Source organism: Mixophyes fleayi, chromosome 1, assembly GCF_038048845.1.
Source record: "Mixophyes fleayi isolate aMixFle1 chromosome 1, aMixFle1.hap1, whole genome shotgun sequence".
Classification (NCBI taxonomy): domain Eukaryota; kingdom Metazoa; phylum Chordata; class Amphibia; order Anura; family Limnodynastidae; genus Mixophyes; species Mixophyes fleayi.
The window spans coordinates 25,005,707-25,210,323 of record NC_134402.1 but is presented as its reverse complement, the minus strand read 5'-3'; the positions used below and the strand labels follow the sequence as shown (position 1 = coordinate 25,210,323).

Below are 204,617 nucleotides of genomic sequence, written 5' to 3'. Positions count from 1 at the left end.
TTCTAGATTATATAATGGCTGAATAGTTTTCTATTTTACTCCTAGTGGAGAGGGGATCTGATGCAGACAGATACCAAACTGCCTTTGTCCATTTCTTTTTATATTCCAATTCTACAGTCTATGCAGGCTGCTTTTTTCTATTCAACTACAAGTGGAGGGCGGGGGGGGGGAGGGTCATAGACAGCCACCAAACTACCTTGGTCCATTTATTTTTTATATTGTTCACTCTATGCAGGCTGTTTTTTACTATTCAACTACAAGTGGAGGGGGGGAGGTCATAGACAGCCACCAAACTACCTTGGTCCATTTATTTTTTATATTGTTCACTCTATGCAGGCTGCTTTTTTTCTATTCGACTACAAGTGGAGGGGGGGGGGCTATAGAGACAGAAACTAAACTGCCTTTTTCCATTTCTTTAGATATTTAACTTTAGACGATGGCTGCATTGCCAATAGGCTAAGATGGTGAGGAAGACAATCAGGTTTGTGTGCAGAATTACTAACGGCCTACCAGGGATTAAGCTGTTTTCTTCCTAATTTATTAGCTTTAGAATCAACTTACTTATCCAAGAAACAGGTGGAGCACTAAATTCGGTTATTTTATGCCCAAAAACATTGATTTTTAAACAAAACTGCAAAACAAGACCAAACAAAACCAAAACAAAAACCAAAACACGCAAGGGCGGTTTGGTAAAACCAAAACCAAAACACAACGGTAATCCAGATGCAAAACCATAACCAGTACCAAAACATGGGGGTCAGTGAGCATCTCTAGTCCTAAGAGTAAACAATGTTCAAGTGTCAGGGGCGGCTCTATGATCTTATTGCCTCACTGTGAATATTAATTCTATGTTTCTGTTAACTTTTTCTTTAAATTAGTAAAACTTTTATAGGTAAGAGATGGTTGTGACTTAGCTCATTGTTAGAGCTGGATTTACAAGCCTGAAGGCACAGATCCATCATAAGCATCTGTCTATTGGAAGCTGCACATGTACATTGTTTGGAAATTGTTTGACATATGGTTGACTTATGACAATTATTAAGTAGTATATTAGCCACACTGTACAGTGAGAGGCCATAAATACATGATAATATATATAATTGACTTGCCGGTCTATATTGTGGTTATTCTTTCTGTTTACATGATCATTCAAAGGGATTAAATCAACATCAATGAATCTTCCTTATTGTACAACTTTCCTGTAGCTCAAAATTTTTCTTTGTACGTTTGTCTTTCTGTTAATATTTTTTTCATTTGTTACTTTTTTAAATGTTTCTTAAATTGTAATGAAGGTGAAATTATTAAAATGAATATTAATTTATTCATGTGCCAACAAGTTGGTGTGGTGTTGTTATTACATAAAACAAGTGTTAAGGTTAAGATTAAGGGTTTATAGTTATGTTATCAACCGCTAAACATTTTATAACAGAATCCAAATTTTTTAAATGCTCCCCACAATAACCTGTAGTAAATCTCTGTCCCTGGGGATAGGCTGCAGATGGACAGGTCTATGCTACATAAACTTGGCTTTACAGAAGGGGAGGTCTGTGTAAATCATACTTACTGACTTTGTAGACCCCAGAGGGGATGTCCAAGTGGCAAGTGCAGGGTGGATGATAATGCTACTCCCATCAATATGGCTCCACCCCTTCACTGTGCAATGCCATGATTTGCATAATTACACAGTAGAGGGGCTTCAAGAAATATTTCCTGAGGGTCAATTATCTTATAAAAGGATGTAAGTCAAGTGTAAATGTTGCTAAAAATGTAGCCAGAAGGAAGAACTAACATTGAGGGGGCTCCCAGTGGATTCTGATCCCGAAGACGTCTTAGAAGAGCTCCCTGACGCCTTTCCCAGTCTGTGGTTATCTACTGCAATTTGAGGCTGGGGAAACCCTCATATCACCTATAAGGGGAAAGGGATAAGCCCAGGCAAAGGTGCAGTCATTGGCAGCGGCTCCTTAATCTTATTTATCCCCGGAGTCCTGCTCATAAGTTTATAACACAGACCCACGGCCACCATCTTGCCCACGAGACAGCAAGAAACACAGGTATAACGACGGGCTGAAACATCCAGACTTATTATTGGTAACTTTGTGGTCCCCTTACCTATTTTCTTACCGTAGCCCCCGAGAGTTTAGTGCCCTTGTTGTGCTCCCATAGAGGGTGCTTGTATGACGATCCAGGATAGAGGAGACTACAGCAGAACAGGTGATTCTTCTCTATCCCCCTTCCAGTGATATTATGAGAAACAGTCTGGACTTGATTCGCTGACCCTACTTCCCCCGGACCACAAGGTGAGTAATTATTGTAATTTTGGGAGCAAGGCCTTCTTACCTCTATGTATGTATGTATGTATGTATGTATGTATGTATTACTCAGTACTGTTTTATTACTGTTTGTTCCCAATTGTATAAAGCTACGGAATCTGCTGGCGCTATATAAATAAATATTGATGATGATGATGAATTATCCCAGAGAGACCGCCCACTGATCTCTGCATAGCATGCTTCTGCTTTACAGAAGCTGTTACCAGGGCCGGTGCTAGCATGTCTGGTGCCCTCCTGCAAAAAAAAAAATGTCCGCCCTCCTCTTGTATAAATTATTTTTTAACTCAATAATGCTTTGCTTCTTTTAATACAAATCATATAGTAAACTGTAATAAAGAGAGTAATGCTTGAAACAGCAAATATTTATTGATATACGAATAATATAAGTGAAGAAAATGTATTGTTTGAAATACAAGTTTACATTTTTGGCAAATTAGTTTGTTGAGAAGTATAGTAGAAAAAATGTGAATAATATTAAAATGCGACAAGCAAATAACTGTTTTAAAGTCTCTACAAAAAAATGAGTTAAATCTTCCACCCTAACACACTAGTCATTGAATCATTGAGGGAGATTTGTAAATTATTTGTTACAGCCATTTAACTTTGTGTGCCTTCATACTTGCAAATCTAGGGCCTGTTTCATTAAGGATCTTAACTTGAGAAACTTCTTATTTCAGTCTCTTGGACAAAACCATGTTACAATGTAAGGGGTGCAAATTAGTATTCTGTTTTGCACTTAAGTTAAATACTGACTGTTTTTTCCTGTAGCACACAAATACTTGATAGCTTATTTGTACACTGACATTTAAAGTTGATATTTGTGTGCTACATGAAAAAACAGTCAGTATTTAACATATGTGCAAAACAAAATACTAATTTGCACCTGTTGCATTGTTACATGGTTTTGGCCAGAAGACTGAAATAAGAAGTTTCTCAAGTTAAGATCCTTAATGAATCAGGCCCTTGGTAATCAAATAATCAATCTTCAACTGGGCATATACATCACTCTCAATAGCAACCAGCGCTAGGTTTACATGTCTTTCTTGGGAAATGCTGTATCGTAATTAATTTTTAATTAATTTTAATTTTAATTACTTTTTCAAAAGGATTACTTAATTTTGGTAATTCTGATTTAAATAGATCTTTGAAGGCACATAGTTCATCATATGATTCTGACCCTTGTATGTCTGTTATCACTGTCAGATAAATGGATTTGGAAATTGTTGCATTGCTGTATAAACGTGTCCTGGTCTGATTCATCAAATGTATTGATATTATACACAAATGCAAATCTACTGTTATGTTGTTGTAACAGCTCAAAACGTTCATCCAGAGATGATATCACAACATCCAAAATAGTGTAGAAAAAATTCACTCAATGTATCTTCAGGTGTTTTAGGGTAATTATCTTTGTGCTTATATAGGAACTGTGATGACATTTTCCTTCTACAAATTTTAGTTATTGATTTGAATTCAGGCTCCATCAAGATCTTCACAAAGTTGCTTAGAGGTTTGAACGTGTAGCCATTATCTGTACGCTATTTTGATACAAATGTCCTTAAATTGTTTATGGATTTCAAAGGGAGGCAAATATTTTCTTCTGTTTTCTGAAGCATCTTGCTGTCAGTATTGATTCAGCAAGTCATGCCACAGTACCAGGGAGCATAAAAATTGGAAATCTTTAAGTTCGGTGCAGAAAATCTGGGCCACTTATCTTGTTTCTTTATCGAAATTTTAATTGCTAAAAATATATAAAATATCATATATTTCTCCTGTTTGATGCCTAAGACGTTGCAGAGCATCAATGTGACTTTCCCACCGAGTTTCTGAGAGAAGTTTTAATGTAAGGGAAGAAATATGTTTTTTAAAATGCCCCATTTCTTCACTGAGGCTGAAAAAATGTGAATATTTCTTGAACTGTGAGCAGTGCATGATGCATAGAAAGTACGTGGGTTTTTGTTTAATATTAACTTCTGAAGGCCAATCTTTTTACCTCTCATGTTGGCACCATTGTCATAGCTTTGACCCCTTATATCTCCAATGTTCAGATTCAAGTTGTGCAATTTGTTGATAATGCTGATGCACAGCCCCTCTCCACTTGAGTCATCCACTTCTAAGTAGCCTAAAAAGTGTTCTTCAATGAGCACAGTGTTTTCTTTGCATGTAACATAATGAATAATAACAGTCATTATCTCGGTGTGACTGATGTTTGGAGTGCAGTGCAACTGTTGATTTTGGGCATCAAGAGTTGTTTTATTTTTCACATTTTTTTTTAACTCGTATAACATTTTCAAACGCCTAATATGTCCAAGACTTGTTTCATGTGTATGAGGTGCCTTGGATAAATTTTGTCCATGATTGTAACCAGTGGATACAAAGCTGGATGAATCACTGAAATCAGAAAATAGCTTTCAACTGAAGCAGAACACACAGTCCTTTGACTTGGAATATACTAGTCAAGGCCTTGGCACTAATCCGCCATTTTCCATTCTACGGTTATAATATGAATTACTGAACTTGCGTTTATTAGAATCCAGAACATACAACATGTATTTCTTTTGAGACAGTCTGTAAGACTAATCCTTAACTCATCAGTAATTGTTGGCCAATTTGCTGGATCTTCTAGTTCCATGGACAGTAAGCTTGCAGTGCAAGAGAGTAAGGAAGATTTTTCTGCCTTTCAATATTACTTGGCGCGTCAGTTTGCTCCTCTATAATCATTTCCACTCCTGTTACCAAATTATCTTTTGTGATATTTTGCCTGTTTGTAGTTTTTCCTGGTTGTGAGTACTCAATTGTGGAAGTACCTTCTTCTTCTTGGGAGTACACACTTGCACGCTTTGGTTTGATTTCTTCCTATAAACTACAAAGTGATCCAGCTTGTTTTTAATGGCCTCTTCTTTTGCTGCTTTTATTTTCTTGTTTTGCCATCCAGAGTGGCTTTTTTTTTCTCTCCATTATAACTAAGATAATTTGAATCACTTGATTTGCTTAATCTTTTAACTGAAAATATAAAAGAAGTAAAATAAATATGGCTTGGTGATGGTCCAACGCTGATTACTACAAACATGTATTTGTAATGAATGGATCTTCAAACACTCTGGCCCTGATTTCGACTTCTACGATGGAGCTTTTCCAAAATTTCTCTCCAAATCTGACCATCTATATCTTTCACCAAATATTGCTAGGAAGATATTTATTCTTTTCCAGAAAAAAAGTATCTTATCCAGCATACCATATGCATGTCAATATTATGACAATATATTATAGCGGAACCAGTAGTATAAGTTACAGCGCTTTTATCCAGTATGTACATTTAATTTTTAACATTAAAGCTATATTAAAATGTAATAATTTAACAGCTCAGTTGCAGTGATGTAAATATGAGTATAATATACAATATTATTAAGGACACTGATACAATAATACCATTTCTTCATAACCCCTAAGATCATAGACATTATAAGACTGGGTAAGAAGTTATTGTCACTTAGATTTTAGGTCTCCTGGATACAAGTCTCCACCACTCTTCCTCTCCAAAGGTTTTAAACTTTTTCGGTCTGAGGCACCCTTACAGTCTCAGTGACATTTCAAGGCAACCCTTGGCCAAAATAAAAACATAAAGGTTAAATAGAGGGGACAGTCTCCTCCTTCATAACATTCTTCTCCTTCATAAACATATGCCCCCTCCTTTAGTACACTGTGCTGAAGTGCTGAGTGCATTCCCTATCCATTCCGGCATCCGGAATGGATGGCAAAGGTACGTGCAAAACCATGCACATATCCTGAATAAGGCCTTTCTCACTTTTACATGGAGTTATAGCATAGTATATGTATGTGAAAATTTTGGCGAACCCACAAAACCTGTCATTTATTCTCTATGTAAAATGGGTCTTGTATCTACACATCTTTCCTATTGCATGAAAATCAAATTGCTACAAAAAACGCTACTCAGATTTATACTGCTACATTTTCACTTTTAACGGCAGAAGTGGTTGAAAATAGAGCTTGCTAACTTTTACAATAAAGACACTTTAGAACTCAATACATAGATAGGAAGTAGAAAATTTATGATCCCACACGCACAAGAGTGTTGGGGAATATTTGAACTCAGGTTTCGAGTTTGCAAAGATGCATTCTCTAACTGCTACACCAATTAGCAAGTGATCTAAAAAGGATTTCAATTGCATAGAATGAAATACAGACCAGCAACATTAGCTAGGGACATGTTTTGGGATTTATAAGTAGGGATAATGGCAATAATTTCATGAGAAACGATTAGAGGTGGCACCCCTTGGGATATGCACTGTGTAACGTATCAAAATAAAAATCACACCTGTATTTTAAATGTGGGTAAACCATTTAATTTACCATTTAGGCTACTTTTGGCACAAAGGGGTTTGGGGGACATTTTGGAAATTACACCACTCAGTGGATGAATCTTAAAAGTGTTTGCAATCAACTTATTAGGTTCAGCTGCTTCTCTGTGTTGTTCCTCTATACGGTTTGATTTGGCAATTATTATTACCAACATGAGCGTTAACCTGCAATCAAGTATATCAACCTAGACACACACACACACAAATGACTGATTTTGTAAACCTGCAGAGCTGTAAATACGAAAATCGAAACAATGAATGATCGCAAAAGCGATTCTTACAACGAATAATGAGCAATCGCGCACTAAACTTTACTTTTATTCTTTGCGTGACAACTTATAGCAGGGTCTTATGACCACTTTGTACTAAAGGTTGACTTGTGGCCTCGAGCTTCAGACCTTAACATTGATGGTTGGAATACCTAACCACCACATTATCGTCTACACCAAATGACAAATATGTTCTCTTGCGTACCTTTCAAATGTACACTCTCTAAACCATGATCTTTGAACAGCACAAACAGCTCTGCTCATTTGCCAAATATGTGATTAATCGTTACAAAATACACTTACCGTACTTTGAATTAGGGATGTGCACCGGCGACTTTTGAGGTCTCGTGTTTTGTGTTTTGGATCCGGATTTTCGTTATTTTTGAGGTTCGGATTTGTCTCGCAAAACACTTGACGAAAGGTCTCGGTTCGGATTTAAGGTATTGGATTCGGATTTTTTTTGAAAAAAACATAAAAAGTTTAAAAATCAAGTTTTTGGGCTTATTTTCACTCCTAGGCTATTATTAACCTCAATAACATTCAATAACAAGCATTTCCACTAATTTACAGTGTATTCTGAACACCTCACAATATAGTTATTAGTCCAAAACGTTGCAACAAGGTATCTTTCTGGACTGCGTAGAGGAGTGGGTCACCACAATATATATTAAAAACCCTGAACTTTTATGATTCGCACCAATAATTGTACCTGGACTGCGTAGAGGAGTGGGTCACCACAATATATTAAAAACCCTGAACTTTTATGAATCGCACCAATAAATGTACCTGGACTGCGTAGAGGAGTGGGTCACCACAATATATTAAAAACCCTGAACTTTTATGAATCGCACCAATAAATGTACCTGGACTGCGTAGAGGAGTGGGTCACCACAATATATTAAAAACCCTGAACTTTTATGAATCGCACCAATAAATGTACCTGGACTGCGTAGAGGAGTGGGTCACCACAATATATATAATAAGAAAACCATCAACTTGTTTGATTCGCACCAATAAATGTACCTGGACTGCGTAGAGGAGTGGGTCACCACAATATATTAAAAACCCTGAACTTTTATGAATCGCACCAATAAATGTACCTGGACTGCGTAGAGGAGTGGGTCACCACAATATATTAAAAACCCTGAACTTTTATGAATCGCACCAATAAATGTACCTGGACTGCGTAGAGGAGTGGGTCACCACAATATCTTAAAAACCCTGAACTTTTATGAATCGCACCAATAAATGTACCTGGACTGCGTAGAGGAGTGGGTCACCACAATATATTAAAAACCCTGAACTTTTATGAATCGCACCAATAAATGTACCTGGACTGCGTAGAGGAGTGGGCACTGGGCACCACAATAAAATATATAAAAAACCTTCAACAGGTCTGCATTACACTACACATACGGCTGCTCCTCCATCCTCTCCATCATATACATGTTGGAGTTTTAGCGTGTGACAACCTCTTGTTTTTGATAATGTCAGTGCATTTTGAATATTTTTCAATTTGCCCCACACCACTGAATGTACTTTATCTATGATACGCATCTATCTATCTTGACTGCGTAGTGTGGTGGCCCCGGTACACAATTTGGTACCGGGGCCACAATAAAATAAATACACCCTCCACGTGTCAGAATTCCACCAAACAAGTATCTGGACTGCGTAGTGGGGTGGCCCCGGTACCCAACTTGATACCGGGGCCACAATAAAATAAATACACCCTCCACGTGTCAGAATTCCACCAAACAAGTATCTGGACTGCGTAGTGGGGTGGCCCCGGTACCCAACTTGATACCGGGGCCACAATAAAATAAATACACCCTCCACGTGTCAGAATTCCACCAAACAAGTATCTGGACTGCGTAGTGGGGTGGCCCCGGTACCCAACTTGATACCGGGGCCACAATAAAATAAATACACCCTCCACGTGTCAGAATTCCACCAAACAAGTATCTGGACTGCGTAGTGGGGTGGCCCCGGTACCCAACTTGATACCGGGGCCACAATACCTCCTCCAAACATGCTACAGACAATTCGTCATTGAGATCCCATTAAGTATGTTAAAGACAGACAGGGTCCAAGTGTTATTAGTTGACTTTGTAAAGAAAAAAACTGTCCCTGTTGCACATAGTCGTGCAATGAAGACTTACTTTTTCATTTAAAGGCACGATCTTTCAAGTGTAGTGTTTGTAAGTCTAAGTCATATTATACTTTTGGTAAAATTGGTTTTTTTTGTTCCTCTTTATGTTAATTAATTAGTAATAGAATTAAAGTAGGAAATAGAATTAAATAGAATTAAAGTAGGAAATAGAGTGGTATAGAGTTGTAGTGTGGTATAGATAGAGTGGTCCACACAATATAATAATAAAACCCTCAACTGGTCTGAATTCCACCAAACAAGTATCTTGACTGCGTAGTGTGGTGGCCCCGGTACACAATTTGGTACCGAGGCCACAATATAATTTAAAAACCCTCCACGTGTCGGAATTCCACCAAACAAGTATCTGGACTGCATAGTGGGGTGGCCCCGGTACCCAATTTGATACCGGGGCCACATTACCTCCTCCAATTTCCAAGTGTAGTGTTTATAACATCTTAACACTACACTAATTCTAGCACGTCAAAACCTCTTGTTTTAAATAATGACAGGGCATTTAACTTTTGATTTAATTTATTGAATTTGTTGGCATTTTCTTTTACTTTTTGAACATGGCAAACGACTGTTGAATGGTCACATAATGCCAAAAAAAAGGTGCAAGATGGAATTGTCCTTGGGCCCTCCCACCCACCCTTATGTTGTTGAAATAGGACATGCACACTTTAACAAACCAATCATTTCAGCGACAGGGCCTACCAAACAACTGTGGCTGAAATGATTGGTTTGTTTGGGCCCCCACACCAATAAAACAATTCATCTCTCCCTGTACAAACTAAACAGGCTCTACTGAGGAAAGATGTCGTCCTTATCCTCAACCTCTGATTCCTCTCCCCCTACAGTGTGTACTTCCTCCTCCTCACACATTATCAATTCGTCCCCGCTGGACTCCACAACCACAGTCCCTCTGTACTGTCTGGAGGGCAGTGCTGTACTTCATTGAGGAATTGATTATTCATTTTTATAAACATCATTTTTTCAACGTTGTGAGGAAGCAACCTCCTTCGCCGCTCACTGACCAGGTTCCCCGCTGCACTAAAAACTCTTTCCGAGTACACACTGGAGGGGGGACAACTCAGTTAAAAAATAGAGCCAGTTTGTACAGGGGCTTCCAAACTGCCTTTTGGAGTTCTACCACGTCACTACCTCTAGTTAATTTAGATTGCAAGGCTTGTAAATATAAATACTTTGAAGATAAAAAAAAGCAGGCTGCACAGACTGTGGAGCTAGAAAGTGAAATTAAATGGACCACGTTACTTTGGTGGCTATCTATGCCCCCCCCCCCGCCCTACACTTGTAGTTGAATATAAATAAAGCAGCCTGCATAGACTGTAGAACTAGCAATTCAAATATACAAAGAAATGGACAAAGGCAGTTTGGTATCTGTCTGCATCAGATCCCCTCTCCACTAGGAGTAAAACAGAAAACTTTTCAGCCGTTATATAATCTAGAATATAAATAGAAATTGAGAAATGCAATTTGGTATCTGTCTGCATCATAATCATCAACATCCTCCTCAGCGCCAGCTACATCAATATCCTCCTCCCAGTGCACAACATTCACACCTTCATTAGCCAAATCTGTAACTGGACTGTGGGTGATCCTTCCAGCATATGCAGAGGGCGTGCTGCAAATGCTGGATGGAGTCACCTCTTCCCGTACAGTGATGGGAAGGTCAGGGTTCACAACCAACAACACCCTTGGACTCGCCTTGGGGATTTGTGATGTCATCTGTTTAGAAGGCAGAGTTCTTTGCTGTTTTGTTGTTGTTGCTGACAGCATAACTCTCTTAAATTTTTTGTAGGGGGGGGGGAGGAGGGCTTTGATCCTTGGGTGAAGTTGGACCACTAGTCATGAACACGGGACAGGGCCTAAGCCGTTCCTTGCCACTACTTGTCGTAATTGGCATATTGCCAACTTTACATTTCTCCTCAGATGATTTTAAGTTTCTTTTTTTGCTGTTTTTTGAGAACTTGGGCTTTTTGGATTTTACATGCCCTGTACTAGGAGATTGGGCATCGTGCTTGCCAGACGACGTTGATGGCATTTCATCGTCTATGTCATGACTAGTGGCAGCAGCTTCAGCATTAGGAGGAAGTGGGTCTTGATCTTTCCCTACTTTATCCTCCAAATTTTTGCTCTCCATTATATGTAGCACAAGATACTGCAGAATGTGTGAACTTGGTAATATTGCAGTACCAATGGACTTATAATGCTGGATTGGTTTTGCAAATTTGGTTATAATTATTATATATTTTTTTTTTTTTTAATTTTTTATTTTTTTTTACTTTTTTTTTATTTTTTACAAACTTGGGAATAATGGGGAAATAACTATGCCCTTAGAAGCACAGAGCACAGGACACAGCACCACTGGACTGAACAGGACACGGCACAGGACCCAGCAGCACTACGGAACTCAGCAGGACAGAGCACAGGACACAGCACCACTGGACTGATACTGCAGAATGTGTAAACTTTGTAATATTGCAGTACCACTGGACTTTTACTGCTGAATGTGTGAACTTGGTAATATTGCAGTACCAATGGACTTATAATGCTGGATTGGTTTTGCAAATTTGGTTATAATTATTATATTTATTTTTTTTTTTTAAATTTTTTATTTTTTTTTACTTTTTTTTTATTTTTTACAAACTTGGGAATAATGGGGAAATAACTATGCCCTTAGAAGCACAGAGCACAGGACACAGCACCACTGGACTGAACAGGACACGGCACAGGACCCAGCAGCACTACGGAACTCAGCAGGACAGAGCACAGGACACAGCACCACTGGACTGATACTGCAGAATGTGTAAACTTTGTAATATTGCAGTACCACTGGACTTTTACTGCTGAATGTGTGAACTTGGTAATATTGCAGTACCAATGGGCTTATACTGCAGGATTGGTTGTGAAAATTTTGTGGTAATTAAAAAATATTAAAGTAGTTTTTGGTATTTTATAAAAAAAAAATTTTTTTATTTTTTTAAACACAGGGGAATATTGGGGAAATAACTATGCCCTTAGAAGCACAGAGCACAGGACACAGCACCACTGGACTGAACAGGACACAGCACAGGACCCAGCAGCACCACTGACCTCAGAAGGACAGAGCACAGCACACAGCACCACTGGACTGATACTGCAGAACACAGCACAGCACAGCACAGCACAGCACAGCACAGCACAGCACAGCACTAAACAGCACAGAACTAAACAGCACAGAACTAAACAGCACAGAACTAAACAGCACAGAACTAAACAGCACAGAGGACCACCTAACACACCCTCCCTCTACCCTGATCAATGCCCGAGTGAAGATGGCGGCGACTAGCGGGGAATTTATAGGATCCGAGTATCGCGAGATCCGACAACGGGATTATGAGTCAGAGCCTCAGTTTCACTTTTGAATTTGGCGCCAATACCCGGATCTGTCTCGGATCCGACTCGGATCCGCAACGTTCGGGTGGGCTCGGATTTCAGAAATCCGAGCGCGCTCATCCCTACTTTGAATACACTTTGCAAACATGCCAGATAGCTTTTCTAACCAAACACACTCACCCACTCGGAACGCACCTGTGTGCTCGTAATGACATCAGGCGTACTCACCGGCAGATAATTCTCTAATCACAGTGGAGCTTCAGTGCTGTTGGGAGTTTCAGCGGTCTGGGTGAGGAGACTGCACATGGACAAATGCTATTTCAAGATGTTTACTGCTGTTCCTGTGTCAACCTTCAGTATGTTTAATTACTTATCAAAGCATTGCTATGTGTTTGAGAACTAGAGAGGCATTTCATACTATATATATGATTTATGCAACTTCACTTGGCACTGAAAGGGGTTAACAAACCGTGTTAGAGGATTACTTTTGGATGTTAGATCATACTTACCAACTTTCTGATCTTCAATTCCGGGAGCCTGCGGACGAGGTAGGCGTTACGGGGGGCGGGGCTCAAAAATGCGCATCTTTTTGGACCAGCCCCATGACGTAATGACGCAAACGCATCATTTGATAGTGGGGGCGGGGCCAAACACAGCGATTCTATGGGAATTGCGGCGTTTGGGACCTAATTCTGCCCACTTCACTAGGAAGTAGGCAGAATTATCCAGATGCGGGAGATTTCCACACTCTCCCGGGAGTCTGTGAGATTCTCGCAAAATGCGGGAGTCTCCCGGACATTCCGGGAGAGTTGGCAAGTATGTGTTAGATGTAAAGTGTTTGTTTACCTTTGGAGTTAGATACTTTCCTGCACTGTGTATACTTTGATGAGGGACTGCATACAGACCTCTATCATGTAATGATTAGACTAATTTTTCTCCCTCTTCCTGCCTTTATTTGTTACCTGCTGACCCTCCCCCACAGATTTTGGGGCAAACAGGGATTTTTGCATGATTTATAAAAATCTTTGTGTCTGTGTGTGTGGTAAGTATTGAGAGGGACCATTTTTATTCTTAATAAATTGTATTGGGTTTGGCACTATTAAGGTGCATGTGGGATTTTAGGTGGTGTTTTAGAGTGTTTTCAATGGTGTTTTGTTTTACTGTTTTTTACCATAAATCTATTCTACACTATTTGCTTAACACTCTGTATTTTGTGTTGCACAATCCATAACTGATTACACCTTACCAATTTTTATGTAACTAATGTGATTTGCCTCTAGTAAGTATCACATTTGCATGCACTTCGGTTGTGTTTCTATATGGTGAGGTGATGTTTGCTCATTCCATAGGGCTGTATTAAAAAAAAATCCAATTTTTTTTTTTTCCCTTTTGTAAAATTCCATAATTATGGACTGTACTTTGTCACAAAAAACAGGAACATGAATTTGCACTATATTGTAAATATTGGTTGCATCATTTGTGGCAAAGTTTGAAAAAGCAATGTATCACCTACTTTTTGGTTTGTTAACTCTGGCTTTTGCAACACATACAGGGGTTCCTGGAGTTGGACTACAATCTGTTTCACGGGGGGCCTGCTCCACCACCACGTCCAAACCAGAAACCATGACAACATCGCCGTCTGAGGGAGCGTGTCTTCAGTCCACGTGTCAGTCTCTTTGGGATGTCGGATGCGGAGTTTGTCCATCACTATCGGCTTCCTCCACATGTGATCTTGGACACCCTGCGCATTGTGCATTGTGACCTTGAGCCAATGCGCAACATCCCGACAGCAGTACCGCCTTTGACCAAACTTGTGGCGGTACTGCACTTCTGTGCCTCTGGCTCATTTCAGACGACAGTGGGGGTCACGGCAGGTATGTCCCAGGCCACCTTCAGCCGCGTACTGAAGGTTCTGCTAAGGGCGTTCCTGCCGCGGCTTGACCAGTTTATCCATCTGCCACTCGCCCACACCCAAATGGCAACCACAAAACCCACACAAACAATCAAGGTAAACGTGTTTGTGTCAGATGCTAGTGGCGCATTTTTGGAAGGCCGTATCCACAATACATGTAAATCAACTTTGGCACACCATATAAACCACTATCCACCCTTTTCAGTGTGTATTTACATTGTAAGCTGTGAAGATACCGGGTTTATCTGGCCCAATGCTACCCACTTCACGCTGGCTGGCCACCCACGGGTGCCTTCCTATGCCAGGGAAGTCTACCCAGTACCTTCTAGGATTCGTATAGTCACTCAGGCAAATGCAGTTATAAAATACAAGAGTATATTTATTGTGATACAAACAACACTAGAATATTATGTACACACAGTAAATAAATGCCAGGCAGGTTTACCACATCATCTGTCTCTTACCCGACTAGCTTAAGGAGTTATAATCACCAGGCTATCCAGATTTGACGATCCATGGATCTCTCTCAGCTGCATATGTAGACTCTAGCAGAGAACGACAACTCAAAAGCTTGATCTTGCACCTTCATGAATGATATCCCAGAATGAACACCCCCACCCCCCCTGAAGTGGATCCTTTTATCTCAGGTCTAATTTCCACAGTCTTTTCCCTCCCTGGACAAAACCCTGGGTCTATTCTTTTTAATCATTGGTCAGTGGTGGAATAGGGGAGGTTGGACAGGGTAGTGAATATGAGCTGTCCTTCCACAGAACCTCCCCTGTTAGATGGCCTGTCTGTACTAGCCTGGTGAGAACCATGGACACTAATTAGTTCTCCCACTCCAGCATCTTGCAACCAGATCTCTACCCATAACCCCCCTGGCTTCACTTTAAAGACAATGAATAACCTTACTGCAAGTCATCAATATACAAAACACAATATACATATTTACACTGAGCTACAGTGTCCCCTTAGCCACATGTAATTGGACAATGCAGTTGTAGTCTGGTGAGCTGGGGAACAAAAGCAAGGGCTATAAAAAGTACTATAATCCCCATTATGTGAGAAACAAGACACAGAATGGTTAGCGTATCACACTCGTTTCGTCACATAAGCTATTTGTGATATGTTATACATAACCTATATTGTTCATTGGTCCAGCCATGAAATGTTCTATTCCAGGCCCACACAGATACTCCTTTTACACAGGGGAAGAAGAAAACAATATGGAAAGGGGCAGGATATAACACACAGGGGGAGCGGAGTCACCTGTCTCGCTGATGCTAGTAGGGGAATATGGGGCAGTAGCTGCGGTTGCTTGGTAACATGACATCACTGGTGTTTGGATGATTGCTGGCTGACCAAATCTCTGTATCGCGTTCATAGCAATATATATATAGGAGCAGAATACAACAGGGGGGGTGCAGAATCGGAGGAGGAAGAGAGGGGGCGAGGATGACAAGAGGAGAGGGGGAGCGCATGAGAAAAGGGACTGAGGAGAGGGGGTGCGTATGAGAAGAGGGACGGAGGAGAGGGGGAGTGCATGAGAAGAGGGACGGAGGAGAGGGGGAGTGTAAGAGAAGAGGAATGGAGGAGAGGGGGATCGGTTGACAAGAGGAGAGGGGGAGTGCATGAGAAGAGGGACGGGGGAGAGGGGGAGCACATAAGAAGAGGGACGGAGGAGAGGGGGAGCGCATGAGAAGAGGGACGGAGGAGAGGGGGAGTGCATGAGAAGAGGGACGGAGGAGAGGGGAAGTGGTTGACAAGAGGAGAGGGGGAGTGCATGAGAAGAGGGACAGAGGAGAGGGGCAACGCATGAGATGAGGGACAGAGGAGTGGGGGAGCGGTTGACCAGAGTAGAGGGGAAGCAGATGACAAGAGGGTCAGAGGAAAGGGGGAGTGCATGAGAAGAGTGGCGGAGGAGAGGGGGAGTGGGTTGACAAGAGGAGAGGGAGAATGCATGAGAAGAGGGACGGAGGTGAGGGGGAGCGATTGACAAGAGGAGAGGGAGAGCGCATGAGAAGAGGGACGGAGGAGAGGGGGAACGCATGAGAAGAGGGACAGAGGAGAGGGGGAGCGGTTGACCATAGTAGAGGGGAAGCGGATGACAAAAGGGAGAGAGGAGAGGGGGAGCGCATGAGAAGAGGGACGGAGGAGAGGGGGAGCGCATGAGAAGAGGGACGGAGGAGAGGGGGAGCGCATGAGAAGAGGGACGGAGGAGAGGGGGAGCGGTTGACAAGAGGAGAGGGGGAGCGCATGAGAAGAGGGATGGAGGGGAGGGGGAGCACATGAGAAGAGGGACGGAGGAGAGGGGGAGCGCATTAGAAGAGGGACGGAGGAAAGGGGGAGCGGTTGACAAGAGGAGAAGGGGAGCGCATGAGAAGAGGGACGGAGGAGAGGGGGAGCGGTTAAAAGAGGAGAGGGGGAGCGCATGAGAAGAGGGACGGAGGAGAGGGGGAGCGGTTGACAAGAGGAGAGGTTGAGCGTATGACAAGAGGGAAGATATTGCCGCAGAGTTAAAGGGCAGCGGTTGGAGGAGTGTTGTAACTGAAGTATATGATACAGTGCCTATACCTACAATGAAAGTTTAGGCTCTTGTGTATGGTGCTAGGTGTAAAACAAATAACTGACACTCCAGGGATAATCATCCGGATACGGCTCCCTAGATTTCCGACATACAGTACTCAGTGTGGGGCAGATAACTGACAGTTTGGTAATACCTGCTCAGATGCAGCTCCCTATACTACCAAATGAACAGCGCTAAACATGGATCAAGTTACCGGTGGTCATGATACAGTACCCGTACCTACACTGAATGTTTAAGCTATCGTATATAGTGCTGACAGTCTAGGAATAATCACTGGATAGGGCTCCCTAGATCTCTGACATACAGCGCACAATGTGGGGCGGATAACTGACAGTCTGGTAATACCTGCTCAGATGCAGCTCCCTGTACTACCAATTGAATAGCGCTAAACATAGATCGAATGACCAACAATGACAGTGGTCACTCAAATACAGCTCCCTATCTCAACCATGTAGTGCCCAGTGTAGATCGGTAACAAACAGTGTAACCACAGTCGCTCAGATATAACTCCCTATATTGCAAATGTGCTAGCAGATCTTGAACTAAGTCCCTGCAAGCAAAGTATTACAATCTAAGTTTGGTGTTATTAGCCCTGCTATGGAGCGGCTGTCACAGTCGCGAAAACTCTCCTCTTACGTACGTTTCACTCTTACAGTTTCTTCAGAGGAAATCCTCTTCCATTATCAGGCTCTTCTCATCTCCCCCAATCTCCATCACTGGACCCCGAAGCCTTCACCCTGCTATTACTGGGTACTGTCTGACAACTGCCCCACTGTAGGACTATTGCACAAAGCCTTACAGTACAGAAGGAGTAGGGTTCCCGGGGGATGAGGACTGGTTGGAAAGACAAGTAGCTCTAGAGGCACCAAAACCTTCCACGGCCAAGGACACTGCCATTGCCCACTTACACCTAATGCTGATAATTCAGCACAGTTATTACTTCTTTCTAAGCTGGTGCAGCACAGAGTAGTTTTAAACTTCCCGCCTCCCCCCTCAGTGCAGTGAATAAATTATCTGACGTCACTGAGGGGGCGGAAGGTTTAACATGGATTTCCTAACAGTCGCTTCTGGCATCGCACTGAGGGATAAACTTTGAAATAAAGTGGTGCCAGGGCTAAAAATGATACAATGTGTCCCCCCTCAGACCCAAAACACTAACCAGCCCACCTACAGCCACAAATATCTCTAATATGTCTGCAGTTTACAAATCAAAATCGGTATGCGGGGAAAGCACAGCCATATTTGTGCTCCCATGTGAAGCCACATATACTACACCCAGCACAAGACTCTATCTGACATGCGCAACGTTATGAACTTTTCTAAAATTCCCTATCTTTAAAATGGGGCATATTTTTATCAAATTGTAAAAAAAACTATAAGTTACTTAAAGTTTTAAACCCTCAAAGGTACTCCTCAGCCCTAATAGCTTTCTACCAAAACAAACCCCAGGTCTTTAAACGTCCTGTACACCGAGTTACGCTCTCCCAAAAAACCCAGAAAAACTGCGACTTTTGCAGAACAGGAAGTGGAAAAAACGGTGATATTTTGAATTTTAGATTATTCCTGAAATTTGGCATGCGGCACCTATGGACGGTTCTTAATTCGCATGCCAGATTTCAGTTTAATAGCTTTAATACTTTTTAAAATGTAGACTTTCAAACACCATACCCCCCTCTCACAGATTTCCAATGGCAAAATTAAGTTTTTTAGAAGTAACCTTAATATAAGGGCACGACTGTTAATTTTGTTCTGTATTTTTTTAGAAATATTGCCAAAATATGCTGACAACACATAATTTTGCTCTTTTTTTGATCCTACATTATTATTGACCTCAATAACACTAATTTCAAGTCATTTGCAGTCAATTTTGACCACCTCACAGGTCACAATATTATTTTCATACACTTTCGGAAAAATACTACAGCGTCCTGGCTGGATGCTACGCGACAGAGCAATGACTCAAACACACGACAGTTCCTAGCACATCTAGGACACATTGGCACACAGCAGTGGTAGAAAAGTTGTGCAAGATGGAATTGTCCTTACGCTCTCCCATCCACCCTTATGTTGGATCTTAAAAAGGACATGCACACTTTAACAAACCAAGCACTTCAGCCACAAAAGTGCCTGTCCTTGTGGCTGAAGTGTTTGGTTTGTTTGGGCCCCAAAAAAACAAAGCAACAATGGCCTTAAGGCACCTAAGGTAACAGTGCTGTTAATGAACTCTACTGTGGCAAGAAATTGTAGTCATCATCGTCAGCTTCATCCTCACCCTCATCAGTGTGTACATCATCCTTACACATTATTAATTCATCACCCTTGGAATCCACCGTCACAGAAGTCCAATTCCAAAATGGCATCCTCAATTGGTGTATCACCAGCAGAGCCGGATTTAGACCTCATGATGCCGTAGGCAAGATTTTGGTTTGAATATAGCACCCATATTTTATAAGTAGACCTCCCTCCAACCAAAACATTAAATTAATAGCATACACATTTAATAAATAGACCTATTTCCCTCCAACCAGCTCCAACATTAAATTAATAGTGTTACCATTTAAAAAATAAACCTATTTCCCTCCCACAAACAGCCCCTCATACACACACATAATATAAATACACTGGCCCCTCACACACACATATAATATTAACATAAAGGGTGCCTCTTTTCATTTTGAGGTAAGAAGTGTCTGGATTGAGGCAGCAGGTCATGTGAGGGAATAGATAATGAGCATGTGTCATGGGGAATATCAAAGAAAAGATAGTGAGTGTTGTAAGGGTATTGTTGGCTGAGGAGGGGCCCTGTGGGGAACAGACTTCTAACTCACATGCCCCCCTCTGCCCAGCACCTTCACACATGCCCCCTCTGCCCAGCACCTTTAGCCACACATGCCCCCCCTATGCCCTGCAGCTTCCATCACACATGCCCCCCCTGCAGCTTCCATCACACATGCCACCCCTGCAGCTTCTATCACACATGCCCCCTGTGCCAGCGCAGCTTCCATCACACATGTCCCCTGTACCAGAGCAGCTTCCATCACACATGCCCCCTGTGCCAGCGCAGCTTCCATCACACATGCCCCCTGTGCCAGAGCAGCTTCCATCACACATGCCCCCTGTGCCAGAGCAGCTTCTATCACACATGCCCCCTGTGCCAGCGCAGCTTCCATCACACATGCCCCCTGTGCCAGCACAGCTTCCATCACACATGCCCCCTGTGACAGCACAGCTTCCATCACACATGTCCCCTGTGCCAGTGCAGCTTCCATCACACATGTCCCCTGTGCCAGAGCAGCTTCCATCACACATGCCCCCTGTGCCAGCACAGCTTCCATCACACATGCCCCCTGTGCCAGAGAAGCTTCCATCACACATGCCCCCTGTGCCAGCGCAGCTTCCATCACACATGCCCCCTGTGCCAGTGCAGCTTCCATCACACATGCCCCCTGTGCCAGAGAAGCTTCCATCACACATGCCCCCTGTGCCAGCGCAGCTTCCATCACACATGCCCCCTGTGCCAGAGCAGCTTCCATCACACATGCCCCCTGTGCCAGAGAAGCTTCCATCACACATGCCCCCTGTGCCAGCGCAGCTTCCATCACACATGCCCCCTGTACAAGCACAGCTTCCATCACACATGCCCCCTGTGCCAGAGCAGCTTCCATCACTCACCCACTAGCTCCCCTTCTTCTTCTTACCTTTTTGTACAAGAATGCTGCCAGGATCCGAAAGAAATTACAGAGTGCCTGTACCGAGAATCATACAACTTCAGCTGCCCGCCTAACACTGCATACCATGTGACAGATCACATGACCCTGTGATGTCATATTGACGTGCCAGGGTACCTACAGTGAAGGAGATCTAGCCACTACCCAGCCTCTACCCCTAGCTCTAACACTGTGCCCCTCACCCGACTTGCGGAATTAGCAATGGAGAATTAGCAATGGAGCTCTCCTCTTTGTGTGTTACCTATATAACACAGTAGAATGTGACTGCAGAATTACACCAAGCCTGCCAGCACAAGTATTTGTATTTTTCCGCAATGAGAATTAGCAATGGAGCTCTCCTCTTTGTGTGTTACCTATATAACACAGTAGAATGTGACTCCAGAATTACACCAAGCCTGCCAGCACTAGTATTTGTATTTTTCAGCAATGAGAATTAGCAATGGAGCAATGGAGGTCTCCTGAATGTTACTGTAGACTTTGTTGAACACTGCTACCCCCTTCTTTTTTTCAATTCTATCTATGTTGCTGCCCAACTGCTCTACACACTGTGCTACCACTTCTGTGTCAATCTTTCAAATTCCACTAGATTGCCGTGGAGGGTGGTATTTATGGATTTCAAAACTCGCGAGATCCGACGACATAACAATGATGTTTTGCCTCGTTTTCGATTCCGAAGAAGCGCGAAAGTACCGAGCCGGCTCTGCTCGGTACTCGGATATGCTAAGTTCTGGTATGTTTGGTTCTCGAGGAACCAAACCTGAGCATCTTTAATATTATCTCCATCCCAAATGCACTGTCATATAATTAGTTGTTCCTATGTATACATATACACATTGGTATGTTGTTGGCTTCGGTGCTCTGCCTTTTCCTGTTGTCAATTCAGAGCTGTTACTTTGTAATGTGTATTCAGAATTATTTTGTTACTTGTTGCCATAGTATTGTCATATATGCCTTGGTTGCTGGTATTTAATCAGCTGTAAGACTGATGTGCCTGCTGTGTATACAGCCTTAACGCTGAACAGTCTCCGTATTGTCACTAGTATAAAGCTGCAGATGAAATTTATTATTCAGTTATCTTGTTGTATTTATGTATACTAACAACACTATCAGGGCCGGATTAACCATAGGGCTAACTGGGCTACAGCCCAGGGGCCTATGACATCCACGGGGCCCTTGAAAGTGCTCAGCAGCAGTATTGATCAGTCAGGGGCGGGGGTGCCCCCGGCGCGATCAGTGCTGCTGAGCACTTTCACTGCGGTCCTTCTCCGGCGTGCTGTAGTCTCCTTACTGAGGAGATCTCGTGAGTCTCACTCTCACGAGATCTCCTCAGTAAGGAGAGTACAGCGCGCCAGAGAAGGAGGTATGTGATGGGGGGGGCAGCTCGGAACCCGGGGGGGGGAGGGGGTTTTCGCGGGCAGCTCGGATCACGGGGGGGGCCCTCATGGGGGAATGGAGGCCCCCTTAGCCCAGGGGCCTCCATTCCCTTAATCCGGCCCTGAACACTATAAGAGTGTATCTGTATCTCTGCTGCTCCAGAGTTTCAGTGTTGGGTTTAACCTACAACTCTGTGATAACTTTATGGGCTGTGTCCTCACATAGTCTAATTAACATAGTTGATGAGGTTGAAAAAAGACACCAGTCCATCAAGTTCAACCTATTTTGGATCTCCTGCGATCCTGCACTTATATTTGAAATTAATCCAGAGTAAGCAAACGCCCATCTGTTTCAATTTTGAAAATCCCCCCAGACTCAATATTGCAATCCAATTTTACGCTATATCCACTACTATCCTTTATTTTAAATTAACGGTTGTATCCCTGGATACACCTTTCCGCTAAAAATTTGTCTAACCCTTTCTTAAACATATCTATTGAATCTGCCATCACAACCTTCCCTGGCAATGAATTCCATATCTTGACTGCCCTTACTGTAAAGAACCCCTTCCTTTGCTGGTTGTGAAATTTCCTCTCCTCTAACCTTAGGGGATGACCACGTGTCCTGTGTATGGTCCTTGGGGTAAAAAGTTCCCATGAAAGATCTCTGTATTGACCCCTAATGTATTTGTACATAGTAATCATATCTCCCCTTAGACGCCTCTTTTCTAAAGTAAACATGCCTAAACTGGCTAACCTTTCCTCATAACTTAATGACTCCATACCCTTTATCAATTTTGTCGCCCTTCTCTGAACCCTTTCTAGTTCCAAATTATCTTTTTTATAGAGTGGTGCCCAGAACTGTACTGCATATTCAAGATGAGGTCTTACCAATGATTTATACAGTGGCAAAATTACACTGTCTTCCCTTGCATCTATGCCCCTTTTTATGCATGCCAATACTTTGTTTGCCCTTGCAGCTGCTGCTTGACATTGAGCACTATTGCTAAGTCTACTGTCTACGAGCACTCCCAAATCCTTTTCCATTATAGATTCTCCCAAATTAATTCCATTTAATTTATAGATTGCGTTCTTGTTTTTGATCCCTGAATGCATAACCTTACATTTATCTGTGTTAAACCTCATATTCCATTTAGCCGCCCAATCCTCCAGTTTATTTAAGTACCTCTGTAGAGAAGCTACATCTTGCTCTGATTTTATTACCTTACAGAGTTTAGTGTCATCTGCAAAAATAGAGACCATTCGCTCAAATACACATTGCATATCACAGTCGTATGCTCTGCTCAGTAAATCATATTCATGTTTAATGGAGCGTACTTTTATTAATTACAACTTTTTTTGAGTGCCTGTTACAAGTGTCTATATAGCAATCTGCAGTCACCTATCACTCGGTATACAGGACTACACATTATTTATTTTACCTTACATTCCGATATAGTATTATTCTCCAGATTCCTCTACCCCTCTGTTGCCCAAAAATGACTTTGCAATGACTCAACCCTGATAAATAAATATATATATATATATATATATATATATATATACATATATATATATATATATATATATATATATATATATATACAGTATTTTTATGTGTTTGAAATAACATTCAAATTTTAATGTTATGATTTTTGCTTGCCCTGTGTTGGTGACTCAATTTTTTGAATAGATTTAATATGTGATCCCAAACACTGTATATCATAATATTAGCACCCTAGGGGCTAGATTTACTAAACTGCGTGTTTGAAAAAGTGGAGATCTTGCCTATAGCAACCAATCAGATTCTAGCTTTCATTTATTTAGTACATTCAACAAAATGACAGCTAGAATCTGATTGGTTGCTGTAGGCAACATCTCCACTTTTTCAAACCCGCAGTTTAGTAAATATACCCCTAGGAGTGTCCATACAAAAGTAGTCCTGTTTCCTTACTATTATAATTATATTATATACATTATACAAATATAAAATATTAACTGAAAACTAAGTATAATAATGTTAGGATCATTACAATAGTACTAATCTCAAGTGTGGAGGGATTATATAAACTCTCTAGCCCCTCATATTACTGCTGATCTGGATGTGATGGGAAGTAGATTGTCTCCAACCTGATCCAGAGACATATGATAATATCCTGAGAGAGAGAACAGTCAGAGGTCGTGTACATCACACATGATATGTTCTAATGTTTCTACATCACCCACTGGAAGATTTATATGTTACTTACACTTACTGTAGTGGGGAAAGTGCCCACTTCTCACTGTCTCTTATCACACACCCTGTTATGTAGTTACATGAGATTGTTAGTAGGAGACTGATTCATCCCCATGTCTGATACACATTTCTTACAGAAAGAGGAAGAAGGTTTTTGTACAGCTCTGTATCACTGTGTGAGAGGGAACTCATCATGCTGGCAGTAATAATCTGCCTCATCTTCTGCACTCACTTCATTAATGGTGAATTTGAATTCGGTTCTAGATCCAGATCCACTGAACCGGGCTGGGACTCCTGTGTGTCGTGTGTTTGCCCAATAGATAACAAGATTTGGAGATTGTCCTGACTTCTGTTGGTACCAAGCAATGTCATCATTTATATCAGTACTGGATGTACATGACATGGTGACTTGTCCTCCTGGTGACACAGAGATATAATTTGGAGTCTGAGTGATCACAATCTGTCCACAGGATCCTGAGGATTAGAAGAGACATAATCATTATAGATAAATGTCTGTATATATTCATATAAATCCTGATGTGATTATTTATGTTACAATGTATAGATTTCTCTACACAGAATGATGTAATGACCCCAATCTCTCACCCTGAATATAAATGAATATCACAGCCAGCAGATAACTTTGAGAAACCATCTTGATGTTTCTGGACTGTCAGATAGAAACTATAAGACGTCTCCTGTACAATGAAATATATATAGAGAGTGACAGGTGAGATGTGACATCCCCCAGAGAATGTGTATGGAAATAAGATGGAAATTGTGTGGTGTCAGTGTGACAGTTACTGGTGTGTACTAGAGACAGGATCTCAGTGTAATGTCCTCTGAGGTGTCAGTCACTGTACTACCTGATAGAGCCGGGTCTACTGTGTAATAGACAGGACATTATATTACATCATGTGTGTTGTATGTACATGGTGACAACTGTACTTAATTTATATTCTGTGGGTTAAAGTTGACATTTACTGGTGTTATACTGGAAGACATTTTATTATGAAGCAGATATTTTTGTAACCATGTTGTATAAAACAGATCCCTGTGAATAATGTTTTTTAAAATCATTTGTCTCCCCATTGTAAAATTTGCAAATATACAAAAATATATATATATATATATTGTCGAAGTCAGCAAATTGGATAAAGTCATTTCAATTAAAGTCTAGCAAACTTGGTTGTCTTTGTCTGAAAAGATGCGTACGGTACGCTACGGCGTACAAGGGCACGCTACGGCGTGAAGGGGCGTACGTATCCATTACACGTGGCAGAAACAGTAATTGGTCTTTTACCATACATTCGCACAAACACGCATACTTATAAAATAGTACACATTAATGGTAGTTGCAACACATAGTCAGTTATGTCGAAATATAGTACTATTTATAGTGTAGCAGCAACGGCTCTTCTGGTGAGTAAGAGCGAGGACGTAGTATTAGGACATAATTCAACTATCTATGCACCCCATGCTGTATTAGCTCTGTTAAATTCAGCCCAAACCAGACATGTTTCTTCAGCTAGATTCACAAAGTGGGAACTAGCCCTGATGGCACCCTCAAACATCACCATCAAACGATGCAGCAACTTAAATCCAGCTACATATCTTCCGTATGTGTCTCTAGAGACACAAAGGGTGGGAGGTGAGGAGACTCTGGTTGATGATGAGTTAGGCAAGAATACTGACACGCATGACTGTATGGAACACCTGAATCAGACCTTTACTGCAAGGCCCGACATACGTGACACCCCCTTAGAAAATGTAGATTTTACGTTTTATACAGACGGAAGTTGCCATAGACAGACAGAGACAGGAGAGCTATGTACTGGTTACGCTGTTGTAGACGATCAGGATGTGGTAGAAGCACTACCCCTTGGCCCGCCTCACTCAGCCCAGGTGGCGGAACTAGTAGCACTAAGGAGAGCGTGTGAATTGGCAGAGAGTAAATCAGCCAATATATATACTGATTCTAGGTACGCCTTCGGGGTATTGCACGATTTTGGGGCCCTTTGGCGTCTTAGAAATTTTACGACAGCAGCAGGTACACCAGTGGCACACTCACAACACATAAAAGGACTTCTGACAGCGATACAGTTACTCAGAACAGTAGCCGTCATAAAGTGCAAAGCCTATACCTTTGAAGAAGACCCAGTGTCATTGGGCAACAACAGGGCAGACGAAGCTGCTAAATGGGCAGCAGGGCAACCTATGACTGTATCGACCGAGACTATGATGGTTTTTCAGACATTAGACACGCAAAAATTAATTGAAATGCAAGATTTGTGTTCCCTGCAGGAAAAGGCGGTCTGGAAGGCGAAGGGATGTGGTCAAGAGTCCTCAGGACTCTGGAGGGATGGACAAGGTAAGCCTGTAGCTCCCCGAACATACTATCCTGGCTGAAGCAGCACATGGCCTGACTCACCTGGGTAAAGAAGGTATGTGCAAACTGGTGAGAGCATACTGGTGTGCTCCCGGATTTTCCTCTCAGGCTGGTAAGAAAGCAATGTCATGTCTTACTTGTTTGAGGAAAAATGTTGGGAAAACTATTCCAACTGAGCCATCCCACATCCCTCCTACAGACAGACCTTTCCAGGTAATACAAATTGACTATATCCAATTACCACCGTGCAGGAATATAAAGTATGTGTTAGTGTGTATTGATGTGTTTTCCAGTTGGGTAGAAGCATATCCGGCAGCCACTAATACTGCTGTGTTCACTGCAAAAAAAATTGTACAAGACTTTGTGTGTAGGTTCGGTATCCCTAGAATCATTGAAAGTGATAGGGGTACCCATTTTACTGGTGATATCTTCCAAAATATGTGTAAACTCATGGGAATCAGTAGCAGACTTCACACCCCTTACCGCCCACAAGCCAGTGGTAAGGTGGAGAGAGTAAACGGTACTATAAAGAACAAGCTGGGTAAGATAATGGCTGAAACTGGGTTGGCATGGCCTGAGGCTTTGCCGTTGGTCCTACATAGCATTCAAACTACTCCTAGACCTCCTCTTAATCTGTCCCCCTTTGAGATACTGTTCGGACGACAACCTCATTAGATCGTGAGTCCACAAGACGACTTGAAGTGTAATAATGAAGTGACTGTACAATATCTTATAAGAATGAGTAGACAGCTAAAACAACAACAACAAAAACTAAAAATGCTTTCACCTGGTATGCCAGAGACGAACTGTCATGATGTTGAACCTGGAGACTATGTTATGATCCACAATTTCTTACGTTCAGGTTGTTTAACAGACCATTGGGAAGGCCCGTACCAAGTGCTGCTGACCAGTACTACATCACTGAAGGTTGCAGAGAGAGACACTTGGGTCCATTCCACCCACTGCAGGAGAGTCCATAATCCGGAGAAAGTGCAAGATAAAACTAAGACCGACGACATAGAGCTGTCGCTTGTGAGCCTGTTCCGAGAGACCTAAAAGCCTGCAGTCGAGACACCTAAACCAGAGACGTTGCCTCAGAAATATCTTTCCAGCGATGGAGTGGCGGTTTTTGTTTTTCTTTTGTTCCAGGATTTTCCTTGTTTTTACTCTTTCTAGGACATTCTATTTTTGTGAAGGAGGATGGAGGACGGAGGAGAGTTCTGGGAGTGATACGGATGAAATGGAGGGCGAAGAAAAGTTAATAGGATACTCAGAGCAGCCCATTATCAAACTTGGTCCAGGGGTTATGAAAAGGTCTGCTAGCTCAGGAACTCGGAGGCAGTGTGAGGGGCTATTGTCTGATGAGTATTGTATCTGCAAGTTCTGCGACTCTCTAGTTGAAGAGAGATGCATCCAACGATGCCAGTCCCCCAGTACTCTGAATATAGGCGGGCATCCTTTGGAGGATTATCACTCCCTGGTGGGTAAGGTGCTAAACCAAACCGAGTGTTGGGTGTGCTCTCACGTGCCTCAAGGGCAGCATAATATAGGACTAGTGCCATTCCCTCTAAACATATCTGAAGTACTCGAATTGAGGGGTGGGAGGCCCATAGAAGGGAGGTACAATAATAGTAGGTCCCCTAGTCTGACGCTTCGACAATACTCCATAGGCAGATCTTTGCTGTGCCTAAACATATCTCATGCAAAGCGCCTGGAGAATTGGGAGGCTGACCTATCAGATCAGACAATGGCTCACCACACTCATTTTAGAGGGAGACTAACAAGGTCACTACTAGGCAGGAATGTTGATGGAGGTCACAAATTAGGGCGTGTAACCAAACATAAGAAGGTATCCATTGGAAAAGTCTCTACAGATAAATGTAAAAATGCCATTAATGCCGACACGTGTCTAGAACAAATGGAGACACTGGGCATGGGTAGTTTTATCAGAACTCTGTGTGATATAATTCATGGGCATACTGCTCCTTATGTTCTCCCTGATGATGTGTATTTTGTTTGTGGGAGGAAAGCTTATTCCTGGGTGACTCCGAGTTCCAAGGGCTTGTGTTTCTTAGCTAAACTGGTTCCTGAAATCATGACTATTACTCATGAAGAAATGGTTGATATTCACAAGACTACATCACCACCATACATACACACACAGTATGAACACCGTGGCAAGAGAAATATGATTCCTGGTGAGGAACCCATAGCTACAAAATTGATTAGTGAAACTGCTGGTTTCCAAGTTATGGTTGCTCTAGATCTCACCAGGACCGCTCGGGGAACATTAAACTTTAAATATATCCAAGACCTAGCTAAATTAATAGATAATATCACCGAGATGTATGATGACACTTTCAGGTATTCTGGAAGGGAGCTACAAGCATACAAGAAGGAGTTGGTGCATCATAGACTGGTACTAAATTATCTCACCTCTATTACTGGTGGGTACTGTGTGACACTGGCCACCCAGTTCGGTGTCAAATGTTGCACGTACATTACTAATAATACTGATGACCCTAAAGAGGTTATAGACCGGAAGATGGATGAAATTTTACAGCTGAAATGGGAATTTCGAAAGAGCCATAATTCTTCGTTATATGAGGTCGGGGAAAAGGTGGTGGGTTGGTTCTCGTGGTTGAACCCTGTGAAATGGTTCTCTGGTCTGGGGGAGTGGGTACAAGAAATGGTTGCTAGTGTAGGTAAGCTCCTTCTCCTTATACTGGGTGTCATCTTAGCAATTGGTTTAGTTGTCAAATGTGTTCCTACTGTGTTGAAGTGTGGAAAACGGTCTCATGGGAGTAACACTGAGAAAGAGACTGAAAGGGTGGTACCAGATACCGAGATCATGGTCTGTGAAGAAGTATTGTATAATCCTGAACTTGAAACGGTGATTGGGTGATAGTTTATTACACTATCAAAGGGTGGAGCTGTCGAAGTCAGCAAATTGGATAAAGTCATTTCAATTAAAGTCTAGCAAACTTGATTGTCGCTGTCTGAAAAGATGCGTATGGTACGCATCTACGTACAAGGGCACGCTACGGCGTGAAAGGGCGTACGCATCCATTACACGTGGCAGCAACAGGAATTGGTCTTTTACCATACATTCGCACAAACACGCATACTTATAAAATAGTACACATTAATGGTAGTTGCAACACATAGTCAGTTATGTCGAAATATAGTAGTATTTATATTTTATATCAGAGTTACATGCATATTAGTGAAATACACGGAACGGGTTGAAGGAATAACATCATGAGTGGTATCATAATGAACCTTGTTACATATCCTACTGTTTGGTTCACTCTGCGAGGGAATCGCAGAGTGCATCCTCTAACTAAACCCGCCGAAGTTACTATCGGGCCTCTGCATACTAAGCATTCGTTTCTCTTAGCTGCAGTGGCTCCTACTAACTTGCTAGGGAGAGACTTGTTATGTAAAATGGGATGTGTCATATACTGTAATTCTGATGGTGTGTTCTTAGATATACCGGAGAAGGTCGCACATGAGGTACAGGATATATTGGACACCCCTCAAAGGTTAATGTTACACTCTCCTGTTATAGAACAAAGTCCATCTCAAGTAAAGGGGGTGTTGCTGGAAATACCAGGTTCCCTATGGACCAGAGATGGACAGGACACTGGACTGATGGCAAACGTAGCCCCTGTCATGGTCAATCTAAAAAGTGGTAGGATAGCTCCAAAAATCCCACAGTATCCATTAAAACCGGAGGTGGAACTAGGGGTATATCCTGTTATTGAGAGGCTGTTACAACAAGGGATTTTAATTTGTACAGCTAGTACAGCAAATAGTCCCATTTTCCCTGTGAAGAAGAATGGGGGGAGGGGCTATAGATTAGTCCAGGACTTAAGGGGAATTAATAAAGTTGTTGAGAGCCAATTCCCCGTAGTGCCGAATCCAGCTGTCATCCTCATGCAGATTCCACCATCTGCCAGTCATTTTACTGTCATTGATCTATGTTCTGCTTTCTTCTCAGTCCTCTTCACCCTGACTGCCAATACCTTTTTGCATTCTCCTACAGGGGAGTGCAATACACATGGACCAGACTACCCCAGGGGTTCATTGACAGCCCCAGTATTTTCTCCCAAGCCTTACATGACTGTTTGCAATCCTTTCAACCCAACAATGGGTCTGTTCTAATTCAATATGTGGACGATTTGTTGTTGTGCTCTGATTCTTTTATGTCATGTTTACATGATACTAAATTGTTGTTGCTTCATCTTTCACAAACAGGGCACGAGGTGGCAAAGGATAAATTACAGCCATGTCAGACTAAGGTGAAATACTTAGGACACTGCCTCACTAAGGGGCTAAGACACCTGACAACCGAAAGAATTGAGGCCATACAATATATGACTCTGCCGCAGAGCCAGAAGCAGATTCGTACTTTCTTGGGGATGTGTGGATACTGTAGATCCTGGATCCCAGGTTTTTCTATTCTGGCATTACCATTGCAGGAGCTAGTCTCTTCCTCAAAACCAGAACGTGTTGTACACACAGAAGAGTCAGAGCAAGCGTTCTTTAATCTTAAAGATAGGCTGACTAGAGCACCTGCATTGGGAATACCTGATTATGAAAAGCCTTTTGAGCTATTTTGTACAGAAGCTGATGGTTGTGCAGCAGGTGTCCTCGCACAGAAACATGGTGACGCTAGCAGACCGGTAGCATACTGCAGTGCACAATTAGACAATGTGACAAGATCACTCCCAACATGTCTCAGAAGTGTAGCAGCAACGGCTCTTCTGGTGAGTAAGAGCGAGGACGTAGTATTAGGACATAATTCAACTATCTATGCACCCCATGCTGTATTAGCTCTGTTAAATTCAGCCCAAACCAGACATGTTTCTTCAGCTAGATTCACAAAGTGGGAACTAGCCCTGATGGCACCCTCAAACATCACCATCAAACGATGCAGCAACTTAAATCCAGCTACATATCTTCCGTATGTGTCTCTAGAGACACAAAGGGTGGGAGGTGAGGAGACTCTGGTTGATGATGAGTTAGGCAAGAATACTGACACGCATGACTGTATGGAACACCTGAATCAGACCTTTACTGCAAGGCCCGACATACGTGACACCCCCTTAGAAAATGTAGATTTTACGTTTTATACAGACGGAAGTTGCCATAGACAGACAGAGACAGGAGAGCTATGTACTGGTTACGCTGTTGTAGACGATCAGGATGTGGTAGAAGCACTACCCCTTGGCCCGCCTCACTCAGCCCAGGTGGCGGAACTAGTAGCACTAAGGAGAGCGTGTGAATTGGCAGAGAGTAAATCAGCCAATATATATACTGATTCTAGGTACGCCTTCGGGGTATTGCACGATTTTGGGGCCCTTTGGCGTCTTAGAAATTTTACGACAGCAGCAGGTACACCAGTGGCACACTCACAACACATAAAAGGACTTCTGACAGCGATACAGTTACTCAGAACAGTAGCCGTCATAAAGTGCAAAGCCCATACCTTTGAAGAAGACCCAGTGTCATTGGGCAACAACAGGGCAGACGAAGCTGCTAAATGGGCAGCAGGGCAACCTATGACTGTATCGACCGAGACTATGATGGTTTTTCAGACATTAGACACGCAAAAATTAATTGAAATGCAAGATTTGTGTTCCCTGCAGGAAAAGGCGGTCTGGAAGGCAAAGGGATGTGGTCAAGAGTCCTCAGGACTCTGGAGGGATGGACAAGGTAAGCCTGTAGCTCCCCGAACATACTATCCTGGCTGAAGCAGCACATGGCCTGACTCACCTGGGTAAAGAAGGTATGTGCAAACTGGTGAGAGCATACTGGTGTGCTCCCGGATTTTCCTCTCAGGCTGGTAAGAAAGCAATGTCATGTCTTACTTGTTTGAGGAAAAATGTTGGGAAAACTATTCCAACTGAGCCATCCCACATCCCTCCTACAGACAGACCTTTCCAGGTAATACAAATTGACTATATCCAATTACCACCGTGCAGGAATATAAAGTATGTGTTAGTGTGTATTGATGTGTTTTCCAGTTGGGTAGAAGCATATCCGGCAGCCACTAATACTGCTGTGTTCACTGCAAAAAAAATTGTACAAGACTTTGTGTGTAGGTTCGGTATCCCTAGAATCATTGAAAGTGATAGGGGTACCCATTTTACTGGTGATATCTTCCAAAATATGTGTAAACTCATGGGAATCAGTAGCAGACTCCACACCCCTTACCGCCCACAAGCCAGTGGTAAGGTGGAGAGAGTAAACGGTACTATAAAGAACAAGCTGGGTAAGATAATGGCTGAAACTGGGTTGGCATGGCCTGAGGCTTTGCCGTTGGTCCTACATAGCATTCAAACTACTCCTAGACCTCCTCTTAATCTGTCCCCCTTTGAGATACTGTTCGGACGACAACCTCATTAGATCGTGAGTCCACAAGACGACTTGAAGTGTAATAATGAAGTGACTGTACAATATCTTATAAGAATGAGTAGACAGCTAAAACAACAACAACAAAAACTAAAAATGCTTTCACCTGGTATGCCAGAGACGAACTGTCATGATGTTGAACCTGGAGACTATGTTATGATCCACAATTTCTTACGTTCAGGTTGTTTAACAGACCATTGGGAAGGCCCGTACCAAGTGCTGCTGACCAGTACTACATCACTGAAGGTTGCAGAGAGAGACACTTGGGTCCATTCCACCCACTGCAGGAGAGTCCATAATCCGGAGAAAGTGCAAGATAAAACTAAGACCGACGACATAGAGCTGTCGCTTGTGAGCCTGTTCCGAGAGACCTAAAAGCCTGCAGTCGAGACACCTAAACCAGAGACGTTGCCTCAGAAATATCTTTCCAGCGATGGAGTGGCGGTTTTTGTTTTTCTTTTGTTCCAGGATTTTCCTTGTTTTTACTCTTTCTAGGACATTCTATTTTTGTGAAGGAGGATGGAGGACGGAGGAGAGTTCTGGGAGTGATACGGATGAAATGGAGGGCGAAGAAAAGTTAATAGGATACTCAGAGCAGCCCATTATCAAACTTGGTCCAGGGGTTATGAAAAGGTCTGCTAGCTCAGGAACTCGGAGGCAGTGTGAGGGGCTATTGTCTGATGAGTATTGTATCTGCAAGTTCTGCGACTCCCTAGTTGAAGAGAGATGCATCCAACGATGCCAGTCCCCCAGTACTCTGAATATAGGCGGGCATCCTTTGGAGGATTATCACTCCCTGGTGGGTAAGGTGCTAAACCAAACCGAGTGTTGGGTGTGCTCTCACGTGCCTCAAGGGCAGCATAATATAGGACTAGTGCCATTCCCTCTAAACATATCTGAAGTACTCGAATTGAGGGGTGGGAGGCCCATAGAAGGGAGGTACAATAATAGTAGGTCCCCTAGTCTGACGCTTCGACAATACTCCATAGGCAGATCTTTGCTGTGCCTAAACATATCTCATGCAAAGCGCCTGGAGAATTGGGAGGCTGACCTATCAGATCAGACAATGGCTCACCACACTCATTTTAGAGGGAGACTAACAAGGTCACTACTAGGCAGGAATGTTGATGGAGGTCACAAATTAGGGCGTGTAACCAAACATAAGAAGGTATCCATTGGAAAAGTCTCTACAGATAAATGTAAAAATGCCATTAATGCCGACACGTGTCTAGAACAAATGGAGACACTGGGCATGGGTAGTTTTATCAGAACTCTGTGTGATATAATTCATGGGCATACTGCTCCTTATGTTCTCCCTGATGATGTGTATTTTGTTTGTGGGAGGAAAGCTTATTCCTGGGTGACTCCGAGTTCCAAGGGCTTGTGTTTCTTAGCTAAACTGGTTCCTGAAATCATGACTATTACTCATGAAGAAATGGTTGATATTCACAAGACTACATCACCACCATACATACACACACAGTATGAACACCGTGGCAAGAGAAATATGATTCCTGGTGAGGAACCCATAGCTACAAAATTGATTAGTGAAACTGCTGGTTTCCAAGTTATGGTTGCTCTAGATCTCACCAGGACCACTCGGGGAACATTAAACTTTAAATATATCCAAGACCTAGCTAAATTAATAGATAATATCACCGAGATGTATGATGACACTTTCAGGTATTCTGGAAGGGAGCTACAAGCATACAAGAAGGAGTTGGTGCATCATAGACTGGTACTAAATTATCTCACCTCTATTACTGGTGGGTACTGTGTGACACTGGCCACCCAGTTCGGTGTCAAATGTTGCACGTACATTACTAATAATACTGATGACCCTAAAGAGGTTATAGACCGGAAGATGGATGAAATTTTACAGCTGAAATGGGAATTTCGAAAGAGCCATAATTCTTCGTTATATGAGGTCGGGGAAAAGGTGGTGGGTTGGTTCTCGTGGTTGAACCCTGTGAAATGGTTCTCTGGTCTGGGGGAGTGGGTACAAGAAATGGTTGCTAGTGTAGGTAAGCTCCTTCTCCTTATACTGGGTGTCATCTTAGCAATTGGTTTAGTTGTCAAATGTGTTCCTACTGTGTTGAAGTGTGGAAAACGGTCTCATGGGAGTAACACTGAGAAAGAGACTGAAAGGGTGGTACCAGATACCGAGATCATGGTCTGTGAAGAAGTATTGTATAATCCTGAACTTGAAACGGTGATTGGGTGATAGTTTATTACACTATCAAAGGGTGGAGCTGTCGAAGTCAGCAAATTGGATAAAGTCATTTCAATTAAAGTCTAGCAAACTTGATTGTCGCTGTCTGAAAAGATGCGTATGGTACGCATCTACGTACAAGGGCACGCTACGGCGTGAAAGGGCGTACGCATCCATTACACGTGGCAGCAACAGGAATTGGTCTTTTACCATACATTCGCACAAACACGCATACTTATAAAATAGTACACATTAATGGTAGTTGCAACACATAGTCAGTTATGTCGAAATATAGTAGTATTTATATTTTATATCAGAGTTACATGCATATTAGTGAAATACACGGAACGGGTTGAAGGAATAACATCATGAGTGGTATCATAATGAACCTTGTTACATATCCTACTGTTTGGTTCACTCTGCGAGGGAATCGCAGAGTGCATACGCAAGTTATGAATGATAGGGAATTATGATCTACTTAAGACTAAGGAATCTTGGCGGGAAGAGCAGAGCATTCCCCCTGCAGAGATGACCCCCTCCTTTGGATTCCTTAGGATGAACCAGCCAATGATTGACAACCCCTTGGACATTCCTGAGACCTGGACCAATAGATGCAAGCTATACCATCTTCATTGTATCACTGTATTTGATTGTGTATATAAGCAGCAGCTTGTGATCCAGATTGCAGACATCTTGTCCCCAGACTTCAGGATTGAATGACTGCACTGGATCCAGAGCGCCTGCGATAAGTAACGGCTGTATTTACTATTACTTCGCTTGAGCATATTATTTTACTTATTGCAAATAAATCTTTGTGCTTTGGAAACACAAATCGAGGTTCGACAATCGTTATTGGTTAGCGACAATAAGCACATAACAATTTGGGGGCTCGTGAGCTTTGGAGGTTTCGTTGCCGATAATACGCAAGACCAACGGATTTCGGTTCCTCAACAAAGGGTGGAGACGCGTCATAAACGGGTAAGAACGCATGGTGTTCAAAACCTGAATTTTACTCTGTGTTGCGAAACCGAATGTCCGTTTTGCATTATCTAGGGCACGCTAACTAGAACCTAGGTACAAAAGAGAAAACTGTTTCTTTTTTCTGTCATTGTGCGTTTTAACTGTATTGCATTGCTTAGCGTATGTGTATTTCCTGCTGTGCGTACGCGAACTTCCGGTAGATTTGCCACGTGGTTAAACAATCGTCTTGATAGTTATTATATGGGCATAATATAATTACTTGTGAAAACCTCTGGGACATTATTACTATTGTTGGGAATTATTTTATTTTCTGCGCAGAAAAGGTGTATGTCGTGTGATTTGTTGACTTTAAATACACTAAGGTTTATCTATTGCAAAATAGAGTGTCAGTTGCTGTTTGACGAGGCAGGTGCCCAACTGGTGTACGGTATACAAGGCAGGTATACCGGGGGGGCGGAATCTGAATAAGTTTTCGCGACGTGCACCCAAGGCTAATCGCATCGCTTACAGACTAGCTTTAAGCGTTGCGATTGCACTGCACGGCAAGGAAAGCCGTGATTGCGACTTGGGGGTAACGGGGAGGAATTACGTTGGTAAGGCTGATAATTGACTTTACCGGATGCTACCAGTTGTAATAAACTCAACAGATTTTGTTGGAGAGTCAGGGGTAATCGAGGAGCTGATAACCCTTTAGTCCGCATTGATATTTCTGTATTAGGGGTCCTTGTTTAATACAAGAGGAAGCGAGTGGACGCGGCTTGTAGCAAATACGTCCACAGGCCGGTAAAATATCTCTAGCGGTAGTGTTGAAAATTAGTGGCTGAATATTGTGTTATTTCTGGAAGCCTTTGTGGCAGGATATTGTGATATTTCTGGGACCCTATTGTTCAATATGGGTGCTAAGCAAACGCTAGAGAAGGCCAAGGTACTGCCTAAGGAAGGTCCTATTGGTTCAGCGAGATTTCTTATGTGTAAGAAATATGGTGCATGCGCAACTGCGTATTGCGACACGTGGGTCAAGATGACCAAAGGTTGTGATATGCCTTTCCCAACAATAGGGAGTTTTAATGCAGAGGTACTAAATACTGTAAAAGATAAAGTATGGTTGAACACAAATCGAGGTTCGACAATCGTTATTGGTTAGCGACAATACGCACATAACAATTTTTATATATATATATATATATATATATATATATATATATATATAGATAGTCCACCCAGCCTCCAGTAGGAGTTGGGTACATTTTATCAGTTAAAATAAGTAAATAAACCTAGGTACTGCTGTGAATCATGGTCCCAGTGACCTTAGTACCTGCACTACACAGGCGGGGGTCCTCTGCCACCTGTCCTCCCTTTCCTATAACATAGGGGGTGTACTGATGTCTGAGCAGTGGGGTATGTAGTTGCTTTACTGTCTCTTTCTAAGACACCCAGGCCCTAAACTACGATAAAGCTAAACTAAGAAAATGTATTAGTACTGTATGTGTGTATTCCAGTGAACACACAAATCTGTGAATTAGCAGATCCACCATTTTGTGATTGACAGCAATCTCACTACATGATAGTGCTGAATCTGCAGCTAACCGCAGGATGTGATTGCATACCATGTCTGTATTGCTCAAGGAACACGTCCATTAGGGCTTCTGCCTTAATCGTCGTAATTTCATTGCTTTTTGGAGTTTGAGTGGAAGAGTTTCAATAGTTTTCTTACATTTTAGATGGTGTGTAAGGAACCTTAATTGGACATGTTAAACCGTAAGGTTTTTTTGTCTATGGAATTTCATAGCTTTTTGTAAAGTTAAAATATTTATAATTCTCAAATTCTATGTATCTAAATGTGAAATCATCCACCCTCTGCCCACCAACAATTCTCTATCACATGCCACCCTGCCCCCTAAATTATTACATGCCCCTCCCACTGCCAACCAGGTTCTCTCACATGACACCCACTTTTCTCACATGCCATCTCCTGCTCATCAGCCTTTCACACATATGGGCCCTTGCTGACCAGCTACTTTTTTATATGCCACCACCTATCAACTAGATTTTCTCTCACATGCCACTCCCTGACCATAAGCTTCTAATATCAGCCCTGCACACCAGTTATTCTATCACATGTCACCTCATAACCAACAGCTTTTCGCTCACGTTACCCAATGTCTACCAGCTTTTCCCTGACATGCCACCCAACTCACCAGCTATTCTCTCACATTCCAACCTCTGCTCCGTCAGTGACAACTTCACAATTTAAAGAGCCTTCTCCGATCTCTGTACAAAATAGAGCCTTTTAGTGAAACCTGCACCATACAAAAAATATTCTAGTGACCTGTACAAATGATAGAGCATCCCATAATAAAGAGAATCTTCATCTGACCCCTGCACAATAGGTATCGCCTTCACTTATCTATAAACAACACGGAGCCATCCTCTGTCCATGCAAAACACAGAGAGCCATCCTCTGACCCTGCACAACACAGAGAGCCATCCTCTGACCCTGCACAACACAGAGAGCCATCCTCTGACCCTGCACAACACAGAGAGCCATCCTCTGACCCTGCACAACACAGAGAGCCATCCTCTGACCCTGGACAACACAGAGAGCCATCCTCTGACCCTGCACAACACAGAGAGCAATCCTCTGACCCCTGCACAATACATAGAACCTTCTTCTGACCCCTCCACATTACATAGAGCCATCCTCTGACCCCTCCACATTACATAGAGACTTCTTCTGACCCCTGCACAACACAGAGAGCCATCCTCTGGTCCCTGCACAATACAGAGAGCCATCCTCTGGTCCCTGCACAACACAGAGAGCAATCTTCTGACCCTGCACAACACAGAGAGCCATCCTCTGACCCTGCACAACACAGAGAGCCATTCTCTGACCCTGCACAACACAGAGAGCCATCCTCTGACCCTGCACAACACAGCGAGACATCCTCTGACCCTGGACAACACAGAGAGCCATCCTATGATCCTGCACAACACAGAGAGCCATCCTCTGACCCTGCACAACACAGAGAGCAATTCTGTGGCCCCTGCACAATACATAGAACCTTCTTCTGACCCCTCCACATTACATAGAGCCATCCTCTGACCCCTCCACATTACATAGAGACTTCTTCTGACCTCTGCACAACACAGAGAGCCATCCTCTGTTCCCTGCACAATACAGAGAGCCTTCCTCTGACCCCTCCACATTACATAGAGCCATCCTCTGACCCCTCCACATTACATAGAGACTTCTTCTGACCCCTGCACAGCACAGAGAGCCATCATCTGACCCCTGCACAACACAGAGAGCCATCCCCTGGTCCCTGCACAACACAGAGAGCCATCCACTGATCCTGCACAAAACAGAGAATATGGTGCTCCTTATTTCTTTAAAACACACCTTCCCAGCTTACATCACTGCCGGCACTCTAAGTCTCTATAATTAAAGTGACATGTTCATTTTGGAAGTGTCATCTTGACCTTATGTGGAGCCAATATTTCTTTGGCCTTATTTGACGATATTGTGAAATACTGGAAATTTACTAAAAACATGTCTCTTGTTATGTAATTTCTGCATTGTGCAATATGTGTTTTTCCGTTCTCTTAAAGCACAGAAACAAAAGTTCATTGGTTTATTCTATTGAACTAATTGGTAATATAGGGTTTTTGTTAATTATTACTTCGACAGCAGTGTAAAGGATAAGCGCTAACAACTGTCTTTTTGTTTTGTATACATATATGGGCATTTATATTGCCACGCTGCTGGTACCACATACAATATGGGATATACCGAGCAAGGGCTTATTGCCAAGCAGCTGGTGCCATATATAATGTGGGCAGCATGGTGGCTAAGTGGTTAGCACTTCTGCCTCCCAGCACTGGGGTCACAAGTTCAATTCCCGACCATGGCCTTATCTGTCTGGAGTTTGTATGTTCTCCCCGTGTTTGCGTGGGTTTCTTTCGGGTGCTCCGGTTTCCTCCCACACTCCAAAAAACATACTGGTAGGTTAATTGGCTGCAATCAAAATTAACCCTAGTCTCTCTGTCTGTCTGTGTATATATGTTAGGGAATTTAGACTGTAAGCTCCAGTGGGGCAGGGACTGATGTGAATGAGTTCTCTGTACAGCACTGCGGAATCAGTGGCGCTATATAAATAAATGGCGATGATGATATACCGAACGCGGGCTTTTTTTTCCTCTTATCTTGAATCCTGTCTGCATTCTGGGATTCACTCATGTTTTTTTGATCTTGACTACCCTAGTTACTACCTGGACAGAATCATAGTCTGTTACCCCAAATATCCTGTTTTCAGTTTCAACTGGATTTTGCCTATTGCGCTTTTATCTCTGCTTTGCTGCCTTATCGGATTTTGCACCACATTACTCTACATGCCTTGTGTATATACTTCCACTTCTCGTGTGCTTGAACATTAGTTTACTAATTCCATTGTTTTTTCTATTGCTCCTGCTTTGTCAGGTTTTACCAGTATTAGTGCTGCTCCACACTGCCACAGGAGTGCTGGCCAAACACTGGAATTACAACTTGCACATTACTCAGTACTCTCTACTGCCAAGATAAGTACTGGTTGGACTTGAGTACTGCATCCTTCCTGTTCCATCATTCCTATCTGCCACATCAGTATCCTATTGGGGCATCATCCATCCCAGCTGTTGTGGCACCTAAAGTTGTACTCTCAGGTAGTCTATTATCCTTGCTCTTAACCTACACCTCTTAAGCAATCACTGGGAAGGGAAGGCTTCATAAATAAGGAGAAAAAAAGTTTTCTCCTTATAATGTAAAGACCCCATATTAAGGATATCAACAAGATTTCACAATTATAGCCATACTTACAAGTATCTTAAATGTAATTTAACGACCACCATTTTGTGATATTCTTTCACATTTATAAAAATTTAGTGGCTCAAATCCAACCATTTATGATTTTTACCCAATATAATTTTTGATTTCTCTTCTGGGGTTTGTTTGCATTTTATCTTTAAGTTACCTAGCCATAATATAAATATAATTAATATTTTATAGGCAGCCATTTTGGTGTAGACCTAACTTCACATCTCAATATGAGTATTTGGTTTCTATTTTTTACCCATCTACATATTATAAAGAATTCTTATTTGGAGATAAAGAACTTCTTCAAGCTTCATAAATACATTTTAGGTAATATAATTCACCTAAAAATTATATATATTCTTCCTAAACACATAAGGATTACGGGCCTAATTCATTAAGGATCTTAAATGAAGAGGATTCTTATTTCAGTCTCCTGGACAAAACCATGTTACATTGCAAGGGGTGCAAATGAGTGTTCTGTTTTGCACATAAGTTAAATACTATCTGTTTTTTCATGTAGCACACAAATACTTGATAGCTTATTTGTACACTGAAATTTAAAGTTGATATGTGTGTGCTACGTGAAAAAACAGGCAGTATTTAACTTATGTGCAAAACAGAATACTTAGCCTCGAGAATCAGTGAAAGCGAGGCTAAGACTCCAAATCCCGCCGTCGGATTCTCGCGTGACTCGTATTGTATAAATTCCCCGCTTGCCGCTGCCATCTTCAGTCAGGCACAGATCAGGGAAGAGGGAGGTTGGATTTTTTAGTGGAGCTGTGGAAGAAAGTTACCTGAGGGCGAGAATGAGTCAGTATTTACAGCCAACATTCGGCATTTGCATATAGCTTGCCGAGATATTACCTGCACTCTCCTGGCGTATTGCGATACCTTGTTTTTTCAGGAAAAACATAACACACAAGACGTTATGTAAAGATGCCTTTAGCTGAGAAATCACAGGTCCTGTTTAAGAAAAAGTTGCAGAATGATCATAACAAATGAATTAAAGGTGACAACCTTAGTGGTGTGAAATGTGTTTCATTTAAAAATAAAACTCATTTAGGCATTATTTTTTCTGTTCACATTATCTTTAAATTCTGTCCCAATTCCACCAATAAACGAGTCAAACAGAAGCAGCTGTCATGAGAGTTAGGTTTTAAGGCAACCCCAATCCTTTTCCACTTGGCCATTTCCATTTATGGTGCAGAAAACTGGGACTGTTTCATAGTATAAAATAATTAAAGAAAAACTTATCTTCTTTGTAAATATTCATATTAGTGTTTATACCTCGATTTTTTATTTTTTGGTGCATGTCAAAACCCAAACCCAAAACAGTTTACAGTCTTTCTATTACTTTTTACTCAACTGTGACTCTATAAACATTCCTAAACAATTTGTAAAAATTTTGACAGCACAGTGGCACAGTAGTTAGCATTGCTTCCTCACAGTGCTGGGGTCATATGGGTTTGAGATTCCAACTCTGGCAATATCTATGTGGAGTTTGTATGTTCTCCTAATGAGTTGTGAGGGTTTTCTTTGGGTGCTCTGGTTTCCTCCCAATGTCCAAAAACATACTAATTGACTATTTGTGTGTTTGTTTTATAGCAAATGTCAAACTTAAATTTACCTGAACTGTGATGAGTCTATCCCGAACCTGACTTGTGTGATGACACACTTTATTATGGATCTGACTGCTGAGTTAATTTACGTGGTGATAAAAGCTAAGTATTTCAATGAATAGTTGGGAGTATCTTGTATGGAGAAAACTATTTGGTTAGCTTCTCGGCATGAAGTGTAGTGACATTGTTTATCCATAAAGTATGTGTTCCATATTTTACTGGCCATGCCCCTGTGTGCATATTTGTATAGATTATTTGCATTACCTAGGAGACTGCAAGCAAGGCACTGATCCTGCCGTATAATTCCAGTGGTACTGCTGTTTAAGTCCACTGATCCTGCCATGTGTTGGGCCACGTGTTTGTGCCTCCCACTTGTGTCGCTTAGCTTAGTCATCCAGCTACCTCGGTGCAACCTTTTGGCCTAAAAACAATATTGTGAGGTGTGAGGTGTTCAGAATAGACTGGAAATGAGTGGAATTGTTATTGAGGTTAATAATAGTGTAGGAGTGAAAAAAAAAAAAAAAATGGATTTTAGCACTTTTTATGCTTTGTTAAAAAAAAATCAGAACCCAAAACCCTAAATCAGAATCAAAACCTTGAGTGGGGTGTTTTGGCAAAACCAATCAGAACCCAAAACCTCAAGCTAATCAGAACCCAAAACCCAAAACCCAAAACACGAAAAGTGGCCGGTGCACACACCTACTTTGTAGTGAATGCCAATTTCCTGTCCTCTCTAGCCATCTTTTAAGCGCAGAAATGACTTCATCAGCAATTTCAGGACCGGCCTGATTGGTCCTTTTCTGTGTTTACCCTTTCCCAGGTAAACATACAGATAAAGGAATAGCAGATGAGTCACTCCTAATTTACTTAGGAACAGATATTATTCTGTGGCTATAGAGCAGAGTTTGTTTAAACAGAGATCAGGATCCCCAGACATCTTACATTTAAATACATAATGCAGTCCTCTGCCATTAAACATAGAGCTCTGTCTGTGGACCTTTACTTATGCTAGCACACACAGACCCACAGCTAAACCAAGACAGGCGACCCCCTGGTGTGATGTACATTTATACAGGACAATTACCCTTTTGCCTAGACTGAAACAATGGACTCGTCTACAAGATAATAATACATGCTGGCAGACTTTTTAACTACTTTCAAAATAGAATATACACAAGCTTAAATATGACTGAGAAATATGGGGAACCAGAGAGCTAGAAAAAGTATATGTTTTTAAAGTCCGCAGTTGACAGGTTGAGGTGATATCAATATCTAGTTTCCCCACAGGCACCTTCATTGAAGATAGCGCTCTCAGCTTCAGAGGTGAGTCTGCAATTAGCCAAGTAGAAGCGGCTAGTGGCTAACTAGTGCTGGCTACCATCATCATCACCAGTGTGTATTTGTACTAGTCCTCAGGCATCCACAAGTGATACGCCAACTGACAGGCCTATATGTGTCTCTGTGCGGGTCTACCTCAGTTCCCAATCACAGAAACACCCCCTGACTGTATTATGTATGTCTAATCGCTCTCCCATTCTGCCTCTCCAACAGAAAGGAGGCGCAAATATCACATCTGCATTTGGACACAGATGTGTGACTTTCACTGTACAGTACAAATTTGCTTATTTTACACTAAGGAAACAAGCGTCCAACTCAGCATTAGTTAAACTACGTTTTCTCTATGAAAGCAGTGATAATATAAAGAATATTTTGTAAATACCTATGTCAGTATAGTTATATGTCTATAAATTTAAGTTAGAAAAACAACATATAATTTATTTGTTTAAAGCAATGAACCAATAAGCAAGGACAGAACAGAGAAAGAGGAAGGAGGTTTTTGTACAGCTCTGTATCACTGTGTGAGAGGGAAAGCATAATGCTGTAAACAGTATTAATCTGCCCCATCTTCTGCACTCACTCCAGTTATTGTAAGAGTGAAATCAGTTCCTGATCCAGATCCAATGAACCGGTCTGGGATTCCAGATTCACGAGTGCTTGCCCAATACATAAGACGTTTTGGAGGTTGTCCTGATTTCTCTTGGAACCAGCTTAAAATATCTTTAGAATTTTCACTGTAATAGAGGCTGGAACTGGAAGTACATGAGATGGTGACTTTACCTCCTGGTGACACAGAGATATAATCTGGAGTCTGAGTCGTCACAATCTGTCCACATGAAGCTGGTAACACAAAGACAACATATAATTAATGATTACAATGGTTCATATAAATTATGTTGTATCATCCTAATATTTCTGCATCATTATTGTGTTGTTTATATTTTTAATATACAGTACTATCCAATTAATATAAAATATTACCATACCTTGAATATAAACATAAAAGGCACAGAGTAAATATGTCAAAGAAACCATCTTTATGATTCTGATCTGTCACAGACACAGATCACTGGGTTTAAAGACAATCTATTTATATCATGAAATCTATAGGGAAATAACATTAGACACTGTGTATGTAAAACAGGAAATATGCAAATGATTTATATTGTGATATCTCATTTTATGTCATTTTTTTTGCTGTGTAGAAGTCAGGTGACCATTAATATAACAAAATGCTGAGAGACTGTATAATATAATGTTAAGCTAATAGACTTTGAACATCATAACATATTACATACATGTTCTGGTAATGTGTTAGGTGGTAGGATTTGTAATACTGTCACATATTCTGGGGCAGAGATATTAGATTGTGAGTTCTAGCACTGAGACAATCACAGAGATGTGTAAGTTATATTTATAGTGCTGATAACTGGTTACACTATTATAATAACTAAATAAAATATTGGTTTATATTAGTTGATATTGGATATTGTCTTCAAATGATCTATTATTAAGAGAAATAACACAAACTGACTATTTGTTGTTACTTTTATCATTTAAACAACTAATGGGAATTAATACGCAAATTAAGGATCATGAGTGGGACAAATAGGTACATGTATTTTTACATAATGAAATGTGCTGTACATCTGAATCTTTTTGGGTGAGTAAATAACTCGTATTGACTAGAGATGCTCAGGTTCGGTTCCTCTGAAACCGAACACACCCAAACTTAGGGGATCCGAGTGCCGAGCCGAGTCAGCTCGGTACTATCGCGATTTCTCGGATTCCAAATTGAGGAAAAACGTCATTGTGACGTTGTCCGATCTCTGGAGTTTTGGAATTAATAAACACCGCCCTCCACGGTGATCTAGCGCCATTTGAGAGAGGGATACAGAAGGGGTAGGATACAGTGTACAGCAGATGGGCAGGCAAACTTACAGAATTGAAATAGTGGGGTGGTAGCAGTGTTAAAGAAAGCTCCATGGCTACTTGTCATTGCTGAAATACAAATATACTAGTCCTTGCAGGCTTTTTTTCTGAATTTGCACCAAAAAGTGTACGGTGTTATCCAAATGGATTCACAGCAGTACACAGAAGGTCAGCAGCAGCAAGCAGCTGCTGCCACCAGTCCTGATAATAGTAATCCCTATACGTAATCTGGTAAAGCCTATGTAAAAGTACATAGTCTTTTTAAGTCAGGGAAAAAACAACAAAAAAAACACCTTTTAACCTAGTGAAGATAAAAAGAGCTGTAATCCTGGAAAAGTTATCTGCCGGAAAAAAAAATTGCCAACATGCCATTCTACATACGCAGTGGCAAAGAAAGAATTAGTCCTTTGCCTTTCTCTATGAGTGCGAGATCTAAAATTGTTACTGAGGCATCTTCTTGTAAGGTCACTCATGATCAAACAAGACCAAGTAATTTGGACTCCAAAAGTGGTGCTCAAATACTTTTACGGGTAAAAGCCGAGCTGGAAGAAAGAAAACAGTAAGGCATTACAGTAAAATATATGCTCAGATTCAGAACTGACACCAATCCCTGAAGAGAGTCCATCCACGAGTGCTACATAGTGCGATCACAGGATCTGATATATCACCTTAAGGTTGATCGGTGGCTGTTTCTCATTGGTTCTTGCTCCCTTAAATAGCTACCTGTGTCAGTGAGTAGTTGTGTCAGGTTTGTACACGAAGAATGAGTGAGATCCTGCTGTCTCAGCTGGTATTGGCTAGACTCCCCCTGAGGTGTGGAGTCTAACAGAGTGGGAGGTGTTCACCAGGGATCCCCGCTAGGAGATTTGGACTTCAGCGGCTCCCACCCTGCAGGTCGCGGCCCTCTAGGGAAGTTTCCAGTGAGACAGAACAGAGAGGTGATTTAATGAGCTCAAAGGTAGACAGGATATATGTATATATGATGAACCACAGCTATTCCAGTTAGAGGGTGAGTAGGTCAGTGAGATCAATGGTACAGTAGAGTAGATGGCAGTAATTTACCACTAAGGAGTGGAGCAGGTATGCAGAGCTCAATGGAGTACAGGTTATATAGACAATCCTGGTAAGCGCTCTCTCAAAGAGTTAATGCAGCTCCTATTACAAACTCAATAATAATATACAAAAAAGGAGCTCAAAAATACACTAATATACAGATATGTCCGTGTATCAAATGAAATAGTGAGATGCAACAAAAGGTTATGTCTATGTTTATACTCTTTTGCAGTAGTCGGGAGTACAGAATATGCAGCAGACGATGAACTACGGCTATTTACCACTAGGAGTGGAACGGATCACAGAGGTCAGCGGTGCGTGCAGAGTAGCTAGCGTGCGTTGATCACAGTGATTACCACTAACGAGTGGAACAGATGAGCAGAGATCAGCAATGTCCAGATATGCAGCAGACAGAGAGCCACAGCTATTACCACTAGGAGTGGAACGGATCAGCAGAGGTCAGCGGTGCGTGCAGAGTAGCTAGTGTGCGTTGATCACAGTGATTACCACTAACGAGTGGAACAGATGAGCAGAGATCAGCGATGTCCAGATATGCAGCTGATGGTGAGCAACAGCTATTACCACTAGGAGTGGAATGGATCAGCAGAGGTCAGGGTGCGTGCAGAGTAGCTAGCGTGCGTTGATCACAGTGATTACCACTAACGAGTGGAACAGGTGAACAGAGATCAGCAATGTCCAGATATGCAGCAGACAGAGAGCCACAGCTATTACCACATGGAAGTGGAACGGATCAGCAGAGGTCAGCGGTGTGTGCAGAGTAGCTAGTGTGCGTTGATCACAGTGATTACCACTAACGAGTGGAACAGATGAGCAGAGACCAGCAATGTCCAGATATGCAGCAGACAGAGAGCCACAGCTATTACCACATGGAAGTGGAACGGATCAGCAGAGGTCAGCGGTGTGTGCAGAGTAACTAGCACAGAGGGAAGGGAGCTGCTTCAGGCCAGGTGAAGACTCGAAGAACCAGCAGTGAACAGGTGAGAGGAGGAACCTTATAAAGGAGTACTGACCAATGAGTAGACAGGCCATAACAAAGGTGAAGCTTAGCAAATGCAGACTGCTGCTGACAGCCTGCATGATGAGGAGCACCAAGGTGAGGGCAGGTGTACTGAGGCTCGGTGGAGATACCCGGAGAGCGATGGGTGACAAGTTGCCGGCTATAATGTCTACACACTATCATTTCCATGCATCTGTTTAGGCTGTTCTGAATCCTGTGTGCTTTCTGGGATTGGACTCATTCTCTTGTGACCCCGACTATCCTGTTTGCTACCTGGACAGAATCATATTCTTTGAGATTTCTAAGAGGATCTGCTGAGTCTCACATTTTATTTACAAAACTCTGAGCAAAACCTTGCAGAGGAGGCCCCTACTTCACACTCAGCTGCTCTGCTGTTAAGCCCTATATAGAGAAGGAAAAGTGATCCCAGTCTATAAAGCAAAGTCTGACTACTCAGTAAACTCTGGCTGTATTATAAATTTTATATCATTACATTACAAGATATAATTGAAAGTGTGAACACACGTTGGATTCACACTGCAACATATCAAGGAAGTTTTGCTGCCATCTGCTGACTATTCCGGGGTCACAGTAAATTAACTATCTGTTTCTGCTATGTTCAGCATTTGCTTGCTCTCCAGCTTTACATTGTTGTGCTGATGCCACCTGCTGGTCCTTCCAGACAAATATATTGTGTTTACAAAAGAACTCTGATGTGAATCTGCAAAAAGCTCTGAACTTCTCATTGATAATATTTGAAACTTAGTTTCTGAGACCAAGACCTGTGAGAGTTAAACATATAAGAATTCCTAGGCTTCCATCCTCTCTCTCCACCTGGCAATAGAAGTGCCCTTGAGAAGCTTCTTTGCCAGTTTCCCCATCGTGTTTGCTTCTTATACTAGCCCATCTAGTTGGTCCCTCTGTAAAACAATGTCAAAACCTCTCTTCCTCCTCCTGTGGAGCCTGGTGGGAAATTCCCCCCACCACTAAAACTGTAGGACCTCAACCGATTTCATACGATCTTCATAACTTTCTATGTTTGTCACTTTCTACATATTTTATAGGCCTGGTGAATATAGCAATGTGAATGTTTTATAATCTGGTGTCTGAGTCATCGCAATCTGTCCACAGGATCCTGATTAAACAAATAATATTGTTACTTCAAATAATGATGTGTTTTTATTGCTTAAAATATTGAATACATTTATTAATAACATAAACACTTTTCACACAAAATTATTCTATCTGACCCGAGGACATATAATATTACTGTACCTTGAATGTAAAGATAAAAGAGACACAGAAGATATCTTAGAGAAACCATCTTTATGTCTCTGGACTGTCACAGACACAGATCACTGGGCATCAGGACAAACTGTTTATATCACATGAGGTCTATAGGGAAATAACCTCAGAGTCTGTGTATGTAAAACAGGAAATATGCAAACGATTCAAACTTATAACATCTCACCTCATCTCATAATTTCTGGTGTAATTATTGATGCAGTGATGCAGAGAAGATATAGTTCATGTCACAACTACCAGTCCACACCAGTAATCACTGCAAAGCAGACGTGTGCTGGACTATTACCAGGTGTCAGTGGCTCTATCTGGGTAAGCAGTGAATGACGGATGATAGGGGAATGGAGTGGAGATGAGAGAAGTCTACGTATCAAACATTCCTCACATGACAATGAGCATGACAGTGGCAAATGAGGCTCCTAAAGTACTTGAAATTCCTACAGCAATTAGAGATGTTTATTGACCCCCCGTGTTTTTGTTTTGGTTTTGGATATGTATTAAGTGTGTGTTTTAGTTTTGGTTTTGGTTTTGGCAAAACCACCCTCGCGTGTTTTAGTTTTGGATCTGTATTTTTTTTAAAAATTGCTAAAATATGCTAAAATCACATATGTTTGCTCTTTTTCTGTTCCTACATTATTATCAACCTCAATAAAACTAATTCCCAGTCATTTCCCACTCATCCTTATGTTGGATATTAAAAAGGACATGTACAGTTTAACAAACCAAGCACTCCATCAGCAAGCAGTGCCACTTTTGTGGCTGAAGTGCTTCGTTTGTTTGGGCCACCACAAAAAAAGTCAACAATATCTTAGCTGCCTTAAGCCCAACAGTGCTGTCAATGAACTCTACAGTGGCCTCACCCTCATCAGTAAGTACATCATCCTGACACAATATTAAATCATCCCCGGTGGAATGCACCATTACAGAAGTCTCTGAACTTTGATCTAATTGCCGGTAAAGGCCTTCCTCATGGAATTTGCAGTTAATTTTGATGAACATCATCTTTTACACATTTTTAGGAAGTAGCCTCCTACGCCGACCGCTAACAACGTTCCCTGCTGTGCTGAAAACACACTGGAGGGTGGTTAACTTAGGTATTGCAAAGCGAGTTTGTACATGCATCTCCGAATTGCCTTTTTTCCTCCCAGTATGTAAAGGAACTACTTGACATGTCTATTTGTACACTGTTATTAATATCATCCTCCACCATTCTTTGGATGTTGATAGTAGGATCAGGTGGAGTTACAGCAGCGGTGTCAGAAGTTTTGGTCAATTCTTTTAGAGCAGACCAGACCAGGGGGTAAATGTATCAAGGTGCGATTTTGCAAAATCAGCTTACTCAAGAAACCGTCCCTTGATCCCGCCTCTCTCTCTAATTACCGCCCTATTTCGCTTCTTCCTTTTGCCTCCAAACTCCTTGAACGGGTTGTCTACAACCGTCTCACCTCCTTTCTTTCCTCTCACTCACTACTTGACCCGCTCCAATCTGGTTTTTGCCCCCTCCACTCTACTGAAACTGCCCTCACTAAGGTCACTAATGACCTTCTCCCCGCTAAATCCAATAGACACTACTCCCTTCTTATCCTTCTTGACCTTTGATACCGTTGACCACGCACTCCTTTTGCAAACTCTCAAATCTTTAGGCCTTTGTAACACTGTCCTCTCCTGGTTTTCCTCTTACCTCTCCAACCGCACCTTCTCAGTCTCTACTCTTGATTGTACATCACCCCCTCTTCCCCTACCCGTTGGCGTTCCTCAAAGCTCCGTTCTTGGCCCCCTGCTTTTCTCCCTCTACACCTCCTCCCTTGGTGTCCTTATCCACTCCTTTGGCCTCCAGTACCACCTCTATGCTGATGATACCCGAATCTATCTTTCATCCCCTGACCTCTCCCCTTCCCTTCTGTCTCGTGTCTCCTCCTGTCTCTCGGCCAGCTCATCTTGGATGTCCCAACGCTTCCTTAAACTCAATATTTCCAAGACCGAGCTTATAGTCTTCCCCCTGCCAGGACTCTCCCACCTCCCCCCCTCTCTATTTCTGTTAATAACACTACCCTCGTTTCTGTCCCCCAAGTCCGATGCCTTGGGGTCATCCTTGATTCCTCCCTCTCATTTAAGCCTCACATTCTGTCCCTCTCAAAATCCTGTTACTTCCACCTTCGGAATATATCTAAGATACGTCCCTTTCTCACCACGGAAGCCACGAAAACCCTTGTTCACTCGCTTATTATCTCTCGCCTTGACTACTGTAACCTTCTTCTCTCTGGCCTACCTGATTCTCGCCTTGACCCTCTTAAGTCTATCCTCAATGCTGCTGCCCGCCTCATTTTTCTCTCCAGGCGCTCTGCGGTCTCCCTCCAACAGTCACTACATTGGCTCCCCATACCCTACAGAATTACATTTACACTCCTCACCCTCACCTTTAAAGCTCTTAGTCAATCTTCCCCTCCCTACATCTCCAATCTCATCTCTACCTACACTCCTACCCGCCCCCTCCGCTCTGCCTCGGACCGCCGCCTCACTACTTCACTGATCACCTCCTCTCACTCTCGTCTTCAGGACTTTGCCCGGGCTGCTCCCCAGCTGTGGAACGATCTTCCACATTCCATCAGGTTAGCATCTACTCTCAAAGGCTTCAAGCGTGCCCTTAAGACTCATTTCTTTATTCAAGTCTATCAGTCCTCCTAACTTTCTTGTCCTGGCTCTATCCCCTAGTTAGTACCACCCTTTATGTGTCTCCCCCTTCCCTTTAGGTTGTTATCTCTCATGAGCAGGGCCCTCTTTCCTTGTGTGCTCCTTCTACTATTCCATCACCCTCTGTACCTCTTGGCCTGCTTCGCTAGCCCTGTTTTCCCTGTTTTATTAATCTTTGGCCTTCTTGCTGATTTCTACTATCCCTTTCACTATCTGTCAGATATAATCTGATTTGCTTTACCCTGTCACCTGTGTTTGTATATATTTGTGTATCATGTTGTGTCTTGGTTCTGTTTTCTGTATATGTAATGTACAGCGCTGCGGACCCTTTATGGCGTCTTATAAGTCAAAGATAATAATAATAATAATAATAATGAACTCTAAGAATGCAGCGAACTGCCTGGTTACTCTGTCGATTAGTAATGACACAAACACACAGCAGTTCATAGCACATTTAGGAAACATTTCAACACAGCAGTGACAGAAAAGAAAAGTGGTGCATGATGGAATTGTCCTTCGAAGCTCCCACCCACCCTCATGTTGGATTGACATAATATGATTGATGGGCAGCAGGCGAAGTTATAAAGTCGACAATATGATGACATTAACAGTATTATTAGGATATCAACTGCAATGTAGATAGTATTTATTAGGATGCCAATCCAAATGTAGATAGTATTATCCCTAACTATAAACCTGTCACTATCCCTAGAGCTGTACCCTATCCCTAGACCTGTCCTAGACCTGTTTTTAAATATATCCCTTGCCCTATAATAACACTGTCCACATTTGAGTAGTCTACCTAATCATACTGTCCACCATGTGAATTGGCGATGGTTATAAAGGGTGCAATTCCACCTTGTTACCACCTCTTGCTACATTTGGTGGCAGGGCAAATTAAATCGTTCTTGTAGCTGCTGCAATCTCCTATATGCTGTCACAGAATGCCGGAAATATCCCGAAACTTTACCGGCCTCAGACAGCATCTCCAGCATGTCCCTGTTATTTTTCAAAAAGCTCTGCACCACCAAATTGATTGTGTGAGCAAAACAGAGAATATGATGGAATTCGCCCAGCTGTAATGCTCTCACAATATTGGAGGCGTTAATAGAAATTACATATCCCGAGGAGAGTCCAAATGGGATAAGCCATGTATTAATGACATCCCTTAGCTTTTGAAAGAGATTGTCAGCTGTATGCCTGTTAGTGAAGCCGGTGATACACAGAGTAGCCTTCTTAGGAAAATCTGACGTAGTTAGGTACATGCTGCTGCTGTTCCTTCTTGTGAAGGTGAATCATCACAGTCATCTTTAGTTTGTTCAGTTCAGCTTGTCCACATATCTGTGGGTAAGTGTACAGTGGGTAGAATGGCATTTTGTAGCCCAATAATTACATTTTTATGAACCTTCTGGTAGAGATGAGGAATAGCTTTTCTAGTAAAATGGTGTCGTGATGGAATTTGGTAATGGGGACACGGGACCTAAATTAACTGTCTAACACCAGTGGCATTAATAGTGGATATTGGACGCAGATTTAATAATAACATAGTCGCCTGTAACAATCCTGTCCAAGTTTGCTAGTTTCCCTGTCTGCTCTGTTCTCCTGTGTATCACATGACTCACCTTCAGGGCGGGCCATTCAAACCTGCTCTATTTAAACTCAGCACTGACACCTGCTCACTGTCAGTGCAACTTGTTTGCTGCCTGTTTCCATGGACTCCTGTGCATTCCTGAACTCTCCTGTTGGATTTCCTGTGGGTGAACCTGCTTTATCAACCAAGTGCTGATAGCACCATCTTTGGGACTCTCCTGTTTGCAAGTATCTCTATGCATCAATTTACTAGACTTTGTTTATTATGCCAAGTGTGCGGATTCTCATCATTGTGATATACTGAACTGCCATCTCACCTATACTACTGTACAAGAACTTATTTGATACCTTCTGGGTTGTTCCTCTGACGCTGCTATTTTTAAACTCTGCGGTGATCAGACCCTTACCTTGCATATATGTTGTAGTGCAAACTCTACTAATTACCGCACTCCTGTGGTTTCCTGAACATCGTTACTCTCCATCTCTACTGTGTACAGAACTTTGCTGCATTGTTTTTCATGTGTTGATATGTACTTACGCTTATATTCATTGAAGTACTTATTAAGCATACCCACTGTCTTGTGTTCTTATTCTATAAACATCGTATGATCCTGACTCAGCTAGTCACGTGCACAGTCCATTGTGGGAACCGCCCACTAGGCCTGATATTATTCCAGTCCATAACATCGCCATGGCGTCTGTGATCCACTTTGCGAGTGGGTGACAGCTTTCATACTTGCTTCCTCTTGCAAAGGAATGTTTAACAGTCAATTGTTGTAAACTACTAGTAGTCTTCTTCTTGGTCTGCTTCTAGGATGAAGATCCACCCCAGCAGCAGCTGCAGCAGCAGCATGGGGACTAATGCTAAAGAATTATTCTGAGCATCCTGGATAGTGGAGAGTTCATGAAGCCTTAGCAACTTGGATGAAGGACTAACTCCGATCGCTAGTGAGGATATTGATGAGGACGATGTTGTCGGTGTATATTGCAGGTGCCGGGATATAGGTGAGAGAAGGGAGGTAGCTGATGCTGGACTGCTTATTGTTATTTTTTTTAGCAAAAGTTTCTGATTGTCCTAATAGCTTCCCGTGAACTCTCTTCAAATGGCGTAACATGGATGGTTAAGTTCCCTACCTCTACTGACTGTGGCTTTGCAAATGCTACAAATAGCTAGACAACTGTTGTCAGGATTTGTGTAAAAATAATTCCACACTTAAGAGGGTGATTTTTTGGTCTTATGCCCAGGCATGACAATGGCCTTCTTCTTATCACTGGCAAGAACTGATTTCACTGATGCAGGACTTACACAAACAACATCATCATCATCAACAGCCTCATTAGCAACGTTGTCAGCTACACAAATGTTGCAATTCCAAAGTGGCATCCTCAATTTGTGTATCACCGGCTACACTTGCACTGCTCATCCACACTTCTGCAGAAATGCTGAAAGGAGGCTTATTTATGAGTACAGTATCAGAATGCTCAGGATTACACATAGCCCTCGTGGATAGACTCTCCTCAGGGATTTATGTCATTTCTGAATTACTGTTTTCTTCTAGCTTGACTTTTACACTTAAAAGCATTTGGGTACCACTTTTGAGTCTGAATGACAAGGTCTTGCATTGTAATGACTGACCATACAAGAAGATGCCTCAACGACAGCTGCAGAACTAGCACTTAAACAGAAAGGCGAAGGCCTGATTCTTTCCTTGCCAGTGCGTGTGTAGAATGGCATGTTGGCAATTTTATTTTTTCCTGTAGTTAACTTTGCCTTGATTACAGATGTTTTTTTCTTTACCAAGGTAAAAGGTGTTTTTTCCATTTTTAGTTTCTCTGACTTAAAAACACTATACACATTAACATAGGTTTTAGCAGATATATAGAGGGATTACTATCATCATAACTAGTGCCAGCAGCTGTTTGGTGCTGCTGGTCTTCTGTGGACTGATGTGATTCCATATCCATGGCACAGGGCAATGTGACTGGAGACTTTTATGAACACTGCCAGCTCTATTGTTTCTTTTTCAGCGCTAACAATGAGCAATAGCATGTAGACTGTAGACTGGCAAGAACAGTGCACCTCTCCTGTTTCTGTGTGTGTTACGTCACAGTACAATGTCACTGGAAACTTTTAAGAACATTGCCAGCCCTATTTTTTCTGTTTCAGCACTGAACACTGCCACCTCTCCTGTTTCTGTGTAAACTGTGGCACAGTATAATGTAACTGGAGACTTTTAAGAACACTGCTAGCTCTATTATTTCTGTTTCAGCACTGAACATTGCTACCTCTCCTGTTTCTATGTGAGCTATGGCACAGTACAATATCACTGGAGACTTTTAAGAACACTGCCAGCTCTCCTCTTTTTCTTTTGTTAATGACGCTGCTCAACTGCACTGGAGACTACCAAGAACCCTGCTACCCCTTCTGTATCTCTCTGTGAAATGGTGCCGGATCTCCGTGGAAGGCGGTACTTATAGAATCCAAAACTTGCGAGATCCAACGATGCAACTATGACATGTTGCCTCGTTTTCAGCTCTGAGGGCACGTGAAATTATCAAGTGGCTCGTCTCGGTACTCGGATCTGCAATGTTCGGGTGGGGTTGGTTTTCGGAAAACCGAGCCTGAGCATCTCTAACAGGAACCCTGTCCCAAATTAAAGAACCACAAGTTTATATTGCCTGGGGTCCTACAGCACTGCTTAAATAACATATTAGTATGTTAGAGCACAGAGAGAAAGTGCCAGGTAGTGGTGAGAATCTCATGGATCTTCAGCGCCTTGCCTAGTACTAGGTGAGAGGAGAATGGGACTTCTGTCTCCCAATAGTTCTGAAGCTGCCAGGGACTATCAGAAAATGGTGTTGCCTTAGTATTATTTGGAAGAAGTGTAAATGGATTGAGATAAGTGATAAGCTGATCATGGACAGGGCTAATTTTGTCCTAATTTTGCTTAGGAAAATCATGACTAGTATGGAACTTGGTTGGAATCCACCTTTGTAAGAGCTGTATTGAATATGCTTTGAAATAAAAATTGACAAACAGTTTTTGGAAGTGGTCACCTGACAAGTTAAAACTTTATAGCCACCTACTCAACCATGATTGCTAAATATTTGACATAGCCACTGCTCCAGCTATCTGTAAGGAATCAGAAGTGAAAAATTGTCTATTAGATATGTTATGCTTAACCTCTAACTATTTGTTAGTTTAATAATTGTATTACTTTCTTTATAGTGTGTGTGACTGGTGGGGATTAATTCAAGAAAGTGATCACATGCCTATCTGACCCTATTTAACCAGCAGTCATAGGCTGTGTAAGTGAGGATTCTTACATGTATTAACTAGAGATGAGCGGGCTCGGATATCTGAAATCCGAGCCCACCCAAACGTTGCCGATCCGAGCCGGATCCGAGACAGATCCGGGTATTCTCGCCAATTGCAAAACTGAAACCGAGGCTCTGAGTCATAACTCCGCTGTCAGGTCTCGCGATACTCGGATCCTATAAATTCCCCGCTAGTCGCCGCCATCTTCACTCGGGCATTGATCAGGGTAGAGGGAGGTTGTGTTAGGTGGTCCTCTGTCCTGGTAGACCTCGTGCTGTGCTGTTTAGTTCTGTGCTGTGCTGTGCTGTGTTCTGCAGTATCAGTCCAGTGGTGCTGTGTGCTGTGCTCTGTCAATTTTGAGTTCAGTGGTGCTGCTGGGTCCTGTGCTGTGTCCTGTTCAGTCTAGTGGTGCTGTGTCCTGTGCTCTGTCCTTCTGAGTTCAGTGGTGCTGCTGGGTCCTGTGCTGTGTCCTGTTCAGTCCAGTGGTGCTGTGTCCTGTGCTCTGTCCTTCTGAGTTCAGTTGCCCCCTCCAAGTTCATCAGCTCCCTCTCTTCCAATGCCTTTTGTCACCTTGCTCTCCTGTTTAACCTCTCTATTTCCACTGGTATATTCCCCCGGGTCTTCAAGAATGCTCTCATATCTCCTATTCTAAAGAAACCATCCCTTGACCCATTCTCTCTCTCCAACTATAGCCCCATATCTCTGCTTCTCTTTGCTTCTAAAATTCTCGAATGACTTATCTTCAATCGTCTGACACACTTTCTCTCTTCCCACTCTCTTTATTACCCTCTGCAGACTAGCTTCTGTCCCCTTCACTCAACTGAAATTGCCTTGACTAAAGTAACAAATGACAATCCTTTGCAAGAGGAAGCAAGTTTGAAATGACTCTCAGCTAAGTCCAAAAGTCAGGTCTCCCGTCTCGTACTTCTCGATCCCTCTGCTGCTTTTGACACCATCGATCATTATCTCCTCCTCACCACCCTTCACTCCCTAGGTCTTCACAAAACAGCTATTTCCTGGTTTGCCTTCTATCTCTCTGGACGTTCTTTAAGCATGTCTGCTTATGACTCTTCCTCCTGCCCTCCTCCCCTTTCTATTGGAGTCCCATAAGGCTCTGTCCTTGGCCCTCTGCTCTTCTCTCTCTACACCACCTCTCTTGATGAACTCATTAAATCATTTAACTTCCAATATCATTTCTATGCTGATGACACGCAAATCTGTCTTTCCTCCACTGACCTCTCTCCCGCCATCCTAACCCAGTATCTAGCATTCTCTCTGCTGAACCACCTGGATGTCACAGCACATCCTGAGAGTCAACATCTCCAAATCCAAGCTCATCATCTCTCCTCCTGCCAATGTTGCTATCCCTCCCAATATCTCACTCTGGATAGACAACATCACTCTTTCTCCTGTCACCCAAGCCTGCTGCCTTGGAGTTTCCCTTGACTCAACCCTCAGCTTTACCCCTCATATTCAGTCCCCCACTAAATCCTGGCACTTCTGCCTCCATAACATTATGAATATCCATCCCCCCCTCTCTCAGGAAGCAATCAAAATTCTGGTCCATTCACTCATCATTTCTCGTCTTGACTATTGCAACCTCCTTCTCACTGGCCTTCCTCATACTTCTGACCTTCAATCAATACAGAATGTTACAGCTAGGCTCATCTTCCTCTCCCACCGCACCTCTTCCGCTTGTCCTCCGCTTAAATCACTTCATTGGCTCCATATTCGTTTCAGAATTACTCTCACTTACAAATCCCTTACCAACACTTCTCCCCTTACATCACTGACCTTGTCTCGAGGTACACACCTACCCGGCCACTCTGCTCCGCCTCTAAATTCCACCTCAATTCACCTCTCATTACCTTTTCCCATGCTCACCTCCAAGACTTCTGCCGTGTTGCCCCTAATCTTTGGAACTCTCTACCCCATCTCACTTGACTGTTCCCCAACATTCAGTCCATAAAATGCTCACACAAAACTTACCTTTTCAAGCTCGCCTATCCTACCACCTCCTAACCATTCTGTCCATCACCTCCTCTTCCTCGTCTGCCATCTCTATTTTTCATCTAGTTGGTCCTATTGTCTTTCACCACCCCTCCCTTTAGAATTAAAGCCCTTGTGGTTAAGGTCCACTCTACCTATTGTCCCACTTCTGTCTACTGTCCCTCGTACATCCTGTCATGTATTTTGCTGCACTCTGTGTGAGTCCCCATAGCATTACTCACACTCATCTGTGCTACTTACATGTATTACCTCATATGTTACTTGCTTATGTATCCAGAGCAACGGAATTTGTGACACCTTATAAATAAATAATAATAATAATTTTTAAGATTACTGCCAACAAATCAAAAAAATTGATTTTAATATAATCAATTTCTAGAGTATAATGTAATTCACCCAAAATTGGTTAAAATATTGAGAAAACATTTGAAGCATCCTCAAATTATCTACATAGAGATTAGATAGATAGATGAAAAATTAGAAATGTTTTAAAATTATCCATGAGCCGTGGGTTGTGACTTGGCAGCCATTTAGAGCAGTGACAATTTCTTACAGTTCCTGCAGCCTTGAATAGAAATCCAACTAATCAGGAATACGCCATCCATAATTTATATTTTTTCCATTTTTAGCTTCTGGAGAGGGTAAGGAGTAAACAAAACTCTTCACTGGCCTGGTGAACTAATTTCAGCGACCCTCACTGAGCTGGAATCAACCATCCGTTTTTCCCCTTAAGAGAAAAACGTGCAATAAACCTAATTTAAATTCCTAATCCACTCAGCTCCAGGGGAGTCCTATCACTGTCCATTCAATGCTTTGGGACCTTAAGATCAGCTCCTCTGATGAACCGTGGTGATTTACAATCTGGCACATCTCACCAGGTTTCTGGGTAAGATCAGACCTCATCGAATGACACTTAGTGACCAAACCACCTAAAATATCCCTGACATATTTATTTCCAGCAGAGCACTCATGCTCACTACAAGTGCAGTTCTACCAGAGCGCTACTAGAGGACCTCCTCTCCTGTCCCATGGTCTAGATAGTAAGAGTCCTTGTTTTATAGCTCACCAGCACTATATCCCCACCTGGCCAGATAACGTAGCATTGCACTACCTAAACGCTGTGGTTATATAAAGTGGTTTCCCGAGTCAAGCCCTAGTCTTCAGTCTGCAGTCCCAAGCAAGTAGCAAGTAACTGACAGCCATTATACCTTTATTTACCAGCTGCCAATTCATATTAAAATCTTATAAACACTTCACTAAACATTTGGGATTTATCCAGCAACCAGTGTGTTCCTACAAGAATGTAAACTCTCAATTTTCCTTCAGACAGTACCCAATTACATTTCAAGCATAAAGTCTGACTCAGCTTGCTTTAACACATGTCTTTTTTATTGAAGCCCATTCATGATTCCCTACTGCCCCCAAGTGGGCACCTGTCAATATTGACAGTGCTCTTTTCTCTGCAATTATTGAAAAAAGAGAACTCACTGTAAAACCCTCCAATATCTAACTCACTGACTTTAGACCAGGATGACAACTGCTGAAGGACTGGTTAGTTTAATTTGCCTCAGATCTCCAGAAATCAATATCCGAGATCAAAACTAGCCTCATTTCTATAGCAAAACTCCCAACTGAGCTAGAACGCAAGACAGAATCCTCAAAACAAATTCAAATAGAGAGGTGACTTTAAGACCATAATCTCGCAAAAGTTAGATAGATAACCTCAAAGGCAACTCTCCTGAAGACTAAATTATCAAGACATGTTTGCAGGAATATTTTGAGGACAATTTTTCTATTTAATTCCAGTTACCCATTATCTAGGAGGCTCATAAGGCCGTGTTCAGAGATGCAATTATAAACGTCGCAACACAGTAGAAAAAATGCAAGTATAACCTCCTTGTCGAGTCACCATCCACCAAAATTTATAGACAGATGGTTAAGCCTGAAGGAGAATTAAACGCTTTGTTATGTGAACAAAATTTTTTACAAAAAAAAGGTAACATAACAGATACCTTTTTATCCAACAAATTAAAAGATAAAAGAGCTTCAGAGGTCCAGCTCTAAGAAACAAAAAAGGGAAAATAGTTTACAATCGAAGTGCTGATGGATGAGACCCAAAACCCAAGGTTCAGGATTTCCTTAAGTAATATAAAAAGCCGCAGCTCAGTCACTCAGATGTTACTAACCTTACCAAATCCAATCCCAAAAGCCCTCAACATCACCAGGCCTTGATGGCTTTCCCATTGCTTATTATAAGTTCTTTACCCAATAACTCTCTCCCCACCTGTTACAGCTCTTTAATAGAATTTTAGATGGTGCTGATTTCCAACCTTAAACTACTCACTTGAAGATTAAAGCAAATAAAGAACCCTTGAATTATATAATTTGCAGGCCAATATCTATCCTCAATACTGACCTCAAATTACTCGCCAAGATTTTAGTGAACAAATTAAACATTATTTTGCCAAATATAATACATTCTGATCAAGTGGATTTTATTCTGTTACATCAGTCTTGTGATAAAACACGTAGAATAATCAACCTTATTCTCCACATTAATAAACACAAACTGGACTAGGTCGTTCTTTCACTGATTTGCCACAAACAATTTAAGGTAATCAAGATTTAAATTGAATAATAGCACATTATACAGGCTGCCACCTTTCACCTTTGATCTATGCTCTCTGCACTGAGCATATAGCAGCTAGAATATGTGCCAACACTAACATCAAAAGTGTCCAACTTGGCTCTCATAAAATCCATGATGAGAATTGGAAATATACAAAACCTTATTTGGTTACAAGTTAACCACTTTCTAATAGGCCCTAGCATTTCATATACAGTATTATGTAAAAAGAATACGTCAACTTATTTGACATAACATAAGATATTTTTTTTTTACTAAATTCTGTTCCTGATCAGATTTTGATTAGTGCGGTTGGCTAATTATAAAACAAACATGTTCTCGCTCATTGACTACTTGCATTTTTCTGCAGATATGATGCACATGGTCAAAGAGGCTCAGTGAAGATTTGTTATTATAAAAATGCTTGTGGGGGCATTGGGGTGTGGCCTGGCTGCCATCTCGGTCAGATGCTTGGTCCTGGAGGTCTGCTACAGCGGGCATTTCATACCCATTCATTGGTGTTGTACTCCCGCTTTTCCTGACACTTTTCACACCCCAGTGCTCCTCTTCTTTCCTGGGGATTGATCTGAAGTGGAGCAATGCTGCCATCCCGGCACACTCACCGGCTGCAAATCACGGCCTAACTGCCCACCATCTTACCTGGGTGCCTGCCTGCAGACCTCCACCCCTGTGAGCGACACCTCTGCCTGACTTGAGCAGACGTTCCACTGTGCCATACAGGGGCCTCGAGTGCTCCCCATGGCTCCCTGCTTGCTTCACCTGGACTGCGGCCATCAGCTTCCATCTGGGTGGCCCACATGGCGCGAGTCTCCCTGGGATCTCCCTGATGGCTCCTCTGTTGTATCCACACCTCACTGCTATATAGACTGCCTACCGGATCACTGCGGGTCCCATGCGGTGACTGTAGCTGTCGCTACCACTCACATGGGTATTGAAATATTTCACATTTATTATCAATATCTTCATCAACATTTATTTATATAGCGCCAGCAAATTTCGTAGCGCTTTACAATTGGGAACAAACATTAATAAAACAATACTGGGTAATGCAAACAGACAGAGAGGTAAGAGAACCCTGCTCACAAGCTTACAATCTATGTTTATTTTTTCTTTCAATTTTCCAGTCTCAATTTCCACATTAAGTAATTTCAAAGGAAAGAAGGAGAAAAGTCTTTAGTGTATTACTTTATTATAACAGAATATAAAGTATAAACATAATAAGCATTGCACTCACAAAGATCTCAAGTATAACATACACAATATATAACATATAAAATCATTAAAAATTGTCCACACTCGTTAAGGAAGTTCTCTAACATCTAGTTGTTATATACGCGTGATGTGTTGAACACTGAAACCGTACTTGCTTCATTAGGGGAGGCACAGAGGCAATGACAAACACTAGCCTATGATAGGCTGCAATAATGCTGAGTAAAATTATATATTCATCCTCTATCTCCATCTGTAGGTACTCCTCTGCCAGGTCAATTTTACTGAACCTTTGACCGTTTGCCAAATTTGCAAATATGTCTTTGATTTGTGGCAAGGGGTATTGCTTGGGTTGACAGTGACTTTGAATTCACCACACACTCTCAATGTATCATTTTGGCTACTGGGACCACTGTTATTGCCCAAAGACAATCCACATTGGACTAAATACCTTCTTTTTCTAAACGTTCTAACTCCGCTTCAACTCTTGTCTAATCACATAGGGTACAGGACATGACTTGTGAAACTTAGGGATGCTCCCTCTATAAGCTCAAGTTTCCCTTTTACATCTTGTAGGGTTCCAATTGCTTTTTGGGAGACAGTCACTGTCTGTTTAAGGACTGGGTCCAGAGTCGGGGGAAAGGTTCATGAGACAGTCAAACTTTTTATTGACCACCAATCCAGCTGAAATTTCCTCAGCCATACTCATCCCCACAGTGCCTGACCCACTTTCTTAGCAGTATACAAGTCTAGTATACACTGCTTATTATATTGAACTGTTACGGGCAGTACCCCAAGTGGATCTCCTGTCTCTCCCCTGTACATGTCAATAAAATTGTAAGTTTAAATAATTTGACGTATTTGAAGCGTTGCTCTTACACCCACTGAGACATAATAAATACTGCTGCTCCTGTGTCCAAGTGCATGTGGTCATTTAAGTGGTGTCATCCATATTGCTTGATTGTCACTCCCATTTGTGTTGAAAAGTTCTAGGCTTAAGAGCATATTTTCGCTATCAGCATCAGACATATTTTCTCTATAGCATGTACGGTTTTGGTCTTTAGTTCTCCAGTAGTTGTACATGCCCGGCACATTGTTTGTTAATATTCCGTTTTGTTGCATCTCCTACAGAGCTCATTATTCTTGAATCTGCATTCCCATGGAACCTGTATGTCTGTACGACAGCAGTACAATGCTTCTGAGGGTGACATGTTTGCCCGCCTGGTTCTAGTTAATGCTGCTATTTTATTAACATTTCACACTGCGTTGATTCCTGTTTGCAGCTCATTGGCGCCTCTGACTGCTGTCTCCACAGACACCACTACCTGTAATGCCCATTTGAAAGTAAGGTCTGCTTCTGTTAACAGCCCTTTTTGTACACTTTCATTTGCACGCACCAATCCATCTCTTATAGCATCATTCAACCTGTTTCCTTCTGACAGTCTCTTAATCTCTGCCACATAAGCAGCAATAGATTCCCCCTCATTTTGGTTCTGTTTATGAATTCTAAACCATTCAGCAATCAGTAGTGGTTTAGGGGACAAATGATCCTGCATAACCTGTAAATGAATAATCTGGTTTCTTGGGGGCCGTTAAGGTATGTACAGCAGTTAATAGGACTGGAACATGTTTTTCCTTACTAATATTGTTTGTGGCAAAATATTGTTCCAGTCTCTCAGGATATGATTCAATTCTCATTTTTATTGTAAAAAGTCTCTATTTTGTTCATGTCTACTGCCATGATGTTTAAGACTCACAGGGGCATATTCAATTAGCTTTCCGGTTCGTGGGATCGCGCCAGCACGGGCCACGAAGTCAATCCGCGGTACCGCAATAACGTGGATTTTCGTTCGCAGCCCATAGGGTTGCGTACAAAAATCCGCGTTATTGCGGTACCGTATTACCGGCAATACTGCTCAGGTTTCGCGGTAACGCGCGTTACTGTGAACTGGAAAGCTAATTGAATATGCCCACATATTGATGTATATTGGAACAGGTGAATCCAGTACTTCTGGATTTTCCCCTCCCTGATCAGAGATAAATGTTTAAGCTCAGTAAGATCCCGGTCACCAGTTCAGTATAAAATAATAACTGCATACACTCAATAATACACTGAGACCAGGGGGTAAATGTATCAAGCTGAGAGTTTTCCGGTGGGTTTGAAAAACCAATCAGATTCTAGCTATCATTTATTTAGCACAATCTACAAAATGATAGCTAGAATCTGATTGGTTGCTGTAGGCAACATCTCCACTTTTCACCCGCCGTTAAACTCTCAGCTTGATACATTTACCCCCAGGGGTGCTGCACAGGCTGTGGTTTGCTCATTTCAACAGTATACAAAACAAAAATTAAAGTGAGACTTTTGTTACAACATAGCAGATTCCACAGAACAGTGTATAGATAGTGTATAGTTATTCAACATGAGAAAGACTGCAGATTCAACATTCACATATCTAACACATTTCTTGACAATGTTGCCTGAGTTATGCCTATAACTATACCAGTCATAGATTTAAAAGTGACACTGTGGCCATAACGTAAGAAGCACACAATAATCTGCGCAGTCCGGAAACTGGTGCATAATGTTAAAGGTTCCGAATGATCTCTCACGTGCTCATATAGATTCTGGAGGTTTGTGCCGTTTAGCCAAAACATTTTAGTAACCTCCTTATCTGAGAGTTAGTGCTTAGACAAACGCACTTGAAAATTATGTACTCTGTGGATCCTGAGTTGTTGCTCCTGCACCATTCTTTGTCTTTCCTACTCCTACGGCTGCAAAATATCTTAATGTCACTCCGACTCTCAAATACATTTTTAAACATTTTTTGAATCTGCTTCTCAAAAGCTGGCCCTGGATCTAGGGCATTGTGATGCTTGTAGTTCTACAAGTACCAGAATATCCTGGTAGCCATGGGTATGCTAAAGCTTGCAGTTCTACAAACACCAGCATATCCACACTGTTTATGGCTGCCAGTAGTGCCACATACAAAACATATTTTTTCCACTATTAAACACTATTACTATTACTAACATAAACCGCCCGCAGACTTCCATCATGTGGCAGTTTGTTCTAGAGGAGGGAGCCTGCATTTTTTTCTAGAGATGAACAGGTACAGGCAGGCTCGGACTGGCCTGCAGGGCAGCAGGACTATCCACCGGTAGGCCCCGCCACATTATAGCCACGCCCCCTCCATTGTTAGGGAGGAGCTAAGAAAACAGCTGACTCCCGACTTGCATACAATTCATCTTTTGGACATACGCGAGAACAGGAAGGGACAGATGCGTTCCACAGTGGAACGCAGGCACCTTCCTCTCCAACAGTAACAAGCACGGACCACGAGAAACATCCTCTGATTTCAGCACACTGGGTACCCGGCCTCGATCTCTATATACATTGAAACTGTAAGTAAACAAAGTTAAATTTGAAAGCATCGCAGCAATAACCATGTGATATATGTGGACAGTGATCTGAATATTTATATTGCACTAGCAGAGACTTAAAGAAATACCAATTCCCATCTACTGGACTTGTATGCTTTGAACATTATTTTATTGAGATATCAGTGACTGTGTTATATCTGGATCAATGCAGCATTTATACTGCCATTTGCCTCCCAGTAGCTAGACTAGTCCAGGTCTATATACCTAGATTTGTCTGATTTTTTTATGTATGTTCAATTGATGCCATGCCATATGTATGTATATAGAAATCAATGCCTCATAATATAAATACTGTGGTTTAATTGGAGTATTTTATTGGTCTATATTAATTTATTTTTATGTATTTTAACCAGGATTCAATAAATTGTGATAAAACTAACATTAAATGTTATCCCACTAATTGAACCGAGCCTCTTGCTCACAGCCTAATACAAGATATAGAAAAATACGAATTGTATTCAAGATAAAAGAATACAAATTCTATTATTAGCATTACACTTGGAATAATACATAAAGTCAATGAGCGCTTAACTTTCAGTATATTATTAGTTCGTAGAGAGGGATAACCTGTGTTAATGCTGCTCTTGCAACAGTAGGGGTAGAGCGCAACTCCTCCTCCCCACCCCCCCCCCCCCCCCCCGTTTTTGCCAAACACTCCCGTTAAACACACTACCACACAGGTGCAGAGAGTCGCGTCTGGGCTCTCTGAACCTGCTCGGCAGTGTGTTTTTCACTTTGAGCAGGGCAGATGAGAGTAGGAGTTCCGGATATCCAACCGCCCAGAGGAGCATGAGCAGGTTAGTAACTAAGTGCGCAGTCAGCCTGTCATTTTAAAAGAGAAGGATGAGCACACTACATTCTTTATATACTACACTATGGTGCTAGCTGTCCTTCGTGGGCTGACCACTCTCCCTTTAGTGTCTGGTCTCGCCTCTATGATGGCTGGCCATACCCCCTCTGGTGGGCCCCTAGCGTTGCAGTCCCCCGGTGGGCCCTTCATGCCCCAGTCCGACACTGGGTACAGGTTTTATTGGCTTTAACAGGAGGATCCCATTCTGTTCATCCCCAGGCACTACTGGAAACCAGCACAGGCTGAGCGCTGGTGCTAGGATCACTTTTGTGGGGAAGGGGGCATGTCAGTTTGTTTAAATATTTATTTTAACATTTCTTTGAACACAGCAAAGGTCTGGGCTGATGGTTATCATAATCTCCACCGACCCTTGCACCAGGAATAAAGCACCTGTAAGAGATATGCTTCATAAGACGGTATCTGCGGCTGTGGCCAACCTCATTATATTGCAATTATATGAACACGCCTTCCCTACGTATGTCCACATTGTCAGTGAATAGACACTGTTTGTTAAGAGGAAAAGATTTTTAGATAAATACAGTGCCCAAGGCCTAAATGACTTTAAATTACCTTCTTTCGATGTGAGGATATAGACTTATAATAGAACTTATGCTGTTGCAATGCATTGTATGATCACTTTGAATGAATATATATGTGATAGATTAAGGGTAATGCAAATATACAGTGATCATAAAACTGTAAAATTGATGATAATAAGTTGATACTCCATCAAACAATAAAACCATGAAGGTCAGGGGGCTCCACAGTCTTAATAAATCTGTAACAATGAAGAGAAGAAGTGCTTTGTAGTGTAGATTATACCTGTGACAACATGGGCTGGACCAAACACATCACCCAGCAGTCAACCAGATATTGTCTTGGATTATTACATTTATATCTTAAAGTTTTTGAATCCTATTATTGTGGTCTGTGGATACCCAGCCAATTATTCAGACATCTGGGGATATGATATGGACACAAACCCACCCAGTTCTTAAGTACAGCCAGATGGGTTGCAAACATCTAAATGGATTACACTATAGATGCTCCTCTATTTCTGGCTAAGCAGCACCTTACATGGGATACAGGAAGTCTGGGTTGATTAAAATCATGGAAGGGGTTAAAACAGGGAGGCTCTTTTCTTCAACAAGGATTAAGATAATCAGAGAAAGGTTTGAGCCACTTTTGTTTTCCTTGGAACTGTGAAATAGTTCTCGGAGTAAACGTATGAAGCTCTGATTTCTGCAACTTTGCAAGGAAAATTTAAATCGACAATGGTTTGCAAAGGCCATATCAGAGTTATTGTTTTTTTATGTTTAATACTGATGATATAATGTATATTTATCTCTATTAGATATATTTATAAGTTTATTAATATAATATTTTGATATATATTTTTTGTAGGTACAATATGATGATTTATGTATTCAATTAGATTTGTTGTGTATCTAATATTAGATTGTTTTTATATACATTTATATATATATATATATATATATATATATATATATATATATATATACATATATATATATATATATATATATATATATATATATATATATAAGCCTAGCGGCGTGTGTTAGTGTGTGTGTGTGTGTGTGTGGAAAAAACTATTTTCTCAGAAAGGGCTCATCCAATTGATCTGAAATTTGGTATACTGACATTATTTGACAAAAAAATTATAATAGTGAAGTCAGTTAACTTCCATCATCCCCCCTTCCCCCGTGGGAGGGGTAGTAAAGGCTAAATTTATGATATGAGGGCTCAAACTCTTGACCGTGTGGGTATTTATTTACCAGAGCCTGTGTTTGGTCATGGACAATTGTATGTCGCATTTTCATGAGTACGGAGAAGCAGTGATGTGAAAGTGCAGGTTATGAATACTGCCCTTCAAGGAAGACTGATTGAGCACAGCGATAAGGTGTTTAGCAGAAACGTTGTGTATCGAAAGGTTTTAGAACAGTAAGACGATGGAGATTAAGGATGTGGCGATGAAGATGAAGGATGAGGTGATGGAGAAGAATGATGAGGTGGTGACATGTGGAGAAAACCACGTTAAAAAAGGGTGCTTACGTCGGGAAGTAGCGCTTTTACCCTGAGGAGGCCTGGCCTAGCCCCAAATGCATGACAAGAACTTTTTTAACACCTTAAGTAGCTTGATTTGACTAGAATGCATGAGTATCATGCACGGGTTAACTTTATATATATATATATATCAAGGTAATGAGAAGAAGCTGCAGGTTGTATTGTATGTTGATGTTTTTATTTTTATTTTTATTTATAATGAGGTATGTTTTACACTATCATGGAACTGCTTGGGGCAGTTGAAGACGTTAGTAAGATTTATTAGAGGTGGTGAGCGGGAGATAATATCTTTAGAGAGAAGAAGTTGTGTCGAAATCCTTATCATTAAACCTGTGTGAAGGCGGAACTCTACTTGCCCTGCTTTGGAAGGGTTGTTATGTTGTTTGGAGGACACGTGTCTTGGATGAGACATGGAGAGGGAGACTGGGAGAAGAGATCAGGTGGCCACCTGGGTTTGACATTGCAACGGTGAGGATGGATTTACAAAGACTATTTCTAACTACTATCCCAGGATCTGGGTAAACTGAAAACTTTTCTTACATTCAATGTGCCTTGTACCGTATGCAGAATTTATTTAGTGTCTCCCAAGACTCCTGTTATATGCTGGACTGTCAGCTCTAATGGAAAATTATGCGCTTTGAGAGGTTCTATCTTTACTCTCATGGAAAGTTTATATGTGCTAACAGAGTTCTGACATGGATTGCTCATTTTTAAATACCAACACTGGAGAGGAAGTGTTTCCTGATTGCTCCCTTTACCTACTATTATACGTTTGGTATTTTATATTGTTCTTTTTCCTTGATTGATGTATATTATATTGATAATAGCTTTATTGTGCTTATTTTGTATAATAAATATTCTAATTTTCTATTATATTGCAGCTTATGTCCATTTTTACTCTGCATTTTGTATAGGTTTTATTAGTTACATGGGGATTTAGTGCTGTCAGGTTTGCACACGAATAATGAGTGGGATCCTGCTGTCTCACCTGGTATTGGCTAGACATCCCCAGAGGCATGGAGTCTAACAGAATGGAAGGTATTTATCAGGGATTCCCGCAAGGGAATTTGGGCTTCAGTGGCTTCCACCATGCAGGTAGCGGCCCTCAAGGGAAGTTCCCAGTGAGACAAATAGAGAATTAGTGTAAGCAGCATTCAGAGAGATACAGTTCAAATAACAGATGATGATCATAGCAATTACCACTAAGGAGTAGAACATAAATGCAAGTTCAATGGAGTACAGAGTAAACTGCAGATGATGGACCACGGCTGTTATATTGGAGAGTAGAAACAGTCAGCAGAGTTCAGTGGTGCGGGCAGAATACATAGTAAGTGATGATCACAACAAATACCACTAAAGAGTCTTATGCAGCGTTCAATGAAGCATAAAGCATACAGCAGACAATGAGTCACAACTTTCACCAGATGGCTGTGGAAGCAATTAGCAGAGGTCAACGATGCAGGCAGAGTAGATAGTGAGAGGTGATCACAGCAGTTACCAGTAATGAGTGGACCAGATGAACAGGGATCAATCATATCCAGGTATGCAGCAGATGATGAGCCAAGGCTTACCACATGGATGTGGAACGAATCAGCAGTAGTCAGCGATGCGTGCAGAGTAAGTAGCGGGCGTGGATCACAGTGATAGAATAGGAGAACAACAGCAAAACTTGTCAATGTTCTTTTCAAAGCTTGTTGGTCTCTCTCAGCCGCTCAGATTCAGAGAAACACTTATCACTCTGCTGGATGATTTACTGTATGACTGAAATACTGGTGTCTATATATTATTAGAATGTTTATTATCTACTCCACATTTATTATACAATAACTTTATACATAAATCTAATTTGCAATTACATATATATTTATAAGTTGTTTAAAATTAAAATTGTTTTTATATTCTTTCTATTACATTATTGATAATATGGACATTAGGTTGTTACAATTTATGACAGAATGTTGCATGCCATTTAAATTCAATTTGCAAAAAAAAAAGCTAGCATGTGGAGTTAATCATAGCGTCATCCTCTCTGCTATTATATTTACAAGATGCTGCACTATTGGTTTAGGATTCTTCTGTCGAAGTCAGCAAATTGGATAAAGTAATTTCAATTAATATCGAGCAAACTTGATTGTCTTTGTCTGAAATTATGCGTAGAGCACGCTACGGCGTGCAAGGGCGTATCCAGCCGCAACACGTGGCAATAACAGTTTTTACACTTTTGTATACATTCGCACAAACACAAACATTTGTAAATAGTACACATTAATCGTAGTTGCAACACATAGTAATTTATGTCAAAATATAGTAGTGTTTATGTGTAATAATATAAGTTATATGCATATTAGTGATACATATGGTTCAGGTTAAAGGAAATGTGTCATGTCTGATATCATATTAATCCCCTATACATCAGCAGCTGTCCGGTGCATTCGGTGAAGAGATCGCACATTGCATACTCTAGTTATTGATGTTAGGGAATAAACCTTTAATATGATGCTGACTATAAAATGCTAATAGACTAGTTGTAATTGAAGTCTGGGCGGGAAGAAAGGAGCACATCCCCTGGAGAGATGACCCCCACCTTTGGATTCTTTAGTTTAAACTAGCCTATGATCTGCAACCCCCTGGACCTTCCTGAAGCCTGAACCAATAGAAGCAAGCCATACCATCTGCATTGTTTCACTGTATTTCTGTTTGCATATAAGCAGTAGCTCTCATCTAGTGTTCAGTCATATTGACCACAGACTTCAGACCTGAATGACTGTTCACTGGATCCAGAGTGCCTGTGATAAGTAACGGCTGTACTTATTATTATTTCGCCTGAATTATTCTACTACTTTTTGAGAATAAATATTTATGCGTTGGAAACACAAATCGAGATTCGACATTCGTTATTGGATAGCGACAAAATGTGCATAACACTTCATATATACATATGCATTGTACGTATCCTGTAGTGTTTTGAATCTGTCTACATACGGCCATATAGTGCCATATAGGCAGAGCATACTTAAATTCAACTAGAAATGTCTCTTCAGATCTGCTCGTACTTGAATAGGGGCGTACTTGCGTGCAATTTCCACCCTAGTTAAACTGCAAATTGCATTCGCTTTGCAGTCCTTAATGAATTAATTCCTCAATGTGAAGGAAGGATCAGGTTTGCCCATCTTAGATACATCCATTTACCGATACAGCAGGTAGGGTGAGGTTCTGAGCATATTTTGCAGGAAAGTAGTGTACAGATTGGTGGCCACTAGATTAGGAAAAATTGTGCAATGTGTCACTCTTGGAGCAGTTTCCGATCGTGGTAACAGTAGAGCTTTAGGGTGCAGAATTGCACAATAGGAAGGTGTTATTTAGGATAGACAATGAGGTGATGGTGGAATTTTTAAACTCTCTTTCAGAAAAATTACTTCAAGTAGTGGCATTATTGTTGGCTCTGATGTTGAGATATTTGAAGTTGAATATTGGGGTGGGGGCTAGGCACATTACAGAAGCTAACAGCAAATGCGTTATCTATGTTTAATATTTAAAAATTTCACATCTTGGCTCCACAGGCAGAATTCACTTCTTACAAATGGACTACCTACATTTAGGAGTTAGAGACCACAGGGGTGTTAAGCTGATCCGACCTCTATAGCATGGATTATCTGAAGTGCCTACTGCAGGGACTGGGACATCTAGAGTGACTTCACACAGGCAAAAGGGTTAAGACTCTGGGAATATCTCAAGTTAAGGCTATGAAGCAATTTTTGTTGCAGATGAGAGGAAGTGAGTTTGCAGCCAGCTCAGCTGGAAGAGTACTGGCAGAAATGTGTTTTGCTTACATACTTTAGATTGGCCAAATGTGAAAAAGGAATTTAATATAAGGGGGATGCTAACCAAATGAAACAGGCTGTAGTCACAGATTCCCGTAGAGTTGATTACCGGCAACTTTAAAAGGAATCTTGTCTCAATTTTAAAAAATATTATTTCATGCAGCATTTGTGCCGGCAATCTTTAGGGCCATATGAATATGTGAATTGATCAACAAAATAGAGGCTGGACAGATGGATGTGAGTCATATTGAGTTAAGTGAGGAGGATTAGTTCTTGTTATTAGGAGGTCTAAGCTGAGCAGTTGAAAAGATGGAGATGGACCAAGTTGGGAAAGCTTCATGAGCCCATTATATCCCTGGTAGAGAGGGCAAAAAAGTTTTTGAACATGCGCCCACAAGTTCCTGGTCCTTTATTCAAAAGGATTTACCAAGGAATGATGAGAGCTAGATTGGATTGTGCAGGGATTGAGGCTACAAATTTTACTACTAATTAATTTTGTATAGGTGCAGCTACAGAGGGGATGTATAAAGGCATGGATGACGCACCCATTAGACGTATAAGCAGGTAGAGATCCAACAAGTACCGGCTATATACACGCCCATAGTGATGGAGATAGTCTGTGAGTTGTAGCTGATTTAAAATATATATTTAAAAGGTAAAATGGGGTGGAAGCAGGGCCAGGGTGCCGGGCTTTTGGTGGCACCACTGAGGGCTGGTGACACCCAGCAAGAAAAAAATGCTTTGGGTTAAGAACTCCACATGGAGCACATGAGGCACAGAGCGCGTCCTGCACTGAGCGCAAGGCCCGTGTGTGTGTGTGTGTGTGTGTGTGTGTGTGTATGTGTCTGTGTGTCTCTGTGTGAGTGTGTGTGTGTGTGTGTGTGTCTTTGTGTGTTCATTTATTGAGGAATATCTGCATCTTTCTCAAAGCAAGTACAGTAAATCTCAGAATTTTCTGCCTGATCCTGACAACTTCCCTGTGCATGGAATAGTTATTAGAACTTTTATTTCTAGGTGCCTTCATAGTCACTGTTAACAGAGACACTGGACTCTAGACTGACTAAATTTTATAGCAACAAGCGATTAACCTTCATAAATCGCTTTTGAATAAATGTCCTTTGTTCTCTAATTAAACACATTTCTGCAAGTCACAATGATTTTCTTACAACAACAGAAGTCCTATTACTCCTTTAGATTTTGTGTAAGAAGATCAAGTTTTTGCTTGTGCAACATGCGGCTTTTTAAGAAGAATTGCTGAGTAATGCAAAAGATTTATCCGTAGTTGATGCAAACCTGGGGAGTTTGTATCATCATTCACCAATAGCAACCTGGTGTGACAGCAGCCTAAATTCTGTACAAATTATCAAACCCATGCGGAAGATGACTTGGGGTATATTTACTAAACAGCAAGTTTAAAAAGGAGGAGATATTGCCTATAGCAACAAATCAGATTCTAGCTGTCATTTTGAAGAATACACTAAAGAAATGAAAGATAGAATCTGATTGGTTTCTAGAGACAACATCTCCACTTTTTCAAAACCACAGTTTAGTAAATATACCCCTTGGTCTCCTAAGGCAATAATGAGCGTGAATGAGCAGGTGTTCCTAAGAAGCAAAAGATTAGAATCTATTAACATTAATTTTAATACAGTTTTACATCAGATGCAGTCAGCTCTCTGTAGACATCACAACAGAGTATAGAGAGCACTACCTGCACCTACTTTTTTCTTTTACTTTCAGATTTTATTGTCATTTTCTTCATCATGTATAGGAAACCTGCTTCTGCTGATGTGCCCATGATTTTCAAAAGTAGTTACCCTGCAAAGGAATCACAAGGCATGTTACCCTCAACGAACTGCAATCAGCCTGACACCAGAAAAAAAGTGGTGCTGAAAAGGAAAGTAACTTTGTTAAGAGGGATCTCTATAATAATTGGAGGTATAATTGGAGCAGGAATTTTTATCTCCCCCAAAGGAATATTACAGCATACCGGGAGCATAGGAATGTCTTTAACTGTGTGGACAGCTTCTGGCATTCTTTCTCTCTTTGGTAAGTATCACCTTGTGATATTTACTGTGTACTTATGTAATATTACATACGTAATGTAAGGGGAAGTTGAATCTTGCATGGATTGACAACTGTTTTATATATAATTTAAGTATGTATTTATCTGTTATATAAGAGAACAAAAACAACTTGAGCGCTCCTTAACAAGAATATATATGAAAAATATATGTAAAAATGAATAATGGAAAAATCTGTAGTTCGTCACATCCCTACTCAAGGGTGTCAACCTTGTAAGAAACCAAGAAAAAGAACGATGTGGGTGCGCCAAACATAACAGATTATATATAAAAAAGTTTTAGTAACCGTGACTGATAGCGGCCTTCATTGTATCCGAATCAGTTTATTGCAATATGAGAAACAAATATATAAAATATGCACAATACAGAAGTGTATCACATATACTTAATGCAATGGTATATTCAACCTCTATTTATATGAATGTATCAGTGCTGCTCATTGCCAAGCTCTGTAGCTTCAGCCATTGTTATGGAAATGTCTTTCTACGGCTCCTACAAGTCAATATACATAAATATTACATTTTTGAACCAGCATTGTTAAATTCTTCAGTCTATACATTTTTATTGTCTGTGTTTACAGCTCCCAAATACTGTTCCAATAATTAAAAGACCAAAAGTTATCAAGTAAAAGTATATGGTTATGAATGAATCATAGGTGTTACAAAAGGAAGCATCACTATGTTATTATATGAATGTTATAGATATTCCAATAGTATGTGCATGAATTAACATTAGTCAGTGGAAAATATTCCATTCCATGTAAAGAATACCTGTGTACCAACAATTGTGTAATAGTTATGTACACTGGAAAAAAGAAAGTAGATAGTAAACCTTTAAGTCCAGACAGCTGCCAAGCAAATTTGCACTGAACTCTTAAATCATTCTAGGGAGTATATTTACTAAACTGCGGGTTTGAAAAAGTGGAGATGTTGCCTATAGCAACCAATCCGATTCTAATTATCATTTTAGTACATTCTACAAAATGACATCTATAATCTGGTTGGTTGTTATAGGCAACATCTCCAACTTTTCAAACCTCAGCTTCGTAAATATACCCCTTGGGAGCAATTATATGTTTTTGGCTCTGAAATCCCCCCAGATAAGAAATGTGAGAAGTCAGACATTTGGGGGAAAAAATAATTGAAAAAATATTGACAGGTGTGGCAGTATTATTTGTGGCCAATAGGTGTCACCATACTGAGTGCGGGCTGCCGACATGAAGAGCCAACAGCTTCTTTCCTGTGAAGCTGCTGCTCCTCTGTGTCATCGGTGGGATGGGAATGTGACATTGGGCTATGATGGCACAGCCCAGCACCACACTCCCAGTTTGACAGGAACAAGAAGCGTGCAAGGGAGGGGGCGCAGCTTCCGTTGTGGGTGTATAGGACATCAACCTTTCGTCGATCCCATGCGAGTGTAATATGGCACTGGAGTTTTTGGTTTAGAAATTGGTAAGACGACATCCCCTCCTGAAAGCCCACATTTGTCCCAGCAGCTAGCTCATATTCAAGTCAATTAATTTAGGCCAACCCCTTCTTTCCAAAATTGCTATATAAAAATATAAACTGTACATATTGGGCTCATTTAAGGGTGGACACATTTGTGCTCCTAACGTACATAGAAATAGACACGTTAAAAAAAAACCATATCTATATATTATGCTAACAAATTTTAAACAAATGCTTAATTTGATAGATAGATATATTGTGTTATGTAATGTCCTGTTGGTTTAATTTGACATCAAGACAAATACTCATTAGTCTCATTAAACTGATTTGCAAATTAATCACTATACATTGCGAAACATAGCCATCTGAATCATGTGCTTATGGAGATTGAGTGGTAGAGTTTATAAGTTTACAATGAACTATTGTATACTTTATACCAACATGTTTAAATGACATTTATAGAGCTCTGGCTTATACATATGCCATTTATATAGTGGCCTTTTGGAGCAAAATTATATCCACTGAGTATATAGAGCATTCCACTTGGCATTACTGAGACAGATTTTCCGGCCTAACTCTAAACCCAACCCTTAGATTAGAATATACAGGTGATGGGTCCTGGCATTGCCCCCTTAAACCGGCAATTTGACTGTTTCCATATTAAGTGACGACAATCCCCAATGCCAGCATTTTCTATAGTTGGAATTATATGAGGCGCGTCGGAAATGTTCTCTGTGTGTTTTATGGTAAGTCTGTATTTCTTTCATGTTGGGCTTATAGCAATCAGAAGTTTTGTGTCGCTATACTAAGTGTCTGCATTCTCACAATAGGAATAATGACTACCACCGTAATTAAGTACCCATGTAAAACTTAATTGCAATTATTTTCATATATTATCAGTATTTGCTAATTCTTGGAAAAATATATAATATTGTAAACTGCACCACAGGACCTCTCTGAGCAGGGTTGGCGGCGAACATTAGACTAGGGGGCAAGTACACAGCACTGGCAGATGAGAAGTGACCTGTCCTTTCAAAAGTAGTGTTAGGTATACAACTCAGAGACTGATTTATCAAAGCCTAAAAGACTTTTTGCAGTAGAAAATGGGTGTTAACCATCCCCTTATCTCCACCTCAACCTGTTCCACAATTATAAGGAGAGAGCTGCTGCTCAGCTTTATCAAATCTTACCCAGCCCTTCTGATGCTGTGTTTTGCATAGAGGGGCCAATACCTGGCATATAGTGGAGTGAGGAGTCCAACCACAGTGACTTGAGACACGTGCCCTCTAATGGTCAGTATAGGTGTGAGCCACAGTCGGTTAGATGTGAGGAGGATGAGTTCTCTAGCTGCAGGCTCAGGCACACCTTACTGTAGGTCACAGGCCAAGTAAATGGGGGTTATACAGCCCTCTACCTTCTACTGGCCCTGCTGACTGATGTTCCTTGTCCAGATTTTGATTATCAGCTCAGAGCATGGCCGGATTAAGGGGGGGGCACAGGGGGCACGTGCCCCGGGCCCCCCTCTCTCTGAGGGCCCCCCGCCGCCGGCTGAGAGGAGAGAAGCCGCCGCGCAGCACCTACAAGCCGGTGATCTAAAATGTACAGCAGCCGCGGTGCTGCTGTACATCTGGACTCCTGCCAATGACTTGGTCCGTCTGAAGGGGGGAGGGTTTGTATTAATGAGAGGTGCGCGGATGCATCAGGGGGGGGGGGGTATGCGAAGAGAGGGAGAGAGAATGAGGGAGTGAATCTTAGGTGAGTAAAAAAAAGTGATAACAGCTTTGTCTTGGACCTCTTCTGCTTGAATAGCGATCATAACTGTTCTGTGTATGACTTGGAGAAAGCTTAGTGTACAAAATGTCAATGTAATGTTCTTGAAATATAACTGAATAATAAATTATCTGAGTGTGAGAAACCGAGAGTAAGAGAAGACAGGGGGGCAGAGAGTATGAGGCTGAGACAGTGTGGCAGAGAAAGGAACAGTGAGAGAGAAAGGACAACGGGAGAGAGAGGTGGAAAGGGAGAGAGGTGAGAGATTGAGACAGAGAAAAGATAATAATAATATGTGGGCTATTAATTTAATGGTGCAGTTTCCATGAGGACTAATTATTTAATTGATAGGTGCTATCATATATATTTATTTTACTGGTGTTGGTGGAATATTTAATTAAATGCTGTGCGGGTTTCGGGACTATTTATTATTTAATTCGGGTCTATGTTTGGGGAGAAGGAGGGCTAATTTATTAAACGTGAATATGAAATATTAATTGTCACCAATGGTTGTGTGAAATTGGTTTATTTGTTACATGTGAATGCTATTAATTTATTGCTGGGCCGTTTTTTGGGGAGGGAAATAGTTTTTATTAAATGTGTATGCTATTAATTCAATGTCAGGGCTAGTTGGGAGAAACAGTTCTATTATTAAATTTGTATACTATTAATTTTATTTAATTTTATATTCAGGCCTATTTGCAGGGAGGGAGGCCTACATATTAAATGTGGGTGCATTGATTTAATGCCAGGACTGTTTTAGGTTTCACGAACATTCCAGGATCTACACAAGCAACAACTGAGTTTAAGACACCAGCAGCCATAGGTGATGAAAGTTACAAGAACAGGTAGGAGAGAGCAAGACAGTCTGCCATCTGTTCTGAATCTGGTTGGACAGTCCCGAATTTGGGTGACTATCTCGCTTAGTCAGGATTTGGTCCAACTACAAGGACAGTTGGGAGGTATGTCCCACATCACACTGTACTACTGGTGAAGGCAGAGCTGTGTGCTCCTAACAGTAGTGCACACAGTATTGTCTGTGTATATGTCTAAAATTATAGCCATAGTACACCATAGGGGCCCCCCTGTCTAAAGTGCCCCGGGCCCCCCAGAGCCTTAATCTAGCTCTGGCTCAGAGTAGAATTTATGGGCAATTTTAGTTTATGGCTAGGTGGGGCATTGGATGGTGGAATGGCAACAACTGAATTTAAATACTATGGGCACTGGACATCATCCACCGGCAGAGATATTGCAACACATAAATCTTAATTTGAAAAGGTCATTTCAATGGCCTCAAATAAACTTATTTGCTTAGGTGCTTAGAAGTATTTTCTTAAGCTACTTGCACAATAGAAACCTTTTGTTATATTAAGATGTGAATATTTTGGATGAACCATTGAAAACAAAACAAAAGCATTTTAACTTTACAGGATGTTTATGGAATGTATGTATAAAGAAAAACAAAAAAGGTGGAGGACCTTGTGTGTGCTGCATATACTGTATTTACAAAGCAGTCTTACCAGTATTGTCATTGATTTATTAATTGAGAAGTTTATGTCAGTTTGTTCACAAAGAATCTAAATTAGAGTAGGTATATTTATGTACATTTATGAGATTATATAATTTCTTTATTTAATGGTGTCTCAATTTGAGATCATTGAGATTCAATATAGAAACTTATGGACTGAACCCATATTCATGAAGTTTTGTCTTTTTCCGTGATATACAGTTTAATAAATGGCTAATGTCAATTATTGGTTGGTGACGAGATATTCTAGAAGAGGGAATACCATTTTCTGGGCCAAACTAATATTCAAGAGTATTAAGCTTGGGCTTAATGCCCAACTTGCATAGCATAAATTATGAAAATTTGCACTGTGATAAAAGATAAAGCATCATATGCGCTCATGCAGAGTTGTACACTGCTTGCACCTCCTTATGACTGGAGAGTCGGAAAGCAGAAGCGGAATCTGAGTACAGTAAGGGGCGTGTACATGCAAATGCATCTGAGGCAGACCAGCACGGAGATGGCCTCTTCTGATTGGCTGATTGTGAAACCACCTCTGAAGCTGACAGTTGCTTTCTGCCTTGATCATGTATATATTATAGGATTATAATGTTTCTATATTATCTATATAATATCTTCTATATTATATCAAGCCTTATAGCAAATGTGTTTTTTGCTGTCAAGACAATTGTTAATAAACTCTTTTTGTACTTATGACCTGGTTGTGTATGTGGGTGTAGGTATAAGAATGCCTGACTTAAACCTGGTGTATATACTACAGATGCAGAGCTGGACAAATCTTGCCATACGTGTGACTTACTATATGTGCCAAAATATGCTATTTATATGAGCAGCTTTATTTAGCACAAATTGTGTTGAATACTTGTCGCTAGCTTCTAGTAAACTGATATGCGTAATGTTGGTTCAGCCCACAAGCTGGCTACAATAACTTTGTGTAGGTGATGGGTAAACTTTTTACAAATCTTTACTTTCACATGACTACACTTTTTAATTCTACTGACATTCCAATTTAATATATTTTAAACAAAATAGTTTCAATTCTCTAAACATACTAACTGGGGTAAAAGTAATTACAAATGCAAGATATAAATACACCATCCAAACAATAACTGAAAAAGACACTATGGGCTAGATTTACTAAGCTGCGGGTTTGGAAAAGTGGGGATGTTGCCTATAGCAACCAATCAGATTCTAGCTTTCATTTATTTAGTACCTTCTACAAAATGACAGCTAGAATCTGATTGGTTGCTATAGGCAACATCCCCACTTTTTCAAACCCGCAGCTTAGTAAATCTAGCCCTATGACTTTTCTTTATACATAACTAAATTTATATTCCGCTATTATTATCACCATTTACATTGATATTCCTATTACATTCTTAAATCCAGTATTCTGGCTCACTCCTATTCATTTAGATACATTTGTTGTTAATTTACTTTATTTTGTCATGTAGATGAACATTCATCTTTCACCTATCAAATGTCCACTTTAAACCCGAGACCTTTTTAGTTCTATCTCTGTATGAGTTATATGTTATTATTCTCATGATCATTAAATGATATGTGATTATACTGTACTTGTAAAGTGTTAATTCTTGAAAGTTTATTTAAACTCTGCCTGAAAGCTAAAAAACTAAAAAGATTATTTTTACAAAAGACTTTAATTAGCAGAGTCTCATTAGTAAACTCTCAGGGATAGTTTCTAATGTAGCAAATAATACACAGTTATCCATTATTTCTGTGTTATTGCTTTCTACAACTAAATAATTACTTCTTGTTTGTCACTAAATGTTATATCAACTTTGTTATTCCTAATAGAACGGTCTCAAGTACATCCATAGACAAATCTAAAGAATTTTGTGACAGAAGCATTTAGCTGCTGTCTACTCCTAGAGAAGATAACAATTTGGGACACTAGAGAGTCAATAATCAGGTTCTCATCTTTAGGTCTAGAGATAATTGTTAATATTTTTTATCTTTTTACAAAACACAAAACTTTTCATCCCACTTCTTATGATTTGCACACCACGGCAATTCATCTCTTTACCCACAACATATAAGCAGAGGCTCAGTGGTTAAATGTACTGAATGTAAAATAATACTTTAAATTCCTTGCTGGAGATCCTGATCCAAATCCCAGTGTCAACTTCTTGTTGTCCTGGATACGTGATTGTCTTTAAATTCTAACTACCCAAATGACTGTACACTCATCTATGTACACTCATCTATGTAGGGAAACTGTGTCTGGGGAATATGTGTGCATCACTTTGTAGAAAACAATAATTGTTACATATAAAACAAAAATTATTAATCTTTCCCTCAACACATAGAAGTAGCAACTGTGAATTTTCAATGACTTCACACTTTAAAGAGATTAAACTACAGCCAGATAATCGGTCAACCTAAATATTGATTGGAATTGGCAGTAGGTTTTTGCCCAAACACAGTGCAATTTGTGGCTGGTTATATCTAAAGTGGGTTAATCTGCAGTGTATATGGGTACCTTTTAGTATACGCCTGAAGGGTTGCCAAGAAAATTACAGTTTTGGTAGATGTACGTTTTCAGGGTGAATTGTAATCCTGCAGTGCTAATGTCTTTAGGATAGCAACACATTTTGCAAGTTGAACTTTTGAGAGATACCCTTCATCATCTGGAGAAGTGATTGGGGGCTTTGGCAATTGTTCTTGAAAATTAGTGAATAATAAGTAGCAATAAGTACTATTGTGTTACAGTATGTCCATTCCATAATATTCTTATTTTTATCTTGTAGCTTTAGCCACACCATACACCTTATGTATGGTTTACACCACATTACTACAGTGAAAAATACATATTTCCTGTTGTCCTGGTCTACACATACACTTCTCCTTACAATGATCTGTACACTGGCAATTCCCTATCCATGTTAAAGTATTAATTTTATATTTTCTTTGTACACTTCACATCAGATTGTAGCTTACTTTATTTTTATTTTTTTTATTCACTCAGCATATAATAAATGTACATTATGGGCCTCATTTAGAGTCGGACGCAATGTGCGTCTAAGACTTATATGCTTGGTAGGGTATTACGAGTGGCATGCAACCCCAGTTGTGTCCCACTCGTAATACCTTACCAAGCTGCGACCAGTTCCTGCAGCTAGATAACTACTTGCGCCACCTACTTCCTGACGCACTTTTTCAGTCTTGTTTTGACGCGTGTTCTGCCTGCGTCTTGATCTGACTAGGGTAGTTTTTGCAGTAGACGCCCATAGTATCTGAATTATTCACAGTCTCGGTTACATAATTCCGTGTTCCACCCTTTCCCTCGTACTGAGATACAAGCCGTCACAGTGTACACTGCGTCTGAAAATCAGACAGAAATGCAGGGAACTGTTGCTTATTCCGCATGCTTTGGACCCACAATTTATTTGCAAAATGTGCCTAGACTACCGCTGAGGTGCATGGGTTTACTTAGTAAGATGGCTGCATTTAAGGAAGAGCAGAAGTTTGCACATGCCAAGGGGAATAGATGGGTAAAGTGAATCCTAGTACGCAGTAGGTGTAGCGCATGCGCCTAGTTTGGTGGAGCAGTGCAGAAAAAAGCTTTCCATTAGTGAAGCAAGATTATTGAAATGAGTGGGCAGGGCCCATTTATAGTAACATTCCCTTCTGAGTGGAGGGGCGGGGAAAGCTAGGTCTTGTATTTTGTACCACCTTAGCTGGTAGTTCGCAGTCTCATCCTATACTTCTAGAGGGACCTATTTTGTTTTTCCATGTAGCACTTTAGCATTTACAAATGCATTCTGCAGTATAATAGTTTAGACAAATAAAAAAAGTTTCAGACAAATACATGTGCATGTACTAAAAACAGTATTTAATCCTCTCACTCTAATGATTAAGTTAAGCTGTAAATGAGCCCATCTCACCCAGAGAAAGACTGAAAGTCTATTTTGAGTATAAAAAGTGTATTTTACTTACTGAATGGGGGATACTATCGTGATAAGAGGCTGGACTTTAATGTGACATTTACACTTTTGCTCAGTGCACCTCTGAATAAATCTGTGCCCCACACTGAGTTGCAGTTTAGTTTGTGGAGGTGTCTTCTAGGACTTGAGAGTAGACATGCACACTGAAATGTGCTGGGTGGATCACCCACACAGACTGTGACAAGCATAATGCGCTTTGCCGTGTATGCTGAGTATGCTTCATAAAATATCTCCACAGCTTCTAGAAGCATTTCCTTACTACCATCACTATCAAGAAAATGTGTCTGAGATCTTGGACCATAAGGATAACTATGTTATAATGATTCAAATGTTTTAGAAGATCACTAAAACAAATTCTGTCTATCAACAGTACTGGTGATATAAGAGAAGGGGTCCTAAGATCCACCTCAATGATCATTTTCAGGGATGCCCTAAAACCCTTTTGTCAGATTTCTGCTGTTAGCCTGTTTGTTTGGTTATCTACCAACTACACCGATCCATGATATGACACATTACGTTTATGGTACTCAGTTTGTCAAATGTCTAAATTTTCCGACTTCTGATAAAACTGGGACATATTGCATAGGAGGAGAATTATACAATAAGTCTAATTATAATTTGTTTGTTCATCCTCTATAAATAAAAGTACCTGCTATTAAGTAAACGGTTACAATACACCACATCACATTATAGCATTAGAAATTGTAGTAATTAGTAATGTGTGTAAGTTGGAATTTTTCTATCCTATTGTAACCACTCCTGATATTGTCATGATATGAGCACATCTTTCATAACTACCTAATTACTGTTTTTGTTGAATATACTGGGAACATTACGAAAATATAAACTGCACATTGCTGTTGCCTCTTCTTCATTGCACCACCCCCTTCTACCCGTCCCAAAGACTTAACACTCTAACTTATAGAAAAATAAAGACACAGAAAACCATTCAAACAATTGGCAAACAGGTCACAGCAGATTGCAGCTAACAACTAATAACAAAACCAAACAGTGTGTGGCCAACAGGCATGAACCAACTACTTCCAGGACATAGTGCTTTACAGTTGTCCGGTGCTAAATCTGGTGTCATAGTGACTACACACCTTCTGGGCTTACAATGACGTGCTCACACAAGCAGGTCAAGAAGTCCCCCACACTAAAGGACCAAGAGACAGGTTGCTTCGAAGGGGGCAGTGACTTGCGGCCAATCAGCAATACCACCATATGAATTAGTCGCTGACTGCAAAAACTTTTATGTCAACGGTGCCTCACCTGTGAGAGGGAGAAAAATGTTAAAACAGAACCCAGAAATGTGGGGAGGTGAGGAGAGAATTCCTGCATCAAAAATAGAGAACCAGCAACTGCTCGGGGGAGAATAGATGGGCCTAACCAGAGCCCCTTCACTGTGGATATTATTCTTGGGAGATGTCAGCAGACTTAACCCCGAATGTGTAAATGAATGACTCATGCACAAGCGTTCTGCTTATGGCATCGCTTGTCACTTTAGCTGTTGATTCTGTTTGCAACACTTTGTCTGAGCATCATATTTACAATGTGTCGTTTAATTGTGTAAGTAATTTCTCTTGCAGAGATGATAACCATGTGATGTGGTATTGTGCAGACTCATTGTGACATCTGCAGTTCTCCTTATTATACTCATGAAATATCTAAAAGTAGTTTAGGGAAAAATCTGGTTTAGCACAAAGTTTCCCTAAACAAATCCTAAAGTATATAAATATACAGTATTCCAATATGCTTCTCAGGAGAGCAGAGTCCAGTCTCTTCAAGACTAGACGTGGGCAGTGATGTCCTAAACTTTGCTATGTGAGCGGGCAATGCCATATTCTGACCCTGCTCTGGTCATGAAGTAGTTAAGGTTAAAAATATGGACTATATTCGCCAAAGGGTTTTCAATTGCTCATTTGGAATGTATGCTTTGTATCAGATTACATATATTGCTAACTTGATAAATGTGCACTGGGCATAGTCTGATCTGGTCAGATGACATTTTCTGAATATTTTAGAGGGAGTTTGTGAGAGACATTTGTGTCACTTTGAAATAATATTTAACATGTTAAAGTTATGTAAATTAATTTTTACCTGAAAGTAATATAAACTGAAGAGGATTTAAGTGGGTATGCCCATTACGTACATGATAGAAAATTGAACTCTTTAAATATATTATATTATTATTTTGGCAAAATAATTTAATATGATTGTTTCCATTATCCAACAGGTGCTCTTTGCTATGCTGAACTTGGAACCTGCATAAAAAAATCTGGTGGCTCCTATACTTATATATTGGAGGTATTTGGCCCATTACCTGCATTTTTGAGAGTGTGGGTAGAACTGATTGTCATTCGGTAAGTAACATATGTGCTTTTTTTCTTGTGTTTTGTGTTTGATTGTTAAATAATATTGTGTGTTATACACGAGTTATTCATTGAGACATGTTGTATTCTTAAGCTGGGCCTCAAATGTTTTTAGTACCACCTTTATATATAACCACAACAAGAACTACCCCAAATAGCAAAAAATCCCCAGATCTTTCAAAGTAAAAAATATTAATATTAACACAATGTTAATGTACAAAATGGTAACTTCTACTGTCAACCAAGAGTAGAAAAAGGAGGTTACTGGCATAAGCAGCAGACTGATTTGTTATAATAGAGTCATTAGCTTAAAACTAGTTAGAGCACATTCAGTTATATTCCACTTAAAGTTATCAAGACAGTGTCAATGAATGAAGTAAGCTGAAAAACATAGCCAGTCTTAAATATTTATCTGTGTTGGTTATTTAACACCACTGTTAGCAGAAAAAGTCTCAAATGTGGGCAAAATGCAGCCCTGGAGTAAAAATGCTGTTTTGTAACATTGCGCTGTCATTTTTGTTTGACTTACTACATGAAGATCAGGGGCCTGATTCATTAAGGTTCTTAAATGAAGAGGATACTCATTTCAGTCTCCTGGACAAAACCATGTTACAATGTAAGGGGTGCAAATAAGTGTTCTGTTTTACACATAAGTTAAATACTGCCTGTTTTTTCATGTAACACACAAATATCAACTTTAAATTTCAGTGTACAAATAAGCTATCAAATATTTGTGTGTTACATGAAAAAACAGTCAGTATTTAACTTATGTGTAAAACAGAACACTTATTTGCACCCCTTCCATTGTAACATGGTTTTGTCCAGGAGACTGAAATGAGTATCCTCTTCATTTAAGAACCTTAATGAATCAGGCCCCAGGTGACTGCAGCAGCTCAAAGTTTTGCTCCATATGTTGGGAGTAGTGGAGCAAACTGGATGTTTACTGCTAAATGTGCATATCTACTAACATCTTAAGAGGCTAAATTGTGCCAATATAATGTTAAACACAATTTACACCAAAATGTTACTGAATTAACCAAACTCCACCCAAATCTGTCTAGCCACACCCATATCAAGGCCATACACTCTTTCCAGTATGCTGCACACCTTTTGGGGTCCGAGATTCAGGACAGTCCAGCCAAAATCAGAACCTTTTTGAATGTGAATATTCCATACTCTGCACCAATAAGCAAAAATGATAACAAGATATTTAATGAGTTTCACAGAGATGATGCATTTAGGGAGTGCTCATTTAGCATTAAGGGCAGTGGTTCCCAAACTTTTGCAGTTTGCGGCACCCTTAGAGTCTCCATAATTTTTTCAAGGCACACCTCCAAAACAATTACCAAGCAGTTCTGTTTTATAAGTAGTTGGGTCAAAAAAACGTAATAAGTATTTAGGTCAAGACAGAAATACTTTTTTAGTTGTATGCAAAAATAATACACATAAATCCAAGGGAAAATAATATTTTTATATTTTTTTCTGTCAAAGTATAATTTACAGCCTACTCACACTGTACCCCTTTATCCACAAACTTTTCCCACTTCATCCACACACTCTGTGCCCTCCTTCATCTCCACACACTCTGTGCCCCTGCATCATCCTCACTCTGCCCCCTCTGAGAGGAGGATACAGAGGGGTCAGAGTGAGAGGAGGATGCAGAGGGGTCAGAGTGAGAGGAGGATGCAGAGGGGTCAGAGTGAGAGGAGGATGCAGAGGGGTCAGAGTGAGAGGAGGATGCAGAGAGGGCAGAGTGTGAGGGGGAGGCTGAGGGGGCAGAGTGAGAGGAGGATGCAGAGGGGGCAGAGTGAGAGGAGGATGCAGACGGGTCAGATTGAGAGGAGGATGCAGAAGGGTCAGATTGAGAGGAGGATGCAGAAGGGTCAGAGTGAGAGGAGGATGCAGAGGGGGCAAAGTGAGGATGATGCAGAGGGGGCAGAGTGAGAGAATGATGCAGAGGGGAGTTGCAGCGCACACTTTGGGAATCACGGATTTAGGGGAATCTTTTTCTACTTGCCTGTTTTTTTACACATGTTTGGAGGTGGCAGAGATCTGGTTATGACCTATACCTTCAACTTCACACTAATCAAATTCATTTTTTTAAGCAGGAAAGCTTATTGTGTGCGGAAATACCAATATATAAAAACATTACAATGTACAAATGTGACTACTGTAATAAAGACAGTACTGATGCCTCCTTCATCTTATGACACAAACAAGAATTTTAATAGCAAAATGCAAAAGTTTAAATTGATTAAGAGGATGGTGATAAAGTAATAGGGGTCTATTTATCAAGTATTAAACAGTGCTAAAATTACTGTTTCAGCAGATTTAGGCATTTTTTTAAGTATAGTAGCAAGGTAACAAATGTCTAAGGCAGGAGATATCAGAGATATCTGCTGCATTAGGCAAAGTATCACAAAATACAGCAGTCCCCATATTTCTTAACAAGTTAACCTGTGCATGATACTCATGCATTCTAGTCAAATCAAGCTACTTAAGGTGTTAAAAAGGTTCTTGTCATGCATTTGGGGCTAGGCCAGGCCTCCTCAGGGGGAAAGCGTTACTTCCCGACGTAAGCACCATTTTTAACGTGGTTTTGTCCACCTGTCACCACCTCATCATTTTTCTCCATCACCTCATCCTTCATCTTTATCGCCACATCTATCCAGATGTCTATCCAGAGACAGGGATCTCTCTTAGCGGTCCTGAGTATCACAGTCCTCTCGCTCTTTCACCCCCAGCAACCACCAACCACTCCCCATTGTCACCCCCGGCAAACACCAACCACTCCCAACTGTTACTTCTCCTTCAAGAAATATATATATATATATTTAAAATCTTTATAAACACTTTTAACAATTAACAAATTAAATTAACAAATTAAAAACATCTTAGTTTACCAAATTTCAGCTCTTTCTGAGTTTTTTTTCCACACACACTAAGAATTTAGTAGGTCAGTGTATAACTCCGCCCAGCAGGTGGCTCTGCAGCAAATTTCAGCCCTTTCTGAGTTTTTTTTCCCACACACACTAAGAATTTAGTAGGTCAGTGTATAACTTCGCCCAGCAGGTGGCGCTGCAGCTTGGTTTTTTTTTTTCACACACAGACACACGCCACTAGGCTTTTATATAGTAGATGGGGACTGCGGTCTGGTTAAAATTATCAAGCTCCGAAAAGTTTTGCTTATTGGAGCTTGACCCTGAGGGCTGATGCCATCTGAAGAAGCCATACAATCCTATAGGGAGAGCATCACAGGAGAGGCTCTTCAGATCCCTCTCTGACACCCTTCGTGCGCTCCCCTGCAGTGATTAACAGAACTGTCCCTTGCACATGTACGGTCCTAAGTCAGGCATGTGCAGTAAAGACATGGGATCAGAACCGAGAGTTTTCATCAGAGTTTTCATCTTATGGGATGCGCTGCCCTAACATGGCCTTAATGGTAAATTGCTTTAAGTCATCTGTCAGTACTGCAACACTTAATGGAGCAATAATGCAAACAATGATAAATAGGCCCCATAATATGTAGTACTTTGGCGTGCTATTTATACTTTACCCAGCATGCACATTCACATGTTGAATTAAAATAAAACTGAATTTGTGTCGGTAATTAGGCATTAAGGTACTCATGCATTTGTTAGATACTTAAATGAGGAAATATTAGACCATACATGAATATAAACAACAAAGTTTTCAGTTTTAAAACAAAATTGTGTTACATATATACAGATAAAAGAAGTATACCAGGCATTTATCCATTTGCCTTGCACAAAGATATAGTTAGTATTAAAATAACTGAATCATTTAACATGACCCTCTAATTCTACTCCTCCCCAATGCACCTATTTCCCGTTAGAACACCACATTCAGTTCTTGGCCCAAAAGTGGGAAGAGAATTTGCATGGGACACTCTCAAAAGTGTAAATGAAATACACTTCTTGTTTTACCCTCATCGGATGAACAGGCATCTTTACTGGAACAAAAATATGCATACCTGCCTTTTTGTAAATAAATGTTGCAGACTTTTTAACTAAACCTGGCCTCATACAAGCATTTACCAGAATACTCCCCCTCCTTTGTTGTCAATACATTGCATTTCTCCATATAATCAGGTTGAAATTGCTACAGTCATATCTATGCATGGAGCAATCATCATCATCATCATCATCATCATTTATTTATATAGCGCCACTAATTCTGCAGCAATGTACAGAGAACTCACTCACATCAGTCCCTGCCCCATTGGGGCTTACAGTCTAAATTCACTAGCATACACCGTGTGTGTATGCTAAGTCAATTTGTTAGCAGCCAATTATCCTACCAGTATGTTTTTGAAGTGTGGGAGGAAACCCACACAAACATGTGGAGAACATAGAAATTCCTCACAGATAAGGCCATGGTCAGGAATTGAACTCATGACCCCAGGGCTGTGAGGCAGAAGTGCTAACACCACTTAGCCACGGTGCTGCCCAAGAAACTTCCACTGAGAGAAACTGGATTGCAGAATAGAAAGCTTTAAAAAAATATAGCATATTCTTTCTTCATTATCTTTCATTTTAGAATTCTTTCAATGGTCAAATAATTGCTGCATTTTCTCAACTATAATCTGCACCAGTATGTTCTTCTATTTCCCTAGTGTTATGTCAGTAGCTAGTTCCATAATGCTAGTCTCAAAGTAGATTCTGGTCTACAATCTACTACAGAGTACTTTTAACTAGGGATGAGCGCACTCGGATTTATGAAATCCGAGCCCACCCGAACGTTGCGGATCCGAGTCGGATCCGAGACAGATCCGGGTATTGGCGCCAAATTCAAAAGTGAAACTGAGGCTCTGACTCATAATCCCGTTGTCGGATCTCGCGATACTCGGATCCTATAAATTCCCCGCTAGTCGCCGCCATCTTCACTCGGGCATTGATCAGGGTAGAGGGAGGGTGTGTTAGGTGGTCCTCTGTGCTGTTTAGTTCTGTGCTGTTTAGTTCTGTGCTGTTTAGTTCTGTGCTGTTTAGTTCTGTGCTGTGCTGTGCTGTGCTGTGCTGTGCTGTGCTGTGCTGTGCTGTGCTGTGCTGTGCTGTGTTCTGCAGTATCAGTCCAGTGGTGCTGTGTGCTGTGCTCTGTCCTTCTGAGGTCAGTGGTGCTGCTGGGTCCTGTGCTGTGTCCTGTTCAGTCCAGTGGTGCTGTGTCCTGTGCTCTGTGCTTCTAAGGGCATAGTTATTTCCCCAATATTCCCCTGTGTTTAAAAAAATAAAAAAAAGTTTTTTTAAAAAATACCAAAAACTACTTTAATTTTTTTTAATTACCACAAAATTTGCACAACCAATCCTGCAGTATAAGCCCATTGGTACTGCAATATTACCAAGTTCACACATTCAGCAGTAAAAGTCCAGTGGTACTGCAATATTACAAAGTTTACACATTCTGCAGTATCAGTCCAGTGGTGCTGTGTCCTGTGCTCTGTCCTGCTGAGTTCCGTAGTGCTGCTGGGTCCTGTGCCGTGTCCTGTTCAGTCCAGTGGTGCTGTGTCCTGTGCTCTGTGCTTCTAAGGGCATAGTTATTTCCCCATTATTCCCAAGATTTTAAAAAATAAAAAAAAAGTAAAAAAAAATAAAAAATTTTTTTTAAAAAAAAAATATATAATAATTATAACCAAATTTGCAAAACCAATCCAGCAGTATAAGTCCATTGGTACTGCAATATTACCAAGTTCACACATTCTGCAGTATCTTGTGCTACATATAATGGAGACCAAAAATTTGGAGGATAAAGTAGGGAAAGATCAAGACCCACTTCCTCCTAATGCTGAAGCTGCTGCCACTAGTCATGACATAGACGATGAAATGCCATCAACGTCATCTTCCAAGCCCGATGCCCAATCTCGTAGTACCGGGCATGTAAAATCCAAAAAGCCCAAGTTAAGAAAAAGTAGCAAAAAGAGAAACTTTAAATCATCTGAGGAGAAACGTAAAGTTGCCAATATGCCATTTACGACACGGAGTGGCAAGGAACGGCTTAGGCCCTGGCCCGTGTTCATGACTAGTGGTTCAGCTTCACCCACGGATCTTAGCCCTCCTCCTCCTCCCCCCCCCTACAAAAAATTGAAGAGAGTTATGCTGTCAGCAACAAAACAGCAAACAACTCTGCCTTATAAAGAGAAATTATCACAAATCCCCAAGGCGAGTCCAAGGGTGTTGGTGGTTGTCAAGCCTGACCTTCCCATCACTGTACGGGAAGAGGTGGCTCGGGAGGAGGCTATTGATGATGTAGCTGGCGCTGTGGAGGAACTTGATGATGAGGATGGTGATGTGGTTATTGTAAATGAGGCACCAGGGGGGGAAACAGCTGATGTCCATGGGATGAAAAAGCCCATCGTCATGCCTGGTCAGAAGACCAAAAAATGCACCTCTTCGGTCTGGAGTTATTTTTATCCAAATCCAGACAACCAATGTATGGCCATATGTAGCTTATGTAAAGCTCAAATAAGCAGGGGTAAGGATCTTGCCCACCTAGGAACATCCTCCCTTATACATCACCTGAATAACCTTCATAGTTCAGTGGTTAGTTCAGGAACTGGGGCTAGGACCCTCATCGGTACAGGGACACCTAAATCCCGTGGTCCAGTTGGATACACACCAGCAACACCCTCCTCGTCAACTTCCTCCACAATCTCCATCAGATTCAGTCCTGCAGCCCAAGTCAGCAGCCAGACTGAGTCCTCCTCAATACGGGATTCATCCAAGGAATCCTGCAGCGGTACGCCTACTACTGCCACTGCTGCTGTTGCTGCTGTTAGTCGGTCATCTTCCCAGAGGGGAAGTCGTAAGACCGCTAAGTCTTTCACAAAACAATTGACCGTCCAACAGTCGTTTGCCATGACCACCAAATACGATAGTAGTCACCCTATTGCAAAGCGTATAACTGCGGCTGTAACTGCAATGTTGGTGTTAGACGTGCGCCCGGTGTCCGCCATCAGTGGAGTGGGATTTAGAGGGTTGATGGAGGTATTGTGTCCCCGGTATCAAATTGGGTACCGGGGCCACCCCACTATGCAGTCCAGATACTTGTTTGGTGGAATTCAGACACGTGGAGGGTTTTTTAATTATATTGTGGCCTCGGTACCAAATTGTGTACTGGGGCCACCACACTACGCAGTCAAGATAGATAGATGCGTATTGCGTATCATAGATAAAGTACATTCAGTGGTGTGGGGCAAATTGAAAAATATTCAAAATGCACTGACATTATCAAAAACAAGAGGTTGTCACACGCTAAAACTCCAACATGTATATGATGGAGAGGATGGAGGAGCAGCCGTATGTGTAGTGTAATGCAGATCTGTTGAAGGTTTTTTATATATTTTATTGTGGTGCCCAGTGCCCACTCCTCTACGCAGTCCAGGTACAATTATTGGTGCGAATCATAAAAGTTCAGGGTTTTTAAGATATTGTGGTGACCCACTCCTCTACGCAGTCCAGGTACAATTATTGGTGCGAATCATAAAAGTTCAGGGTTTTTAATATATTGTGGTGACCCACTCCTCTACGCAGTCCAGGTACAATTATTGGTGCGAATCATAAAAGTTCAGGGTTTTTAAGATATTGTGGTGACCCACTCCTCTACGCAGTCCAGGTACAATTATTGGTGCGAATCATAAAAGTTCAGGGTTTTTAAGATATTGTGGTGACCCACTCCTCTACACAGTCCAGGTACAATTATTGGTGCGAATCATAAAAGTTCAGGGTTTTTAAGATATTGTGGTGACCCACTCCTCTACGCAGTCCAGGTACAATTATTGGTGCGAATCATAAAAGTTCAGGGTTTTTAAGATATTGTGGTGACCCACTCCTCTACGCAGTCCAGGTACAATTATTGGTGCGAATCATAAAAGTTCAGGGTTTTTAATATATTGTGGTGACCCACTCCTCTACGCAGTCCAGGTACAATTATTGGTGCGAATCATAAAAGTTCAGGGTTTTTAAGATATTGTGGTGACCCACTCCTCTACGCAGTCCAGGTACAATTATTGGTGCGAATCATAAAAGTTCAGGGTTTTTAAGATATTGTGGTGACCCACTCCTCTACGCAGTCCAGGTACAATTATTGGTGCGAATCATAAAAGTTCAGGGTTTTTAAGATATTGTGGTGACCCACTCCTCTACGCAGTCCAGGTACAATTATTGGTGCGAATCATAAAAGTTCAGGGTTTTTAAGATATTGTGGTGACCCACTCCTCTACGCAGTCCAGGTACATTTATTGGTGCGAATCATAAAAGTTCAGGGTTTTTAATATATATTGTGGTGACCCACTCCTCTACGCAGTCCAGGTACAATTATTGGTGCGAATCATAAAAGTTCAGGGTTTTTAATATATTGTGGTGACCCACTCCTCTACGCAGTCCAGAAAGATACCTTGTTGCAACGTTTTGGACTAATAACTATATTGTGAGGTGTTCAGAATACACTGTAAATTAGTGGAAATGCTTGTTATTGAATGTTATTGAGGTTAATAATAGCCTAGGAGTGAAAATAAGCCCAAAAACTTGATTTTTAAACTTTTTATGTTTTTTTCAAAAAAAATCCGAATCCAATACCTTAAATCCGAACCGAGACCTTTCGTCAAGTGTTTTGCGAGACAAATCCGAACCTCAAAAATAACGAAAATCCGGATCCAAAACACAAAACACGAGACCTCAAAAGTCGCCGGTGCACATCCCTACTTTTAACAAATATCCTCTCTCTGCGTAGATCACAAAAAAGAGGAAAATAAAACATAAGTTCCAGAAAAGGATATCACAGTTCTCTTCTTTCACATTTCATATCTAAAACTGTACTGTATAAAGGCTGGTGTTGTGAACATCCACTACGGTCTTGGTACCTCGGGCAATAATCTTGACCAGAGGTAAAAATTATTGTCAGTCATTCACTTCCCCCAGAAACTTCTGTAAAGCTTAGTCAAGTGTCACTGATCACTGTATGCTTAATATATAATAGAGCTACAGACACACTTGTAATTTAGGAGATGAAAACGGTGTGTTGCTGCTGTTCTAAAACTCGCGCTGACGGAATGTTAGTAGAAAATAAATGACTGTCACCAGCTTTAGAAATAACAGTAAGGCCTCGGGCTCAGGTATTGTCACCCAGTCCCACATGGGTCTGAATTATGCACTGTTATTCCATTATGCTTTCAGTTTTTACAAGTCACACACTATCTTCAGAAATTCTTTACACTTATGTTTAAATGTTTCATACCTTGTTTATTGCATCAACATATGGTTGTAGGAAAGTACCTTATCCAGACAGTACCTAGCAGAAGTGTAAAAAGATTTTAACTGTAGATTTTACAGAAAATAAACTGGTGTAACATGTGATTTTAGCAACACCACCTTGTGCACAGATATATCATCTGCATGCCAAATATTAAATTAATAAAGTTTCTCTGTTGACTCTTTAAATCCGTCCAAACTGCTCAGTTCCCTTCTTATGTCTATAGTCTGGAAACGCAGATAATACACTCAGATGAAGAGAGAGTCAAAGAAATTGCTATGTAGTATAATAACATCACAGTCTTTAATACATTTTTAAGTTGCACACACATTGAGAAGAATACAACGGAGTGTATTTAGAATCTCATCCCCCAACAGGTCCAGGTGAAGTCTCCGGTGACTTTAGAATATATATATATATATATATATATATATATATATATATATATATATATATATATAGTGTATATATTGTGGCAATTGGGATACTTTGCCACCTTCTACTGAAGCCAATGGGACTATGTTTATTTCTGTGAATATGTGTTTGCTGAAGACACTGCCAAGACTGTTTATCCATCCTGACAAGTGAATAAACGTCACAGTGTTTCGGGAGAAACCTGTGTGAGGAACCCAGGTGAGGTTCAGGAGAAAGCTGCATACAGAGTTAATTCCCACACAAACACACAGGTGTACCATATGCGTGTTATTGATTTATTGTCTGTGATTAGTTTGCAGTGTTTGGGTGGGGGTTAAAAGACTATTGTTCATTTTACGCTTGTGAGTCGTGACTGATGCTGGAAGAGCTGGCCAGTCAGTAGAGAGCTGGACTGTGTGTAGCTTAGCATTAGGGTGACTAGAAGGTATAAACAATGTGGCATTGTTTACTGGTGTCATCCTGACTAAGTATTGATCTTTATTGTGACGCAAACAATAAAGCACCATTTGATTTGAAGCTGTCTGTGTATGATGTCTGTGGAGTGTCAGATATATATATATATATATATATATATATATATATATATATATATATATATAAAGAAAAAGAAAGCAAAGCATCAAATAGTGTAGTATTTCTGGAACTATAGACAAATATAAGGGGTGATATTGTATATGTGTACCTAATATATTCTTAATTAGGTGTATTAAAGTTGTGGTCTTCACAGACTGCACCTGGATACTGTTCATGGCTTTACATCATATATAAGAAACATGTGAAAAACATCATTAGTGTGATATTGCTTCAGGATATTTCCCAGCACCGAAAACACCCCGTGGATGTGTATATGAATACCAGTTTGAAGATAAATATCCACAGCACATTACTCCTCTGATCTTCATAACAAAGAAAGCAGAATCCACGAGAGCGCCCTGTTGATTTATCACAAACCAGATTAATATTCACCACTTCCCCATACACAAATAATGGCCCCTTCAGTTAACTCAAAAGGCAGAGCACCCAAAAAAATCCAAGCGCTGTCTTTGTAATCTTGATGCCAAGACACAGACTCCCTCACACCAAGACTTGCTTCACGTGCATTCAGCTCATTAATCAATTTAACTTTTGTTAATGTACTCACTCTGACCCAGGATGAGCAGGAAGTGGTTTCACCAGCTGCAACAGCAATAGGAGGGATTTCCCAGTATTACAGTTTCCAGTTCACGTTATGCACTCTGCCTGAGAACCTGGTCTAGAGGATTAATAATAGGCAGTTGTACAGGTGAAAGGAGCATCAGCTATTTTCAAAGAAGACATCTGTTGAACACTGCAACAAATCCTTGTAGCTATACTCAGGGAAGGACCAAAGTAATGAGAATGAATTAATTACGCTCCTATCTTGCTCGACTATCTTCATAATTCAGAAATGTAATTTTCATGTAGGGATTACCCTATAATCTGAAATGATTACTTTTACCATGTATCACGTATGCCCTTAACTTGCCAGGCTCACATAAAGACCTCAAATTGCGATGTATTACTATCCTTTAGTGAAGACAACAAAAATAATGTAGAAACATGTTAGGAGTTGTCTAATGACACCAAATAAATATATATATATATATATTATTTTTTATTTATTTATTTATTTATTTTTGTACTTTTTGATCCTGGACCCAGTCTAACTATATGCATCAGTGTATTATATTTATTGTTATTTCATGTCAGATACAATGTGTCAAATGTCTAAATGTTTCACGCAAGCATGAAATGTCAATCCCTGATGTAATATTGTAACTCTTTGTTAAGTGTATCCAGCCTAATCATTAATTAAATCAAGTCATTCAATTGTATAATCAAGGTAACAGACAGTGGGCCTGAGTCATTAAGAAGAGCAAAGCAAAAAAAATGATGCATTGGAAATGTGGGGACTGATTTATAGTTGGGTCAGGACATGAATAAGATCAACATTAAATTTCAGTGTAAAAACAAAGGTATCAAGTATTTGTGTGCTACATGACAAAAAGCCAGAATGACAGTTTCTTTATGTGCAAAATAATAAACTAATTTGCACCCCATGCATTGTAACATAGTATGTCCAGGATAAAATGTATTCCTTTTTTTGCATTGCATAATTTAACTGTTCACTGATAGACCTTTGCTGAAAGTGGGAGGATTGGGACATCTTGATCCTACTTCCTGTGTAGACAGCCAGGAATATAAGGAGAGCAATATATTAATTCTAACTTGGAGGATCCTGGTGTATGTAACATCAGCACAAAAGACTCTGGGCCAGGCATCGTGATACCACTGGAGAAAACCCTGTCTAGTAAACAGTAGTAGTAATTCTACGGAAGCATAAGACTCCGAAGGATAATGAGATTGTTACTTTGGAGTGATTGCAAGAGGCTGCTGGAGGGTATACGAAACCATTAACCCTGTACCTTGTGAAAGTCTTTGTCACGGGCACTAGGAGTCTTTACCCAGGTATCACCAGATGATGGACTTACCAGAACAGTATAGTTGGTAATATGGTACTCTGGTAGCGGGGTGACCACGGAACAGGAGACAGCAGATGGTAAGAAAATGCTCAAGGAAAGTCTATGACTAGCAGCACTGGTAATGGGTAGATAACTGTACACGAGGAACTGGATGGACAAGGAAACGTGAGGGTAGTCAGTGGTCTGCGTATAGCAAGTTGTACCACTGCTATAGTGAGGAGGAATGTCCAGGAGTAACGAGGAGGTGATGAGAGTCAGCGGTCTGCGTATAGCAAGTTGTACCGCTGTCTGGGTGAATGAATGGAATCCAGGTGAAGGTATCAGGGGAGTCAGTGGTCTGCGTTAGCAAGTTGTACCACTGCTATGTGAGAGGATACTGGAAACTGGTGACACAGGAAACAGGTGACAGTGGTCTGCCTCTAGCAAGTTGTACCACTGAAATATATATGTGAGGAGGAGCACGAGGAGATGAATGCAATGCAGAGTATACACGGGCACACTGAACTTGATCCCACGATGATATGCACAATATAATGATAACTGAGCAGCACTGCACAAGTATACAAAGTCACAAGAACTATCCAGGCTAAAAGGAAACACAGTCAAATGATAGCAATAGTCTCAGTGGATAGGAAACTCCGGAGGAGAACAACTCAGTCCAGCTAGATATGCAATACACCAGCACAGTCAATGAGAAGTATGCATACCGTGGTTCAGGAGAGCAGGCTGTCAGAGAGACGTGCAGGGATACCTGAATGGCTGGAGACTGGCAGGATGAGAAGTCACAGGAGGGTGGAAGCGGTAACCAAGTAGGTGCAGCGCACGGTAGGTAGACCAGCAAGGATTAAACAATACTCAGGAAGCAGTAGTATATGGAACTGGACACCTGGAGAACACGGGAGAGTTGAGGCGGTCTAGCTGAGATGAAAGCAGCGGAGCGTTGACCCGATGCAGACAGGCGAGTTGACATAAGAAGGAACACTGTAGAAGCACGGAGACAGCGGATCGGCTGGCTGCAGACACGATGAACACTGGAGAGTTGCAATGAGCAGGACTCTGAAGAAACACGGAGGCAGCGGATAAGAATCAGCTGGTGCAGTCACGATGAACACGGGAGAGTTGAGGTGAGCAGGATACTGTAGAAGCACGGAGGCAGCGGATAGGAATCAGCTGGTGCAGTCACGATGAACACGGGAGAGTTGAGGTGAGCAGGACACTGTAGAAGCACGCAGGCAGCGGATAGGAATCAGCTGGTGCAGTCACGATGAACACGGGAGAGTTGAGGTGAGCAGGATACTGTAGAAGCACGGAGGCAGCGGATAGGAATCAGCTGGTGCAGTCACGATGAACACGGAAGAGTTGAGGTGAGCAGGATACTGTAGAAGCACGGAGGCAGCGGATAGGAATCAGCTGGTGCAGTCACGATGAACACAGGAGAGTAGAAGTGGTTTGGAAACCACAAACGAACAACAGGAATCAGCAGGAGCTGAATACACGAGGAAACACAGGAACACCTTCAGAGGCTCATGGGGAATGAGACTCCAAGATCAGGCAACGAGGTATTGACCACAGGTGCTTTAAATAGGGAGTGTTGCCTGATCAGCCAATTAACTAAAAGGAACGGGTACTGAAGGTTTGAAAGGGCTGCACATGCGCAGACCCTCAGGATGGTGGACGGCCACGGTTCCTAAACACACGAGAAGTAGCACAGTCCGGTGAGTGACAGTCTTATGTTGTGCTGTCATAGTAAAGCCTTATTTTGGATATATTCTTGTCTGCCTGAGTGAGTTGAATCCCACAGAGGGTAATTACCATCCCAGCTAAGGGTGGTTTCCTCATAATATAAATGCATACACACAGAAGTAAGAGCTGGATGAGGACCGTTCCCTAGCAAGCAGGAGGTGGGGGCGGCATCCTCCGCTCCTTAGAGTGGGATGTGATATCATAACCAAGCGCCACACTGCTAGCTTATCACAGATATGGAGGAGCAGCAGCTAGCAGCTACACATGTATGTGTCGGCCATGGCAGGTGGTCAGTGGTTTAGGTCGATTTAGACTGTAATAGAATTTTGGGGGCCTAATTCACACATTTAATGGATTTAGGAACATTTCCTGCAGAATGGTTCCTCATCAACCTTTACTACTAGGGCATAGTAAAACTCATTGGGCCTGCAAACTCATAGTTATTGTATTATCTATGTTGTAACACTGTGTAACTAAAAGATACAGCAGGATGGCATAGCATAGTCTATATGTGACCAGAGCCGTAGCGAGGGCTGTGCGGCCGGTGCCGTCGCCCAGGGCGCAATGCTGAGGGGGCGCCATGGCCCCTGATTATTAAACAAATCCCAGCCCCAAGTACAAATTTTGGGTTGATACAGAATTAGCGCCGGTTCGCGCTATATTGCAGAGTCGCTCCGTGCTCTATAGCATGGCACAGAACAACTGGTGAGCGCGTCACATGACTCGTCACCTCCGTACCATGTCCACTAGCTGTGTCATATGCTGCATCTGTCACCGTAACCCGCACCAGAGAGGGCAGGAGCTCAGCTTCCGGATACGTCATTGTGAGGGGAGAGCAAGGATCTGGCTGTCGATTAGATAGTGTAATTGGTTTAGACTAGACTAAAGGATATAGCATCTCGAGCGCTGGGGAGACCTCGCATCTGGACCCTGGCGCTCTGCACACATAAAGCTGCCCTCCTGCAGCCCAAAGTCACCATGCACCCTGCAGGTGAGAGAGTGACCCCACTTCCCCAGCTCTTACACGAATGGGACAGTCTTCCTCATGTTTTACCAAAAGTGCAGTATCTGTACTATTACAATACAGTAACATTTCACTTACTGTCATAACTGCGTTACTTCAAATTGATCAATAATTTCTCCTTTTAAAAATCAGTAACAGGTTTTGTTAAGCTAAGACACTTCATTATTACAGATATGTCAGAATTACATATTATCTTTTATGGTTCCACAGCGCTACTTGGGTGGGTAGAACAGAGCTTGATAAAGGCTCTGGGGGGCCTGGGGGCACATAAGACAGGGAGGGCTCTATGGTGTAAGAAGGCTATAATTTTAGACAAATACATAGGGCCTGTTAATTTAACTGGAGTAGGGGTTATTAATTTATCAGAGTGGCTATTTATTTAATGGGGGTAGCGTCTATTAATTTAATAGTAGTGGGGGTTACTAATTTATTTGTGGGGCTATTTAATGGGGGTATCGGTAGGAGAAAGATGTACGGGGGGCGCAAGTTGTCTATCTTGCCCAGGGCACTAAAATCTCTAGTTAGGGCTCTGTGTGTGTGTGTATATATATATATATATATATATATATATATATATATATATATATATATATATATATATATATATATATATATATTACATATATACACAAATTCTTTCAGTAAAGTGCTAGCCACACCCACATTAGGTTGGACACACCCACTTGTTAAATGCCACTCCCACTTAGATGGGGGGCGCTGGTGCCCTGTCTCGCCCAGGGCACCAAAATGTCTAGTTACGGCACTGTATGTGACTAATGGGATCATGGTGGCACATACTGGGAACATAAAGTATATGGGAACACTCTGTGGCTAATGCTGGGACCCCTTGTTTGTGTGGTATAGCAGCATGTGGATTGCTTTTGAGATATAAATATAGTTTATGGTGTTTGTGAGATACAGGTGAGAGCATATGGATTATATGGTGCAGTTAATAACGTGTTGTGATATACTGTACATATAGTGAGGTTATGGAGAATACATATATAATGATGATAAGGTACACTGCCATTATATAAATATAGTAATGTTAAGGAGACAGGTAAAGAAATTAGAGTATAGGAAACTCGATGATGTATGGTGCCCGACATGCTAATCTGTCTTATATTATGTTAAAGATTGTTATTGAAGATTGTATGAATGAGAGTAAGTATTTTTTAACTGAAGCTTTACATCTGCGTGCAATCTGTCCTGATATAAGTAGCATTGTCCCTATAATGTGTTATGTGATAACACATCATAGGGACATATATGGTTATCTATTCATTTTGTGAAACGTTCAATTTATTTTCCCTACAACATGTACATGTTGATGTTAATTTCATTAGAAGCATATTAACCTACCAGTATGGGACTGTGGAAGAAAACCCACGGAAATACAGGAAGAACATAAGTATGCCACACAGATAGTGCCCTGGGTGAAACTGAACCCATGACCCCAATGCTGTGAGGCAGCAACGCTAACTATTGTGCCACGGTGCTGCCCATAAGTGTCTTTATATCTCCATTATATAAATCATTTGTAAAGCATTGAAAAAATGGTTTAGTGTGTATTTATTGTTATCCAGTTATTAATATATGCAGGGTTATTAAATTACTGCTTGAGGTAGCTAAATATTTTGTACTTGGAGCACTGATTACGCTTGTTTTTTAACAGAAAATAAAGAGAACACATGGCCTGTACATAGTTGATGCATTTTATTCTAATAATAATAATAATAATAATAATCTGAATTTAAATAACCCACAGAGCAGAACCTAATGACATCATTATGTCATGTGACATACATGTGATGTGGTGAAGCGTACATCATCATGTCACATTTGTGCCTGATAAAAACACACAGTACCCAGCAGAGATAAAGTCATGTCTGTGTGACACTGTGAGACACACACTCATCTAGGATGGTGAGCAGAGCTGTGGATCATGAGCAGAACGGTTACATTACATAGCTGGATGCAAAAAAACAGTAATTTAGGGGCCCCATATAGTCAGACTCCCAGGCTGTAGCTTGGACCAACGCTGATCTCCACCTAAGCTTAGTGCACATGTACTTTATAAACCAGTAGTTTCATTCCTTGATTTTCTCAAACATGCCAGTGGAGCCAATCATCATCATCATCATCATCATTTATTTATATAGCGCCACTGATTCCACAACGCTGTACAGAGAACTCACTCACATCAGTCCCTGCCCCATTGAATCTTACAGTCTAAATTCCCTAACACACACACACAGACAGACAGAGAGAGAGACTAGGGTCAATTTTGATAGCAGCCAATTAACCTACTAGCATGTTTTTGGAGTGTGGGAGGAAACCGGAGCACCCGGAGGAAACCCATGCAAACACGAGGAGAACATACAAACTCCTCACAGATAAGGCCATGGTCAGGAATTGAAATCATGACCCCAGTGCTGTGAGGCAGAAGTGCTAACACCACTTAGTCACAGCGCTGCCTATGTATTTGATAGAACAGAGCTGTCAGTACCGCTCTTCAAGCACCACACAACTGACAGGTTATGTTTTTAGGATTTTTGCTGCAGAACAAGTGGAAGAATTACTGACCTAATTAAATAGATTAATTCACCTGTGAACCATTACAGACATCTTAGAATGTGACCTGTTGGGGTTACTTGAGGACTGGGGTTGAGGAAATCTTCTTTAAATTCAGTGTTTTGTCATAAATCTAATTTCTAGATTATAGTGAATGCTATGACATAATCTGGCCAACAGACATGAATTGATATGGTGAGATTAATTTAATGAAGTATATTTCTAACACTTGACTTGTTTAGGCTGAGGACTGCTTGGAATCTTCTGCTTTAGTCTTTCAGTGATTTACTACTTAAATGTCATTGACACAAAACCTGAGGCCACATGTTATGATTTGCATTCAGAATTTATTAAAAGTGCTCTTCTGCCAAAGTTTAATTAACCTATAAATCTGATTTAAACATTTTAGGAGATATATCTGTTCCTTTATTTGGATTTAAAAATCCCTGTCATTTGCAATGTTTTATACTATCCAAACAGAGAACAATGTGATATATACATGACCATATAAATGGCCATAAAAGGGCTAACCTGGTGGCATATAAGAATATATCATTGCTCTCCAAAACAGTTTGTATAGAGCATACATTTATTGAACATACATAAATACATGTAAGCTGTACATTTATACTAGATACACACAGGACCTTTAATTTAATGGTGACTTGTGGTCTTATGCCCTGTTCTATGGCTGAGTAAGATTAAACACTTGGTCCATTCAATTGTAGGGTCTTTGTCACAATCTGCAGCTGGCTGCAGTTCAGTATCTCCTCTCTAGAGGTTGCACTGCATTCATCTGATCCTGCCTGCAAGGGTTTAAGCTTTCATCATTATACCTGGAACCCAATCACCTGTGTCTAGCCTTTAAGAAACTGCTTTTCCCAGCAATCTGAGCCAATTCCTCAAGTGTGTTTGCTGTTGCTGGTCTCTTTGAGAGTCTCCAGTATTCTGATCCTGACTGACTGCCTGATCAATTCACATGCCTGGCATCCAGCTACAAGCTTCCCAGCGTAACTTGAGCTTCCTATCTCTCTGTGTCTGCAGATCATGTCACTTGCCTAGTACCTAGATTACAAGCTTCCCAACCTGCCCTAGTAATCCTGTCTCTCTCTGCCTGCAGATCATCTCACCTGCCTGGTAACCAGAGTCCTCAGCTCCTCACCTTTATCTGGCAATCCAGTACTTGTAAGCCAAGTTTGTCCGGAACTAATAAGGAGACCTGAATCTAACTACTAATGCACCCAGTCAAGAGATCAACTAACTTGTAAAAGCCTATAGTAAAAGTGCATCGGCTTTCGCTGGGCTCGCTGCCAGTATCTTAATAATTCTATTATAGTTAGCTGATCACTTGACCAGGTGCATTATTAGTTAGATTCAGGTCTCGTTATTAGATCCGGACACACTTGGCTTACATTAATCGCTAGTATATTGGTGGATTACACCCTTGCTATTTAGTGAGGTTGATATTAGAGGAATACACTTCTGCCATTTAATAAGGCTGACACTGATAATAGGAATCCTATAGGAGATGCTTTCATTCCTCTACATTTGTTTATATAATATAACAATGTGGTTGTATGATAGATTGTGCATATATATCTAATCATTTACAGTGTGGATACTGTTTCCTGTGAATTAGTGCAGGTAACCACACTGCAGATAGAATAAATATTTTGGATTTTCAATACTATCATAATATAATCAGGCTGATCTAACTAGTTGAATATAATATGATTACATTGTAGTATTGCACTAGGGTCTATAAATTTGGAATACCCCTAATATTGTTATTTGAATATCAATTTAATAAATATCTAATCAAGGTCTAAGATCCCATTGCAACAATTAATGATTTAGCTGACTATTACAATATATAATTACTGGGACAGCGAGACAGCTGGGTAGTTCTACCTTTTAAACAGTATTAAGTATCTCTCTTCAAGTCACTACCACCTCTTTTCTTTTAATATTTCACTATAATTGTTTTTAAAATATTCTAATAAAGGTTATGTTTTTAATAAATGTTTATCACACATAGCAAAGAACAAAAGAGTGCCCTGGAAACACAATTCTTTCTTCCACTTTGTTTCTTCTAAAATGTATATTTGTGTGGGTGCACCTCCCTACATATATGATTGTATGATTAATTTTATATACACATAGAAAGGTTTACACTCGGTGCGGTGAAAAATTGCTCCTCAGTCCAGTACTTGTGTTATCTGCTTTTTAATTTGCTACATATATTTTACCTGTATGGTCCGTGCTTAAATAAACCACCTTGTTTCATGCATATTACTCTTCATGGTGTTTATACTAGGAATCCTGACAGTCATAAGTTGTATGTACAGTAGGATGGAAATTCTGGACACCCCTTTGTCAATAATTTACCTAGTCACTACATGCCTCTTTTTGTATCCTAAAGGTAGGATTAAGTCAGGAACTTATGATTAACAAATGCTATAAGTCTATGACAGCTAGAACCTGGCTCCATTGTCTCACATCTTATTATCTTCATAAGTCTTCCCAAAGCCCCCCCTTATGATAATGTTTCTACATGTCACACCCACCTCAAACAATTCTTTACCTCTCAGGGCTCTATTTATTAAAAACCTGATGATAGGGATGGTTTTCTGTCTCCACTTCTAGCAGTGATAGAAAACCTCTTATTGCCATAATTTAAATATAATATATAAAACACTGCTGGGGCAGCTGAGTGATACTCAGCTGTCGGGCGATACTATGGGGAGTGATCAGACTAAGAGCTTTGTTGGACCAGTCTCCAGGCATATGTCCATCCAGAGAGCAGGGTCACGCATGCGCAGTGAAACTGAAAGATGGACGCAAAAAAGATTAACTATGTAATGTGCAGTGCGTTGTACAAGGCTGTATGGTAAAGAAAAACATTTCTTCAAAAGCAATGGATGACCTTGACATGAAATTAACTGAATTTGAACATTATATTTTAATGAACTTTGGAAGAAGTTCTTGGTGTTATTGCAAAATAGTTGGAGTCTTGCAGTTTGAAACTGGTCTAGAGTGAAAATTAGAAAGAATATAAATATTTTGGTGGATGATATTTACAAAAACAGTAGTGGAGTGGGGAACACTGATGACCAATGGCCTCTGGTCTCTTATTCTCAGCTAAATGCTTAGCTAACAATGTTCCAACATAACAAAATGTAATTAGTTTCTGCATTAAAGCATATTATCTCTCCATTCCTTGTATAAAACATATTTTCCCTAACAATATAGGCACTTAAGTGTTTCTAATCAATTTAAGTACACAGTTGAGGATTCGTGTAGGGGGTCACAAACTATTTCTAGACCGAACTAGTAATGCCAAGACAATTTACATGCCTCAAAGCAAACTTTGGTAACCATTTAAACCTATATTTTATCTACCTACGTGTTGTTATAAGACATGTCTCAGCAGACTGAGCCAGCTTACTGGATAAATTCCGACTGCCCACAGCGCCCACTACATGACTGATCCTGTCCTCACTAATTGACCTAAGACACATCAGTAAATCATATATTCTCTTCTCTCCCTCATTCTCCTGAGGGAAGTGAGATTTCTGTCAGTTTCTGCTGCTATTAAAGCCAGAAGGCAAATTTTAAACTAGCAATTTGTTTCAGTAACAGTTCCTGCTCAATTCAGTGAAAACACCAGTAGTAGATCAGATATAATGGTTCGTCTTGTATGGCTGATTTTGCACTGACAAAAAAAACCGGCTTTTAATGAATAGTCCTCTATAATCTTTACCTTCACGTTCAGAGCTACATTTCCACAGGAACTAACTGTTATTATAATTATATCTGTGTGCATCTGCTTGTAAAACTACAATACAATAAATGTATTTTACTTTCAGACTCTGCAGAATGAGAAAGATGTGCTATAGAACAAAGCAGATACAAGAAGTGTTCTCTGCCACAGAAAATGTAATGCATTTATAATCCTTACCTTGAATTTTTATACACCTTACAGTGATTGTTTCTCTCTCTCTCTCTCTCTCTGTTTTAGCCCAGCTGCTACAGCAGTGATGTCACTAACATTTGGTCGCTATCTCCTCGAGCCCTTCTTTATACAATGTGAGATACCAGACCTCGCTATCGAATTTGTCACAGCTTTTGGAATAAGTAAGCATTACCCATTTATATCTGAATTTTATTTCTGGAACAAGAAATAGCTATATAATGTGGAAATGGTCACTGACTCCCCGTGTTTTGGTTTTGGATCTGGATTACCTTCGTGTTTTGGTTTTGGTTTTGGCAAAACCGCCCTTGCATGTTTTGGTTTTGTTTGGTTTGGTTTTGTTTAGCAATTTTGTTTAAAAATCAATTGATAAATGAGGTAATTCTAAAGCTAATAAATTATGAAAAAAACAGTTTAATCCCTGGTAGGCCGTCCTTAATTCTACACACAAACCTGATTGTCTTCCTCTCCATCTTAGCCTATTGGCAATGCATCCATCGTCTTTGGGTGTATATTACACCCTACACTTATAGTTAAATATAAAAAGAAATGGACAAAGGCAGTTTGGTTTCTGCCTGCATCAGCCCTCCCCTCCACTTGTAGTTAAATAGAAAAGCAGACAGCCTGCATAGACTGTACAATAAAATTAGAAATGGACAAAGGTAGTTTGGTGACTGTCTGTATCACCTCCCCCCCCCTCCACTTGTAGTTCAATAGAAAAGAAGCAGCCTGCATAGAGTGTACAATAAAAATAGAAATGGACAAAGGTAGTTTGGTGACTGTCTGTATCAGACCCCCCTCCACTTGTAGTTAAATAGAAAAGCAGACAGCCTGCACAGACTGTACAATAAAATTAGAAATGGACAAAGGTAGTTTGGTGACTGTCTATCAGCCCCCCCCCCTCCACTTGTAGTTAAACAGAAAAGAAGATGGGCCGCATAGACTGTACAATATAAAAAGAAATGGACAAAGGTAGTTTGGTGACTGTCTGTATCAGACCCCCCTCCACTTGTAGTTAAATAGAAAAGCAGACAGCCTGCACAGACTGTACAATAAAATTAGAAATGGACAAAGGTAGTTTGGTGACTGTCTATCAGCCCCCCCCCCCTCCACTTGTAGTTAAACAGAAAAGAAGATGGGCCGCATAGACTGTACAATATAAAAAGAAATGGACAAAGGTAGTTTGGTGACTGTCTGTATCAGACCCCCCTTCACTTGTAGTTAAATCGAAAAAATTAAACCGGTATAGGCTGTACAATATAAATAGAAATGGACAAAGGCAGTTTGGTGTCTGTGTATGACACCCTACCCTTATCGTGAAATTGACAAAACAGCAGCCTTTCAAGACTGTACGTGATATAGAAATGCCCCAAGTCCCTTTCCTATTTGGGGGTAGATAACACCATACACTTTTATAGAAAGTTTTAAAAAGATGTTATCATCATCATCTTCAGCTTCATCCTCACTCTCATCAGTGTGTACATCATCATCACAGAATATCAATTCATCTCCGCTTGAATCCACCATTAGAGAAGTGTCAGTGCTTGGATGTCTTTGATGGTAAAGGCCTTCCTCGTGGAAGATGTAGTTCATTTTTATGAACTTCATTTTCTCAACATTTTTTGGAAGTAACCTCCTACGTCAATTACTGACTAGGTTCCCGGCTGTGCTGAACACTCTTTCAGAGTACACACTGGAGGGTGGGCAGCTTAAGTATTGCAAAGCAAGTTTGTACATGGATTTTCAAATGGCCTTCTTTTTTTCCCAGTAAGGAAAGGGACTGTCTGAAATTTCCATATCAATTACCTTTTGAAAATAATCCTCCATCATCCTTTGCATGTTAATACTCTTATTGGATGGAGTTATGGGCAAGGTCACACATTTTTTTGAAAAATCTTTCAAACCAGACCAGGGGGTAAATGTATCAATATGCGGGTTCTTCAACACCCGCGTGTTCAGCCTCTTCCGCGATTAAATTTCAAGCGGCGCTGCATTGTAAAGGGAAGTTAACCCTTTACAATGCAGCGCCGCTTGAAATTTAATCGCAGAAGAGGCTGAACACGCGGGTGTTGAAGAACCTGCATATTGATACATTTACCCCCAGATGTCAAACTGTTCTGGTCTGCCCCCTGCGTCTTCCCTGCTTCGCTTTGGAAAATTAAATTTTTTGCGAGCATCAGCTGCCTGAGAAACTGAAGGAGGACACGTCACTAAGCCAACTTGCTGACCAATGGCTCCTTGCAAAAGGTTCACATCTCGCTCATTTTGAAGCAAAAACTCAATGTAGGTCTTAAACCTTGGATCAAGCACAGTGGCCAAAACGTAGTGATCAGAGTTCAAGATTTTAATTACTCGAGGATCATTGTGATGCGAATTAAGTACTTGATCTACAAGGCCAACATACTTTGCGGAATTGCTTTCTTTCATCTCCTACTTCAGTTTCTCAAGCTTCTTTTCCAATAGTCTAATTAAGGGAATGACTTGGCTCAAGCTAGCAGAGTCTGCACTAACTTTACACGTCACAACTTCAAATGGTTTCAGCACCTTGCACAGCACAGAAAGGATTCCCCACTGTGCAAGAGTGAAATACATCCCCCCTCTTTTCCCAATGTCATGGCTTGTGCAATACTTTTGGATGGCTTTGCGCTGTTCCTCCATCCTCTGAAGCATGTACAGGATGGAATTCCACCTAGTTAACACCTCTTGCTTAAGTTGGTGGCAGGGCAAGTTAAATTGTTCTTGGAGCTGCTGCAATCTCCTACATGCTGTGTCAGAATGCCACAAATGCCCAGAAATTTTACGGGCCACCAAAAACATCTCCTGAACCACACTGTTATTTCATAGGAAGCTCTGCACCACCAAGTTTATTGTGTGAGCAAAACAGGGAATGTGATGGAATTCACCCAGCTGTAATGCTCGCACAATATTGTTGGCGTTATCAGAAATGACATATCCTGGGGAGAGTCCAAGTGGTATAAGCCATGTATCAATCACATCTCTTAGTTTTCATAACAAATTGCCTGTTAGTGGCCTGCCTGTGACAAATGTTACGTAGTGGTGTACATGCTGCTGCTGTTCCTGCTGGTGAAGGCAAATGACCAACCCAGTGGGCTGTCACAGTCGTATAGTCTTTGGTTTGCCCACTTACACTACTCCACATAAATGTGGTTAAGTGGACAGTGGGCAGAATGGCATTTTTCAGCTCAATCACTCCATTTTTACACACATTTTGGTATAGTTGTATAATAGCTTTACGGGAAAAATGGTTTTGCGATGGAATTTTGTAATGCGGACACAAAACCTCAATTAATTGTGAAGAACCAGTTGCGTTTATTGTGGATATTGGACACAGATCTAACACTAACATAGCAGCCATGGCGTCTGTGATTCGCTTTCCGACTGGGTGACTGCTGTCATATTTGCTTTCTTTAGCAAATGATTGTTTCACAGTTATTTGTTGCAATGTACGACAGCTCTTTTTCTTGCCCTTCTTCTGGGATTCTCCCCCAGCAGCAGAAGTGGGACTAATGCTTCCTTCAGAGGAATCAATTATACTGCAGGATTCATCCAGCCTTACTTAATGGGATGCAGGGCTAACTCCGAGTGCTACTGAGGATATTGATGAGGATGGTGTTGTGGGTGTATTTTGTAGCCGTCGGGATGTAGGTGACAGAAGTGTCCTAGCTGATGATGGAGTGCTTGTAATTTTTTGGGAAGAACTTTCACCTTTTCCCAACACCTTGCCATGAACTCTCGTCAAATGGCGCAAAATGGATGAGGTTCCAAGATGGTTAAGGTCCCTAGGTCAACTGACTGTGGCTTTACATACACTACAAATGGCTATACAACTGTTGTCAGGATTTGGGTAGAAATAATTCCACACATAAAAAGCGGATTTTTTTTGTTTTATGCCCAGGCATGACAATGGCCTTTTTCTTGTCACGTGCCAGAACTGCTGCCACTGGTGCAGAACTTACACAAACAACCTCATCCTCATCAACATCCTCGTTGCCTACACAAATATCCCCCTCATCCTGTTCCAATTCCAAAGTGACATCCTCAATTCGTGTATCACCGGCTACACTCGGGCTGCTCAGGCACACATAAGCAGAAATGCTGAAAGGGCCCTTCTTTATGGCTTCACTATCAGAATGCTCACGATTACACATACCACAGGTGGATGGATTCTCCACAGGGATTGGTGTCATTCCTGATTCTGAGCATATATTTTCCTCTACTGCCTTACTGTTATCTTGCAGCTCGGCTTTCACGCGTAACAGTAGTTGTGAACCACTTTTAGACTCCAAATTACTTTGTCTTGCTTGGTCACAAGTGACCGTACAAGAAGAAGGCTCAGTAACATTTTTTGATCTGCCACTAATAGAGAAAGGCGAAGGCCTCATTCTTTCTTTGCCACTGCGTGTGTAGAATGGCATGTTGGCAATTTTTTTTTATCAGCAGTTAACTTTTCCTCAGTTACACATCTTTTTCGCTATAACGCGGTAAAAAAAATTTGGGTGTGTGTTTTTTTCTCTGATTTAAAAAGACTATGTACTTTTAAAAAGGCTTTACCAGATGACGTATTGGGAACACTACCATCAGGACTGGTGCCAGCACCTGCTTGCTGATCCTGCTCATATGTGGACTGCTTTGAATCCATTTTAATGATCCCAAAGCATGTGTAGTGCAAAATATTAAATAGATAGTTCTGCTAGATAAGACTTTCAACACCAGAAAAATTGTTGTTTCACACTACGGAATATGGGACACCCCAAAGTACTTGTAGTGTAAAATATTAAATAGATAGTGCTGCTAGATAAGACTTTCAGCACCAGAAAATAGTTTATGTAGGAGGGAATATGACATCCCTAACAGTTGGTAATGTTTGCAAAAATGCATCCTCTATCCTCCTCTCTTACTGCTATAACAATTGCTAGAATAATTGCTATAAGAATTTCAAGAATAATTGCAAGAATAATGCATAGAATAATTGCTCTCTCCCTGCTCTAATGCTGCCTGCGACCTAACCCTTCTCTCTCCCTCTGGCAAATGGCGATGGATTGCTGTGGAGGCGGGTATTTATGCATTTCAAATATCGCGAGAACCGAGCTCCGAGATCCGACGACGTCACAATGACGTTTTGCCTCGATTTCAATTCCGAACTGGCGCCAGAGTACCGAGCCTGCTCCGCTCAGTACTCGGATAGGTGCAGTTCGGGCGGGTTCGGTTCTCGGGGAACCGAGCCCATCCATCTCTACTTTACACCCATACAATCCCAGGGAACACACACTAATAAGAAGTGATTTACTTTCCTGCCTCCTAGAGTTAAATACCTGGAGCTGATGCACAAATCTGCCAGTGAAACTGATAATAGCTGATGCTGCATGGCCTTTAAATGCTATAAAATAATGAAAGAAACAAAAGTAATGCTATACTAAGGATTTATCATTTTCTTCCTAAGCAACATGAACAAGTTTAGGTCTCCAGAGAAGCATGACACACTGTTTAAAGCGACAGTCGGTACTCGGATAGGTGAAGTTCGGCCGGGTTTGGTTCTCGGGGAACAAAGCCCGCTATCTCTAATATCATGTGCCATCAATACTTGCTGCATAGAGTGTGATTTACAGTTATAATTTTTCAAAAAAAAAGCTAGAAAATATGAATTTAAGAAAAATGGTGTACGTCTCCTTTAAGAGTTATTGAATGGCAGTACATGTATGGAATTTATATCCAAATTCTTGGCATCAAGTAGACTTGAAAAACCATACAGAAAATAAATATTTACTGCTGCTTGGTGATGATATTATACACACAGAGGTGATTGTGAGCAACTCTCCTTACAGTCACTTATAAGACTGCTTTACAAGGTAATGAGGAAGCGAATATTGGGGGCAGCTGGGTTAGTTTTTAAATGTATTTAAATATATTTTTAGGTATTTTTAGGCATAGCGCTTCAAACCTTGGAAATTCCCTTTATTCAGAAAACTCCCATGCATTTTAAGTAAAGGATCCCATACCCCTATTTTATATATAAAAAAAAAAATTTATGATAGTATCTAAGGGTTATGGCATGTTGATTTATTTTTGTATGCACCATATGTTTATAATATATATATATATATATATATATATATATATATACGCATTATAATACACTCCTCCATACTACATATCTGGAATTACACTATGAGGTGCCCTGCCTGTTTTTTGTTGCAGTGACTATCTTTTTTCGGATTAACCATCTGGTCTCAGGCTTCTAAAGTCTGCTGCTCATATATGAGTGAAGTGTTCCTGGACTTTTCTAATTGGGACTAATTGGTGTGTATGTAACACACACCAGTGATATATATTTTAGTAGAGATGGGCGGGTCTGGTTCCTTGAGAACCGAACCCACCCGAACTTTGGGTATCCGAGTACTGAGCTGAGTACTCGCCCGCCCTTTCCGAATCCAAATCGAGGCCGAACATCATTGTGATGTTGTTGGGTCTCGGGTCTCGGTTCTCGCGATACTTCAAGACTATAAATACCCGCCTCCACAGCAATCCATCGCCATTTGACAGAGGAAGAGAGAAGGGTGTAGCCACAGGCTGATTAGAGCAGAGACAGAGAATCCAATATTATGATTCAGATTGTAACAAAAATCGCTAGAGAAGAGAGGAGGATAGAGGTTTTTTTTTTCTTTTTTCAATATTTGGCACTCCCCAGTGCTTTTGTGCATAAATATTTCTGGCTGTCAAAATTACTATCTGTCAGCAGTATCTACCAAATAATTTTTAGCACTCCCCAGTGCTTTTGGGGTGTCCCCCATAATTGTGCATAAATATTTCTGGCTGTCAAAATTACTATCTGTCAGCAGTATCTACCAAATAATTTTTAGCAATCCCCAGTGCTTTTGGGGTGTCCCCCATAACTGTGCATAAATATTTCTGACTGTCAAAATTACTATATGTCAGCAGTATCTACCAAATAATTTTTAGCACTCCCCATTGCTTTTGGGGTGTCCCCCATAATTGTGCATAAATATTTCTGGCTGTCAAAATTACTATCTGTCAGCAGTATTTACCAAATAATTTTTTGCACTCCCAAGTGCTTTTGGGGTGTCCCTCATAATTGTGCATAAATATTTCTGGCTGTCAAAAGCCATATTTGTCAGCAGTATCTACCAAATAATTTTTAGCACTCCCCAGTGCTTTTGGGGTGTCCCTCATAATTGTGCATAAATATTTCTGGCTGTCAAAAGCCATATTTGTCAGCAGTATCTACCAAATAATTTTTAGCACTCCCCAGTGCTTTTGGGGTGTCCCCCATAATTGTGCATAAATATTTGTGGCTGTCAAAATTACTATCTGTTATCAGTATCTACCAAATAATTTTTAGCACTACAAGTGCTTTGGGCTCAGAATGGATTCAAAGCAGTCCACATATGAGCAGAATGAGCAACCAGGTTCTGTCACCAGTCCTGATGTTAGTGTTCCCAGTACGTCATCTGGGAAAGGCGATGTCAAACTACACAGTGTTTCGAAATCAGTCCAAAAAACAAAAAATGACTGTGTTGAAGAGAAGAAGTGTTACTGAGCAAAAGTTAAGTGCCGATAAAAAAAAAATTGCCAACATGCCATTCTACACACGCAGTGGCAAAGAGAGAATGAGGCCATCACCTTTGGCTATTAGTGGCAGATCCCAAAAAGTTACCGAACCTACAATTGGTGCACAACTACTGTTACGCGTCAAAGCCGAGCTGCAAGATAACAGTGAGGCATTAGAGGATAATGTTTGCTCTGATTCACAAATGACACCTATCCCTGTGGAAAGTCCATCCAACAGTGGTATGTCTAATCGTGAGAATTCTGTTAGTGTACCCATAAAGAAGGGCCCTTTCAGCAGTTCTGCTGATGTGTACCTGAACAGCCCGAGTGTAGCCGGTGATACACAAATTGAGGATGCCACTTTGGAAATAGAAGAGGATGAGGGGGAGATTTGTGGAGGTGACGAGGGCGCTAATGAGGATGTTGATGATTATGATGCAGACAGATACCAAATTACCTTTCTCAATTTCTATTTATATTCTAGATTATATAACTGCTGAATAGTTTTCTATTTTACTCCGAGTGGAGAGGGGATCTGATGCAGACAGATACCAAACTGCCTTTGTCCATTTCTTTGTATTTTCGAATTTCTAGTTCCACAGTCTGTGCAGGCTGCTTTTTTTATATTCAACTACAAGTGAAGGGTGGGGGGGGGGGGACATAGATAGCCACCAAACTACCGTGGTCCATTTAATTTTACTTTCTAGTTCCACATTCTATGCAGGCTGTTTTTTTTATATTCAACTACAAGTGGAGTGTATAATATACACCCAAAGATGATGGCTGCATTGACAATAATCAAAGATGGAGGAGGTAGACAACCAGGTTTGTCTGTATAATTTGCAGACAAGTGTTCGAATTAAGGACGGCCTGCCGGGGATTAAACTGTTTTTTTCATAATTTATTAGCTTTAGAATTACCTCACTTATCTAAGAAACTGGTGGAGCACTAAATTAGGTTTTTTTAGACCAAAAAAATTGTATTTTTTTTCAAAAATAGCAAAACAAAAACAAACAAAACCAAGACCAAAACCAAAACACGCAAGGGCGGTTTTGCAAAACCAAAACCAAAACCAAAACACGAAGGTAATCCAGATCCAAAAAACAAAAACAAAAACAAAACACGGGGGTCAGTCACCATCTCTATATTTTAGTGTTATCGTTGTGGTAAACGGCTCCATCTTATATCTGTCTTTGTTTTCAATATATATATATATATGTATATACATATATATCATTTTGCCTACTGGTATCTATGCTACATTGTTTTTAAAACATGAATAAGAGTCTTAAAACATTTTTTTTTCGTTACAGAAATATGGTAACATGCTATAAAATCCTGTGATTGAAGCAGCAGTCTTGATTTACATATTAACAACTAACTTATACTGATTTCTGATTATATTGATTTATATAAGTACTTAAAACAATAATGTTTATTTTTCATGGCATTCTTGGAGACATTCTTGCTCAGTATGGAATAAATTATATTTTGTTGCGTAGCATAAGATTTTGAAATGAGATAAAATACATTCTAGGTTCCCTTATACCAGTATAATAACAACCAACAAACATAGAAACTGTAAAAAAGACAGTCCCCACCTACTCTTACTCTCTAGAGTTCTTTAAGACATAAATTAAGCTATGGCAGTGTTTTAAGAGAAAAGTTGAAAAGATGAACATTAGTAAAAGGGGCTACTCCTAAAACACTGATAGGTTGGGCTTTGAAGTGACATTGTACTCTTTCTATCATGCACATTTCAGGTATACCTACAAACCCACAAAATTAGGAACTGATTGATTTTCCATTGGCAGTTCCAAGGACAGTGAATCAGGTATGCACTCTGAAATGCGCTAGGAACATAAACAAGTGGACGCACTTCCATACATAAAAAAATTGCACACATTTTTATAAAATGTTAACTTGATGTTTTACTTTTGTTACATTGATAATAGAACACAGCGCTATATATAAACACGCTAAATGTATAAATTAAATTTCATATAGAGGTGATTTTGACACACAATCTTCCGGCATTAGTTATACATCAATGACACATCGTTATTCCTGCTGTTAGAGGACCCTGCTACTTTCATCAACTAACACAGTTACTGTCTTCCTGTTCACCCTATTCCCAAACTCACATCTTGACACTGCCCCTGCCACATGTAGTCCAGGCCTTACTTACACCAGTGAACATGTCACTGCCTTCTGCAAGGTTAGTGCACTCATTCTCTTGAAATAATCTGTGCTGCTGTGCACATTATGGTGCTTTGATTGGCTGCAGGTTGTTTTGTTCCCACCCACTTTCATAACTGCAGAATGTCAGGAGATGAAGTTTGTTTGAATATAATGTACATATAGATGCACTTAGCTGCTAGTGAAATGTACTTTGAAAACAATTTTTAAATGAAGTGTCCCTATAATGTACAATTATAATTAGGAAAACTCAACCCAAAACTAAAAAAAAAAGTGTATTAGTTGGAGTTTTGAGTTAAAATAATGAATTAGTTACAATACAGAACAGTCATACTTACCTAATATGTACAGTTTACTTTATCCTCCGGTGTCCTCTCTGCCTAAAAGTCTTGCACTGCGCTGCTATATACTCTTCACTGCTCACCAGACAAAGTGGGTGTTGATACCCCTTATTTGGAGTATAGATGAGCAGTTATAGCACTTAGACTGGCATGATAACATTCCAGGGACCAGGATACCCAGTTAATCTAGAAAATGGTGCATTCAAAGTAATTATGCCCATACGTAACCATAACTTTCTGAAATTTGCACTTCTCTTATGGTGAGGTTGTTCATGTGCCTGATACTTACATTTATTTCATTTTATTTCATTTATTATTTAATTGCATTCTGAAACCCATGTTTTGCTTTATAAAGCTCTTCTTGTTGAGTAAAAATAAGGCGTTCTTACAATATTTTATAGTAAATTGCTTAGTAAAGCCAGGAAAGAACTCAATCAGCTCTCACTAGATGACACTCTTCTATTGTTTATAGATGGTATTTTACTTTAAAAATGCCAGGCAGCACATACATAGCTATATATGCCAACTCAACTTATGTGAATAAGTACAAATATTAACAGAGAAAAGTTTTGGGGAAAAACCCACATTGGAAAAAATATTTTAACCTCTTCCTATTGGGGTATGTTCATATTTTGGGAAACATTTGTATAGAGCAGGGTTGTCCAACCCGCGGCCCAGCATGCCTGTAAATGTGGCCCAGCAGGAGTATTGGTTGTGGCAAGGGATCAGCGCTGTTAATGAAACAAAAAAATCCTGCAAAAAAAGAAAAAGATAATAAAATACTTACCTTGTGGTCACGCGGGCCCTCCATGGTCTCCTCCTTCGTGCGGCACTCACAGTGAATGTCGGGCGTGACGTCATCACGTCCGACATCCATTGCGGAGCACAGCACATAGGAGTCACCCGCGCGAACTATCAGCAGCAGTGAAACGGAAAAAACAAGAGAAGAGGATCAGAGAACAAGCCGATTAACAGGTAAGTTAAGGGGTTTTTTTTTTTTGTTTTTTTTTTATTATTTCAAGGGACGCTGAACAGTGCATAAACTCACATGGTCCTGGAGCATCACGGACCTTATCTTCCTGTCTTAATGACTGCTGTATTGAAGCCCTTAATAAAATGTTGTAACAATATCACTTGATGTTTGACAGCAGCCATTAGCATATCATTGAAGCACTGAGCAACAACAAGGAGCATTAGCAATGTTTTCTATGGTTTTTTTGGATGATCAGCTATCATTAGTGCTAGTGTATTTTATGTGCGGCCCAAAACAACTTGTCGCCTTCCAATGTGGCCCAGGGAAGCTAAAAGGTTGGACACCCCTGGTATAGAGCATTAAAATGTAGCTTGATCTTATAATCATATGATTAAAGTAATATTTGTCTTTTAATCTGCATACTAGAATAAAACAAATGTTTATATTAACTTGTTCTTTGGTTTACATGTGAGCCATTTCACTTGCTGCTTAAGACAACAGGATTTCTAGATGCACCAAAGGTTTGCACCATCTAAGGCGCTACCTTTGCCCTCTAGCCCTGCAGGGAGCATGGTTAATTCAGTCCTGCATCAGAAGAAGAGCACTATGGGTCTTGCTGTGAGTGGCCCTGAAAGACAGGTTCAATTATATGTTGTGCTGATGCATCCAGGCCAAGAGGTTTTTTCATTTGTTTTTAAATATATTAATAAAACATCATAATTAAAGGATAAGTCCATCTTCATAGACCTTTTTAAGGGTTACATGTGCAAAATTAAACCACACGGTATCTAACACCATTTCTGTAGCTACAAACTTTTCCGAAGAGGAGGGGGATAAAAAAGACTATACCGAGTCTTCTATGTATGCCTGGCCGCCAATGGAGCGTTCAAAACTAGACATCATAGTTGGTAGAGACCCTTAGTGCGTTATGTTCTGCAGGTATCTTTTAGGAGCAGGCACAGTCTTGGAGGGAGGAATGCTCTGCAGGGTTTTTTTAGTTCTACTTTTTTATGAAGTTGCTCTACTGTCTCTTTCTAAGACACCCAGGCCCTATACTACTATAAAGCTAAACTAAGAAAATGTAATAGTACTGTATGTGTTCATTGCAGTGCACACACAAATCTGTAAATTAGCAGCTCCACCATTTTGTGAGTGACAGCAATCTCACTACATGATAGTGCTGAATCTGCAGCTAACCGCAGGATGTGATTGCATACCATGTCTGTATTGCGCAAAGAACACATCCATTAAGGTTTCTGCCTTAATCGTCGTAATTTCATTGCTTTTTGGAGTTTCAGTGGAAGAATTTCAATAGTTTTCTTACATTTTAGATGTTGTGTAAGGAACCTTAATCGGACATGTTAAACCGTAAGGTTTTTGTTTATTGAATTTCATAGCTTTTTGTAAAGTTAAAATATTTAAGTTGTCAAACTCAGAAGCATAAAATTTGACAGCAAATCGGAACCACATAGCCCATCTAGTTTCCATGAGTTTTCTTAATCCCTAGAAACTATGCATGTTCAAATGGTTCTATTATATTAGTCTGTACCACCTCTTTTGGAATGCAAATTCAACCTATCTGCACTGTTTTGGTACAGTCATTTTTCCTCAGATTTTCTTTAAACCTAGTACCCTGTATTTCCAGGGCACGCCTTTTATTCACTGCTCATCTGCTCCGACTCTCCTCTGCTGCCAATCTCTGCTGCTCATCTGCTCACCCTCTCTTCTGCTGTCATTCTCCGCCACTTATCCGCGCACCCTCTCCTATGTTGTCATTCTCAGCTGCTTATCTGCTCCCCCTCTCCACTCAACCCCCCCTCATCTGCTCCCCTTCTCCTCTGTTGCCAATTTCTGCCACTCATATGCTCCCCCTTTCCTCTGCTGCCAATCTCGGCCGCCCATCTACTATCCCTCTCCTCTGCTGTCAATCTCTGCCGCTCATCTGCTCCCCCGCTCCTCTGCTATCATTCTCCGGTGCTCATCTGCTCCCCCTCTCCTCTGCTGCCAATCTCCACCACTTACTGCTCCCCATCAACTCTCAAATTCCCCCGCTCATCTGCTCCCCCTCTCCTCTGCTGCCAGTCTCCGCTGCTCACTGCTCCTCCTCTCCTCTCAATCTCCACCGCTTATCTGCTCCCCCTCTCCTCTCAATCCCCCCGCTCATCTGCTCCCCCTCTCCTCTCAATCTCCCTCCGCTTATCTGCTACCCCTCTCCTCTGCTGTCATTCCCCGCCACCCATCTGCTCTTCCTCACCTCTGCTGCCAATCTCTGCTGCTCATCTGCTCCCCCTCTCCCCTGCTGCCAATCTCTGCTGCTCACTGCTCCATCTCTCTCCTCTCAATCTCCCCCACTCATCTGCTCCCCCTCTCCTCTGCTGCCACTCTCCACCGCTCATCTGTTCCCCCTCCCCTCTGATCTCAATCTCCCAAGCTCATCTGCTCCTCCTCTCCTCTACTGTCATTCTCCGCCACTCACTGCCCCCCTTCTGTGCTGCTAATCTCCGCCGCTCATCTGTTCACCATCTCCTCTGTTGTCATTCTCCGCCGCTTATCTTCTCCCCCTCTCCACTCAACCTCCCCCTCATCTTTTCCCCCTCTCCTGTTGCCAATTTCTGCCACTCATCTTCTTCCCCTTTCCTCTGCTGCCAATCTCCCCTCTCCTCTGCTGCCAATCTCCCCCACTCATCTGCGCCCCCTCTCCTCTACTGCCAATCTCTGCCGCTCACCTGCTCCCCATCTCCTCTGCTGCTAATTTCCGCCACGCATTTGTTTCCCCTCTCTTCTGCTGCCAATCTCCGCTGCTCACTGCTCCCTCTCTCCACTCAATCTCCCCTTCTTATCTGCTCCCCCTCTCCTCTGCTGTTATAATCTAGCATGCTTAACACACAGTGTGACTTTTAGGACAATATGCATATATAACTCAGGTGTATAGGGCAGACTTATTTATAATTCCTCTGCTGTGGATAGTAGTGATAACCCCGCTCCTATTCCCCGCAGTGATCACTGCTATGATCAGTACTTGAATGTCAGAGCACTTTTGAATTTCCCACTTCCAGCTCAATCCAGTGAATAAATTTACTGACGTCACTGAGGGGCGGGAAATTGAATATGGTTTGTGTTACAGCGCCTCTGGCACCGCTCAGACTATTAAACTTCCTAATGATAGAGGTGCCAGGGCTAATAATACTACAGGGTGCACCCCCTCAGTCCCAAAGCACCGGCCAGCCCCCTTGTACTAGGCAAATATTGCTAATTTCTCCCCACAGATGGAAATTTCTTAGCGAGAGGCTTAGCCATATTTGTACTCGCAAGTGAATGCAGTCTGAGTACACCCAGCACACACCTCTGGCATGCGCAACATTATGAAATTCTGTGAAATTCCCTATCTTTAAAATGGGGCATATTTTTCCAAATTGTAAAAAAAACTGTCAAACTTGTGAACCCTCAAAGGCACTCCTCAGCCCTAATAGCTTTCTAACAAAACAGACCACGCTGGAATACACTATGTCTTCCAAAGATCCTGGAGGATAACTACTGGAGTTGCTGCCGTTGTGAATCCTTTATGGCAGCCAGCACACAGAGATTGTCTGTTGACAGGTGCAGGAGCAGCATACCTTGCAGAAAAGTGGGAATGTGCGGGCACAGAGATAAGGGTTAAGTGCGGAGCAGGAAGGGGAGGGGAAATGAAAACAAAAACTTTATTTTCAAAAAAAGAAAAAAAAATGCCTTCAGCTGCTCCGTGATAAGCCGGCCCCCAAATACTCCTTTCTTAAGGTCAAAGCGTCCCTGGCAGATAATAGCTGTAAGGTGAAGTGAATGCTTTGATACAGTGCCCTGAAAAGGAGGACATGCTTAAAGACTTTCTAAAAGCTGCTATGGCCCAGCAATCTGCTATGATCCAGCAATCCGCCCTAAGTTAACAGCGGTTACAGGATGCCGTGACTCGGGATGAGACCCAGAGGCAACAACAAGTGGCTAACGCAATTCAGCAGGCAGCCCACAAACAACAACAGTTAGACTTAGAGGAGACCGTGACGCAACTACAGGAGTCCCAGAGGGAACGGCACCAAGACCTTGAAGCCGCACAAGTAAAATGTTTAAAATACCAGCAGTGTATGGAGCAAATGGGGAGAGAAATAAATGAGCTACAAAATAATCTGAAAACAGAGCGGGGAAAAGTTCTGGTAACTGCAAAGACAGTGGCCCAGCATAAAGAAAAAGTGGACTGTGAAAAACCGCAACTTCAAGCTAAGATACAGAAGCTTGAAGCAAATATATTACTGTTGCAAGAATCTAACTCCAAACTGGGTAAAAAACTGAAAGGTTGCTGGCGGAAAAGAAGTTGCTTGAGGAAGGTGTAAAAAGTGAAAGGGTCCAAATACATCAGCTCACTGAAGAGAATGGAAAGTTGAAAACGGATATTGCAAGGGTAAATGCAGCCCAGAATACAAATCAAGGTCAAAGTCAAGGTGCAAAAGAGGAAACAGTAAAGCTGAGAAATGAAAAGGAAAATGTGCAGAAAGAACATGATGCCAAAGTCACAGATATACAAGAGAAAATTAAGATCATATCCGAGGTTAAAAATGTTGGAAAGCAATATATGACTCAATATGAAAAATTAAAGGTTCAGCGTGATAAGCTGGTTGTCGAAACCCTCCTAGCTCAGTCAACACAATTAGAAGAGGAAGCTTCTCAAACAGAAGTACAAGAGTTAAGAGAGTCCCATGTCCAGGCTGAAATAGAGATATCTGCCCTGACAGACCAACAAGAGTCAATAATTGGAAAAGGAAATGAAGATAAAGGTAAACGGGAGCAAACCCCAAAGATTCTAGCCGATGTGGTCCACAGTTCAAAAAGAACTACAGTACGCTACTAAATCTATTCAAGACAATGTCAGCAGAATACAAACTGTTAAGGATAACTGGGACAGGTTTGCCTATGGCTTTGAGACACCTTCCACTTGGGTTTCAGGAAAAGAAAAGCAGTCAAGTGATCTAGGATTATCCAAGATTTTACCTGAGCCTCAAGTTACAAGAAATTAATAAAATGCTTCAAAAGGTACCGCAGTCTGCAAATACTACCGACTTGCCTCGGCAACAGTTAAAGGAGTTGCAAAGTCAACCATGTCAGGAAGCTGAGTTCCTGTCCTCGTCTATGGCTCCATTGAAAGTGGTACAGACCTAGTATGTAGCAACAAAAGAAATGAAAAATACACCCCTTCCGCCTCTAGTTCGGAAAAGGTATTCTCCAGTGGATTCTGGTAAGACTGTTTCAGGGGAAAAGGCTGCTGGGCGGTGAAATTAACTGAAATGTACAGAGACTGTAGGCTCAGAACCTGGAGATTGGCCAGTTATGCCAAGAAGGTTCCGGCCTCGTAGGAGATATGACAGAAATGCGATTACCTGTTTTAGGTGTGGTGGCTTAGGTCATATTGCTGCTAACTGTTCACGTACCTTTGAATCTATGCAATGTAATAATGCTTATGTACCTCATAGAAGGTCTTTATGTGCCCAGTTAGCCTGTATTGCAGACCGACAAATTAATGTGTGAACTTCTGTAGAAGGTAAAAGGGTAAAAGCACTGCTAGATTCAAACAGCATGGTTTGTCTTGTAAAAGCAGAGTTGGTGAGTCCCTTAAAGCCTGAAGAGAAAACTGTTGGCGTAACCTGCATACACGGGGATACACTGCAGTATGATGCTACTGAGATACAAGTAGAAACAAAGTGTGATCATGTGGTAGTCACTATGGGATTAGTTCCCATTTTGAAATTTGATGTGAAATTGGGGAGAGATTGTTCCCACTTTTGAAAGCTGTGGGAAACCCACGACTGCAAAAGTTAATACCCCAGACCCTCATGGTAATGTCACTGATACAGTGGTAGGGGGTGTGTACCCCAAGAAGTGTTCTGTTTATTAAATGTGGGTGGCGAGTCAGGAAATGACAAGGGTAGAAATGGACAGCAGGTGAGTGTAAATTCTATTGGGATGGGAAGTATTGTCTGCTAACTGTACACCTGATGTTAAAATAAGATGCTTAAGCATGGGAGCAATTAAGAGACCCCACTCTAATAAAAGCCAGAGAGAGAGAGTGAAAATTACTAATGAGAAGCCAGTAGAACCTGGTTATAGATTGTTGTATCCTTACTTGGCAAAAAAACAGGGCTTTGAAAAGAGGTCTTTGATTGTTGATCATCCTGCTCTGCGTGTCGGTGACATGTTTCCACGTCTCATTATAAAAAATTGCTGGCAAGTACCCCAGTTTCTTCATTATCCATTGTTCCTTTGGGTTGTAAAGGATCTGTAACAATATCCTCGCACGTAGTTTACAGCATGAAGCTAAACGTTTTTGGAAAGAAATAAAGGAGCAATTAGGGTTACTGGTGTTCCACTGTGTTGAAACATAGGAGGGTATATGTGACAGTGTCACTGGAAGGAGGCTAAATGGCAGAGGTATGTGTCTCAGGCTTCCAGCATTGTGTACGTTAAAACACCAGGTAGAATGTGTAGACGTGTGGGAAAAGCTTCCTACAGAGTGTTTTCATGTGGTAACAAAACATGGTAAGGGTCCCTAGTGTTATGTATGGAGAAAGAGAATGGTGGGCTCTATACATAAGGCCCAGTCCAGGTCTTCTGATCTTCCAGTCTCTAAACAGAATGATCAGGAGTTGCACCTGTGAGGTGCCTGTTACAATGCAGCTAGAATATTCAACAGTCTCTCAACCTGGGCAGGAGGCCAGATGGCTCCTGAGAGACTCTGCTGAGGTGAGCAATGATATGTTGAGTGTGTGTTTGGACACAAGGTCCAACACCTGAGAGGGTGCTGCTAATATGTATACGCCAGACGGTTAGGATTTTGTTTATGTTTTGTTTTGTTTTGTTTGCAAGCGGGTGAGTAAACTAGCTGTGTCTTTTAACCTGGATTTGCACAGCGATCGAAAAATAATAAAATAATAGATGTTTCTTGACTTCATTGCAATTACTGCCCCCTCTTCTGTCCTCTTATCTGGCTTTGCAGAGTGGTCGTCCAGTTACAGTTTCTCAGTGCGGAGCTGCACAACCAGTGGGGAAATGTTACTAAAGAAATAAAGAGGGTGGAGGGTGCACACTGCCCTTTTCCAGCAGCACCTGCAGCTCTCAGACTACAGGGGTAGGAGGAGAGACATACCACTGTGCTAGCCTACTTGTGATGACAGCCAGCGATTCACACAATGTTATTCACTGCAGACAGGATGGAACAGATTACTGGCTCGGATTAAGCACTCTACCTTAGCAGTAGATCTACAATACATCTACATACTGCACTCAAGTAAAAACCTTGGCTTATACATATATATACTGTATATGGTTAAAATAAACTGTGAAATGAGAGTGGTGCCAGCTCCAAAACTAGTATAGTGTGCCCCCCCTCAGCACCAAAACATGAACCGTCCCACCTTTGGCTAAAAAATCTGGATAATTTCTCATGCACACAGGAGAAAATTTCTTAGCGAGAGAGTCAGCCACATTTGTACTCTCAGCCAGTCTGAGTACAACCAACACACACCTCTATCTAACATGCACAACGTTATGAAATTCTGGAAATTCCCTATCTTTAAAATGGGGCATACTTTACTAAATTGTTAAAAAACTGTAAAATTCTAAAAAATGTGACATCTCAAAGGCACTCCTCAGCTGTAATAGCTTTCTAACAAATCATACCCCAAGTCTTAAAACCTCCTGTACACTGAGTTATACTCTCCCAGAAAAACTGTTACTTTTGCAAAACAGGAAGTGGAAATAAACAGCAAGATTTTGAAGTTTTGATTAACCCTAATTTATCATTTTTTATTCTTTTTTTCATGCGGCACCTGTTGACAGTTTGTAGCCCCTCAAACAACATGCCCCCCTCTCAGATTTAATAGGGCGGAATGTCGTTCATTAGATGCAACCTTAATATAAGAGCACAACTGTGCCCTTTTAATGAGTTAGCATTCTGTCAGTTACAAAATGTCCAAGCTTATAAATTAGTGTTATGAAATATTTATGTTACGACTATCAGAAGTAAAATAACCCAGGCATATATTGTAGGTTAGACAGATGAAACATGTTTCTTTAATCCTTCAGTGTGATTTGGTGACCTCCAAAGGAAAGATGATACATTTGATATACCACTGCATTCTATATTAATTGTAGAGGGGCGTGGTTAGACCATAGTTACCTACTCTCCCAAAATGTCCGGGAGACTCCCAAATTTCTGGGAGTCCTCCTGGACTCCCAGGGCATTAGGGCAAACTCCCGGATCCTTGCCAATCCGGTAGTTCAGCGGCGGGGTGTGGGGCTTAGCGGCGCAATTCTCATGTCATTGTGCCTTCCCCTTCTGGAATAGGCTACAATGTTGATTGGCGATAATGGGGCAGGACTAGGTAACGCTATCCACTTGACCACACTCCCTGGAATTGCCAGCGAGAGATCTTCCCTCCTGGAGGGGAAATCTCTGAAGTTGGCAAGTATGGGTTAGACACTACAGTCTGATCAGTACACCATGCGTCGGATCTTGCCATATGTCTTAATCCATGTACATATTTACTAAATTTCAAATCTGTTTTAGTGTGCATACTTTTGTGCGTCTGTGTGTGGGGGGGGTGGTGGTGGTGGTCAGGGCCATATCTAGGGCTGTGTGAGAGGGGAAACTGCTCAGAGTGCAAAGCTGATGGGGGCACAGAGATATGAATATTACAAATAACTTTCCTATCAGCTCAAGATAAAAAATGTAGGGCCTGATTTATTGTTAAAAATAGGAGATACATCTGTTGATGAATGTGGTTCTAGTTCCGCTCTGCTCTATACACTGCAGGATACGCCCACTACATATGTGGGATATAAAGTCACAAAAGAGCGCTCAGTAAAAAAACAAACAAACAAACAAACATTAACTTGATATCATTTGTTAATAATATAGGGTCTGATTCATTAAGGATCTTAAATTAACAAGTTTCTTATTTCAGTCTCCTGGACATAACCATGTTACAATGCAAGGGGTGCAAATGAGTTTTCTGTTTTGCACACAAGTTAAATACTGTGTGTTTTTACACCAGACCTGTAGCTGGAGCAAGAGATAGGGCAGAAAAGCAGGGACATTTGAGATGCCCAAAGCTGGATTCGGACACTGCTGCCTGCGCTTGAGCTTAACAAGCCCTTACTGTACATTGACTAGATGCATACACCCAGTAACCATTATATTAAGCCCCTGAAATCGTAGGCTGTACTAATGGTCTATTGCGCTCGAAAATGAATTAGATGTTGCTGCGTTCTCTGGCATATGGTTCCTTACTTGGCATGCACAGCGCAATTTGGCGCAAAATTTAGCATTTACGTTCCTTAATGAACCAGGCCCCTGATATCAAAATGTACAATCTTATAATATGGACAGTATGATGACACAGTGGTTAGAATTGCCGCCTCACAGCTCTGGTTTCATGGGTTTAATTTGACCTTCTATAAGTTCCAGTGGGGCAGGGAGTGATGTGATTCATTACAATTTCTCTGTACAGTGCTGCATAATATTGACCCTAATAAATAATAATAAATATCCTTAGTATCTGTTATACACCAACGAGACACAGTTTGCTCTAATCTTGCTGAGCTGGTTGCAAAATTGAAGTAAACAGATGTTGGATTAATCTACAAAATGGGCCTGGTTGTAATGAAACGACAAGGTATATAGGCCCACCTTGCAATATAATGCAACGTGTCTCCCTAGCATATAAAATGAGAGGTTTGGGATTGGCTCTTCCCAGGTTCCCATGATACAATAGAATTAATAAATTGGCCTCCACCTTGTTGAAGGATGTAGTATGTAAATCTTCACAGTCATCCCAGTGTAATGTAAGGTGTTTGTGTGTGTGTATATTTCAAACCAGTTACTAATTATTTCATATTTTGCAGCTTTAAACTCAATGTTCCTCTGCTCATTAGACAAAGACAGGTCTTGTGTCGATATTTCATAATGAGTCATATTTCCCAGCCCACTCATAATCTCACATTTTATCAATTTATTGCAAATTATTCTAATTAATAACAGTGTTAAATATATGTACCAATTAAAATATTACAGATAATACTGTACTTCTGTTACCATAGGTTACATAAAATATTCTGTCTGTCTATTATGTAAATTTCCTGAAGTAATTTGCTAAAATGCATTAAAAGTATATTTAGCATAGAATAGTAATATTTTTGACAAATAAAATTAAGTTGTGATGCACAAATTATGGCTACTGCAAAAATAAATTACACAAAGGTTTCTCATTCGTTTCTCTGTGTCTTTCTCTTTTCTCCAACCTCCAGCCGTTATAGTGGTCCTGAACAGTATGAGCGTTAGCTGCAGTACTCGAATACAGATCTTCTTGACCTTTTGTAAAATTATAGCACTCCTGATGATTATAGTTCCTGGAGTTATGCAGTTAATTAAAGGTAAGAGCTAACATTATTGTAACAGTTTTGGAATGTATAATCGACTCAAAAACTGCCATGTACTGTGTATATACTCTAATTGAAATATCTATATATTTGCTAGAAGAAAAGAAGTAGATCAACATCTCAATTCCCCATATATTACTTAAAACACAATTCCATCTTTATATACTATGGGGTACATTTACTAAACTGCGGGTTTGAAAAAATGGAGATGTTACCTATAGCAACCATTCAGATTCTAGCTGTCATTTATTTAGTACATTCTGCAAAATGTTAACTGGAATCTGATTGGTTTCTATAGGCAACATCTCCACTTTTTCAAATCCACAGTTTAGTAAATATACCCCTATGTGTAATCTTGGACAAGAAATGTGTGAGTGTCTTAATTATAACACCAAAATAGTTTTCTGGATTAATATCTTTGAAAAATGTCTCATGTAGCGGGCAGAAAAGGAGTTTGCAGCGACATAACACTGGATCTTATGTTAAGTTTAACACAAATTGCATTCTTGGCATATATTACATGCTTTTTTTACTTCTTTGCAATCGAACAATGCACTAATTTTGAAATTAGAGGTTTGTGTGCATGCTCAGATGCACGAAAAGCTTATTATACACCAAGAGCAGGAACACAGACTGTACAATATGATATGATAACACAGGTAGCTAAAAGGGAAAGAATACATAACATAAGCACACTGCCTCAATTCTTACCCTCACTTTATTCTTAAGATCTCGGCCTCTTTCTCTCTTGGCCTCTCTGGTTCTGTCCATGCCTGGTTCACCTCATATCTTGTTAACCGCTCCTTCTCTGTATCCACGTCTGGTTCTTCCTCCACCCCTTCCCCTCTCCCTGTAGGAGTCCCTCAGGGCTCTGTTCTTGGCCCTTTACTCTTTTTGCTCTATACTTCCTCCCTTGGGGCTCTCATCTCCTCGTTTGGTCTTCAGTATCACCTATATGCTGATGATATTCAACTCTACATCTCTTCTCCTAATCTTTCCTCCTCCCTCCTCCTCTCTCGTGTAACTGACTGCCTCTCAGCCATCTCCTCCTGGATGTCCTCACGCTTTCTTAAAATTAACATCTCCAAAACTGAACTCATTGTCTTTCCCCCACCCAGATTCCCTTCCAACCATGACCTCTCCATCGTTGTTAACAACTCCACTATCTCCTCTGTCACCCAACTCCACTGCCTGGGAGTCACTCTTGACTCCTCTCTCTCTTTTGCCCCCCCACATCCAATCCCTCGCCCAAGCCTGTCGCTTCCAACTCCGTAATATTGTCCGCATCCGTCCCTTCCTCTCTCAAGATGCCACCAAAACTATCATCCACGCTCTCATCATCTTCCACCTCGACTACTGCAACCTCCTCCTTACTGGCCTTCCCTGCTTCCACCTCGCCCCCCTCCGCTCTATACTCAATGCGGCTGCGAGACTCATCTTCCTCTCACGCCGCTCCTCCTCTGCCCCCCCTCTCTGTCTTGCCTTACACTGGCTCCCCTTCCCCTATAGAATCCTTTTCAAACTCCTTACCACCACTTACAAGACTCTCTCCCAGTCTACTGCCCCTTATATCTCTAACCTCCTCTCCATTCACACTCCTGCCCGCTCCCTGCGCTCAGCCAATGATCGCCGCCTCTCCTCCACTCTGATCACCTCTTCCCACTCTATAACCCAAGACTTCTCCCGCGCTGCCCTCCTTCATTGGAACAACCTCCCTCGCTCCATCCGTCTCTCACCCAAACTGTGCTCGTTCAAACGGGCACTTAAAACTCACCTGTTCCTTAAGGCCTACCAACCATCCTCTTAACCTCTCATCTCTTCTGTTTCCCCCTGGCCCCCTTTTCTCTCTCCCCTTTGCTTCACTGGCTCCCTTCTGTGCCTGATTTTGTTCACCCCCCCTTAGGATGTAAGCTTGTATGAGCAGGGCCCTCTTCCCTCATGTCTCCATACCTGTTCTTCCGCTCCGTCTCTACTGTATTTGCCTGCCCGGAGTTTCTGAAGTATTGGTATTTTATGTTTAATGTTCTGTACTGTTTTACCCTGTATAGTCTACTGTTTGTACTGTGTGCGGCGCTGCGGAAACCATGTGGCGCCTTACAAGTAAACGATAATAACGATAATAATAAAGATGCTTAAATTAACATTTAGCAAAGTGTGTCAGTAAAACTGATTGGATGGCTGCTGACCAAGGAGAAAGAGCAGAGTAATGAAAACTAGACAGGGCAACATTGAGGAGAGGGACATAGAAGTACTAGGGGTATGCTCTTTAAACATCTTATAAATCTTACTTATTGCCCATCCAGTTGTAGGGGGGGCATGTTGGATATGCTTGTAGAGGCATTTATGTCTGTATCAATAGATCATTTGTGAGAGCGATTTATTACTAACTAATCGCCAGCTAGCAATGTGATGTGTAGTGCTTCACCCTGTTCTGAAATCGACAACACCAGCTTGAAGGAAGACCAGGTGACTTCACATTAGAGCATTGGGTTTCCATAAACACCACCTCCCCCAAGAAAAAAAAAAAGTTGGAACTTACTGTGACTTCACTCGTCCAAATCCTCTTCACGTGGTCCTAATCTACTATCCGCGCAGGGAGAAGTAGTGTGACAGTTGATAGGTCACACTGCTGTGCTGATAGCGCCTCACCCCCTCTGATGCCTCATTTACACTGAAGACCCAATGCCTAACGCTAGAGGTCTTTCTGGATGAAGGCTTGAAATCAATGGACATAAATGTAATTTTTTTAGCCTAAACAGCTGTGTATGAATACAATTCAAAAAGGAATTCCAGCAGACCATCAACTCATGTGGCTAAGTAACAAATTAAATGCTACTTGGCTAAATATTGAATATACATTTGCATATTTTAATGCACAATGATGTACTGTTGGTCATTGTATATATAGAGTTTCCTAGCACATAAAAGCTTGAGCGATCCATAGCCACCCCCCATTATTTTTTTTCACTGGGTCTGAACTATAAATTTTGCTTAAAATTTTTGCTTGCAGATTATTAAGCAACTGCAAGGGCTAGTTTATAGCACTGCTATTGGCCACTTGGTACTGCTATTAGGAGATACAGTAGTCAGTAACAGAGCACTTGGAAATGCTTGTAGAAGATACTGCGAACAGGAACAGAGCCCAGAGACCTTCACCTAAAGGATGAGCATTGTTCTGGCAATGTGCAGCCAGCAGTTCCTGGTTTAAGTAGGGCAGAATACTTTACTTAAATCACTGATAGGCTGGCTGAAACATGTGACTGTAGTTGCAGAAGACTGGTTTGTCAGAATGGATCACATGATGCAATCCAAGAAAGCCACACCCATGAAGCCGAACAGCAGGGATTGTTTGTTTACAAATAATGACGCAGGACTCAGGAGTGCCATAGATGACCTGCAAGGGCACGGAGGTTGTAAGGTGACATCGCCACACCAGGTAAGTGGGGCTAAGAGCTCAATGTGTGACAGTGAAGTTTTCACAGGCTGAAACGAGGAGTTGGGTGCAGGGCCATCTTAACAGCATTATAGGCCCCCGGGGCAAAGCAGTGTCCTGGGGCCTTACCTGCACAAACACTCAGAGGAATAAAAATGTAAATTATTGATAAAATTATGCTTATATTTATTGGTACCTCCAACAAAATCAGTGCTAAAACATTAAAAAACATTTTGTACAGCAGAGATTAATCCACACAAATGGTTAGACAATGTAACATGAGCCTTGAAGTTGAAAAACAAAAAATTCAACATAAAAATGGTACTTGAAGAAAAACGAAACCTACGTTTAGTAGGTAGCTGAGGGGGGTTGGGTACTATTTTCCGTCTGTACAAAGTACATGCTTTAGTAATGAACCTTGTACAGGCGACGCCTCCTTAAATTACTACCTTAAGAACTCGGATCACATTCAGTCTCTCCAAGGTCACCTCATCTCTCGCTGCCGGGTTCTTCAGGTGCCGCAATTCAGGAAAGTCTGCGTTTGAATGTGTCAGTAATTTCAGTGAGTCGGCGATGAGGTCTTCGGTTTCATCCTGCCGGGATAAGTACTATCGGGTTTTACAGCTTCGGAAAAGTGATTACCACCGGCAGAGGGAGGAAACTAACATGGACTGTTAAAAATATTAGAAGAACTTTATTATAGCTTTATGCCTTCAAAAAATGATGTGTGTTGATTAGACAAATTGTACATAAGCAAGACAAACTCAACAGACATAATTTCTTGAAGCCGTAAAGCTATAATAAAGTTCTTCTAATATTTTGCAAAAACAAAGTACATGTAATAACTACTGTCCAATTAGTACATGTACGTTGGTTTCGTCAAAGTCAAGATATGTATTCGCGTAATATTATAACATGTATAATTTCTAATGCACATTGTCTAGAAAGTTCCCGAAGATAACCCTTACATTTAATGTACAGTACTTCAATGCAGCAATTATATTACCCAATAGTTGTTTCTATTCACATGTTCTTTATATTTTCCCTAGGATTCTCTCTACTCCCCACTGTTTTATTTCCATTCATCATGCTCTTTCACAATCCCTAATTCATTTTAATGACCAGCACCCAGAATTTTTATAATACATTATATACTGATCAGTGAAGTGACAAGTGTAGTGAATAGCATTGATTATCTCATTACAATGGCACCTGCCAAGGTGTGCGACATATTGGGTGAGCATAAGCATTTGAGCAACTTTAACAAGGGACAAATTGTGATGTCTAGATGACTGGGTCAGAGCATCTCCAAAATGACACGTCTTATGGGGCGTTCCCTGTATACAGTGGTTAGTACCTACCAAAAGTGGTCCAAACATGGACAACTGATGAACTGACGACAGGGTCATGGGAGCCCAAGGTTTATTGATGCATGTGGGGAGCAAAGGCTAGCCCGTTTGGTCCTATCCCACACAAGATCTACTGTAGCATTGCTTATAAATTGCTGAAAAATTAATCCTGGCTATGATTGAAAGGTTTAAGATAACTACAGCACAAGAACATATAATTCAGGCTGTTCTCTCTTCAATTATTTAGAATAAATATTAGTTAATTCTTCTACAGCTCGTATGGAAAGGTGCAACCATAATCTACTAAGCATATCGTAAAAAGTATAGAGAACAGAGTTTTCCGCCTGGAATTAGTGTTCGCTCCAGGGTACCAATTGTAAATGAAGTAATCATCCATTATAGGCTGTCAGTGAACCATTCTAGAAAAAGCCTGTTTTCTGTACTTTATGTGATATGATAGAAAAGAACACACAGTGCACTGCAGCTTGTTGTGTATGGGGCTGCATAGCTGCAGACTGGTCAGTGCCCATGCTGACCACTGTAAACTGCCGAAAGCTGCTACAATTAGCATGTGAGTGCCAGATCTGGACCTTGTTGGCAATGGCCTCTTTCAGCAGGATAATACACACTGCCACACTGCAAACATTGTTTAGGAATGGTATGAGGAACATAGCAAAGAGTTCAAGGTTTCTTGGCCTTCAAATTTCCCAGAGCCAAGGAGGGCACCACCTTGTAACTTACATGACTGGTTCTACTGCTAACGTCCTGGTGCCAGATACCAGAGGACACCTTCAGAGGCCTTATGGACACCATCAGGGCCTGATCAACCACTAGGCTGACCAGGCTGCAGCCTGGGGCGCTGGGTCCCGGGGGGCGCGGCACTGTGGGTATTTTTTTTTTTTTTTTTTCTTCATTCATTTTTTTTTTGGTGTGGGGGAGGGGGGGGGGGGTCGCCGCTGGGGGTCACCGCGGGGGGGGGGTCGCTGCGGGGGTGTGGTGGGCTCGACGATCAAAAACATTGGTGGTCAGTGGTTAGCAACACACAGCCAATCGCCAGGCTGCCTGTTGCTGTGCAGCAGGCAGGAAGCAGGACGTCTTCACTTCCTATCTGCTGATCTGAGGAGAGGAGCGACGCTGGCACAACTACAGGTAAGTGAAGGGGGGAACTGCCCTGCATATCTATAGGGAGTGGGGGAACTGCCCTGCATATCTATAGGGAGGGGGGGAGCTGCCCTGCATATCTATAGGGAGGGGGGGAACTGCCCTGCATATCTATAGGGAGGGGGGGAACTGCCCTGCATATCTATAGGGAGGGGGGGAACTGCCCTGCATATCTATATGGAGGGGGGGAACTGCCCTGCATATCTATAGGGAGGGGGGGGGAACTGCCATGCATATCTATAGGGAGGGGGGGGAACTGCCCTGCATATCTATAGGGAGGGGGGGGAACTGCCCTGCATATATATAGGGAGGGGGGGAACTGCCCTGCATATCTATAGGGAGGGGGGGGAACTGCCCTGCATATCTATAAAGAGGGGGGGAACTGCCCTGCATATCTATACGGAGGGGGGGAACTGCCCTGCATATCTATAGGGAGGGGGGGAACTGCCCTGCATATCTATAGGGAGGGGGGGAACTGCCCTGCATATCTATAGGGAGGGGGAACTGCCCTGCATATCCATAGGAAGGGGGGGGAAACTACCCTGCATATCTATAGGGAGGGGGGAACTACCCTGCATATCTATCTATAGGGAGGGGGGGGGACTACACTGCATATCTATAGAGAGGGGGGGAACTACCCTGCATATCTATAGGGAGGGGGGGACTACCCTGCATATCTATAGGGAGGGAGAGGGGGAACTGTCATGCATATGTATAGGGAGGGAGAGGGGGACTGTCATACAAATCTATAGGGTGGGAGGGGGGGGCTGCCATGAAAATCTATAGGGAGGTAGAGAGGTTGATATGTATGAAGGAGGGCAGAGGAGGGGGGCTGATATATGTGACTGGGGGAGTTTTGATGTGACGGGGGGGGTAGCTAGCTAGCAGAGTGGAGGTAAGGAAAATAGCTGCAAGGGGGATGGATGCAGGGTGGGAGGTAAAGAAAATGGCTGCAGCAGGGGTTAAGGAAAATGGCTGTGGGGGGGTTGTGGTTAAGGAAAATGGCTGCAGGGGGTATTTAAAAAATAGAGCAGCTTTGGGGGGCAGAATCTCATGATTGTGTGGTGGTCACATGGGTGGTCTCAGCAATCACTAGAATACTAAATATTAGTGAGATGGGGCTGGTAGAGGTTTGTATTTGATTGACAACAAATATTCAGATATTGCTTATATATGCCTGTCCAATGGGGTACTTTTAGCTGGCCATAATGGAGTGTTTTAACTAAAGGGCCTAATCATTCAGGGTTTGCATTATAATACATTTTTGCATTTTCAAAAAAGGACGCCAACTTTCCAGAAGCCAGCGAGAGGATAACAAAGTTGCAAGAGAGAAGAGCAAGGACAGGTAAGAGACAATGGCACAATCTGTCTAAATTTGAATGCTGGAGAATACACCTGAACATTCATATTCAGGAGTGTTCCTATACACCTATATATTCGGAGGAGGGGGGGGGGGGGCGCTGCGGCCGTATTAGCCTAGGGCGGCCAGAACCCTTAATCAGGCCCTGGACACCATGTCTCGACATGTCAGAGTTTTTTGTGGAACAAGGGGTCCTACACAATATTAGGCAAGTGATTTAAATGTTGTGACTGATCGGTGTATATAAAGGCTAAATAATACCTATTTTACACAGAATAAATTAACTTCTACAATTTGAGGCAACAGGTTTGTTGTCACCAAAAACGTCCAATTCCTTTTTCTAAAACTGCATTCAAATAGTTGATTTAATTTTATGTATAATTATCTTCACTAACCTTATGTCCAGATGCACATCAATGTGTTTATTTACATTGACACAACCAAGTTCCAGAAAGGAATACATTTCTTTATTAAAAAAATAATGTTAAGTCCATATTCACCTTCACATATCTTAGAGCATTTATGTGTTTTTATTATGTTATTCTTCAACTGCTTTTATGTTTATGCTTTACTTGTCTTGCACAGTTTTGCAGGTAGAGATTGAAAACACGACTGCTCATAAACTTATATGTATTAATGGAGTAGCTGATACAGAACTTGTCAGGTCCATCAAGGCATTCCTGTAAACAACAAATATGTTTGATAAGTTGATCAAACATGGCTTATAATTATGCTTGTGTTTTCCATATTTGCATTAATGTCCCTTAAAAATACATTTATCTGTACTGATATATTATTTGGGTATAAATAAGAATATTTGGAGAAAATCAAACAGAAGATGGACATCTCTCTACATTATATTTGACAGTTATATGTTTAGAACTGTTCCATATCATTCTTTATGGATAAAGTAATTTCCATGTTAACCGCATTGGATCACCAACTATATTATTGCATGTCAATAAATACTTGTTTGTTACAGGTGAGACACAGAATTTCAAAAATGCTTTTGTTGGGAAAGATGTAGGCATTATGGGGTTACCCCTTGCCTTTTATTCTGGAATGTATGCATATGCCGGCTGGAAAGTAGATCTGTAAAATTATTTTCATGTGAAAAGTAAACCTTTTAATTTCCTTGTCTTAAAGGCTCCTTTAAAAATCCCATTGCTTGGAGATAACCCCAGCTAAGTGGATCTTCCATATATATGCAGAGACTATAATTAGGGCCTTATTTAGAGCTTAGTTTACTCAAAGCACTGTATTCAAACTAATTCAGTGAGTGCACGCTCATGCGGTCACCCACTTATTTCTTCCTCCATATATTGATTGAAAAAGATGGCTGGTAAATCCCAAAGAGCAAACAAAAATACCCAAATAATTAAAAGTAAAAAACTAAGTAACATAAAATCAATAACTTTCTGCCCCCTGAACAATATTGCTTTAAGCATGGTAAATACAGCTCTGACCATCACGGAGATTCATATTTATATGTTGTAATTAGAAATATTACTTGTATGGACTTACATGAGACTGACACCCTGGGCCTGATTCATTAAGGCACGTGAATGCTGATACGTGATATATTTTGCTTAAAATCAATCTGCGCATGCCCAGAAACTAGCCATATACCACAGAACGCAGCAACGTCCAATTTATCTTCTAACACACTTACCTTTGGGACTTTATATTCCACATGTGTATTAGACATATCCTGTAGTGTATTGTCTGTTAGAGCACAACTAGACCTGTATTCCTCAATGGACGTATCTTCAGATCCGCTCCTTGATGAATACGGAGGCACGTACACCCGAGATATATGCTTTTTTTAAAACGCACAAAAAGCAAACAAAAATGCACAATATGCTTGTTTTACATTCCTTGATGAATCAGGCTCCCTGTGCTTAGGACCATGCACTGCTAATGATGCCAAGAATCCATTCATAGAGTTACAGGCAGGGAGGAGTAAGCATATGTGAATGAGTCCTAAACTTTTTAATCAGTGTAAGACATCAGACCCACTGACATTTTCCTTACATTTTTAACGTTAGTAAAACACATATCAAATGTAAATTTTTTTGGTGAGCCTTATAACTTGTGGTTTTACTAGTGTCTTTAGGGATCACTGTAAGCTGCACAGCAAGTGCAAAAAAATTTAACAAGTGGCTTTCAGAAAAAATATTATTGCAACACAAGTAAAAAGTCCAATAGGTATGGTAATACTAGAGACAATAGAGAAAAACTCTCTCAGACTGAGACATGTCTTCTCCTTGGGCCTCTCTATGCTTAGAGCGGTGGGAAGATGAGGTATTGGGCAGGCAGGCATAGGCATAGTGCAGTAAGGGTGTGTTATCGCACCTCTATGATGTGTGTCTGTTGTGTCTTCTTTCACCTGGTGAAAGGTCCTCACTGATGATGCTTGTATGCATTTTCCTTACTATTCTAAGTAGAGATGGGCGGGCCCGGGTTTCCTTGAAACTGAACCCACCCGAACTTCGGGGATCCAAGTACCGAGCCAGTCGTCTCGGTACGCTCGCACCTATTCAGTTTCCAAAACTAGGCAAAACGTCATTGTGACGTCGTCGGATCTTGGAGTTTCAGAATGAACAAATACCCGCCTCCAATGCGATCTAGCAGAGAAGGGTTAGGTCACAGAATAGAGCAGGAATAGCGCAGTATAGAGCAGGCATTTTTCAGAATTTGCACTACAAAGTGTTTGGGCTGTCATATCCCCCCTTCTAAAAAAGCTGTATTTACTGAGTGCTGAAATTGTAATATAGCAGCACTGTATATTTCTGAATTTGCACTACAAAGTGTTTGGGGTGTCATATCCCCCCTTCTAAAAAAGCTGAATTGGCTGATTGCTGAAATTATAATATAGCAGCACTGTATATTTCTGAATTTGCACTACAAAGTGTTTGGGGTGTCATTGTAAGTCCTGCACCAGTGGCAGCAGTTCTGGCACGTGACAAGAAGAAAGCCCTTGTCATGCTTGGACATAAGACCAAAAAAGCCACTTCTTATGTGTAGAATTATTTCTACACAAATCCTGGCAACAGTTGTCTAGCCCTTTATAGTGTATGTGTTAAGGCCACTTACTGGTATTGGCACAACTGTCACGGTTCAATGTGGAGGTCACTTACTGGTATTGGCACAGCTAACCCAGAGGCGTGGAGTCTAAATGCACTCCTGGTCTTCACCAGTGACCCTCGCAAGGAAGTTTGGAATGTGCTGCAGGAGTACGCAGGCCGCGGACCTCAGGGTCAGCCACCAATGAAGTGATGCTGGTAATGGTGCTGTACTGACTGAAGGTAGGAAGAAATAGGAATCGGGCTGAAACGTGGTGAGGCGATCCGAGGTCAAACCGGGCTGGCTGCGTAGTACAGAGGAGGCACACAATAGCGAGGTCAAACGGTCCGGGGTCAAAGTCAATGAAGAGGATAAAGCCCAAGGGAGATCCAAAGGGAGAGTCAAACAAGCCGGGTCAGGAACCAGAAGATCAATCCGAGAAGAGTAACACTCTGGGAGACGCTGGAGCAGGGGAAACATTCCACGATACTCTGGCACCCTAATGGTGCAAGAGACTTCCTGATATAGGAGGCGGCAGACCCCTATTGGAGAGCGGGGGTCAGGTGAGCAGAATAGTGTCCCGTTGCTAGGCAACGGGACGCGGACCCCTAAACATGCGGCCGGCCGCCAGGCGGAGATACGTCATTCGTCCCGTTGCCATTGCCATGGGGAATCGGAAACCGGCGCCCGTCCTCGGCACCGAGTGAAGGTGCGGGGACGGCGCCTGACAGTATGTAAAGCGACAGTCAGTTGAGGGAGGGACCTTAACCATCTTGGAACCTCATCCATGTTAGTCCATTTGACGCAAGTTCATGGCAAGGTGTTGGGAAAAGCTGAAAGTTATTGTAAAAAAATAACAACAAGCAGTCCATCATCAGCTTAGGACCCTTCTCTCACCTACATCCCGACGCCTGCAATCTACACCCACAACACCGTCCTCATCAATATCCTCAGTAGGGATCGGAGTTAGCCTCTGCATCCAGCTTTGTAAGGCTCGATGACTCCTGCACTATAAATGATTCCTCTGAAGAATTCTTTAGCGTTAGTCCCACTGCTGCTGTTGTTGTGCTGCTGGGGTGAATCTTCCTCCCATAAGCAGACCAAGAAGAAGAGCACTAGTACTTTACAACAATTAACTGTGAAACAATCTTTTGCTAGATGAAGCAAGTATGACAGCAGTCACCCAGTCGCAAAACGGATCACAGACGCCATGGGGACTATGCTAGTGTTAGATCTGCATCCAATATCCACTATAAACGCAGCTGGTTTTTCACAGATAATTGATGTTTTGTGTCCCCGTTGCAAACTTCCATCACGACACCATTTTTCAAGAAAAGGTATTCCGCAACTATACCAAAACATTCGCAAAAATGTACTCATTGGGCTCAAAAATGCCATTGTATCCACTGAACACTTAACCACAGATATGTGGACAAGCGAAACTGGGCAAACTAAATATTATATGACTGTGACAGCCCACTGGGTGTGTGATTCGTCATCACCACCAGGAACAGCAGCAGCATGTACCCAACTATGTCACATTTTTCAGAGGCAGGCTACTCTGTGTATCACCGACTTCACTAAGAGGCATACAGCTGACAATCTATTACAAAAACTAAGAGATGTCATTGCAACATGGCTTATCCTGCTTGGACTCTCATCAGGATGTGTCATTCTAATAACACCACCAATATTGTGAAAGCATTACAGCTGGGTGAATTCCATCACATTCAGTGTTCACTCACACAATAAACTTGGTACTGCAGAGCTTTTTAAAAAATGACAGGGACATGCAGGAGATGCTGTCTGTGGCCCGTAAAATATCTGGACATTTCCTGCATTCGGCAACAGCATGTAGGAGATTGCAGCAGCTACAAGAGCAATTTAATTTGCCCTGTCACCAACTGAAGCAAGAGTTGGTAAAAAGGTGGAATTCCATCCTGTATATGCTTTTGAGGATGGAGGAACAGCGAAAAGCTTTCCACACTTACACCACATGATATTAGGAAAGATGGGGGATGTATTTTACTCAAGCGCAGTGGAAAATACTTTTTGTGTTGTGCAAGGTCCTGAAGCCATTTGATGCACTCACCTGTGAAGTGAGTCTAGACACTGCTAGCTTGAGCCAAGTGATTCCCTTAATTAGACTTTTGGTAAAGCAGCTTGAGAAACTGAAGAAGGAGATGAAACAAAGCAGTTACGCCAAGTATGTCTGACTTTTAGATCAAGTACTTTATTCGCTTCACAAGTATCCAAGAGTTCTCAAATTCTTGAAATCGGATCACTACATTTTGGCGTCTGTGTTTGATCCTAGGTTTAAGAGCTATGTCTTCTCTTTGTTTCCAAGTGACCCAGGTCTCAAGAGATTCAAGGAGCTTCTGGTGAGCAAGATGATAGCTCAAGTGTTGCGTGACTGGACGTCGTATCCTCCTTCAGTTTCTCAGTCAACTGCTGCTAGGAATAACCTTAGCTTCCCAAGAGATCCAGAGATGATGCAGATGACTAAGCAAAACATTTTGACATCTGTTCTTGTCTACTGTAAAATAATTGATCAAAATTAATGACACATCTGCTGTAACTCCACCTGATCCTCCTATCAACTATCAACATCCAAAGAATGGTGGAGGATTATATTAATTTTTTTTGAATGGTATAAAGACAACTGTTTATTAACAAAGAACAACGTTGCTTGCAGAAGTAATGGAAGCATGGATGTTTAAATAGACGTGTATATGTGCTACTCAAACCTTCCACTTTGCTGCTCATTCATCAGTATTGCACAAAGAGTTTGTAATCTGCACTTCACGTCAAAGGTACCTAACTATATTATAATTTTTTGGGAATTGGGGCTGATTTGAAGCTCAGTGATGAACTTGCTTTTTGCTGTGAATTTCAATGGCTCTTTTAAGTGCATTGTCTGGCACCCTGAATTGGTCTTGGTCTTATAAAAGCACGCTTCCTGGCGGCGTCAGCGCTCGTCACCATGAATTAGCTGTGGAATTACTACAGTTATCCAAGGAACGTGTGGAGAAATCAAATGAACCATAACTGATTTCAGGATTCATTCTTAGTTTCACTGTACAGGCCATGTGCTCAGGGTGACAGCGATCTCCTCGTTTTCATCTTCCAAAGCTTAGTCTGCAGGGGCCAGTGACACACCCATTTGTTTTCTCAGGTCTCTTAGCGGTTCTTTAAACTGGACATATTTATCGTCCTGCCTCAGGGACTCCTCTGTATTTTTTTTATGAAGCGCAGTCTATCTCTCGTGTACAAGCTCTCTTAAATCCGAGATCTCATCCGGTGGGTTACGTTTTAACTTAAGTATGGCCTTCTCAACTGCATCTATATGTTGCTTTAAGTCTCTGTTCAATGCAGCGCATTCCAACATGACAGATTCCATGCTGCCCACATGTTCCGTGTCAGTCTGTCTGAAGCAGATCTAATGCCACTCCCGTTGTAATATCCATTCCTGTGTCTACATAAGTTTGGCAGTTCTTCAAGGATGAGAGGGAGGTATCCACAAAGGAGAAGGAGACTAAAGATGCAGCACGAGCAGACATAGTTTAATAATGTAAAGTTCATTGACAGCTCTGTTAGGCTTAAGACAGCTAAGCTATTGGTAGCTTGTTTTGTGGGGGCCCAAAGAAAGCAAGTACTTCAGCCACAAAAGTGGCACTGCTTTGTCGATGGAGAGCTTTCTTTGTTAAACTGTACATGTCCTTTCAATATCTTACATAAGGGTGGGTAGGAGGGCCCAAGGACAACTCCATCTTGCACCACTTTTCTTTTCTGCCATTGCTGTGAGGCAATGTTTCCTAGATGTGCTTCGAACTGTGGTGTGTTTGTCATTGCTCTGTCACTTACCATGCATCGCTGCAGTCTTTGTTTGAAAGTGTATGAAAATCATATTGTGACCTGTGAGGTGGTCAAAAGTGACTGCAAATCACTTGAAATTAGTGTTATTGAGGTTCATAATAATGTAGGGTAAAAAAAGAGCAAAATTATGTGATTTTAGCAAGAAAAAAGTAGGGATTTTTGAAAAAATAGGGATCAAAAACCAAAACTAAAACACACAAGGGCGGTTTTGCCAAAACCAAAACACAAAGTTATTCCAAAACCAGAACACGAGGGTCAGTGAATATCTCTAGTTGTAAGCGTACCTTGCATCCAAGTCTACATAAGTCCCTGAGTAACTAAGCAGCACACATGTGTGACTGGATATCCCTAATTCCTCACCATTTATCAAACAGCTGGTTCCTGTACTTTGGACCTAGTAATCTTTGCACACACACATGACAGTAGAGTTTAACACAGTTTTCCTCATATCAATTAATTCCAGTTCAAACTGATCAGATTTTGATTGTATCTAAGAAGACCATTAACAATAGTTTTTTGATTTTGTCACTTAAATCAATTTGACTAATCAAGGTTTCATGAGCTACTAAATTAAAAACTATTTTTAATCAGTGAAAAATAGGCAGAAGCCAAAATGGAAATTCTTGTATTATGTCATGATAAACATATATAACAATTTATGCTGTCTTTTTCATGGGCTGTACTGCTTAATGACATACTACGTGTTTTTGAAATGCACGTTTATGGTTAAGATTAACAAAATCAAACCTTAACTATATCCCAGACTTAAATATCTGAATACAGCTCAATTTCTTTCTTTTTAGGTTTTACCTCAATTTTGTTACTGAAGAAGTTGAAAATCCTGAAAAGTGAGTGAGGAACAAACAAAAAAAAAAATATTTATCTTTCTTTATTTTTATTTATTAACTATGTTAATGTTTAAGATGTAATATCAGTCATTATGATGTGCTGGAGAAGCACAAACACCAAATCTGTAAGTGTGCATCAAGTGAATGCTATGGCTTGCTAGGTAGGGTCAATGCTATCACTTTATTCCTCAGCAATGACACTGGTTCCAAATAAAGTTATAGGCTGCATTCTCATGAATATTGATTCAGCCCACAAAATGGCTGCCTCCATTTTGCATAGTCAACAGAGGCAGTTTCATTGGTTCAGCAGAGGGTAAAAGATTGTATTAGATATGCTACAAGCAATTTCAGTTGGCTACCAGGAGAACAATAGGTTTTCTACAGGGAACCAAGAAAGAGAGTGATTAGTTGCAGGCCCCAGTCTAGGCCATCAGGGTAGTGTTATGATTCCTAGTAAACTCAGCAAGCAGCCACGGAAATATAATACAAATGTCTTTATTCCAGCAAAATATATAAGCAAGGATTCAGTTCCAGTAACATGCAGGTTTTCATAAACAGGTATAATGAACAGGTATGGCAGGAAGGTACACAGAAATAACTGGTTCCACAGAATATAAATATAATTTGAATGCAGGGATAATAAGGATGAGTCACCCAATTTCAGGATGCAAAAGTTTAGTCCAGGAAGCAAACAGAGTCCAGGCAAAGTAAATGTCACAAGCAAACTTGCATAGTCCGGTAATCAGGCCAAGGTATAAGGTAACGAGAGGTCCAGCAGTATTCAGTATCCAGGCAAAGTTCGGGGTCACGAGCAGACAAGCATAAACGGTAAACAGGCCAAGGTCACAACGGGAGATCAAATATCAGCAGAATCAAACAGGAACAGGGGGAACACAAGCAGCAGCCAGGTATACAAGGATGAACTGCTCAGAGCACAGCTTGAGGCAGGTACTTAAAGCAGTGCAACAGGTGCAGTTCTAATTAGGCATAATGCAAGGTGATTAACTCCTTCAGGCATGTAGAAAAGTTCAGGAACAGAACAGCAGCACCTCTGGTGGTATAAGGTACTGCTGCTAGATACAAATAACAGGCAGAGTTGTAACAGGTAGCTGTAGATTAACAGAAGAGTAGACAAGTATAGGTCAAGGCCTGAACTAGTCACTCGAGTTCAATTCAGCATATAAGACTGAGGTCAGGGCAGCCAGCACAAAACCCCTAGATATGTAAGAATCCACTTACAGGAAGAACAAGGCAGATCAGTATACATATAACCAGTGGTGGTAGTCATCATAATGACACTGATGCCACCTACAGCAACAACACCGACAAAAAAATTCCGAATTGAAAAATTACTATAAAACCAAATGAAGACTTAGCATAAAATTGACAATGTACGTCACCGACCTGCTTCTGTTGCATTCCGAACCCTAGCAAAGACGGCAGTTTCTATTCACGTCACTTTGCATAGCGACTTCCACTTTTCTCTTTTTTTGTCGGTGTTGTTGTCGTCTGTACCATCACATTCGTAATTACGTACCCAACCCATAACCAGACTAAATATCAAGGTGCTTCAACAACAGAATGTTTGAATCCTTGCTCAGGCACCTGTTAAAGGGTTGAGCGAGTTTAAAAAAAGGCACTGTCATATGCCATGTCATGCCAAATTCATTGCATCCATAATGCTAGTAACTATTCACAATTTGTGCCCAGTGGGTGAGACTCAGCAGCCTATTAGACATGTTTTAAAAGGAAAAAAATATTGGTAGTCCAGTGACCCAGCCCAAGGTAGCCCACTATCTATGGGACTGGCCCAAAGGGCAGGTGTCTCTCTGCCACCCAGGCTAGCAGCCCCTGCCTGTTTGGGTATGATCACTTTTAAAGTGTATTTCACAGACAAGAGATTCAAAGAAAATTTAAGCAGCGACTCTGAAATGTCTCAATCTAAAGACAGGTAAGTTATGTGCAGCAAATGACAACATTGGTGCCCTTTAAGGTGTGAAAGAAGAATGTCTATAACATATGTTAAAGTGTTCAGAGTTGCATTGATAGGTAGGCATCATAAAGCATAAAGTGTTTATAAAGAACATGGACACAGGTTATACTAAAGAGATTAATGTAAATAAAGGGTTACCAGGGACATATAATACTTTTTTTTAAAAAAATCCAGTTTTAATTTTAACTAAAACGTTGTTAATGTTGTTAATGTTTACTCAGCATAGATTCAGTCTTGGCATTTGTGTACTTGCTGACTGGCTTCTTTGCGTTTCATTCACGTGATTGACCTGATTCGCCAGTGGACATGAATTATTCAGCATGTGTTTGGTTAATTATTTTGTAGATTAAATTCTTTGTGGCAAATCTCTGAATTTGGCTGAATGTATTCCTCTCTAATAATAAAAAATGAGAGTATAAATTCAGATACAACAAAGTAGAAGTAGTCATTGACATGATCATGCCAACAAACCTAAAACAGTGAGAGGCTGTGGTAGGTATATGCAAATATTTAACACCAGTTTTGAAAGGATTAATACCAGCCACTGCTCTTTGTGAACTTGACTTCTTTTTGAGTCTCAAAAGCTGTTGTGAACCCATCAGATAACTCATAACCAATCGTACAGTAACATTGTTGAATTTCTTTGATATCAAAAAAGATGCTGTGATTAAGTTTGAAGCACCACAAACAAGGTTAATGGCAGTGACTACTCACTAAGGCAAGACAATAGCCTAGACACCTAGTCTGACACAAAACAGATTAATTCCGAACATTGAAAAATAAATGTTGGCTACAGAAGTGGTGTGGGGGAATTTCCATCATTAATTACATTTACAATTGTAGAACAGGGGCTGAAACACACTAGAACACATACTTGAGAAACTCCTGGTTGCGATTCCACCACACCTGCAAAGGATAATGTTATGATAACATTTGCATTATCAGTGTAATATAAACCAGACAAAGACATCACAATGGAAGACATATTATCCAGGGCATTCCCATCCAGAAATAAGGAACAGGAGGAGCCAGATGATTCTAATGCTTTCTTTCATGGACAGTATTTAGACACAGAATGAGTCTGATGTCTTAATGAATCCTTCACATTTATTGCACCAAAACATTTTTAAGACAAAATGCTATATTAACATTAAAGTAAAAAAACGCTTAAAAATTTCAAAATATGCACAGCTAACGACATTTTTTTGTCTGATGATATGTGATCTCTTGTTATACAAATAATCACCTCAGCAGGCTAAACATCCTTTTATTTGAAAATCCAGCACTACGAATTATATTTTTTTGATTTTGGACTAACTGAAGATAATTGTAATTGATACTATGATACAGCATGTAGTTTTAGATGAAAGAGATTAGTAAATATTGCTTTTAAGTTGTTGCATTCCAGAAGATGTTACGTAACACACACACACACACACACACACACACACACACACACACACACACACACACATAAAGAGTTATTGGTTTACTACAAATGCATTTTGAGGCAGAACAATGGCACTTTATTTCCTATATCCATTGTTTGGCAGTGCAAAACACTTTAAAATCTACATCTACTGGTTCAATGCCAATACAGAATACTATGCTGAAAATTCACAATTAGTTCTGGAAGATTCATGGCCTGTGCAGTCAATGGAACACCTCCCTCTCCTTTTTCATGATGTATTCACAATTCTGCTTTTTATATGAATAAGGCCATACATTTATTTCAATATAGAAAGAACAAGCTGACCTTACGAGGAGATACGTCAGTAATCCAAAGAGTGCAACTATGCTGCACGTTCTGATTCTGCTTTTTGTCAAAGCCCTTCGCATGTGACAACATTAGAAAATCTTCAACCCTAATTTTGCTGAAGATTCAAAAACAATTGTTTAGAAATTGTGACCATATAATGTGAACCAAACCAGCACATATTTATTTATATTATATTAATGTTTTCTAGTTCTACTTTGTTCATTTCCTGTCATTTATTTTACTAAACTCAGTGTTTGATTTAATTTGTTCTCCTAAGGGAGGGACTCTTATGTCTGCTTTACCCAGGCGCGGGCTGGCAAATTTCAGCCCTGGGGCACACAGGCGGCCGCATCACCTAACACGCGATGCGTGTCATGTGATGCGGCCGCCTGTGCGCTGACGAGGCCACATCGCATGTCATGTGGCCCAAAAAGCGGCTAGACTGAGCAGGCTTTACCTGACTTTACTTGAGCATTAGTTTAAAAAGCCTAAACCTGTAGAAATAGATGAGAGCATTTCCATTATTTTTTGGTTTTACTGGTTTAAAACATTTCCGAATATATTATGTGTAATTTAGCAATGATAGTTATATAACATTATTTCAGTGCACCTCCGTGAGTGGTGAATGACAGTCCTGCACCTATCGCCCCCTGGACTGCGTTGTCCGAAAAAAAATGCATTCCATCTGCACCACCATTTTTCTGTGCTCTCCTTTACAGAAATTCCAAAAAACGGGCAGTTGATATTTTAAAGCCATTTGGCAAAGTGAATCAGGGATGTATGTGCATATTGTAAAGTGGAAGTTGGCGGCAGTACTCTAGAAATCAAAAAAGGTGAAATCCACAACATGTTTCCCACTTATCACTTTAAATGTTTGAATATTTACTTGGAGTTTATATATTAGTATTCAACTCATCTAATTTGAATTTAGCCTTAATTCTAACATGAGTGTTACCATAGGAACACATTCATAGGATATTATAATTGATTTGCAAACGATCTTTATTGACTGAAATGACCAATTTTAAAATAGCAGCATCTGTGTTCACTTATGATTTTCTGTTACTATTGCTTTTGTTGGTTAATGATATTCTGGTTTCCATGGTGCTGTTGTAGCTGCAAGTAGCTCTATTCATAAGTGAATGGTGTAATTTCTGTTATTACGGTAATATTATTGGTGGCAAATTGTTCTTCTATACTTGATGTTGTAAAAATTCCCTCTTTAGAAATTAAATGTCAGAGATTCTCAATAATAGTAAAATCCAGAGTTTCTTACCCTTATGAACTTTTATAAATGAACTTTTCTTATTAACGTGCTTATACATTACAATATCTTTTCCTAAAAATGGGAGCTATCATTTTCGTCAATATTTCTTGTTTGAAACCTGTTTATACATCTGGATTGGTTTAAAGCAATTGTGTATACTATTTGAAATCTTGGTCCCTTTAATTATGGCAAGCAAAATATTAGCTTGGTGCATAGACCCCTATGTGAATCTGTCTATGGCTCAATCATTGAACACCTGAATCTCTATCCAGATATTAGGTGCCATATTGGGTATATTTAGTTGTTCAAGGGGCTGAATAGTCATAATCTAATAATGTTGATCATAAACTGATCAGGTTTTCAGCTTTGTCTGATCAAATCAATTTGTGTTTTCTTGGTTATAATGATTGTTATTCTGATCCTATTGCACTTTGTGGCCATTTTAGTTGAAAAAAATTATATTGGTTAGATATGAACTGCAATAAGGGCAAACATGATAGCCGCAGCCATTTGGCATGATCGCTGGACCTCTGTATGTGTATCAATATGTGATGGCTATTTGACATTGAGGCAAAATGACCAGTTATTTTGTCTTGTTTTCACCGTCCAACTACATTTATCATCCCAGAATCTTTAAAATCTGGGTGGATTTAAGTCATTCACCCATCTTTATGGCAGTTTTATGACAGTTTGGTCTAAGCTGGCCGACAAAATTGTCAATGTGTGGCCAGTTTTATAAATGAATATCCTGTTGTTTATTGTTAATTGGATTTTTACTGTAGCTTTTTATTATATAGATATTACATGATGTATGATTAGGAATATTATTCACATTAACATTTAAGACAGAACCACTGAACCATGTACCCAGTGAGTACAGGCATTTTTCCATTGTTACATTGTGCTGAAAATTAACTTAAGGAAATCTGTCTTGTTTTAATAGAAATGATTTGGGCTCAAGGCATGTTATCCAGCTCACAAATCAGGTATTCAGAAAAATTCAATAAATCATTCACATGAGAATCTGCTGGGATAAAATGCACATTTCTGATGTTGTTCAAGATACCTTTAATTATTTGTAATAATTTTGGTGTTTATTTAAAACTTGTATGCTGTACATAGCATCTAAAAAATCCAATGCAGTATTTGTGTAGTACTGCTGGAATTTACTGATGAAAATTAAATATTTTGAATTATAAACCTGAAGAACAGCATATTCTGAGTTTTTTTTCATGTCTCTAAAACTCTTTTCTGTCCACAATGTATGTATCAAAGTGCACATAAAATATGATAAATCCAACCACATAGTTTAAAGTGTTCTTCAGAGATATAGTATCCCCCAACTAAATTTTAAGCTATGTAGCTGTTTATATCATGTTTTCTGGGAATGCTTATATCTACATATTCTTATGTGAATTAATGGAAATGCCGGTATCTTCCCTAAATAAGGGATAAAGTCATTATGTAAGAAGGGAGTCCGGGTGGCAGGTTCAATTAGCATTGAGGTGCAACTGGACATAGTTTCAAAGTCTGCCTGAGCACCTTGCCGGTTAATACGGTACAGAAATCTCTGGTCATTTTTCCCTGCAAGTCAATGGAACGTAAGCGAAAATGAGCAGAGATTTTAGACATGTTGACACGTTGTCTCTGCGAAATGTACCGGAGAAACGTCACATCACCCTATGGCTAATTGAATGTGCTCCTATCAATAGGGTAGAGGCAGAGGACAAATAGGCACAAGTTTTCCATACTTGAACTAGGCTACCAGTAAAAACTTCAGCATCTTATCAATTAACCAACTCATTTGTCAATTGTCATTAAAAGTATATTATAACCAACATCCAATTAACCAAAATCATTTCTAAGTACACTGTACTGTTAATCACCTAAGCATGCCACACACTGTATAGTCCAGTCAAACCTTGGTTCACTACAACCTTGATTACGTTATGTTAATTAATCCCAACTATAATGTCATTGTTTGCATGTTATATGCTCAACTTTAATAAATATCAACTTATAAAATATTGGGCATTTGGTAATTTTTCAAGTTTTCATGAACAAGTACTTAAAACCTTTTGTTATTGTAAACATGTCTGGTAAGTGCAGTGCAATGGTTGTTTGTCATTTGCATATTGTAACATTCTGATAAAACACTATTCTCTCTTGTTTATTTGACACATTATATTGTTTGCAAATATGATAATGTGACTCGCATTTATAAACTAACAGTGTTAAGCGGCATATCTTTAGTTGGGCGTAAGTATACGCATTTTTAGATGATTTTGAAATACAGCTGTATTTGAGTTGACTTGAGATACATGCAATTCAAAATACACATGTAAGAACAAATGTTTATGTGTATATTCGGAAAGTCAATATTCATACAAATTGTTGCAGTTTTGAAAATAAGTTACCTAAACTGAGTTCAATTATATCAATGGATAGTGTAGATCTCCTAGATATCACTGAGAGGTACTACATTGATAAGAATGACAGGAACACGGTTAACATGGTCATACCCTATTTTGAAAAGACAGAGTAGTATAAAAAGGAGCTGGAATTGCTTTAATTGTAAAGAATAATACAGAAGTAACTTTAATGCACAGAGTACTGCAGACAGGATTGTGAGTGTTTGGGTAACTGCAGAAACTAGTGAGAGTAATAATGTATAGATCACCAGGACAAGATTAAGAATGGCATGGAATATTAATAGAAGAAATCAATGAAATGTCTCTGAAACAAGAGAAAATTAAGGGAGATGTCAATATGCATAAAATGGACTGGAATCTGGCAATTGCTAAATAAGCCAGGATCTCATGACATTGTGGATGACTTGCGTGGGGCATCAAAAAATCAGTTAGGGAACCAACAAGTATTCCTATATTTAGTTTCAGAACTGCAGATGTAGTATAAAATGCATATATTGGAGAGAACCTTGGAAGTAGTGATTTGTAATCTATTGGTCAGCGTGGTTGAATGTAGAGGTAGCAGTACAGCAGAACAGCATCAAAACAAAGGTTTTAGATTTAAAAAGGTTGAATTTAGTCAAATGATAAATCATGTGTGTGAAGCAGGGGGTTTATTTATATGTGAAGAACAGGACCAATCTAATAAACAAAAAATGCATTATTAAAAGAAACAGAACTTTATTCTAGACAACTAATATGATTCTCAAAGAAGTTGAAGTTGTTAGAAGAGCGAAATACAGTTGACACAATCTAACACAATCTTGCGAGTTGATGCATTAATGCAAAGGTCTTTGCCGCCTCTTGTGGGACTAAAGGCCATTTGTGTTGTCTTCTGAAAATCATCATGTTTCCCATCAATGACATAGTTATGCCAATATATAGCAAGTTACAGTGAACGGTTAAAGTTGATGGCTCAAACATTTCCACTGCCTGTGGCTAAAGCTAGGTAAACTGAACAATGATCTGCTTAATTTAATATGCAAACAAATACAATACTATAAGCAAATGCTTATATTAATATTGTTATTTGACCTGCCATAACTGGAAATGTTGTGTTCAGAATGGAAAACCTGGTAAAATTATTAGATCTGTCTTGTTCTTTTACTGAATAAACATCCCATTGATACAAACATTTCATCTGTTTCTGGCAAGCACAAAAAATATTTATATGCTCCCACTCGTAATACCCTACCAAGCTGCAACCAGTTCCTGCAGCTAGCTAACTACTTGCGCCACCTAATTCCTGCCGAACTTTTTCAGTCTTGTTTGATGTGTGTTCTACCAGCGTCTTAGGTAATTTTTGCAGGTAAACGCCCATAGCATCTGAATTATTCACGGTCACGCCTACATAACTCCATGTTCCACCCTTTCCCTCGTACTGGGACGCAAGCTGTCGCAGTGTACACTTGCTTCTGAAAGGCAGAAAGAACTGCAGGGAACAGTTGCTTACTGTAAATGCCCCATTAGTGGAATTGTGAAGGATGCTCCTGAAATGGACTTTGCGTCCGACTCTAAATGAGATCCTATATATTCCAGTTTTTTCCACCATAGTGATTTAACTAGGTAAAACTGTACCAGTCCTACATGCAACAGGTGCCATGAGAAATTGTCTTTACATTATTTCATCTGTTAATTAAAAATCAGATGTTGTAATGGTTAACTGTGCAATACCTATTGTAATAAATCTGTCTTCTGTTAAAATCCCGCTGTGTCTCTGAGAAATCTACACTAAGGACAAACGTAGACAAGATAAACACAGTGAATGGAATTAAACTGATTTAGTATAATGTACGGCATAAATAACCTTGATTCTTGCCTGTTGTCAGCGAACAATTAGATAGGCTAGTGGGTGAGTAGAAAGGTTAAATGGGACATTGAAACTGGAAATTCAGAAAATCATGGCTGAAATAAACAAATCATGGCCAGAATGCCTGCCCATAGCCTTGTTCAGTGTAACTACTGTGCCAAATAGGAATAGCAAGCTGTCTCCATTTGAAATACTTTTTGGAATACTACCAAAGACAGGGTGTTATTATCCACAGCAATTACAACATAAACATGAAGATTTGACTAGCTATATGAGAAGTCTAACTGACCATTTGAACTATTTCATGTTATAGCATTTTCTTCACTTCCAGAGCCTGATTCAGACCTATAGCAACATAAGCTGAAACCTGGCGATTGGGTGTACTTTAAGAAACATGTTAGGAAAACTCTTGAACCAACATTCGAGGGTCCATATCAGGTCTTATTGACCACGCCCACATCAGTGAAACTCCAGAACCGAGACTCCTGGGTGCACGCATCACACTGCAAGAAGATGATTTATGTAGCTGCAGCTGCGGAAGATACTCAAGGATTATTGCAGGCTGGTATAGCAAATCGCACAGGGACACAATGAGATACAATGTTGTGAAGAACCTTTTTTGAAATGGTTGGAAAGTACAAAGGCAAAGAATCAAATAGATCAATGCGGGAATAAAACCAATAGGATACATTCAAACCCATAATGTCACTAGCTACCAGGATAGAACAATAGTCTGTACCAATAAGACACAATTGGGGAGTTATACACTTGAATTGAGAACTAAACTCTATATTCTACAATAACAGCCAAAAGTGGTAACTAATACCATTGTAAGGATACTTTCCACCTGCTTAACAATGGGGGTGAGACAACAAAGAACAGTAATTAAATGGAATATCACTTTCCCAGTAAGCAACCAAAAGAAATGTAAGAGAGAATGGTATGACACCTTACTGGGGGTCACAGCCACAGGAATAGGTATAAAAAACACAATAGATATGGAGGTAATTGATACAAAACTGAGTAAAACAGGAGCTGACATGAGTAAACTGGTACATATGATTGGATGCCTACAGTTTTTATCCCATTAACCAAGAACATACAATGGAATAAAGAGTTTTTACAGTTATTTAACAAATTGGCCCTTGGTACTTTGAGGACAGAGCAAAATATTACTAAATGTATAACTTGGACTCAATGTACCCTCCAATACTTACATCAAAAACAGTAGAAAGATACTGCACAGGAAAAATTGATGGCTGGTAATATATTGTTTTACAGAGTAATTATTAATATAACCAAGCAGTAAAGGTTCAAAATGGACAGGAGGAGAGTGAGGTGCGAAGAGACTTATTGTGCAGGAACTCTGGAAACATACACCATAAAAACAGAAACGCAAGTGTGTAAGTTTATAGTTATGCCTATGATCCTACAGGATGACAATCTATGGACACCTGAATTCAAGGGACATTACATTGATAAAAAGAATAGGACACCTGTCTGCCCACTACAAACTACAGTATTAGAACCATGCTTGCTGCAGCATAACACTAGTGTTTGTGTATGGGCGCTACACCCAAAGGAATATGAGAAACTAATAGAGGTAGCCCCTTAAATGATCTGCTTAATCACATATTATGAAAAAATAATACTAACCTACGGGCTGACCTACCCATTTTCCGGGTGTTTCATGAATATAGAACATTTACAATGGCAAGGAAAAGTGTTGATATTTTATAAGGACCAAATGTCTCAGGTAGACAAAATGTTCAAGTATAATAACCTAAGTCTGCCTCAGTTAACCTTAAATATAGAGGGAATAGTAAAAATTATAAATGAAACAAGAATGCTGAGTGAACATTTAAAGCAGGTAAACTATACTAACAATAACGCAAAAATGGTAATGGTTATAGAAGGTAATGGATTAAAAGCTTTAGCAACCAAACTGAAGGATGATTTAGAGAAACATTGGTGGGATATATTTATCGGATCATCTCCATCTATGACTGGTATACTTAACTTACTAGTACACCCACTTCTCATTATCACTGTGGTATTGGTTATATTGATAGGATGGAACTTGTATTTGTCATGTATGTTCAGAAAAGAAACAGAGATTACAGCAGAGGCATGAAGAAAAGATACTTTTTGAATAATCAGGGGCGGAAATGATGATATCTCTACTAGGTCACGGGTGAATGGTGAAAGACCCATTCTGTCTCACAAGAAACTGTACAAAAAGTAGTCTGCACTGTGTTACATATCACCATTTCAGGCCTTAACATTTTTAACCTTATATATATTATGAAAAGGAGGGAAATTGTGGAGGGACTTTTATGTTCCTCAGCATTAGTGGTAATAATGATATGTGAAGAAGTTAAAAATGTTGGTATTGCCCTAAAAATACATTCAGCATAATCAGCAGAAAAACCAGCTCCAGCCTTAAACTATCTAAAGGACCCCAGATGAAGGCCTAGGACAGGGGAGAACGGATGGTGACATTGGTAGTACTGGCGCCAGCAGAAACTGATAAGAAGAAACCATAAAAGTCACACCAAGAGAACTATCTAGCTTTGTCAGAAGATTTATATTTACTCAGAAAAATATTAATCATGTGCTTCTATCCTATAACCAGATCAAACGCTTTTTCATGTATAAATGTAACCCACTAATAAACGAGCACAGTTCAGTATCCATCTTTGCACAGGGACTGGATATGTCCACGAGGAGTTAAAAAAGCAAACTTAACCATATGTAGGTTGGATATTGATGATCTCTCAGACATAGGGAGAAATGTAACAATGGGGGAGTGTTTTAAAAGTTACTTAGAAAATGGAATTTTGGAAATGGAAGATACGGTAAAAAATAAAACAGCGGCACAACAGTTTGACCATGTGACAAATTAAGTATAAAAATAAAAGTTGGGAAAGTGTATAAAATTCTAAGAAAAACACACACTTACCTAATTTGAGCAGCAAAAGTAAATAGTACATTTGAATTGATAGGCACAAACGAGACACAATGTTGTAAAGAACCTTTATTGAAATGGTTGGAAAGTACAGAGGCAAAGAATCAAATAGATCAATGCGGGAATAAAACCAATACAATAGGATACAATCAAACCCATAATGTCACTAGCTACCAGGATAGACCAATAGTCTGTACCATTAACACACAATTGGGAAGTTCTACACTTGAATTGAGAACTAAATTCTATATTCTACAATAGGAGCCAAAAGTGGTAACTAATACCATTGTAAGGATACTTTCCACCTGCTTAACAATGGGGGTAAGGCAACCAAGAACAGTAATTAAATGGAATATCACTTCCTCAGTAAGCAACCAAAAGAAATGTAAGAGAGAATGACACCTTACTGGGGGTCACAGGCACAGGAATGGGTATAAAACACACAATAGATATGGAGGTAATTGATGCAAAACTGTGCTTCTATCCTATAACCAGATCAAACACTTTTTCATGTATAAATGTAACCCACTAATAAACGAGCACAGCTCAGTATCCATCTTGACATTGGCATGTCTGTGTCTTGTTTACTGATCTCCTGGTTATCTCACTGATATCTGAAGGGACTTGATCAAGGAGAGGTAAATTACATTAACAGTTGAGACAAATATTGTGTTAATTTATATTCAGTGATTTATTATTTGTTCTGACATGTAGTATTGTGAATGTAATTCCAGTTGCTAGTTCTTGTCAGAGCTAAATATAAAGGAATTGCATATAACCTTCTGATTTTTCTTTTTCAGAAACATACCACTTGCAATATGTATATCAATGGTGATTGTAACAATTGGATATGTCTTAACTAACGTGGCATATTATACAGCTATTACAGCAGAAGAGCTGCTACTGTCAAACGCTGTTGCTGTGGTAAGGAAGTAGAAAAGGCAAATGTGATCACTATATTAAGATTTGAGCAGCAATTTGAGATATTGTAATGAAAATGTTTGGTGTACTTTAACATATGTGTAATAGTTAAAACTATGGTAAGGACTTCTCCACTTGGTATAGTATTTACCCCTACCCTTGAACCTTCATCTTTTTGCACATGTAAAACCATTTAGGAGGAGCCATTGAGCTGAGCTGGCCACGGCAGAATACTACCGTCGTCATTGCCCCCTAATTGCGTCATGCCACTGCTTCATTTTTCTAACATACTAACATTTTTCTAACATTTTTCTAACAAGACTTAATGCCCCTTACGGATATCTAATGGTCCTAGAATTGGAATATGTTAGGGTATGTGTATTTATGATATGTTAGGGGAATATATATCATATTACACGTTTACACATGACACAGACCATGGATATGTCTTTGTTAACTACAGTAGATCACATGTTTATTATTTATAATATGTTAAAGTTCTTAATAGGCACTGATTAGCTTCTGTCACTAGGTACCTAGTGTATGTGGTATAATAGACACTCTTTTGTAAATTATAACCTTATTATATGTTGTCTCAAAGTTCTATGACCATATCAACTTTTATACAGTTAGTGGAACTCTTATGCAACTTATAATTTCCCTAAATAATAATATAATAAAGTACAGTTAAATTATATGTAGGATCTATCATTCTTTATAAACATATGTTTATATACACAATACAATTCACCACAGTTTATAAGGTTCTTTGTACATTACAATATGATAAAAACAGACAAAATATAACATTAAAACTAAAAAAAAACAGAAAATAGAATACACTTATTTACTTATATTATATTATTAAAACAGTTTCAAATGCTATTTTACTAGCAGGCACTTAAATTAAGTAATTAAGACTAAATTCTACAGTATGACAACAGTTGATTTTTCAAATCATGACCTTTACTTTTTTCCTAGAAATGAAATTTTATTTGCAACAAACAAAACCACTGACTTAGATACAAAGTGCAAATATTAAGTCATAGTGATAAAATTTCAAATCAATCTCTCTCACACAACAACACTATAAATGCATCTTATGGGAAAGGGCAGAATACAAACGTGACAAGTCAACATATTTTCTTTTTTAAATTGAGTTTTTGTATTGTAAGTTTCTATAGATCTTGATACATGTATGTGAAAATATGGATTTTTAAGCATAATGTAAGTAGAGATGAGCAGTATTTTCTAAACTGTTCCACAATATATTTAACTTGTATCACGTGAGACTACAGGATTTTTTGCATATTTCATCATGTGGAAATTGAGTCTTATTATTATTACTAATTTTATCTTTATTTATAAAGCATCAGCATATTACACAGTATACTTAACACCCAATACACATACACAAAACCATAGTATAGGATTTTGTCGGTGTATTTGTAAAAATAGATTTTTACTTTCATTCATTTGGGAGGAGTATTATATCTGCTGTATTATATAAAGCCTAATAAGAAATATGTATTTTGCTGTCAAAACAAATGCTAGCAAACTTTTCTTGTGCCCATGACCTGGTTGTATGTTTCTAAGCAAATGGGTGGATGTTTGCCTGACATAAGCCACATGTAAACCTAGCGTCTATCCTGATGGTGCAGAACTGGCTGCGCCTTGAGATACCTATGACTCTGCATACAAGCATAAATACGCTATTTTTACGGACACCTACTTTGAGTGTAAATTATACCCAACCTGTGTCCAACTCTGTATCACTCTCGATGCTCATCTCCACAGAGGTGTACTATTACTATAGGAAAAATAATATTCCCCCATTATAAGCTGGCACATGTCCTCCTACAAAACAAACGCTCAAAGCGTATTTTCTCCAACTTCACCACTGCTGTGTCTGTTTCTAACATTGACTGGAAAGAACTGTTTCTAACATTGACTGGAAAGAACCTGTATTACAAACTGACCTAGTACAGTATGGGGCCAATTCAATTCAGCCGCATTATATCACGGCCTGTGCACTATTATGGTTACTAATTTTAAAGTGTGCAGTATTACCATTAATACGGCAATTTTAATGCTGTTTTTAATTAACGGTAATACAATTAGCGCCGCATTATTCCTACACTAACGTGGCCGAATTTAATTCTGCACTTTGCGTTTAAACTTTTCTCAGTTGTCATTGGCAAGTCAAGAAGCAATTGCAGTTGAGGTAGAATTTTCCAGAGCTTTTGAGGCCCCTGGCATAAAACTCCAATTTTACTAGTTGGAGGGAGTGGAGATGTTAAGTAAAATATGCCTTTAAGTCTGTGTAAACAAAATAAAATGCTATAAAAATTATAGATACCAAAAAGTACTATAACTTTATCATATACATTGAAAATTGGATTGTGCTTATTTTAAAAAGCACAATCCGTGCTGGATTCCTTAAAAAAATTTAAGGAATCCAGCATAGGGGACATAGAGGTACAAGAAGTACCAAATCATGACATGTGAAAGAAAGGGACAGTTTGAAAGCACACTTGCTAAATTTAAAAGAATGTATATAGTACTTTAGTCAAAGTAAGTAAATATTTGTCAAAACTTTGTTAGGATTGCTTCTGCTGTAAGCATCAGTAAAATGGGAAAAAAATGGGCATGAGTAAAACTTTCTCATAGAAAATTTCTTTTCAGACATTTGCAGAACGTCTCCTGGGAAAGTTCTCACTGGCAGTTCCCATCTTTGTTGCTTTATCCTGCTTTGGCTCCGTAAACAGTGGTATTTTTTCTGTGTCCAGATGAGATAATAATACCAACAGTAATAGTAATAATAATAATATTTGCATTTCTTAAGAGAAGTAAAAAAAGCAAAAGAATTCTATCCAGGTTTCCCAACAAGAACGGCCATGCGTACATGTATATTTTAACATGGGGTCATACCAAGTTCTTAAAAGTTTTGCAGTCAGTCCCTGACAGAAAACAGCGCCAGCCTATTGTTATAAGATTTTCAAAAGTATAACATGCTATTATTGGACTGCTGCTGGCTTGTACTATACCCTTATCAAATTTATTTTACTGTAGCAGAAAAGGATATCTATTAAGTTTTAACTTTCTATCCTTTTCATTTGTCTTCTCTGTAATAGATCAAGCACTTTATAGTGCTCAAGATTTCATCTGATACCTGACACAAATCTCTAGGAGATGTATATTTCTCTAGTCATCATCAGTAAAAAACAGTTGTCATTACTGAAACAGCTACATGCCATCACTCTATTTTTTTTGTTTATTAATTATGTAGTGTGTCAGGATGAGAGCATAAATCTGATATGCTGAAACAGAATATTGAATGTTAGGACCCAAATAAATCTTTGCATGAATACCTAAATTAACCCGATGTTCAGCTCAGATAAATGTGTGACCAAATGAGCCCAGGAGGAGGTAATTGAGTTAGGCAAACCCTTTGTGCAGAGACCAGCTTAAGATGTGCAGATCACAGACATCCATTGTATTTGATCATGTATTTCCCTAGCTAATTGACTTCCTTTCAATAGGTAGAGTAAACACAAACTAACTCCTGGGTGTAAATTGGAGAGCCATATGCCTAGGTGCAAATCTTGGAAACTCTGGTATAAAAATCTGCATGGTCTTTATGCAGGTATATTGAAATATGACCTTCAAAGGAAAATGTTGTCATAGTTCATATTTTGGGGAAATCTGGATGGCACTCTGTACTGAGGGGCAAAAACCACACAAGGGTCTTAAAACATAGATACCAACTACACCGGGAACAACCATAGTCACATGTATTCCAGGATGAGACTGGATATTGTTGTAATCTCATCATATTTGGTATTTAAACGTGCGGGTGATTATGACCGGATTATTGAGGGGGGTGTTATTTCTCTGAGATATATCTGTGAAGAATTACCAACAGGTCAAAACTTAGGAATAGTTTGACCAAACCTGAGGTAACACCCAGGGGACATTTCCGCCCCCACATTAGCATTCACACTGCCCCTGTGAATGCCGTCCCATTTGAGTTTGCTTAAAAATCTGTGTTCTGAGGGAAAAACTGTCAGACTTTTGGGGAAATCAAGATACATTGATAAGCTGTCCATCTTCCTAGCCAAATTCTCCTTGGCCAGAATGCAATTCATGTAAGTGCAAATCTGAATGTAATCCTTTTTATTTTAAACTGTTTTTGCTTGTTATGTCAATATATTAATTGTTTATTCATTATATTTCTTTATATCTGAATGCCCTGTATTTTCGTATATTAAATCTAAAATTTAATAAGTTGCGTCCTTGATACTCTATCAGATTCCTTAGCCTGTTTAGAAGAGATTGCTTGTCCAGGTTGCCCTGTGTGTGATTTGTTGATACATTTGATTAACAAGCTGTGTGTGCTGGTGTGGGTCTTGCTAGTTTGTGGAACTAGAAGCCTGTGTGCCAGTGTGGGACAGTATATTGGGGTCCTATTGCCCGTGCCCAATAGGTGGTGGCTGAACCTTGAAGTGTCTGGGGGGTGTGAGAGCGCTGTGTTTGGGGGCGATTCCGTAGGTCTAGAACCTGTGTGATAGGTGAGAGAGACTGCGGGCTGAAATCGTGTATGACCTCATACAGCAAACACCCCAAAGTCATGGCAGCTGGGAGCGTGTTCGTGACATAGTGTTACTAGCTTATAAAAAGTTAGCCAATGATAATGATAAATTCAAGTTTATTAGTGCCACATGCTTTGATCCATCATTTCAACACTACCAGCATGACTAATTAATTCAGATCAATGAGGAACTTAGCTACTTGGCAAACTCCACTGATCTGTTGTTCTGTAGATAAACAGCCACAAGCATTGTTATCTGCACTTCTCTCTGTCAGACAATGACTGCACATATGTTTCAGATTAAATCCGAATCCATATGATTACATTTTTATAGGGTGTGGTGATAGTCTTGTAACCCACATATGATCATGTCTGTCAGATTTGTCAATCTGACCAACCAAAATGACACTGTGGGCCTCATTTAGATTCGGACGCAATGTGCATCTAAGACGTGTAGGAGTGGTAGTGTGCCGCAGCTTGGTAGGGTATTATGAGTGGGATGCAACCCCAGTTGCCATCCCACTCGTAATACTCTGCCAAGCTGTGAGCAGTTTGTGCAGCTAGCTAACTATTTGCGCCACCTAATTCCTTATGCACATTTTTAGCCCTGTTTTGACGTGTGTTGCGTCTGCGCCTTACTGCGTCCAGGATTTACTTACAAGGTCACGTCCCCCTGTGTCTATATTATACAAGTTCACGCCTTAACAATTCCGCGTTCCGCCATTTCCCTCGTAGTAGGCCTGCAAGCTGTCGCATGTGTAAATTGCGTCCGAGATGCAGGCAGATATGGTGCTTGCTGCACATGCGTGATAGTGGTTTTGTGGTCCATGCGCCTAAAACGGACTTTTCAACCGACTCTAAATGAGGCCCTGTGTGTATAGATTTTGTGATGCATTTATTGTCTCGTTGAACAGCTTTAGATAACACTGCTTCATTGCTTTTAGGTTTATTGTCCAAGGATATAATAAACTAGCTTACATACTACAATATTGATCTTAACACCTTCTGCATTGAAGGAGTGTCACTTAATGCAGATTGTGCAATATTGATGGTGTGGTCTGCCACCTTCTAAAGTGATGAAAGTGTCAGATCTTGGGCTCTAGCTTAGTCCACTCCACAATGTTGCTATGGGAATGTAGTGCAGTTACAGGTATGTGACAAGGTGAGTGCTTAAAGTGTAAGGTGCTCAATGGAGCCATTAGTCCATCTCTAGGTCAAATAAGCACATATAAGTATATTGTAAACGATTTATGCAATACAAAACAAACAACATAGATTCTATTTTTATTTAATGATAACATAATATATAAGTGTTCCATTGTTGATAATATATGAGCATACTCAGGTAAACAGCAGTAAATACTGTTAAAATAAATGCATTATTCAACATTTTTTCCATTAGGATATTCTATGTTGCTTCCCGAGAGGGTCACCTTCCAGAGATCCTCTCTATGATTCATGTACACAAGCATACTCCATTACCAGCTGTTATTGTTTTGGTAAGTTAAATAACATATTTAACTATTCTTATTTATTAATAATTATTTTACAGTGCATTGAAATAAATTTTATTAACATTTGTCCAAAATCTTATGCTTTGTAATAACATTTTACAATTCTTTCTTGCATCTATCAAAATGTTTACCCAGATGCTCACATTATCAAGCAGATTATTCAATTATCATGTAATACCTGACTATATATTCCTAAGGCTTTACATGTACACATATTGCATTGAAAAATGCAGCATAGGGTCCAGTACTTCTTCCAGATTTTAATCTATTGAGTGCTTGAAAGAAGTACTGAGAATAATATCAGGGCATTAATCATAGTGATGTATTGATCCCTGAATCAAGGCTGCTTAAGCTGTGCTCACCACCAAGTGAACAAGGCATAAGGCACTGCCCCATCTGAAATACAAATCTACCTGTAAATACATAAGGAAGTTCATGAATTTTTAAAATATTATGAGATATTTTGATTACTATTAATTTACATTTGCAAGAACAATTTTGGACAAACCATTATTTTTCACATATCTCTCATATATAGAAAATTGGGGTCCAAAAGACATTTCCCTATATTACATGAAGTTAAGAGTGACTGTAGTCCCTCTGGTTTACTTCAATAGAGATTGTGAAGATACCGGGTTTTCTGGCCCAATTCTACCCACTTCACGCTGGCTGGCCACCCACGGGTGCCGTTCTATGCCAGAGAAGTCTACCCAGTACCTTCTAGGAATCGATGGTCTTCTCGTAATCTGCTTTGTTTCGTTATGCATCTGGCTGGTTATTGCAACAACACTTTTTTGTTGACCCAGACCTAAAGAACAAACTTTTCGCCCCTTACTCTCTAGCAGCCCTACTACATACACCCCCACACCCTCTCCGTCCTCAGATAGTAAATATCGCTTTATTCTGGGACACGCTTCGTGCATGGCACGCGATTAATAAGAAATTAGACAGAGCTTTTAACGTCACTAAATATAATACTATATGGGGCAACCCCACTTTTGAGTCTGGAATAGGAACAAAAATTTCCACATTATGTGAGAAACAGAATGGTTACAAGGTTATCACACTCATTTCGTCACAGAGATGAATAGAACAAACTATTCAGAAACAAGTGGAGATTTAGGTGTATGAGAAAAAGAGAATGTGTTTTTCAAAAATGGTCTCCCCCTTTAAATATAAATATTGAGCCATTTTGTTGGCACCATCTATTTATTGCTTCCATTGAATGAGGTTTCTGATACAGACACTAGTAGTAGAATAACATTTTATAGCTCTACTATTTCTAGTAGTTCTCCATTCTTTGTGAGAATAACTTCAGTGTTATTTATTTGTTCATTCAGTATTATTTATAATGTAAAAACCTGATAAAATGGACATAACATGTTGTTCATCTTGTTGATTTATAGCAACAACCCTTTTTTGTTAACTCAGACCTAAAGAACGAACTTTTCGCCCCTTACTTTTTAGCAGCCCTATTACACACACACCCTCTCCCTCCTCAGATAGCAAATAGCAGTTTATTCTGGGACACGCATCACGCATGGCGCGCGACTAATAAGCAATTAGACGTCACTAAATATAATTCTTTATGGGGCAACCCCACTTTTGAGCCTGGAATAACAACAAAAATTTCTTGAAGTGCAAAGATTAGGGGATTTCTTCTATTAGGGATGTGTTTGATTCTGGATGATCTTTATATTCTTTTCAACAATTATCTCAGAAACACTCATTAGATAATAAAAAGTTCTACTTGTACCTCTAAGTTCGTCATTTTATCATGATGATGACGCTCAATAAAACCAGATGGCCAAAATCTGACAAGCTAGAAAGTTTATTACATTTTCTCAAAACCAACAAATTTAGAATTAGATATTTGTACCAGGATCTCATATACTGTGATAATTATAGACTCTGAAGTCACACACTCCAAGGTTGGAGTTGTGATATCCCTTCATTAACGAATCTAGATACTTTGATGAAGTATCAAGATAAAGCATTAAAATGCTTAACCTCAACGAAATTACAAGAAGTACACATCAAAATGTTGCAAAGAGCTTATATATAGGATCACAAAAAAAACATTTTATATTAGAGGAAAGAGGTTTACGCCCAAAATGCAAGCAAGGTCTGGCTAACTTTTACCAAAATTTTTGGGAGTGCAGGAAAATATCTCGCTTTTGGAAAACATCACTGGCTTTTCTGAATTCTATTTTTAAGATCACGCTATACAGAGAATCCATCCCATTACTGTTTTGTAACTTCAACACTTGGGAAGGCTTGCCTTCTTTTAATATTATTCCAATTTTAACAGTAGATTTGACAGTGACAAAAAAGCAATCTTGCGTAACTGGACTTCCACTTCTCCTCCATTTTTAAAAGATGTACAATGGGAATTAGTAGAATTTCTCTTTTTTGATAGACGTGCAGCCTTTCCAGACATTTAAAAAGTAGTGCTTAAATTTCATTCTAAGGGGGGTCCTTATGTGGAGTAGTTACCAAAATCCCAACAAGATGACATTCTCCAAGTGTTTGAATCTACTAATGGTCCTTATATAGGCGTCTGGGTTCAGATGATTAATGGTTTGTTTTTATTTTTCTGGTCCTTCATAAATAACTTGTGCAATGTAATATTTTACGTAACTTGGGTTATGTGACAATATCTTCAACTCCCCTCTCTCACTCTTCCTCCCCCTCCGTCAATATCCAATATCCATTATTTGCTGTCTAATATCCTATTAAAATAAATTCATCGTTTTCCAATAAGTATTGTCTATGCGATTTGTGTGGTTCCAAAGCACAAGCAATTTATTTAGCAAAAAGCAAAAGTTGGGCAATTCAATAAACAAGTACAATACAGCCGATACCAAATACATACATACGCTGCACTCTCTGCTGGATCCAGCTAGACAGTCCTTCAGTCCAGAAGACTGTGGTCAGGGATGACTGTTTTTCTGGTTCCAAGGAGCTGTATATAAAAAGTTAGTGATACAGTGAAAACAATACAGATTGGCATTGGCAATACAGTGTTGGCTTGCTTCCATAGGTTCAGGCTTCAGGAGGGTCCAGTGCAATGCAGGTCATTGGCCAGTTCAAACAAACCCCTCCAAGTGTGGGGGTCAACATTCCACGGATGGGGGTCTGCTCTCCAGATGATGCATACTTAGTTTTTCCGCCAAGAACTAATTCAAACTGGTCTATTAGCATTACACTGACAATATCATATCAATCATTTATTCCCTATCATCGATAACTAGCGCACACAATATGCAATCCTTTCGGTGAATGAACCGAACAACTTCAGATAAATAGGGGATTAGAAAGATACCAAACATGACATGTTTCCAATGACCTGAACCTAAAATATCACTAAAGTGTACATATAACCTTATAATATATAGCTATAAACCAAATAACATCTGCTCATAAACGACTGTGGAATGGAATCATTATAAATATGAACTATATATATATATATAAATGGGAAAGTGTGAGTGTAAGCGTGCGTGCTTTATCGTGCGATTGCGCCATGATACGTAACATGTCGCGTACTGATGGCAATCGCCCGGTAAAACAATATTAATCAATATACTTTCTTTCATCCAATTATACAACTTTGACAATCCATTATCCAATTTCCAATCCCAAGCACACAATATGAGATAGACAATACGAAACTTTAAAACAAATGTTTGCAGTGTGTAAAATGTAGTACAATTATTGTAGAAGAATGAATGATGTTTACCTGATGCTTTCAGTTTTATTCTGATTATGCTAATTTAAGTTATGTTTGTTAATAAGTGGATATTCACTTAACGAAGACATATACATTTCAACTTCAATCTCCAACTTTTCATTTTTCACTATGTGATTATCTGACATGTATGTGTGGATATATGTGGGTATATGTGTCTATTATATATGTCGCTATTTGAAAAAGAAAATATGTATTAAATATCTACTGTTTTTTCTTTTTTGTATTTGAAAATGCAAATAAAAAGTTTTGAATAATAAATGTGGAATGGTACGCACAATTCAAACCTGCAATAGATATTTGTGTTCTCTACCGGACTACGCATAGCTAACCACCTGAAAGAGAAAGAAAAAGCTGGATTTGTTAAAAACCATCAACATTCACTTATTATTACTAATATGTATGTGTATACTAGCAATTAAGTTTGACTTAAAACAATGATTTATATTTTGCACTCCTTTACTCTGATCCACACCAGTCCATAAAATGAAACCACAAAGTTTAAGGCCCTCACCAAACCTTCATTGCAACTCTCCCTCTGATATCTCTGAGATGATCCATTGGCCCCTACACACCTCTCCTCGGGCACTGTGCCCCCATAGTAGGATGGGAGGCAGATATCCTCTGCTCCTGTTGGACTGGGAGTGTGACATCATAACCCAGCACCACACTCCAAGCCCACTGACTTCTTACTGACATTGAGGATCAGCAGCCAGCAGCAGGACATTATGTCATTCAGTAAGTATTTTAGGGCCCCCTAATCTTAGGGCACCCTGGATTCTCCTATTGGCATCGCGGTTTCTATTACTGAATCCTGTATACACAGAACTCTGGGCCCATCTGCTAGCCACACCTTGTCTACACAAAGCATTATTTAGCTACACTGGCTCACAGTGCAGAATATAATGTCCCTGTATCCTCCTCAGGAAAAAAACACACAACTTCTTTTTTACAAGAAAAGAGGTTTGACAAACTCTCTGTGCAAGAGTTACCTCTCTTTATTTTGGTACCTGAGGCACAGGGCTACTTTACTTAATCCTCTGTGCATGTCATAAAGATAATGGTAATGTTGAAGTCCGAGTATTGGTACATTCACTAAGAAGGACAAAATCTTGTCAAACTATAAATAAATAGATTTAATTATGGTGAAAAAATATAATTTGTGATCGATGATAATCAAATATTTATAGTTATCGACTGTTGCTTTAAACAGTGTGTCATCGTTCTCTGGAGACCTCAACTTGTTCATGTTGCTTAGGAAGAAAATTATAAATCATTAGTATAGCATTACTTTTGCCTCTTTCATTATTTTATTGCATTTGAAGTCCATGCAGCATCACGCTGATATCAGTTTCACTGGCAGATTTGTGCATCTGCTCCTGGTATTTAACTCTCGGTGGCAACAAAGTAAATCACTTCTTATTAGTGTGTGTTCCCTGGGATTGTATGGATGGAAAGCAACTGATTACTTCAGGCTTCTTCCTAGACATGAAGTCTTTTGAAGCAGAGGTATGACTAATAAAATCTAAATTTGCTTGATTGCAAGTGAAGTAAAGCTCTATGGTCTGAGAATTTGCAATGGGCTCATCAGAGGCACCACTGTAATGAAGGACACAAACAAGTGTACACATTTGTAATGGGAAGAAAACTAGTTGGTAAATGGATTCTGTGGTTAAAAGTGTGTTTTACAGGCAGAAGGCAAGGTATAAAAACATGTACATAGAGAAATGACTGGAAAATAAAACAGTGCAGTGCATATTCTATATAGTAAGCATATCAAATACTTGTGTCTAGCACTAAGACAAAAAGCAAAAATCATAAATTATGCCTACAAAATGAATTCTCTCTCATTTTAAATATTTCTTAAGGAATAAAACATTGTTTATATTAATTTCACTATTTTCAAAAATAATAATATTAAAACCATTATTTCAAAAGCATTATTTTAAAATAGGGGTTGCTGTCCTCATATTTCACATGAAAGAAAATAAACTCTGGAGTCATTTTTACGGTTTCTTGTAGCAGATAGATGATATGGGCCTAGTGTCTGTGGCGGAACTAACATTGGTGCAGCAGGTGCGATGCACTGGGGCCCATGGAGATAATGGGGCCCGCTGCATGGGGAAATAGCCAGCACAGCCACCCAGAAGTGCTCATTGTAACTGAGCAACCAGCAGGACAAGCAGCACAGAGTGGTGGCACATCCCTGTGCTCACTGTTCCTGAAAGTATGACACTATATAAGCGGCACAAAGTGTGGCTACCTTTAGCCTTTTTTAAAAAAGCTACTTAGTATGTCAGAATTCATTTTATTATTTTTGGCTTGTAGAATATTTTTAAGTGAGACCATCTGTTGTTTGGAGGAGCCAGTGCAAGGGATAATCCTAGTGATCTAGGAGATGCATGTGGTGCATGTGTGAACCAAAAGCTTTATTTCTATATTTCTTTAAATTAGATTTAACAGTTTTTCAAATCACAAGTGAAATAATTAGTACCACACACCTGTACTCAAACAAGGACCTGTGGAAAACATGCACTGTTAGGCAGTGTCGGACTGGGGCATGAAGGGCCCACCGGGGGACTGCAACGTTAGGGGCCCACCAGAGGGGGTGTGGCCAGCCATCATAAAGGCGAGACCAGACACTAAAGGGAGAGTGGTCAGCCCACGAAGGACAGCTAGTACCATAGTGTAGTATATAAAGAATGTAGTGTGCTCATCCTTCTCTTTTAAAATGACAGGCTGACTGCGCACTTAATTACTAACCTGCTCATGCTCCTCTGGGCGGTTGGATATCCGGAACTCCTACTCTCATCTGCCCTGCTCAAAGTGAAAAACACAATACCGCGCAGGTTCAGAGAGCCCAGACGCGACTCTCTACACCTGTGTGATAGTGTGTTTAACGGGAGTGTTTGGCAAAAACGGGGAGCGGGGGGGGGGGAGGAGTTGCGCTCTACCCCTACTGTTGCAAGAGCAGCATTAACACAGGTTATCCCTCTCTACGAACTAATAATATACTGAAAGTTAAGCGCTCATTGACTTATGTATTATTCCAAGTGTAATGCTGATAATAAAATTTGTATTCTTTTATCTTGAATACAATTCGTATTTTTCTATATCTTTGTCACTCACCGGACCGTGAGTGCCTCTTCTCGGACATTTAGGAACCGTGGCCGTCCACCATCCTGAGGGTCTGCGCATGCGCAGCCCTTTTCTATACTTCAGTGTATACCCCTTTAACTTAATTGGCAGATCAGGCAACCTCCCTATATTAAGCACCTGTGGTCACTACCACGTTGCCTGATCTTGGAGTCTCATTCCTCATGAGTCTCTGAAGGTGTTCCTGTATTACTTGTGTATTCAGTGCTGCTGATTCCTGTGGTTTCCTAACCACTTCTACTACTGTGGTTCCATACCACTTCTACCATCAACTATATCTAAGTGACTGTTTACTCATTGCTATCCGCTGCCTCCGTGCACTCCAGCTTTTACCTCACTCACCTGCTTCTCATCAAGTCTGTTTGCTGATTTCTATCCGCTGCCTCCGTGCACTACAGTCTCCTGCTTGCAACTCGCCTGTGTTCAACATCGTGACTGCCAGCTGACTACTATCCGCTGCCTCTGTGCACTACAGTCTCCTGCTTGCAACTCGCCTGTGTTCAACATCGTGACTGCCAGCTGACTACTATCCGCTGCCTCTGTGCACTACAGTCTCCTGCTTGCAACTCGCCTGTGTTCAACATCGTGACTGCCAGCTGATTACTATCCGCTGCCTCCGTGCACTACACTCTCATCTCATCTTTGCTGTGGCTTCCTCGAGACTGCCGCTTTTCATTACCATCTGCTACACTTCGTGATCTACAGCTCCTGCCCTGCGCTGCACTCCTGTTTCCCATCGCTGTTGGTTCCTGTGGTTGCTACTGGTTACCTCCGTGTGCCGCTGAGTCCTGCCGCTGTGGTCAGCGCTATCGTCCATCTCCTGCTGATCCACTCTCCACGCCTTCACGTGTTCCACTGGCCTCTACCCTCCTGTCAGCATTGGATTTGTATCTCTTCTACTACCCTCTGCTGGATCATCTCCATTATCCTGGGTTTCCTATGAGTCCAGTTCCACGTGTTGCTGACTCCTGTGGATTCGTGTCCCTGTCGGTCTACTCACCTGTGCGCTGCACCTGCTAGTCCGCTGCTTCTCCTATCCAGGGACTTCCTATCCAGTCGGTCTCCAGCCGCTCAGGTACCGCTGCAATCCCATCTGACTGCTACTGCTGAACCACGGTATGCATACTTCTCATTGACTGTGCTGTGTATTGCATATCTTGCTGGACTGTGTTTGGTTCTCTCTGGAGTCTGCTATCCGCTGAGTCTATTGTCATCATTGACTGTGTTATCATTGTGCTGGACTACTTCAAGAGACTTTCTAGATTGCAGACCTGATCAGTCATTTACATATATATATACCTATATTGTGCATATTACTGTGGATCGTGTATAAGGTGCCTGTGTATATCCTGTGTTGCAGTCTTCCCCCGTGCACCTCCTCACATATATATGCAGTGGTACAACTTGCTGATGTCAGACCACTGATCCCTGTTCCCGGTATCACCTGTTCCATTATCCTCTCACATAGCAGTGGTACAACTTGCTACCGCAGACCACTGACTACCTGGATACCTCCACTTGGATTCCACTCCTTCACTCAGACAGCGGCACAACTTGCTACCCGCAGACCGCTGACTCTCATCACCTCCTTGTCTCTGTTGGACATTCCTCCTCACTATAGCAGTGGTACAACTTGCTATCGCAGACCACTGACTACCTTCACGTGTCCTTGTCCATACAGTTCCTTGTGTATCATTACCTCATTATTACCAGTGTTGCTAGTCATAGACTTTCCTGAGCATCTCATCGGTCATCATTTCATGTTCCGTGATCACCCAGCTACCAGAGTACCCTATTACCATCTACCTTGCTCTGGTAAGCCTACCATCTGGTGATCCCTGGGTAAAGACTCCTAGTGCCCGTGACAGTAAGATCAGGCCATGACAGACCCAGATGTGGAACCTACCGCCAAAGAGATGCTGCAACATCTGGTTAGCCGTGTGGAGCAACAGGATGCCCGCCAACAGCTGTTACTTCAGTGTTATCAGTCATTAACCTCCCAAGGAACATCTGGACAGACTGTGACAGCTACTACTGAAGCTCCTGTGCTTTCCTCCGTTTCCCCATTGCCATCCCAGGTGTCTATAGCTTCCACGCTTCACCTGCCTACTCCGTCAAAGTACGATGGAGACCCCAAAACTTGTAGGGGTTTCCTTAACCAATGTTCAGTCCATTTTGAGCTCCAACCTCAAAATTTTTCTACCCATCGTTCCAGAGTGGCCTATCTTATCTCTTTGTTTTCAGGACAAGCCCTGGCTTGGGCCTCCCCTCTGTGGGAGAGGAACGATCCAATATTACAAGATAGTGCCAAATTCATTTCTACATTCCGAAGTGTGTTCGATGAACCAGGTCGTGTGACCTCCGCTGCTTCCAGCATCCTCCGTCTGCGACAAGGATCTCATACTGTAGGCCAGTACGTCATTCAATTTAGGATCTTAGCCTCTGAACTTCAGTGGAACACTGAAGCCCTAGTTGCCGCCTTCTGGCAGGGGCTTTCCGATAAAATTAAAGATGCACTGACTACCCAAGAGCTTCCTTCGTCACTTGAAGATTTGATCTCTCTATGCCATCGTGTTGATATGAGATTTCGTGAAAGAGAGGCTGAGAAAACTACTTCTGCTAAAGCACCTTTTCGCTCTAACCCTCAATTTCGTCCAGTGTCACCCGCTGTGATTCCCATGGAGATTGGACGTTCCAAGTTATCTTCTGAGGAGAGGAAACGAAGAGTCAAGAATAGACTCTGTATCTATTGTGCTGATTCCACTCATGTCCTCAGCTCCTGCCCTAAGAGATCGGGAAATGCCAGGCCCTAACTAGTTCTGGAGAGGTGAAGTTAGGGTCCCTGGAGTCCTCTCCATCGTCTATGAAATCTAAAGTCTGCGCTTTTGATGTGACTATTTCCTTTGCTACCAAGACCTTTGAGTCACAGGCATTGATTGATTCCGGAGCAGCAGGAAATTTTATTTCCAAATCGTTAGTTAATCAATGGTCTCTACCAATGATTACCTTAAAAACTCCCATTACTGTGACGGCTATCGATGGATCACGTCTCATCAACGGTCTCATCACCCAGAGTACGTCTCCAGTAACCCTTCAGATTGGTGCTCTGCATCATGAAGAGATATCGTTTTTAATTCTTCCTGTTACGACAAGTCCGATTGTTCTAGGTCTTCCATGGCTTCAGTGTCACTCTCCCCAGATTGACTGGCGCACCCCTCAAGTCACGTCTTGGGGGCCTGAATGTCACCATCATTGCCTTTCCCAAGTCATTCCTCTCAAGGTACAGCAAGCTTCCATTTCAGCTATTTCCCCGGGACTCCCTCCTCAATATGCTTCATTTACCGATGTTTTTGATAAAGCTCAGTCTGAACGTCTTCCTCCTCATCGTTCTTGGGATTGTCCGATTGATCTTCTTCCTGGCAAGACTCCTCCCAGAGGCCGGGTCTATCCACTCTCGTTACCTGAAACTCAAGCTACATCTGAATATATACGGGAGAACCTCCAGCGTGGGTTCATTCGACCTTCCACCTCGCCCGCTGGAGCTGGGTTCTTCTTTGTCAAAAAGAAGGATGGATCATTACGCCCTTGTATAGATTTTCGTGGACTCAATGCCATTACTATCAAGAACCGGTATCCCATTCCGTTGATCACTGAGCTATTTGACCGCATCAAGGGAGCCCGTATTTTTACTAAGTTGGATCTTCGTGGTGCTTACAATTTAATCAGAATTCGTTCCGGTGACGAATGGAAGACGGCGTTTAACACCAGAGACGGGCATTACGAATATCTGGTAATGCCTTTCGGGCTATGTAATGCCCCCGCTGTTTTTCAGGGCTTCATTAATGAGATTTTTCGGGACTTATTATATGTATGTGTCGTCGTCTACCTGGACGACATATTGATTTTTTCACAGGACCTGCCTTCTCACCACCAACATGTGGCAGAAGTCCTCTCCAGGCTACGGAAAAATTCATTGTTCTGTAAATTAGAAAAATGTTCATTCGAATTACCCCAGATTCCATTCTTGGGGTATATTGTTTCCGGAGTTGGTCTGAAGATGGATCCTGACAAAGTAAATGCTGTACTACATTGGCCCCAGCCAACTACTCTTCGTGCCATCCAGCGTTTTTTAGGTTTTGCCAATTACTATAGACGCTTCATTCAAGATTTTTCTTCCATTGCATCTCCTATTGTGGCCCTGACTCGTAAAGGGGCTAATCCTAAGCAATGGTCTACTGAGGCTATTCAAGCCTTTCAAACATTAAAAGAGTCCTTCTCTTCGGCTCCAATCCTTCGTCAGCCTGATGTGACACTCCCTTTTTTCCTAGAAGTAGATGCCTCTAATGTGGGCTTAGGAGCTATTCTCTCCCAACGCTCGGAACAGCAAAAATTCCACCCTTGTGCCTTCTATTCTCGGGGTCTCCTACCCGCAGAGAAGAATTATACCATCGGAGACAAGGAATTACTGGCTATCAAAGCCGCATTAGAGGAATGGAGATACTTGTTGGAGGGAGCTCGCCATCCGGTGACGATCTTCACGGATCATAAGAACTTGTCATATCTCCAGTCTGCCCAATGCTTGAACCCTCGTCAAGCAAGATGGTCTCTTTTCTTTTCCCGTTTTGAATTAATAATTACCTTCAAACCAGCTGCCAAGAACAAAAAAGCTGATGCCTTATCTAGAGCCTTTGCTACGTCCTCTGATATAGAAGAGGTTCCCAACCATACCATTCTAGACCCCAAATGTATCTCACTGGCTGCTTCATCCACCAAAACGCTACCATTTGGGAAGACCCTCGTGCCTTCTACTCTAAGGAGGAAAATCCTTTCGTGGTTCCATGCCTCTCGTTTTTCTGGACACGCCGGTGAACACAAGACTTTTGAGATCCTCTCTCGAAGTTACTGGTGGCCTTCAATGAGGAGAGACGTCAAAGAGTTCATTGCTTCCTGTGAATTATGTTCGCAATTCAAATCCTCCCGCAGAACCCCAGCAGGGTTGCTGCGACCACTACCCATTCCGTCCAAACCATGGACCCATATTAGTATGGATTTCGTTACTGACTTACCACCTAGTAAGAACCATAACACTATTTGGGTGGTAGTGGACAGATTTTCGAAGATGGCTCATTTCATCCCTCTGTCTGGTTTGCCTTCCTCGTCTATCCTGGCTGAACATTTCATTAAAGAGATCTTCCGTATCCATGGATGTCCATCTGAGATTGTGTCTGATAGAGGAGTACAATTCGTGTCCAGATTCTGGCGAGCCCTTTGTAAAACCTTGGGCATACGATTAGCACTCTCATCTTCTTACCATCCACAATCCAATGGACAAACCGAACGTGTCAATCAAGATCTTGAGACTTTTATAAGGATATTTTCATCAGCCAATCAAGACAACTGGGTAGAGTTACTCCCTTGGGCTGAGTTCGCCCATAACAACATGTACCATGAGTCATCATCCAAAACTCCATTCTTTGTGGTCTACGGTCACCATCCGTCTTTTCCGGAATTTCCTGCCCTCCCGCCCACCCAAGTTCCTGCGGTGGAGACTGTTTGTCAGACCTTTAAAAATATCTGGTCTCAGGTTAGAACCTGTTTAAAGAAGACATCTGTCAAATATAAATCTTTCGCTGATAAGAAGAGGCGGGCTATTCCACCACTAAAAATTGGAGATCGTGTCTGGTTATCCACAAAAAATATTCGTTTGAAGGTTCCATCCATGAAATTCGCCCCTCGTTTTATTGGTCCATATAGGATCATTCAAGTTATCAATCCAGTATGTGTGAAACTCCTTCTTCCTAAGAGTCTTCGGATTTCTAATGCCTTCCATGTATCTTTGCTCAAACCTCTTATTATCAACCGTTTTTCAACTCCTCCCTCAGCTCCGCAGCCAGTTCAAGTCCATCAGGAGGAGGATTTTGAGATTACCGAGGTACTAGATGCAAAAATTTCGCGAGGAGTCCTCCACTTCCTCGTTCATTGGAAGGGCTTTGGTCCTGAGGAGCGCTCTTGGATCAAAGCTGAAGATCTTAATGCTCCTGCCCTTTTGAAGAAGTTTTACTCCAAAAATCCGGACAAGCCCGGTTCCAGGCGTTCTGTGCCCACCATTAAAAGGGGGGGTACTGTCACTCACCGGACCGTGAGTGCCTCTTCTCGGACATTTAGGAACCCTTTTCTATACTTCAGTGTATACCCCTTTAACTTAATTGGCAGATCAGGCAACCTCCCTATATTAAGCACCTGTGGTCACTACCACGTTGCCTGATCTTGGAGTCTCATTCCTCATGAGTCTCTGAAGGTGTTCCTGTATTACTTGTGTATTCAGTGCTGCTGATTCCTGTGGTTTCCTAACCACTTCTACTACTGTGGTTCCATACCACTTCTACCATCAACTATATCTAAGTGACTGTTTACTCATTGCTATCCGCTGCCTCCGTGCACTCCAGCTTTTACCTCACTCACCTGCTTCTCATCAAGTCTGTTTGCTGATTTCTATCCGCTGCCTCCGTGCACTACAGTCTCCTGCTTGCAACTCGCCTGTGTTCAACATCGTGACTGCCAGCTGACTACTATCCGCTGCCTCTGTGCACTACAGTCTCCTGCTTGCAACTCGCCTGTGTTCAACATCGTGACTGCCAGCTGACTACTATCCGCTGCCTCTGTGCACTACAGTCTCCTGCTTGCAACTCGCCTGTGTTCAACATCGTGACTGCCAGCTGATTACTATCCGCTGCCTCCGTGCACTACACTCTCATCTCATCTTTGCTGTGGCTTCCTCGAGACTGCCGCTTTTCATTACCATCTGCTACACTTCGTGATCTACAGCTCCTGCCCTGCGCTGCACTCCTGTTTCCCATCGCTGTTGGTTCCTGTGGTTGCTACTGGTTACCTCCGTGTGCCGCTGAGTCCTGCCGCTGTGGTCAGCGCTATCGTCCATCTCCTGCTGATCCACTCTCCACGCCTTCACGTGTTCCACTGGCCTCTACCCTCCTGTCAGCATTGGATTTGTATCTCTTCTACTACCCTCTGCTGGATCATCTCCATTATCCTGGGTTTCCTATGAGTCCAGTTCCACGTGTTGCTGACTCCTGTGGATTCGTGTCCCTGTCGGTCTACTCACCTGTGCGCTGCACCTGCTAGTCCGCTGCTTCTCCTATCCAGGGACTTCCTATCCAGTCGGTCTCCAGCCGCTCAGGTACCGCTGCAATCCCATCTGACTGCTACTGCTGAACCACGGTATGCATACTTCTCATTGACTGTGCTGTGTATTGCATATCTTGCTGGACTGTGTTTGGTTCTCTCTGGAGTCTGCTATCCGCTGAGTCTATTGTCATCATTGACTGTGTTATCATTGTGCTGGACTACTTCAAGAGACTTTCTAGATTGCAGACCTGATCAGTCATTTACATATATATATACCTATATTGTGCATATTACTGTGGATCGTGTATAAGGTGCCTGTGTATATCCTGTGTTGCAGTCTTCCCCCGTGCACCTCCTCACATATATATGCAGTGGTACAACTTGCTGATGTCAGACCACTGATCCCTGTTCCCGGTATCACCTGTTCCATTATCCTCTCACATAGCAGTGGTACAACTTGCTACCGCAGACCACTGACTACCTGGATACCTCCACTTGGATTCCACTCCTTCACTCAGACAGCGGCACAACTTGCTACCCGCAGACCGCTGACTCTCATCACCTCCTTGTCTCTGTTGGACATTCCTCCTCACTATAGCAGTGGTACAACTTGCTATCGCAGACCACTGACTACCTTCACGTGTCCTTGTCCATACAGTTCCTTGTGTATCATTACCTCATTATTACCAGTGTTGCTAGTCATAGACTTTCCTGAGCATCTCATCGGTCATCATTTCATGTTCCGTGATCACCCAGCTACCAGAGTACCCTATTACCATCTACCTTGCTCTGGTAAGCCTACCATCTGGTGATCCCTGGGTAAAGACTCCTAGTGCCCGTGACAATCTTGTATTAGGCTGTAAGCAAGAGGCTCGGTTCAATTAGTGGGATAACATTTAATGTTAGTTTTATCACAATTTATTGAATCCTGGTTAAAATACATAAAAATACATTAATATAGACAAATAAAATACTCCAATTAAACCACAGTATTTATATTATGAGGCATTGATTTCTATATACATACATATGGTATGGCATCAATTGAACATACATAAAAAATCAGACAAACCTAGGTATATTGACCTTGACTAGTCTAGCTACTGGGAGGCAAATGGCAGTGGGTATAAATGCTGCATTGATCCAGATATAACACAGTCACTGATATCTCAATAAAATAATGTTCATAGCATACAAGTTCAGTAGATGGGAATTGGTATTTCTTTAAGTCTCTGCTAGTGCAATATAAATATTCAGATCACTGTCCACATATATCACATGGTTTTTGCTGCGATGCTTTCAAATTTAACTTTGTTTACTTGCAGTTTCGATGTATATAGAGATGGTGGCCGGGTACCCAGTGTGCTGAAATCAGAGGATGTTTCTCGTGGTCCGTGCTTGTTACTGTTGGAGAGGAAGGTGCCTGCGTTCCACTGTGGAACGCATCTGTCCCTTCCTGTTCTCGCGTATGTCCAAAGATGAATTGTATGCAAGTCGGGAGTCAGCTGTTTTCTTAGCTCCTCCCTAACAACGGAGGGGGCGTGGCTATAATGTGGCAGGGCCTACCGGTGGATAGTCCTGCTGCCCTGCAGGCCAGTCCGAGCCTGCTGTTAGGGTTCCCTGATTAGTGCCGTAACTAGACATTTCAGTGCCCTGGGCGAGACAGGGCACCGATGCCCCCCATCGAAGTGGGAGTGACATTTGGCAAGTGGGTTTGGCCAACCTAATGTGGGGGTGTGGCTAGCACTTTACTAAAAAAGGATTCTGCTACACATGCAAATGCATGATATATATATCTATATACATATAGCCATCTATCTATATAGCTATATATATATATATATATATATATATATATATATATATTGTAACAGAAGACAGGCAGGGCGCCACAATGTGTATTATCACTTGTATAGTATAAATGGATGTAATATAATGCGTACCATGAGGTATTAGTGGGTCGTCTAGTCAGAGAGGGAAAATCCTCCTCATAGGTTGTTCCTCCCAGTGGGTCAAATAACGGACAATGCAAAAAACAAAGCACAACATAGAGTAGTATTGTCAAGATGTGCAATCACACCACCTGTGAGTATATACACCACCTATAGGGCTTCCTTAGCGTGAGAAAACACCTACGCCCAGGATAAAAACAATTGTAGTATACAGGACACCCGTGTGTTCCAACCATATAAAAAAAGTAAAAACTGCGTACCAGATGGTCTCTCCAAATTAGCATGGAATTAATTCTTTAGAGGATCAATTGTGTACTCTCTCTCTCCTAGTCTTAGTCATTGGCAGCAATAATGACAAGAAAGGAGGTATAAATAATACAATAGCGCGTTATTAAAAAAGATAAATATGTGCACTTACATCAAGGAGTGCAGGTAGATGCTGATATAGTAGGCTCAATGCGTTTCGTCCCGGTAAAACGTGACTTCACCAGGAGCAAAAAATAGCAAGAGCCCGCTACTGCTGAAGCACACACGAACAACTTCTGCTTTTTATGCAGCTTTATTGTCAGGATGATTTAAAATGTATTTGACACCATATGAATTTCACAGCAGACATGGAGACCCTAAACGCTAGCTAGACAAAGACAATCTCTCTCAAGACCAGCCAGCTTTCCCAGCATTGGTCTCAGTGAACAAATGACACAAGCAAGCTTTTATACATGATACTCCTCCCCCAGCCTTAGCTTGATGGGCAGGTGACACACCCACCTTCTCTTTAAGAGGAAACGCCCATCACTGGCTCTGTTTGCACTAACAGACACACCCTGTCTGTTTGCTGAGAGGAAGGAGCTTTTAAATCATGTAAGTTAACCAAACTTTAAATTATACATAAGTCTTTACCTGGTTTAACCTCAATCTAGGTGCATAACTGCGCCAATGTCTTACTCTGCTTGTATGCTTTCTCTGCATCTTGTCAGATAAATGCCTCCCTTTGTTACATATCCATCCCGCTAGCGTCTCTAAGTAGGGGGACGCGGACTTCGCGAGGAGCACATATTTTCGTGACAATGCATCCGCATTCTTGTGCAGAATCCCAGATCTATGTTCTACTGAGAACTTGAAAGATTGCAGTGCCAAGAGCTGATTGTGTCATATTTACCCAGCGGCTGACGAACAGTGACAGATTTGGAGTGCTGGGACAGCGGGTCCCCCCCTGCACAGAGGGGAAGGCAGCGGGCGGCTGCTGCGCCCCCTTGGGCTTGCGCCCTGAGCGACAGCACCGCCTGCACCACCCTAATTATGGCTCTGTCCCTGAGTACTGGATTTTGTAAACGAAATAGAAATACATTTTTTTTGTAAATGTATTTTTATTAATGATTATAGCATTAAGAGTTTTTTGTATGTATTTAGAGTTGTATGTAGAGTTGTTTGTAACATATTTTTTTTCCATGCGTTCTGATATGATTATATTGCTTGTTAGCACTATGCATCTCCTTCACTGTGTTCTGCCTGCAGGGCTGCCAAGAGGATTTTCGGGCCCCAGTATAGAAATCTCCTGGGGCCCATTCCATAGCTGTCGAAAGGGTGTGAACACACCAGATTGGTGGCCCTTCCTACACAGGCAGGCCTGGGATCCGGTACTTTGCACCTGCTCCCCCTCCTCCTTCCTTTCTGTCTTTCTGTCTGCATATGGCACGTTAAGTATAGTCAGAGTGTTATGTAACAAAGGGAGGCATATAGCTGGTAGTCTGCAGAGAAAGGAAGCAAGCAGAGTAACACATTTGTGCAGCATTGCATCTATTTTAATGATAAACAGGTGGAGGACATATTTGTGACAAAATAATGGTGTAGAGTCTGATTTAACTTAGATGGTTTGAAAGTGCCTTTTCCCACAGCTACAGGGCTTGTCTGCAATAAGAGTAATCAAATAGAAGCAGCTGATGAGAACTCCCTTTTAAAGGGAAGGTGGTAGCGTCACCTGCCCATCAAGCTAGGACTGTGGGGCAGCAACAGATATAAAAACCTGTCTGTTTCATTGTTCAGGATGACTGATGCTAGAAAAGCTGACCGCTGTCTTGAGAGTTGGTCTCTGTTTATTTAGAGTTTAGGGTCACAAAAAACTGTATGGAATCTTTATGTTTTCAAGTACTTTACCATCCTGACATTAAAGCAAAGTGAAAGCAAGAAGTTGTTTGCATGTGTTCCACCAGATGTGTGCTCTTGCCACACTTATACTCATATTCAAATGGAAACATTTCTTAAGAACAAACTTTTCAAGAAACTTGTACTTGAATACTGCTGTACGTGCATGTGATTTTTGTCTGATTTTAAAAAGCGCAAATTGCGCTCACTTTGTGTTCCATTATGAATAAGGCCCTATACGAGGAAGTTCACAGTGACACACAGAACAATTACCAGTCTCCTCCTCAGTCCCCACCTCCGCAACCTCCACTCTGGCACTCCTCCTCCAGTTATCTATGTGGAGTGATGAATGTCAGGAGAAATTGAAGAGGTAAAGGTTTGGCAAGGAAGTTTTTTCCTTTTCCTCTCACTGATGGTTACTGTCCCCTTTCTGAAATATTGAATATATGAGAAGCGCAAGAGAAGAAGTAATGTGGACAAAGACATGTCTTGGAGGTTACAGATGACTGTGCAGAGTGGATCTCAGCACCAAATCTAACAAACATATTCATATAACAATCATATTTCGCTAAGTAGCAAAAACCAACTTACTATACCTAATACATGATTCAGGAAAAAGTATACCTTCACTTTCTCAAAACAAGCCGAATTGTATATTAAACTGACTAATAATAACTATGTTGATAATAATACAAAATAGTCTTTTCCAAGCCATAAAAATAATTCTCCTGCGCTGACTTCACCAGTTTGATTTTAAACATAATTGCAAATTAATTAGGGTGCACCAAATATTATTAGTATTGTGTTTGTAACAGATTCTCCTAAATATTCAGTACACTAAAAGAGTTCTGAGAACACCATGGGATTGATTTAAAGTTGAAGGTAAAAGATCCCCATTTGTGTATTTTCAAAAACAAGATAAACTTATATTTCTACATTGGCATTTGCATTATATATTACTAAATATATGGCATTCATTATTTCTATTTTTTAGTTTTAACAGTTTATAAAAGATATAATTCAAAGATATATATGTATCAAAATAATGTGCATCTGAATTGGGCGTGTTTAAATTGCATCTACATGCTTTTATTGTACTGCACCTGCACGTGAATGCCCCTAGATCCTCCCCTTTAAGTGCAAAGTGAAACAGGTATCACATAAAAGTTGTGTACATGCGCAGTACATAGTAATTGCACTTACATACAACTCTAATTCACCCCTCAAGGGTTCTAATTGAATCCCTTGATGGTAGATTTTATGAAAAATTAATGTATATGCTGACATGGCTGCTAAAAGTCATTTTACATAACATTTTAAAGCGTTTTAGTACGTTATGATTACATTTTCATTCAAGTCCGCTCTAGATGTTCAAAACAGCAAGTGTCATCAGTACTAAGGCACAAGGGAAAAGTCCAAATGACAATCATGTAACCATTTAATAACCTGTTTTATATGTAAAATAATTCATGCATTGCTTGAGGAAGGATTAAGAATCATGTGAAGTACATGCTATCAAGAGACAGACTAAGCCTATTCAGTGTGTAGCATACACATATATACCCATACGTCTACCTTGACATTAAAAAGTCTGTGGATTAAAAAATAAACAAAAAAAACTAAAACATTTATGTGGTTTTAAGACAGCTCAGAAAGTGACAGCATTGATCTCTAAATAGTTATTGTTTTGACCTTGAGCTCTTGGAGGAATAGGTAAGAAAAATAGGAGCTTTCAGCTGACAGAAAATATTCACAGCAGCTGTAATATGATAACAAACAATATATTAAATAAGCTCAGTACTCTTCTTTCAGTTGATGGTTAGAAAGGATTATGATGTTTTCTCTTTCTAATCATTTATATAAATATTAGTATTAGATTATATTTGCTTGCCTGCCTCATAACGGCTCTTAACTTAACTACTAGTATCATGTGTAGGAAAGCAAGTTATAAATGTTTGGTACATTTGGAAAATACAACACAACATACTCTAGCCATGTAAAAAATGTTATTGTTTATGGCCTCTTTTTACCCCAATAAAATGTCCTCAGTTAAAAATTTGCACTAGTGTTATCATATGGTGCCGATGTGACTTTATGTAGAGTTATCTGTTCAATTCAAGCTGTGTACACTTCTATGCAATCTTATTTCAGATACAATTTCTGTAACAATTTCACCAATAATTTCAATTTTTAAAATATATCCCTCAGCATTTTAAAATGTGAAGCATTCTTAAGGGTACATTACATTTCATATAAAATACATTATCATCACTAAATGTGCTGAAAGTCACCTATTTAACCACCATTTCTCCAAAACATATCTGAATAGAATAGATATATATTGTGTAATACCAGTAGCAAAAGTTTAATCAGTTCTCCAAATGGTATTTTATAGCCTTATGAATGCCCCTGCTGATTCAAAGGATGAATTTCAGTTTTATCTTCCAATTCAGCATGGATATTAAGTTTTGAAAGGACAATGAATCTGTGAATAAACAATAGCAAGTAGATATAGTGGGGGTGATTCATCAAAGCACGCATACTGAGCGCTACCTGTGTTATAAAAGGAGCGGATCTAAAATTACATGCAGTGATAAATCCGGGTGTAGGTCTGCTCAGCTCTACTACACAAAACACTGCTGGATACATCCAATACTTATGTGGAATATAAATTAGCATAAGAAAGCACAGGAAAAAAAACAATTAATGTGTCCTGTTAATAATATAGGCATTAGAGATAAAACCGTTAAAAAATTGTGTTTATTTTTATATTTTGTTCCATGAAATACATTTATTAGGATGTTCTTAAGTTTCTACTGAACATAAAACACATTTTTCCTGTTGTTGCTGATTGCAAACACGTTATAGCATGTAGTCACATCACTAGTAATCAGGGGGTAAATGTATCAAAGTGCGATTTTGCAACTCCAGCGATTTTCTCGGGAGAGTTGAAACTCGCCGATGTATGAAGCTGAGATTTCATGCAAAATCGCCAGAGTTCTGCTTCTGTCAAAATCGCTACTTGCAAAATCTCCAGAGATCAAACTCCCGACTGTTTGCCACTGCAGCTATAGAGCTCTCAAATGTATGAAGCTGCGAGTTAGCAAACTCAGGAGAGTTTGCTTCAAAACACGCCAGATACAACACGCTGCTTGATAGCAGCGTGTTGTACAAACACATCACTGTTACACTGCCCTGGCAGTGTTAAAATGGTAAAGAATAGATAAAAGTTGAAAAAAAAAAACGTGAGGTCCCCCCACTATTCATGCTTAACTCTAGTGCTGCCTGACTAGTGCTGGTCCCGTGAAAATTGGGGAAAAATGTTGCATGGGGCCCCCCCGATTTTCACTTTACCAGCACTAGGCAAACCAGCCAGGGTTGGCGGCACTATAATGACTAACCAACCCTAGACTGTTCAGCGCTGGGCTGGATTCCCTAGGGAGTGGGGTCCGCCGAAAAAAACGAGCGGGCCCACCCCTAGAAAAAACCAGCCCAGTGCTGATAGCATTAGGGCTCTTCCTACTACCCCTGGGCTGTGGGTAGTAAGGTAATACGGCGAAAAAGTATGAAAAAAATAAACATACGCCATTTTGTTTTGTGAAACTACAAGTCCCAGCCAGCCAGGTTGCCAAAAACAGTGTGGCCATGCTGGTGCTTGTATAACTACAAGCACCAGCATACCCACGGCAGCCAGGGCATGTTGGCACTTGGAGAACCACAAGTGCCAACATGCCCTGACATCCCTGGCTTGCTGGGACATGTACTACCACAAAAAAAAGTTAAATAAATAACAACACCCTTGTAAATACCACACATATTTATTAAAAATAAAAACCCCACAATAAATACACTAACCACCCTCATTAAAACCACATCTATTTATTAAAAATAAAAACACCCCAAATACTCACCAAAGATGTCTTCTTTCTTCTTCCAATAGTCTGTGCTTGCCCCAGTCCCAGCAAATTATACTTCCAAAAATGATGGCTTGTCCAATATCTTCATTGCTTCGGCCAGGAGGGCCCCATATTTGTAAGATCCAGAATCTTTGTTCTTGATTGTAGAAAAATAAAAAAAGTCTTTACCCGATACTAGGTAGGAGGTCCTAACCGCAATGAACGTAAGTTCATTGCGTAAGCTATAACTACAGTATTATGTGATTTTACTACGCTAGTGGGGGAATCACCTAATACTGTACCTGGAGCTTACGCAAGTAACGTAGCTCATGGCGCATGCTCAACGCTACTTGCGTAAGCTGTAATACAGTAAATACAGCTTACGCAAGTAGCGTTGCGCATGCGCAATGAGCTACGTTACTTGCGTTACGTTTATCTGCTCTTTACCATTTTGACAGCTGCGGAGCTGGTTTTTTTAAAACTCGCGGGTAAACACCAGCGATTTGCCGCGATTTAAACACGCTGGCAAACTCGCACTTTGATACATTTACCCCCAGGACTTAGACTACCCCTGCAGCTCGAGCAAGAGTTATAGCAAATACCTTCTAAATGCCCAAAGCTTAAATCGGTCGTAGCTGCGTGCGCTCAAGTTTGGCTCGCCCTTCCTGTACATTGATTATGGGCGAATGCCCCTTACATGGCCCATTCCCTCCCTGAAATTGTAAGCTTTAGTAAGTGTTGTTGCATACGATGATGAATTGAATGTTGCTGTGTTTTAATTGCATATTGTCTGGTTTTGGGCATTTGGAGATCAAAGTTGCAGATTATATGCGCAAAATCTGCATTTCCGTTCCTTGATGAATTAGGCCCAGTATGTCTCCTCTTTTTTATTCAACTTGGTTGGCAATATATTTAAAGAGACAAATGGAAACATGGTCATTGAGGATTAAGAAAGTACTTACTTATTATTTTTAAAAGACTGATTTGGGAATGTCAGACTGCAGTTATGAATGTTGAAACATTGTACGTATTTATCTCAATTGCCAATAAGAAAGTTTGAATCTGAGTTTCAAATTTCTGTAAATCTGGTAGAGGGGTACTGAATTTACAAGATATTGTTATTTGTTATTGGACTCAATCATGGAGCAAACTTCAAGTGATGCTTCTAATTTCATTAACGAGTCTCAATGACTGCATCCAGGGGTAGATACCAGGCTCCATGTCATTGAGGACATTAAAAGCGGATACATACACTGATTTTTAGTTGCTCCTCAAATTGTTGATGTAGATATTTCCCCCAAAGTCACATTTCATCGATTTGGTTTATGGCAGCATATAATATTAGTGCACATATAAGTTCATGACCCTATTTTGCTTTTGGGAATATGCGTGTTATATTATTAGCTTACGAGCAGGGTCTTCTTACCTCTCTGTATTACCTAATATTGTTTTATTACTGTTTACCAATTGTAAAGTGCTATGGAATTTCCAGGCACTATATAAATTAATGTTAATGTTGATGCTGATTTTGATGCTTTTTTATTTCCTCATTGCATATTCTTATAGAGAACATAAACACACATGTTGACATACATTTAAATGGTTGTAATCAATTGGCACTCTTCTGCCTATAGATGTATTTTTCATAAAAAGTATACCTGGAAATTGCAAAAGGTGTCCCATTAAAAGTATTGGAGAAACCTGATATCCACCATCTCCAAGTACCCAGTCCTTATTTAACCACTTACTAAGCAAAGAATGCCCCCACAAATGTGCTCCCTCCATCACCAGCTGAAGCTCACTTAAAAATTTTGTCGACAACAAGAAATCTCATTTTTGCATATGGATGTAATACCGAGTGCACAAGCATGCCTACTCCATATTCAGCAAGTAATATCACCTCAGCCCAGTCTCTGCCCTTCATGCAGCCACTGCCATTTAGTTGAGCTTCTCTTTGCACTTCTGGTAAAAAATTTGTGCATTCATATGAAACTGGATTTGTACTGTGCTCACTCATTTTTGCTACTTATTAATTTAATATTATTGACTACACCATGAGAAACCTAGACAACATTTTGGGTAGAATTTGGAAAACAATCATGCAGTAGACGGCATCAACGTCTTGGTTCCTCAATATAGATTATGCTGGGTTTTTTGAAAAAAAAAAATTAAGTTGTAGTTACTCTTTCAATAATATTTCTGTTTGAATGACACCAGTTTTAGTGGTTTGTATGTCTCAGTAGTAAAGTTTTTTATCAGTGGTTCATATGGTTTATTTAGCATGGGCATGATTTCAACCCAAAGTTGAGCAAACAGCTACAAGTCTCTGTTGGCTTGTATACAAATATATTGTTTCCTATCCTTCAATGTTATTGTAATGCCTCAACAGGTTTTATTTCTAAAGCTGAGTGCTTCTCATCTCTGCTACTCAGGGACCACAAAAGTTCAGATACCAAATGCATCCCCATTCTGTGGCCATTTATAGATTTCCGCATTAAATTTTACCAAACATCTTAATACAGAATATTTTGTTGCCCATTGTATCAGCATGATCAGTGAGCACATTTTAAACTGGATCCATAAACATTTCCAATTTGCATCAAGTTTACTTTTGTCTAGAAAATTCTTCTTTCCTCTGTTATTTAGTTTTACATACCGAAGTAGTGTTTATACAAATGTATTCTTTTACAATTGAAATACAGTTGTAATAAGCATCTTAACCCATTAAAGCAATAGACGGTGCAAAATATTTCTATTCCACCTCCCCTATTCTCTCTGGAGAATGATAAATTATGGAAACTAGAGGAGAGTTAACCATATCCTATTACTAGCTGCTAGTTACAACAAATTGACACTTATTTCAAATGGATATCTGAAGAGAACACAGATTTTAGGTATCTGGGTTTCCATATCTCTGAAACTATTTGTTAAACTCCATTCCTAGTGGTAATTACCGTAAGTTGGCTCGAATAAAAATAAGTTCCCTTTGGAACAAAGGTGTCTACATATGTAGAACCCTTATAGAAATCAATTAAATATTAATTTGAGCCGTTAAACAACATCCTCTTATATTAATGAAACTAAACTTCCTCCAGTCTGCACCACATGGCTACATACTTATATGTACTGGCAATCATCCAAACACTTCTGTAATTTAATTATACATATCATTTAACAGATTTAATAAGCATGATATACAAATCTTTAAACTACTCATAAAAGGCAAAAAAGTGAACACGAAAAATATATTTTTATTTTCAAATGAAAACTCATTTAAAAGATAACTCTTTTGTTTTTAAACATGTCTGTGAATATTTCCTTATACCATAGTGTATTCATTAAAAAAAAACAATCTTGTATTTTGCAGTATCCACTAACAATGATTATGCTTTTCACTGGGGATGTCTACAGCCTTCTGAATTTTCTTAGCTTTGTTCGATGGTTTTTTACTGGCCTGGCTGCTGTTGGACTCATTTATCTACGATACAAACGACCTGAGATGCATCGCCCTTTCAAGGTACACTCACCTCTCTGTCTGTCTGACATTAATCTTGATATGCCGCACTGATCCTTTCTCAGTGTCACAGGAAATTGAGGAAGATTGTGTATCACCAACTAATATAGAGACTTCACTGTGTGTAACTGTAGCTGACAACATAGCTAGCCACTTATATGCAATGGCCCTGGAAACTTTTTGGTGGAATGTTGACAAAAAGTTTGTGTTTTATCGTATGTGATACTAATTTTTTATTTTTTTTCTTAAAAATGTTTCAGTTCTTTAGAAGTAAGAAGAAATAGCCTTTATTCATGAAATGTTCTAGCATAGGATGGTTGAAACTAACTTATTAGCCTATTCTCATCCAAGCTTTAGTTTCGGTACGTCAGTGGTTCAAACCTTGTGTTTGAATGATGATACTTGTGAGGATACCGAGTTTAGCGTAACCTTCTGCGCCGCACAGCTGGCCTACCCGGTACCTATGCAAGGTTCAAAATCACCCAGGCAAATATCCAAAATAACACAAATAAGTTTATTTAACAAAATGGTAGCAACAAACAGCATTAAACATATTTAAATAATAACTTGAAACACATAACACTACAGTCTGGCACAGACAACATACAGGGTATAATGAAACAACTCACCAGTATCCTTGTTACTTTCAGGGACTGCGGTCTATCAACCAGAGCTTCTCCTCTCTCTCCTTTAAGACTACCAACAAACATAGTGGCCCTAAATCACTGGCACTCCGCTTTCAGTGGACACACAGCTCCCCAAGACCTGGAGAGGTAGATCGGGGCAACGGCAGTACTCCAGGGATTGATTGTCCCTTTCCTGTCAGAGGCAGAGATCTATATGTCTCAACGCCAGCCTGACCTCAGCGATCACTTTGTAGTAAATGCCAATTTGCTGTCTTCTCTAGCTGTCTTTTAAGCCCAGAAATGACCTAATCAGCAATTCCAGGACCGGCCTGATTGGTCCTTTTCTGTGTTTACCTTTTCTCCGCTAAACATAGAGACAAGGAGATAGCAGATGAGTCACTTCTGATTTAATTAGGGACAGATATTTTTATGTGGCTATACAGCAGAGTTTGTGTAAACAGGAAAGATCACACTCCACACACACTTACATTTAAATACACAATTCCTTCCACTATAATTAAACATAGAGCTCTGTGTGTGGACCCATTTCCTATGCTAGCACACATCCTGGTGTGATGTACATTCATACAGGACTGGTGGACAATAATCCTTTTTGCCTAGACTGAAACAATGGACTAGTCTGCATGCTAAATATACAAACTGGCAGTTATTTTAACTACTTACAAAATAGAATATACACAAGCTTAAATATGACTGACAAATATGGGGGAACCAGAAGGCTAGAAAAAGTATATGTTTTATAGTCCGCAGTCACCTTCTTCCCTCACAATACTCTAAGCTAATATTTCAAAAGTTTGCCAAGTTATTGTACTGGAAACCATGCTTATTTATGCTGGAATTATTTTGAATTATATTTACATACTTTTAGCTTCAAACTCATTTTCACTATCAATTATTGTATGTTATTTATGTGATTATTAACTGTGTGACCTACTTGTTAAACACCTGTGGAATGACCATAAATAATCATTCAAGTTGGATTAGAGTATAAGCAATATGTATATGCAACTGACAAAATATTATTAACCTTACTGTCCAATTTTACATGAAAATGATGCTACACCTATTAGTCTGCCAGCCTGTATGTACTAAATAAATATCCCCCCTACCCCCAACTGCTTAGCGCAGCTAAAATGTAAAACTGTTCAATGGTTCTTCCTAGAAGATTATGTGAAGGAAAACAATGTAAATATAATATGAACATGATGTAGCCAACTAGTCATTTATCTTGTATGTACAATTCATAATGATATTTAGTTTATTTAATTTGCTCTTATTTCAGGTGCCAATTATTATTCCAGCATTGTTCTCCTTCGCCTGTCTGCTTATGGTTACTTTGTCACTATATTCAGACCCCATAAACACTGGGATTGGCTTTGCAATCACCCTAACTGGTGTCCCTGTCTACTATCTCTTCATCTTCTGGGATAAGAAGCCAAAATGGTTCAGGACCTTTTCAGGTACAGTAGACTGCGTTGTAATGTAGGAAAAGAAAAACTTTGAATTAAACACAATGCGTCAGTAAATCACTATGTGCTTGAGAGGTATTTGATATCAGATTAAATAACTGATGAAAGTAAAATTTGGATTTTAATCAGGGCCATAACATGCAATCACCGAGCTCCATCGCAACATGTGTGATGTGCTCAGCCATGCTGGTCTATATGCTACATAGGGCCCAATTATGCTCTGCTGAGCCAGCCCCTACACATGCACAAGAGAGCAGAGGCCTTCATGGAGGATGGACCAGCATAGGGGGACTATATGCTACATAGGGCCCAATTATGCTCTGCTGAGCCAGCCCCTAAACATACACAAGAGAGCAGAGGCCTTCATAGAGGATGGACCAGCATAGCTGGACTATCCTCACCACCCGGCTCCATAGCAGCTGAATGGATTGCTGCAGCTGTAGTTCCACTCTTTATAGTGTCACATATACAATATGTCATTTATCATTTACTAGTTTTCAATATTCATTTTTATTACAACATACTTCCAAAAACACAACTATGATTAAACACATTTACTGAGTATCCTAAAGCTTGCTGATATTTATCTGTCCTCAATGAGGTAATGGTTTTGTCATTATGTGGAGGTTCGGCGCCCTTTGCTCCGCTGTCCCACCATGAGTCAAGTCTTAAAAAATTGAGATTGTCCCTTGAAATCAAAGATTGCTGAGACCTTATTGCGAAAATACCTGATTTTCATAAAATCTGTTTTGGTGACTAGAATGTAACATACAATCCTGGGTAAATGATCCATCTTATTTGAAGCTTAACAAATACATATTTAAATGGTTGTGCAGAACATAGTTATTAGGTTCATTTACAAATAAGCATGAATCTTCCTAATCAATACATGAAGCAGCACATATGGCTAAAGAGGTCTCATTTGTTATCAGCAGCTTAATTATAGGTTAAAAGTTAAAGTGGCAAATTTACAATGCAACTCATTCTATCCAATAGATGCAATAATCCTTAAATGAGTTGATCATCTGTCTAAGACATGTAAACTAATTTACATTTCAGCACATAAGCTGCTTTATATATGTTAACCAATATAAATTTAACTCCTTCGTTCCCAAGGGTGGGGGAGGCCCCAGCTTTCTTCTTCCTTACAGTATTTATAAACATAGACTTGATCAGGGCACGTAATTGACACTAGGGAGTGTTACCCATGTGAGTGTGCCTGTGCATGGATATTGCTTCTTAATATATTGTGGCCTTATAAACAAAAACAGTGTAAGTCAGAAATAAGGTCAATAAAACAAATGATCGTAGTTTATTAGGTGTTTCCGCTGCATTTTTATAGGGCTAGAGGTCATGAAACTGCAATGATTGGAAATAATTATGACATAAAACATTATCAGTGATCACATTCATCCTGAATGCAAATCTTTTCCAGATATGTGTTGTATAATGGAAAAGATTTTACTAATGGATAGAAGTTACTAAATAGCCACCTTTTGTATGTGTGTGTGTGTGTGTGTGTGTGTGTGTGTCTGTTTTTAAGTTACACCCTTCTTACCTTTTAACATACAGCATTAGTGTCCTGATGAATAAAACTTCTAGTTTTACAACTGTGAAATCAATTTTCAAAATTCGCGCTGAAAATAATTTGTAACATGTATTTAAAATGTTTTTTTCTTTCACAACAAAATCTAGGAAGAAAAAGTAAAAACAGATGTACTCTAGTATATAGAGCATAAACTCAATGCTATAACTATCCTAGGTGCAGGTGTTATGACCACCAGGGCATCATCTGCCTTAGGGAATCCCTATCAGGCAACGTCTGTGCAACAATAAATATGTATATGCAAAACATATACATAAAACTATAAAAATATTCATCACATTTTCCTCATTTTCTTACATCATAAAACAAAATGGGTTAAATATATGTATTTTAATACAAGTAAAATAGTTGATAGAAAAACCTTTAGGTACAATACAGCTGGGGGCCTATCTGGGTAAATCTCTACCATCTGTCCACATGTGAACAATGCAATTGTCATCCATTGTTATTTATAATATTCAAGTTCCATCAGATTAAACGGAGAGTTACAAATTCCAAATCATTCCAGGGATTCTCAATGGGATTGAGGTCTAGACTTTGACTTGATCACTTATGTTTTTTGTTGTTGTATTAAACCACTCCAGTGTAGCTTTATATAATTTAATGGTAAATAAACATATTTCTCAGTTTATTGCCATGTGTGATATTTAGAAAGAAGTGTATACTCGTAAATACAATATACAATAAATACTCTAGTTAGCAAATTTTAAACCAGTGTTCTCAATATAAAAATATAATATAATTGGACTTGGAGTGTCACTTTTTGTGGAAAGTTTTGCTTAGTATCTTAAATCTACTGCATTTCAGTAAACAACACAAAGTATCCTTACATATTATTTTAACAACCACTGCAGTCCAAAGCAATGCTTAAGGCCAGCAAATCATTATAACACATCTAATTAAAATATGTTTTTCTAGCAAGCAGGTAGTTCTATACAGGTCATAATACTATTGAACTCTTTCAGTGAGGGAGGATGGGACACTTAAAAGAACAGATCGAATCGTTTAAGAAACTTACTGGCTAAATGCTATTTTCTAGCTGTTTATTACACACAAAGTCACAGCCAAAATCTGTAATGTTCCTCAATTCTGCTGCACATAGCATTATGTTCTCTATAATGACTCAGAAATAAATTGTAGCAAAAACTCTGCATGTAGAAAATAACTTATATATATGCAAAGGAAACATTTTGTGCCTTGTGTATATGCTGTATTAAGTACTCGTCTATATGTGTGTATACTACATGAAAACAACATACAACCACAATTCATTGGCAGAATAGAATAGTTTGGGTGAGATAGGAGAATTGAACCAGTGACGTTAATATACTCCTACGTTTATGTGGAATTTACTTAAAGAATTCTCTATCCCACATGAGATAGAAATAGACATGTCGGGCCAGATTCATCAAGGAATGTCAATGGTGATATTGTGCATACAATCCATAAAATCACTCTGCGCTTGCCCAGGATGCAGCAGTGTTCAATTAATCTTCAACACTTACTACAGGGAAGAAATGGTGCTGGGAAGGGGTGTTTTGCCCATAGTCAATGTACAGTAAAGGTGTGCCAATCACGAGTGCAAGCAGCAGGAGCAACTGAAGGCATTAATAACATAATAATAAATGTATTTCATGGAAAAATAAAAGGAATATAACACTTTTTTAAATGTTTTATCAGTAATATCTATTATTAACACTTAACATTAATTGAATAGGTTTTTTTATATTTTTGTGCGGTCTTTTGTGATTATATATTCCACATATGTATTGGACATATCCTGCAGTGTCTAGTAGAGCAGAACATACCTACACTCATCAGAACACGCATGTACACATCCGTTTCTTGTTGAATTCTAGCGTAATTATACCCGATTTACATGTGTTTTAAAACAAATGCACATTGTGCTCAGCAGGGCCGGACTGGCCATCTGGCACTTCTGGCATTTGCCAGAAGGGCCGATGGCTGTATGGGCCGGTCCGGTTCCTGCACTTTCATTTTTTATTTTTTTTTTAAACTTCCGCGGGGCCGCCTGATGACGTCACATCATGCCGACGCAGCCGCCCAGGAGCCTTCGGTAAGTTGGTGCGCTGTTTTTCTTTGTAATCCGTCCAGGGGATAGTGACAGGTACTGCGGAGGGGGGCTGGGGTGGGCAATAACTAAAAATTACTGCAGGGGGAAGAAAATGTCTGCAGGGGGAAGGGGGGGGTGAGTGAGTGACAATGCAGCAGGGGAAATGGGGGTGGGTGAGTGACAATGTATGTAGGGGATAGGGGGGGTGAGTGACAATGTATGCAGGGGAAAGGGGGGGTGAGTGACAATGTATGCATGGGAAAGGGGGGGATGAGTGACAATGTATGCAGGGGAAAGGGGGGTGTGAGTGACAATGTATGCAGGGGAAAGGGGGGGTGAGTGACAATGTATGCATGGGAAAAGGGGGGGTGAGTGACAATGTATGCAGGGGAAAGGGGGGGGTGAGTGAAAATGTACGCAGGGGAAAGGGCGGGGGGTGAGTGACAATGTATGCAGGGAAAATGGGGATGAGTGACAATGTATGCAGGGAAAGGCGGGTGAGTGACAATGTCTGCAGGGGGAAGGGGGCTGAGTGAAAATGTCTGCAGGGGGAAGGGGGGGGTGAGTGACAAGGTCTGCAGGGGGAAGGGGGGTGAGTGAAAATGTCTGCAGGGGGAAGGGGGGGTGAGTGACAAGGTCTGCAGGGGGAAGGGGGGTGAGTGACAATATCTGCAGGGGGAATGGGGGGGGGTGAGTGACAATGTCTGCAGGGGGAAGGGGGGGGTGAGTGACAATGTATGCATGGGAAAGAGGGGGTGAGTGACAATGTATGCATGGGAAAGGGGGGGTGAGTACCAATGTCTGCAGGGGGAAGGGGGGGTGAGTGACAATGTCTGCAGGGGGAAGGGGGTGAGTGAAAATGTCTGCAGGAGGAAGGGGGGTGAGTGAAAATGTCTGCAGGGGGAAGGGGGGTGAAAATATCTGCAGGGGGCAATGACTGTAGGAGGGGGACAATAAAAATGGCCAATGTGTGACAGTATATGACTATAATGTGTCTGGGGGACAGTATATGACTATAATGTGTGTGGGGGGACAGTATATGACTGTAATGTGTGTGGGGGGACAGTATATGACTGTAATGTGTGTGGGGGGCAGTATATGACTGTAATGTGTGTGGGGGGACAGTATATGACTGTAATGTGTGTGGGGGGACAGTATATGACTATAATGTGTGTGGGGGACAGTATATGACTATAATGTGTGTGGGGGACAGTATATGACTATAATGTGTGCTATTAAGTGAATGTGGGGCTGTTTGGGGAAAATGAGGTATATTTATTGAATGTGATTATGAATTATTTAATGCCTGAGATGGTTGTGGGAAATGGTTATTTTTATTAAACATAAATGCTATTTATTTTCTTGCTGGGGTCGTTTGGAGGGAGGGAAATAGGTTAACTTATTAAATGGGAATACTATTAATTTAATGTTTGGGGCTGGTTGTAGGGAGATAGGTATATTTATTAAATGTATATACTATTTAATGTCAGGGCTAGTTGGAGGGAAATAGATGTATTTATCAAATGTGAATACTATTATTTTAATGTTGGGGCTGAAGTGAGGCCTAAATATAAAACGTGGCTGCTATATTGATTTAACACCGGTGCTGGTTGGAGTTTTCTAAATTTCATGTAGCCATTTTTTTTTTCTAATAGGGCCTCCAACATTCCAGGATCCAGACAAGCAGCAACTGATCTAAAGACTCTGCCCTCTGTCACACTGTCACCCTCCTCTGCCCTCTGTCCCCCTCCTCTGCCCTCTGTCACGCTGTCCTCTTTCTGCTGCCCTGTCCCCCTCCTCTGCCCTCTGTCACACTGTCCCCCTCCTCTGCCCTCTGTCACACTGTCCCCCTCCTCTGCCCTCTGTCACGCTGCCCCCTCTCCTCTGCCCTCTGTCACGCTGTCCACTCCTCTGGCCTCAGTCCCCCTCTTCTTGCCTCTGTCACACTGTCCCCCTCCTCTCCCTCTGTCACGCTGTCCCCTACTTTGGCCTCTGTCACGCTGTTCCCTCTCCTCTGCCACGCTACCTCTCACTCTGTCCCCTCTGCTGCGAGAAAGCCAGAAAAAAACAAAACATAAACTCATCAATCCACGCTGCATCGGGACCCAGCATTCTCCCTCTCTCTCACGCAGCTTGTCACTATAGTGACCAAACCATGCGGCACCGGGACCCAGCATTCTCCCTCTCTCTCACGCAGCTTGTCTATAGTGACAAGCTGCATGAGAGAGGAGGATGCTGGGTCCCTGCTCCGCGCGGATTGGTGAGTTTATGTTTTGTTTTGTTTTTTTCTGGCTTTCCCGCGGCACCCATGGGAGCCTCGGTGCACACTTTTGGAACCGCTGGTGTAGACAATAACACCAAGTAATGGAGTAACTATTACTCAATTTGGTGGAAGTCCCAAAAACTAAGCATACTTCTAAGGCACAAGTTATGTTGGTGATAAGCCTTAATTTCTCAAATCCTTGTTTAACTGAAGTCACTCTCCCTCTTTCTTCCTTTGATGTTATGGAACTATCAATTTATCATAGACTGTATTCTATTATTTGTAGTCTTTCATATTTCACCATAAAACTTTTATATTTTTAATTTGGGTTCATTACTTGTGGCCAAAGCACACATGATAGTAGAACATCTCTAAAGTGAAGTGTGTAAGCTAAATATAGTATAGACATACTTAAAACTAAACAATATTTATTCTTTTAGAAATGCATTCCCAAAATTAGGTTTGTAATTATTCCAAATGAACACCGGACGTGCTCCAGGGTCTAGTCCTGCTTCATTACCAATGTGGAGTTACCAAGAGCTTTAGTCACATGTCTGCAAATGGGCCTGTAGTTCTAGTTGGTAATATTAAATGTGGGGTTTAATTTCTCTGCAGTTTATCATGATCACTCTTTGGTTTAGATCACTGGCTCTTTTGTGCTTAGGATTAAAGTGGAATGGGTAGGTCTACCTACTTATGGTTATTTGTTGCAGTATCATCAACATTTATTTATATAGCGCCAGCAAATTCCGTAGTGCTTTACAATTGGTAGTATATAAGCGCTGCCAAGTGGGGGATACATTATAAAGGCTACCCATCCTTCCCATTAAGTTTGCTTAAGTTGTGATTTTGCTCTTGTTTTTAACTTACAGTACAAGCAATGACCCCACATTTCAACAACACAAGAAGATATTGGGATCAATAACACATTAGATTACTGCACTTTATGACACTACAACTTTCTGGAAAAATGTATTATCTTTGAGTACTATTTTGCTATGGAGTTATTGTTGAGGATTTGTTTTTCAATAAATTCAAGTACTTAAAGTGCAGCTTTCTTGGCCCTCCAAAGTAATAAAGTATGTTCTTAGCAAAATAACATTTATAGAACATTATAACATTCTTCTAAAGCAATGAATGAAAAATGCTCTTTGCTGCAGTGTCAAGTTCACTTAAGTTGATTCTCTAAGCTGGAAGGACAATACATTTGCTGTATTGCAGTATTCTTGCATTCTAGCTGTCCTTTACAAACTAATTGAATCTGTGATTAATGTGCAGTTCTAATTGATTCAGTGTATCCATAGACAAAGTGTGGCCCAGATTTATTAGAAAACAATCTACTATTTTGCATAAGGATCACTTCATGACTCAATTTACTTTCTTCAATCTAAGCCTATAGACCCTGGAACATCAACATATAAAATAAACATGGGTTTGTTTCTTGTAAATATACTCAATTCACGGACTTAGACAATTAAGGCATAAAATATAGTAGCTGCCAATGTGAAAATGTAAAGAATCAATTGGTTTGGTCCTATTTAGTGAGTTGTTTTTGTTTGTTGCTTTTTTTGTTAGTATTATTTAGTGGTATTATATATTGGGGGGTATTCAATTGTCGGCGGAATTGCCGAAAATCCCGCGGTCCGCGCACGATTAACGATATAACGGTAATCGTGCGCGGAAAAACATGTAATACGGTAATTTACTCGCTGGATTTCAGCTCGCAGCTCCCTGAGCCGCGAGCTGAAATCCAGCTACAAATTACCGTATTACATGTATTAGTTTTTCCGCGGCGGGATTTTCGGTGATCCCGCCAACAATTGAATATGCCCCATTGTATCATTTAATTCTGAGAAATTGTTAGGTGGATCTAAGCACAAAACCTAAAACACATTAACACAATTTCCAAGTATGGGAGATTTATACGTGATTTTGATAGAGATAAATAAGCAGTATATCATGACTTGCAACAGAGTTATAATCCCAGTCTTTGATGGCTTTGGGCTTCCATGATGATCACTAGATGATAGTGTTGTATTGTTAAGCGTAAAGAACATTACAATATTTGTCATACTCAACAATATTGTATCACAGATAAATGGGGCCTTTGCTGCTCCAGATATATTAAATCCCTCAGTGTAGTGAGCTAGTAGTATTACTATAGGATGGCTTAAACAGTTATTGTACCTAAGAGAATTAACAGTACTTAGTGGTAGTAATACATAGGAAAAAATAACAGTGAGTCAGTCTTTATGAAGTATAATGTCATTTTATTTTTTGCATTTCATCAGTTTCCTACTGTACATGTCACTTACATGCAATAACGTTCTTTCATTTTTAGCATGATGTTGATTACTGTTCTAGTTTCTCCATAGCTTTTAGTACAATATGTGCTTCTTTTTTTCTTATGGATAAGCATTTATCATTATGCTAATGTTCTAATCCAATGTCTAGGACTTTAAGCCTAATACATTTTTTCGAAACCTCCTCTCAGCATTAATCTTTGATTTTCCTATTTCATTTGTAGTCATTTGACCATTGATTTGACCTTCATTGTTATTGGGATAAAGCAGGCTGGGGATGCTGAATGTCACAGAGAGATGTCATGTAAAATAAAAATACATTATGTATATTGTGTTATGACAGGTAAAAGCTTTACCAGATGATGATACTGATTTATAAATCATCTGAAAGAAACTCCTCCTTCAATAGCCTCTACTTACCATTATTATTATTATTTTTCTTTTTACAGATAGAGTCACCACATTGCTGCAAATACTTCTGGAAGTTGTGCCAGCTGAAGAGAATATTTCCTAAGAAAAACTCAAATCTAATAATATGCTGAACCCCTCCAGCTGCAGTTCTACATGTTGTGTTACTGGGGGACCAAATATAAAGTTACAACGAGATATTAAGCTATTCACTGCTTCTGCAGATACATATTTTAATTTATAGTAAAGGACAACAGAACTGCTTATTCATTGCTTCCACTTTCATGTTAACTTATTAGAAGTGCAAAATACACCTTAGGACACTTAATCATAATGGGCTGATCAGGGCCGGACTGGGACTCAAAATATTCCCTGGCATTTAAAGTACCTCAGTTCTTGCAGGACAGAAACTGTGCCGCCGCTGAGCAGCGGCACCGAACAAGGCGTGACCACATTCTGTTGTGGGTGTGGCCAACATGGAGCAATGATACATTCATTAAAATAAAACATTGCATTTATCACACCATCCCCGAGGCACATTATGACACCCCCAGCCCACTATACTTATCTATGCTTCTGGTGCTGCTGACATCAATCAGGCTGGGAACTTTCTGTAGAGTGAGCAGGGAAGCTCCCTCCTGCTAACCAGAGCTGGATTAACGCTTGGGGGCCCCTATTATGTAACATGACTATCATTTTAAACAAATGTTAGACAAATACACAGGCAATACTGTTAGTTGCACGCAGCTCTGCCTTCACAAGCAGTACAGTGTGAAGCGGGACATACCTCCCAACTGTCCTTGTAGTCAGACAAAATCTCACTAAACGAGACAGTCACCAAAATTCGGGATTTCACCACCAGATTCAGGACAGTTGGCAGACTGTCCTGCTCCCTCCTACCTGTCTTGTTACTTTCACCACCTGTGGATGCTGGTGTCTTTAGTTCGGTTGCTGCTTGTCTGGATACTATAATGTTGGAGGCCCTATTTGGGGAAAAAAATGGGTACATGTAATTTAGAAAACTCCAACCAGCCCTGGTGTTTAATCAATACAACCCATGTTTTATAATTAGGCCTCCCTCCAGCCCCAACATTAACATACTAGTATTCACATTAAATATAAATAGCTGCTAATAATGACAAATAAACCTATTTCCATCCCTCCAAACAACCCCAGCAATAAATTAAATAGCATTTACGTTTAATAAATATACCTATTTCCCACAACCATCACTGTCATTAAATAATTTATATTCACATTTTTTTCCCAAACAGCCCCACTTTCAGTTAATAGCCCCCAAACCACCCCAGCATTAAATTAAATTAAAGGTCCAATCACCCCATTTTAAATTGCTAGGCCCTATTATTAAATTAACCCACATCACCCCACAAATAAAATAGCACAAATTAAATAATTAGACCCCACCTAAACTCCACCATTAAATTAATAGCCTACCTCCCACATTATATTAACATTCTCCTCCTTACTTCATGCCTGAGTACATGCCCCCAATTTATATTATGCCACACAGTAGTGCCCCAAAATTATATTGTACCACACAGTAGTACCCCAAATCATATACCACACAGTAGTGCCCTAAGTTGATATGTGACCAGGAAGTGTCCACTGCTTGAACCGGCCCATCTGACCATCGGCCCTTCTGGCATTTGCCAGAAAGGCCAGGTGGCCAGTCCGGCCCTGGGCCTGATACATTAAGGAAAGTTAAGCAAAAAATCGAGTACGTTTTCTTAATCAAGTTTTCTGGACAAAACCATGTTACACTAAAAAGGGGTGCAAATGAGTTTATTATTTTGGAAATAAGGAAAATACAGGCTGTTTTTTCATGTAGCACACAAATATTTAATAGCTTATTTGTACACTGAATTTAAAGTTGATATAGGACATACCCTACCTCAACTATAAATCTGCCATCAGATTTTAAATTTACCTCCCCCAATGCAACATGGTTTTGCCTTACTTGCTTACTTTTGCTTAACGTCCCTTAATAAATCAGACCCAATGTAATTATTTTATACCTTTTAGATACTTACCATCAATAATTAACCACCATCACTCTCACAAAATAAAACCACAGAAAGAGAATTGTATTCAGGCTACAGCAGTGGACCCTAATACCCTTCAAGGGCCGAATGTGCAGCCATCTATCCATCGATAGCTGCACATTACCCTTAATTTCAGTAGTAAGTTAAGACAATATATTTAATATAAAATAGAGTCACCACTTGAAAAATAATGCTCCACGTGCCCACAGATCCAACTTCTACTCTAAAAATTCCTTCAGACTTCCTCACATGTCACTCAAACTCCCCACATGCTATTGAGACCTCCTCAAATACCCCCACCACTCACTTCCAATTAACAGCTAGTGACCAAAGTCAGTTAGGATTCAGAAATCACAGACTTTCCCATGCAGGAGAGTGGGAGATCCTCTGATCTCACTTAAATGCCCTATGTTGTGTGGTCACATAATGCAGAAGCGGCTTCTCTTATCACACTGTACTGTATGAAACTCTGAGCTTCACCTGCAGCCCCAGTTATGAATTATTCAATAACAGTCAGACAAATAGCATAAACCTGGAAACAGCTGGAGTCAGTGGTGAAACTACCATGGGGGCAGCACCTCTCCAAGGCTCCTGCACCACATTCCCCATGCAGCAGTGCACTCACACCACAGAATACACACTGACACTGCAGAGTGCAGAGCGGAGTCCTCATCTGAGTGGTCAGACTACACATTCTCAGAAGAGGCCCCATCTCTGCTCTTTTCACTGTAGAACAGGGGGCCTGGGAGGATAAACTCCATTGCCACACCTCTACCCAAGTTTTGCTCTGGTTTCCGATGCTCCTGACTAGAGACCGCAGGAGAAAGCTCATCGAGCTTTTGGACACCCAAGACTGCCTGTTGTCTATCAATGGTCTCCAGTTTAAGAGAATTGGTACTGTGCAGGTGTTAACTGACCATGATTTCCATGGACTGTGTCAGTTCTTAAAGACTTAGCTTTGGAATTTTGTATTACTAACTATGTTTATGGAGTTTAACTTTTTAACACAGACATGTTGTGCTGCCTGACAGATGTAGTACTGCAGTATATTTCAACTTACAGTTCAATGCAGCAGAACAGAAAACTGTGTGCAATGCTGAACGGAGTAAATAACATGCCTTAATGAATATATGTATTCCTTACAATAGCCACCTCTATAAAGGTTAATGAAAACACAGTGAAGCTTTAAGATAGTATTATACCTTCAAACATTTGGAATTTGATATTCGTGACAGAGAGTACCTCTGAATAGGGGCTATGGCAATGCAGGGGCTTAGCCATGTCATGTTTGGATGTCTCATGTGCCCAGGGGTTGTACCTAGCACTAATGATATACTAGACTGTCCCCACACTTCTCCAACACCAAGTGTATCTGCCACTGCTAATATACTTCCTAACTGTCCTGGCAGTTGGGAAAAAAGTCTTGACTATTGGGATGGTGCTACAGTACCCTATGATTGGGGCAGTTGGTAGTTATGTAATGTCAGCACAAAATTTAAATGAAACAGTGCAAAGTTCAACACAGTCCTAGGAAAGCCAAGATTCTTGGCAGTTGTGGTTTATGATTTGTAAATTGTGATTTGTAGTGGTAGGAAGATTCTACTTTGGTAAATGTATCTGCTGTCTTAAAACTGCATGGCTACCATGCAACCTTTTGTTCCGGATTGTAGAGACTGCAATACATATAGATGGACCTACTAAGCTTATGCCATTGCCATCTGGCAGCATTCATAATTTCCATTCCCACTTTTCCATTAAACACTCTCTTCTGTGCTTTCATCAACTTAATTAAAGTTAGTATTCTGCATACATAAATTCTACAATGTATACTTCAAGGTGCACACATCTTTCTACAAACAGGTTTTTAAGCATTGGTTATGATATGAACACACTAAATATATTTTCTACTGTCTTTTCTCACATTCAGAATTATCATTGCTATTGTTAAAAACCTAATTATTTTAAATTGCATTTAGCCATACCAACAATAAATATGCTATGCACTATGATGAAGCATATACCCTTGTGTATCAAAATCCCATTGTCCCAGAGATGATAAGCTTGTAAGCAGGGACCTCTTACCTCTATCTATATGTATAAATCAGTATTTTTTATTGCTGTTTGTTACTAATTGTAAAGTGCTATGGAATTTGCTGGCACTATATAAATAAATTATGATGATATTCACAAATCTACAAACATAGGTGTAGCATGATTTTACAGAGGCAGTTTTTTCTCTTTTATATAAAAATACAATGTGGTAAATAAGGTATTTAATGTTTCTGATATGTTAATCACATCCAGTTTGGTCTCATTCTGTTCGCAATTACATAAGAATGATTCCGGTTGTGTTTATGAAGCATTTGCACATTGCGAACACTAGACATAAGTGATATTAGATTTCATACACCAAATTGCAATTCCATACATGCTATAAAGAAACCAGTTTATACAGGTTCAGGG

At 40.5% G+C, this 204,617-nt stretch overlaps 1 protein-coding gene, 1 non-coding gene and 1 gene segment (V, D, J or C); 2 read left to right on the top strand and 1 right to left on the bottom strand.

The window, feature by feature from the left end:
• Positions 1-24,531: 24,531 nt before the first annotated feature.
• On the bottom strand, positions 24,532-25,017 carry LOC142150857 (immunoglobulin kappa variable 3-15-like). The segment is given in 2 exon segments: positions 24,532-24,836; positions 24,969-25,017. Coding segments are annotated over 2 exon segments (354 nt in total).
• A 17,825-nt stretch (positions 25,018-42,842) lies between these two features.
• On the top strand, positions 42,843-42,914 carry LOC142137221 (small nucleolar RNA SNORD50). Its single transcript, XR_012687865.1, has one exon. It is a non-coding gene; the product is annotated as a small nucleolar RNA SNORD50 (small nucleolar RNA).
• A 31,993-nt stretch (positions 42,915-74,907) lies between these two features.
• On the top strand, positions 74,908-204,353 carry LOC142109131 (cystine/glutamate transporter-like). The gene is made up of 12 exons (XM_075193226.1): positions 74,908-75,193; positions 86,179-86,305; positions 107,874-107,989; positions 129,252-129,377; positions 137,669-137,780; positions 144,432-144,476; positions 157,542-157,665; positions 160,348-160,453; positions 163,658-163,752; positions 189,175-189,324; positions 191,251-191,428; positions 200,133-204,353. Exons 1-12 carry the CDS (start codon positions 74,908-74,910, stop codon positions 200,195-200,197), a joined length of 1,530 nt encoding a protein of 509 aa, XP_075049327.1. The 3' UTR covers positions 200,198-204,353.
• Positions 204,354-204,617: the final 264 nt, after the last annotated feature.

Bases quoted from the DNA above. Each gene is read 5' to 3' on its own strand.
- LOC142109131 (XM_075193226.1), top strand. From the start codon at position 74,908: ATGTATAGGAAACCTGCTTCTGCTGATGTGCCCATGATTTTCAAAAGT. The intron at 137,781-144,431 runs GTAAAATTATTT...CTTTCTTTTTAG, and splicing joins GCCGGCTGGAAAGTAGATCT to GTTTTACCTCAATTTTGTTA. The intron at 163,753-189,174 runs GTAAGTTAAATA...TGTATTTTGCAG, and splicing joins TACCAGCTGTTATTGTTTTG to TATCCACTAACAATGATTAT.